At 45.8% G+C, this 288,358-nt stretch overlaps 6 protein-coding genes across 16 annotated transcripts; 3 read left to right on the top strand and 3 right to left on the bottom strand.

Moving 5' to 3' along the window:
• Window positions 1-8,212: 8,212 nt before the first annotated feature.
• MOB3C (MOB kinase activator 3C) lies at window positions 8,213-58,127 on the bottom strand. The gene is made up of 4 exons (XM_073357814.2): window positions 57,935-58,127; window positions 42,663-43,171; window positions 25,699-25,901; window positions 8,213-11,841 (listed from the first exon to the last, which is right to left on the bottom strand). Exons 2-4 carry the CDS (start codon window positions 43,078-43,080, stop codon window positions 11,812-11,814), a joined length of 651 nt encoding a protein of 216 aa, XP_073213915.1. The 5' UTR covers window positions 43,081-43,171; window positions 57,935-58,127; the 3' UTR covers window positions 8,213-11,811.
• A 31,743-nt stretch (window positions 58,128-89,870) lies between these two features.
• Window positions 89,871-111,000, bottom strand: ATPAF1 (ATP synthase mitochondrial F1 complex assembly factor 1). The gene is made up of 9 exons (XM_073357811.2): window positions 110,705-111,000; window positions 108,982-109,090; window positions 107,053-107,103; window positions 106,271-106,333; window positions 104,911-104,961; window positions 101,752-101,799; window positions 99,371-99,466; window positions 94,405-94,512; window positions 89,871-91,113 (listed from the first exon to the last, which is right to left on the bottom strand). Exons 1-9 carry the CDS (start codon window positions 110,932-110,934, stop codon window positions 90,919-90,921), a joined length of 951 nt encoding a protein of 316 aa, XP_073213912.1. The 5' UTR covers window positions 110,935-111,000; the 3' UTR covers window positions 89,871-90,918.
• Window positions 111,001-118,299: 7,299 nt separating this feature from the next.
• Window positions 118,300-121,853, top strand: TEX38 (testis expressed 38). Its single transcript, XM_073357813.2, has one exon. The coding sequence runs from the start codon at window positions 120,606-120,608 to the stop codon at window positions 121,185-121,187; it is 582 nt and encodes a 193-aa protein (XP_073213914.1). The 5' UTR covers window positions 118,300-120,605; the 3' UTR covers window positions 121,188-121,853.
• Window positions 121,854-122,781: 928 nt separating this feature from the next.
• On the bottom strand, window positions 122,782-148,027 carry EFCAB14 (EF-hand calcium binding domain 14). Of its 4 annotated transcripts, none has more exons than XR_012160500.2 (12): window positions 147,533-147,814; window positions 144,722-144,870; window positions 140,103-140,248; window positions 137,130-137,228; window positions 134,325-134,435; window positions 133,209-133,310; window positions 132,053-132,244; window positions 130,879-130,965; window positions 128,842-128,950; window positions 127,538-127,669; window positions 125,289-126,696; window positions 122,782-124,747 (listed from the first exon to the last, which is right to left on the bottom strand). XR_012160500.2 is itself a non-coding variant. In XM_073357810.2 (11 exons), the coding sequence occupies exons 1-11, from the start codon at window positions 147,718-147,720 to the stop codon at window positions 126,521-126,523; spliced, it is 1,491 nt and encodes a 496-aa protein (XP_073213911.2). In that variant the 5' UTR covers window positions 147,721-148,027; the 3' UTR covers window positions 122,782-126,520. The 4 variants fall into 4 exon arrangements, 1 of the variants encoding a protein (XP_073213911.2); XR_012160501.2 differs by having other exon boundaries at window positions 122,782-124,053; XR_012160499.2 differs by having other exon boundaries at window positions 122,782-125,427; window positions 126,116-126,696.
• Window positions 148,028-162,401: 14,374 nt separating this feature from the next.
• On the top strand, window positions 162,402-202,885 carry LOC140916320 (cytochrome P450 4B1). Of its 2 annotated transcripts, none has more exons than XM_073357809.2 (12): window positions 162,402-162,745; window positions 167,406-167,550; window positions 168,965-169,009; window positions 173,337-173,464; window positions 176,926-177,050; window positions 178,069-178,220; window positions 178,980-179,086; window positions 180,575-180,765; window positions 181,627-181,760; window positions 184,925-184,989; window positions 188,678-188,760; window positions 202,864-202,885. In XM_073357809.2, the coding sequence occupies exons 1-12, from the start codon at window positions 162,536-162,538 to the stop codon at window positions 202,868-202,870; spliced, it is 1,392 nt and encodes a 463-aa protein (XP_073213910.1). In that variant the 5' UTR covers window positions 162,402-162,535; the 3' UTR covers window positions 202,871-202,885. The 2 variants fall into 2 exon arrangements, with proteins under 2 accessions (XP_073213910.1, XP_073213909.1); XM_073357808.2 differs by lacking the exon at window positions 202,864-202,885 and adding an exon at window positions 191,306-192,195 and having other exon boundaries at window positions 162,403-162,745.
• An 11,529-nt stretch (window positions 202,886-214,414) lies between these two features.
• Window positions 214,415-273,820, top strand: LOC140916319 (cytochrome P450 4B1). 7 transcript variants are annotated; one of them, XR_012160498.2, is made up of 13 exons: window positions 214,417-214,722; window positions 225,081-225,225; window positions 228,920-228,964; window positions 230,969-231,096; window positions 238,332-238,456; window positions 238,979-239,130; window positions 239,848-239,954; window positions 243,699-243,889; window positions 247,213-247,346; window positions 248,546-248,610; window positions 249,120-249,202; window positions 272,658-272,745; window positions 273,156-273,259. XR_012160498.2 is itself a non-coding variant. In XM_073357802.2 (12 exons), exons 1-12 carry the CDS (start codon window positions 214,513-214,515, stop codon window positions 261,588-261,590), a joined length of 1,557 nt encoding a protein of 518 aa, XP_073213903.1. In that variant the 5' UTR covers window positions 214,415-214,512; the 3' UTR covers window positions 261,591-263,941. The 7 variants fall into 7 exon arrangements, 5 of the variants coding, with proteins under 5 accessions (XP_073213903.1, XP_073213902.1, XP_073213907.1 ...); XR_012160497.2 differs by lacking the exon at window positions 273,156-273,259 and adding an exon at window positions 273,267-273,820 and having other exon boundaries at window positions 214,418-214,722; XM_073357802.2 differs by lacking the exons at window positions 272,658-272,745; window positions 273,156-273,259 and adding an exon at window positions 261,419-263,941 and having other exon boundaries at window positions 214,415-214,722.
• The last annotated feature ends 14,538 nt before the right edge of the window (window positions 273,821-288,358 follow it).

Here is a 288,358-nt window from a genome sequence, read left to right as displayed (position 1 = left end):
GGAAACTGGAATCATGCTTGCTGGAAGTTCACCCCAATAAACATCGAATTGTTTGCACCTTTGGACTTTGGGTATTGTTGCTCTCTGTTCATGCGAGAAGGACCAGGGCAGTAAGTGGGTGAAGGAATAAGCCCCCTAACAGTATAATTTGCCCCTCCATCCTGTGGCAGGGTTGAATCCAGCATAGACTGCCTGGTCCATCTATATGGCTTCTGTTTCTCACAGTTTATTCAGTTCATTTTGCGGGGGTTATTTTTAGCAACTTTTGAGCTCTATGTACTTAGCCCCCAAACCACCTGATTTTTGGACTTCTCTTTGTATATATGTAATGCCAACAGACCCCCAGTGTTGCTGGGTGATATTGAACCTGGAACCTCTGAAATTTAGAGTATGAGCCTCTACTGCATGAGCTAAAAGCCACATGGCTCTTAGCTAAATCTGTAGCAGACTCATCAATCTGTAATCGGCCACTAGAGGGGGACAGAGCACCACACCAAGCAGGCAGGGTTTCCATATGCATGTAGTACTGTTTCAAACAGCACTAATTAAAGCACACTAGGGAATCTTTAGAGCACACCAGCAGGGTCTACATGGCCCAATTAATGCAAAACATATTACTGCATTTTAGAAAGCACACCCCTGTAATCTGTATTATTGCTCCATGTAGACAAACCCTTAGATACAAGTGAAGGAGCAGTGACATTACTTATATAAACAAACTGCACTGCAAAAGGGGTGAAGTTAACATGAATTTAGTAACCATTTCTGCTGTTTGTCTAGTGTTTATTGCATAAACACCAATTATTTTTATTGGGGGTATTTTATCTGGGTTTTTTAGTTAAACCCTAAAATCAGAAGCCTTCTTCATCTACCATAAAAGTAAGAATTAAGTATAATTTTATATACCACAATAAGAAAAATACAAGACAACCATGCAAGTGAAATAACACAGCAATAAAGAGCTTAAAAATTACAGGCAGGAATTTGCATCATAATATCCCCAAGAAGACACAGGCTCTTTATCTTGTAACAGTTTCTCTCTATCTTTAGTGCTAATGTAATTAGCCCTTCATTTCCCTGGAAGCCCTTTCTAAATTCCCACTGACTTCTGGTTTGCTCATCCGCAGACTAAAGGTAATCAACCATCAGACACTCTCCCTTCCCTCCTTGCAGAGCTGAGCAGAAAGCTTGTAATGATTGCAGCAGATGTTATGGCTTTATAAGACTGGTTTTTCTATTCTGCCCTGAAGGGAATGAATGCCACAAACTTCAGGGCTGGAATTTTAACTCTTGGTAACCAAAGGTTAAATAAATAAATGGTCGCCAAGATTATTTTAATAATGGATCTCTACAATTGTCTTAAATCCTGGTCCTAGCAGAGTAACTTGTAGCAGGGTGCTGACCTTTCAAGGCCAGAGGAGGCAACCTGGGAGGCCAGTTACCCTGTTCCAGGTGTCCCAGGAAGGCAAATGAAGGCCAAAGGAACAACTGAAACAGACAATGAGGAAGATGGTCGCAGGGAGCAGTTAGTTTCTGAAAGTGGGAGGAACAGGAAAACCCAGGTCATGGTGCTGTAAAGGACCAGGAGGGGGAGGCAGGCTCCTTCTACTCTCAGACAGGGTTTGGGGTAATTTACCCTCCTGAGGTGAGTTTAAGGTGTGGTCAGGTGACTGGGAGGGTGAATCAAACAGAGTAAGAGGAAGGACTTAGCCAGGTCAGTCCCCAGAAAGAGGCCTGTGAAAACTTTGAACTTAAGAGGAGAGAGTTTGGGGGCTGGGGAGGCCATGGACAGCCCCAAGAAGGACAACTGTTGAGCCCCCAGTGAAAGTGGGGGACAAAACGGGGCTCTTTTTGGGAGCCAGGGATACTTAATAAGCTAGACCCCAGGGGAGAGGCAGTATTCTAAAGTCTCTGGATGTGAGTGCAGTACTCCTGAAACTCATAGGGGAAATGAAGGCAGGGGACGGTAGCGGCATGCCACACCATGAGGGGGGCATGCTCAAAGACTGCCTCTCTCCGAGACTAACATATCGTGGTCTTTCCTAGGATAGTAGTTAGTGAACACAATGCAGCTCAATCCAGATAGCACCCCAGCAGAGGAACAAATGGGTGACTACTTGAACAGCTGCTCTCCCGGTGGGGGTCAGTGGGGTGTGGGCAGTGATGCCTAGTGGTTGGACTAGTCAGGAACCAGGCAGGTTGCCAAGGGTCAGAGCCAGCATCAGGAACTAAGAGGTGAGGAGCAAGGCTGGAGCAGGACTTGGAGGCAAGGCAAGTGCAGGAGCAATCACAACTGCAGGCATAAGCACTGAGCTGCTGTTGAGCTTAAAAGCTGGCTGACAGGATCCAGCTGGCCAATCAGGCAGTCTGGCCAGCAGGGCAGTTCTGGTGTAGCTCAGCTGTGTTCATTAGTCTGCCTGCAGACCGGGCTAACTAGTCCCTGGCTCAGCTGCAGGCCCTCATTCCTGCCACCTGGGCCTAACACTAACCACTAGGGGTGACGTTCATGCCCCACCAACACAAAACCCAAGTCAATGGGGTTTGAGTGTCAGGAGTTCTGCAGTGGTTGCGGGGGGTGGGAGGGATGGACTCCAGTCCCTAATCTGCAGGCAGGGCACAGGGTAACTTTCCAGTCCCCCTGCAGCTTCTCCTGACTTCTGTACACACCCAACACGAGGGCCCAGCATAACTGAAGACCCAGCAGCCACGTCCTCAGCCCACCCTTAACAGCCCTTCCATGCTACGTGACTTCCTTGGACAGCACCCGGCTAACACGGCGTCCTGCCACACAGCCACTCCCCAGCGCACAACTGCTCTCAGATTCCTCTGTCAGTCCCAAGTTCGGGACAGGTTCAGAGAAAGGGTTGCCAAGGTTCACGAACCCTTATCTCAAGCCTGGGCCGTACTCCAAGCTCACCGAGGCCAATTTGTAGCTTTGGGTGGAAGCCATGAAGAACTCAGCCTTTTCACCAGCTTTCCACTCGTGCTGCGTTCCGGGATTCCCGACTCCATGCGAAGCTCAAGGAAGGGCTGCGAAGGAAGCCAACCCGTAAAGACCTGAACCAAACAGGTCCCAGGCTTCACCCAACACCCTGCTGTGGAATCCCGCTTCCCCAGGAGCCAAAACCAAATCAGTTTTATACAACCCTGTGGTGAATTCATCCATCAGAGGAAAAGTCAGATTCCCACAGGAGTGCATGAGAGGCTGAATTCCGTCACAGCGAGGAGCAGGAGGCCCAAAAATAAGCAGGACTTGCCCCACCCATCTTTGTGGCTGCCATTAGCACACCAGTATTCACCAAGCATTACCACACCTCTGGTGTCCGAGATCCCCTAGCCAAGCAGGGCAGTGTGGACCTGATGATAAGCCACTTAGCGAGCTAAGTTCTAGTCATAACCTGTTGTGTGACCTTAAGCCAGTCATGACCTCTTTCTCTGCCTCCCTTTCCCCCATTCTGAAAGGTGGAGATAGCTACTCTTCCTAAAGTTGCTTTATAAGGTAATTTGAACCTTTTTCCAGGCCTTCAGAGAACAAGTTAGGTCTATTTACCAATGTGTAACTCAGCCCCACTTCCATATCACCTGTGAATTTGCCCCAAATAGCCAACTTACCTGAGCAATGGCTGGGCCTTAGGATAATACTAAAGAATATAACAGCGGCACAAACCAAACACCACCAGTTCTCCTTTCCAGCAGGAGAACATGCTAAACTCTTGACAGAAAGGTATCCCTGTGGGCAGGCCCCAGAGGTCGGACAACAAGGGAAACCAAGCTGATGAATCATTCAGAGGGTCAAGACTCACACTCGGAGGCTAGGTTTCAGAGTAACAGCCGTGTTAGTCTGTATTCGCAAAAAGAAAAGGAGGACTTGTGGCACCTTAGAGACTAACCAATTTATTTGAGCATGAGCTTTCGTGAGCTACAGCTCACTTCATCGGATGCAACAAATTAAATTAAATAAATTAAATTAAATAAATTAAATAAATTGGTTAGTCTCTAAGGTGCCACAAGTACTCCTTTTCTTTCTTCACACCATGTTGCAAGTGAAATTGTAGTGACGGGGACCTAATCTAAGACTCGCAAAGCTGTTGTGCTGGGACGGGGATAAACTCTCAGGGCCTGTTTGCTGTCTTGCAAAGGGTAAAAGAAGATACAAATGTCAACAACACTGTCTGTTCCATAAACCACTCCTCTGTCAGAGGGCTTTTTATGGCTAAATGTCTTAAAGAAGGTGAGATGCTCAGATACTCTGGGAATGGGGGACATATAAGTACCTCAGAGAGAAGATATGTATATATATTATATTTATGTAGCCTATAGGACTAACCTGCTTGCTTGTATCTATCTATCTTTTCTTATAGTTTTAAGTATTTATTGTAATAGGTTTATAGATTTGTAAATTCTGTGGAGCCTGATTCGGGACAAGAACTTTCATCTTCTGATCAAACAGATTGGCGAGCCTAGGACCCATACTAATTAATATTCATAATTAATTATTAATACGATTAATTACTGGAATTAAAATCGATAACTTAAATTAATATTATTATTAACACCCTAAATCAGGCTACACAGCGGAGGTACTTCCAGGAAGCGTAGCTGCTTTGCCGGTGGTGATAAAGAGCGGGGCAATTCCAAGCGGCAGTCTGTGAATTCCACGCTGAAGTCACGATCAAATCTGGGAACCTCAGGGGCAAAATGGTAGGTCTCTAGCATCAGCGCTAGAGAAAGCCACCACGAGCTATGTGGTCATGGTAGACTTAGTCACTGGAAGCTGCCACTGGAGCGAGACCATCACAGGCAATCACAGTATATTAAACAACACCCCTGGGAGCAAGTGTGAAGGGGGTCACGCACCGTTGGCGCCACCCGGTGGTCAGGCAGGCCGTGGCAGGCCCTCGTCGTTTCTAGGACCCCTGTTGACAGCCACGGTCTTCCCCTTCCACTACTCAGCCCTCCAGCCAGGTCACGTGTTTTATGTCTGGCCCTTTCCAGGTACATAAAGAGTCCCGCACTGGGGTAACTCTCTGGGTTAGGTGGGTGTCTCCGGACTCCCACTGGGTTGAGGCCTCAGGTCTTGCCCTTTCAGTCCTCAGGACCTTTTCTGCCCTAGGCTCCCCACATTAAGTGTCTGTTCCTACCTTCAGCGCCCCCCAGGAGTTGGCGGGGGAACCCAGGACCACCCTCTCCACCGGGCCCAGTGTAAGCAGCTAAGACCTGTCCCACCAAAATGCTATACTACTGCCTGTCTGGATCGCTTCCTACATCCCCTCTTTCCCCACAGGTAAAGTAAAGCCAAATACCTGGAAATCAAAGAAAAAGTCTCAGACTTTCTGAGAATCCCAAGTCTCTTTCCTTTGGGTTTGGTCCCCCTCACTATAGCCAGGCAGGCAGGAGGACTGCTTGCAAGGCTCCAGTTCACTTCCACTATCTGCTGACCTGTTCTCTTTTTGAATTTCTCCTCCAAGCCATGCTTGCTTTGCAGGTGTGGGGTGCCTGGGACCACCTGCTTAACCCTTTCCTTACTGGTGCAGGGTTGGGTATACCCCATCACAGGGAGGTGCATCAAATCCCTATTTTGGGATGGGGAAAATAAAAAGAGGTTACGACTGGTCCAGTGCCTTTGAGGGAATCCAGGTCGCAGGAGGGATTAGAACTCCAGAATGACTGGTAGATAGCGATAGGTTTATACTACCAGATCTCCCTCGCCTATGTGTTAGGATACAGATATTCAGGCCTGTCTGTAAAGGCCTATACTCTAAGAATTTAGGTGTATTCTGATCACTTGGCTAGTTATAGAGGTATAAAAGAAAGAATCAAAGTCACTGTCTGCCAGTGTAAGAGCCTTCTGTTACTGTAAAAAGAAAAGGAGGACTTGTGGCACCTTAGAGACTAACCAATTTATTTGAGCATGAGCTTCCGTGAGCTACAGCTCACTTCATCGGGTGTGATCACTTTAGATAAGCTATTACCAGCAGGAGAGTGGGGTAGGAGGAGGTATTTTTTCATGCTTTTTGTGTGTATATAATAAGATCTTCTACACTTTCCACAGTATGCATCCGATGAAGTGAGCTGTAGCTCACGAAAGCTCATGCTCAAATAAATTGGTTAGTCTCTAAGGTGCCACAAGTACTCCTTTTCTTTTTGCGAATACAGACTAACACGGCTGTTACTCTGAAACCTGTCAAATAAACTGGTTAGGCTCTAAGGTGCCACAAGTCCTCCTTTTCACTTTGCTATTGTTAGTCTGTGTAAGCTCTGTCTGGTTCTGTGATTGTTCCTATCCGCTGTATAATTAATTTTGCTGGGTGTAAACTAATTAAGGTGGTGGGATATAATTGGTTACATAATCATGTTACAATATGTTAGGATTGGTTAGTTAAATTTCAGGAAAATGATTGATTAAGGTATAGCTAAGCAGAACTCAAGTTTTACTATATAGTCTGCAGTCAATCAGGAAGTGGGTGGGTGAGGGAAATGGGAACAGGGAATGGGGGTGGGGAAATTGAAATCATGTTTGGCTAAGGGCAGGAATGGGAACAGGGACACAGGTAAGGCTCTGTGGTGTCAGAGCTGGGAAGGGGGACACTAAGGAAGGAAACTGAAATCATGCTTGCTGGAAGTTCACCCCAATAAACATCGAATTGTTTGCACCTTTGGACTTCAGGTATTGTTGCTCTCTGTTCATGCGAGGACCAGGAAAGTAAGTGGGTGAAGGAATAAGCCCCCTAACAATGTGTATTTACAGACTCCATAGCTCTTCACTGCGTCCCAACCACGCAGCTTCTCCTGTGTTACTCCAGGGTAAACTGTTCTCTCTTGATGTCAGTGCTCATACTCCAGATTTACACCAGTGTAACTGAGCGGAGAATTTGTCTAACGGGCTTTTGTGGCTAAATAAAATAATAATGCAACTGTTCTCCACACCCAGAAAAATTGCTCCCCAAGATTTGCATAGGGCCCGATTTCCAGAAATTCTGAGCGTCTTCAAAATCCGCTGACGTCAACAGGCAATGCAGGTGCTCAGCGCACCTTTGCAAGTCAGGCTAACACAGCTTTCGCCCCCCGATCCTGCAAAACCTTCTGCACTGTCTTAATGTTACCAACGGAGTCGTCCCACAGAACTCCATGGCACTATGCATGGGCTGCAAAGCTAAGCCCAATCAGGGCCTAAATTTTGTACATTAGAAAAAGTAACACCAATTCTTTTCAGCTTTTTCTTTTAAAAGGACATTTTCCCCAGTGTTTTGATGCATGCATGAGCTCACTGGGACAAGGGGTGCATCCATTGTGAGGCACCTAACACATTCTCCCATCAAGTAGAGCAATCAATGATAAATAATACAGCTAACAAGTAATGTAAAAAAATTCACCACCGGCCATAATCCAAGGGCTAACTTCCGATGGCATGTTAGCTTGACGGGCTCAATATCAAAATTTGCCTCTATTTCCAATTCACATAAGCGAAGTAGAACACAGTACTGGGTACACTATGTTGATTTTAGAAAAAACACAGAGGGCTTCATGCGACCCAGTTACAACGCTGTTGTCTCCTAACCTAGTTCCAACATTGTTAGCATATGCCATCTGAAGGGAACCTAGCTATGCTGTAACTGGGTCACGCCAATGGGCTATATTCGTGGAATTAAATGATACTTAACTCCTTTATTGCCCTTTTCATTCATAGATCTCAAAGTGCTTTACAAAAGATAGGTAAGTAAAAGTCTGGATAATTCCAAGAAACACAAAATAGGCTTGACTCTGCTCTGCTACCCCTATGTAAATGCCTACGAGTTGCTCTGGATTTACACTGAGGTAACAGAAATCCAGATCCAGCCTTGTCTCTTACATTCATTTTAAATAATACATCGGGCCAGAAACCCTTACCCTGGTTAAACTCGCATCAAAATCAAAACAGGTGAGGTTCCCAATCTGCAACTTTGTAAAAGCTTATGCACATGAGTAACTAACCACATGAGTAGTTCCCCTGAGAACAACGGGATTACTCACATGCTTAAAATTGAGCATGTACCTAAGCATTTGCAGGACTGGAGCCTTAATCTTCCCTTTCTCAGACAGTCCCTCATGTGATTTGTTTGCATCGTGCACTAATTTTCCATCAGTTATACTCCAAGCCGATTATCAGCCGTGGTTTGGGAGTCTTTTTTACCATACCGCTTTTCTGACCCAGAGAGTTGCCAGGTTCACTGAAATCAGTGGGAGTCGGGTCCTCTGGATCAGGTCCATTGTTAGAATTATCCCAGTTTCTGATAACCCTACTACTACAAGTTAACCAGTGAAAATTGGAAAACACCAGTTTGTTCGTGTTTCTTTAATTCGTAACAAAATGAGAACATTTAGCATTTTATCAGTTATTTTACGCATAAAATATTGGAGTGGCACTTTCCCCCCTTTGTGCTCCTTTTTTCTTTCTTGTTTCTATGTAAAAAATACACATCTGGTATACAAGATTTAAAAAATAAAGTAAGTGCTTTGAGCACACAAATCTGCCGGTGCACTTGAATACTGGCTTTAACATTTCAGTTTCATAAGCAAAAAACCAGTGCAGCACACGCTATAAATATTGATGCCATGTAATGTATAAAACCTCTACAGAGAAAGGCCGGAAGACACAAACTGAACTATACTGTGGCTCAGATCATTCAATATATAACAAACAAAAAAACCCAAGAAATCACTTCACCTCTTGCCCAAAGGCCAGTGTCACACAGCACTCGTTAGTAGGTATTACAAGCATGATATGGGGAATTTCTAACGTGTGATTTTACCAGCCCATCTGAGTTTAAATGGTAAGATCCTCCAAGGTGCAAGATCTGATTCCGATAAGGAGACCACACCCAGTAGCAGTGTCTGAGGATTTCAAAGCTGAGAGAGCTTGTCCGAAAATATTGATGGTTTTTCCCATTATGATTTCCCACCTTCCCTTTGTATCACGACATGCGCTACTTGTCATGCAACGAGCGTCTCCAAAGCAAAGAACATTCCTCTGATGGAACATTCCCAGAGAGTTAGAAACAACACAGAACCCATATTTCTCTGGTGAAATATCCTCCCCACCCCGCCCGCAACATGGGGAAACCTGCTTGCTGTTAGCCTTCCAGAAGCAGTAACTGGAAGATGACTCATCATTCAGTGCCACACTGCTTTGTTCCTTTCTGTAAATCCTTTGTCCTTCGTTTTTGCCCTAAGTCCTTCACAGAGCATTTCAAAGGAAGGGTTTATTTATATACACAAAGGGAGAAGAAACCATGACAATACCTGCAAAAATGACACTGGCCGGATTGGAATGCATCTGTCACCAAGGACATCTGTACCTGATGCTCCAAGACCCATTTAAAATAGCTCAGACTGATGAAGTTATCTTCACTGAGGGACAAGAGGGGAAATATTGCTCCTTGAAAAAATGGTCCCCGTGGGGAGGCAGCAACTGGTGGGTTGGTTAGTGTGGAAGAAGGGAGCTGCATGACTGTAATGACTATGTTTAAAAGTGCTGCATGGGGTTTTAACCACATGAAGTCCGTGGGAATTGCATGGCCCTGAAAATGTAGGGATGGGGATGGTGGTGCGATATTTTATTGCAACTGTAAACACATTAACGATCCTTTACCCAAAAAGGGCCACGTTCAGCGAGTTCAGTGGAGTTGTCCCCACAGTGAATTTGGCCCTGAAACCAGAAGCTACTGGACTGTAAACTCCTAGATAAGAGCAGTGTGAAATGTCATGCAAATCTTGCCATCACCTGCAGCTGCCTGGTTGTTGGAGTTTTGATAAAGACTTGGAGCCTGAACACGAGGTGGGTCAGCCCTCAATGCTCACAGACGTCACAGATTGGCCTGGGGATGCTCATCTCGCAGCATCAGACCCTTGAAATGCAGCCCTGGCTTACCAGAGATTTGTAAAGCTTTCTGGGGAAAGCAGGCCTGGTTTTGAGGGAGCTGGGGCTTACTTTAGGTGCTGCAGGAGGACTCGCAGCTTCATATGGTTTCACGTCAAAATGGAATGAAAAACTCAGCAGTTTTGAGTGAGTTTTGGGGCTCTGCTCAACCCCCAGACTCACGGATTCTGAACCCCCAAAACAGAGCCAGAACTAGTGGGGACAGTTTTTGTTCCCATGAAAAATCCTGTTTTCATCTCCATTTTCCTTTAAAAGTTTTGGTTTTTTTTTTAAAAAAACAAAAAACAAACCAACAACCCACCCCCCAAATAGAGGTCAGAAGGGACCACTGTGATCAGCTAGTCTGACTTCCTGTATAACACAGACCAGAGAACGTCCCTGAAATAATTCCTGTTTGAACCAGAGCAGATCTTTTAGGAAGACAACCGATCTTGATTTAGAATTGCTAGTGATGTAGAACCAACTGCAACCCTTAGTAAGCCGGTCCAATGGCTAATGATGCTCACCGTTAAAAATATATGCTTTCTTTCCAGTCTGAACATGTCCAACATCAACTTCCAGCCGTTGGATCTTGTTACACCTCTGCTAGATTAAAGAGCCAACAAACTGAAAACTCTTCAATTCAAAACTGAAGATATGGGGGGATTTGGCCAAAGTGTTTCAGTTTTTGGATACTGGGGGAGGAAATGGGGGAGAAATCAATCCCATGGAAATTTCCATTTTGAGGAACAAGCCATTGTTCGGTGCAAAACTGTTTCAACCGTCAGTTTTGACCAGCTCTAGTCAGATTGACTCCGGTTCCCACAATCCCCTTCGCCTTCCCTACTGTTACACAGTTGTATTTGTAGCCAACCTTCCAGGTTTGGAAGGAATAGCTCTCAGTGACCCATCACCGGACAGACCAGGATGAGCGTGGGTGTAATTCATCCCTGGTGAAACTCTACTGACTTCACTGGAATGTCAAACAGAGTCCCGGGAGTTTTCATTAAGCACAAGATCCACAGCCCAACTAAAGGAATCCACGAGAACTGGGATTAGACCCCCAGCTCTGTATTCAGATAATGAGCACCTCCATTGACCTTTGGAGATCACAGAGGAAATCAGTTCTCTTGGTGCTAGTCATTATGTGCGCCCCTGCTCTGCAGCTCCCCTTTGCCTGGCTGAAGCCGGGGGGGCAGTGCAGGGCGAATGTGATTCTTGGTGCTTTTTCCCATGTGCTTCTCTACCTTTTTAGGAACGTTTCTAAAGCGAGCTAGTCAACTCCTTCCCAGTGTCTGTGTCCTGGCTGCTAGTGCACAGGTGTGCAATGGTGCAAGAGGAGCTTTCTTCACATACCTGCACACGGGGCAGCCAGAATCCTGGTATAGTAAACTCCTGGTTATCCAAAACCCTATATTATCTGAACCCCTGCCTTATCCAAACCCCTTCCTTGTCCCCACCCTCAAAATAACTACTTGCTTAGAGGTCTATTGTCATTAAAATAGGGTCACAATCTAGTGAGCAGATGTAATCACTGGAGCATTTAGCTAGGGATTTCACCCTCCAGCCATCAGTGCCATAATTAAAGGAGAACCACATAATTTAGGACACAGCAGGTGTGTAGGGGATGAGATTGAGGGGGAATAAAGAAGCAGGTGATTAGGGCTCACGGGGATGAGAATGAAATCTGTGGGTATGTATTTAAACCACCCCTCACACACACACACACTTGTCCTATCCCCGTTCTGGCCAATGGTTTCTAAAAATAAAGTATCCACGTAACAGAGACTGGGATCATATAAACACTGTTCTCTCCACAGCAAGAGCTCGGAGTCAGATTGTCCAGCATTCTGCATTTCCATCCCATTGCAAGTGGGCTCCAGGGGAGACGGACAGACTTCTCGTCAGACATCACCTCAGTGGCAAATTCTCTCTGTCATTTCTTTCTGTGTGGAAAAAAAAGAACAGACAAAACAATGTGTTTTATCAAGGTGGAATTTCAGCCAGCTTGGCAGTTCCGCAATGACGACGCGCCATGGGGAAACTGACACCATGCTCCCATGCTGTCTCACGGGCATTTTTTCATCAGAGGATCATACTGATCCTGGTCCCTCTGGCTTGCCAATGGGACTATGTTTCAAGGAGACAACAACTAAAGCCAGCTTGCAAAACAAACCCCATTCCGACAAGTTCGTTTGGGCTTCTCCTGGCTCCTATTTCTGATTTATTTATTCACCAAATCACCTTACTCGGTTTTGAAATAAAAGAGTTCTGAGGAGGAAAAAAATCTCAGTCTGCACAGTTCTGGTTGTTTTTGCTGCATTCTCATAACCTTCCTCCCTTTAAATAACGCCTTTCGCCTCACCTTTCTTACCTGTGGATTACAGTGCTTCTCAGCATGAGAAAGGCTGTCAGAATCTGGCCCTAAAAAGAGAACAGTGACCCCTAATTTCTTGTACTCCCTGAGACTTGCACCCATGGCAGTGTACTAAGAATTTCTGATTACCACCTTAACACCTTGAAGCAAAGCACTTCAGTCCCCTAACTAAGCACGGGCCTAGCTAGGGGAAGCTTAATTGCATCACTGAATCACAGCTGTAATGTTTAGGATCTTTCTAGCCTTGCAGTTGTTCATGATGTGCAGAATATGCTGAACAAATATCCAAGCCCCTGCTCCAAACAGCATAAGCCCTGATCTAAAGTCCACCAAAGTCAATGAGAATCTTTTCATGGATGTCAATGGGCTTTGGATCAAGCCCTTTGAGACCAGCTGTACCCAGTGCTGAGTCTGTCTTACAAGGGGGTGGATGCCTTCCAGACCAGCTGGAGTGGAAATGTTTAGACAGGAGCATGCAGTTCACACGGAGAGTCCCTTGGATGATACCTCAAACACTGTCTAGATCAGCAGGCACTGAAGATGCCATAACACTTTTCCATAAGAGAAGGGGTTTGACCTGCTGTCCGTATCCAACACTTTCCTTTCCCTCCACTTTGGTGTAGCTCATGGAGGGCATGATCCAACTCCAGTTGAAGTCAACAAGAGTGTTTCCATTGACTTTAATCAGAACTGGATGGGCCCTGTGCACTGGTTGGCTACTATACTCCACCTCAGAAGCAACTGGACTGTCGTGGTGCTGGAGGTTCTTTTGGGATGGTTAGAAATGTGAACTACTGTTAACCGTGGCTGCTGCTTCCAAAGCATTGTTGCATTGTGATGCATTGTTTTTGTCTAGGTCCTATACACACAGTCGTTTAATCTCAGTTATGGATGGGTGAACTTTTATAAGCAAATGGGCATTGATCTTCTAACCCTTGGAGTGTGGATGACACCTGTGAATGGAGGATTGAGGGCTGGGAGCAGATAGGACAGGGCTGCTCGTTCAGATTTGGTGGGAGTTCTGGTCCCAACTCCCTGGGGGAAGGAAAAGGGTTTGACGGCTGGGACAGAGGACTGGACACAACTAGATACCTAAGGAGGGAATAAGCAGCTTTGTCTCATGACCAAATCCAGTCGTTAAAACGATCATAAAACACATATTTATCAAGCTAATGATTTGCCTTCTTTAAGAAGAAGCCCAAGAGCGTACCACTGCTAAGACAGAACTCTTAGCTGGGCTGCTAATTAGCTCTGCAAAATAAATTACTTGGGGGAAAAGTAAAATCAGTATGCAGAGATGCCTCTTTTAGGAAATAAATGCTGAGCATGGAGAGCTAATTACTTGCTAGAGGTCTATTGTCATTAGAATAGGGTCATTACTAAGCTAGAAGAAGAAAGGTTATTTATATGGTGGGCACACACAAAGACATTAAATTATCATTTAAGAATGGTATTTAATAATCACAGACGTGAACACATTCTCAGAATTAAGGCTCTCAATTCATCCTTAAAGGGGCTGTGTCAACGCAAAAAAAAAAAAAAATATGCCAAATTATAGAGAAAGCCTAAGATTAGTTTCAGAGTAACAGCCGAGTTAGTCTGTATTCGCAAAAAGAAAAGGAGGACTTGTGGCACCTTAGAGACTAACCAATTTATTTGAGCATGAGCTTTCGTGAGCTACAGCTCACTTCATCGGATCCGATGAAGTGAGCTGTAGCTCACGAAAGCTTATGCTCAGATAAACTGGTCAGTCTCTAAGGTGCCACAAGTCCTCCTTTTCTTTTTCCTAACATTAGTATAGCTGAAAGATTAGAGAAAAAGATACTTTATTCCTTCCATTTTACCAATAAATCCGTTTCAGTTTCCCTTGTACAGTCAGATAGGCCAACAACAAAAGAAATTGGCTATCATACAACAAGAGGGGAGGGAAAATACATTAAAAAGGAAAAAGTGTGATTGTAAAAAACACAAGGACTGAGAGAGGGACTGAGGGGCAAGTGTGGAACCCGAGGCTACTTTTTGAAACTCACTCAATTCCACAGGGACAGTGTCACTCCGTGCTGCTAAATATTACGGCAGGAAGATCAGTGTATGATTTATGTACCATCTGTGCTGCAGTGCCTCAGTGTGGCCAACCCCTGTGGTACAAAAGTCATGAGTCAGCCCACCCCTTCTCCTCCCCCCCCCCGCCAAATGATGAGATTGTCTTACAAGTCATGAGATTCTTAAAAAATAATACTGGGGTTTTTATTTGCCTTTTGAGCCTTTAGAAGTTATGTTTTCATTTTTTTCTTCACAACCGTGAGGGCTAGAAACCTAAGCTTATGCCCAAATAAATGTGTTCGTCTCTAAGGTGCCACAAGTCCTCCTGTTCTTTTTGCGGATACAGACTAACACGGCTGCTACTCTGAAACCTCACATAATCACATGATTCCAGGAGCTGGGGCTTTAAGAAAAAATAAAAAGTACCATGACTAGCAAACACATGGTGGAGTGGGGAGGCAGCTGGCTAATCTAGCTATTTATAATTAAATAGCTATTTCCATGGTAGGCTGAATGGGCATCCTGCGGAGAGCTTGGAAATACACCCCACCCCCCACCCCGGGGGAGTTGTTTAAAGAAATAAAAATGTTTAAAAGATCACACGTGTGGGAGAAGGTGCGATCTCCTCGCAGAAAGGGAAGACACACCAGATGGGACAGAGGGACCTAGACAAATTGGAGGATTGGGCCAAAAGAAATCTGATGAGGTTCAATAAGGATAAGTGCAGGGTCCTGAATCAACTGAATCTAACTTAAGATACCCTGAAAGTTTCAGGAATGAAAGAAGGATAGCGCTGAAGCAAGACATGGGGAGCAAAAGAGGAGAGCTTCTCGGTGCCCCTTTAAGAGTTGCCTTGGTGATGTTGCCAAGGAGGTCATAAGAAGCTAGAATCCATAAAGGCTTGAGCTGTAAAATCTAATTTCAGTCTTTTTTTCCCAGTGCTTTTTTTTTTTTTTTTTAAATGTAGCAGAAAAACTATCAGCGGAGAGGATGGAGTTGATATGCAGAAACATATCAGAAATCAGCGAGGTGATTAACATTGTCCATTTTCCACACAAACGGTGCAGGAGGAGGGGGGTAGAAAATCCCAACTTCCCATTTCAACAGAACACAGTCCGGCCATAAATACAGCCTCGGGTTTGATGCCTTGTTTTCGGTACAGAATCATAATGCATTCTGCTCATGCTGTCCCCAAGAGATACTGCCCCAAAGATCTCCCTGGAGACTGAAGACCCTGTCTGCACTGGGAAAGTTTGTCAGCAGGAGGACTCTGGGGCTCTGAAGGGAGAAAGGGCAACAGGGGAATTGCCCACCTTGGATTCTTGGAGTTGAAGTCAGTGGCTCTCTGACTATGCTCCGTGGACTACTAGAGATCTAAGGAGCACTCTATGGTTGTCTGCAGCGAGCTGGATGGGTATGGGTGGCAGGAAGGTGACACTACAGAACTAGCTGGTACAGAGCAACTACGATGTGATGGCCATGGCCTCTAGCCCTCTTGTATGGGCCATGCGGAGTGTCCAGAAGGCCTGTGTAGCCCTTCAAGGATGGGGGCTCCCTTCCAAGACTGGTTTGCAGAGTACGAAGCCTCACAAGTGGTAGGCCAGATGCAAATTACAGCTGTGGGGGGCTACGTGGGCAAAGTTAAGGCCTAGTGTAGGCCAGTGCAACCCCAGTGAAGTCAGAAGTCTCGTTTACAGAACGGCTGGATACAGTCAGTCAATGTCTTTTCACTTAGCTTCAGGAAGAAAGTATCTAGAAACCGGACCCCCTTTCTACTAGGACCCTCCCCACAACTAAATAGCCCACACCTCCTGAGCTCAAGTTACATGCATGCCTCTCTGCATCAATCTGCTCTTTGAGGGTGCTCTGGGATGGAACAGGTTTCGCAATTCTTAGATGGTGACGAGACTTTCCAGAGGTTACCCAGCAACAGAGCCAGGAATGTATTCAGACACCTAGGTTCTCCATCCATTGCTCTGCCTACAAGTCCACACTGCCCGTTATGCCTGTTGTCTCCAGTTTGCCCATGGGAGCCACGTCATGGGGGATGCCAGATATTCTTAGCCTTTAGAAACAAATCCAATTTTTTTATCATCCACAAGGGCTTTGGGGTTTTCAACTTTTGCCTCCCAGATCTCTAAATTGTTCTATCCTTCCCCCCACCCCCCACACACATCCCCACACACTTTTAAAGCTAAGAAACAAGCTTGAGACAAGCCACTAATTTGTTACTTCTCAGCAATAAACACTCACTCCGTTTTCTTAGCAAGACCGAGAGAGGAAAATACTAAAGAACCACAATGGCAACAGACAGAAGCCAAGGAAACAACACAGGTGGGTGATGCTAGTGACCAATTTGCTCCAGGTTTTGTGCTAGTGATTTCACGGCATTAGCTGTAAACAATAAGCCTGATGGTAAGCTCGGTGTCGTATCTCAGCTCTCAACACAAGAATAATGCAAGAAAAAGAGACAGAGTGGGGTTCCAAAGAACTGGGTTTCTTATTTACAAAGACCTAGCTACAGATTTTATATATAATTGCTATGTTAGGATCTGGGGGCTTCTGCAAGAGGAGACAAGGAGGCAGCTCCCAAACTGTTTAAAGGGGTACCCCCCAATTCCTATACACGACGCTCAGAAAGGATGAAATGGCAAGGGATCATTCAGCATGTTGCCAGGACTGACCTGCCCAAGTCTCAATCAATCCGACTTTCCTCATGTCTTCTTGGGCTTTCTTTAAAAAGGAGATGTTATAGATTTTTTTTTTTCAAAAAGTTTGCTTAAACTTTGACTATTTGCAAAAAAACAAAAACAACCTTCCCATAACAACAGTTAAACAAAAAGGTTTTCACAAATTCTTCTGATCATACCCTTGACATACAAACCTTTCTTCCATTGGTCACCAGGATGAATCCCGCCCAGGTCAGCAGTAAGTTAAAGTCATTATCACTTGAAAAATGAAAAGGAGGACTTGTGGCACCTTAGAGACTAACAAATTTATTTGAGCATAAGCTTTTGTGAGCTACAGCTCACTTCATCGGATGCATTCAGTGGAAAATACAGTGGGGAGATTTATATACATAGATTTCAGATTTCAGAGTAACAGCCGTGTTAGTCTGTATTCGCAAAAAGAAAAGGAGGACTTGTGGCACCTTAGAGACTAACCAATTTATTAGAGCATAAGCTTTCGTGAGCTACAGCTCACTTCTTCAGATGCATATCGTGGAAACTGCAGCAGGCTTTATATATACACAGAGAATATGAAACAATACCTATTCCCACCCCACTGTCCTGCTGGTAATAGCTTATCTAAAGTGATTTCCAGCACAAATCCAGGTTTTCTCACCCTCCACCTCTGTACAAGTTTTTTCATGCAGTTGATAGATTTCCACTCCATACGGCTAAATGCAGTGCCTTGCATAATGACAGGTTTCAGAGTAACAGCCGTGTTAGTCTGTATTCGCAAAAAGAAAAGGAGTACTTGTGGCACCTTAGAGACTAACCAATTTATTTGAGCATGAGCTTTCGTGAGCTACAGCTCACTTCATCGAATGCATACCGTGAAAACTGCAGCAGACTTTATATATACACAGAGAATATGAAACAATACCTCCTCCCACCCCACTGTCCTGCTGGTAATAGCTTATCTAAAGTGATCATCAGGTGGGCCATTTCCAGCACAAATCCAGGTTTTCTCACCCTCCACCCCCCCCACACAAATTCACTCTCCTGCTGGTGATAGCCCATCCAAAGTGACAACTCTTTACACAATGTGCATGATAATCAAGTTGGGCTATTTCCTGCACAAATCCAGGTTTTCTCACATCCCCCCCACCCCCATACACACACAAACTCACTCTCCTGCTGGTAATAGCTCATCCAAACTGACCACTCTCCAAGTTTAAACCCAAGTTAAACCAGAACATCTGGGGGGGCGGGGTAGGAAAAAACAAGAGGACACAGGCTACCTTGCATAATGACAGGTTTCAGAGTAACATAATGACTTAGCCCCATAAACATGGGGAAATAGTTAACGACAGACTGCTGAATTGGAATTCCCCATGTTTATCGCCCCCAACCCCCCACTGTTCCTCAGACGGTCTTGTCAACTGCTGGAAATGGCCCACCTTGATTATCATACAGAAGGTCCCCCGCCCCCGCTCTCCTGCTGGTAATAGCTCACCTTCCCTGATCACTCTCCTTACAGTGTGTATGGTAACACCCATTGTTTCATGTTCTCTGTGTATATAAATCTCCCCACTGTATTTTCCACTGCATGAATCCGATGAAGTGAGCTGTAGCTCACAAAAGCTTATGCTCTAATAAATTTGTTCGTCTCTAAGGTGCCACAAGTCCTCCTTTTCTTTTTGCAGATACAGACTAACACGGCTGCTACTCTGAAACCTGTCATTATCACTTGAGAGGCTGTTTGTTAACTTACATGAAACGAGCCTGTAAGATGCAGTCCAGTTCCCAAGTGCCCACAATACCGCAGTCATGATCTACTACCCTAGAAACCACCCGATCCTTCCTACACAATGGTGGCATCTCCTCTGGTGGCATCCATGTCTCTACCAGAAAACAGCAAGTGCAAATGACCGCTGACACAATTTTGCCCCACAGTTTAAGTCACTTTGGTGTCAAAATACCCAGTTAGTTGGACCAATTAAGTGGTTTGACATTAAGTTGCGTCAACTACATCTGCAATTATTTGCATCTGCAAAATTCCACTTGCAAAATTGGAGGTTTGATTAAGACCAGCCTCTCTCTGAATAGTTTACATGACTTTTCATCCATACATCAACAGCCTCTCCGTTCATTCTCTTGTCCTAAATTGCCCAATCTTCCTGTATTTGGTCCCGCGCTTTCCTCTGCCCTCTGAGCTGCATTTTCACTTCAGCTTTGTGTCACTACTTGTAATTCCATCCCTATTGTGATCGCCGCCCCCTTCCCCCTCATGCACAGTGTAACACATCTTGGTGCCAAAAGACATCCATTACACTCAGAATATCCCCACAGCAGTGCCTTGCTAATTAATAATCCAGAGGTTGGCCAATGTCATTTCCCATCCCTACGACCCGACTTCACTTGCCCCAGGAAAACAAATGTTTCTGAAGACCCACATTTCTTGAGCCGGTCTTGGGCCAAGAGACGTAACCAATTAATATTGCTTAGCACTGTGTAAGCATACAGGGATGAATCCGGCTCCTTCTCAAAACCACAGAGTTTGATGGGGCCAGATTTTGGGACTATGCCCCAGGAGGTAGAGAAGTTATTAGACTCATTTTCCCCAAGGCCAAGCAGTGAGTCAGGATTAGAAATCACAAGCTCCTTCTTCCCGAACGCCAGTGATCATTTTTCTAAAGCAGAGGTTCCCGATCTGTTGCCTGCGGGACATTTGCCAGTGGCTCATCCCACGGTGCTGGCTCCTCCCTCTCATTTCCAGCTGCTACATCCCATAACAAGGCAGCTAAATGGTGCTCGGCACTTTCCAAATATCACTCAGCCATGGGCGGCAGGTATCGAAGGCCAGGGGAGGCTAAGCCACCCCTAACCCAGGCCGTGGCCTTGCCCACATTCCGCCCCAAGGCCCTGCCTTCCCTCCTCTGTATGATGAGATAACAACACTTCCTCCCGCACAGTGGTGTGGTGCCGACAGGTTTATGAAGCACTCAGATGCTGCAGTGATGGGGAGCAGATTACCTTAGACTGACAGGTTTTATTTGCCTTACAGTAGCATCTACAGGTCCAGGCCCCAGTATAATACGAATGCCTAGATCTTATATAGTGCTTTTCAACCATGGATCTCGAAGTACGTCACAGTCTTTACCCCATTTATCCTCACGGAACCCCCGGGAGGTAGGGCAGTGCTGTTTTCTCCATTGTACAGAGGCACAGAGAGGCTAGGTGACTTGCCAAAGGCCACACAGGGTGGTGGAAACCCAGATTTCCCAAAACCTAAGCTTGTCCCTAATCACTGGATCATCCTTTCTCTCCTGTTGTGCTAGGCATGGTATAAACTAACATGTATTAGTTTGGGGAAGGTCTCTGGCCTGTGTTTTATAGGGGGCCAGATGAGAAAATCACAATGGTCCCTTCTGGCCTTGGGATCTACGACTATAACAGAGACAGGCCCTTGCCCAGGGACATTATAGGATTGTGAGCAGGGTGGGAGGCAGAGCCCAGAGCAGGGAAGGAGGTGCCCCGGAGACATACTCTATGACAAGTTGGTTCACACTAGGGAAAAGTTGGAGAAGCTCTATGTTAGGCTCCCCTGCCTCTCAGAATTAGCCAAATCCTCTCTGGTGGCTGGGCTTAGTTAATGTGTCCTACAGATCACTGCAGCAATGCTTAGCCAAGGGTCCTGCTGGCCAGCAATAAGATAATACTTGGCACTTCTCGAGTATTTGGGGCTTTCACTGCACTCTATGGAGGTAGGGAAGCATTGAAACCAATCCCTGGTCAACGGTGAATGCCACAGTTTGTCGTTATGTAGCACGCTGGGGCCATTCAAAACTTCAACAGCAGGAACAGAACTTACACCCTCCTACTCTGTCAAAGTACAGGAGTGATCTGCCATATAGGTCAGCTGAGTCATTCTGATTTCATCCACTGGAGGGTATTGGTGCGTGTTACATGCCAATTCACTGCACTACTGCAGAGAAGGATGCTCCGGTGGTGAGGATGCTCACCTGCAACTTCAGAGCTCCAGGTTCAATTCCCTGCTCCTCCAGAGTGCCTGGGTGACTGGGCCTCAGTTCCCCTTCTGTGCAATGGGGATAACACTGCCCTGACTCACAGGAGTGCGGTGACAACAACCACCTTAAGGACCGCCAGGCACTCAGATACTATGACAAGTGGGGGGATGAGATAAGCACTAGAACTAGATAGATCCTCCCCGCTTCCTAGCTACAGAAAGTGAACTCTGGGGAGGTTGTGTGAGTCACACAAGCGAGTGAGCAGCAGAGCCAAGAATAAAGCGCCACTTCTCCAGACTCCCAGGCTCTGTTATAGCCACTACACCATGCTTCCACCCGCTAAGAGGAACAGGTGGCTAAGGAGAGGGCAGTATAGCTCAGTGGTTTGAGCATTGGCTTGCTAAACCCAGGGTTGTGAGTTCAATCCCTGAGAGGGCCATTTAGGGATCTGGGGCAAAAATTGGGGATTGGCCCTGCTTTGAGCAGGGGGTTGGACTAGATGACCTCCTGAGGTCCCTTCCAACCCTGATATTCTATGACAGAAAGGGAGTTTGGCTGAGAGAGCAGGAGGAGAGATAGAAGCTCTCTGATGCAGCTGCTCTCTGCATATCTTACATTCCCCAATTCGCCAATGAAAAGGGCTGACTGAGTCCATGACCTGAAACAAAAGGCACAAGTCAAGGCACAAATCGGCCCATTGCTTTGGAGGAAGTTGTCATAGGTGTATATTCCAAATGAGCAACAACAAATATCTAGATACGAATTTCATGAAAAGGCACATGAAAAAAATCCATATCACCATGGCTAGGGGTAAGAATCTGCCCTCTGTTATAGGAATCAGACCAGACGACTAATGGTCTCCTGTGTGGAGCAGGGGCATTGTAGACTAGTGGGTAGAGTGAGACCCTGAAAGTTCTGTTCCAGGCCCTGCCACTGACTTGCAGTTTAACCTCAAGCAAGTCACTTAGTCTACCTCTGCCTCAGTTTACCCCTTCTGAAAAGCAAGATAAGTTCATTCATCTTGCTAAAGTGCATTAAGTTTCTTTGCTGAAAGGGGCGATTTAGGTGCAAAATATTATTTTCTCATTCTTACAATTCACACCGAGACACAGCCAGCAAAAAAACCCCTATCAAATAAACAAAGACCCGGGACTTATTGAAAGGGTGCAAGGATGTTAGCACTGAAACTTCCACTTATTGTGTCTTAAAGGAAAGCGCATTAGGGAGGGGGAAGTGGTTTATTATAGCAACATTCTTTTCCCTCTCATCCTCTTCAGCTTCCTGGTCTTTAATAGTGTTTGGGGCCAGAGGCGGAAAAGAGCAGCTCCCAGATAAGACAAGCTTAGCACAGCTCCTGCTGTCTCAGCCAGACGGGGGCTGTTTTTTTGGGGGGAGGGGCACTCAGCTACTACCTCCAGCCCATGGGATCCGGTTGGAGTCTTGGCTGCACTAATAAGCCATATTTTTCACATGTATAGCAGAGAAAAGCACTTTACAAAAACTACTAGCTAGATCTTACTGAGTGATTTGGCCTTCTCCACACCACTCTGGCAAAATTCAGCCATCTCTGGGGCAGACTAGAGCGGCGGCCAGCCAGCACATGGTCAAGGGGAGGGCAGTTTTGGAGAAGGAACTCAGAGCAAATCCCCCTGCTCACAGGAGAAGTGCCCTGAGCTATTTATGGACTGCACAAAGCAGATGGGACCTTGATTTTCCATCACTTCTGAAAGTGAACGAATTGTACAGGAGTCCTGGGTGCCTTTCGCAGTCAGCGCCCTCTCGCAGCTGTGCGTGATGCCATGGCAACTGCCTCAGTTTCTCTCCCTCTACCATCAGTCGTTTGGCCCTGTGCAGGGTGGCTTCCTCTTAGGAGTCCAGCTGAGTCGTCTATAGCCTCTCCCCTTGAGGGGCAGTGAACCCTAGCAAAGAAGCAATAATCGCAGCCCCCATAGACTCCAGACTCCTTGTCTCCAGATCCTTTTGCTAGTAGATGGTAGGAGACCCCAGCAAGGCCTGCTCACTCCTCTGGGATCCAAGGGACCCTTCATTAAGCAGCAGGGACTGGCTCCTCGCAATCCCTTGGTGCTTCCTGGTCCACCGCTCCTGTAACCCTCTTCCAGACTCACAGTTTCTGATTCTCTTTCTCTGGAAGTTCGACTTGCGGCTGCTCTTCTGCTGAAGGAGTCTGTGCTTAGCTGAGAGAGCTGGTCTACCTGTTAACCCCTTCGTGGTCATGGCAGCCTGGGGTCTATGCACCCCACGACCCCAGGACTTACTTTCTCCGACTCAGAAGAAGTTACCTTGCTGGGGTTTGAATCACTGAGTCAGAGTATTTGACCTAAGACTTAGCCATTCCCTTAGCCCCCAGGTGGTCACCCACAGAGCAAGCCATCTGCTGAGCACGCAAGCTATCACGAATGGTTGGGTCTGTTAGACGCCAATTTAGAGATGCACCAAGAGCCAAGGAAGATGAAGTTACACCAAGGATGAATGCGGCCTGTTGCCCTTCAGATGACCACTGGCATCATCGCACCAAGCAGCTCAGTTCCTCGTGGCCTCAGTGGAACCCATCAGTCACCCCTTCTGGCAAATAAGCTATCTGCTTTGAAAACCTTTTAGCATCTTCAACCTCCCATTCCAACCATGTGACACTCACGTTTTTGAGTAGCTGGGAATCAATCCAGCAAGAACCACAATGGGACGGAATAGTTATTGAGCCGCAGCTCATTAATACCGAACAAGTTTATCATGATTAGCATCATTAGGAAGAGGAGCTAATCAGGATGAGGTGCTACTTGCCAGGGCTCCAGGCCATTAGATCAGAATTAGTTCATCTTAAACTATTGATAGGTACGTCATATGAACCTGAGTGCTCTTTGGCCAGCTGAGCTATCATAACCTGAGTCAGAATCAAAGTGATGAGGCAGGATAATTAATTAGGCACCTGGATAGGTTTCTTCCCAAACTTCCAGCAGACCCCAAAACTTCTAGATTTTCCGTAACTCCCCTGTGTCAGCCATGTGGCACTACACAGAGTGTACAGTGCTCAAAGGGAGGAGGAACCCTGATCGGGTCAGGAAATAATGTCTCTCGCAGCCGGGCAATGGGGGAGGACAGTGGAGTTAAAGGCATGGATATAGACCCTGCAATCAGATCTGCGAAGGAGGAACTCTGTGCTCATGTAAAGCCCTCTCCATTCAAATGACCCTTCATGTCATCACAATTCTCTGCAGCCACAAAATCATAGACGCGTCAGGCTGGAAGGGACTCCAAGAGGTCATCAAGTCTGGTGCCCTGCACTATGGCAGGACCAAAGAAAGCTAGACCATCCCTGACAGGTGTACTTAAAAATCTCCAGTGATGGGGATTCCACCATCTCCCTTGGAAGCCTGTTCCACAGCTTACCTCCCCTTAGAATTAGAAAGATTTTTCCTAATATCCAACCTAAATCTTTCTTGCTGCAGATTAAGCCCATTACTTCTTGTCCTACCTTCAGTGGACATAGAAAACAATTGACCTCCTTATATCGGCTCTTAACATATCTGAAGACTTTCATCAGGTCCCCCATCAGTCTTCTTTCCACAAGAAGCAACATGCCCAGGTTTTCTAACCTTTCCTCATAGACCTCAGGTTTTCTAACCCGCTGATGATTTCGGTTGCTCTCCTGTGGACTCTCTCCAAGTCGTCCACATCTTTCCTAGAGTGTGGCGCCCAGAATTGGACACAGTCCTGCAGCTGAGGTCTCACCAGTGTTGAGTAGAGCAGGACAATTACCTTCAGTGCCATACATGCAACACGCCCACTAACATACCCTAGAATCATAGAATGTCAGGGATGGAAAGGACCTCAGGAGGTCATCTAGTCCAACCCCCTGCTCAAAGCAGGACCACATCAGAATGATACACATCAGCCATTTTTTGCAACTTCATCACACTGTTGATTCATATTCAATTTCTGATCCACTGTAACCCCCAGATCCTTTCTGACAATACTACTACCTAACCATTTATTCCCCATTTTGTAGCTGCACATTTGATTTTTTTCTTCATAAGTGCTTTGCACTCATCTTTCCGTCACCATGGCTGGAATCCAACCAGGCGGGCTGACCTAAATTATTATTGTGATAGCACGTAAGGACCCCAGCCAGGGATCAGGGCCCTGTTAAATGAGGCATAGTACAATCAGAGACCCTGTCCCAGGAGGGCTCACAAGCTTAGATATAGACAACAGGTGAATAAAGACATGCAAGCGTGGGCGAGGGCAAGGCAACAGTACAGAGAGGTGTGTTTGCACATATTAGGAGCCAGGGTGGTCTCAGTGGCCACGTGGTCACCAGCCCAACCGATACCACGAGGTATTTCTGGGTGCTGTGGCAGAGGCAGAGTTTAAGGAATGACTTAAAAAGAAGATCAGGTGGTGGTTTTGTGAATTTTGATGGGGAGTTCTTCCTAAGCATAAGGGAGAAAGCATGGAGGTGCTCGTGGGAAAGAGTGGAGAAGAGGGTGATCAAGGCAGATACTGCTGACAGTACGTCAATGTGAAAATAACAGAATGGGAACGAAGGGCAGGGTTCAATGGCGAAGGGCCATTAAGATGAGGACGAGGACTTTGGTGGGGAACAGGTCTTGTGTTCTCTCTCTGCAGAGAGGTGAATTTCACCCCCACGTGAAGTAGGCAACTTCTTACCAAAGGCTCCAGCTCCCGGTGGTCAATGAGGCTGAACTCTCTGCTGAAGTAGTAAAAGTGCTTGTAGCAGGTGTTGACATGGGCCTCGGCACCCATGCTGATGATACTATCGAAGTGATGGATGTAGACATGGACGAAGACTCGGAAAAGGCGGGTGAGGATCTTGGTACACACCTGCTGGAAATTCTTGGGGAAGGGGACTCCTGCAAGGCAGAAGCAAAAGCCATTTTCAGCGTTTAAGCATTTGACAATTTCCAAACAAGTAACATTTAAAAGGCTTGGTACATCATCACTGTAACAATATGGAGGATTCCACCTCACTATTTATTACACTGACGATCATCATTTTACTGTTTCCTGGCACTTCTCCCATCTGCTTGTAGTGTCCAACTGTTGTCTCTCATCTTACCATTAAGCACGTTTGTGAGTCTTTACAAGAACAGGTTTCAGAGTAGCAGCCGTGTTAGTCTGTATTCGCAAAGAGAAAAGGAGTACTTGTGGCACTTTAGAGACTAACAAATTTATCTGAGCATAAGCTCACGAGTACTCCTTTTCTCTTTACAAGAACAGGGTCTAGTTTTATGCACTGTGAGTATCTCCACTAAAGTCACTGGAAAGAGCTGCAGTGGGTTTTGGATCTGGATCACAGTTCAGAACTGTTCAAGAAACAGAATATTTCTTTTCTGGGAAGTTTTGAAATGACTGTCCATTCTCATTGAGAATTAAATGTCAAAGAAGCCAAAAATGTTGCTATGTGAAAAAAGACCAAAAAAGTGTTTTTAATTGGAAAGATCAACATGGGAAATTACCACATTTCAGACGCAAACAAAAATTTTACCAAATGTCAACGTGAAATGTTTTGGTTTAGTTTTGAAGCGGCGGCCATTCAAAATGCAGGTTTTTGTTTTGATTCTCCCAACTGGGGAAATTTCATCCAAACAACACCTTTCCGGCAGAAAATTCCAATCTTGGCAAAGCCACGTTTTCCAGTGGGAAAACTTTTCAGTTAAAAAAATTCCGCCAGCTCTACCCATTGGGCATAAAGTTAAGCATGCGCTTAAGTGTTTGCAGGATCGGGGGCTTAGCCTGTAATTTCTTTAGCCCGGTGGCTGTCTTTTCACAGAAGGGGTGCACGATATCTAGCACAATGGAACCTTGAGCCCTGATCGGACCCCACAGGTGCTACAAATAATTATCAGTAACAATAACAACCATCAAAGCTCTTAATAGACATTAGCTAATGAACCCTCCCAAATTCCTGTGACACGGGCATGCATTATTAAAGCTGGTTGAACGCTTTAAAATGACAATATTTTGTTGCACGGCCACCTTATCACCAAAAATTGAAAACACGCCTGTCTTTTGACTATTTACATTATTAGCTCTTTCGGTCAGGGGCTGTGTCTCCCCTGCAGCCGGGAGCACGCTTCGCAGCGCGGGTACACAGACACATGCTAGCACTGCTCAAGCTAGCATAACCAAATTACAGCGTAGTCCGGGGTAGCACAGGAGTGGTTCAGGCTAGCCACCCAAATACGCACGCAGAGGTTCCAGGCAGGTTTGTACTCAGGTGATTAGCTCAAGCCACCACCCACGCTACCCTGGCTACGTGGCTCTTTTTAGCATGCTAGCTTGAGCCGAGCTCGTGCATGTCTGTCTACCTGCGCTGAGCAGCACGCTCCCAGCTGCAGCATAGATGTCCGTGCAGCACAATGGGGCCCTGATCTCAGCTGGGGCCTCTAGGTGCCAGGGGAATACAAATAATAATGCCTCCACGGGCATACAGACACTGTTCTTATGTTTCCTTGATGGAGATATAACACCTGCGAACACCGGCAAGTGCCCTATCCAGCTATTCCTCCCAAATGCACCTTGCCCGGATCGGGTGCTAACTCCAGGAGTCTGGCTGCCCATGCACAGTGGGCTGGGAGAAAGGATCCCACTTCCCCCACCATACAAGCCTGCAGAGACACAGCTAGACTCAAGCTCAGAGAAGATTCATCTAAACTTGTCCGAGCCGAGCCAGCAAGTCAGTGGCCGTCGTGGGTTTATGCCACAGAAGGTCCTGGATTCTGGTGCTACGTTTAGTCTGTCAGATTTTGCCAGGCCTTTGCCAGTTTCAATGGAAGTTACATGGGAACACGGAGAAGAGGATCTGGAGCAGCAGCTGCTTCGCAGAATGGAAATCTCAGGGTGGCAGGTTTGCAGATGGGCGGTACAACTAAAACCATTCCAGTTCCAGCCACAGCCCCCTCTCCTTATTATGTATATTTAGCCATGTCTGAAAACAAGCTCCATACCAAACATTGATCTGTCTAACCAGGCTTTATAAGATATATGCATCAGAGCCCCATTAACGGTGCTCTTTCACCTCCGTTCACTATTAGACACCACTTTCAAAGACTAGCTGAGGAAGCGTCAGCAGCCATGCATTGGTTTTCTGCACCATACTTTCAAGTGGGCTATGCTGGGTCCCCCCCCTTTGAAGTCATGCCTCCCTGGAAACGTAGCAAGAGGCTGTTTAATCACTGAAGCTGCCCAGCCTAATGACGCACAGATTAGCATTTAAAGACATCTCAGAGGAGTTGCATCTGCACAATGCGGCTTCTTCCGATGATTTTCCGATGAACCCCTGGTGCGCCGATAAAGATGAGCGAGCATGTGTTAATTACAGCCATGTTCACCACAGTCCAGCCGCGCTCTGTGTATTAGTGCATAAAGCACTACTATTTAACCATGGGAAAAGTGTCAGGGCTGGATCTCGGTGAGTCCAATGACCACGGTAGGCCCAAGCCATGAAGTTTGGACCTGGATGCAGAGTTCAAGGGGATTTGGTCTGGGTTTCGTTTTGACCGGCTTTCGCAGCCAAAGAGTGCTAGATAGAGGAAATGGGACTAGGCAGTGTTAAATAGGGGCCAGCTGAAAAATTTGGCTCCATCTGAAGATTAGAGGAAGTGTTTTGTAAATCCAGATCTACACTTTCTCTCTGACCCACAACTCAACCTCCTCTCAGAGGCTCAGGGGACCTAGTGAATTTCACCTACAGGATTCCGGGTCAAATCCAGCCTAGCTTGGTAGTTGCTAAATGTTTACCAGGTGGTGGTAAAGCAGGTTGGCTGATCTCAGCCTTGTTCCCACCTGACAAGTGGGCCAATGCCACCACTGGGCTAAATCTGAGATGTACTTAAGAGGAGAGACACAGACTACAGCCTGTTTCCAAAAACATAGTTACCCCTAAGCTCTGAAAACTATCGGAAACATGATGACAAAGCACAACACATCAGGGGTTCCCCTTCGCATACATTGATTTAAAAAGCTGCATAGATTTCATGTTATTTATAGATCCAACGACCAGATTCTGCTTTCACTTATGTGGGAGAGACTCCGCTGGGTTTAATGGAATTACACCTGATTTTCACAGATACCAGGCTAAATTCTGCTCTGTTTTCTTCAACTAAAACACACTCAGCCCTCTGGTTTGTTGTTTGTTTTTTACCCTTTTGCTATGAGACAGGATTTCCACAGCCGATTATCAATAAGAAAAGGTGCGGTTAGGATTTTGCATCAAGTCTTTTATTGCTTTCATGGAAGGTGGGTGAACCATGAATACCTAACTGAGAAAACGAACCTATCGTGTGGACAGTAAAGGGTTAAATTGACTGTAGAGGATAATAGGACTGGCCTGTGGTTAAGGTCCCGGATGGGAACTCCAGAGCTTTGGGTTCTGTTCCTGGCTCGGTCACAGACTGTGTGTAAACAGCAGCAGGTCCCTTCATCTTTCCATTCCCCCAGCTGTAAAACGGGGCTAAGAATCCTGCCTTACTGAGCGTGTAAGATCTTTGGGGCAGGGACTGTCCCTCACTATGTGTTTGTACAGTCCCTAGCACAGTGAGGCCCCGATTTTGCCTGGAGACTGAGGCGCTAATAATGTAGCTGAGATATATGAAATGCTGCCTCTAAGGAAACCAAACCAAACCCCGAGGTCTGCTGGGGGACAAGGCTGTGAGGTGATTCCATGGGATGAGCAATTTTGCCCTCTATAATAGCAAAGCAAGCAAGCAGCTTGTTCAGTTTCCCCGCAGCCTGGAGGGTCTAGGTTAACTGGGGCTCTCTTTGGGCCTGATCCAAAGCCCACTGCAGGCTGCTGGAGTCTTCCACTGACTTCAGCAGGCTTTGGATCAAGCTCTTGATTGGATCGAGTAAAAGCCCTAAATATTTGAGATCAGCAGCTCACCTGGAGATGGAGCTGCTGTTACTGCATAGAGAAGGAAGGCAGAACATCACGGCCCCAGCAGAGTAAGATGAGGCTGGAAAATGATGAAGCATCAGCCAGCAACACTCCCCTTAATAAAGAGGATCCATCACAGTCAGTGACTTTTAATGAGTGTGTGTTTTCAGCATTGCCACTGGGAAACCGCTCTGCTCTCCAGAGGGGCTTCTGAGATGCTGTTCATAACACTACCAGGGACTCAGCAAGGGGCTGTTGTGAAGGAAGCAGCGAATGCCGCAGCTCTGTGTTTGTGACCTAGTGTTGCTTACGCATCCTGCTTCCCTGATCCCTTTTCCGACCAAAACAAAAAGCAAGGAAGAAACTTGATCCAACTTGCCAGTTTTAGTGTATGCTGTAAACAACCCCTGGGGCGGTGCTTATAAAATCAGATCACATGGTAAAACCAGGTCAGGGGGCTGGAGTGGGAAATAAAGTCTGTTTCCCAGAGCTAGTATTGTCAGAGGACTAGATTCTTTGCTCTGGCTGAGTTTACACTTAGGGCGGGACCAAGGGGAGTGGGAAAGGTAGCTTTACACCACTCTGGGTTCCAGGGCTGGCCAGGAACCAGTCCAGACTTCTGAGTGCCTTAGAGCAGCCTCAGGGCTGCTCTAACTTACATCTAGCTGCCAACAGCTCTGAGGGGACATTTCAGCAGCTGGGGACCACTGTGGTGTAAAGACACTCTGGCCACACCCTCTTCTTCATGAGAATAGCCAATGCACTGGGGCAAGGGAGGTGCCACCCAGGGACGTCACTGAAGAATTCTCTTTGGGCAAGGGGCAATTTAGAGAGGGCAGAGTCTCAAGTGTTTTGTGACACCAAACCAGTAATGGGTAGGGAATGGAAGTTCCCTGTTCAGACCAGGAGATGGAGAAGTCCACTACTGAGAACGCAGAGACGATGTCTTCCCAGCCAGAGTCACCTCCTATGTGCACACTCCCAACCTTCTCGTTAAAAGATCAACAATCACAGGTCCAAGAATTTATATTGCTCTGCCATCACCTTCTGCAAGAATGTTCTTCCGCTGATGCCTAGGTCTGTGCTAGTTCTGTGGAGCTCAATGCCCAGCCCTCTGGAGGGATGAACTCCCAACGAGACAAAAACCAGGGAAAAAAATGTTTGCATGAACTCCCATGCACCGAACTCATCAGCTCCAGTTACCACGGCCCAAGACTGATAGGCTAGTCCCCACTTCTGCCACATGGTGCCACAGTGTTATGATTCCCCATGAACACACACACAAGCCCACATATGCCCATGTGGCACTGGAGTTGGTATTGCCTTTGATTTGGAGTGTGCAGGGGATGTTAACAGGCAGCTGTGGGTGAATAAGGCAGAAAGGTTTCCAAGCGATCAGACACGGTGACATCAGGCAGATCGGACAAACTGGATTTGGCAAAGTCACCCCGAGCACGTGCTTGATGTTCAACTGTAACTGAACGTGAATTCTCCACGTCATGCTCTCCTCTGACATGTCAGTACGTTGTCCCTTCTCATCCACCCCTACATCCCATCACATGGCTGCATAAGCTGCCACATCAGCCTTTTATAAGAACTGAAGAACTATGCCCCGTCCTAGGGAAAGGGCTCATCATAATAATACGAAATTTATTATCCCAGCCCATCGAGTCCAGATTCCTGCTGCCACCCTGCTTCGGATGAAACGGGAAAATAAGCACAACACCCCTGTGCATGGGAAGTAGTAATTCCTTCCTGACCCCTGAGATGGCCAGGAAACGACCTGAAGCATGGATATGTCATTCTAGAATCTTAGCTTCTACCGGGCAATTGCAGCAGATACAGGAGAATGTATATCCCCATCATGCTCAGAAGCAAGTCTTAACCCAGACCGTGCCAAAGTATTTAAAAAGGAAGAGGCAAGCTGTCTGTTTGTGGTACACAGGATCCACTCAGCATGGTGGCCTGAAAGATGATTAAAAAGCCTTCCTCTGGGCAGGAAGTGGGGTGGAAATCTGATAAACTTCCACCCCCCTCTATCTATGTGCTGCTGTGAATTTTCAAAGCCCTGAAGGCTTCTTACCATCCTGCTGCTCCTACCCGCAGTTCAGCATCGGAAAGTGGCAAGTTCCAAAGCAACGGGTACCAGCCTTGCCTCTTTTCTCACATCAGCAAGGAGCTAGGGAAACTGAACTTCCCCTTGCCCTGAATCTAAATTCAATGGATGTTCTTTCGGGTACCGAGCCATCGCCCTGGCAGCCACCGCACCCCTGCGAGAACAAAACACCCACACCAGGCATGTTCCACATCTCATCTGTCCCTTATGGAGTGGCATAAATAACTCGCCCTTCTGCTCCTCAAGCCATCCCATCTTGGCTCTTAACCGAGCTGCTCCCTAGAATGATGGAGCATCGTTTGCCACGGGGGCAGGGACATCCGGAGCTAAACGAGCCTCCCTCTCTCTCCAGCCTCATTAGAAGAAAGAGGAGCCTTCCTGGTAGAAGACAAGGGGAAGATTTCTCGAGCCAGAGGCACACAGGGCCATTCAGCTGTAACGGATCTGGTGTCAGGCAGGCTTGCGTGATTCTTAACATGCTTTCCCTTCAGCTGATCTTTGCTGCATCGATAAAATTGCCTCACTGATGGCTCATTAGCCATCGCTGAGAAATTAAACTCCTTCCCCAGCCCCAATCAGACCCTTCTGAAAAAGAGCTAACCTGACTTCCAGAGATTCCCAGCAGCACCGACCCTGCACTTCCAGATGCTCAGCTTTAAATCACGACCGAGGACACTGGGGGGAAATGAGGTTGGTTATCGATGTGGAACAGGGTTACTTATTGGAGAGGCATCACGTTATGGAGCAGAGCGGTAATGGGCCCCCTCTGCTCTAGCCCAGTGAGGCCCCAATCTTGGTTGTGACCTCTAGGTGCTAATGTAAATAATAATAATCCATTATTATAATTCCAGCCACAAAGACAGTGCCTAATTCTAAAATCCAGGCCTGCTGCTTTTATCACTGTGTTAACCAAAGTCCTAATATAGAACAAAACCATATGAAAGGTTTCCCTATCACATGATACATGATGGTGCTGCCATAATCCTACATTATAGGATTGTTTTGACTAGAGTGAGCAACTCAGGGCTAGTCTACCCAGGAAAATGAATCCAAATGAACTTTTAAAAGGGATTTGTTAAACCACAATAAATCCCTGCGTGGACACTGACACAGAATTAAGGTGGCCTTAATTCAGTTGAGTTTAATTCGCTTTGGAGGACAAGCCCTCATACATAGTGACTTTGATTCCAAAACACTTCCCAAACTTCAAAACCTGATTGGACAATCTACACCGAGAAGAATCATTTTCCCCTCTACAGAAATGCAGCCACATCTGAGGTGACACATAGCAACTGCTTAACAGCACTCAGGAACAACAACAACAAGTGAGGCCATCGAGTGAAGAGAACCGTATCCATCTGAAACCCTCGGAAGGATACAAGTACTCAAAATTTAATTACCTTAATTGATATTTGGCCAGGACCCTGGTCTTAGGGGTGACTTGCAGCCGTACAATGGTTTAGCACCTTAATTTTAACTTTACTGGGACGTTTTACTTGAAACCTACCTAGGGTTGTGCTTTAAATGCTCAAGGAGACATGTTTTCCACACACTGCACTGATTGCTTCAAAACACGGAAACCATGTGAGACAATGGGTAGAAAGACATTAAAATGAGAGAAATCCAAAAGTATACACAATTATGGAAACACAATTCTAAGCAGTCTTTGTATCCTCCCTGCCAGGAGTCTGCCTACGTACACTAGTGCCAGCTAATTGCATTCTTTCATTATTAATCAGTCCCATGAAACTGTAGAAAGGAATAATTCAAGTCAGCAGTATTAATACAATGAATTATTAATTATTATTATTCAATCCCATTTTGGCAGCTTATTGTTAACAGAATGGCCCCTTCCTCTTTAAACACCATTTTAAAAACTTTTTTTTAAAACGCCACTTAAAATTAATGGCAGGACAGCAGCTGCAAATTATGCATGGTGTTAATTTCGGAAGGAGATGGGAAAAGACAAAAAAACCCCTCCTTGTTTTCTCAGCTGGCTGGTTTTACAATCGCATCATGCTGCGTCCAAATGTTTCCCCCCTTTATTATTGGGAAAGTATCAGATTGTTTTGTTTTGTTTTGTTAATTGTGTTCTTTGGGAAAGGGCATGGAAGGCCCAGATTGTGTTTAGAAAGAAAGCACTTCACATAGTTGCTTAACTATGAACAAAGCCTGCTAATTTCACGGACAGAATTTAAAAGGGTGCTCAGCGCTCTTTTACAATCTGTAGACCTGATCTACGCAGGTTTTGTACTGGAGTCACTATGTCGGTTAAGGGTCTGATTTTCTGTGGACATAGTTTTATCAGTCCAATCCCTCATATGGTTGCAGTTAGACCAATATAAAAGTCCTTCTACCATTATAGCTTATTCCTCTTCCCATAAAAGAATAAGCCATCCCAGCATGAGGATCTTTATACTGGTATAACCGCATCCACATTAGGGTAGTTGTAGTGCTTTAACAACATTGGCATAGTAAATCAGAACAATGTGGGTGTGTGAAGCTAAGTCTTTAGCCTTTACCCTTATCTTCCATTGTTGACTCATACCACCACTGTCCTTAGTAATCCTACGCCCAAGCTTCTACATGAAATAATTCCGTGGGGCCTACAAACACCTCAACAAGGTGGCATGTGGCTACCCCGGCCCATGCTGTCTCATTGTTCCTGTCCATCTGCTGCCTCTTGTCTTACTCTTGGATTATAAACTCTTTGGGGGTTCTCTTTTTGTTCAGTTTGTACAGCTCCTAGCACACTTAGATCCTGGTCCATGAGCTGGTCCATAGGTGCTACCACAATGCAAATTATAATAATTCCTGTGTGTGCGTGTCCCGTAGCACTGTGTGACAGCAACCATATCTGGGAAAGGAAGCCATCCCATGAGTGGGCACAGCAGCTCAGTCAGGCCTCAGCATAACGGGCTGCCGTGTCTAGCAACACCCCAGCCGTGCTCAGCATTCCCTTCAGGCCCACAGAAAAGCTCCCCCACTGGGATAAGATAGGAGCTGAGCGGGGGGCGGGGGAGGGGGGCGGTAAAGTCCTTCCCAGCTACCAGATGCGCAAGGCCTCCTCGCTGAAGAGAAGGGAACGGTCACATGCCCAATCACCGCCCCATAGCAGCCTCACTCCTTTGACATTGCTGCTGAGGGGCAAACCCTGCCTGTACTTCTGCAGCCCCTGAGGGTACCCCGGCAGCAGAAGGGCTGTGAGGCTCCTGCCCAAGTGGATCTCAGCCACCAACAGCAGTGGGTCCCCCTGGCTTTGCCCCCTGCTTATGTGGATTTTCCGTTCCTCCCCTCTCCAAGCGGCCAGGGGAAATAGCATCTGTGGATCTGCTCCGCTGACCTGGTGAGGGGAGTGGGGGGAAGGCTGTTTCCCTGATTCAGTCTACACATTCACCCCACCCAATCAGAATAGCCCCTGGAGTCTGGGCTCTCCCTGTGTTCCCTCCCCCGCTGCCCCGGGACTCCAATCAGTGTGGTACCTGCATCCCTAATTACAGAGGTCACCTGCCTCCCCCAGGATGGTGGCACCAACCATTCTGCATTCACTTTAGGTGGAAGTGCTGGCCCAGGGCACAGCTGCTGGGCAACCCACGGCTAGGTGTCCCTTGTCCCCCTCATCAAGATCTTGCTCATGGTTGGGAAGCTTGGCCCGATGGGAGCTTTCCCTGGGCGCTCAGCGGGCTGGGCTGGACCTGTACCATCCTGTCCCGAGCACGGGGCAGCGCGGCGATGCAGAGCAGAGAAGGAGTTGGGAGTCCAAGTCACAATTCCTCCCCTGCTCCCCCTTGGAGAGGGAGTAAGTTACTTCCTCCCTTTTAATGGAGCAGCTCATCCCCCCGCCATGCACCCCGGCAGTTAAGCTGGCCAGGGACGAAGGGCAAGCGGTGGAGCTTGGGCCCTTCACAATCCATGCCCGCCATCCCAGTCACTCACAGGGAGCTGTATGAGATACATAACTCCTGCTCCCCACTCTCAAGGCTGGAGTCTCAGCAGGGCCGAGCTGGGGTGGGGAAGGGGAAAAGACCTTAGTTCCCTGCCTGGCCAAGGGAGGGCTGCGACCATCTAACCCAATGTAATTGCACCCGCAAATCCAGGGCCAGGTTCGGCTACCCTCACTGATGCTGAACAGACCCGTTCCTTCATGGGAGCCAGTGGGACGGTTCAAAGTGAGGGCCTAAGGGTATCAAAATCTGGCCCTTTGAAACTCTGGGGCTGCAACAGAGACTCAGAGTCCGAGCTCCCCAACGACCCGTCCTATCTGCTACAGTGCTAACAAACATTAACGGCCAGATCCTGCACTAGGGTATATCCTCCGCGGAAGCCAAAGCAGCTCTGCAGATGTACATCAGCTGAGTACCCAGCCCTAAAAACCAAAGGAGTCAATGATACCGTGAGCCAACCATCCGCGTTAATTTCCATCTGATTTCCCAGAGCCAGGAGGAGCGATTTTCCACCCCCAGCTGCACAAAGCGCGTTGGTTTGTGGAGTAGCAAGTCTCTTTCCCTGCCTGTCAATACAGCTGGCCGACTAGCCCTGCTGAACTGTGCCCCCCCTCTACGTTTGTGATTTTTGGATGACTCAGACGGCCGAGGAGAACTGCAAATAACATAAGGGAGTTCAGGCAACACTTGGCATTTCTCAGCAAAGGTTGGTTTGTCAGCGGTCAGTCAGCCCTTGCCAGAGAGCAGAAGAGATTGCTTGCCCTTGGGGAGTTCCATTGCACATGGCAACATCACGCGACGGGGGAAGCATGTGAGACCCACATGAGAGAGAATGAGACACCAACACCCACCTCCTGCAGGCAGTATCAGATTCAGGTCAGAGTGTTGCCTGAGTGAGTAGAATACAGAAGGACAGGGCCCCGACTATTACGCTGCCATGGGAATCGTACGACATGTCAGATATCCGTGGGACTCCACTGTTCGGCAGCCCTGGGGCGGAGTCCAGAGAGGAATTTCTGGAGCGGGACTTAATTCTCTGTAGCCAGCGATTCATGGGATGAGTTTTGCCCTTCTGTCTGCACGTGATTTACCCTCAAACAGACGCTGCTCTACATCTTCCTTGTCCTGAATCACAGGAACGTTTTACAGCCTGGGGGTCATTTGCAAACTATTCACTCTATGTGTTAAGAAGCAAGAAGAAGGGGGGAAGGAGGGGGAAGTGCACCCAGTTCAGGGAAGGTGAGTGGAGAATGGGGGACCCTGGTATTGCAGAATGGGGCATAGCGAACCCCTGCTATGGAGAGAGGGAGGAAGGTAGACACAAACAGCCCCTCTCAGTGGAGGAAAGAGGGTAATAAGGGTTCACGCAGCACCTCTGCTGGGAAAGGGACTGGAGACCATGGTTATGTACACACAGCGGCTGGTATGGAGGGGTGGGGAGAATGGAGGTACTTCCACAGGGAGCGGGAGTCTGATAATAGACAGCTCATTAACACAGCAGAAAAAAAAACACCTGTAACCAGACCCACTGGTGGAGAGCTGATGCTAGATGAATTCAGACTAGGAATCAGGTGCAAATGTTCAAGAGTGAGGGGAATTAACCATTGTAACCACCCACCTTGGGCTGTGAGGGGTTCTCCCTCACTTGAATTCTTTAAATCAAAACTGGATTTCTTTCTGGAAGCTCTGCTATAGCTCTGTCAGGCCCCAGGGGTCTCAACTCCCAACATGGACCCGGATTTCATCACACTCCAGCCCTCCACTGGCAGCTGAGATAGCAGCTGGGACTGGGGCCCATGAAGCCCAAGGGCACAAGCCCCACCCCTCTGCTCTGATTGGGCAAGCTCCTGAGCGGGCTGCAGCCCCTATTTAAGCCAGAGGAGGAAATAGGTAGTCATCTGTACCATAGGGCTTCACTCTGCCATGGACCACTGGTCTGGTGTTCGCCTGGTCTTGCCTTCTGATCAGACCTCCTGGTGTCTGGAGTCTTGGTAACTGACTCATGATCCCTGCCCTCTGGTTCGTCTCTCAGTTCTGATCTCCTGGTGTTCCAACCAGGCCTGATTTCTGGTAATCGGCTCCTGGACCCTCAGCCAGCATCTAATGCTAACCCCGAAGCCAGACTGCCAACCCCCTGGCCCTGATACGCTCCAACAGAAGTGATGGACTTGATGCAGGCATTTTTTCAGATTTTATGGCCTGTGTGATAGAGGAGGCCAGGGTAGACGATCATAATTGTCCCTCCTGACTTTTAACATCTCTGAATTCTGCAGATTTCCCCTGCCCCACGTCTTCCCTTCACATCACCTTGATCCATTCCCAGTGTATCCCTCAGGCTGCCCTACAAGGTCTGGTTCTTTGCAGACCACATTGAGCATCTTCTTTTGTTTATGTGCTTTCATTCCTTCGACTGGCTCCAATGCCCCTGCCTTGTCACTCTCACCCAAACTTGTTCTATTGTTGAGTTCATAAAATGAAAGAGCCCTCATCAGAAACAAATAAATGTGGCATTTCCCTTTTGGCCAGGCAGCTCCATCTTCTGCAATGCCAAAACTACAAAGTAATTAACCTCAGTTTGTCAGAGTCATTAATTGGGGAATTATTGACAATGGCGTGTGACGAAAGGCTCCAGCCTTTCAACGTATGTCTACTCTGCAATTAGACACCTGCTTCTGGCCCATGCCAGCTGACTCAGGCTTGCGGGGCTTGAGCTAAGGGGCTGTTTAATTGCAGTGTAGACAGCACAGATCCCCTCGCAGGGCTCAAAGGATACGGACCCATATTCTCTTACTATCAGCCAGAACGCCCACAAACCGCCATTGTCAGTTCCACGTCGCTGTTTGTGAGACTCAGGAGAGGGGTTCTGAGCATGAGAACATTCTGCTTGTTCCTGGAGGTCCATCAATAATGGCTTTCTCTGAACCCCAGTGGGTTTCTGCAGAATGGCATGTGTTTCTATGGCACTGACTAGGACACAGTGGTGCAGGTGAAAAATAGCTGGCAACTGGACAACTGAAAAAAACCCAGAAACAGCCCAGTACAGAGGGGTTCTGGGATGACTGTCACGGGAAAAGCTTTTGGGAAGCAAAAAAAAAAAAAAAAAAAAAGTGGTCATCGAATATTTCATTAGGGTTTTCTCGACCAGCTATCGTCAGAATTGGCCAATTCACCTAGATCAAACGGTTTTGCGGAGATAGTTTGACAAAGCTGGGGCAGAACGTAGACAGGGCTCCTCCAGAGCCCCATCTGCCAGGCAGGGTTCTGTCAGTTGACCTATCAGGCGGGCTACTGAGGAGCCAGGTGGAACGACAGGGAGCTAAGACCACAGGAGCCTGGCCACTCAGGTTCATTGCTCCCCCTATGTTTCCAGCATCTGTGGCTGTAGGGAAGCAGCCAGGTGGGCTGCCCTAGGATTGGGAACTCCAGGGCTGGGAACCCCAGGGCTTTGCCTTTCCACTGAGAATTTTGACATTTTTGACTTTCATTCTGAATCAGAACAAAACCAAATTTTTAAACTACCAAGATCACCCACAAAACTAAATGACCAGCTGTAACCTGCCTTGCAAGAGACCCCCTCTGGCCCACCCCCTCCTGCACTCCCGAAATAAAAAACAAGAACCTGAAACTACCCTACCGCCCCACAACCAAGCAGAGTTTTGCACATCTCTCTTTCTGGGACTAAGAGACTCCATGTAGTCCATTAGAGACTTCACTGCTGCTACCAATCTCACGTGGAAGGCACTCAGATACTGTGGTGATGACAAACAAAAGCTAGCATGATATTTTGTGATTATTAGAGAGCCCAGCTGAAGGTTTGCAATAATGCAGGCCTAAAGTTAGCCTCCTAAATCCATATTTAGGCATCTAAATAAGCAGCCTGGTTTTTCGAAGGGCCCAGCACATCCCAGGGCTGGAAGGAACTGCTGGCTGATCTACACTTCTGAAAGTCAGGTTACCTGTTTATGCCAGAGACTGGGATGTAAGCAGCCAGGCTCACGGCTGGAGAAGAAGTCAGTAGCCAGGATTAGGAGACCAGTGTCAGAGCCAGTTTACATGGAGTAAGGCAAGGCTGGATCCAGAGCGGGAGCAAGGCTGAGAACAAGCAGACATGGTAGCTACCACCACAGTGGGGGAATGCTTCGAGCAGCCATTAGCCTAATGCTGTTGTTGGGCTTAAGAACACACCTGTTGGCATGTGCGGCAGGTATCAAAGGTATGCTCCGCCCAGAGGCCCTGCCCTCGCTCCCCCCCACCACCCCCCAAGAAGCCTCAGCTCTGGCCAGGAGCCTGGGGCTTGGCTGGTAGCCAGGGGCGGCTCGGGTGAGCCAGTGGCCCAGGCCGCTGCTCCAGCTGGCCAGTTGCTCAGGGGGTCGTGCTGCTGCTCATGCCAGCTGATGGCCTGGCTGGTGGTAGGGTTGCCAACCCTCCTGGTTTTGCCAAGAGTCTCCTGGAATCAGGCCCTATCTCTCAGAGGCTACTGAAGCCAAACTGGGAGATTTTAGGCTGCTAACTGTCCGGACAGTGCAGCGGGGCTAAGACAGGTTCCTTGCCTGCCCTGGCCCCACACCACTTGCAGAACGTCCCTGCAGCGAGGCTAAGAGTCTATGCGCGCTGCCCACACCCCGAGTGCCAACTCCGCTGTTCCCATTGGCTGGAAACTGCGGCCAATGGGAGCTCTGGGGGCAGTGCCTGAAGGCAGGGGCGGCACGCAGAGCTCCATGCCCCCCCGCAGGGGCCACAGGGCCGGGATCAGCGTGTGGAGGGGGCAGTGTGTGGAGCCCCCTGGCCCTGCTTACCTCGGGCAGCTCCCAGGCAGGGGCGCAGTGGGGCTAAGGCAGCTCCTGGCCAATGGGAGCCGTGGAGCCGGCACTCGGGGTGTGGGCAGCACACAAGGCATGGATGTGCCAGCCACTTCTGGGAGCAGCGTGGGGCCAGGGCAGGCAGGGAGCTCAATAATCCTGCACCGGTCTTTTCCATCCCAGATTCCTATGGCTTTCCCACCAAGATAACTAAAATAGGAACCCTCAGCTGCAGTGACTTGATTCAGATTCACGAGCCCATGCCCCTCTGGAAAGCAATAATGTCAAGGAAGACTCGCCAAGGGCTGTGTTTCACTGGAAGGATGATCGCTATGTCTTAAGATTCTTAAAACTTCCTTTGGAGGAGGACAAAAAAAAGTTAAATAAATAAATAAATAAATAAAATCACGCGTTGCTCATTTCATTGGAAAAGGAACCGCTTCCAAGAGCGCCATGTGGGCTTGGCAGCTGGGTTCAGTACAACTGCACCATGAAGAGGACCAACTGCTATCTAGGGAGAAGTTTATTTATGGAATCCGTGTGCTCCATGAAGACACTGAAAACAGCGAGAGCCATCTGTATGGCAACAGGATTGCTGGTATGTGTCTGTCAGACCGAATAACGAATCGCCGACACCAATTGGCAAACCCAGTAGACTCCAATCCCTGATCTCCCCAAAGAAGGCAAATGAACCTGATTAGCATATGTGATATTATCACCATAGTTACCCACAGGGGTAGCGAGGATTAAATCTGCAGGATGGGCAATAAAGAGGGTTAGTTCACAAACTTTTCCCCTCTGGGAACTGGGTTAGGTTATAAGAACAACTGTTTGTGGTGGGCCACATCCTATTCTCCTGGTGGAGATTTGTCCTCACTGAAAAAGCCACATGTCCTTGTAGGCCACAGGTAGGCCTAGGAGTGGAATAGCAGGGCATGCCATAGGTCTGGGGTGGAGTGCATTGCCACAGCTATGTACAGGATGCTTGAGTAGCACCAGTCCACACATCCTGCCTGGCTCTAACGAGTGCTAAGAGTCCCCCACTTCCACAAAGCACCATATGTAGGGGGGAAAGGATTCAACAGACTGGGAGTTCATAGTGTCACTTCATTAAGCTGGTTGCAGGACAAAGCTGGCATATTTTCCTCGCCTTTCCAATGAGTGTTAAAAAGAAAATGCAAAACTTCAATAGAGAAAATAATTATCCATGGAAACATGCTACTGGTGATGTGCTGGATTCTCCATCCCTTGGAGTTTATACAACATCATGGCAGGATGATTGGCTAAAAGATATGCTGCGGTTTAAGACTGAGCTTGATAAGTTTATGGAGGGGATGGTATGATGAGGTTGCCTACAAAACCAGACAGCCTATCTCCAATAGCTGATGAGGGGGAAAATTCTTTCCCAGGTATCTCACTGGTGGGTCTTGCCCACATGCTCAGGGTCTACCTGATCACCAAAGCTGGGACCAGGAAGGAATTTTCTCTCAGGTCTGACTGGCAGAGATGCTGGGGGGGGTTCGCCTTCCTCTGCAGCATGGGGTACGGGTCACTTTCAGGTTTAAACTAGTGTAAATGGTGGATTCTCTGTAGCTTGAAGTCTTTAAATCATGAGTTGAGGAATTCAGTAACTCAGCCAGAGATTAGGGTCTATTACAGGAGTGGGTGGGGGAGGTTCTGTGGCCTGTGATGTGCAGGAGGTCAGACTAGATGATCATGATGGTCCCTTCTGGCCTTAAAATCTATGAGGAACCACAAGCTGTTGGGGGCGGATGTGGGAATCCCTGGGTAAAGTTCTCTGGCCTGTGTTATGCAGAAGGCCAGACGAAATGATCACAGTAGTTGTTGTCTGAATGTAAGAACTACAGTCCACTTACCTATCCTGGTAGGAAAGATGTCCTCATTGTTAATGAGCATCTCGATCCATTCCATCAGCATACACATGTACTGGGGTGCCGAGAGCTTGGTCGGCCTCTTGTACTTGTGATCATCCTGCCACCTGTATTCATATTTGAGCCCACCAGACATGATCGGGCAGCTCTTCTCGGTGCAGAACTCCGACATCGTCCCATAGATAAGGTTTATCCTGTTGAAGAAGTCAACCACGTGCACCGCTATCCAGTCATTGATATTCTCCCCAGGAGGCAGTTGGACCACAGTCTTCAAATCCAGCCCAGATTTGAGAGAGGCCTGGGCTTTCTTGTACAACTCAAACCGCTGGGTGCCGGGCTCGAATTTCTTACGGGGGCGAAAGGTTTTGTCTTTGTTGAAAACTTGGTTGAGGCACAAAGCCATTCTGGGCTGGGGTGGCCAGGTTTAAAAGGGCAGCGGCACGTCCCAAGGCAGACTCCTAGCCTGGAAGCGTCAGGGTGGACATCGTGGGTTTCTGAAAGGAAAATAGATAGAAATATTGAACCCGTTATTTATGACACCAACTGTAACTGGCTCTCCCTTACTAAAGCTGCTCATGATGAATTGGTGGCACGTTCAAGAGACTAGATGGTCTTGTAGCTAAGGTACTGGATATAAACTGAGGGAATCTGGGTTCAATTCCTGGCTCTACCCAGACTCCTTGTGTGACTATGACCTCAGTTTCTCTATCTGTAAAACGGAGATAAAGGAAGGATTATTGTTTTGTCTATTTAGATGGCGAGGTCTTGGAGGCAGGGATGTATTTATAGTGCATAGGGCAACGGGAACCCTGAGGCGTCTCGGTGCTGCCATAATGCAAATGGTAATAAATGTTTTGTTGGTGCTACCATGGCTGGCCGGGTGGGAAGCCTTGCGTGTGAAAGATGGAGGCACCTTCTGTTGAAAGCCTCTTCATAAAGCAATATCCCTTGAGTAACAGCATGATCTTTACAGGGAAAGGCTCTGCTCACACCAGTATCTCAAGGGCAGCTGCTCTAAAGCAAAATAAAAAGCAGTATCAGAAGCGTTCAAGGTAGCTTTCCTCCCTCCCCCCCCCGTCCAGTCATCGCTCAAATGGCTTGGTGTTGATTTCCTTTTTGGGCACATGGGAAGTCGTCCCCCACCCACCAGCCCCTAGAGCTTCCCAGCTCATAAAAGTGCTCCCTGTGACTTGCCCCTGTGGCCAGCCTGGCAATTGCCCCAGGGCGCTGAAGTGAGTACGGGTACCTGGCCAGTCACATTGCTCTATTATTTAGCAGGAGTTTGTGTTCTGTTTCTTTAAAGCCCCTTAGGCCCAAATCCCATGTACAATTGTGTCCTGAGGGAAGTACCGTTTGGGTGTCACACTGTGATAGAAAAGGATCAACTCCCCTACCCATACAGCCCAAAACACAATGCAAACTAGTCACACGCAGTCTACCTCCTCTCGCCACCTTGCTGGATTGCATCAGCCGCCATCGGCACCTTGCTTTAAAATAATAAAGCCGTGTCAGGTGGGACACTAGCTTTGGCAGCTAGTTCTGCACCCTTGCATCAGTGACTCCTGATCTATCCAGGATAACCCCCTGGCCATCCCATCCAGGAGTCATCTGGAGGTCACCCTGAACATTACCGTGAATTGTGGGATTACTGGCCATTCAATAAACTGCTAATTATGCCCTGAGTTGCCTTCCTGAATTTACTACCACAGAAGCAGAGGGTCTGTGTTTCTCCTGGACTCAGACTATGAACTGAAATCTCTGCATTGTTTTCAAAGAGCCAAAGGGCTCGCCAAACATCACCGATCAGCTAAAATACATTTTGCATTGTCCTACAGTTCCCAGCGTTAATGCTTTTAAGCACATGAGATCGGGGCTCCATTGTACTAGATGCTGCATGTCATAGAATAGTAGGGTTGGAAGAGACCTCAGGTCATCTAGTCCAACCCCCTGCTCAAAGCAGGACCAGTCCCCAATTTTTGCCCCCGATCCCTAAATGGCTCCCTCAAGGCTTGAATTCACAACCCAGGGTTTAGCAGGCCAATGCTCAAACCCCTGAGCTATCCCTCCTACCCCCGAAAAAAAATTTTTTTTCTCTTTTTTTTGTGGTCTAATATTTTAATAATTCATGTCCACCAAGTGAGAGACAGTCTTTACCCTGAAAAGCTTGCCAACTACTTTGATAAGTCAGAGCAAGGGTGGGAGAGGAACGAGGGGCAACAAAAAGGGGAAGTAACTTGCCCAAGGTCTCAAGCAGAAGGGACGAGAGCCCAGGCCACCTGAACTCCAATCCAGTACCCTGTTCACCTGTCACAACAACAACAACGGCCACAGACAGACACACAGGTCCTGCCATCCCACAGGGTCCGATACGGTGCTTTGCAGACTCCATTACAAGGTGCACTGGACTCACTTCAGCCGCTAGAGAAGAGCAAATGCCTCTTGGGTGGAGCTCCGCGGGTATTTTAGAGCACACAGCAGCAACAGACAGAGTACAGCTAGACGTCAATAGAGTCGGGGTGGTGAGGGCAAATTATCCAGACACCAGAGTATTAAATTTTGTTCCTCAGGAACAACGGGAGACAAGAGCTGGTTGTTGTGGCTGCTTATCTTTTCTCTGTGGATGCCCTGTGCCTCCCTGTCTGAACAGCTGCCTGCTGTTGCACGAAAGCAAGGGTGAAATTCACCCCACACAGAGGGCAGCGCAAGATCCTCAGTTCCCACTGGGGCACAGGGATTTTCTTGCCCCTCTGGCCAGGGGTGGCTTTTGCTCCAAATGAGAGGGCAAACGCTACTCTCAGCCTAGCGGGGCGTCTTGCACTGATGCCAGCGAGAACTGCACCTGTGGGCCAAGGGTGCTGGAACAAGGGGGGCCAGGAGCCATAGCTCCATCACTTTTTACCAGCTGCGAAGGCAAGCAACGGGGGGAGGGGCAGAGATAAGCGAGCAGGGGGTGGGGTCGTAGGGGAAGAGGTGGTGCGCGGGCGGGGCTTCGGGGGAAAAGGGACGTGGGGGGTGGGGCCACGGTTCAGGTGCCCTCCCCCCCCTTTTAGGGAGCTTTGGTCACTCCTGTTGTGGACTAAAGAGCAGACGTTGCCACTTAGCATGGGAAACAGGGCTCAAGCCCTCTGAGGCTGTATTCAGTGCCACTCTAGGGCAGTGCTGGGGCGGGGGGAAGCGGGGGCATCTGGGAGAGGTAACAGGCCTTCTTGTTGGCTATGGCTCCAAGTCACTCTAGCAGCATCACGGCTTCCTGCCTAGCAGCACAGAAGGGCCTGAGAGGGAGGTTGGTGGTTTGTAACGCAAAGCATCCACCCAGTTACTGAGCCTGGAACTACTGCCAGATAAAGAATGAGCCTTATCTTGTATCTTCCTGCCTGGCTGTCACATTTTCAAGGCCCACCCTGCTGATACCGATAAGCTTTCCATGACTGCAAGTTTTCTGGACATTTAGGATTACATCTACTTCCAAAATAGACTGCCTGGGCCTCCCCCATCCAGCAAAGTGCTGAAGCTCGCACTTAACTTGAAGCATGCAACTTACTGGACTCCTATTGACTTCAACAGAGCTATTCACATGTTTAAAGTGAAGTAGGTCCTTCAATACTTTCACTAGATCAGTGCCTTAAATATAATTACAGGTTTCAGAGGAACAGCCGTGTTAGTCTGTATTCGCAAAAAGAAAAGGAGTACTTAAGGTGCCACAAGTACTCCTTAAATATAATTGGTACACACACACACTACTATTCGGGCATTGGTAGTGACACCGTAGTTAAGGTTGCATCGAGATTTGCACTTAAAATAGGACTCAAAGTCCCTCATGCTACATAACATGCACCAGTGTCTGGAGCTTGGTCACCATTGCATAACACCTTGGACCAGAGCCTCGGCTTGGCTAAATTAGCATCTCTCCACTAAAGTCACATACTCATCAAGTTTAAGGCCAGAAGGGATCCTGAAGATCAGCTAGTCCAGTGGTTTTCAACCTTTTTTTCATTTGCGGACTCCTGAAAAGTTTCAAGCGGAGGTGCAAACCCCTTTGGAAATCTTAGACGCAGGCTGTGGACCCTCATGGGGCTGTGGACCACCGGTTGAAAACCACTGCTCTAGCCTGACTTCTTGTAGGACACAGCCCAGAAAATTTCACCCCCAGACCTATTTTATCTATCTTAGAGTTTTATCCTGCCGCATGTCACCATAGCATTTGAGCAACTTCCATGTAAAATCCAATAGCAATAACAAAGTCCGTAGTGGGCTTCCTGGAGCTTCTGGCACTTCTCCCATGCCAGGTAAAGACTCTGCTTGTGGTAGGGTTTTTTTCCCTGGATGGAGTGAAGGGCTGGGATATCAGGGGTGTTCGACTTGAGAGCGTCCCTTGTGGTGGGAAGGCTTTCCTTCCTCAAGTCCATGAGTAGGTCCGTCTACACGGCGAACAGGAGGGGTAAATTCCAGCTCGAGGAGTCATACCCACGCTAGGTCTGATCGAGCTAACGTGCTAAAAAAATAGAAGTGTAGCTGCAGCAGTGTAAGCAGCCTCGTTGCTCGGAGTACGTCCTTGTGGTCTCAGATCAGCTTGTACTCGGCACGGCCAGCCCCTTCCACCACTCGCCCCACCGTGGCTTTACGCTCCTGTTTTCAGCACGAGCCAGGAAGCGCCGAAGGGGGGCTCGGCAAGAGCGTTTCAGAACCCCTGCCATAAAGCCTGGCACATAAAAAGTGAAAACCTGTGATCCATGAATAGAGGCTTTTAAATCCCTGTTCTGCCAATTGTTAAGGGGTTTATTTGTACATCTATATTCTACGGCTCTTTCCAACTCATTTGTACTCAATGGGAAGTGACTCTTCTCCAATAACCAGCTCCCAGGACATATTTCATCATACAAACTTATTCTACTGTATCACTTTCTTGTTATCATACACACTGATCTCTTCAATCATTAGGCAAATGGAGGCGGATTTCCTTTTTGGATATTTATTGTCTTACTAAACCCAATTAAAATCAATGAAGCTATTAAGCATCTGGTCTGTGTTTTCTTACAGTGTCTCTGTGAAAGATATACATGAACTGGTGCACCGGAATAATCAGATTTCCTGTGCTCAAGTCCTTTAGTTAATCCGCTACAAAGGCAGCACGTACCTGCCTGGTCATTGCATTCCAGTCTACCCCGAATGCAGTCAGCACCTACATGAGCTGTTTGCCATGGTTTTGCTTCGTGAGCCGTTGTCGGCACTGCTGCCAAATTGCACAGGCCTTGTAAATCCTTACAGGAATTTGGAAGAAAACAGATCTTCAGAAAAAGTAGAGGCAGAACGTTCCCCGTCAAAGCCAAGTCAGTCTGTGGAGCCGCAAACCCACAAAAAAGCCAGGTCACTCCTCAATCTCCCTCAAGAGTGGGCAGTTTAGGATCAGCACAAATCTTGGATGGGGAGGGTAAAGCACAAAGCTAAGAGCCCAGGGTGTGAAATCCTGGCCCCACTGAACTGAGGGGAGTTTTGCCCTCCACAGCAATAAGGTCAGGGATTGCTGCCTTGCAGTCTAATCACCACTCTGGTTCTTGCGGTTACGGCACTGAAATGGGACTTTAATTCCTGGCTCTGATACAGACTCCCTGCATGACCTTGGGCAAGTCACTTGGCCCCTCTGTGCCTCATTTTCCCTGATTACAGAATGGAGATGGTGATCCTTTTGGACCTCACAGGGGCGTTAGGAGTGCTTGCAGTGGAAGCTGCTATACAAATACAAAGTATTATTATTCATAGGGGGCTGACACTCTCAGCTATGGTTTCACACAAAGGCCTGGAAATCAATTGCATTACTTCAACAGACTGAGGGGAGGAAACCTGCAGTTAAAAGTGTAGGTCCAAATTTCCCCCCCTCCCGGCAACAGTAGCCTCTGATTTTGGGCAGCCAACCTTATTTATAAAGAGAGAACACACACACCGCGGGGTGGATGATGTTCCAGCCCTGCCCACGTGCTCAGGACTTCTCCATATAAACAGCAGGAAGATGGCCAAGTCTCAGGACATTCTAGGAGGGTTCAGGGAGGAAGAGTCTGGCCTCCAAATATCAGTACATGCTGCAGCGGCTTCTTACGTGGCTAGCAAGAGCTGCAATGCAGTAAGCTCAGACAGCCGCCTCACACCGTTAGACACACTCCCCCGATCTCTCCCACCTCTTCATTTAATGCATCCTGGAGCAACACAGTGGCCTAGAGGGGCACATTTTTGCTTTTAATTTTCACATTACAAAACAACCTCCTTCCCAAAGCAACAAATCCGCAGGGGGAAGAACAAGCAGCAGCTACAGTCTGTTCCATTACAGAAGGTGCCTACAAATCCTATCAAGGATACAGCTGAAATAAATCTCAGCCTCTGGAAGTCTAAAGCCCAGGCCTACAGGAAAGGGGACTTGGGGTCATTCTCTTGCTTTCTAGTCCCGATTTGCTGCTGCATTTGGGCAAGTCACTCTGCCGGCCTTAGTTTAATTCTTCTCTATCTTTCCAGGGTGCTTGGTGAGGCACCACTGATCTGCGATCCTGTATAGGGGCACTCACCTCTTGAGCACCGCAAAGTGGCAGGGTGCAGTACCGCCTTCCTTTTCTCACCCCTGGTGCCACCTGCAGGCTGCTGGCTGCCCTCAAAGCCTTCAGTGGCTTGGCCCTCCAGCTGAATCACAAAGTCTGAATGGCCCTTCTGGGGTATTAAAGAGTCTAGTAAATAAACAGTCTATTTGCCCTCGCTGAGGTCCTCAGCGAGGACCCTTTAAATGTAGTTCTGGGCCCTTTAAATGTAGCCCTTTGTTCAGAGTCCCAAATAAGCCCCATTCCCTTTGTGGGGTTTATGCCAGTGGGTGGTGGCAGAACCTGGCTCATTCACTGCTCTGCGTTCCAGTTCAGGGACCCTATGCACAGTAGCCACATACTGCCCTCTCTAATCTGTCACTGCTGTTTCCTTGGGCTTCTTCCAACCAGGCCCTTTATCTCCAGCCCTAGGTCAGAGCCAGCATCCTCAGATTCCTCTCTGCAATCCCAGCTGGGCAGGTTCAGCCAGCCATGAACTCCATCTATTGTCAGGCTCCTGCGGTCAGAGAGAGACTCCCTCCTTCTCTCCTCCAATCCTAGCCAGTGACTGCTCCACTAACCCACAGGCAGCTCCTTTTATCAGGGTCAGCAGGGCCCTGATTGGCTGTTGCTAGCCCGTCTAGCCCTGGAAGGACCAGGTCTCTGTGGTTTTCCAAAGTGGCTGCTCCGGAGAGTCCTATCTAGGCAAGCCTCGAGGACCCACCTTCGCTGCTCTTTTCTTCTCAGCTCACTGCTTCTTAGGGAATCATGTGGTAGGACCTTGGGGCTCCCAGCAGGGAACCACAAAGGGCTAACACACTCCACCACAGATCTGTAGACAGGCAGGTGAAAAGCACTATACAAGTATTCTTTTCTTTATAAGAATGTACTTAGGTATTTCTCTGGGAGGCCCAGAACTCATCCCTGCTGAGCAACGTCAGCCCTGCCAATTACACATGGTATAAGCTGTGATGCCACCCAGGGGTTGAATCACGGCACGAACGGGGAACTGATCGGAAACCACGGGCTTTCATTAATTTGTCCTAGTGACCAGGAGACCCACTGCAAAACAAAGATGCTGAGTCATGAATCAGTTCTCTCTCAGCTGTTGTTTAATCACTGGTGATACTCCCGGGCATGCAAGGACATGCACTGGATTAGACCAATAACCCTTCAACCTTTGGCCCAGTTATAACCACTGGCAGAGAGGAACCAATGCAACCCATGGTGCAGACGGACAGAGCTGCTGTTTGTCCCAATTGGTCTTTCCCTTGCTTGAAACCGTGGCTTATTACAATGTAGCCAGTCTGCATAGGGATTTGCCCGGTCTAACGTACTTATATGGCCCCTGTTACCACAGTATCGGAGCATCTCATGATCTGCAATGCATTTATCCTCACAACACGCCGGAGCAGTAAGGAAGTGCATTATGCCCATTTTATGGATGGAAAACAGAGGCACAGGGTGTCTAAGTGAGTTGCCCAAGAAGCCTGTGGCCAACCAGGAGACTGAACCCAGGTCTAGCACCCTAACCCCTGCACAGTGCCCCTCCATACATAAGAAGTGTCACACTGTGTCAGACCATGGTCCAGCCAGCCTGGTAGCCTGTCGCTGACAGCAGCCTGTACCAGCACTTGCGGGGGAGTGTACAGAAAGGGCACGTATGCAGTGATCCACTTGTGGCTTCCGGCAGTCAGAAGGTTCGATCGTCTCGACCATTCCTTCCGCTGGTGAGACCTTACTACAGCACTTGCTATTAGTTCCTTGCTGAGGGGTTGGGAGAAACCACCCATTTTGTGTTGCGTGGCTTAGCCAGGTTCCATGGTCCAATGGTTGTTTCATTTCATGGAAATCAGTCCACTAGAGGCACCGAAAGGCCACAGAGCCGCTCAAATCAACCCCGAGAACCTAAACTTCAGGATGGCATCATCCTCCCTCCCGTAGAGACCAGGGACACTTGCACCCCGGATTTTGGGCCCGTTGCTAACTGGATTGCAGTGAATTCAGTGAATTAGAACTAGCATTGCAATAGCATCTAGAGGCCCCATCGTGCCAGGCACTGTACGTACACATAATGAGAGAGTGTCCCTGCCCCCAGAGAGCTTACAATCTATATAGCCAGCAGACAGGAAGGGAAACTGGGGCACGGGGCAGGGACTTGACTTGTCTGAGGTCACCCAGCAGGCCCGTGGTAAAGCCAGGAATAGAACCCAGGTCTCCTGACTCCCAGCCCAGTGCCTGACCAAACAGCCTGTCCTGTAGTCTCCCAGGCATTCATAGCACCAGCTCCGTCCAGTTTCCCAGCCCTCATGAGCAGTGCAGCTGCAGCGTCCTCGCCCCAGCATCAGGATGGACGGAAGCAGGTGTGGGATGCCAACAGGTGGCCGTCCCTGCCGGAGCTCCGGCTGCCTTTCCTGCTGCGCTGCCCCCATTGTGAACGGGGCCCTTCCTGTCCCGGGCGGGCCTGTCCCGGCAGCCGCATCTCACAATCGCCTGCGGAGACAGGAAGTTGGAGAGCGACGGCTCCCTCCCCCTCCCCACAGTGGTCCATTCACCAGCCAGGGTCCCGGATTCATTTGCCAGCGAGCTGCAGGAGAAAGGCTTCGTTATTGGAGACGAAGGAAGCAAGGGGGAGCCCTGTTCCTGTACCTGTTGAGTCGGGCACGAATATAAGCTCCAGCATTGACTTGGCTGCCAATTTCAGCACCAGCTGCACTGTGCTCATTCCTCTGGGCACATGGCCTTGTCTACACTGAGAGGAGGCACCGGATTAGCTTAAACTGGTTTAATTAAACCAGGGAAAATCCAGGTCGGTTTAAAACTGGTTTAATTGGTCTAGTCTGTGCCTGTAAATTTACCACCTAAGCCAATGCTCAAGCCAGGGCTAAGCCAAAATAGCTGTCCACATGCAGAGCTGTAACTCACAGCCTGTCTCCACGAGCAAGTTAAAGAGAGAGTTATACTGAGAGAAAAGTGCTTTACACTGGTATCGCCCTGCCTGTTCGGAAAGGGGAATAAGCCACGCTAGCAGAAGCACCTTTATAGCGGTATAACGGTGTCCACACTAGGGGTTGTACTGGTATAACTATCTTGCTTAAAATAATCATGCCCCTGTCTGATATAGTTATATGCATACAACACTGAAGAAACGTAGGGCTTCTCTTAATAGTTTTCCAAGAACAGGTTCCTTTGTGCCTCAGAAAGACAGGCGTTACTGGTGCGAGGGTTAGCGCTTTTCAGATGCAGACTGCCAGTGCTCCAGGCCAGTCCCGTCAGCGACATTGCACAGATGGGGAAACTGAGGCACGGGTGGGGGTTGCATGAGTTGTCCAAAGTCACACAGCTCCTCAGCAGCAGGGAGTCAGGAGACCTGGACTGGTGTTCCTGGCTGTGTTTCTCTGTGATCCGGGGCAGTCACTGCACCTCTTGATGCCTGTTTCCTCTCCCATTCTTTGTCTGTCTTGTCTATTTAGACTGTAAACTCTTTGACACATGGGCTTTCTCTTACTATGTGTATGTACAGCACCCAACACAATGGGGTCCTGGCTGATTTACCTTGGAATAGAACCCAACTCTCTCCTGACTCCCAGTTCAGCACCTACTCACTAGATCACACTGCCACAGCCAAATACAAAATGAATATTTCTCCAGGGTCAGATGCGGAAGGAAGCCACAACTAAAACGGCACCCACAGCCCATCTGGCTAAGTTTCAGTTCCCCTAGTCATCAGTCTGGCTTCAGAGACCACCCAATATGCACAGAAATCTTTAAACGTGAGAAGTCCAGCCAGCGTATGGTGTAAGGTACAGGGCACAGGGATAATCAAACAATCGAGCGTCACCTCCACTTTGTTACACAGGTACACACAAAAGAGGAAAGGAAAGTAGCACGAATAGGGAAAGTGAGAAACTGAGGGCTGTGGCAAGAGATAGGCTGGGGAGCTACTGAGTTCTCATCCAAGTGCCCAGATACCAAGGTGATGGGCACAGTATGAGAACAGAACAGAATCCCGGCTCCGACTCTAATTTTCTCAGGCACTTGGGCAAGTCACACCCTCCCTGCCTCAGTTTCCCCATTTTTAGAACTAGGGTATATATGGTGCATCCCTCTCCTTGCTCAGTTTTGCTGTGCTTAGACTGAAAGCTCCTCAAGGCAAGGACTGGGCTTCCTTGTCTGTTGAAAAGCGTTTAGGCCCAGATCCTCAAATATACTGTAGTTCTAGAAATGGGGAAACTGAGCCAGGGAGGTTGTGACTTGCCCAGATGCCTGGAAGTTAGCCACATAAATATCTTTTAGGATCTGGGCCTTCATACATTGTGGGTGCTACCAGAAAGAATTAATAAGTAAGTATTATTAATAATCCATGAGAAAGAAAACTCAAGAGCACTGAGTGACCAAAACTAAAAGATCAGCCAGGAAAATGTATCCATGTGCTCATCGGCTGAGAACACAGCGTGGTACTTGATCTACAATTAAATGCAGTGCTGAGAGGCTGTTTGAAACCTTTAATTAATTAAGTCCCCTCTCGCATGCCAGTGGTCAGATGCTCACACAAGCATCTGGCTCCGGTAACCTCAAACAGCCACTGAGCAGCACGATCCAAATTTTAAAGCAGCAGAACAGCTGCTCTCACACTGGGACGGAGCGAGGCATTTAACATCCTAACACCATCCTAATGGATGGCTCTGACATGCTGCCAGCTCCTAAGGAGATGCTCAGCCAGGGGCGGGTCACAGATCGCAGGCCCTCAAATCCATGCACGACTTTTTGGTGGGAGTAAAAATCCATCTTTAGGAAATGCAGGGCCCCAGTTTGAAGCAAGGGGCCCCATGCCCGCTTGCATTTTTGAACCCGGGGGTAGGAAGGCAAGCAACCAACGTTTGCGGGCCTCTCTGCAAAATGTGAGTGTCCCTCCAAACATCAAGGCCTGGATCAACCTGTCTGTTGGAGGCTGCCTGAATCTGCGCAGAGCCTGAGTTTACAACAAACTGGTTTGCATGCCCCTGCAATGCTGCCCTCTAGTGGACAGACTTGGTCCTACCCCCTTCCCAACTCTACACCCCTGCCCTGCTCATGAGTGTACCAGATCTCTCTACCAGCCTTGTGAAGAGTTACCTTTTTAGTTCACTGACGCTTGGGTTTTGGGAGTTGACAGTCACCAATTTCCTCTTTCATGCCACATGCATGTGGTTTGTGGGTGACCTTGGGGCCTGTGTAGCTGCAAAAACACCCAAACATGGCAATGCCTCTCAGAGGCAGAGTCAACTGACTTTGGTTTGCATGGCTTGTCCTACTGGGTTAAAAATAACAGAGCAGACGTTCCCGCTTGAGTTTCAGAGCCCGGGCTCCAGCCATAGGTCCTGACTCCATGGGTGCTCCACAGCTCAAGCATCCATGGAAAAAAAAAACAGGGGGTCCTCAGCACCCACCATCTACAGCTGTTTGGCGGGGCCCCGGGACTGGCTACCCATCAGCGAGCGGCTTGGATGATGGGGAGGGCGGGTGGAGAGGAGCGAGCGGTGGGAGGGCGGGGGAGAGGGTGGAGCGAGGGTGGGGCCTCGGGGCAGAGCAGGGGTGGAGCCCCCACAGAGAAAAAGAAAAGAAAAGTCAGTGCCCTTGACTCCAGCCCAAACAAGAACATCTACGTTGCTATTTTTAGCCCCGTAGCGCGAGACCCACGAGCCTGAGTCCATCGACCGAGGCTCTGAGACTCGCTGGGGTGGGTTTTGTTTTTTCTCCCATGTGGGCATACCCGAAGCGGCCGCACGCTGCAACCTCCAGCTAGGCAGACTCTGTGTGACAAAATAGAGGCCTGCACTACTAGTCCGAGCTGTCTCAGTGGCTGACTGAAGTTTGACTGCAAGAGTCTTGGGTTCAATCTCACGCTTGAGGGAACTCCTCTCTTCCCTCACCAGTAAAAAAGGAAAGTCCCCCTGCTGACACATTACTTCGATAGCAGACAAGCACTGGCGAAGTCAGCGAGGAAGCTGCTACCTGAAGCTTAAAAGGGATAATCGCGAGATATTTCGATGGGATATTAACCTCTCCAGCCAGCTGGCCCGTCAGCCACCTGCACCTGTATTAATGATTATTAGTCGGGCTCTGATCCCGCATGCACGTTTGCACATGCCACTGCAGTCAACGGGACAAGGAGACTTAAAGTTAAGCATGCACATAAGTATTTGCAGGCTGGGAGCCTCGTTACTGGTGTAGTGCAACCCTGATCCAAAGAGCCGTATGTTTGGAAATAGATCGGAAGTCCCCTAGGGCTCAGCAACATCACGCCCAAGTCAGCCATTTGCGCCCTGTCCTTGTACAGCCTTTGAGTTTAACCAAATCTAAGGGGACATGAAAGTATTCTATTTAAAAATGGTCACTTGACCACAATGGTCCCCAAACAGGGCTGGTTTCTCTTCACTTCCTGCTGAAGCCAGACCCCGGCTGCATTGCCTTGGAGGAACGGGGTTATTGGCCGCAGATCCCAGATGCCGTCGCAAATGATGGAAAATTCCAGGAGACGTTCCAAGACAATTGCTGGGAGCGGGAGCTTGCTGCCGGGGCATGAAGGCCAAAGCGAACTAGCCTGGGAGAGGAAGGTCCAAAGAGGAGCCCCAGCTGATACATCCGATGAAGTGAGCTGTAGCTCAAATATGCTCAAATAAATTGGTTAGTCTCTAAGGTGCCACAAGTCCTCCTTTTCTTTTTGCGAATACAGACTAACACGGCTGCTACTCTGAAAGCTGAGAGAAGATGATCTCCAAGAAGCGCAGAGCAACATTTACCTGTTCGATGTCATGGGAATCTGCCTGTGGGTCCCAGGAAGGGAACTTCCCGCACAAACGGGAAGAACGGGGCTGGAACAGACGCAGCCGTTTAGAGGCAGCACCAATCAACATAGCAACTAGGCACCGAAACCCAAGTCGGGAATCACCCTTCTGGCTGCTGCAATCAGGACACACACTGGGAAGTTGCAGCCAGGAGAGCGGTGCCCAGGTTACTCCTGTGGCTGTTCCCCGCTCAGGACTTGGAACCCCCCTTCTGTCCCCTAGTGCACAACCCTACAACCGAGCCAAGCAGATTTCTGCTTCCAGACCGTTGCCCCCTGCCTGGTTTTGTTCACTGCCCTCTTCACCCTGCGCACTGCCAGGCAGTCCCCATCTGCTGCTTCCACGCCCACTGCCTGGTACCACCCAGCCCACCTGCCGCTCCCTCCACTGTCACATCTGCCTGCCCCACAATCCCCCTGCTCCAAGCTGGTGTTACCGGCTGGCCCATCACTCTGCCCAGTGCTAGCCCACTGAGTGCCTGGCATCACGTACCTTGGCTACTGCTACTCCAACACCCTCTTAGAATTCGCCTCTGATCATGCCTCCTTGTAGTGTTTGTTCCCCAAGGAACAAGGAGACAGCTTCAGTCTACCTAGCCCCCCCACCACAGTACAATCCACATCTTTCTCCTCCCCACACTTCTGTGAGGTAGGGTGGCGCTGTTATCCGGGAACAGAGGCACAGAGAGGCTAAGTGACTGGCCCAAGGTCACATGGGGAGTCTGTGGCAGAGGAGGGAACTGAACCAAGGTCAGAGGCCAATGCCTTCACCACCGGGCCAGCCTTCCTCCCACTAGACCGATCCTCTTACTTGGAAAGCAGAAGGGAGGTGTAGCTCCCTGGTTAGTGTGTGTTACACATCCCACTCTGTGTCTGATCCACAGAGGACATAGGTCTTCCAAAGCTGCCAGCTAGGGGATTTGGGGTCTGATCCAACACCTGTGTAAATCAGTAGAGACTCATGCTCCTAGCTTTAGAGGGACCAGGTTCAGTCCTGAGTAACAGTCGCTACAGAGGCACAATCCCAAAAGGCCTGGGCTCAGTGGCTCCTGCTGCCTGTTCGGAGCATGTGAGCCATACAGCTCCCATGTGAGGGTCAGACATGATACCAAAAACACCACACACCAACCCTCTACAACTCATCTTCTGGTCAAACCCAAGCTCCTCCCGAACTCCTCCAACATGTATGGGGACCAGATTCCAGGACATGCAATGGCCTCACTCAAGCCACTAGCTATGGGACATTTAACTGCACAACACGACAGACCATACTCCCAGACCCTTGTCAGTTTCCTCAGCAAAGTCTTACAGTGGCAATTGGCCACCATCCAAACTCTGCTAAGCACAGAATACTGCTTCCAAACTTTGGCTGGTTTGGCTCCTCATCTGCTCCAGGAAGTGACATTTACTCCGCTCATCGGCTCAAAAGCCACATTCATTCCCCCTCTGCTATGGCTCGCCCCTCACGCTCGCCCCGGATGTCGCAAAATATGGGGTCACTAAATATTTACAAAAGCGACAAAGAGTCCTGTGCCACAGATCCAGACTAACACAGCTACCCCTCTGATACTAAACATTTATAAGCGCACCGGCTGAGCCAACCCTAGTTTGCAGCATCCAGCTCCTGAAATGCCCCCTCCCCTGCCCCCTAAAATGTACCATCTGCAACTTCATTGCAGGGGTGTGAAGTTGGGGGAATCAATCCACCTGGCTGCATTTGCTTTTGTTCCCAGTGGGACTGTGACACACAACAGGCTAGCAGGGAAAGCATGAGGTTGGAGTTGGAGGGGGCTTTACTGGGAGACAGTTATTCTCAGAGCAAGCCAGAAACTTCTTAAGGAAAGTTTAAAAACAAAACAAAACCAGACACTCACCTAACTCCAGAACTGATCTGAATTAGAGACCAAATCCCTCTCGAGTGTATGGAAAGGTCAGCTAGCTAGATCCTGCGGCTTCCTTCTGGGCTCCCTCAGTTTAGCTATGAGATCCCAGGGTCAGGGAAAAACTCACACACACACACCAACCCTTGCTGGGGTTTTCATTAAAGAAACTCTGCCTGATCTTTCCTGCCCCCCCCACCCAGTGATGTCATATCCTGAGTGTGTCCAGAAGTACAGCTGCCTTAGCAATAACTGACTCAAAAAGAACCCGTAGCTCGCCCTGCCCCCTACGCCTCAATCTCTCTGTCTCCTGCTTCCACTCTGTGGTATGCAGCATAGCTGTAGCCAAGTTGGTCCCAGGATATTAGACAGACAAATGGATGAGGTAGTAACTTCTTTTGGACCAACTTCTGTTGATGAGAGAGAAGCTTTTGAGTTTACACAGAGCTCTCCTTCAGGTCTGGGAAATCACTCAGTGAGTCACAACTAAATACAAGGTGGAACAGGTTGTTTCACATAAGTAGTTAACATATATTTCAAGGGATCATTCAAGGTGAAGTGGCCAGTTATCATCTCTCCAGTCCTAGGGGGGTAGGAAAGCTGGGGGGGGGGGGAGGGCGGATTTAGTGGTTTACAGATTGTTGTAATAAAACATAAATCCAGTGTCTGTATTCAGTCCTCAGAGTAACAGCCGTGTTAGTCTGTATCCGCAAAAAGAACAGGAGTACTTGTGGCACCTTAGAGACTAACAAATTTATTTGAGCATGAGCTTTCGTGAGCTACAGCATCCGATGAAGTGAGCTGTAGCTCACGAAAGCTTATGCTCAAATAAATTTTTTGTATTCAGTCCATGATTTCTAGCATCTAGCAGAGTTATGAATTTAAGCTCCCAGGCTTGCCTTTTGAAGGTGTTGTGCAGGTTTCCTTTCAGATCTGCTACAATGATCAACACCCCCCACAACACACATTTCATGATCCACTGGTCCTACGCACGTCTATCACAACTTGTGGCATATCTTATCCAGTGCACTAAATGCCCCTATAACAACCATGTAGGTAAAACAGACAGACAATCCCCACGCTCCTGAATGAAGTCACACAGAAAAATGATAAACAAAAAATCCCGTATCGCCTGTGGGTGAGCACTTATCACAAAGCGATCGTTCTATAGCTGACCTCTCAGTCCTCGTCCTCAAAGGAAAACAGCACAATTCCTTCAAAAAAGTGAGACTGGGACCTTCAATTCATTTGTTAGATGCGAAAAATCATGGCCCAAATAGACACACTAGATTTATTGCTTTTTACAACAATCTATAACCCTTTAACCCCCCACCCGCAATGACTGGAGAGGTGTTAACAGGCCTGAATGATCCCTTAGACTATGTGTTGCTCACTACCTGTGCTAAACAATCTGCTCTACCTTGTATTTAGCTGTGATGCTGGGAGTACCTTTCCCAGCCCTGAAGAAGAGCTCTGTGTAGCTCGAAAGCTTGTCTCTGTCACCAGCAGAAGTTGGTCCAATAAAAGAGGTTACCTCATCCGCCTTGTGTCTCCCCTCTTTGTGCCAATACTTTTGCTATGTAGCATGTTCCTCAAGAAAGCGTAAAGCACACATCATGCTTTGATGCTGCAATGTCTTCTTTGGCTGTGGGTTTTTCACTGGGCTTCCCCTAGTTGGCTCCAGTCCACAGATTTACAAAGGAATGTTACATGTGGCAATATAGCTTTCCAAATGAAAAAGTTAATTGAGGGGTGGGAGTGGAGGAGAGAGAAGGGGGAGAGAAAAAATTAGGATTTGCTTTCCCTCTGCCACTGAAAATCAGCTGGTGGATTTAGCCTTCAATGCTGGCACAACTGTCACCAGTGTTCAGAAAAAGAGAGGTCTCTTGAGAAAACTGGCTTTAAAGTTGCTTCCTTTAAATGTCACATTTAAAACACATCTGATCCTGCAGTTTAGTGTAACTGAGCCTGACTCCAGCTATTTCTATGAGCAAGATTGGGTCTTTAAATTTGCATTTGATAAAGTTCCTTAAGGGGACCAAAACTCCTGGTATAATCTGCATTCTTGGTGGCCCCCAAAGCTGCCTCTAAATCCTATGGACATTTTACGGATGTGAGGAGTCTAGAATCAAGCCCCTGTGAGTTCTACACTGCAAGTTTCTGTACTGTGTAATTAACAACACCTTCAATTTCTGTGACAAAGGCTTTTACACATCCATTTCCTTCACTGTTTGCTCTGTAGGTTTGGTTTTTGCCTCTCTCTCTCAACTCAGCAGCTTAGCCTTTGCTTATAATCGGTTTCACCATCAGGTTGCCTTGTATTGATACAAAGCTACAGTGTTTGGGTAGCAAACGTTGCTGGGGAATATTTGCAAAAGGGGTTTTCATTGGGGGAAAAACACCATGGCAACATTTCTGTTGTTCTTAGCTTCTGTAAACCCTTATTCTATACAAGGGAGATTTAGGGCCAAGTTTGTCCACATTGTCCATTAACTATTGGCTACCTAAGCTCTGTAACAATCCTTCCCCCGCCCACCAAGATTGGCTTGTAGCTACTAACAATACCTTGGTTTTCTTAAAGGGGACCATCAACATATATGTAATCAAATCCTGCTGCTACTAGTCGCAGCTTCAGTTACTAAAATTAAAGAATGTGAAAGGTCTCATTTATTTCCCACTATTTATGGGCCTCGTTAAGCACTCAGGAGGACACACGCCTTCCTAGATAGAGTCAATGGGAATTCTGCCAGAGTGCGCTGGATGGCGTCCTAAGTTGTTACTTTACTTTTCTCTCCCTCTGCTTGGGCAATGAAGCTAAACTGGCCAGTTTAACATTTAGGACCACGCAGGCTTAAACCAAAGGTCCACATTGCCAATAACTTTCCTCTGACAGGGATCAGCACCAAAGATGCTGCAGAGTTAGTTGCAAAACTCTAACAGTTTTGCAACAACAGGCTTACATGTGCATCTCCCATGTGGCAGCCCTTTATCTTGCAGGATGATGGTAGGTATAACTCATATGATTTTATCCTGGTTAGTATAAATTCAGTTGCTAGTTATTACCCATATAATTGTCCAGACTTTATTTTAGATCCATCTTTTTCTCTAAAATGATATCATGTAGCAGTGAGTTCCACAGGTTAATTGTTGCCAATGTACTTCCTTTCACCTATTTTAAGTTTTAATTTCATCAGATGCCCCTTGTGAGGAAGATGTTGCCAACTGGCCTTCTCGAGACTGTTCATTATTTTATGTACCTCTGTCAGGTCACCTCCTCACTATCATGGTTTATAGAACCATAGTCGTTCTTAAACAGGAGGCATTTATTCAAGAAACCACAGGTAAAGACACAGACAAACAGGCTTCCATGTAGCTTGAGTCCCAGCTTTGTCTCCCTTGTTTACCAGCGTAGTTGCACCCTGCCTGGAACTCTATACAGCACACAAGGTCACCTACTGGCTGAATAATATACTGCAAGAAAATGTACAGTTACTCTCACTGAAGTCTGGCTCCTCCCCAAAATTCAGGGATGCTCAGATCTGGGTAGGGTCTTGCTTTAAATCCACCTCTAAGGATATTAAAATTTCACACAGCTCTGGAAGTAAAGCAAGACAGGGGAGACTCTGATCTTGCTTCCATGGGTTTACAAAAGCAGTAACTCCACTGAAATCTCTGCAGTGTCACCACTGTGTAAAAATGGAGAGAGATGCGGATCAGCAGCCAAAGATTTCCCTTAGTCAGGGACACTGCTTCCCTCTGCTCCCCATCCTGCCTGCATCACAAGTGTTGACCCTTCTCAGCACTGTGGGCCTGGTCCGATGCCCACTGAAGTTAATAGACCCTCCACTGACATCAATGGGCTGCGGATCAGAGCTTATGGCTAGTAGTTGCCACAGGAGGTACAGCAGTGTCTTTGCCCCTATCCCGGTCACATTCCGTTCTTGGTGCAGAGTGCTTCTCACCTGCCATCTCAGCCACTGGGCTGAGTAAGACAGGAGGAATGGTTAGACTGGAGGACAAGTGCTAGTAATAATAGCAGGGCTCAGATTTTCCTGGATGTGGTAGCTGATGGATTCCTTCCCCAAGTAGTTGCTGAACCAACAAGAGGGGATGCCATTTTAGATTTGGTTTTGGTGAGTAGTGAGGACCTCATAGAAGAAATGGTTGTAGGGGACAACCTGGGTACAAGGGATCATAAGCTAATTCAGTTCAAACTAAATGGAAGGATAAACAAAACTAGATCTGTGACTAGGGTTTTTGATTTCAAAAGGGCTAACTTAAAAAAAAATGAAGGAAATTAGTTAGGGAAGTGGATTGAACTGAAGAACTTGTGGATCTAAAGGTGGAGGAGGCCTGGAATTACTTCAAGTCAAGGTTGCAGAAACTATCAGAAGCCTGCATCTCAAAAAAGGGGGAAAAACTCATAGGCAGGAGTTGTAGACCAAGCTGGATGAGCAAGCATCTCAGAGAGGTGATTAAGAAAAAGCAGAAAGTCTACAAGGAGTGGAAGATGGGAGGGATCAGCAAAGAAAGCTACCTTATTGAGGTCAGAACATGTAGGGATAAAGTGAGAAAGGCCAAAAGCCATGTAGAGTTGGACCTTGCAAAGGGAATTAAAAGCAATAGTAAAAGGTTCTATAGCCATATAAATAAGAAGAAAACAAAGAAAGAAGAAGTGGGACTGCTTAACACTGAGGATGGAGTGGAGGTTAAGGATAATCTAGGCATAGCCCAATATCTAAACAAATACTTTGCCTCAGTCTTTAATGAGGAGCTTAGGGATAATGGTAGGATGAGAAATGGGAATGAGGATATGGAGGTAGATATTACTAAATCCGAGGTAGAAGCCAAACTCGAACAGCTTAATGGGACTAAGTCGGGGGGCCCAGATAATCTTCATCCAAGAATATAAAAGGAACTGGCACATGAAATTGCAAGCCCATTAGTAAGAATTTTTAATGAATCTGTAAACTCAGGGGTTGTACCGTATGATTGGAGAATTGCTAACATAGTTCCTATTTTTAAGAAAAGGAAAAAAAGTGATCCGGGTAACTGCAGGCCTGTTAATTTGACATCTGCAGTATACAAGGTCTCGGAAAAAATTTTGAAGGAGAAAGTAGTTAAGGACATTGAGGTCAATGGTAATTGGGACAAAATACAACACGGTTTTACAAAAGGTAGATTGTGCCAAACCAACCTGATCTCCTTCTTTGAGAAGGTAACAGATGTTTTTAGACAAAGGAAAAGCAGTGGATCTAATTTACCGCAATTTCAGTAAGGCATTTGATACGGTTCCACATGGGGCATTATTAGTTAAATTGGAAAAGATGGGGATCAATATGAAAATTGGAAGATGGATAAGGAACTGGTTAAAGGGGAGACTGGAGACTACAACGGATCATACTGAAAGGTGAACTGTCAGGCTGGAAGGAGGTTAATAGTGGAGTTCCTCGGGGGATTGGTTTTGGGACCAATCTTATTTAGTCTTTTTATTACTGACCTTGGCACAAAAAGTGGGAATGTGCTAATAAAGTTTGCGGATGACACAAAGCTGGGAGGTATTGCCAATACAGAGAGGGACCAGGATATCACACAGGAAGATCTGGATGACCTTGTAAACTGGAGTAATAGGATGAAATTTAATCATGAAAAGTGCAAGGTCATGTATTTAGGGATTAATAACAAGAATTTTTGTTATAAACTGGGGATGCATCACTTGGAAGTAACAGAGGAGGAGAAGGACCTTGGAGTATTGGTTGATCACAGGATGACTATGAGCCGCCAATGTGATATGGTCGTGAAAAAAGCTAATGCAGTCTTGGGATGCATCAGGCGAGGTATTTCCAGTAGAGATAAGGAGGTGTTAGTACCGTTATACAAGGCACTGGTGAGACCTCATCTGGAATACTGTGTGCAGTTCTGGTCTCCCATGTTTAAGGAGGATGAATTCAAACTGGAACAGGTACAGAGAAGGGCTACTAGGATGATCTGAGGAATGGAAAACCTGTCTTATCAAAAAAGAAAAGGAGTACTAGTGGCACCTTAGAGACTAACCAATTTATTTGAGCATAAGCTTTCGATGAAGTGACCTGTAGCTCAATGAAAGCTTATGCTCAAATAAATTGGTTAGTCTCTAAGGTGCCACTAGTACTCCTTTTCTTTTTGCGAATACAGACTAACATGGTTGCTACTCTGAAACCTGTCTTACGAAAGGAGAGTCAAAGAGCTTGGCTTGTTTAGCCTAACCAAAAGAAGGCTGAGGGGAGATACGATTGCTCTCTATAAATATATCAGAGGGATAAATACCAGGGAGGGAGAGGAATTATTTAAGCTCAGTACCAATGTGGACACAAGAACAAATGGATATAAATTGGCCATCAGGAAGTTTAGACTTGAAATTAGACGAAGGTTTCTAACCATCAGAGGACTGAAGTTCTGGAGCAGCCTTCCAAGGGGAGCAGTGGAGGCAAAAGACATATCTGGCTTCAAGACTAAGCTTGATAAGTTTATGGAGGGGACAGTAGGATGGGATAGCCTAATTTTGGCAACTAATTGATCTTTGACTATTAGGGATAAATATGCCCAATGGCCTGTGATGGGACACTAGATAGGGTGGGATCTGAGTTACTACAGAGAATTCTTTCCTGGGTATCTGGCTGGTGAGTCTTGCCCACATGCTCAGGGTTTAGCTGATTGCCATATTTGGGGTCAGGAAGGAATTTTCCTCCAGGGCAGATTGGCAGAGGCCCTAGGGGTTTTTCGCCTTCCTCTGCAGCGTGGGCCATGGGTCACTTGCTGGAGGATTCTCTGCACCTTGAAATCTTTAATCCACGACTTGAGGACTTCAGTAGCTCAGACAGAGGTCAGTGGTTTGTTACAGGAGTGGGTGGGTGAGATTCTGTGGCCTGCGTTGTGCAGGAGGTCAGACTAGACGATCATAATGGTCCCTTCTGACCTTAAAGTCTATGAGATTTGCCTTTCTCTTTTTATCACACTTTAGAATCGAGTTGCGTGAACATGAGTCATCCAGGAGGCAGGAAGCCACAGACCCATCAGCTTGTAAAAATCACAGACCCACCCTCCCTCCGCAATTCTGAATTCTAAACTGTGCCTCACGAAAAGGAAACGAATGGGAAACAAGAAGTCAAGCTCCCCGTGATCTTCTCCCTTTCTGGGCCATCGGCTTCTAGGTCAGATCCTAAAGGGGTGCAAGTCAGCTTAACACCACTGAAATTAACTCAGCCACGTCAATTCCCACTAGCTGAGCATCTGGACCTTCCTCCACAGTCATTTTTGGAGTTGCATTAAATCGTGAGTCTCAGTCTCCAGCCTCTCTGGGATTTCCCTTCTGCTGCTGTCAGCCACAAAGCTGGGTGCGGGGGCGGTTCATTTTTTGCATTAACTGGGAGGCTTGGAGGCTCAGATGTTTTTCACATTTTGCTTTTGTCCTTTGCAGATGGCTTGATGTTTACACGTGGCACCAGGACAGCAAATGTCTGACCTAAGAGGGTCTGATGTACATTTTACCTTCCACACAGAGGGCCCAATCCTGCAGAGCCTTATGCACTAAAGTTCTGCGAGTCACCTCCATAAGTCTTAGCACGACTGGGCCCTAGTCCCCCAAATATGGACTCCACTTCAGATGATGTTGGATCTTGTTCCTTTTGCTACCAGCTACAGGGACAGTCATTGACAACAGTAAAAATACTGTAACCCAGGGGTGGCAAGACTCTTCTAACCAGCTCGGGTATGTTTCACTCACAGCCTCCCAAAGCAAACAGCCAGCAGAAGGACAGATATCCAGAATCCTGGTCTCTTTAACTCTTAAAGGGGCCTGCAACAATTTTGTTTTTTCATTGGGATTGTGCCCTTGTTTCTGATACATGAAGGACTATCCTCCCCAAAATTCAGGGATGCTCAGATCAGTCTGAGATGGGTCTCCACCTCTAACAATACAAAAATTTCACACAGTACTGGTAGCTAAGCAAGGCAGAGGAAAATATTCTGATCCAAACACCCCCGTAACACCAGCAGAGGGTAGGTTTTGTGTGGGAGCTAGAGAGACCTACAGGGTTTGTCTGGATCCAGCAGCCCCAGTAAAAACCTTTCAGAGGAGAAAACAAATGAGAGGAATATAAGAACGACCACACTGGGTCAGACCAAAGGTCCATCTAGCCCAGTATCCTGTCTTCCGACAGTGGCCAATGCCAGATGCCCCAGAAGGAATGAACAGAACAGGTATTAATCAACAAGTGATCCATCCCGTCGCCCATTCCCAGCTTCTGGCAAACAGACACTGGGGACACCATCCCTGCCCATCCTGGCTAATAGCCATTGATGGACCTATCCTCCATGAACTTATCTAGTTCTTTTTTGAACCCTGTTCTAGTCTTGGCCTTCACAATATCCTCTGGCAAAGAGTCCCACAGGCTGGCTGACTGTTGTGTGAAGAAATACTTCCTTTTGTTTGTTTAAAACCTGCTGCCTATTAATTTAATTTGGTGACCCTTAGTTCGTGTGTTATGAGAAGGAGTAAATAACACTTCCTTATTTACTTTCTCCACACCAGTCATGATTTTATAGACCTCTATCATATCCCCCTTAGTCATCTCTTTTCCAAGCTGAAAAGTACCAGTCTTATTAATCTCTTCTCATACAGCAGCCACTCCATACCCCTAATCATTTTTGTTAGAACCTTTTCCAATTCCGATATATCTTTTTTGAGATGGGGCGACCACATCTGCATGCAGTATTCAAGGTGTGGATGTACCATGGATTTATACAGAGGCAACATGATATTTTCTATCTTATTATCTATCCCTTTGTTAAGGATTCCCAACATTCTGTTTGCTTTTTTGACTGCTGCTGCACATTGAGTGGATGATTTCAGAGAACTATCCACAATGACTCCAAGATCTCTTTCTTGAGTGGTAACAGCTAATTTAGACCCCATCATTTTATACGTATAGTTGGGATTATGTTTTCCAATGTGCATTACTTTCCATTTATCAACAAGGAATTTCATCTGCCAATTTGTTGTCCTATCACCCAATTTTGTGAGATCCTTTTGTAGCCCTTTGTAGTCTGCCTGGGACTCTAGTTTTCTTGAGTAGTTTTATACTATCTGCAAATTTTGCCACCTCACTGTTTACCCCTTTTCCCAGATCATTTATGAATATGTTGAATAGGACTGGTCCCAGTACAGACCCCTGGGGGACAGCACTATTTACCTCTCTCCATTCTGAAAACTGACCGTTCATTCCTACCCTTTGTTTCCTATCTTTTAACCAGTTACTGATCCATGAGAGGACCTTCCCTCTTATCCCATGACAGCTTACTTTGCTAAAGAGCCTTTGGTGAGGGACCTTGTCAAAGGCTTTCTGAAAATCTAAGTACATTAGATCTCCTGGATCACTCTTGTCCACATGCTTGTTGACCCCCTCAAAGAATTCTAATAGATTGGTGAGGCATGATTTCCCTTTAGAAAAACCATGTTGACTCTTCCCCAACAAATTATGTTAATCTTTGTATCTGACAATTTTGTTCTTTACTATAGTTTCAACCAGTTTGCCAGGTACTGAAGTCAGGCTTACTGGCCTGTAATTGCTGGGATCACCTCTGGAGCCCTTTTTAAAAATTGGCGTCATATTAGCTGTCCTCCAGTCATTTGGTTCAGAAGCTGACTTAAATGATAGGTTACAGACTACAGTTAGTAGTTCTGCAATTTCACATTCGAGTTCCTTCAGAACTCTAGGGTGAATACCATCTGGTCCTGGTGACTTATTACTGTTTCGTTTGTCTATTTGTTCCAAACCCTCCTCTAGTGACACCTCAATCTGGGACAGTTCCTCAGATTTGTCACCTAAAAAGAATGACTCAAGTTTGGGAATCTCCTTCACATCCTGAGCCATGAAGACTGATGCAAAGAATTAATTTAGTTTCTCTGCAATGGCCTTATCGTTCTTGAGTGCTCCTTTAGCATCTTGATCATCCAGTGGCCTCACTGGTTTTTTAGCAGGCTTCCTGCTTCTGATGTACTTAATTTTTTTTTTGCTATTACTTTTTGAGTAGAAGGATCTGCTCTTCATCCAACAGAGCCCCAAGCCGGGTGCCTTCACCCCACCCAATCAGACCACCCTGAGCAAGCTCCTAGTGATATCACAATTGACAGTAACATCCCAGGATTTCCTGAGCCGGGGGCATGTTAGGTTGGATTTGCTTTCATATGTTCTGTAATCACAGGAAGCCATGTTGGTTCCAAAATGGAGTTTTATGCCCATGTGACCGATGGATTTATTTTCCCGCCCTTTATTTTCTCCTCAGAAGTGGTAAACAACTTCTGGATAGAACTGGTTTTTACTGCCTTTTCCACAGGGTTTCCCAGAAGGGGTTTTCTGCTCTTTCTACCGGGTTTCCCGGGCCAGATTTCATAAGTCTGCCCCAAGCACTGCTCAGCTGCTGTCCATCTGAGTGGCAGTGGGGGATGGTCACGGGCCACAGGTCTGACCTGCAGGCATCTATCTATCCATTTTAGTGATAGAAGGGGTAGGGATTTTCCTCCAAAAGCTTCCTCACCTGCAAGAAAGAGAGAAGGAGAAGCACCATCCGCCGCCGTTCTCCTGGACGCAACATCTGCTCTGCCTGTGGTCTCGAGGAAACCACAAGGGACTCCTTGGAGATCCTCTCCAAAGGCTTACCATTAGCCGGAGGATTGAGATCCCAAGCATCGGCCGTCGTTTTGATCTGGGAAGAAGGTTTTTATATATATGTTTTATAGGGTTGAGTTTTGTGGGTAATCACTGTATTGCATCATTTGCTGTTTATTCTCCTTCTTCTTTGTCCCACTCTTTGTTATAAACCCTTCAATACACTTTATTTGATTTTACCTTTACTGATGGACTCCTCATTATTCAGGGTGGGAGGGGTCCTCTTTGCAAGGGAAGGGATCCTACCAGATGACAGACGCTGGAGAGGGAGTTTGAACCTGGGGAGACAGAAAGCACAGGGGTCTCTTAGAACACACACACTCCTCCTTTGCCTTTCAGTCCTTTTTTCCCCTCCAACAGGCGGTGGGAACAGGTGAAAGGACCCCAAACAGTCTCCTCTTCAGGCACATTTGTGAAGACCGCATCACTCTTGCCACAGCCAGAGAGGATTAAAAACCACCCACCATAGTCATCAAGGGCTGGTGCATGACCGGGAATATGCACACAGACCCCCTTTATATCCAGACAGGACTGGAAACACCGGGGGGAAGGGGAGGCATATGCTCACTACTCCCCCACCCCACTGAGTAGGTGGCTGGGGAATAGGTGGAGCCCCACAGCTGAGCTGGTTCTGAAGGGGGGAAGAGGGGAGAGAGATAAGCCAGCACCCAGTCACTACAGTGGTCTGGGGTTGTGTCCTTGTAAGAGATGGATTCACCCAAAAGGAGAAGGCTCACAGACCACAAGCTCTCTTCGGTTGCAGGTGCTGGGCTGGCTTGGCTGTTCCGGCTCAATCCATTACAGGTTTCAGCACAAGACATTCCGCAGATTGGTGTAAAATGGGACCGCCTCTTTCAGAGGAGATTGGCCCATTTCCACCATGCAGGGAGCCGATTCTGATCCCTGAGACCCATGGGGCACGGAGCTCCACCGATCCCACAGGAGTTATTCCCGATCTAAAGCAGGTCTGCTGGACTCAGAATCTGGCCCCCACTGCTTGTCAGATTTCTCCTCCCACCTACCTACCGCTAACTGTGAAGTTCCTCATTTCTGTGGATTCATGGGAGGGGAAGGTGAAAGCTGAACTGCCCCCTCTCAGCAAACGCTGGCTGGACAAGCTTGGACTCCTTCGCAGTGATGGGTTGCCTAGATCCCCCGGGGTTGTTAAACAGGTTCCTCCAGGAATGGCTCAGTCTGGCTGGGGGCAGGGAGATCAAAGCCCTAGAAAGGTTTAAAAGACACAGACACTTTTGGGAGGAGGTCAGATGGTTAAGAGGGGAATTGAGGCAGAGATTGTTGGGGAGCAGTCTTCTCCCCCGAGGTTGGAGAGTCTGGTGTAGGGTAGCCTTTAGGTAAGACAGGTATGCATATAGACTGTTTTAAGAGAGGGATAGAGGCTGACCTAGGACTCAGGCACTTTGGGTCCTATGCTTGGCTTGGTTACTGGCCTGCTGGGTAACCTTGGGCAAGCCACTTTCCCCCCCTTTCTCTGTGCCTCGGTTTCCCCTCCTGTAAAACCATACTGCCCTCCTTTGTGAAGCACTTTGAGATCTACTGGTGAAAGGTGCCATATAAAGGTTAGGGATTACTGTTTAAAAATACTTTTCTCTTGTCATACTTCGTTCCTATTGTTAAGATTAAACAATGCTTTAAGAAGGCTGGTTTGGGTCACTGTATTCACTTCTTGGTAACAGCTTCTAAAGGGACAAACCTCAGGGGCTGAACTCAGTCAGCACTACTAGGCAATGAGGGTTGGTACACAGAGTATTGTAGCCAGTGCCCTTTCTGGCAGTGAAGGATTGTGAGATCACCCCAGGAAGGTGAAAGCTAAGGGCTTAGCCCCTGGAGGGAGTGCACTCAGAGAGCCAGAGAAGGGTCAGAGGTGCAGCTGGCCCTCTCAAAGTCTAGGGTAAGGGGGGAAGGGAAACTTGGTGTGTGTGTGGGGGGGGGGTCTGTTTTTTTCCAAGGCCTGGTCTGGAAAAATTGGAAATTTGGGGAAAAATTTGAAAAGAACTGTTCTATAAAGTATTTGTCTCTTAGAATGAACAGCGATTGAGGAAGGAAAGAAGTAAAATTGAGGTATGCTGTTTAAGTTATATTATACTCTTAATAGATGGCTAGTTTTGTCTACAGTTATGACACTTACTGTGTGTAGATGTATATCTGATGATAATGCACCGTTGAAGAGTTTGGTGATAATTTTACTATAAAGTTTGGATATATACCCAAATTTACAGTTGATCCTTAATATTGTGCTCTGTTAATACATTACAGGGACATTTGTTTTCCAAGCTTTTTCTTTGGAAACATGATTTTCTTCTGTATCTCCAGGATAATGTCAGGTCAGGTCTATTTACAGATTATTTCTGACCTGAAATTATATAACCTTCTCTTCTGTTTACAATATTGATGTTTTTTCTTTGCAACATGTTATATTTTTATCCTATTTGACAACGGAAAAAAATATACACCTAAGTACCTTAGTGGGCAGCTGCAGCGCTGGCCCTAATACTAGGTATATTTGTCATTATTATTCAAATCAAAACTAAATAATTTCTACATCTGTATTTCATAAATAGACCAAACGGTATTTTTTTATGTGCTAACGAAATCCATCAGACAGTTCTGATTCTTAAAGAAATAAATAATGTTTAGCTTTGATAAATACACAACAACTGTAGACATTTGAGTTTTCCCCAAAATTTCTATTTTTTTCTGGAAAAAAAAAAGGGGGGGGGGAATCTGCCTTTTTTCCCCATGCCTTCAAAATTTCTCTCCATTTTACAAGCCTAGCTCTGACCTGCAATAACTCACTAGATGACAAGAAGCAGCCACCCCTAAGGGGCTAGCAATGTGTTTGACTTCCAGTTTTTCCTTTAGCAGCTCCCATCAGCCTCTGGGGCCCCCATGGCCCTGTCTGCACCACAGCTTCAAGAGTTGGTTGGCTCTAAACGTGTTTGATTTTTAAATCCCAGTGCAACATCATTAGCACTCAGTTGGCATGGCAACTAACCACGTTTCACTGGTGCTTGGGTGTCCCCCTGTTCCCAGGTTGCAACATTGCGCGGAGCGGACCCCTAATCCCATGGGTGCTGACTTTTGTTTTTGCCGGTGGGTGCTCTGCCCCTGCTCCGCCTCTTCCCCTGAGGCCCCGCCCCCCATTCCGTCCCCTCCCCCGAGCGCCTCCCGCCTGCTGCTCACTCCCTCCCCCCCCCCCGCCTTAAGGGCGAGTGACGGGGGAGGGGACGGAGGGGAGTGAGCCGTGGGGGCCTTAGGGGAAGAGGCAGAGTGGGGGCGGGAAGAAGCGCAGCACAAGTAGGGCCCCGGGGGAAGAGACCGAGTCGGGGTGGGGCCTTGGGGTCCGTGGGTGCTGAGCACCCCTGATTTTTTTCCCAGGGGTGCTTGAGCCCTGGAGTCCCCATGGAGTCAACGCCTAACCAGGTGTTCGCACGGATTCGGCCAGTCTGCCTCCTTCCCAGCTCTCTGTGTGATAGGCCGTCCCAGAATGCACCGCACCCCATGCAGCGGCGGCCACCCTTCATGAACATCCGCCAGCCACCCTCTCGCCCGCTGAGAATACCCAGAATGCCTAGGGGCGGGCAAACGAACATGGCCGACACCGGCCTGCGGGGAAGAGGTGCTGGGCAGACACAACGTAACTGTGTCCATTGCAAGTGGGTCAGACGCGAGTCACCCCAAAGCCCTGTCATGCTTGCGGTGTGGATGGGACCAACAAAGACTCCTAGGCCTGGCCCCTAGACTCATTATCAAGGGCATCGCTCGGCCCTGATCAGCTGAGGGAAGAGGAGATACGTGAGCCGTGCTGGAAGCCTCGGACGAGCTCCTGGGGAGGACAGAGGACAGGGTCCATGGGCTGCCATTTAAGCCATGGGCAGCGCTCTGCTTGGGAATGTGGCCGCAGCACTCACCGGAAGCCGCTCGGAGGAAGCCCCTGCAGCAGGCGTTAAGAGGCGCTGGGTGGTTAGCACTGCAGATGGGGTGCTGCCAGCTGTGGGGAGAAGCATGAACCCCAAGTGATTCCTACCCTCAACAGGGGCGCCCCCCCGGGGAGCTGCCCAAAGAGCCGCTCCCGAGGAAGACGAGGGGTTCAAGCGGGTGGGGCGTCTGATTGCTGCAATGGGTTGAGAGTTGGCTTCCTGACGGGCAGACTGAGGCGCGCTCAGCATTACAGAGCCCCAGCAGCCACTGTGCCGTGCACGGGAGGAGGAGCGCGCCGGCCAGCGTACACCACAGAGGGAATGGTTCCCAGGCAGACTTGGCACCCCCTCTTGAGCCTACTGCAGGGGGAGCCAGCCAAGGACCTGACCCACTACCCACGCTGGAAAACAGAGATTAACTAGTTGAAGATGGTGTCCGATTTCTGACAACACAAACCAGGGCCCTGTTCTTCAGCTTCTCAGGCTGTAGGGAAGAAGGGAGGTGGGGAGAAGCTGGGGTTTATGTCAGGAGGATGCGGGAGGCGGCTGGCAATTTGGGGCTGGCACTGTTTGGGTGGGGGGATGTATCACTAGGGGGGATGTTCTGGGGGGAAGGTGGGAGAGGTCTATATGACTGTAGAGGTAGGAGGGGATGGGGCATTCATAAGGTGGCCCGGGGGTGGGGGTGGGGATGAGATATATGGGAGGAAATGGAAAGGCCCTGTCTGTAGGTGAAAGGAGGAGTTCCTGGTGGCCAAATTCAGGAGGAAAGGAGTACTTGTGGCACCTTAGAGACTAACCAATTTATTTGAGCATGAGCTTTCGTGAGCTACAACTCACTTCATCGGATGTATGCATCCGATGAAGTGAGTTGTAGCTCACGAAAGCTCATGCTCAAATAAATTGGTTAGTCTCTAAGGTGCCACAAGTACTCCTTTTCTTTTTGCGAATACAGACTAACACGGCTGTTACTCTGAAATTCAGGAGGAACTCCCAACTGGAAGGAAGCACCAAAAGCTGCTGGCCATTATCACTGCCGTAGCAGCGCAAGGCCCTGCAGTCAGGCTCCCTGGGCTGAGGGAGAGCCCAGAAACAGGCCAGGGAACAGCGCAGAAGAACTGCCTCGCAAAGGTTAACTGGAGCCTTGAGATGCTCTTTGAAAAAAACCCATCTCTCCTCTGTGCGTGGGTTGGGAGAGACAAGGCCAAACTGAGAGGCCAAGGTGGATGTGCCATCGATGTAACACACGTGACTCAGGGAATCGGGGCAGGGCGCGCAAATGAGTACAGCACACCCACGGAGCACTCCGAGATAGGAAATCGTTCTGGCAAACTGCCCAGGAGGTTACTACCAGCCTGCCCGGGTCCTGCCTTTATTCCCAGGCCAGCCAACCTGCAGCGACAGGAGTGATGCTGGAAAGCTATTCAGTGTGAGCCAAGTGTGTTCGTTTCATATTGAGCTACAATGGCTGAATGTGTGAGTTGCTAAGAATTGCTGCAACAGGTTGCCTGGATTCTGTTTGTGGCTGGAGACGACAGCTCCATGCGTCTCCCCGGACAAGGACAAATTTAAAGGAGGCCCGTGGGTGGAATCTGACAGGTTGGCCTGGATTCTAAGAGCCATTTGACTACAAAGCAGGGGAGAGCAGAGTCTATCTAGCCTCCTCATTGTAGTATTTGAGCGCTTCCCAATCACTGATTATCTATCCTCACACCACCACAGCCAAGAGGGAAACAGTATTACCCCCATCTTACAGATGGGGAAACTGAGGTACTGAGCGTTTAAGTGACAGACTATCCAATTCCCAGATCGGTGCTTTAATGTAACCACTATTTTTCCTCGCTTTATAGAAATACAAAATACCCATCACAGTTGTATCTGGCTCTCAGGAGGGAGTCCAAAATATGACTAAGATTGAGATGAAATAATGAAACTGATACATGTGACATTCATCAGCATAAAGCTGGAGTTAGTCACGGGAAAACCCCACCCTAGTGACCCACCCCCACGCAATGCACAAGCCACTGGGCTGCCATGAAATAGAATAGTCCACTGCAGCCTGTTAATAACCAGAGAGCTCAGGGTTTTCACAGTTATGCTGCAACCCCATGGCTGCTCCAATTACCCATGTAACATCATTGCAGCTAGCTTATGAAGGTGTTCAAAGGTCCATGGCTCAGCCCCAGTGCATGGTCAGTACTGGTAATATAGCAGATGCTAGTCTCTCTAAAGGGTATGACCGGATGAGATGGCAGAGTGCACCAGTATGAATCCCACTGCTAGGACAGTACCAGGGCTGGAGGTTGGGAGGATGGGGAGGGCCAAGCGTGGGCTGGGGCAGTACAGCACTTTCAGGACTGGTATCAGATGCAATAACGCACCCTCCAGCAGGAGACTGTGCCCCTCCCTTGCAGGAAAATGCACCCAAATGCTAAAGAGGTCTTCTCCATCTCTGTTATTATCCCACATGGTGGGGAATAGGATGTCTTTTAGGGATAAAGGCAAATGCTTGTAAAGAGCCAAAAAGGAAGTTAGCCATGCAAAAAAGGAACTCTCAGTCCCAGCCAGGAGAGGAGCTAAACCTATAAGACAGTAATCGCCAGGATCACTTGCCATCCCATTCTTTGAAGATAAGTGCTACATTTGCTTTTCTCCACCTTCATCAGCAACCTGGCTCCTTTTAGCCCTTGTCCCTGAGATGCTAACCCACTGTGTAACTTTGTCACCCTCTTGTGGCTGGACCGTATAAAACACCCAAGGTGCGTTTTACACACACACACACACTCCACCCCCCCCACCCGCTCGGTCTCCACATCCAGCGCAGCACACAGACTCTGTCCTTGCTGGGATTGCTAGTGCGAGCAGGGCAGTTTAGAGAGGACTGCTTGCTAAGAGGGTGATTGGGTGTCTCATGCAATGACTGTTACTGGGATAGGTTTGACAGCTCCGACAGAAAACACCACCTTGATGACTGACAGAATATGATGGCATTGCTGTATAGTCTGTCCATGACTGCAATAGCCGGGCAATTCGTCACATGATTTGGATGGGGAGCCATGAACGTCACCTAAACACAGAGAGCAAAATATACTCCAACTCTGCACCTCCACCCTACCGCAGTGCCCTAGGCATGCACAGTCAGTCCCCGGGCCTCACCTACAAACTCCCATAATCCTCTGGCTCACCATGACCTGACTAAAGAGAATATTTCTTAAAAAAACACTAGCACTTAACAGAGTACCTCAGAACGATATCCAATACCACATGTGCTGGGATGCAGAAATGGGAAAATATGAAGTGAGACCCTTTTTTTTTTTTTTTTTGGTGTGTGGGGGAGGGAATCTATATTTGTAAAGAAAGTGTCAATGTTGCAGATAAATATAAGGAGGGAATGTAGATCTTATTGCAGGCTTAATTAGTAACGTTCCTTTACAAATACCATCATTCTATCCTTTTCCATTCAAATGTTCAGTGGTTTTATCCCAATTTAAGCAAAAATTCAGAGCAATTCCTCATAGACTCAGACTGGAAAAGGTTGACAGGGGTGATTGTTGTTTATAGAGTGGAATATTTTAAAGGTGATTTCCAAGGGGAAATTTTCCCTTATTTATGGTGAATTTCTCCCCTTTATTATGTTAGAAACTCAGATCTTGTCTATTCTTTTTTTCCTGGAAGTCTCTATGGATGATGGGAGACCTAGTGAAATGATGACATCATAAGAGTCCAGAAAACGAAAGTGGAGAAATTGGGAGGAGAAGGTATTTTCAGTCAGTCTGTTTAAAATGCTGTTTCCTATTTGGTTTTGTCCGTGGCTATTTATTGATATGGTAAGTCTAAAGTAAAAAGCTTTTTTAAAGACACATCACAATCTCCCCCCCCCCCCCACACACACACTTTTAAGCTTTTCTGAAACAAACAAGGCTCCAACCCATTTCCCCCATCTCTACACGTCATCTTTAAAATCTTGGTGGTTGGTTTTTAGAGGCTGTTGGGGTTTTTTTTTTGTAAGAGATTTGATTGATCTGGATAGAATTAAACTGCCCAAGTAGCTAGAGAAAGACACCCCCCCCACCCAGTGTTCAGTCAATGAAGACAAGTTAGAATGCCATCGGAACAGGTAATTGCTGGCTGGAGGCCAAAGCATGGTTACCTAGCAACTTCTGAAGCTGTTACACAAAAGCACCCTGTCATACCAGCTTACAGCACAAGAAGCTTTTACTGCACAACCACACATGACTGAAGAAGTCCCCGTAGTGTCTTATTTTTGTCACTCCTCCCCGCAATCAACTCCTGGTTAAAGAAAGCCTGGATTGTCTGGCCCTTGGGAAGAAGATACAGAACAAATCAATGCATGTGTGATGGGTACCATCTTAGCCAACACTGGTGATGGAACTGGCAACCTTCAGAGCTAAAAGCCTGAGTGAGTCCCTACAGCTCATGCTAGAGAGCCAAAGCTTGTAACAGATTCACATCCACATATAACATACTGAGCAGTGGGTTACACGTGGCTCTCCCTTTATTATTTGCGTCCTGGTCTATTGAACTCAGATCTGTATGTGACCCCCTACATCTGAGATCCAGCTACTTGTCCTGGCTTTCCAAGGCCATCCCAGTTGTATTGGGTGGATAATACGTCCAACAAAGCCATGCTTTCAAGACCTAAAATACCTTCCTAGCCCCTCGACATGTTTGTCCATGTGATGTCGCAGTGGGGCAACATCCTGACGTGGCATGAACGTGCTCTGAAGCAACATGGAGACCTCGTTTTCCCTGGGTAACATCCATATGTGGCCACCCTAAATTACATGGGGTACTAAGTCCCAAGGCTTTTGTGGCCTAAGTTTCAGAGGTGCCAAGCGACAACAACTCATTGAAGTCACTCAATTGCATGTTCTCAGATCAGGGCCTTTGACCCAAAATAAAATTGTGATCACAGCAGAAGTGGAGAAGACTGCAACTTGCTAGCACTTCTCTTTGCTCTCTGTGGATAACAGGGACACTGGATGGCTGCACTGTTCACTTGATGCAGATGGAGGGATCTAACCCACGCGCCGTAGCAAAATAAAGGTGATAAAATAGAACCTCCAAAGAATCTTTGATTTGAAGAACTCGAATGGATCACTAAATGACAATGGTTTGAAATACCAGTCGTGTCAGACACCCAACATGCCAGGAGACAAAGGTCAAGCTTTGATCCAGTTTAAATGGGATTGATTGTAGACACTTGCTACCGATTCACCCCACCCCTTGCTGTTGAAAAGGCCATTCGTCCGCCCAGAGTTCAGATCCAAGTCAGGAGGGATTTAATTTAGTCTTTGCATGAGCACAGTGTTCATCTGCTTGAGGTAATTGGATTCTTCTCGGACTAAAGAGGCTGGGAAAGTTCAAAGCAAATGCCTGAAGGGTGGGATCACTAGAGACAGCTGCTGGCATCTCCCCTTTGCTCACTCATGGCATATAATTCATGAAGATTTAGAAAGCAGGCGATAGTAGCGGTCTGTGGCCACACGCAGGCTGAGGGTCCAATCTTGTTAGATGATGAATGGGTCAGGTACTTCCACGGTCCCAGTCTCTCTGAGCATCAGGAGAGAGAATACTATTAGCCCCATTTTACAGATGGGGAAGGGAGATGGTAAGTGCCTTGTCCAAGGTTTCCCAGGAAGTTTGTGCCAGAACCAGATGCAGAAGACAGGTCTGCCGTGTCCCAATCCAGCGCCTTAACCACAGAGCCGAAGAGGTCAATGGAAATCGACTTTGCACGTCCTGCGGTTAGGCCCCGAGCTAACATGCAGCATGACAGATAGAACCCAGGCACGGTAGCTCTGAAGAGAGCAGCCTCCCCCGGTGAGGCTAAAGGAGCGCCGATGGTTTAGGAACTGCCCGTTGGGAACACTCGCTAAACTGCGAGACGGGCTCATGTGCAGAACTGGCGAGTCACATTGTGATGGGGTGTGTAGCCCACGCAGGCCCGGAAGGGGTTAATGTGGGCCTGAGCAGCCAGGTATGGTAGATGGCTGCACCTGAGGGAGATCCAGGCTTAACAGATCATGAAGCCCAGGTCGGCAGGAGCAGGCTGGTTAGTATAACGAGAGGAAGGCTGTAGCAGAAGGGGGCATCAGGGAGGAAATCAGCAGTCACTCTCTGGGAATAGAGAGGTGGGGAAGATGAAGCCCAGCAGGGAGAACAAGGATCCAACCTGGAAGGAAGGTCTACCTAGAGAAATTGCAGAGAAGAAGGTAGCAGAAAAGAACCCAGGGAGACAGCTGCAAAGAATGGAACTGCACAGACCTCAGCTGCGTGTTGTACGGTCCCAGGGCAGGAACCTGGTGTAGTGGGAAGCCTGGGTTCTCCTACCAGCCCCTGGCAAAGCTGCATGAGCCCGGAGTTGTTTGGGACTTTCTGTTATCCCAGAAAGGGAGGACTAAACCGTGACTGGCCTGAGGGCTGAGTTATGGGAAGGGAGCCCACTGCAGCGATGAAATGACTGTCAGCAGCAGGCGCCATATGGGGAGAGAGCCGCTACGCCATGTCTGGCCACAAGGCAGCGCTCCTGCAGTGAATGAACCCCTGAAAAAGTATTTGCTATAGAAAATCACAAACTCCTAGGGCCAGTGGAAAACTCTCTGCCCAAGATTAAAACTCACCAAGATTCTGGGCGTCTAGAATATCCCATAGGCCCAACTTGTCAAGCGATGCATGATAAGTTCCCAAAAGTTCTAACCTGCCTCTTTGAAACGTCTCTGGGCCCCCAAGCGATAGACACCGTTTGTAAGCGCCCCACGGAGCTCGGCGGAGCTTGTAAATTCCATGAGAGCAGAGTGTCAGAGACAGACTGGCCTGGGTCTGCTGCAGAGCTTATATGACACTAAGCGATACCCACTGTGCCAAGTTCATTCCTTGTATGGGTTTGTCTAGCTGGAGAACCAGTGTGTGGCAAGCCAAGGTATGATTTTACAGTGCATTAGCCTGCCATGCACTTACTGGCCGAGTGGACGCGGATACCCACACTAAAAGCTCCACGGTGCGCTTTAATGTACTGCTGATTGAAACACCATGGATCCATCTGGCCCGTTTTGACCCCTAGAGTCACATACAGCCCTTGGTCTAATCTATTACTTATTTGTATTACAGTAGCATGTAAAGGCCCCAGCCAAGGTCAGTGAGCTGTTGCGCAAGGTGCTGTACATACACACAGTCCCTGCCCCAGAAAGCTTGCAGTCTCAACAGATGAGGCAGACAACGACGGTACTATCATCCCCATTGTTTGTACAGAGGGGGAACTGAGTCACAAAGAGGCTAGGTGACTTGCCCAAAGACACACAGGAAGCCTGTGGTGGAGCCAGGCACATGGCCCTTAGCATTTTGGCATGGATGATACCCAATCAGCAGTTCGTGCCAGTGACTCTTGTCCCCAAACACATCCCTAAGTCACGTTGAATTCCACACTGGCAGCTTGCCGCACTACTGGTTAGAGTTCCCTTTCCAGTCCCGCTGTTTGTTCCAGCCCTGGTGTTGGGTAATTCCCATGCAGACCTCAGAACACACATCACAGGCTACGACCTTGAAAACGCTGCTACAAACAGCTGATTAATCAAGCCATCCACTCTCTCGGAGAAATGACATTTCTCTTTTAACACGATGAGCCAATTCCCGAGCCGATTCCCTCCCCTCTCTACCCACGGCCATTCCATCAGAGAAAAAAGCCACGTTGCGTTTGGGAAATGCACAGAGAGCCAGGTCTTTACACAAGGAGAAATACAAATCATTTGGGGAATGCTGCTGAGTAACTTACTCTTTGTGCCAAGCCAGGTTCCCCTTGAAATGAGAGCTGGCTTTGTCGTTATAGCAAGGAAAGGCACTAATGAAGAAAGATGGCTCCACCCCTTAGACCACTGCTATGGAGTGAGAATTTGGAGCTCATCCTCTGACAGCCCCAGGGAAGGTCAAAACTTGATTCTTAAGTTGTGGATGCACAATTCAAAAAGGATGTTGATAAATTGGAGACGATTCAGAGAAGAGCCACAAGAATGATCAAAGGTTTAGAAAATCTGCCTTATAGTGATAGACTCAAAGAGCTCAGTCTATTTAGTTTAACAAGGAGAAGGGGGTGACTTGATCCAGTCTTAGGAGCCTTGAACTCAACCCCACGACACAGTAATCGCAGGTTGTGTGGATGCGAGAGCTGCATGTATCTTTCAATTCCTGAGCATCTGTTAGTCAGCCCCATCTAAGAAACTGGCTGATCACCTCATTTCCCCTTAACGCAGCCCATTGCTGCTGGCTTATACAGAATTAGCTGCACTATTTCTCCTATGTTTTAAGAAGGCCAGTGTTCCCCCACCACCACCCCAGGAAGTCCCATTTTGTAATACCACAGCAATACAGGGAACTCCGCCAAATTAAAACCATCCCCCCTAACTTCATTCCCAACAACAGCACAGCCAAGCTGCGGATCATAAATTCACTGTGCTCCTTCACGCCACGCCTCTGGTTAGGAAACAAACTGTGGTTTTCCCAGTTGACCCTCATCTGTGCAACGACCTAGTGACTCCTGAGCAGGAGGTCTGCCTGCAGCTGTGTGCAACGGACATGGCTCACTTGCAGAAGTCTTGGCCATCTCCCTTTCCCTCTTCCCACGTGCTTTTCCCCTCCCTGGGATGTTGCACCTGTGTTGAAGATTCTCCTGGTAGGGTGTGAACTGAGACTTAGTCTGAATCATAGAAGTTGGGTCTCCAAAGGTCAGATCCAGAAAGCTATTTAGGGTGACCAGATGACCCGATTTTAGGGTCTTTTTCTTATATAGGCTCCTATTACCCTCCCTCCCCCGCCCTGGTCCCGATTTTTCACATTTGCTGTCTGGTCACCCTAAAGCTATTTAGGCTCCAAACTTTCACTGAGCCTAATTACCTTAAAGGATCTGGGCTCATGAGCCATATTAGGTCTCAACCCTTTGGGCAGCAGTAGCAAGCGCTGCGGGAGCCCACAGCACGTTTGATCTCCAGCAGCAAATCTCCTGGCTAAAAGTGGAGAAGTAGACCTGCTGACCTCCTCCCCGAATATGCATTTCGAGTGGCTGAAATGCAACCAAAAATCAATGGATAGCCTTTGGGATGACCTCTGGAAAGGTAAAACTTGAGGCTTTTCTCCTGTACTCAGCACCCCATAATGAAGGAGTACAGGGAATTCCAAGATTTAAGCTCAACAGGAATATTGGAATGAAGACAGTCAGGGCATTGTTACAACCGTCTGCATGGCTTTCATCAGAGACAAAGGCACTGGAGATGAAGAAGACCTTCTCCCTGTCAGGACAAGACTGTTCCTTAGTAGACATTCACTGTGCTAGCATTTTGTCTAGTCTGGTTTTAAATCTATCGCACTTCTGAGGGTTTCTGCTACTTCCATTGGCAGCTGATTCCCCAGCTAAACTTCCTGAGAGTGACATCTGTTCATCTTGATCTTGATCTTCAGTTTTCATTGCCTTAACCTGCTCCTAGTTGTATACCCCTCCTAGGTGTTTTTAAAAATAATTCCTAATTGCTATTACATGTTTCAAATATTTGTAGGTTATTGTCCTTCCCCACTGAAGCACATCTCTTACCCAAGCTATATTTTACTCTTCTTTCTTCGTATCAGTCAATTTCGCGCGCGCACACACCCGCCCCTCCAGTACCATAATCTTTTTTGTTGCTCTTCATAGAATATCAGGGTTGGAAGGGACCTCAGGAGGTCATCTAGTCCAACCCCCTGCTCAAAGCAGGACCAATCCCCAATTAAATCATCCCAGCCAGGGCTTTGTCAAGCCTGACCTTAAAAACTTCTAAGGAAGGAGATTCCACCACCTCCCTAGGTAACGCATTCCAGTGTTTCACCAAGCTCCTAGTGAAAAAGTTTTTCCTAATATCCAACCTAAACCTCCCCCACTGCAACTTAAGACCATTACTCCTTGTCCTGTCCTCTTCTACCACTGAGAATAGTCTAGAACCATCCTCTCTGGAACCACCTCTCAGGTAGTTGAAAGCAGCTATCAAATCCCCCCTCATTCTTCTCTTCTGCAGACTAAACAATCCCAGTTCCCTCAGCCTCTCCTCATAAGTCATGTGTTCCAGACCCCTAATCATTTTTGTTGCCCTTCGCTGGACTCTTTCCAATTTATCCACATCATTCTTGTAGTGTGGGGCCCAAAACTGGACACAGTACTCCAGATGAGGCCTCACCAATGTCGAATAGAGGGGGACGATCACGTCCCTCGATCTGCTCGCTATGCCCCTACTTATATATCCCAAAATGCCATTGGCCTTCTTGGCAACAAGGGCACACTGCTGACTCATATCCAGCTTCTCGTCCACTGTCCACCCCTAGGTCCTTTTCCACAGAACTGCTGCCTAGCCATTCGGTCCCTAGTCTGTAGCTGTGCATTGGGTTCTTCCGTCCTAAGTGCAGGACCCTGTACTTATCCTTATTGAACCTCATCAGATTTCTTTTGGCCCAATCCTCCAATTTGTCTAGGTCCCTCTGTATCCTATCCCTACCCTCCAGCGTATCTACCACTCCTCCCAGTTTAGTATCATCCACAAATTTGCTGAGAGTGTAATCCACACCATCCTCCAGATCATTTATGAAGATATTGAACAAAACCGGCCCCAGGACCGACCCCTGGGGCACTCCACTTGACACCGGCTGCCAACTAGACATGGAGCCATTGATCACTACCCGTTGAGCCCGACAATCTAGCCAACTTTCTACCCACCTTATAGTGCATTCATCCAGCCCGTACTTCCTTAACTTGATGACAAGAATACTGTGGGAGACCGTGTCAAAAGCTTTGCTAAAGTCAAGAAACAACACGTCCACTGCTTTCCCTTCATCCACAGAACCAGTAATCTCATCATAGGAGGCGATTAGATTAGTCAGGCATGACCTTCCCTTGGTGAATCCATGCTGACTGTTCCTGATCACTTTCCTCTCATGTAAGTGCTTCTGGATTGATTCTTTGAGGACCTGCTCCATGATTTTTCCGGGGACTGAGGTGAGGCTGACTGGCCTGTAGTTCCCAGGATCCTCCTTCTTCCCTTTTTTAAAGATTGGCACTACATTAGCCTTTTTCCAGTCCTCCGGGACTTCCCCCGTTCGCCACGAGTTTTCAAAGATAATGGCCAATGGCTCTGCAATCACAGCTGCCAATCCCTTTAGCACTCTCAGATGCAACTCGTCCGGCCCCATGGACTTGTGCACGTCCAGCTTTTCTAAATAGTCCCTAACCACCTCTTTCTCCACAGAGGGCTGGCCATCTACTCCCCATGTTGTGATGCCCAGCGCAGCAGTCTGGGAGCTGACCTTGTTTGTGAAGACAGAGGCAAAAAAAGCATTGATGCATCTTCTCTGCATCATTTCCCTCTAGTTTGTCAGCATTATTCTGGTGATGAGGTACCCTGTTATCTAAGCCACTCAGCCTCAATAGGAGACAATACAAAATTGTTCCATAGATTAGAATTTGTAGGGGTTGCTAGAGTCTAGTTTTATACAATCCATGTGATGCCACTGCTTTCCTTGGACTATTGGGGCATCTTCTCAACTCCACCACCATAAACATTTCCCTGATCAGTCTAAAATCCTATTCGCGTTGGTGATGCCGGGAACTAGACATGGCCTTTGCTCATCAACTCTTTGGATTGTACTCTGAACTCCCATGACCGTTTAACTATAGATTTCTCTTTACGTTTTGGCCTAACTTAACTGATCTTTCCTTTTACATTTGTACGTTCAGTGATTTAAACCATATCCATTTATTTACCTGTCATACATATCAGCAGGCTCCACAGTAGCGTCTCTGATCTGTGGTGTGTGGGCCATGAAGATTCTGATTGTGAAATTCATTTAGTAAGAAACATTCAGTGCCTAAATATGAGGACCAGTCCCTTTCTAACTCTGGGTCCTGTGGTCCTTCCCAAACAGTAGGCGATGCTGCCCTCTGGTGGCTTTATGGTGTGCTACTTTTATTTTGAGTTACAATTTTTTTTCCCAGTTCTCCCTAAGACTGCAAACACACTCTCACCAGCACTCCAGGCTCAGTGTATGTGATACAGAAAAGCCATCTAACGTTCAGAGCAGGACTTTCAGAGACTTTAAGACCAAAAAATGATCCAGTATGATCTCCTGCATTACACAGACCATAGAATTTTGCCCCATGATTCCTGCATTGAGTCTAATAATTTGAGGTTGAACTAGAGTAGATCCTTTGGAAAGGCATCCAGTCTTGATTTAGCTTATTACAAACATGATCAAGAGGGGATTGATTATGGCGTCTAAGTACCTTCACAGTGATACTCATTCATCCTCATTCCTCATTCTAATACTGAAGAATATACTGGCTACTAAACAGCTATTTAATTTAACAGAGCAAGGCAGAACAAGAGCCATTGGCTTGAAGTTAAAGGCAGACATATTTACATTCAAAGTAAGGCACAGATTCGTTAATAGCAACAGTGATTAGCCATTGAAACAAACTCACAAGGGAAGCGGTGGGTTCTCCATGTCTCCAACTCAAGATGGGATGACTTCTGGAAGAAATAACTCATACTTCAAGGCCAGAAGGGACCACTATGGTCATCATGTTGGACATCCTGCACATCACAGGACACAGAACCTCACCCACCCACTCCTGTAATAGACCCCTAACCTCTGGCTGAGTTACTGAAGTCCTTCAATCATGATTTAAAGACTTCAGGTTACAGAGAATCCATCGTTTACATGAGTTCAAACCTGAAAGTGACCCGGGCCCCATGCTTCAGAGAAAGGTGAAAACCCCCCAGGGTCTATGCCAATCTGACCCGGGGAGAAATTCCTTCCCAACCCCAAAAATGGTGATCAGTTAAGACCCTGAGCATGTGGGCAAGACTCACCAGCCAGACAACTGGGAAAGAATTCTCTGTAGTAACTCAGAGCCCTCCCCATCTAGTGTCCCATCTCCAGCTGTTGGAATTATTTGCCGCTAGCAGGCACAAATCAGCTACATGCCTTTGTAGGCGACCTCATCACACCATCCCCTCCATACACTTATCAAGCTCAGTCTTGAAGCCAGTTAGGTTTTTTGCCCCCACTGCTCCCCTTGGAAGGCTGCTCTAGAAGTTCACTCCTCTGATGGTTAGAAACCCCTGTCTAATTTCAACTTGGTATCACAGTTTGTGGCTTTAAATCATACACAAAGGTAGAAAATAAATAGGGTCCTTTAAAGTGGATGAGACTTGATGTTTACAGACTTTAAATAGAAATCCTCTATGTGATTCAGAAGCAGGCTGTTAAGTTACTCCTGCTCCTTCCCAGACCCACAGCTGAGAACCCCACAGCACAAAGGCAGGGTACAGAGATGGCATTAAACCCCACCATTTACTCTGTCAACCTCAAGCTGTGTGCCTGAGTAAGTGGCAGGAAGAATCAGGCCTGGAGTTTCTATTGGGCCTTTCATCTCCTCAAAGCTCTGATGCCAATTTCTACCACCACTCACCATGGCAATTGGCATGGATCACGCAAACCCGAGTCAGTGGAGCGAGCACAGTAAGACCAGGCCGCATTTTCAAAGGAATAAGAGCTACTGATTTTCTATTTAGAATCAGCCGGAGGCATGGTCATGATGCGACAGATGCTGACCCCCAAGAGAGGCCTGTTAATATTGAACTATATGGGTGGTTTGTAACCAGCAAGGGGCTTTAGTTTGATTGTTGGCTGAGATGCTGTACAGAGTCAGGCAACAAGCTGTGGGGTGAGAATGAAACAGCTGTCAGTAGAGACCCAGCTCTCTTGGAGCTCTTGAGACACCCATACACAGCAAGAGCCGTGCTCTGGGAGGCACAGTTAAATCTCGTGACAGGCCAGCACAGCGTCACAGCCATTTGAGAGACGGTTAAGTTCAGGCACACAGGGCCACAGCTACAAAAGCGCCCACGTGCCTGGTCCAAATTCCCAGCGAGTTTGAGGTGGAGCTGGGAATAAAACCCAGGAGTCATGACGCTCTCACCGCTCTAGCCCCTACGTAACGCTGCTCCTGTTGCATGGAGAAAAAAACAAAACTGGTCAGCTCCACTTCTCAGCTTACTGGGGAGAGGCCCTGAATCATCAGGTCCCAGTTCTAGAACAGGTGGTGCATTTATGTAGGGTCAGGCCCTGGAAAGGGGGAGAGAGGAAAGGGGCCCACAATGAAGTGATGGGCAGACAGATGATGTGTAGAGACAGGGGATGAGACAGGCTTCCAAATGGAGAAAATAAAAATGACAAACCCCTCTCGAAGGACCCCCAAAATCGTCTCAATACCCACGTACCTTCTGAAACAGACCCTTCTGCAGGATCCTCGGTGGTGCAAATTTCCCTGTTGCCTTTGTCTGTCGGTGACAGGTTTTCCCATCCAGAGAGTTTCAGGAACACAAACGTTTCACTAGTAAAAAGGCTTCCAAAGCCCCACTGTTCTGTACTGGATCCCTTCAGATTCTGACCTCATTACACAGAACAATGACTCATCCTCCTCCGCATTCACATTTCTAACAAAAAACAAACAAACATCTCTTCTGCTCAAAGCTGGATTGAGCCCTAGACCTGATTTTATTTTAGGAAGGGGAAGGAGAATCTAGTGGCTAAAGCACGGGACTAAGGAGAGCTGGGTTTTATTCTCAGCTGTGTAACAGGACAAAGCAAGCTCTTGGGCAAGTCCTGCAGTTTGTCCCTCAGTTTCCCTATACATATAATGGGGACAGTAGCATTGTCCTACCTCACAGGGGTGTTGTGAAGTTCAGTCCACTGCATTTGTAAAAAGCCTTGAGAAACTCACCAGGAAGGTGCCAGGGAGAAGGGCAAAGTGAAACTCTCTTGACAGACCACCCCATGCAGCAAGAGAAGAATGGCACCTTGTAACAGAAAACGAGAGAGCCGGCCATAAGCACTGCATTCACAAGCAGTGGGTCCAAAAACAGACCTTTCCTTTCGTGGGGAATGTTGACATTTCAAAATTAGTTTCCGGATCGGAACAAAAAACTGAAATGTCAGCATGTCTGGTCAAAACTAAACAAGCCAACGTGGCGAAACCAAAAGTGTTCCTTTGGCATGTCACTTTCAATGAAAAATGTGGCTTCCATTTCTCTCAATCGAAAAATCAAAAACAAATCTAGAAAAAAAATCACCGTTTTTCTGCAAACAAGTCAATTTTGACAAAACGCACACTTTGCAGTGGGAACAAAACTTTTCCCGTGAAAAATATCAACTAACTGCAGTCATTGATGCTTCAGAAGGAAGTCAACTCACATCTGCCACATGGCTTCCCCCCTGCCACGGTGCGCTCACGCATCCATAAAGCAACTCTGTCAGTGGCGGAAAAACTCCCTCTCGACCCTCTGCAAATGATTATACACCTCTTTCCCTGAAACCATAAACACTGATTACCTTATTATCTTAGCATGAACAGCTGCAAATGCTATTATCGGTTGACATTATCAAGCCTTTATTTATTTTAATGCTGTCCCATTGATTGCGATACTGACATCCTACTGAGGTAACTACACACAGCATAAAGAAATGCCTCCTCTCTTGCTTTCTGTTTGCTGCTTTTTAAAGTCCCTTGAACAATTTCTTACCTTGTAACTATTTACAGGGTTGGTTAATGATGGGTAACACACACTTACTCTGGGTGGCTCTCTGTCCCCCTCTAGGGGAGGACTGCAGAAATGGGAACCTGCTACAGCCTTGAGCTAACAGAGCTTAAAGTCTTTTAGCTCAGACAAAGGCTGAGTTTTAAGTCCTGGGTTTGATTCCCCCTGCCAATCACCCAAGCAGGTGTCATGCTACATATGTAGTGAAAATTTTTGCGATAGCTGGAAAATCTTGAAACCAGAAAGTGGTAGACAGATTGAAAACATCCTTATTTCAGCACATGAAGGGAAGCTGATAAATGTAACAGGAGGGCTACAAGAAACCCAGAAGGAGGCAACTGTTTCTATGCTCTGCTTTTTGAAGAGCCGTAGTCTGTTAGGTGTATCATAGCACCAACAGGCAGGCATCAGTCAGGACTGATCCCCCCGCACTGTGCAGGGTGCTGTACACACACACAGGAACTTGAAACCTAATCAAAGCCTAGATGAGGTCACCGACTATCAAAGGCCAAGAGCACCCTCTCCTGCAGAGAAAAACAGGAGGATGAGGCTCTTCTTCCAGAAACACACCGCCACATCATCCCCGTTAGGGAACAAGGTTCACATCCAACCCCTGAAGAAGAGCACATCAGGGCACACCTCAAACCAAACACATGCCCAGGGATCTGTGGGAAGCCAGGACCATCTATGTGAGGGCTCTATGCCTCCATCCTGGCTCCATGATCTATGGTGCCCGTTCCTTTACAGCTGCTCCCACAGGGACTCCCAGGACCCTTACCAAGCCAGCACATCTTCTTTTCTAATTCCTGTTCAGATGACAGAGGAGTGTCACATCCCCAATCCCATCCCCACCCCCTCTTCCACTTGCCCTGACCAGTGTCCACCTTGTCCCCAAGACCATGTGGAGAAGCCTCCAGAGGGTCCAGGGTTAGGGAGAGGGTCAGACAGGTCTCAGGAGATACCTGAGCCTCCTTCCATCAGCAGTAGGGAGAGCTACACGAGCACAGTATGAATCAAGGGAGCAAGCGCTGGCCCAACAGGAGAGAAGCAGCAGTGTGTGTGTGTGTGGGGGGGGAGGATAACAGTAATGAACTATGCACATAAGTGAACAATGTGCACAACTCCATCGTTCAGCCCCATTCACACCTCTGCCTAATTCTAATAATGGGTCAAGCGCAGGTTACAATCCTTGCTCCGATCACTGCTCCCTCTCTGGCTGGGGGCAGGTCTCTTACCCTTCCTCGTTCTATTTCCCACTCTGACAAATAATGCTTACCTACCTCATCGGGTGCTGGAAGGAGTAAAGAACGTTTGCAAGGTGCTCTGGATACTACCAACACGCAGGATGTGCTAAAGATGGTAATTACTGCTCCCAAGGGGGTTGAAATCCATTTGAGAAACGCTGCCGTTTTATTCGCCTGCAGCTACAGCTGCAGAGAAACCCTGGCTGCCTTTCGTTTACTTCTCGAGCTGGGCACTAGCATCATATTATCAATGAGCTGTGCACAGCCTTTGCATCCTCACTGTGCATATCGTTACGGCCCTTGTTCAAGGATTCAGTGGCTGCTTCCCACAGTCATTGCAAACAACAGGACTTCAGGCAATGCTTGAAAGATCCTTGCAGGAAAGACGCTAGTTTCACCAGAGATCACCCAGGTTTATTAAGGCAGACTCACTTTAATGGCTGCTCAGTTATATCATGTGTGATACATTCACTCCAGTGCATATGAGTTATCCCACGGTAATCCTGAACAGAATTACAAAGCTCTCTATTCCCGACCATTTTTAATGTTGTATACAGTGTCTTTCCCAAATGATAAAGGAAAGTTATATTTTACCCCTTTCAAATGGTGACATGTTTAAGAGCTGGCTGTCCAGACGATATCTGAAAATGAACTAGTATGATTTCTAAAACGATTTAATTATCTGCTGGACCACTTTAGAAAGCCCAATATGCAAAAAGAAAACCCCATTTATCACATCCTGTCATCAGTGAAATGATCTCCAATACAGTCCCCTAACAGCTGGGCACCTGAATGAAGTTCATGTCTCAATTAAAAAACTTGACATTCCCAGAGCCAAATCTAAGTCAGCTGAGTGTTTTTTGTCCTCAGCTGCACCAGCATAGAAAGCAAAGCATGCATCTTATGTAGGGAATCCCACACATTAATCAACAAAGAGGAGCCTGTCTTGGATCATCAACTGCATTATCTTTTTACGGCTGGATGAAAGAGGGGAATTTATCATCTTCATACAAGATAAAAATCACTGACCCGTGCAGTTATAGTGGAGGGCAACTTCCAAATAGCTTTTACTGAACACAACCATCCTTTGCTCTCTCTCTCTCCCCCCAGTGGCTGACATATTCCCGCAAGTAACCTCCCTTCTCTCATTTGATTGATCATTTCCAAAGGAATACAGCACTCAGGCATTAGATATTGAAAGAGTTGTTTTGATGAGATTGTGTTAAGGTGCGTTGTTTCCATTCGGCCCTAGTTAGGCTGCCAAATTTCCTTGAACCGATACAAAATAGTCAGGGGTGAATATCACTCCCTGAATCTTTCTTCTGTCCAGCCCAACTCTGGAGCAAACAGGCCCATATAAAAAGTGGAGTTTGCCCCCAATTAAAAAAACTCCTGTGTCAAGGACCCTTTCCAATGAGTAATTTCAGTCGCCTCTGGCCCAGATGCTGTGCAAATCAGACACTATGCTTTATCAGGGTCCCATCGAGGTCTCAGTTCTCTTCCAAGTCCACTCTGCTCAAGCTCTGCTATAACGGCCATGTACTTAAACTCATTAGGTCTGTGGTTGAAGGTCTCCACTAATCCATAGGTCTCTGGACGATCTGTCGCATAGAAAAGCTGCACCTGATTGGCTATGCACTGAGCTTCGGGGACATTCTGTAAGGTTTAAAAAAGAAAAGAAAGAAAAAAAGAACTTATCAAAATAGCGCAAATAGCAATTCTGGCATGAAAGTAAGTTCGCCTTTCAAAAAAGCTCTGCGGTTGCTGAAAAGCTGCAAACAGATCCCTCTTCAGTCTGCTTCTGTTGCCTTAGCAAGCTTCCTACTCAGCTCCTAACTCTATTCAAAGTTCACATTTTTCAAAGTTCTCCACAAGCCTGATCCATCTTGTCATTGACCTACTTACCTCTGTGTTGCTCCTACTAACTTCATCTCCTTATAGCTACGCATTTCAGGAACCACAGCTCCACCACCCCTCTCATGCTCCCCTCCCTCCAAGACTCTGAACGCCTTAACTTTCCCCTCTGCTCCTTGTCAGACTTCCTGCGTAAAAGTTTTCAGTAATACTCTGTATTAAACACAGCTAGGCAAAGAACTCAGAACAAAGTTCTGAACAACACAGTTTTTATAGCAGTATAAAATTCTGTCAGTTAGGGGTGAGATTTTATTTTGTAGACATAGTTATACCAGTACAACTGCTAATGTGGACAGAGTTATACTGGTATAAAGGTGCTTTATACTGGTATGGCTTATTCCTAGGGTGGCCACACTCAGTCAACCAGACATTCAGGTACTTCAGGGAATGGTATAGTCCTGCCTGCCCACCATGACCTCGCATGCATGGTGTGTGGGAGGTCACTCCACACGGTGCATTCAAGGTCACGGCAGAGGGGTGGAGTGGCACGCTCTTAAAGACGGTGCCCTCATCCAATACCAGACACAACTATGTCCGGTTTTGATCCAATATTAGACAGAGGACAAATCAGCCCAAATGAGGACGGTCTGTTTCAAAGCCAGACAAGTGGCCTCCCTACTTATTCCCCTTCCCGTATAGGAGTAAGCGATACTGGTGTAAGGAACCTTTATATCAGCATAACAGCATCCACGCTGAAGTGTCCTACTGCTTTAACTAGACAGATATAAGTTAGAGTGGTTCAATTCTGTGTGCAGACATGGCCCAAAGAGAAGGACCAATTTCACCTGTTTGGAAAGTATAAGAGAAAAAGACCAGAATTTTCTCAGTTTTATTAATTATAGAAAATTATTCAAAATGTTCTGCTTGGGAGCAGTTCTTCACACATATCCAATAGCCAAGCTGTGCTGGTTCATTTTGATTGGACTTCTGGGTCACATGCCTCAGTTTCCTGACTGGATGAGTAACTAACAATCAGAACAGGTAATCATCAAGTAATCCATCCCATTGCTCATTCCCAGCTTCTGGCAAACAGAGGCTAGGGACACCATCCCTGTCCAACCTGACTAACAGCCATTGATGGACTTATCCTCCATGAATTTATCTAGTTCTTTTTTGAACCCTGTTATAGTCTTGGCCTTCACAACTTCCTCTGGCAAGGAGTTCCACAGGTTGACTGTGCGTTGTGTGAAAAAATACTTCCTTTTGTTTGTTTTAAACCTGCTGCCTATCAATTTCATTTGGTGACCACCTAGTTCTTGTGTTATGAGAAGGAGTAAATAACACTTTCTCATTTACTTTCTCAGTCGTGACTTTATAAACCTCTATCATATCCCCCATTAGTCATCTCTTTTCCCAGCTGAAAAGTCCCAGTCTCAATCACTCCTGATATGGCAGCCGTTCCATACCCCTATTTATTTTTATTGCCCACAGCATGGTTTCTGAATTAAAAATCCATTTTCCTTGAATATTCTCCAATTTCCACACTAACTATTTCTATGAACATTTGTGACCCAGGAACTTCTTGGTGCCGACAGAGGACACACGGGGCACACAGAGTTTTACAGTGATCCCCTGTGTCAGATGTATGCATAATAATTCACTAAAGGGTGGCATTGGAGGTCTCTACCGAGATCCGGTAGCCCACTAGACATCATAATCACTGTGAAATGTGTGTACAGATAATATTTAAGGAGTTCTATGTCTATACTGAAAATTATTTTCTTAAGGCAGGTAACCAGGATGTGACACGTCCCCAACAGGTTCCTTTCACAGCAAGAGATAACAGACTGTTATCTCTCTGTCTGGTCATATGTGTAGTGGGTACTGTATGTCTTACAACGGTTGCTTGTTTGTATAGTGAGCAAAATGCTAATAAAGAGATTGTGAAATGTTCAAGAGAGGATATTTACAAGAAAAAATAAACAGCAGCAGGGGATCCTGTGCACAAGTAAAGACAGTGGAATGAGGATGTAAAATTAGTTTATAGAAACATTACAGAAAGCAGAGAGATGAAACAAATTTGTTTAAAAATTCATACAAACATTCACTAAAAGGTTTTTATTTTGAGTATTTGCCTCACTCTAGTATTAAGATAGAATATACTTATATATAATATATAATTCACAGACAAAACTTTGGTGATGGAGTTAAAATTGGAAATTATCAACAACAGAACATTGGGGTGATTGAAAATAAACTAACATTGGAGGAAAAGAAAACGTGCATAACAGTAAAATGTCACACTTTGTTTTGCCAATGTGTGGAAATGCAGAATTAAGGTATCTACATTCATAGATTTTAAGACCAGAAGGGACCATTAGATTATTTAGTCTGACACAGCACAGACCATAGAATTTCATCCAGTTACCTCAGCACTGAATCCAATAACTGTGTTTGACTAAAGTACATCTATCAGAAAGGCGTCCAATATTGATCTGACCACTTTATGAGATGGAGAATCCATCACTTCCTTTGGCAGATTGTTCCAAACAACATGAAACGACCTTAAACTCTCACCCTTTAACAGCCCATCCTCTAATAAAACATTCTGCACGCGTGCTAGTCATGTTATTGGCAACATGAGTCCCATAAGCTCATTACATGTCCTATGAGAGCTATCCAAGTGGCAGTACATCCTCACTCAGGGGAGGTACGGGAAGGCACAAAGAAAATCCACTGCAGGCTTAAAAAAAGGGCCTCCTGATTTGTCCATCAGTGATAACTTTAAAAAGTGTGTTTTAACATTGCTGGGGAGTGCCAACTTTTTATTATTATTCTTTAAATCCCCTTCCCTAAAAAAGAGAAACAGAGGCTCCAAAATTCTGCACTTTTCTAAATTATCCTTCTGAATTATGCTACCGTCAAGAATGGGGGGCGGGGGGGAATTAGACGTGGCATAAAATACAATCACTAGACACCCAGTCTGCAGACTTCGGGAATTTTTCTGCTGTTCCCTAGATTAATTATTCAATGGATAGCTGTAGATATCAGATCTTAGAAGAACACTAAGGAAACAATATGAGATTCTCTTACCAGGAAACTGGAGTCCATTTCGGCTGTCATTAGCACTATTCCCTTTTCCTTCTGAAGTTCAGGATAATGGTACAAGATCAACTGGCTAGAGGCAGTTTCACCTCGGGTCTGCAGGAGATAAGAGAGAGACTTAACAGTGCCCTAGATTTATTGCATATTTAATAGTCTGCTAATAAAGAATCTGAATATCAACTGAGTGCATAGACTCACTCATTCAGAGTCTCCCCACTGTCCTCCTAGCAAGGTCAAGGAGACGCCATTTTAATTAAGAGTCAATTATTTGCATTTCTGTGTGTCTGTAGCCAACAGTAAGTCACAGATTAAGGCCAGAAGGGACTATCAGATCATCTAATCTGACTTCCTGTATAGCAGAGACCATTAAATTTCACCCAGTTACCCCTGGATTGAGCCCAATAACTTGTGTTCAGCTACAGCATAACTTCCAGAAGGCCCCCAGTCCTGATTTGAAGACAGCAAGAGATGAAGAATCCACCACTTTCCTTGGTAGTTTGTTTCTACGGTTCATCACTCTCACTGATAAAAATGTGTGCCTCGTTTATCATCTGAATTTGCTGGCTTCAGCTTCTAGCCATTGGTTTGTGTTCTGCCTTCCTCAGCTAGATTAAAGAGCCCGGAGTACCAGGTATTTTCTCCCTGTGAAAGCCTGTATATCTTGTACTCAAGCCATCTCTCAGTTGTCCTTCTGATAAACTAAACAGATTGAGCTCTTTAAATCACCCACGGTGAGACATTTTCTCCAGCCTATGAATCGTTTTCTCTCTCTCTTCTGCCTCCTCTCCAATTTTTCAACATCCTTTTTAAAACGTGGACCCTATTCCTTTAGTCAGGCTTGGTTTCACCAATACCATGTGCAGAGGTAAAATCCTTTCCCTGAACACCTCCTCATTACTCCCGTTTACACATCCAAGGATCTCATTAGCCCTTTTTGCCACAGCATCGCACTGGGAACTCATGGTGAATTGCTTGTCCACTATGACCCCTACATCCTTTTCAGGTCACTGCTTTCCAAGACACAGTCCCCATTCTGTAGATATGGCCTGTATTCACTGTTTCTAGATATATATCTTTGCAAATGGCTGTATTAAAGACATTTGTTTGAATGGGTCCATCTTACCAAATGATCCAAATGCCTCTGTACGACTACCCTGCCCTCCTCATTATTTACCACTCCCCCAATCTGCGTGTCATCTACAAATTTTATCAGTATTTACTTCTAGACCACTGATGAAAATGTCAGGCCTAGAACCGCTGCCTTCAGAGCCCCACTAAAAACATCACCATTTGATGACGATTCCTCACTGAAAACCACTTTTTGACATTTGCAGTCAGCCGGTCTTAATCCATGTAATGTGTGCCTTACTGATGCTGTACGGTGCTAATTTTCAAATCAGACCGTCATGGGGTAGCGAGTCAAATGCCTTACAAAAGTCTATTACGTCTACTAAGTTATCGTTATCAACCACACTTGGAATCGCCTCGAAGAATGAAATCAGGTGCGTTTGACAAGACCTATTTTCCTTTCAACCATGTTGACTGACATTAATTATATTCCCATCCTTTAATTGAAACTGGCACAACATTAGCTCTCACCCAGTCTTCTGAATTTCCCTGGTATTCCAAGTTTTATTAAAATTTAACATCAGAGGACTAGAGATCTCATCAGCCAGCTCTTTCATTACTCTTGGGTGCAAGCTATCTGGGCCTGCTGATTTAAAAATATGCATCCGTAGTAGATGTAACATCCTCAGTCACTAATGGACTAGAAAGTACTTCATCATCCTCATGTGATAGGAGTACATTATCCTGCTTTGTTACAAATACAGACCAGAAATATTTAACGAGCACTTCTGCCTTTTCTGCACCATTAACAGTTTTACCATCTACATCTAGTAATGGGCGTCTCCCATTGCTGTGATTTCTTTTGTTCCCAACATGTTTAAAACCTCCTTCTCATTGTCCTTAGCCCTGTCAGCCATTTTTCTCTGATATTTTTAGCTTCCTTGATCAATTTTCTACCCTTCAGACTTTCTAATGTATATTGACTGCTTTCCCCACCCCCCTTTTCCATTTGTTATATATTGCCTTTTTAATTCTAATTGCCGCCTTCACTTCACCACTGAACCACGATTGGCTTTTGGGCAAAAATGTCCATTTTATTGATTGTGGAATCATGGCTTTTTGGCTATCTAATAAACTCTTCTTACATAACTCTCAATTTTCATATTTTTCTGTCTAAATTTTTCCCCCTCAATCAATTTCTCTGATAATTTGCCTCATCTTTGGAAAATTAGCCCTTTTAAAGCACCACGTTAAATATATTACTGGTTGGGATTTTCCTTTGTTTGCCCAATTTGAATGCAATCAAGTCATGATCACTGGTCCCTAGGCAATGACCAGCTTCCAGTCCACTGATTCATTCATCTTTATAAAAAGAAAAGGAGGACTTGTGGCACCTTAGAGACTAACAAATTTATTTGAGCATAAGCTTTCGTGAGCTACAGCTCACGTCATCGGATCAAGTGAGCTGTAGCTCACAAAAGCTTAATGTTCAAATAAATTTTAGTCTCTAAGGTGCCACAAGTCCTCCTTTTCTTTTTGCAGATACAGACTAACACGGCTGCTACTCTGAAACCATTCATCTTTATGTGTCACAATTAAGTCCAAAACAGAGTTACCTCACGCTTGGGACAACACCTTTTGTGTTAGAAAAGGTTTATTCTAGATGATAATTTAAGTACATAATATATAGGTGTCAAACTAATCATAGAGAGGAGAAATTAGAAAGCCTGTCTAAAACGAACAAGAATAACTATGCTGGTATACAACAAAATTAAATTATAGAGGAGTTAGAAGCCAAGGTCTTTATAGACATTTTATTTATGACTCAAACATTTTCATAAGGCAGTAAATACAGAACCACGGAAATGCTAGAGAACTGCTTAATATCCCTATATTAAATTATAGGACTCCGCTGAAGGGTCCACATATCTATTTCATCAAATTTGTAAACTTCACTATGGAATCATCAGAACTGGCACCATTTCTATTATTTGAGAGTCAGTGGCATAGTGCCAAAATTGAGAAAACAACAACAGTGACAATTTCCATGTCTATGGTACTACTTTAGGTCGGATGTGATGAATTTACGGACTCCAATGCTGCAAATGGTCAAAATATAATCATTCAATTTGATGTTTATATAGCACATTTCATGCTCAAGGATCCCACGATTGTTTAGAAACCAAAACCAGGAAACATTTCATCCACTAAAGAAATGAAGCTTCCTCTGGGGTCAACGACATCAACTGTTTTACAGCACACATCACTCTATTTCAACTGAGAATCAGAAGGGAATACCTTATCCAATTAAAAATGGAGAGGCCATTTATAGTGTCAGCGTCTGAATGACCAATCAGGATTAGCTTCTCTATTCTTGCAAGAGGTACCAAGGAACGTTTAGTGGCTGTAAACCGTCAGCTCTTTGGTTGCAAGTCCGAAAATATGGCACTTCCAGCAGTGCAGTACCACCCTGCAGCATGGGTTGGAGATAATGATTCTGATCTCCTTTGTAAAGTGCTTCCAGATCTCCTGATGAAAAGCACTATCTAAGAGCTAGGGACTATTATAATTATTATTGTCAGAATAAGGAGTAATGGTCTCAAGTTGCAGTGGGGGAGTTCTAGGTTGGATATTAGGAAAAACTTTTTCACAAGGAGGGTGGTGAAGCTCTGGAATGGGTTACCTAGGGAGGTGGTGGAATCTCCATCCTTAGAGGTTTTTAAGGTCAGGTTTGACAAAGCCCTGGCTGGGATGATTTAGCTGGGGACTGGTCCTGCTTTGAACAGGGGGTTGGACTAGATGACCTCCTGAGGTCCCTTTCAACTCTGATATTCCAGGATTATTGCACCACCACCATAAGAGTGCATGGTGCTTTACTCACAAACCCAGTGCTGTCCTCCGTGTTGAGGAGTTTACAATCTAAGCTAGACAAAGGTCAGTGAGTGATGATAAACTGAAAAGGTCACAAGAGAAGCTTACGTTAAGTATATTGTTGGCCCTGTGGTTCTCCCCACACTTTTTTATTTAACTTGTTTATTAATATATTTCAAAGGTTAAAGGGAACAAAATAAGGCAAGATGGCAGAAGTGGTGGAGGGAAAAGCCAAACTGGAAAGCAAATGAAAAAGAAGCAACTCAGAAAAGACTTGAAGGAAGAGTGAGGCGGCTTAGCACACTGGGTCTCAGGGGTGTTTTGCTAATAGATGAACCTAAAGAAAGCTTGTGGGAGGCAATGAACAAGGGATTATCAAGTTCTGATTCAGAGGAATGAATGTCACAAACTGAATCTTGGAGTCTCCCATCCATGTATTGAGCCAGTCCGAGCCTGCCTAGCTTGCCGAATCTGAAGACTGTAACATGTGGACATGTAACTTGCAAATCAGAGAAAAATCCCATGCACGGATTTTTAAAAGGTTGGGATGATTTTCTGGACTCATATGCACCGGCTAAGAGAAGAGCAGTCAAATACTTCATGCATAAACTGATTGCTGGTGGGTGTGTGAAAGGAAACCTTGCTTAATTGAGTAGACAGACTATGAACAGGTAGGGTAAGGCTGCAAAACACTAGAGCAGTTGTTTGATCTAGTATGGCAAATCAAATGGAACAAAAACCGTTAGGGCCTAACAAACATCTGAGACGATTACAACCTCTTTCATTTACAACACCAAGAAGAAATACACTACCACCGAACTAGAATGCCTCATTTGAAATCATGCACCAGTCCTGTACATGCTGCATGACATGGAGCTGGAGGAAACCATGCAAACTATTGCCTGGTTTTGTAGTTTTGTTTAAAGATACCTCTGTGTCTTGACGTCACTCAGAGTTGAATACAGCTGGAGTCTCAAACCTAACCCTGGAGAGTAATACAAGAAAATACACCCACCTGAATGTTTATAAGCGCGGTGAAGTGCAGTTCTGTCCCTGACCACTGCCCCACAAAAAACTCATAGCCTTCTTTCCTTGGCAAAGCACACAGGAACTGCGGAGAAAAAGACAGTCAGCATTATATGTGCTCCCCGCCCACGTCAGCGTAAATGGGCACCCCACTGCACGAAATGGGACCTAACTGGCAACCTTGTTAGGAGTCACAGCGGGGAGTTGGTTACGGAGACAGAGCTTGCGGCTTTTCTGTGCTGGGGCTGGAGTGCAGGGTATGTGTAGCTACAGTGAAAAATAGGCTGTGCCCACGTTGTGGTGTGTAGCTACACACCGCACTGAAAGGGAGCTGATAGAGCGTTTCCCTGCTGCCAGCCTCCTCCCGGAGCCTTTCCCCACCACCAGGAAAGCCTTCCCGATGGGGAGGAAAACACACAAAGGCTTGGGTCGAGCCTTACTAGCAGGGCAGCGTAGGGAAGTCTGCACTGCTGCTTCTTGTTTACTACCTGCTTTGTGGAGAGAGGGGGCATCCATCTTCCAGGCAGACAACACGCCAGCTTCACATTTCCTAGTAGATAGTTTTAGAAGCTCAGATTTAAAAGACTCATGACCCTAAACTTTACTGTGTTCTCAGAATCGCTTGATTCACTGCCACGGGAGGGACTCCTGGAGGATGTTCAGTAACAGTGTTTTGAGACATTTAAAACCGGACAGTGAACAGTATGGTACAGGAACTCTTCACTTAAAGTCGTCCCGGTTAACGTTGTTTCGTTGCTGATCAATTAGAGAACATGCTTGTCTAAAGTTGTGCAATGCTCCCTTATAATGTCCTTTGGCAGCTGCCTGCTTTGTCCACTGCTTGCAGGAAGAGCAGCCCTTTGGAAGTAGCTGGTGGGGGCTTGGAATCAGGGTGGACCAGCAGCCCCCCTATCAGCTCCCCACTCCCTAAGGTCCCTGTGCAGCAGTCGCCCAGCAGGCTATCAATTGCCAGCAGTTCAGCTGTCCCTCCCCTCACTGCCATGTGCTGCTCCTGCCCTCTGCCTTGGAGCTGCTCCCCGAGTCTCCTGCTTGCTGGGGGTGGGGGGTGGGGGAAGACAGGGGAGCTAATGTCAGGGTGTCCCCCTCCCCCCGCCTCCCCGCTTACCCCTTCTCCATAGAGCAGGGGGACACAGGACAGGGCTCAGGACAGAGGGAGCTTCCTGGCAGCAGTTGCTGCAGTCTCAGCTTGCTGATTAACTTAACAAGGCAGTGTACTTAAGAGTGGGGTCAGTGTACTTAAAGGGGAAATGCGCATCTCTCTCTCTCACACACAGGGTGCGTGTCTCTGTCTGCCATGCTGTCTCCCCTCCCTCCATTCGTGCGGCCTTGTAGAGCGTGAGGCTACATTAACAACGAGTTAACCTTTGAGGACTCAGCCAATTGCTAATTCATCATTTAGCAGTAAGGCATTCCCTGGGAAATACCCCACCCTCTGACTCCTCCACCTCAACCAAGCTTACCAATCATCATCGCTGTGTACAGTATTAAATTGTTTGTTTAAAACTTATACTGTGTATATGTGCGTGTATATATAGTCTTTTGTCTGGCAAAAAAAAAATTCCCTGGAACCTAACCCCCACATTTACATTAATTCTTATGGAGAAATTGGATTCGCTTAACATCACTTTGCTTAAAGTCGTATTTTTCAGGAACATAACTACAACGTTAAGTGAGCAGTTACTGTACAATGAGACGGTGGCCTAGCACTCCCGACATTCTTGCCCTTCTCCCCAGATGCTGCAATGAGGGATTAAAGTCACAAAAGGTCAGTCAGGGACGAGGAGAGGCGAACAGCTTTCACATTTGTTTAGTTTTTCTAACTCTGTCCCACAGCAACTTGAAAGCAACTTCTCTCTGGAGATTTCTGGTCTATTTGGCTTTATAGGCTTCAGTGTTGCATCTGTAACACTATCACATACAAAGAGAAAGGATGACATGGGACCTGAAAGAGAAGTGACACACCAGACAATGTGCTGATGCACAGGGTTCTCGCTGTAGCATACAAAGCTCGCTTCTCCACAGAGCCGCATGCAGGCGATTTAACAACATGACACCTAGTACGGTGAATGCGAGGCATGTAGCTAAATCTCCATCATAAAACTAAGCTTGAGAGACTGCTTGGTTGTAGAACTCCTTGCCTGTTATGCCCATACTGAAATGTTTGACAGATATGAGCATCCTGCTGTCTTTAACTGACCGCTAAAACAAATACTTGATCAAATGGCTTTTACAATCAAGTTACGACAATCTGAATAACAAAAGGTCAAAAGTTTATAAACTTCTACTCTAACTTCTATGTAGAAGAAATCCATTAAAGCTGTATATGCATGTAGTATCTATCACACTTACTGATGGACAATTCTGGGCCCGCTTCCATATTACATCGAACGTCTCTGCCTTTGGAGATGAAACAAGATCATTTAATTAACTTTCACAACATGAAAATAATGGATACACAGTTATCACTCTGTCACTCCATTAACCTTTATACGGTTCAACCTGCATATACAGTCGGTCTCAAATATGTAAATATTAACAATTAAGCAAGTCAGGCTGCCTTAATTGGTAAGGTTTGCAGAAATGAGCGAATGGAAAGTTATAGTTAGCTCTTAATTTTCTAAGTATCATCAGCACCCTTTCTAGACAATGCAGTCCCTAGAAGACAGTAACAAACTCTTGGAATTCAAAGCTTTTATCTCTTGAAAAATGTCTACGCTTCAGACTTATACTTTTTTTTCTCCAATATAGTTCCACGGAGTGCATGGTGGTGCTTTATACACAAGCAAACAGGCAGGTTGCTGACCCATAGGAACTTACACTATAGATTCTCTTCTGCTCTTTATTACAGTACAAGCCAGATTATCATTCAAGTGAGTCGTACATCATATTTATCTTATTAAGTTATATTGTTCCCCACAAACATGCGAGTTCCACCATGCTGCACACATGCCTTTCCTGCATAACAATGTAATTTCGTTCAAGTGTTCCCCAATATCCCCTCCCTGCTGTTTTCTTTGCCCCTTTGCTGTATCATATGCTAATACAGATTATAAAATATTCAGGGCAGGAGAAATGTGCTGTTCAACTGTACTATGAATAGAGCTCTGCGCTGATACAAAATTTGTATCTGCACCCGATCCACAAAAATGATCCGTGGATATTAAGCAGATATCCGCAGATTTGCAGGGCTTTAGATATAAAATTTGGATCCACATCCATCCGTGATCCGCAAACATGGTCTGCAGATATAAAGCGGATATCCGCGGATTTGCAGGGCTCGAACGATGAAGCTCCTAGACTCCTTTTGGACACTGTAAAGAGATAATTCAGCATCCAGCCAAGTAAAACTGCAGGCTACTGAAATGCAGCTGCTTCCTTAAACAACATGCACCATGCATTGCTCCCCTACTTATACAAGATCTGGTTTATACTGAAGTTTTAGAACCATCCACAACCTCTCAGATAAATAGGGGGTGCAATATATAACAAAAAGATTGTTTCTCTTCTGAGATCTACTCAGCTTTAATTGGAGACACATCTTATTGCCAATAATAGCAATCTCTTTAAGTATATATATTTTATATTACCCACAAACATTATGTTAAAAGGACATTAAGGTTGCAAAGTCAAGCAGTCAAAAGTTAGGAAATGCCAGAATTCAGGTTGCTTGTGCAACCTTAATTTGACCCTCTTGCACATAGGCATGATCCAGTCTTTCATTACAGGATCATAAACGATTTTTTCCACGGGACCTCTGCCTCATCCAGTGCACAGGATGGACGGTGCTCAAGGAATGAGCAACTATGATTAAGGTTAAGATTTTGTCACAGTTGTTTTTAGTAAAAGTCATGGACAGATCACGGGCAATAAACAAAAATTCATGGGAGCCCGTGACCTGTCCATGACTTTACTAAAAACAACTGTGACAAAATCTAACCCGGCGTGCAGGGCTAGGTAGGGGGGAATGACAGCAGGAGTCCCATGGTGGGGAGAGGGGGGTGGGGGGGGAACACTGACAAACTGAGCCCCCCACCATTGGGGGGGGGCAAAGCCCCGGCTCCAGCACCCATGGAGGGGGGGACGCACAGCCCCTGCTCCAGAGCTGGCTGCAGCTGCGGGGCAGGGGCACACAGTCCCAGCTCCAACCCCAGCCACAAGTGCACAGCCCTGACTGCTGCCGCGGGGAGGGAGTGGTGCATGACCCTGGGAAGCTGTCAGGGGAGCACACGGCCCCTGCTGCAACCATGGCCATGGAGCAGGGGCCCTGGCTGCAGCCCCCACCGCAAGCCACGGGGCAGAGGTGCATGGCCCTGGCTGCAGCCCCCACAGCAAGCCGCTGACAGCTGAAGCTGAAGAAGTCATGGAAGTCACGGAATCCGTGACTGCCATGACCTCCGTGGCTAAATCGCAGCCTTAGCTATGATGAACTGAGAATTATCTATATTATATTTTATGAATATGATACATGCCTCTGTGTTTGTTTATGGTGGGTTACTTGCTATGGAGTAAGATCAAAAGGGGTTGTTAAAAAAACCAAGCAGGAAAGGTAAAACACTGGCCCAGATAAGGAGTCCCCCCCTCCAAAACACAACAGCCAGGTTTATAGCTGTGATGGGAAGAGAGATCAAATCAAACAATAAGCCATTTCCAGACCAAGGGCCTAGAAAAGAAAGACAGGCTGGCTGAATGAATTGGGAGACAGGCAGGCAGGCTGAATGAATTGGGAGAGGCTGCTCATGGGGTGTCACTGAAAAGCTGGGATTGTCTAAGACTGCAGTTAGTTGAGGTGTAAATCTACCCTGCAGCAGCCTGACACACACTAACTGTCCAAATGGATCCAGCTGCCGCACACGAAAAGTTCCACAGTGCGCTTTGATCTGCCCTGCTTCGAAACAAGGATTTTTACCGAATTTGGGCATATTTTCTTGGGGACACACAAAACTCACCCTGGACACAAAAGCCACCTTACTACCAATTTTCAAGTCTTTACTCCAAAGCATGCGGCACTAGAGAAAAGGTCGCCAGAACTGTTTAACATGGGAAAAGCTATATATTTTCCCCTAGGCTCATTCTTGGCAATGGATAAACCATTCTGGCTGAAATTTTTCGGAACTATTCTGGTCTAACAGACCACTGGCTCAACACTGCTATGAGAGAGACCTGGGTGTGATCCCAGTGCTGCAGAAAGGAGATTGACACCACAGGCATTACTGATTCTGAAAGTCAACAATTGGGAAAGTATGAAGACTATGCATTTCATATACACAAGGGGCCTTCTCCAAAGACCACTGAGGTCAACGGAAGCCTAAGAAGCTTGACTTTCAAATTACTGATCTTACATGCAGAATTATGGCTGGTCAGCTTAGGAAGGAGACTGGGGTTGGAAACTTTACTTTCATTAAGTGATTGTTGTTACAAGCAACAGACACCTAGAGGAAAGGAAGCTTGTATTGCAAAGCTTTTTATGCTGACCTCCCTGGTGTACATTTTGTTAAAGTAACTACTTACAGGAATAACCGCATAAACTGTATCTTTTGCAGAAAAATACTGCTTCCAGATCTGTAAGAAAGGAGGGAAGCCATATATGATTAACACCATAAACAAGCATCTAGCATTTAATATTAAACACCTTTAAAAGTATTCATTTATCAACTAATCTTCGTTTGTAAGTACATCAGGGCAGGGGGAATTTTTCCATATATTTTTGAAAGCTGTAATTTCAAGTTCCAATACTATTAGTATCAAATAATACATATTTCAACCAGACAACTGCCATAAACAATGGGGTCAGATTGGGTGGCCCACAGTTTAGTGATGGTGAGAAATGCTTCAGACCATGTGACTTTTCACAAACACAGAATTCAAGCAAAAGATTATTTCTAAGTAAGGAATGTACAAGACCCTTCCCATCAGAAGATAGTACTTATATTTTTAATGATTCTCTGTATTTGCATCGTGTTTTGCTTCTGAGAATTTCAAAACATTTGATTCTTTTCATTATGCATGCAGGGAAAGTGATTTATACGACCAGCTCAAAGTCACTAATAAAGTCAGTGACAGAAATACAACCCACACTCTCAAAACTCTTTTCTAACTGCTAAACACTGCCTCCCTCTAATCCTTGATACTTAATCAGAATCTTCAGAAGGGCCTTTAACAAATGAAATCTTGAAGTGTGGTGCAGCCCTAGAGACATTTGTGCACACAAGGTACCCTATTATATACCATTGCCTCACAATCTGATGACCAAACAGAAAAACTCTGCTTGAGTTTGGCTGCTTCAGATATGTAGAATGGAAGCAGATTTTAAAAAACAAAAAGAGGAAAATAAATCTCAGTGGAATGCCCACAACTGTACCAGGAAAACCACCTTTCATCTTACTGTTGTTAATAAACATTCACTTCCCTCCCCTCCTCCTCAGCGTTGTTAGCGCTAGCCAGGGCTGTCAGCTCTTCTGAAGAACCGCAGAATAGGTGTAGCCCCGGCGACATTAGCTTCCTGCAAGATGTCCTACCAACATGCTTCAACTCTGACTGCAGCTGGTGAACAGACAATTCTGTCGCCACGCTTCTCCAATTGTTGGGACACTGCCAGTTGCACAGACGGCAACTGTTGACTGATCAGGTCGAGATATAAACTGCTGATCTACCCAAAGGCGAAAGGTCCTATGTCACGTTACCTAACCCCGAGACAACTTTCATTTTTGTTTCTATTTAATTTTTTTTTTTAATGTTTGGCTGAAAGAGATGCCTTTATTTTCACAATTCTTCTTAGTACACATTCCAACCTCACACGTAAAATACTAATAAGTGAATTCCAGAATGACAATTAACATTTAATTGTAAAATTTCCATGTAAATGTATCACCTGTTTTATTTCCTCTGGTGTTTTCTCTTTCACCATTTCAACATTAAGTATTGAATCAAGTGTCTGCAACAGAAAGCACAAAGAAGTCACTATGAAGGCAATTCACTGGTACGTTACACAGGACAAATGCAGGCTGCAGAAAGTTCAGAAATGACATCTCATTTAAACCATACCCTGGTACACTTAATTGTCCAAAAAAAAAAAAAGGTAAGTCATAAGATAGACCTACAATGAAAAGAAAAGGAAATATATACTGAGCTAAATAACAGAATCCATAAGGATACAAGTTGGTTCCAGGAATCTAACTGCAACAGGACCCATGTGCTCGTAATATGTTTTGTGACCTTTTCCCTTTCAACTATTACCTGCATGTGCTCTGTTAGTAGCTTTCACAATTTTAAACAAGGAGATTGCTGGCACTGAAATATTAACCACAATACAGTCCCTCTGCAGCATCTCCTCTGATGGAACTAGGAGAGGCATCAATAAGCTCTAAAGGGAGCTTAATTTTTTGTATCAATTTCTGTGTGCACTCAAGTCTGATCCCCAGAATAGCACAGATTTCCAATATTTCACAGAGACAAGGATAGGAATGGAACCCTCTGAACTATTCTGGGATTTTAAGACTATTCCAGTACTAAAAAAACCTCCTAAAATGAGATACAACACAAGGAATTTTGGATTCCTGCATCCCACACAACAACTGGCCTACGGATAATGCAGTGTTTAAAATTAATCTCCATGCACACCACAGCCAGATGTGGAGGTCCATGTTATCTTACCTTATCTTTTGTGAATCCTTCCTTTGATGCTTTTGTGCCCAAGGTTTCTGCCTAAAATTAAAAATAAGCCTTCAAAGTTTGTTTTCATGTTATTTATACTGCCATATCCAGCAAGCATAATAGGCCCATTGACAAAACCTTTCAAGCACGTGCCCTGTGAGTGGAAGTGAAGAAACCAAAGGACATACCTATGTAGTTAGTAACCTTGGTTGTTAAAGGGGCATTGACAAGGTCTAAAATTAGACCTACAGGCTTTCTTTAACATGAGGTCATACCCACGGCATTGTTCCTCTGCTCTGTTCTTGAAGCACATTGGGGTATTACAAATAAACAAGAACAACAGAAATTAGCAAAGGAAATATCAGTTAAGACGACATGCCCACCCTTGTAGCTAATGAAGGATTGCCCATTGCTTCAAAACCTTGTCTCTTTTAAAGAGCCTCAAACAATGGAGATTCCAGCACTTCTCATGGCCCTTGTCTACACACTGTTCACAGCAGATGGCTGCCTGTATTCGTCAGCAACCGTCTCCACCTTAACTGGTACAGAAAATTATTTAACTTCTCGTGTGGACAGGCCAAAACTAGTTTCAATACCTTTAAAGCAAGCAAGTATATTCCAGATCTAGTAAAACAAGATTTCAAATCATGCTCACTGTAACAGTGGTGAAAATGAACCTGGAGAAACTAGTATCAGGGGGCAGCCGTGTTAGTCTGTATCCACAAAAACAACAAGGAGTCCGGTGGCACCTCAAAGACTAACAGATTTATTTGAGCATAAGCTTTCGTGGGTGAAAACCCCACTTCTTCAGATGCATGGAATGAAAATAATTCCTCTCTCTTCTTGGTGTTAACAACTTCAAATACTTATAGGAAGTTAAGTCTTCCTTTAGTCCCTGCCTAGCCAAGCTATAGGTAGTTTTTTTTATGAGCTGACCCAGCAAGGTATGTGAGCATAAATGGTCTCATTTACTTTAACAGGACTATTGACATATATCCTACTTAGGGCCTACATCTTTCCACACAGCTCAGTCCCTCCAGCCTCTTAATCAACCAGTGGAGGATTTCCACAGTTCTCAGACCTGAACTCCTGTACACGTCCATGCAACTCAAGCTCATAAAAATGTGAAGTCCTAATGGGATGCACCCAATGTGTGAATGAGCACAACTTCAGCACCCTACGTGTGATGATGGTGGTGGGTCACCTGGTGGAGCAGTCCTGTAATTGGCAGTGCACTTGAAGGGAATACACTCAATACACCAGTCTAGACTGGGTAGGTGGTGCACTGATACTTCACACAAAGAAAAACACTGTAGAAAAATTAACTCTGCATTAGTCTTCATGCCCACCAAGAGAAGATGGTGTCCCTGCAACATTCTAGCAGTGTCTCTGGAAGGGAATAAGTAGTAAAGATGCTTAAAATGCAATTAACTTAGATAAAATACTGGATCAGGACAAGTAAACATCAACAATAGGAGTACATTAATGTAGATTATTAATTACAAAATCAATATGCAACTGCCTAATCACTCCATTTTATTAATTGTTCAGCATTAAGTTGGGAAACGTCAGAGGCTCTCTAAAGACCCATTCCAGATCCAATACTATTCAATAGTTTGTTTCATTCATAAAAAGAGAATGAAGGTGAGAGAATATGTCAACCAAGTTGGACCTCATGGATCTGGGACTGATCACAAACACTTTGAATAAGATTCAAACACAGCATTTACTAGCAATATCACCATTTGGGGCAAGCACCTGTCTTGCATATCTTCAGTGAGCCTTGTACTTTCAGGCACCATATAAATAGCAAACAGGAACATTTTTAATTCCAGACAGTAATTCCCATTCCAGGATTACAGCTGTAAAAGATGACATTTTGAAGCTAATTTGAACATGATACTGAACGAAGTTAACAACTGGTCTTGCCTTTTCTTCCATATATCTGATAAATTCCATTTGCTTGGAATGTCCCACTGGCTGCTTTTTCACTTCACTTCGTTTCTCCATGCGGGATTCAAAAACACCTGGATTGGATCTGAAACAAAACTGAGACTATTACTACATTTTGGCTACTACCATTCTGGCATTTTAAAGGTTTCAGAGTAACAGCCGTGTTAGTCTGTATTCGCAAAAAGAAAAGGAGGACTTGTGGCACCTTAGAGACTAACCAATTTATTAGAGCATAAGCTTTCGTGAGCTACAGCTCACTTCATCAGATGCATATCGTGGAAACTGCAGCAGACTTTATATATACACAAAGAATATGAACCAATACCTCCTCCCACCCCACTGTCCTGCTGGTAATAGCTTATCTAAAGTGATCATCAGGTGGGCCATTTCCAGCACAAATCCAGGTTTTCTCACCCTCCACCCCCCCACACAAATTCACTCTCCTGCTGGTGATAGCCCATCCAAAGTGACAACTCTTTACACAATGTGCATGACAATCAAGTTGGGCTATTTCCTGCACAAATCCAGGTTTTCTCACATCCCCCCCACCCCCATACACACACAAACGTGTGGGGGGGTGGAGGGTGAGAAAACCTGGATTTGTGCTGGAAATGGCCCACCTGATGATCACTTTAGATAAGCTATTACCAGCAGGACAGTGGGGTGGGAGGAGGTATTGGTTCATATTCTCTGTGTATATATAAAGTCTGCTGCAGTTTCCACGATATGCATCTGATGAAGTGAGCTGTAGCTCACGAAAGCTTATGCTCTAATAAATTGGTTAGTCTCTAAGGTGCCACAAGTACTCCTTTTCTTTTGGCATTTTAAAACTTGACTTTCCGTAGCACAGATTTCTATTCTCAGTGTTTCTAGTTAAAGCCCTGCAAATCTGCAGATATCCAGTTTATATCAGCAGACTGTGTTTGTGGATCCCGGATTGGATGTGTAATATCTAGACCTTTGAGAAAACCATGTCCCAGACTACGTTCTGGAGGGTCCCATCTACCGCACCCCAGAGCTCTCCACAGCTCCCTCCTCGTTCCCCCTGCAGTGCCCCATTCCCGTCAGAGCCCCAAGCCCTCACTGCCCCCCAAACTCTGAAGGCTTTATCTGCTTCCAGGAGACCCAAACTCTGGGCCTCTCCCAGCACCCCTGACCCCCAAGTCCCACCAAGCACCAGCCCCCCCCTTTCCATTCCCCCTGCTCCCAATGCTGTCAGAACCCCAATACCTGAGGACTCCAGCCCCAACTCCCGAGGGTGCTCCCTCCACCCGGGCAGCTCCCCATCCCCCAGGAGTGTCCGCTCCCCTCAATGGCCCGGGGGGAGCCCCCTCCATCCCAGTGACCCCCCCATCCCCCTGGGCAGCCCCCCCTCCATCCCAGTGACCCCCCCATCCCGGTGACCCGCCCCATCCCCCTGGGCTGCCCCCCCTCCATCCCGGTGACCCCCCCCACCCCCCTGGGCTGCCCCCCCTCCATCCCGGTGACCCCCCCATCCCCCTGGGCTGCCCCCCCTCCATCCCGGTGACCCCCCCATCCCCCTGGGCTGCCCCCCCTCCATCCCGGTGACCCCCCCCATCCCCCTGGGCTGCCCCCCCTCCATCCCGGTGACCCCCCCACCCCCCTGGGCTGCCCCCCCTCGGCGGCCCCCTCCATCCCAGTGACCCCCCTCCCCCGCGGCCCCCCCGCGGCCCCGCACCTGCGCAGCGCCTGGATCTTGTCCCGGTACCGCCCGTAGAAGGGGTTCTCCTCCAGGCCGGGCCCGCCCCCCGCGGCCGGGCCCCGCGGCACCGCCAGCAGCCGGGCCGGCGGGGAGAGCAGGCCCAGGGGCCGCAGCACGGCCCGGCTGCGCAGCGCCAGCGCCCCCCGGTACAGGCCGGAGACCTGCTGCAGAGCCCCCGCCATCGGCTCCCCCCCGGCGCCCCACATGCGGCGGCTCCGCCCGCGAACCCCGCCGGCTCCGCCGCGCTGCCCGCGCCAGGGTTCCGGGCACCAAAGGTTCCGGGAGGGGCGGGGGGAGTTGACAAGGGGAGGGGAAGGTGGGGTGAAGTGTGTGTGTGGGGGCGTGGGGGGGGAGGATTAGGGGCTGGAAGGGGGAGAACTGCATTATGCAGCACATGGGAAGCCCAGAGCTTAGGCACCCATTAGCCAGGATGGGCAGGGATGGGGTCCCTAGTCCCTGTTTGCCAGAAGCTGGGAATGGGCGACAGGGGAGGGACCCCTGGATGATCCCTGTTCTGTTCGTTCCCTCTGGGGCACCTGGGCGCTGGCCACTGTCGGAAGACAGGACACTGGGCTGGCTGGGCCCTTGGTCTGACCGAGTAGGGCCGTTCTTATGTCTCTAGGGGTATGTCTACACTACGAAATTAGGTCGAATTTATAGAAGTCGGTTTTTTAGAAATCGGTTTTATATATTCAAGTGTGTGTGTCCCCACAGAAAATGCTCTAAGTGCATTAAGTGCATTAACTCGGCGGAGCGCTTCCACAGTACCGAGGCAAGCATCGACTTCCGGAGCGTTGCACTGTGGGTAGCTATCCCACAGTTCCCGCAGTCTGTGCTGCCCATTGGAATTCTGGGTTGAGATCCCAATGCCTGATGGGGCTAAAACATTGTCGCGGGTGGTTCTGGGTACATATCGTCAGGCCCCCGTTCCCTCCCTCCCCCCGTGAAAGCAAGGGCAGACAATCATTTCGCGCCTTTTTTCCTGAGTTACCTGTGCAGACGCCATACCACGGCAAGCATGGAGCCCGCTCAGGTAACCGTCACCCTATGTCTCCTGGGTGCTGGCAGACGCGGTACGGCATTGCTACACAGTAGCAGCAACCCCTTGCCTTGTGGCAGCAGACGGTACAGTACGACTGGTAGCCGTCATCGTCATGTCTGAGGTGCTCCTGGTCGCCTCTGTGAGGTCGATCAGGAGCGCCTGGGCAGACATGGGCGCAGGGACTAAATTTGGAGTGACTTGAGCAGGTCATTCTCTTTAGTCCTGCAGTCAGTCCTATTGAACCGTCTTATGGTGAGCGGGCAGGCGATACGGACTGCTAGCAGTCGTACTGTATCATCTTCTGCCGAGCAGCCATGAGATGTGGATGGCATGCAGTCCTTCTGCACCGTCTGCTGCCAGCCAAAGATGTAAAAGATAGATGGAGTGGATCAAAACAAGAAATAGACCAGATTTGCTTCCTCCCCTCCCCTGTCTAGGGGACTCATTCTTCTAGATCACACTGCAGTCACTTACAGAGAAGGTGCAGCGAGGTAAATCTAGCCATGTATCAATCAGAGGCCAGGCTAACCTTCTTGTTCCAATAACGACAATAACTTAGGTGCACCATTTCTTATTGGAACCCTCCGTGAAGTCCTGCCTGAAATACTCCTTGATGTAAAGCCACCCCCTTTGTTGATTTTAGCTCCCTGAAGCCAACCCTGTAAGCGCCCCTCCCAGCGTCAGAGCAATGGCAAACAATCGGGCATCTGAGAGTGCTGTCCAGAGCACTCACAATGGAGCACTCTGATGGGGCTAAAACATTGTCGCGGGTGGTTCTGGGTACGTGTCGTCAGGCCCCCGTTCCCTCCCTCCCTCCGTGAAAGCAAGGGCAGACAATCGTTTCGCGCCTTTTTTCATGAGTTACCTGTGCAGACACCATACCACGGCAAGCATGGAGCCAGCTCAGGTAACCGTCACCCTATGTCTCCTGGGTGCTGGCAGACGCGGTACGGCTTTGCTGCACAGTAGCGGCAACCCATTGCCTTCTGGCAGCAGATGGTGCAATACGACTGGTAGTCGTCCTCGTCGTGTCCGAGGAGCTCCTGGCCACGTCGGCTGGGAGCGCCTGGGCAGACATGGGCGCAGGGACTAAATTTGGAGTGACTTGACCAGGTCATTCTCTTTAGTCCTGCAGTCCTATTGAACAGTCTTATGGTGAGCGGGCAGGCGATACGGACTGCTAGCAGTCGTACTGTACCATCTTCTGCCAGGCAGGCAAGAGATGAGGATTGCTAGCAGTCGTATTGTACCATCTTATGCCAGGCAGGCAAGAGATGAAGATGGCTAGCAGTCGTACTGTACCATCTTCTGCCAAGCAGCCATGAGATGTGGATGGCATGCAGTCCTTCTGCACCGTCTGCTGCCAGCCAAAGATGTAAAAGATAGATGGAGTGGGTCAGAACAAGAAATAGACCAGATTTGTTTTGTACTCATTTTCCTCCTCCCCTGTCTAGATCACACTGCAGTCAGTCACAGAGAAGGCGCAACGAGGTTAATCTAGCCATGTATCAATCAGAGGCCAGGCTAACCTCCTTGTTCCAATAACAACGATAACTTAGGTGCACCATTTCTTATTGGAACCCTTCGTGCAGTCCTGCCTGAAATACTCCTTGATGTACAGGCACACCCTTTGTTGATTTTAGCTCCCTGAAGCCAACCCTGTAAGCCGTGTCGTCAGTCGCCCCTCCCTCCGTCAGAGCAACGGCAGACAATCGTTCCGCACCTTTTTTCTGTGCGGACGCCATACCAAGGCAAGCATGGAGGCCGCTGAGCTCATTTTGGCAATTAGGAGCACATCAACCACCACACGCATTATCCAGCAGTATATGCAGCACCAGAACATGGCAATGCGATACCGGGCGAGGAGGCGACGTCAGCGCGGTCCCGTGAGTGATCAGGACATGGACACAGATTTCTCTGAAAGCATGGGCCCTGACAATGCATGCATCATGGTGCTAATGGGGCAGGTTCATGCTGTGGAACGCCGATTCTGGGCTCGGGAAACAAGCACAGACTGGTGGGACCGCATAGTGTTGCAGGTCTGGGACGATTCCCAGTGGCTGCGAAACTTTCGCATGCATAAGGGCACTTTCATGGAACTTTGTGACTTGCTTTCCCCTGCCCTGAAGCGCATGAATACCAGGATGAGAGCAGCCCTCACAGTTGAGAAGCGAGTGGCGATAGCCCTGTGGAAGCTTGCAACGCCAGACAGCTACCGGTCAGTTGGGAATCAATTTGGAGTGGGCAAATCTACTGTGGGGGCTGCTGTTATGCAAGTAGCTCACGCAATCAAAGATCTGCTGATATCAAGGGTAGTGACCCTGGGAAATGTGCAGGTCATAGTGGATGGCTTTGCTGCAATGGGATTCCCTAACTGTGGTGGGGCTATAGACGGAACCCATATCCCTATCTTGGCACCGGAGCACCAAGCCGCCGAGTACATAAACCGCAAGGGGTACTTTTCGATAGTGCTGCAAGCTCCGGTGGATCACAAGGGACGTTTCACCAACATCAACGTGGGATGGCCGGGAAAGGTGCATGATGCTCGCATCTTCAGGAACTCTGGTCTGTTTCAAAAGCTGCAGGAAGGGACTTTATTCCCAGACCAGAAAATAACTGTTGGGGATGTTGAAATGCCTATATGTATCCTTGGGGACCCAGCCTACCCCTTAATGCCATGGCTCATGAAGCCGTACACAGGCAGCCTGGACAGTAGTCAGGAGCTGTTCAACTACAGGCTGAGCAAGTGCAGAATGGTGGTAGAATGTGCATTTGGACGTTTAAAGGCGCGCTGGCGCAGTTTACTGACTCGCTTAGACCTCAGCAAAACCAATATTCCCACTGTTATTACTGCTTGCTGTGTGCTCCACAATATCTGTGAGAGTAAGGGGGAGACGTTTATGGCGGGGTGGGAGGCTGAGGCAAATCGCCTAGCTGCTGGTTACGCGCAGCCAGACACCAGGGCGGTTAGAAGAGCACAGGAGGGCGCGGTACGCATCAGAGAAGCTTTGAAAACCAGTTTCATGACTGGCCAGGCTACGGTGTGAAAGTTCTGTTTGTTTCTCCTTGATGAAACCCCCCGCCCCTTGGTTCACTCTACTTCCCTGTAAGCTAACCACCCTTCCCTCCTCCCTTTAATCACCGCTTGCAGAGGCAATAAAGTCATTGCTGCTTCACAGTCATGCATTCGTTATTCATTCATCACACAAATAGGGAGATGACTACCAAGGTATCCCAGGAGGGGTGGTGGAGGAGGGAAGGAAAATGCCACACAGCACTTTAAGCACAGCACTTTAAAAGTTTACAACTTTAAAATTTATTGAATGACAGCCTTCTTTTTTTTGGGCAATCCTCTGTGGTGGAATGGCTGGTTGGCCGGAGGCCCCCCCACCGCGTTCTTGGGCGTCTGGGTGTGGAGGCTATGGAACTTGGGGAGGAGGGCGGTTGGTTACAGAGGGGCAGCAGTGGCAGTGCTCCAGCTGCCTTTGCTGCCTTTGCTGCAGCTCAACCATACACTGGAGCATTCTGGTTTGGTCCTGCAGCAGCCTCAGCATTGAATCCTGCCTCCTCTCATCACGCTGCCGCCACATTTGAGCTTCAGCCCTGTCTTCAGCCCGCCACTTACTCTCTTCAGCCCGCCACTTACTCTCTTCAGCCCTCCACCTCTCCTCCCGGTCATTTTGTGCTTTCCTGCACTCTGACATTATTTGCCTCCATGCATTCGTCTGTGCTCTGTCAGTGTGGGAGGACAGCATGAGCTCGGAGAACATTTCATCGCGAGTGCGTTTTTTTTTCTTTCTAAGCTTCACTAGCCTCTGGGAAGGAGAAGATCCTGTGATCATTGAAACACATGCAGCTGGTGGAGAAAAAAAAAGGGACAGCAGTATTTAAAAAGACACATTTTATAAAACAGTCGCTACACTCTTTCAGGGTAAACCTTGCTGTTAACATTACATACATAGCACATGTGCTTTCGTTACAAGGTCGCATTTTGCCTCCTCCCACCGCGTGACTACCCCCTCAACCTTCCCCCCTCCCTGTGGCTAACAGCGGGGAACATTTCTGTTCAGCCACAGGCAAACAGCCCAGCAGGAACAGGCACCTCTGAGTGTCCCTGAAGAAAAGCACTCTATTTCAACCAGGTGACCATGAATTATATCTCACTTTCCTGAGGATAACACAGAGAGATAAAGAACGGATTTTGGTTGAATGCCAGCAAACATACACTGCAATGCTTTGTTCTACAGTGATTCCCGAGTACGTGTTACTGGCCTGGAGTGGTAAAGTGTCCTAACATGAAGGACGAAATAAGGCTGCCCTCCCCAGAAACCTTTTGCAAAGGCTTTAGGACTACATCTAGGAGAACCGCAAATGCCAGGGCAAAGTAATCCTTTCACATGCTTGCTTTTAAACCATGTATAGCATTTTAAAAGGTACACTCACCAGAGGTCCCTTCTCCGCCTGCTGGGTCCAGGAGGCAGCCTTGGGTGGGTTCGGGGGGTACTGGCTCCAGGTCTAGGGTGAGAAACAGTTCCTGGCTGTCGGGAAAACCGGTTTCTCCGCTTGCTTGCTGTGAGCTATCTACAACCTCCTCCTCATCATCATCTTCTTCGTCCCCAAAACCTGCTTCCGTATTGCCTCCATCTCCATTGAAGGAGTCAAACAACACGGCTGGGGTAGTGGTGGCTGAACCCCCTAAAATGGCATGCAGCTCATCATAGAAGCGGCATGTTTGGGGCTCTGACCCAGAGCGGCTGTTCGCCTCTCTGGTTTTCTGGTAGGCTTGCCTCAGCTCCTTCAGTTTCACGCGGCACTGCTTCGGGTCCCTCTTATGGCCTCTGTCCTTCATGCCCTGGGAGATTTTCACAAAGGTTTTGGCATTTCGAAAACTGGAACAGAGTTCTGATAGCACGGATTCCTCTCCCCAAACAGCGATCAGATCCCGTACCTCCCATTCGGTCCATGCTGGAGCTCTTTTGCGATTCTGGGACTCCATCATGGTCACCTGTGCTGATGAGCTCTGCATGGTCACCTGCAGCTTGCCACGCTGGCCAAACAGGAAATGAGATTCAAAAGTTTGCGGTTCTTTTCCTGTCTACCTGGCCAGTGCATCTGAGTTGAGAGTGCTGTCCAGAGCGGTCAGAATGGAGCACTCTGGGATAGCTCCCGGAGGCCAATACCATCGAATTGTGTCCACAGTACCCCAAATTCGAGCCGGGAACGTCGATTTAAGCGCTAATCCACTTGTCAGGGGTGGAGTAAGGAAATCGATTTTAAGAGCCCTTTAAGTCGAAATAAACGGCTTCACTGTGTGGACGGGTGCAGGTTTAAATCGATTTAACGTTGCTAAATTCGACCTAAAGTCCTAGTGTAGACCAGGGCTAGGAGGTGGCTATGGGGCCTCACCTGGATGCTGGGTGGGTGCAGGGCACATGGGGCTGTATAAGCCCCTCCTGTCCCCTCATGCTTCATGACTATCCTATAGCCCAGTGATTCTCAACCAGGGGTAAGTGGACCCCTGGGGGTACGCAGAGGTCTCCGGGGGGTACATCACCTCATCTAGATATTTGCCCAGTTTTACAACAGGCTACATAAAAAGCACTAGCGAAGTCGGTACAAACTAAAATTTCATACAGACCATGATGTGTTCATAGGGCTCTATATACTATACACTGACATGTAAGTTCAATATTTATAGTCCAAGGGATCTATTTTATAATTATATGGTAAAAATGAGAAAGTCGGCAATTTTTCAGTAACAGGGTGCTGTGACACTTTTGTATTTTTATGTCTGAACTTGTGAGCAAGCAGTTTTTAAGTGAGGTGAAACTTGCGGGGTGGGGGGCAGGGAAGAAGAGAAGAACATAAGATAAATCAGATTCGGGAAAGGGGTACAGTAGTCTGGGAAAGGTTGAGAACCACTGCTATAGCCCACCAAGTACACATGGTAAATCTGTGATAGAGTGATTTTGGGAGAGGGACTAAAAATCTCCCCCACCCCCGGGCTGAAAACCACAGGGTTAGGCTAGGCTGTAAGATTCAGCTGTAAAGGCTCGTGGCTGTATGATCAGTAAAAAAAACAGACTTCTGCTAGGTTAAATTTGTGTATAGGGTGGGGTGGGATGGGATGGGGGCATGCTGACTAAGTGGACTTGGAAGGTTTAGATTATCATCATCGATAACTGTCCATGAACGTCAGTTTCACCCCAGCACACCCACAAACCCAGAAAAAATATTTCCATGGATAACAATTGAAATGTACAGATAGGCAAAGGAAGCAAAATGCTGCTTTAGAACTTAACAGAGACTGATGTGAGGATATTTACTTCGTATATTTTGATATGCGATGTTGGTAGATTGTGTTTTAACCGTTGTAAAGGTTTAACTTTTAGAATCTCAACATCTGCTGTCATTAAATAATAATCTTCCCCTTCCTTTCCCTCCACTGTGAAAATTTAAATCAATAGAAATAAAAAATGCTTAAAAATAAACATTGATATCCATCAAAATTATTATATATATATATATATATATATATATATATATACACACACACACAAAAATCAAATTCTGCCAAGCCTATGAATATACCACCCCAAATCTCTGCGGTGTCTACAGTGATAGATCAGCCCCTGGCTTTGGTGCTAGCTGGAGGAAGTTCTGGCTTTGTATAGAGTAAGGCTTTGTCTACACTATAGTTTTGTTGATAAAACTTGTTGGTCAGGTGTGAAAAAACACACCCCTGCTCGACACAAGTTACACCGAGAGAAGCACCAGCCCGTGTGGACAGCACTACCTACCGCTGCTCATTGGGGGTGCTTCAATTATGCTAACAGGAGAGCTCTCTCCCATTGGCATGGAGCGGCTACAGAGAGACCTTACAGTGGCACAGCTGCAGGGATACAGCTGTGCTGCTGTAAAGTCTCTAGTGTAGACATAGCTTTAGTCACATTTCTAGTATCTGTTTCACTCCTTTCAAAGGGAAATTTCCAAGACACAACATGGGTTAATTTTATGCCACCAGATATTACTGAGGCCCTCTGCCCCAGGAGGGCCCTGAACACCCTAGGCTGATGGTCTAGCTCTTGCTGATGCAGCTGTAGCAGCCGCCATTGTTTCATTGTGAGACACAGAATGCTCAGCGACTGCAGTTCTGTTACAGCAAAGGCAGCGGCTGTAATCTCAGTGTGTTTGTGCCTTCAAAATCCCTCCTTGTCTCCCCGCTCCAGAGCGGGGATGGGAACCAGCACAGACCTGTGATTACCACCCACACCTCTTCGAAGAGCACGCTGTGGGTGGGTAAACAATGATTATCCCCATCAGTGAGTACCATATTTACCCTCTGAAAACTAGTCATCAGTTCTCTATTACCTCTTTAAGATGTTCTTTTTCTGAAACCTCAAATGATAATATTATGTAAGTGAAATGGACTAGCAAATAAGATCACTCACCCCTCCCACAGACTACTATGTACGGTGAAAGACAATCTCGCTGCTAAGCCTGTACAATTGTTCTCTTGTGGCAAGTTCTAAGAAATGCCCTGGCTCCCCGGAAATTGGGAAGGTCACATTAGCAAGTGATTGTCTGAAGAGGCAATATTTTAATCTAGGTTCTTTAAGCATCTATGGATTTTATTAGCTTTAATTATGGACCGCAGATAGATTTGCTATGTTCAAAAGGCATTTGGTAACAGTACAGCCGTAGGTTTTAAGGCACGAAGGACCCAGTATGCTCATCTAGCCTGAGCTCCTCATAACACGTGCCAGAAGTTCACCCTGTAATTCCTGCATCCAGCTCATAAATGGTCTTTTTTACTTGCCTGGTGATTATCCCATCAACCAGATCCCACTATCTGTGTCTCCTTACTGCTGGCTATGCACTAGTTATGCCCCTCACAGACTGAAAGCAGCTCTTTCAATTAGCCAAAAACAATTGTTTCCCTGGTGCCTAAACTATAAAGCCAGGTGTTGACATTACATTTCTCACTGAAGGATCCCGAAGTACTTTACATCGTAACAACATTGCTATTTTTGCACAACAGGGTAGATTTTTGAGCCAGAGACCAGGCCCTTCCCTTACCCAAAATACCACATGGCCATGGTGTGGATCCCCCATCACTGGAGGTTTTAAAGAACAGGTTAGATAAACACCTGTCAGCAATGGTCTGGGTTTACTTGGTCCTGCCTCATGGGCAGGGCAGGGCAGGGCGGATGGACTGGTGCCTCTTGAGGTCCCTTCCAGGCCTACAATTTCTATAATTATACACAGTAGACAGGTCTTTATTTTTAAAACGATTTCTTAAAAACTTTTATACAAACTGCATGTTCAATCTAAACTGGCACTTCTGGGGTTTGAACCTGGCTTTCCAGATAGCCAGGGGAAAGTCTAAACACAGAGTTAGGTTGGTTTAACTAAAGGTGTTACTTAAAACACTTAGTAAAACCATTGCAAAAAAGGCTGCGTGGACCCTTAGCTTAAGTCAATAAGGAACAGCTTAAGACAAAGAAAGAATGTATAGACAGGGGGCAACACCAGTTTCAACTGGTGCTCATTTGTGCAGGGCAATCACATACATGTTTTAAAGCTGCAGTTTAGGTTCATTCAAATGGACCCTATTCTAAAAATATAATTTGACTTATTAACACTCAGACATTGCTTGAGCCCTAGCCTCGAACACCAAGATCCACACATAGAAAGGGAAAAAGGGGAAAATTTTCTCCTATACTTAATGGAAGTGGGTTTAAAAAAAAAAAAATCAAATGACTGACAGACACTTCATGGCATTTATAGCAGGATAGCTCCAAAAAGGCACTTATCAGACTTAGGTCTCCTATCATGCTGGAGAAATGCATTTATAGATGTGATCCCTGCACCAAAGAGCTTACCATCTGCTCTTGCTTTTCAGGTTGGCTGCCTCTCTACTTTGCGAGCCTAGGGCTATGTTACATCTTGATATTCAGTACCATGTTTTTCTTTCACTGGAAGAAAGCCATCCAGCGGGAGCAAAGTGCAAAAGCGTGGGTTGAGCTGATGAGGAGCGAAACATTCTTCCCCAATGCAGTAGTTCACTGGGCAAACAAGAGAGCTCATTATGGGATTAAAGCAGAGGTATGCACTCCCAAGTCCAGTGCCAGCCCAAAGCAAAATGGCAAAAGCTTGAACAGAGAGACCACCACAGACAGGGATGGAGCTTTCTTCCCTTCCCTTACAGGTGTGGGTTCATACAAACTGGTGTTTCAGGAACTGCCTTGTGCTCGTTCACTCTCCAGCCTCCCACCGCTGCTCCATCATTCAACCTCTTATCCTTTTTCAGCCATTCCATCAAGGACCGTTCCATTCAGCTCTCTTCCTGACTTCGTTACATTAGGAAATGGGAGATGCCACCTCAGTAACGGCAACTCTGCTTGTGAGATCTAATTCATGTCAAACCCAGAGTGGACTGCATCACTTGTGATGAAAACCAAAATAAAACATGGAAAAAATTTTTAAAGTCAAACAAAACAAACTGTCACCAGAATACTTTCAAAGCCAGCTTAAATGTGTTTTCTTTGTTACTCACAAGACACATAGGGGCTGCAGTAGAGATACTTCCCCCTTTGAGTGAATTAAACCTGAACCACCCCAATTTCAACTTCCTATATGTAGGGGGGGGAGGGATAGCTCAGTGGTTTGAGCATTGGCCTGCTAAACCCAGGGTTGTGAGTTCAATCCTTGAGAGGGCCATTTAGGGATCTGGGGCAAAAATTGGGGATTGGCCTTGCTTTGAGCAGGGGGTTGGACTAGATGACCTCCTGAGGTCCCTTCCAACCCTGATATTCTATGATCTCCACTTAGAGTTAAACCAGCTATTTGGTGCCCCAGGAAATCACCACAAAAGCCGTTTGCTCAGCTTGGCACACAGTTTGCTTTTCATCTTCACATCATTCTGACTAGTAGAGAATGCACCTTCTCTTATTTTCATGTCCAGAGCCCTGACCAAAGCACTGTATCAAAATAAGAAACTGAGAGCTTAACCCACCAATTAACTGAGCTGCAGACACCTTCCCCACCCCCCTTTTCTTGAGGTTTAATTAAAAAGTATTCAGCCACACAGGTTTGGTGTTTTTCATCCTTTCACCCCAAATCACGTCCCCACCCAGCCATAGCTGGGGTTAAGCGCGGCAATCCATGCTAGAGCCTTGTTTTGTGTTGCTAATTTAATTATGGAGAAAATTTCTTCATAATTAAGGTTATAACCATGGTTCCATTATAAACCAGGGGTGAAATCCTGGCTCCAGTGAAGTCACAGGGAGTTTTGACATTGACTTTTAATACAGCCAGGAGTTCAATCCTTGATATTCAAACTCCCTCAACCTTCAACTTAGGCTAGGACATTAGTTTGCCCATCAAAATATGCATGGTTAATGTTAGATTGGAGCAGAATTTTCCCCACATACATTTTGGGTAATTTCCTGAATGTTTTAGAAGTTTGAGATGCCCCTTTAAAAAACAAAAGCACACTTTTTTCCAGCCCCCTCTAGTTTAAAAGCTGAAAGGACAATGCTTAATTTCATCCAGAGAAACTTGTCCATATTTTTTTAACTCCTTTTTATCCCAATCATGGAAGACACCGATGAAAGAATTGCCTCAAACATCATCACTTTCCAAGTATAAAGCATTTCTTTGTTCTTGCCTTCAATAGCACACACAGCAGATACAAACTAATTAAAATCAAAATTTTCCCCCCAGAGGAAAAATGGAGGAAAAAATTACACATAATAAATGTGTGTCACATTGCTTAATGCACTTCTGGAAGGTTCTATGATACTCTGATACTATGGCAACAAGGGTGGGATAAGAACCCTGAATGAAATAAAAAGGTTTCATCAGTACCCACGTGCTGAAGTTGAACATTTGAAACATCAGGGAAAGTGAAGCTAATCTCAATTTGCAATGTCTTCTCACTGGTTTTATTTAAATTTTATCTTCTTATCACTAGTATTGTTTATTCCACAAATGATTTACTCAAGTACACACTACAAAAATGAAATATTTTATTTAGATAAATTAAACAGTTATGTTACATGATGACATGTGCAGAACTATAACTAAAATCAGCTTTAATTTACTCCATATACAGCTCTAAAAAGCTTCTGTACATTTCCAAAATAGGTCCAACTTTATTGAAATAAAATCCAACATTTCACTTATTGTACAGGAAAGGTCAGGTAAACTAAAATTAACAAAATGGTCCTTATACACTGTTGAGTCTAAAAATCTGAGTTTAGTAAATCTAAGTTTAAAAACAAGTTAGCAGGCAAGAACATAACATATATGGAAACAAAACTTCAAAAAAAATCACTGCAAAACAACTTGGTAATTATTTACAATTCTAGGATAGGTTATAAAATGGGTGTGTAAGAATCCTGGACAGCAGTTGGCTACACCAGTGCCATGCTTTAGTACTAGTTTAACAGGAGCATCCAGAGGTTTCTCTCATGTAGGTATTCTCAAACAGGAGTCTACATCACTAAGTTAAGAGCATTGAAAGTCAATGATTTTAAAAGCCCATTTAATAAAGTGACGTACCTTCTCTCCTGTCCCTTTCCCAATGCTTAGAAGCAACCTTTTTCAAACTTCCACTGCTGCCAAGACCTCTGTCAAGTCCTCTTCTCCATCCGCTCTCCCAAAGTAAACCCACCTCTGCTTCTCAGACTTAACCCTTTCCTGCTTGGGTTTCCAATAGCCAATGTCTAAGAAAGTTTCACTGGTACTTCTGTGGCAGCATCTCCCTTTAAGTACCGCATCCTAGTGACCATGGTTGAGCCTTTCTAGGGTAAGTAAAGAGTAACTACACTGGAATCCATGGAGTTAACCACAGTGAAAGACTAGAATTTAGGATCCATGTATCTTCCATGAACTATCCCACTGTTTCATTTTGGAAGAGCTGTTCTGGTTGTGGAGGGAAGCATTAAGTCCCATGGCTGACAGAACAGGATTAAAAAAGTCTCACCAATTGTGGCTCTATTTCCCACTAGTGCCAGGTGGTGCAAATGTAGACCAGCCACCAGTCATCTCACCCTGCTGAGAGCAAATCTAGGCAAGTATTTAACAGACCTGCCGCTACCACTGACCAGTCAACAATAGTGTAGATAAGGGCTTTGGACGATCAGCAAAAGCCTGCTGGTGCCTTACCTAACAATCTAGGCCAGCACATGGATTGATAACATCAGTGGCAACTGAGAAGCAGTACAAGTCTTGAGCATTTGAATGCTGAGCAATACTTTGAAATTAGGATGGCTGCCTGCGGGCCAAAATTAAATAGAAAAAGAACTAGTCAGCAACAAACAATAATTCACTGTACTTTTAAATGACCCTAGTTTGTTATATTTCTTGTACATGTCCACTCCACAATCATAGTAAGGCTGCAGACCTTGTGGCAAGGCCAATTAATGACCTTAGAGATGGCAATATGTATCCAAGATGCACAATAACCAAGGTTAACCAGCACTACAAAATGGTCTCATGTCTTAGTACCTCAATAATTGATCAATTCAGTGCTACTGCCATATACAGGACATAAAAATACTAGAGATCAGAGATGCATGCACTCTTTCCAGAGTTTTGTTTGAGTAAGATTTCTCATTACCATAGAAGAACCCTGCAAAATTAAAACAGACTGCAACAAGGGAAAACATTCAAAGTTGCGATTATAGACAATTCTAAGTTTTACCTTTTACCGAAGTTTTGTTTCATACAAATAAACCTTGCAAAAATACCGTGCAAATTCTGGCATACAGCTATGATACACAATGTACAAATAAAATACCAGAATGGTTATTTTTTATTGCTAGAAATTTTATTTGGTTAAGGGATTTATACAGAAGTGTATAAAAGGGGTGTGGAAACTGGTCAGAACAAGCGAGTGTTGACTTCTACTTGCCTTAGAAGCCAGGTTATACTGCGTTTCAAAACTTCACATCAATGAAAGCATCTCCCTGTTGAGCAAAGCAAACATGCCCAAAACAGGACAGAAGAGTGATGGTGAAACAGACTAGATAACCTAGGAAAGGGTTCCATTTTGCTAAACCTTTCACTGATTTGAATACTTCCAGAGAATATTTCCTTGTAAAAATTATAAACATCCCATTCAAAGTCACATAAAATTAACTATGAACAGACTTCCAGATAGCCCATATCGATAGACCATCAGTGTATTTCACAGTCCACTAAATCAATATTCAAATGACCACAAAAAATGAGCTATGAATTTTGCTTGTGGCCAATGAAACGATTTGTATAAAGTCTAATTTGTCCCTGATCTGGCCTGCGGGATACTACATTTTGCAAAAGCCTTTCTGTATGGTCCAGAGAAAGTTTCTGGATATTGCAGTCTTCAAGTTTAGATTTATAGTATGAACATATTAGTATGTTCCTCTCTGAGTGTGGATATTGGTTTCAAGGTCAAAGCAATACCTATAGTGAAGAAAATTTATATTGCACTCATCAATAAAAAAATTATATGTAGTACAATCTTACCCTGCACCTGCCTTTTGTCCCCGTTTGAATGAGAAGAATATACAGTCGTCTAAGATCCTAAGAACTGTGAACATTCATGCAGCAAGGAAACTGCATCCAAGTTCTCTTTATTGTAGGCTTTCCCATCCTGTTGGAGACACTGCAGCACAAAGAGGCTTGTTTAGAAACAAACTGCTTGTGGTCATGGATAGACTAACAACATGAAACAATATCAGAAGCCCTGTTAAAAATAAACACCCATGATCAGTCAGGGAGACCATTATCGCACTTGTAAGCTTGCCAAGTATATGGAGGGTAGGGTTGCAAGTTATCTTGTCATGATGGCAGCTGGCAGCAGCTTCAGGGGACAAGGTTGCTTTAAACTCTAAGAGTCCATTAAAATGTCCCAATAGTTTTCCCTCCCTTACAGCCATCCTCCTCCCACAAATTATAACCCCGGACGCAACAAAGTTAAAAGGAAACACTGAACTGGGTCATAAGCTGCTAGCTTACCTAGTCCCAATCATGTCATTATTCGGATGGGCTCATGATGTAAAAAGAAACAATAAGTTTCTCACTCCTTGCCTCTTAAAGTGAAAGCCCTCTGTAGGATGGCATGAAAAATCATGCCTTGCATCTGCCTCAGTCTGAACTCAAACACCATCCCTGGATGCACTGGCAATTTAAAATCCAAGTGGAAACTGAAATACCCTCTGCCTCCAGACTATCCTGCATTTTTATGTTTTACAAACCAGCGTGGTTATCAATGCAGCCCTGAAAACACCCCCTCTCCCCAAAATATGCATAATTTATTCAATTTCAAATATTTACACGAAGAAAAGGCCTACCTTTAAAAGACAGATTTCTTCTGGCTCTATATAAAGTGCAGCTCTCTAATTTAAGGCAAATTTATGTGAAATATAAAACATGGGTTTGTCTATATGTACACATGTTCCAATTTAAACACAAGAATGCCCCTTAAAGGGAAAGAAAATGTTGGCTGACTATTCCTAATGTAGTTTGAGTTTATGATCTTCCTGGAATTTTGAAGGAACTTCCTAACATTATGCCATACATAAAACCCTTTAAAAATCTTTAAATATATCCAAAGAATGCAAATTAAAAAGGTGGCACCATGTACATAAAGTTAGCTCCAAAGATTTGAAGAATGCTGGGCAAAGTGCAGACGTAGCTTTTGCAGTTTTCAGTAGCTACAGTAAAGTTCATCAATACTGCATTGCTAAATATGTATGCTATACACCTAAAGCTAATCTCAGTTCTGGTAATGAGTATTTTTCATCCCCGTCTGTATCAAATTCCTTAAAGCTCTGTGGCTCTTGTATTGCCAAGCCAACCAGAGTTTGGAGATCTTCATAGGATAGCTTTCCATCAATGCCTTGATCTGTCTTTTCAAACAAATCCTGAAGATCTGCAAAAAGGACAAAGTTTTAAGGAGCAAGCACTTTAATTACACGATGTTATAGTACAAGTTATGCTCCTTTTTTACTACATTATATGGTCCCTTACAAGCCTGGAAAGCTACATGAGGCTTTATAAGATGTTCTTTGTATACATATAGTAGGTCAAACACAAAGCATAAGCCAGTAACCATGAGAATTCAGAAAGCAAGTGTAAGCTCTGCTGAAGGTGTGTAGATTTAGTTGGAATCCACTTAGTGAATGTGAACACAAAAGCATTTAATCGCTATTTCTAATGACATCTAAAAACCCACTCCCCCAACCAAATATTGATAAAAATATACAGACTTAGTTGACCTTCCATGACAGAAGCCTTTCAACTAAAAAGTTTCTATACTTGTTATGTAGATCATATGGAGGGACAAGCATTTCTATTATTCTCTGCACATTTTTTGAAGCTAAAACATTATATTTTTGCCAACTTAAGAGTTGAAATAGTTCTATCCAGATACCAGTTTGCTCTATCTTACAGCTATATCCTGCGCCCTTGACACCTTCCCACTCCTTTTATCCCTTCTCTCCCACCCTATTTTATGTATCTTTCATGATACACCTTACACTCAAAACAGTCTCCCATTTCATGCAAATGGCCCTTCTCCAAATCACTAAAGCCCATTTTCTTCCATCCATCCTTCCTTCTGTTGGACTTGTCAACATACTTTCTATATGTTCCATTTCCAGAACTACCGTCCCATATTCTGCCTCAGCTATGTTATACCACAACTATTCATGGTCTGTTAGTCTGCACTTATAGGAAGTGTTTATGAAAATCAAAGGTAAACCGAGATGTACCTTTTATGGTGGCAATTCCTGGTAACGACAAGCGTCTTGGGTGTCCATTTCTCTCCATGTTGCCTCCAACTGTTCTCGATAAAAGTTTTGGAAGATTTGTAGGCTTTGACGTAGCAGTCTGCATTTTTCCACCTGTTAAAACAAATGTAAAATAACTTCTATCAATTTTAACACAATTAAAATCAACAGGGACAAGACAGACCTGTGGTACAAAGACTTTTTGCCTTACAAAAACTAGGTTCAAGCGTACTATGGGGTGGTTTGCTACTTTCAACATGTAGCAAGATTTTGCTATATCTCACTAGTAGTAGGGAGACCCACTAGAGATCTAACTTGGAGAAACAGGAAGTAAGCAAATAAGCCATCTTATAGGACATATCACCGAAGTATATTCTGTAAGACAGTTATGTGGTTTTAATATTCCATGCTATACTAGGAAATGTACATTAGTACATTTTGTGAAAAGAACACACACTTGCAGTATGAGTGCACTTCAGGGCATATGCCGCTCTCTAGCTGAGGGGGTTAAAGAACAAAATTTCCTAATGGCTAGATACTGTAATTGTCCACTCCAGGGTTTCTTGCACCTTCCTCTAGATCACCTGGTGCTAAATTTTTTGGAGAACGGCCACTGGTCTGATTTGGCATGGCAATTCCTAAACAGGTCTCACTATTGCTCTTACCTCTTTCCCAGTAAGTGAGGCGAGAGCCTTTTTTTGGAAGGAACTGTCAAGTTTAGCAATTAGCCAGATGCGAATTAGCAAGTTTCTACTACAGTAAAGTGTGGCCATTTGATGCACATGTTTGGTATTACTTAGGACTGGAATAGCAGAGATACTGAAGTTCGGGACTGAGGTGCAGTAGTAGAGCTGTAACTCTTGCTGGCATTATGCTAAATTTTTAGAAGCACTAATATTTATTGAAAAAGCAGTACTTAATTTGGCTACTGAGCACCAATTAGTATTAAAATGATAAAGTGACAATGTGATAGTTTAACAGACCCTGATGACAAACAACATTTCATTCCATGCCTGTATTGCTTCTACATAAATGGAAATGCTACACAGCATAAGTTAAGGGGTCCTTCTAAGCACCATGGGAAACCTCACTTAATTTCTACATGTTATATTTTGAACTCTAAGCAAGAGTTCTCCATTTTAGTACCATCAATTTCTTTCTATTTTAAAGACTACTCATGTTCCCTGACCAAGATCTTAATATTAATTATTGACCTGTGTTACTTATTCTCGGAATTATAGAATGATCCTTCAAATTTATGTGACATTACTACATAATACTCCCACCTTTTTTTGATGCCTCAGATCTTTCATTTTCTGGCTTGCTTGTGAGAGCATTGATCAGTTGAAGCTTCTCTCTTAGTTTTGATACCTGATGATCTACATTTTCTATTTTCTGTACAAAGCAACAGGAAAATATTTCTTAAAAACCACCTTTTTTTTTTTTAAACCAGGTATAGCACAGCACAGCAGGTAAAGAGAATTCACTTTACAACTGTTGGTCTACATACTTCAGTTGGTTAAGAAGGTAAAAAAAATCTTCAGGGAACTATATCCCATCAGAGTTCACTCCTATGCAATGCATTAGTCTCTAATACCAGAACCTGAATCTAAAACAGGCAAAAATACTTTTTTTTTTTGCATTATTTGTTTCTAAACAAAAAATTCCCATGCTTTATTTACCACTATTTTGTATCTAAAAGTAAGGTGTCCAGTATGTTGACTAAAGCCTTCATTTACTATATTTTCCCAACGTAACGTGGGGTAAGCTTCTGACATCTTAGTAGAGCTGCACAGCATTGTTTCAACTGCTTATTTTTTAAGTCTTTGTGCAACAATGATGGCCGTGGTGGGATGCAGGAGTTATAAGTTACTAAATCCCTGACAAATGAACTGAAAATATCCAGACCTTTATACAGAGCTTGTTTGTCACACATGGGATCTATTTTGCTAATTCTCATAGTGAACATAGGATTTAAGCCATGTACTAAAACCCAGCCACCACATGCAGTTGAACTTGGGGTCTTGTTTATAAGTTATGGCAACTCACTGACTCTTAGGACATCTTAGGAATTATTTCATCCATCTGAATTCCTTTTAAGAGTATTTCCCCTTGTTTATTCCTTTCCCCCTCCCCCCCACTGTTCCTCAGACGATCTTGTTAAACCGTGGATTTGTGCTGGAAATGGCCCACCTTGATTATCATACACATTGTAAGGAGAGAGATCACTTTAGATAAGCTATTACCAGCAGGAGAGTGGGGTGGGGGGAGAGAAAACCTTTTAAGTGATAAACCATTTTTTCATGGTCTGTGTGTATAAAAACATCCTCACTGTATTTTCCACTTTATGCATCCGACGAAGTGAGCTGTAGCTCACGAAAGCTTATGCTCAAATAAATTGGTTAGTCTCTAAGGTGCCAAAAGTACTCCTTTTCTTTTTGCGAATACAGACCTAACATGGCTGTTAGATACTCTTAAAAGGTATCAGAGTATCTAAGTTAAGTTTTATCACACTGTCCCTTTCAAACTTTTTGCTCAATCTATCCATTCTCTGGCCCTTACTTCACAGACTGAACATGTAAATCAAGATTACATAAGAGTTACAAAAACAGGGTTACTGAAGGTATTTGATCTTCAGCAAGTATCACTCGGATGATCACAGGTTGTTTTTTTAAACCTGTGCACAAGCATTTCTTATGCATCCAACTACCACTCCAACACTATTTATATACTGAATATAAAGGAATAAACTGTTTTCCAGAAATAACTCCCACCCACAACAATTCAGCTGCTGTTATTTAATCAGGGTGGTCTTTTGTTTGTCTATTAGAGATGCTCTCAGTTAGTCTTTACAGTTTGTTACTTGAGGGGGAAGGCTTTCACTGAACCACAAAACATGCCATGAGTGTCCTGATCTCTCTTAGTAAGCAGTTGATGTGCCAAGGGCTGTCTGCCAAGACGACCCAGCCCCTGGCCCCTCAGAGTCTCCCTCAATGCTCCTTCAGTTGCAATATTGCTGTTGAATGCAGCTATCTTGGCAAGTTACAGAGGGAGATGTAGTTACTGGGAGCCTGGATCCTGCAGCTTTTACTCATGTGCATGCTGCTTCTACAGATTTCAAGATGGCAGGATCTTACCCTATTATTAGTTTTACTTTCATCTTAACTCATTTCCCACACACACAGTGTTGTGGGAAAGTTACTTTGCTACCTCACTGTCTTTGAAAATATGTATTAGTATCAGACTGATCTAAATAAATGTGACTTAAAATGACTAATGGCATGATCTACTAATCAACACTGATTTTACTTTCCTCTGCTTACCTTTGCATTCTGTGCTTTTTCTGCACCAGTTTCATTCTCTAGTTGATCTTGACTTTCCACTTTTGGGGAGGTAGTTGTATTACCCACCTGAAGAAAAAGGTGAGAATATTAGAACTTAGACATTTGCTTAAAGTTTTCTGAAATTAAGTTTGCTTCCTTCAAACTGGGCAAGCATGTAGCAGTAAAACAGAATCAAACTTACAACAAATATACACCAGAACCACATTAATATTAAGAGGTTAATTCTGGTTACCACACTACGTGAAACATATTTCTGCAGGATCTCATGCATGGACTTGGCCACACTTTCTACTTTCCAACAACCAACCGAGACCCTGCAGAACAAGATGGGATTAAGTAGTGTATTTAAATGCAAATTTCAAATATGGCATTGGGAATCTTACCTTATGTAGTCCTAGAATTTAATTTCAGCCCGGAAATTTATCTGCATGACTCAATGTTAATGAGACTTATACAGTAAATTCCTACACACTGTAGCATCAGCATACCCTTACTGTATAGCATACACTTCGAAAACCCTATCCCAGAGGCAGTACTAGGTAGGAGCATTCAGGGATTGGCCTAGATTCTTGATGGGCTGGTGGAAGAACTGTGTCGGTTTCAGCACACAAACATTCTTAAGGTTGCCACTTAGGATACCTGAACAGCAGCCGACACTTCCAACTTCCTTTAAAATCAAATATTAAGCCTCTCAGAACATCAGCTTGACACCTTTCCTTTAGGTTAGCCAGTGGTTCTCAAACTTCATTGCACCGCGACCCCTTCTGACAACAAAAATTACGACAGGATCCCGGAAAGGGGGACTAACGCCTGACCCTGAACCCCACCACCCAGGGGGAGGAGGGGGCCCGAAGCCAGAGGTCTTCAGCTCCAGGCAGGGGGGCTGTAATCCAAGCCCCACCACCCAGGGGATTCGGCTTCAGCCACGAGCCCCAGCAATTCTAGCACCAACCCTGGCAACCCCATTAAAATGGGGTTGTGACCCACTTTGGGGACCCAATCCACACTTTGAGCACCGCTGGGTTAGTCCATCCCCAGTGTAGTGAAAGGCCTCCCTAGTCTCTTGCAGACTGGGACTGCTGCACAGGAAGCACCCTCAGCCACTCAAGTACCCTACAAGGCAAGCAGGCACCCATGGTCACTGAGCACTTACCACAGTAGTGGACAAATTCTCTCTGTTTTCCAACGTATTCACAGCAACCACAGAGTTTTCTAACCATGTAACCCTTCGAGTTATATTACTGATTGTTGTATCCATACTTAGAAGCTTTAGATCATTGAGCTTTTGGTACGCCACTAAGGAAGCATTTATCTCTTCTACCGTGGCATGCAGGAACTGGTTATCCTGAAATAAAAAGACAGCAAGTTGTGTTATCCTACTACGGTTGTTTGGAAACACTGCCACAGCATTATTTTAGTTAACGAAACAGCGAATGGGCCCAGCTCAACCAAGTATCCTTCTCCAAAGGGCCTCAGAGCCCCACAAATTACTGTGTATTTGGAACTGCCTGACAGTGAGAGAGAGAACAGAGTGAGTCACTTTAGCTTTTGCTGTTTGAAAATGGGGTTTCCTAGTGCTAAAACTCACTGCTGCCAATGAATACTCTGATTACAACAGGTGCCATGCAGTTAACTGAAGTGTGCATTAACCTAATTTCAATGCAAATTACCTTAAGCACAATACCAATTACTGTATTAGACAAAAAGCTTAAGCACTAGGCATTGTTCATACAAGGTTTACTTCTGAAGTGGGCACGGTTTGTATTGAAAACACAAACACTGGTTTCACTCCCATCCCAAGGTTATTTCCGTCTAGTCATATGTCCCATTCACTCATTTTTCTGAAGCTGTACTTTACCACCTTCAGAATGACTCATCACCTGCCACTCCTTCTCTTGCTCAAGCTGACAGGCAAGTACCTGACACTAAAGCCAGGTTCTATTTCAAGTCCTTAACTCATTAGTCGCACTTCTACTACAAGATACACCCTTAACTTGTTCAACCACCAGTTACTAAGCCTTTGCAGTGCACTCACTTACACTGTACTCCTAGTAAAGCTATGAAAAATGTCACTTAAGGAGGCACTGTAAAGATCCATCTAGAGTTACATGCAGAAACATTACTATGGGAAAACATTACAGGAATATCATTACAATATTGTATTTGGCTTATGTGGACTCTATTCAAGTTCAGCCTTGACACAAACATACTTCATAGTATACTACAATATTGAAGGGCCTAAGGGAAATATTAATTGTACTTTTACCCATTGCAATACTGCTGGTATTTAATGGAAAAGCAAGAAATACCTGTTTAAAATTCTCAGTCTGATTTCCATTGCTAATTCTTGGACTGACAGTTGCGGAAAGTGAAGATATCTGTTTTTCTCCATTTTCTTTAATGTATTCATTCTAACAAAAGAAGCAGAAGTTACATTAATAAATATTTTGTTACATCTATGAAACAAGACTGTAGACATAACTTCACATATTTTAGTAAAATATCTGCAAGAATTACACATTTTGAACCATAGGTTGGTTGTGCATGGAATATTTTAAGTATGCGAGTAGAAGGCACATTGTACGATTTCTGTTCTATTAAATAGGTAGGGTCCAGACATTCGTTTCACCAAAATAGCGGCCACACATTAGCCATTTTCCCCATCACATGCAGCATTCAAAGTACACATGCACGTAATACACATTTCAGTTAAGAAAAGTTAAGAATGAACTGCATAGTTTCTTAGAATAAGCACCAACGATTTTCCAATACATAGCACAAAGAATCCCTGGTTGTCAGTGACCCTGCTATAAAGGAAAAATCGGATTAGTGGAAGTGAACAAATCGATTAGCATTATGGTGTTCTTGAAGTGTTTCCTGCTGCAGCAGCAGAAGTTAGTTTACAAACGTCCATTCCCAGTCTGGCAGGAAGACTGAAGGTTTAAAAGTAAAAAGGTTCAGTTATTTGAGAGTTTCAGCTGGTATTAGTGAACCTATATTTCCTATGTATGCACCTTGATTTGGGCCAGAGACTTGTTCACCCCAGCCTACTCCTAGCACCACCACAATCCCAACTGCTCTCAAGTTGTTGTGCCGAGAGCTACAGTAAGTTGTACTTTGCAGCACGTAGGTGGTGTAAAGCCCTCCGGAGATGCCACACCTACACAGTGGGCAACCAGTATTTCTGGTCTTGAAAACCTATGGAGAGAACCAGAGATTCTGGCCTCAAGAAAATATGCTCTCATTACTGTACAATGGATGCCACATGAAGACTATTAGCTATTATATTATTATACTAGCCAGCATCTTGCAGAGATCTTTAATTATTATTTTTCAAGTTACACAGCACTTGGCAGAGTTCACATTAAGCTTTACACAGATTATGCAGCTAATATTTAACTCTGTTAAATTAGTACTGTCCTTACCAAATCATTTTGGAGTCTTTCTGTGGTTTTCTTGTGTTCTTCAATCGCCGCCTGCATAGCCTCAACATCATGAGCAACACTGGTTAGAGTGCTACCTATAGTAGCTACGCTCTGAAAACAGAAATAGCAACTTAATAAATTTCAGCTGTGCTCAGCTGCAGAGCCTGAAAGACCAACTCGCAAAACAATGTTTTGTTAATGAAATGCCAGGCAGCTAGATTGTGAGAAACCTATGTGATGAACTGGAGGATTCAGATTTGCATTTACAGAATATAATAGCCATTTTATCCTTAGTCTTTGCTCAAAATGTTTTGATGCAAACAAGGAAGATTAATATAACCTCCATCCACATGTATTCTTCCATTTTTCATGTGGGTGACTTAAGGGGATCTATAGGGGCATGCTCCTCCTGCAGCAATCTAAGTATTTCTGGGCTGTTAAGCCGTACTTAGATGAACTTGACCATTTTCTCCTCTTGTAAATCCCAACACAAGCACACAGCATACACCCTCTCCACTCTTCCATAAGAGTGTCCTACTGCAGCAACAGTGCTCTCACCACTTACCCTCAACCAGTTGCCCTTCTGCAGGGGGAACTCTGATACAGTAAAGGAATTCTTCGGGCTTGTTTAACAGTATAAAAAAAGCCTCCCCATTGCTTTCAGAGACATTAAACTGCAATGGAAGAGGAGGCTTAAAAATATTCTTAAATACAATTCAGGGGGTAGCAGCAGTTTCCCTAGCAAACAAGGCAACACCCAAATACAAAAATTAAGAAGCTCCACATATGCTTCTTTTCCACAAGAGTATTCAAAAAAACCATGCTACCACCTACGCACTGCAGCAATCTCTTGAGTGATCTAATGTGCTGCAATGTACACACAGTGAGGAGTGAAGGACACCAAGCTTAAAGGTTAGAATTTCACCACTTTTTTAGTTGTCAAACCTAAAAACTAGTTAAACAATTTTATTTAACTCCCTATAGTGTTTTTCAAGCACTTTTTTTTAAATGAAGTTAAGGCATAATGTACTTCCTGGCAGGCTTCCAACTTTACACTGTACTTACCAAATGTAAGACTGCAAGCAAGAGGATATCTGGGAGAAGAGTGAAAATGGATGCCACTATTTCTAATACCTTAGCTTAGGGTTGGAAATAGTGCCCTTCATGAACCTAGTTCAGCTCCCAAAGTTCCGTCATACTGTCAGCTGGGCCTTCAACTTTAGTGAGATGTGGCCAAGCATGACTTGTTCCAGCAGGAAACGCAGCCTTATCATTCAGCTCAAAATGGAGCATTGCATGCTGAAACCTGAAGCCCTAGAGACCACAGTTCTATATTAAAGTCGGTGGTGGCAGCGATGGGGAATCTGGGGACACTGCAATCTTCTGTTTTGTGCAAACTAGGTGCAGCCCTTGGGCTCCTGGAAAATTACTTTAAGACTTACCACTGATATAATGCCTACAAAATGGAGTCTCCTGATCATGTCAAAACAGGTGACTAGCTATAAATACTCTCCTCTTCCCCTTCTTTCCCAAACCCTACACCCATCTCTAGCTTCAAATAAAAAACAAAACCCCTACAATGTAACCAACCACACTGTGCCAATTCTTCATTATATTGATTTGTTTGTTATATCCCCATCTCCAACCCTTTACTCTGTGTCTGTAGACTGTAAGACTTCCACTTAGATACTGTCATCATGATGGGTATCCAGCCCATCTGTAGCCTTCAGGTATTCCCTTAATATAAATATTTGCTTTAACAAAACTGCTAACGTGGACCTTAGGAAAGTTTAGGCAATCACTTAACCCAGGGAACAAGCCAGCTCCTCTTTTTGAAAGAAAGTTCAGCTAAGGCGTGAGCCACAGAAACCACCCCTATAACAGTTAACAGAAGTCCAAGTACAGTTACACTTGTTTCCATCTAGCTAGTCTTTCAAGAGGTTATCAATTGCCTGGAAATATTCTCCACATGTGGAGCCCTGCTCTACAAGAACTCTGACCACAAGAGGGGTGTGTATTTGTTACTTTTAAAAAAAGAGTTTAAAACAGTGCAAATTTAAAATAAAAAGTAGCTGAGATACAGAAGGCAAAACTAATTTCAAAGACACTTTTACTAATCAATTTAAATTTTGTCAGCTATTAACATAAAATGGCAGATATGTAACTTGGAAATTCTGGTTAGTATGTGTACACTGACCACTTCATAATGAATTTCACTATGCATATACTGAAAACACAATACCCTGAGGGCTTTCCTACTGTCACTTCAGTCTATTGGATAAATGACACAGTTTCTGCACGTCTACATGTTAATATAAAAATAAACCATACAGAGAATTACATTACTGTTGAAATTTAAGAAGGTTTTCCAAAAAATGATATGTTTCCACTTCCAACCAAAGAAAGCTAAATAAATATTGATTTAGGGTTGTAAGGGTTATAAAACAAAGCCAAGCCCTTCATGTACATGTGAATGGAGGAAGATTACCAATGCAAATGGTAATATACGTATAAAACCAACATAAAGGCGTACCCATTTCATGAGAGATTTCTCATTTTACCAATTAAAATGTGTCTAGAGAATTCTCTATCATATTCTAGCTTGCCTTAAGTAAGGATCACTGAGCATGACAGTAAAGGTGCTCCACTGAAATAAACACAAGCTAACAGTGTTTCATAGAGGCATATGATCTTTGAGACACTCTGGTAGTTACTGCTGTTTGACGAGTTTCCAAATGTTTCTGCAATCAGCTATAGTTTAGAGTTAGTGTGATGTTCACCAAAAGCCATATTTAGAATACTTACCTTCTGAAGTTCCTCTACAGTAACAGGAAGAGTAATCAAATCAGAAGCAGACTTGATGTTGGCTTTGAGGTGATTTACTGCTGATGTCAAAAACAATATCTAAAAACAGAGAAGAGTATTTAGAATTAGTAAACACATCAAAGTTCTTTATTTCAATCTTCCCCCACCCCTAATGACTGTTACTTTAATTTATAACTGACATTCAACACAAGCAACTACTCAAGGCCATGTGTTTTTCTTGGAAGTGCACAGAATCCATAGCCCAACCAGTCTTCACCACCACAAAGATGTGGGATGGCTGATGTTTCTAACACTATTAATGCCTTCTCATAAAACAAAAAGCAAGAATTTAATCAGCTTGGGCCCTGCAAGTCACAGGAAAACCCTGACCACAAACTTTAGAATTTGCAAAAAAGAATTTGTGGTGTACATATCAGGTTAATTTCACTCTTTAGACTGCTTTTGTTTGGACAGATTGCTACCCTCCTTTACTATTCATGTTAAATCTTGTGTATAAGACAGACACCGAAAATCATTTTTGTGGTACTAACATCTGGTTAAGTTATAATAATCAGGATTGAGAACTAGCATAAGAGACTGATCGTCTGGATGAGATACAAGTGCCTGAAAATAGGACCTATAGAGTAATATCTTCTCTACTGTGTTATTTTATTCATATCACTGCCACCTGAAAAAGGAAAGAATCTTAATGCCTTTTTATTAATAGAAACTTTTTAAATGCAAAGCCTTAACAGAAATGTCCAAACTGGATATTTTTGCACTTTCACTATTCAGTGAACTCTCAAATATGACACTGTACCTTGATAATATTGTAAGTACTTTATTGAACTTCGCAGTCACCTGAAAAAGAGCTAGAAAAGGATGGCCCAGTGGTTGGCATGCCAGCCTGGATTTGGGAATCCCAGGTTCAATTCCAGCTCTGTCACAGACTTTCTGTGTGACCTTGGGCTTGTCACTCAGTCTGTGCCTCAGTTCACCATCTGTAAAACGGGGACAACAGCCCTACCCTACTTCACAGGGGTGGTGAGAGGACAAGCACCTTCACTATTGTGAGGAGCTTTGTTTATAGTGTAATGAGGTCAAATAATTAAGAAAATAGAATATTACACTGAACAACTGACATACAACTAATACTGTAAATTGGCCTATGTAAGAGCTCTATTACATGAAACATCAGTACTACTCCTTACATTGTTTAAAATTTTATTGTATTTGTAAGAATCATAGGAACTAAAGCCTACATATTTGTTTGCAACAAATTTTTTCAATTTGTATTTGCCCATTGCTATAGAATTAGTTTCCTGTAAGAGAACAAAATGACGAGCAATAATCTTTTAAAAGCAGGAAATGCACTATCATCTAGTTCCTTATTGGTTAGCGTGCTTATTCACAGTATCTGATACAACAAAATGCTCAACTTTCCTGTCTGTCCCTCCCTTAATATGCTTCAAACAGCTACATAAAATGGGAGCTACATATATAACGCACTGAAAAACTAAGTTATGAAAGTAGAAGAATTTCTGCAAAATAGTTTAGCTCAAAAATTAGTTACAAATAATGCACCAGAAGTTGAGTCATTAAAAAGATTAAGTCATTCAAATGGACTTATACATATGATCTATGCAAGTTAGAAAATTGCCAATTAGCAAGTAAAACTATCAGCAATTTGTGGTCATTTGCTAAACACATCACTTTAAAAGCAGTTTACACTTCTCTGCAGTTGAAGTGAACAAAGTACAAAGTTCTTCCATTTGACAATCCAGTTGTTAAACATATAAATTCAGCCTGCTCCTGTAAAAATATATGCAGTTTCCCAAGCGGCAGAAAGGCATAGATACTGGTTTAGCAGTAGGCTGGCCATGACAGAAATTAGTAAACCCCTTGTATGTCAGGCTATCAGATTGGCCTGAAGTGGCCAGCTATAAAATAATTGAAAACTTGGAAGGGATTAGTGCCAAAGGGCCAAATTTAAAGGTATTTAGGTGTCTAAGGATGCAGAGAGGTGCCTAGGTGGATATTTAAAATTTAAAGATCCCAGTAAGCACCTATTTGCATTTTTAGGCACCTAAATATCTTTAAAAATCTGACTCAAAGAGATGACTTTATCCAACATGAAATTGTTTTTGAAAACAATTTCACAGACTGAATCTAAATCTCCATCTTCCCAGCAAAAGGTATCTTTATCTTCACTAAGATTCTTATCTGTCAGTTTTAATTAATAAATTATTATTAAAATTAGATAACACTCAAAAAGGTTCAGATCCTCAGCTAATCTAACCTAGTTTAGTGCCATTAACTTCAATGGAGCTACATTTTATACCTGCTGAGAACCTGACTCATCTTTTTTAGCATGTTACATACTAATAGAGGTATTGAGTTATTTGCCTTTACAATACCATAAACGGGAGACAGATTGTGGTTTAGGCATCTTTCATCCCCCTCAGCTTCTGCTGTAATTAGGTATGCTAATTCCCACTTCCAACAGCCCCCTCACACTTGGGGCTGCCCTCATGTTAGGAGGGACAAATGGCATAATTATCTCTGTCACAAAGATGAAGCAATCTCAACCTGAGGCTGTCTCCTTTAAACTTTTCCTCCCAGATGAATGGCAGTCAGTCACTATTTTTGATCCACTGTAATGTGCTCTGGTTGCGATTTTCAAAGCTGACTAACTAGGGCATTTTGCCATATATGTGCCATGAAAACTATAGGGAGTTGTGTCTGAATCCCTTAGTCAGCTTTGAAAATTTCAACCTACATCTACATAACTTCTCATATTAAGTCTTTAGAGAACTGATTACTAGCATGCTTGTAAATATAGGACAGTTCATTTTCATTCTTACTTTCATACAAAGTGTAAACACACAGTAAAGTCAAGACGACAGAGTAAATTTAAAACATTGAAAATATCCCATGAAATATTTTTCAATATTAAACATTTGTTCCTATTACCTGTTTATTGATCTCAGTGATATTTATCCAAATTTTATTTAGTCCCATGTCTCCAGTCTCTATTTTCTCAAGGTGCTTTTGCTTGTCAAGCAGATCTTCATTTAATTTGGGGATCTCTTGGAATGATGTTTTTTGATTAGATTCCACTAAAAAAAGAAATGAAAAACTGAATAATCCTGCAAAACAGACTAAGATGTGAAAATTATACAAGCTAAAACACAAGTCGTAGCCAGTGACATCTACAGTAGTCGGGGAACATTGCAAGTAACATTCTCCATTGTATAATCCTCATATATTCAGAATCAACCCAGAAATAGAGTGTTGATTTAAATTGATAGCTCCTGCCCAACAGTATCTAACACATGATGCCAAAAATTAGAGAGAGTCTACTATGTTTGGCACTTTACAGTACCTTCGTATTATGGTTATTTCTGACAATCTTTAGAATCTCTTCAGGTAATCCAATCATTTTGCACTATTTTCTTATTACATCATAGTTGGGAGCATATACAATAACTGATGTAATAAAGAAACTGTGCAAAATGACAACAAGAGTCCGGTGGCACCTGAAAGACGAACAGATTTATTTGAGCATAAGCTTTCGTGGGTAAAAACCCCAGTTCTTCAGATGTAAAATGAGTAAGTGATGAGAACTACCAAGAACTGTACTCTCACAGAAAAAACATATGAAATTAACCCCAATCCCCAATTCAAACACTGACTGCTGACTATGAAGAATATTCCAAAGAGATTAGAGTGATTTCATATCACTTGAAGGAACTTGGAGTACTGAACAGAGTAAGCAAGATGAGGCTCTGAGACAAACTCTTGATATCAGAGGCCTAAACTAAAGTAATGGTCAAGACTTTGCTAATATAAAGCAAAGTTAGGCTATGAGCCAGAGGCGAGCCCTGCTCAAAGAAGTTGGCAAGAAGGCGGCTACTAACTGCACGTAAACACATATCTAAAGGGTATGAAGTACTAATAGGATGAACATGTGCCAGGATGGCACCAGAACATCCCGGTACGAACACATTCCACAGAGATAATGAGGAACAGGCTGACCCATCCTAAAGACAGGGTCAAAAGGATAATATGATGAGAGAGTTGTTTGTTCGAACCTACATGTACCAGGAGAGAGGTAGCACGCTAACATGTAGAGGGGTTGTACCTCAATGTGTCAGGAGCGATGTGCAACTTGTTTGTATCTGTGTATAAGAATGCATCCCTGAGTGGATGTCTTCGTTCAGCCTAGAAGGCAGTGGAGAGTCCTGCCACTGATTGAGCCAGTCCATTGTGAGGGGGCACATATTCGTCGTATGTCCTTTAGAGTCTGCTGGAAATTATTACTGTGCTTCATTTGACAATAAACCTGGCCAGGTGCCTTCGCACCTTATTGGAGTCTGTGGTCACTGGGGGTTCTCTCGGGGTCTGCTGTGTCAGCAGAGGGAACACACGCATGCAGCCGATTGTTATCATTGAACAGAGCGGAGCACCACACCGGTGGCGTCTGACAACAAACTCCGTTTACAAAAAAAATGCATGTACTTACACACTAAAAGTCTGCTTGTAAAACAAGTTGGCGAACAGAAAATTCTTTGACTAAAGAGAAATTTGTAAATAAAGAGTAAACAGCACACCTTTAAAGAAAGTGCAGTGAATTCTGTGGATTTATGATCTACAGGAAAGCGACATTTTTATTTAGAATTTAAGATGGGGATTTTTAAAAGGGCCCAAAGGAAATGAAGAACAGTAGCAACTCCCACTGACTTTATATGGTTCTCCAAGGAAAATAAATGTACTTGATTGCTGTATGCCAGGGGTGGCCAACCTGAGCCCGAGAAGGAGCCAGAATTTACCAATGAACATTGCCAAAGAGCCACAGTAATATGTCAGCAGCCCTCCATCTGCTACCCCCCTCCAGCCCCAAGTGCCTCCTGCCCACCGGCAGCACCCACACAATCAGCTGTTTTGCAGTGTGCAAGAGGCTCTGGTGGGGAGGGGGGAGGAGTGAGGGCACGGCAGGCTTGGGGGAAGGGACAGAGTGGGGGCAAGACCTGGGGCACAGGAGGGGGTTGAGCAGTGAGCACCCCACAGCACATTGGAAAGTCAGCATCTGTAGCTCCAGCCTCAGAGTAATCGCCTATGTAAGAAGCCGCATATTAACCTCTGAAGAGCCGCATGCGACTCCGGAGCCACAGGTTGGCCACCCCCGCTATATGCTGTGCTGGGCTTCCTTAAAGCCCTAAAGGGTGGCAGCCCCACGACACTTCTGTTTTCTAGTCCCACACTTTCCTCATCCTGAAAGGCTGCTTCCCCTCATTTAACTGCCTACCTCTTTGGGCTCAAAAATATACCAATATTTAAGAAGCTTTTATTTAAAAAAAAAAAAACATTACTTTTTATAACTTGTTTAAAGAAAAAACAATTTTGGGTCCTGATCAAGGATTATAATAGATCTGTATGGACTCCTCAGGATCCAAACAGTGTTTTATTCAGAAGCTCCTATAGGTAAATCAGGTATTTATAAAATAGCTTTAGAAAGTAAGTAAATGTTTTTACCTAAACAAACTGACAGAGTCCTTTGCATTTCTATGCTTTTCACTTTAAGAGCTCACATTGAAATACGATGGCTTGTCCTCCCACTCCTACTTATAATTCCAGGAAACCCTGCAAAAGTTTTTCACATTAATGAATGCGACTGATTTCCCCACTTTCATGTGTTCATTATTATGCGTTTAAGTGACCTATTTAAAGCTGGTACGACGCTTTGAAGATTAAATACTATATAAATTCTAAGCATCACTATTGACAACTGACCTGAAACTGTCTTAGTGAAAGGCATAGTGTTAGTCCCAGGATATTAGAGACAAGGTGGGTGAGAGGTAATATATTTTATTGAACCAACTTGAGTTGATGTGAGAGAAGCTTTCAAGCTACACAGAGGTATTCTTCGGGTCGAGGAAAGGCATTCCAGGCATCACAGCTAAATACAAGGTGGAACAGGTTCCTTGTATTTAGCAGTGATGCTCAGAGTACCTTTCCCCGACCTGAAGACGAGTTCTGTGTAGCTTGAAAGCTTGTCTCTCGCATCAACACAAGTTGGTTCAATAAAATATATTACCTCACTGACCATGTTTCTTTGGTGAAAAATTGTCAGATTTTTTTTTAAAAAAAAGCCTATTTGAAGTTAAGAGATTTTCCATTTGAATTTTCTTAGTATCATACTGAAAAAAATCATAAGTGTGAAATCCTCTCTCTTACACAAAGCTGCTTCAGACATCAATGGCAGAAGCTACCATGTCCACTTTGCATACAAGCTCATAATTATAAAAAATACATCACCTACCATTTAAATCAAAAGGAAAACACTAATTAAGGGATATGTTCATGTTATAAGAACATGTCCATAAAATCTGGTTTCTCTGTAATTATAACAAAAGTAAAGCAGAGGTGTTTTGGGTTATCAGAAGCAGTTTACTGAGCGTATTCCCAGTGCAACATCAGGAACATACAATAGGAATAACAATGAGAAACTGTTAAAATAAAAATAAACCCCAACAGAACAAAAAGGAAAACTGGTCTTGTAATTACAGCCCTTCACTGAGACTCAGGAGATTTGGGTTCAATTCCAAACCCTGCCAGGGAGCCTCTGTGCCATCTGCAAATGGGGATAATAATGTTTCCTCTCTCCGAATCTTCATCTGTCTTGTCTATTTAGATTGTTAGCTCTTTGAGGAAGGGACAGTCTTCTCTGTTTTTGTACATTATGCTTAGTACAATATGGCCCAGAACTTGGCTGAGAACTTGAGGCACTACTGTAATACAAATAAACAGTAACAAGATAGTTCTGTATTTCTTTTCATGTGAGGGTTCATACTCTGATTTTGCAGCATTGTCCCTTTGGGGGGACAAGCTTAATTGTTTGAGGGAAGTCTATGCACAGGGATGTGATTTGATCGTGCTGCAACTGTGTCAACCTTGTATGAGTGAACAAAGCAACACTCATACTAATAAGCAGAATGTTTCATGTAAACCTAAATTCCTCTAAGTTCAGAATTATCAGCTATCAGTTTTAAACAAGAGATGAAGATAAATAATGAGAAAAATGGGTCCTGGAGTGAGCAATTTCAAATGAAAGTAAAGATACACAGAAATAGCCAAAGTTGTACTAAAGCAGGACATAACTGGCAGCATTCAAAGACATGAAAAGAAGTTGAGTTTTTTTAAAGCAGCCAAAGGAATTTTCACAGCTTCCATTAATTTTAATGAAAGATGTGTTAAAATCCCTTAAGACTACTTGCCATCCCCCGCCTCCCCCCCCCCTTTTTTTTTAAAAAACAGTGCTGCAATCATGTTAATCTTTAACAGTCCACAGACCATACACCTCTGGTATTTTTGAGAACCATTTTCACAGTTTGTTTTTAAGAAAGATATATACAAATCTCCATAAAAACACATGGACAGCTGAGGCTCTGACCCCGTCTATCTAGACCTTGTCTTGTGACAATCTGAAGCACAGGACAGCATGTTACATTACGCACAGCCTACCTTCTCCCAACAGCAAGGGTAAAACACAGCTAAATTATTCAGTTTAATATATAGGTTGATATACTTACTAGTTCGAAATTTTTCCTTTAGTGCATCCAGATCTTCCTTGAGGGCAACCTGCATCCATACTAAGCCAACGCAAGCTACCACACAAGCAGCCAGAATAACAAAAGCACATAGTGGATAACAGAGCTTGCAGCATCGCAGGTATTCTCCCCTGAATAAAAGATCAAAAATTGACCATGAATCTGCAATGGGACATGTACAGCTATATTCTAAGAGTAAGAAGACCTACAGTCAAGTTCACTTAACTGACACACTAACAAAACAGCAAGTTTGCTTCACTGGGGAGAAGAATCTATGCAATGCATTTCCAGGAATAAACAGTTGATTAGTGGGATACCGTGAAAATCTGATTTCAACAGTATTCATAGTAAAATGTATCCCTATGAGACTGAAAACATGCTTCCTCCTCCATGCCTGTTGTCAATTGTCATGCTTCTGTTTCCAGAATTTCCTGCTTTATTACAATAGAGTTACAATGCAAAATTAAAGTTTGTTTGGAAAGTAATGTAGACTTAAAGGGTAGGACTAGACCAATTATGATATGACAAAAGATATTTTAAAAGTATTGTAATCCTGAGATGTAAAGCCTTTTATTTTAAGTCATTGTTGGAGGATCTTCAATATTTAACGGCAGAATTTATTTACCAGCAAAAGTATTTCCTCTATACCTAGTATAACAACAACACTATGCATCAATTCATCTGTAAATTTAATAGTATAATTAAAGCATATGTGCATATACTGGTAACCATTCAACCTGTCTAATTACTATTCTTTACCTCTGTGGATATTTAACATGCAACATATGCCACATACATGTTACAAAATACAGAAGCTATTTCAGATCTATTTCTACTCATTGTATGAAGATAAATTCTTTCATACGGGACAACACACACTTTAAGAAAAATCTTTCTGAAGATCGTTTTGCCCTTACTGACTTTTATAAAAGGAAAGATTCTAAGAACACATTAAATGAGTTACTTTAGAAGAGTTAAGGATCCATTTGCAACCAAGAGACTATCATCAGACTACCTGGTAAATAATCCTGTAAGGTTAGCTACTGGGGTCATGCAGTGATGTTGAGATGGAAGACAACCAAGGAAGGATGGAGGAACTTTTTTCCTCAGAAGGAGAAACTGAAGCTAATTTCCTGAGCATCAACAAAATAAAAGTGGTGCCTACAACTACAGTGGTTGGTGCATTAGAAACACGGAAGACAGAAACCCCTTCTGACAGAAGGGGATTTATTCATCCAGAAACCAGATAGCTAGGTGTGTGACTAATCTGCCCAGTGGGTGCAGAAGTGTCAGATTCCAGGAAGAAGATAAGCAATTTTTTAAAAATAGGGAGAAGCCAGTGGCAGGCTTACATAACACCACCAGTAACTTAGAAAACTGAAGAGCTCAGTCTTGGAAGTAAATTTAAATTAGAAAGACCAGTCAGTGCCTGTGTGAGAGCTTTATATGAAATGTCACCAGCCAGATAATGTCAGCTAGACATGGGTAATGTGTTATGCATGGATACAAAAACAGTATAATATGGACACATGAAAGCAAGGATGGGATGAAGGCTATTAGAGGCAGCCTAACCTTTTGGAAACAGAAATTATGCAGGAAGAATGGTCTCCATCTTAACCACGAGGGAACCACGCTGCTGACAATTAAGACTTATTTTGTGTTTGAGAAGAGAGAATTGAAGAAGGGGTTGAAACTAGGAGTCAAGGAGCACTCAGGTTTACTAAGGATAGAAAGTGAGCAACTGAAATAACTGATGGTAAGTAGAACAAAGATGGAAGTAACTAGGATCAAGTAAGGGGTAAGACAGATGGGAAACAGGGAACAACAAACTCAATAGGGCAACAACACTGTGCTATCAAAAGAGCGCACAAACCCCTTTTTATCTTCAAGGGTTATTCCTCATATGTCAGAGCCTGATGAAACTAGGTGCTAAGGCCAAGTTACCCTCACAGCCCAGAACCATCTCCCAGCTCCCATGTCCTATAACCTCCAGCTCCCCGATACGCCTATCCTACACTGTAGCCCAGTGATTCTCAAACTTTTGTTCTGGTGACCCCCTTTCACATAGCAAGCGTCCGAGTGCGACCTCCCCATATAAATTAAAAACACTTTTTAATATATTTAACACCATTACAAATGCTGGAGGCAAAGCGGGCTTTGGGGTGGAGGCTGACAGCTCAAGACCCCCCGCATAATAACCTCACAGTCCCCTGAGGGATCCCGACCCCCAGTTTGAGAACCCCCACTGTAGCTCATAACCTTGATCCCCTCCCAAATTGTACCTCCGGTTCCTCTCACCTATTACATCCATTCTATGCCCCCAGCTCTTAGCCCCCTTAAGCTCCCTCCACACCCAATACGCAACATCCAAAATAACCTTCAGCCCCCCTTTATCACACCAACTAATCCCCTAATCCAACCACCTTCCAACTCACCCCCTGCTTCCTTCCAACATACAACCAGCCCCCCCCGCCCCAGTTTCCCCCCCTACCCCCACCCCGTCCCAGTTTCCCCCCCTACCCCCCCCCCGCACCCCGTCCCAGTTTCCCCCCCTACCCCCCCCCGCACCCCGTCCCAGTTTCCCCCCTACCCCCCCCCGCACCCCGTCCCAGTTTCCCCCCCTACCCCCACCCCACCCCTCTCGTCCCAGCTCGCCCCAGACCCCCCCCCACTTCCCTCACCCCAGCTCCCCCCGGGCCCCCACTCCCCACGTCCCCTACATTTAACCCAGCTTCCGCCGCCCAGACCCCGCCCCTTCCCCCCCAACCCAGCCTCCCCGCTCCCCGGGCTCACTTGGCGAAGCGGGAGCGGGTGCCCGGCGGCCCGAACTCGTCCTCGTCGCCGTCGGAGCTGGACTCGGAGTCGGAGGCGGGCGGCTCGGTGCGGAGCAGCCGGTGGCCCGACCCCTTCTTGGGCAGCTTCTTCCGGCGGCCGTCCCCGGCCAGGCCGATCAGCGCGTTGAGCTCCTTGCGCTTCTTCATCCTCTTGTGCGGGGTCAGCGGGGCCCCGGCGGCGGGGGGCGCCGGGGGCTGGTACCCGACTCCCAGCACCGCCGCCGGGCCCCGGCTCTCCAGCTTGGGGCGGCTCCGCGCCCGCAGGAGGCGCCCCCCGCGCGGGGGCGTCGGGCGGGTCTCAGCGGGGGTCGGCCGGTCCCCGGGCGGGTCGGGGTCCGGGTCTCCGGGCCCCGCCCTCAGCAGGGCCTCGCGCCTCGGCGCCGCCGCCGCTGCTGCCTCCGCCTCCTCCCCGCCGCCGCCTGGGCCATGGCTGCGCCCTCGGCCGCCGCTCCGCTCCCCTCAGCCCCAGCGCGGCCCCACCTGCCAGTAAGGGCCGCTCCCATTGGCCAGCGGCGCCCGCCTCGCCCCGCCCGGCCGGGAGGGGGCGGGATCATTAAAGGGCCAGCCGCCCCGTCTGGCGCGTTCGCGAGCGCGTGCGGGTGGAAGGGGCCGGTTCCACTCCGGCTCCCGGCAGGCCCGAGTGGTATCGCCCATCAGCTGTTGGGAGGGGTCCCCGGGCCGTATCCAGTGGCAACGGCGGGGGCGGGGTAGCTGAGTGGTTTGCGCATTGGCCTGCTAACCGCAGGGTTGTGAGTTCAATCCTCGAGGGGGCCATTTAGGGATCTGGGGCAAAAATGGGGGATGGGTCCTGCCTTGAGCAGGGGGTTGGACTAGGGGACCTATCCTGATATTCTGTGAACGCACGGCAGCGCGGGGCTGTATCAGACTTCCAGGGCGAGGACATCGGGGTGTTCTGATGTGGCTGCATTGTGTGATGCAACGGTGACATCACAGCACCACGTGCGTCCCGAGGGACTTCCGCCCCGACCCATGACAAATTCTGCGCACGCTCTTTTAAAATTCTGCAAATTGTATTTGTCAATAAATGAATGTGGGGGCTCCAGCATGGCGTGCACGGGCCACTGGCTGCATGGAGGCGGGAGATCACCCTGCGTTCCCCCATGGGACAGGGACTTGGCAGTGAGGTGGCACCCACCCCTGACACAGTGTGAGGTCCAGGTCTGCCCCACAAACACCCCAGGGCCCTGCCCCTCTGCGCCTGGCACAGCGGGTGTGGGCAGGCAGGCTCAGCCCATCAGGATGCAGTGGCAGAGGGCTTAGTGCGGGGGGGGGGATCCATCATCCAGGTGTGGAGAGAGAGGGCTGTGTGTAGGGCAATCTGGGTGTGGCTGGCTCAATGCGGGATCTGGATGCATTGGGGCTCATTGGGGGATTCCACATGCAGGGGCAATGGGACTCTGCAGAGGGGTCCAGATGAAGGTGGTTGGCACTCTGCAGGGGAGGTCTGGGTGTGGGGGGCTCAGCGGGGAGTCCAGGTGCTGGGGGAGTGGGGCTTGGTAGGGTGGGGGCAGTGGTGAATTCCTCATAATTTTCTGCAGGGAAGCAAAGAAATCTGCGTGGGGGACATGAATTCTGCTTGCATGCAGTGGGGACACAGAATCCCCCCAGGAGTAATCACAGGTGTTCTCGTGTGGCTATATAATCCAATACCATGATGACATCACAGCATCACGTGTTTCCTCATGTATCTGAACAGATATCATACAGGAACACGCAGGCTCCCACTGAAGCCTTGGCAGGACACCTGAACCTTTTTTAGATCTGTTTTTTAACCTCTGTCTTCCTCAAACTATTTGCCACCTTTATTGATAGCGGCTCTCCATTCAGATCTGTCTGTGGCCATGGCTTTGAACTTATCAATATCTATGCCGCGTGCGGTGAGATTCTGCTTGAGGGTGCATTTCCACTGACCACCCTTCCAGGGTTTCCGGGCTTCAGCTCACCATCAAAAACTATTTTGGGGAGCCTATCGTTGCCCAGTCCAATAACACCACTTCTCCATCTAAGCTGACCATTGCTGGGTGTTTTTGCTTTTTTCAAGGATGTTAACGTTTGAGACTGTGTCTTGCTAGTGGACCTTCACAACAGAGCAGAGACAGCACATGTGAAATGTGGGAAGATGGGGCTCAGTCCACCTCCTGTCACAAAATCTCTCGCTAGAGCTAGGGGCCCATGGACTAGACTTAGTGGTATAGTTTGGCTGAATTGCTCACCGAATTGCTCTCAGTGCCGTACGTGCTCTGTGGATCAGTGGAGGGTTTCCGTCTCAGCCTGTGTGGCTTTGCTTGCCTGTGCTCAACTCACAAGAGCAATGCATGGTTTCTAAAGTGAATTAGATTTAAAGCCTTTCAGAGCAGCAGCTAGATACAAGACAGAGTTAGTTATTGGGTTACATTTCACTTGCACTAGAGTAGCTGTTTCTAATAAGGAGTACATAACTACGTGAGTTTTTAATCTTTTCTCTTAGCTATCCTCAGAGACGGCCCAGGCCTGCCAATAGTGGGGGGTGGAGCGGCAGAGTGAGGGCAGCCGGGTTCAGCAATCTGTGTGAGCATGCTCCGTGCAAGCCAAGAAGCAAATCGGAGAGGTGGGAGGGGGAACACATGACCCCGGATGCCCCCCTCCCCACACAGGTCACCTCTGTTACCCCTATAAATAATTACAAGATAAGGGCTCAATCTAGGAATTTACTTAGCAAATGTAAAGCAAACAAGAAGAGACCTTTCTTATGCAGTGTCTAGTTATTGCAGTAGGATGTCAGTATAGCAAACACCAGGGCTGGATTTAAATAAACAAGAGCTTGACAAGGTCTTAACTGATCATATAGTTTCAGCTGTTCACGCTAGATTATAAAGTAATCAAACTTTATGGCTTCAGGGAGAAAGGTGAATAACCAGCTGCAGGAGACAAGAAGTTTTTTCCCCCTCTTTGTGTGTAACTTTAAGGGTATGTCTGCACACACACATGCAGGAGGTGGGCAGGTGTGTGCCGTATGGGACTGTGCCTTCTTCTGAAGCATCAGGTACGAGCCCTTGCTGATGTACACAAGCCAATAATCTATTCTGATATGGAAGGAGGCAGAAAAGCAGACCAGATGGAGCTGGGCTCTATCCTGTGTGACAAACCCTGTGTTCTTTGTAGATATTTGGGAATGAAAATAGAAGGCATCACCCTGACAAAGAGATTCTGTATATCGCACACATGAAGTATCTGCAGTCCAATGGCATATATGTCTTTAACACATGGTTAGCTGGCTCCATTCTCAGATAATTCACCTCAAGCATCCCTGACACCACCCCACTGAGGTCAACTCTCTTTGTAACTCATTATTCTACCATCATGATGAAAGGTTGGGCTGGAACAAGCTGGCCCTGGTAAAGCTGTGAGACTGTCTGTGCCAGCTTTCCTATCAGAGATGAATTTGCTAGGGCCCGTCACCCACAACCAATGACCTTCTCTGAACAAGTGTGAAGCAGTGGAGACACAATGAGGATCTAGTTTTTAACCACTCTATTTATTCGTGTTACATCAGCAACACAAAGGTAGATTGCTGTGGATAGGGTCTTGAATCAGCAAGGGTTACACGGTAATACAATGGGATAATTCCCACATATATAATCTGGACACAAATAAAATCAAAACTAAATAAAGCACTACTCACATTCTTCTTACTGCTAGTGGACGCATAGGACTGTATTGTGGCTCTAATTATATTTAACAAGGGAAACTCCTTTTCCTCCCCTCCCCCTGCACTTCCCTGAGCCATCCACTCTTCCCACCCTGTGATTGGATTGGAGATGTAGGAGTGTAAAAGCAACAAAAGGCTATATACCTCACGGTCAGTCCCCCTCATCCATCCATCTTCATATCTTTCTTTCTCTCTTCCCTCTCTGCATTGCCACACACCTGATCTGTAGGGTTGCCAGACTTCCCCGATTGTCCTGGAGTTTCCAGGAATTAAAGATTAGTCTTTCATTAAAGATTATGTCATGTGATGAAACCTCCAATTGTATTCTCTTAGCCCTTTATAATATCCCCCTGACCCCTTCCCATCTGCATCTGATTATCGAACAGGGCTTGCCGGCTCCAGGCCTCCTGGCTCTTCAAGGGGCAGAGCAGCTTGTTATAACATCCAAAGCATGCAGACACCCTGTATAACCCCCTATTGTAACATGGTGTCATGAAATTATTGCAGTGGGCAATTATTACACAGTGACAAAGAGCATTGTTTCCCAGGCTGTTGTAGTCTGTAGCACAGATAGCTTGTTGAAAGTAGGTAGAGCCAGATGATCACTGCAAGAAGCATCCAGCAAAGCAAATCATTTGCCTGTGGTTGTGATTGTTTTCCCCATGACAGGGCAGGAATTTGAGGTGTTGTCAGGGTGAATAAGCAGAGGCATGTGCAGAAGTGAGTCAGGATTGTCCATGGAGGGTGTATGCCACGGCGCTAATCACCTGTGACAACTGAACTTGATAAATAGATTTCTATTGCTTATTTATTCAGATTTATAACACTATGGATAAAAGCACCTGGCCTAGGCCTTTGCCAACAGTTAAAAAACCAATCAATCCAAAGTAAAGTCAGCAGCTATGCTCCATGCCCCTATGCCAAGGCTAACAGTGCACAGGAGAAGCCACACCCAACAATTCTCACACTCTGCCACATAAATGATAGTTTCTAGGGTGTCCCTCCCTCCACAAAGGCCTGGCTGAATAAATGGACTTTGCAGCCTGCCCACATCTGAGCCATTTCAGACTAAGGGCTCATCGACACTTGAAAGTTGGACCACGATAACCATGTTGGTTAAGGGTCTGGTTTTTTTACTGATATAGTTCTACTGGTACAAGCCCAAATGAAGACACAGTTATATCAGTATAAAAGTGTCTGATACTAATATAGTTATTCCTCTTCCCTTACAGAAATAGCTATAACTAAGCACCTTTAGGGCTTGCCTACACTTACGTTTTATAGCGCTCTAACTTGCTGGCTCAGGGGTATGAAAAATCACCCCCCTGAGTGCAGCAAGTCTGAGCGCTTTAAAGAGCTAGTGTAGACAGGCTCTGAGCGCTGGGAGCCATGCTCCCAGAGCTCGGAGCTAATCCCCTCGTGGAGGTGGATTACCAGGAGCGCTGGGAGAGCACACTCGCACTCCAAAGCGCTGCCGTGGGAGCATTCCCGCTGCAGCGCTTTGAAGTTTCCAGTGTAGACATACCTCTACTCATGCCCATATACTCATATAACGCCCGTACCACTTCAGCTATACTGGAATCATTAAAGTAGCACAACTTTCTAGTGTAGACATGGCCCACATGGAGAGTAAGTTCCAGACAGGGCAGCTTGGAGATTTTCCATCAAAAGAGGCTTTGTAACTAAATTAAATTTTCCACAAAAAGTATCCGCTTTCTGTGGAAAATGTCAGCTTTTCATTGAAAAGCTCAGAATCCCAATACGGGAAATTTTTGGACTGGAAACTAAAGCTTTTCAGGTTTTTTGGCAAAAAGTTGAACTTTTCATTAGAAACCAGACCCATCCCCCAACATTTTCCTACTAGTTGTAATACCCCTGGAGGACCTCACAGAGGATGGTCTGCTGGTTACTTGCCACCAGTGATGAAGTGGGAATGTTCTGTAATATTTTTAGTAATCCTATGTGTGCCTTAGTTTCCCTCTGTGATTTCCATTGCTCCACAGCGGGCTAAAAACGGTTAAAGATGCTCTTGGAGTGGAGCAATAGGCATGAGGTGTTTGTGTCACCTAGCTGTCTGGGATGGAATGAATGGGCTATTAAAGGAGTGGCTGAAACCGACCCAAATCTATGGTGAATCTGAGACGACAATGGGAACCCCACTGGCCAGAACATTCACACCTTACAGCAGCCAACCAAGAGGAAGGAATTTCCCCCCTCCTCCCAACAGTGAAGGAGAGCACAGGTCCCCACTTAAAAGCAAAGGGAAAAGGTGGCTGGTGGCTGGGTTAAGCTCAAACCTTGAACTGACAAAGGGCTTGGCTACACTAGCAAGTTACAGTGCATTAAAGGAGCCCCGGGCGCAGTAGCTCACTACGCGTCCACACTGGCAAGGCACGTAGAGCGTTCTGACTCCGCCGCTGGTCCGCTCCTGGTACTCCACCTCGGCTAGTGGAATAACATTTGGTGTGCCCCCGCTGGAGCGCCACGGCGCCAGTGTGGATGCCCTGGTCCTATAATGTGCTCTGATCGGCCTCCAGAAGTTCCCACAATGCCTGTGCTAGCCACTCTGGGCATCACTTTGAACTCTACTGCCTTGCCCTCAGGTGACCAACCGTCAGACCCGCCCTTTAAATTGTCTGGGAATTTTGAAAAATCCCTTCCTGTTTGCTCAGCCAGGCGTGGAGTGCTCTCAGCGAATCTTTCCAGGTGACCATGCCTCCACGCGCCAGGTGAGCCTCAGTATGGAGCAATGGCGAGGTGCTGGACCTCATAATTTTGGAGGGAGGAAGCTGTCCAGTCCCAGCTGCGCTCCAGCCATAGGAATTACGATACCTTCGGGCAGATATCAAGGGACATGATGGAAAGGGGCCATGATCGGGACACACTGCAGTGCAGGGTTAAAGTGAAGGAGCTGCGGAACGCCTACCGCAAAGCCCGCGAGGCAAACAGCCGCTCTGGTGCTGCCCCTGCGACCTGCCGTTTCTACAAAGAGCTGGACACGATACTTGTGGACGACCCCACCTCCACTCCGAGGACCACCATGGACACTTCAGAGCCCAGTTCAACAAGGTGGGAGGAGGAGGAGGAGCAAAGCAGGAGTGAGGGTGCTGAGGCTGGGGGAGACACCCCGGCATCCCTAGATGCATGCAGCCAGGAGCTGTTCTCATGCCAGCAGGAAGGTAGCCAGTTGTGGCGGCCGGTGCTTGGGGAAGGACATCACCAGAGGAGGTTCCCAGTCAGCGGTTTTTATTTTGGGAAGGAAGTTATTCGGTGCAGGCTCTTGGGGTGAGGAGGGTATGGGCTGCATGCATGCCTAGATGCGGAACACGGCACTGATGTGCTCTCTCACATCGCGGTAATCGGCCTCAGTGATCTCTTCAAAGGTCTCATCCAGAACTTGGGCAATGCGCTTGTGCAGGTTTCTCGGGAGAGCAACTGTGGTCCTTGTCCCATTAAGGCTAACTTGTTTGCGCCACTGTGCCGTGAGGGGCGGGGGGACCATTGCTGCACACAGGCAAGCTGCATATGGGCAGGGACGCAATCCGCATTGCCGTTGAAGACCCTCTCTTGCTTCCCAGGTCACCCTCAGCAGCGAGATATCTTCCAGGACGAACGCCTGTGGAAAATGTGGGGTCCGTGTTCACTGTAGGGGCCCCCTGCTGTTGTTGGCTCTCCCCAAGGCACAGAACCCCAGAGGACAGTACAGCCGTGAAACAATCAGTCATGCTTGACCCTGTGCTTACTCACCATTTTGGGGCTTCCATGGGTTATGTGCGCTTGCTTTTGGATGGGCAAATTATGCTATTGGGTAGACTGTGCTTGCCCTTAAGTAGGGGGGAATCATTGCTCTGTCTGGCGTGAACAATGCTGCCTCTGTCAAGTGTTGCAGTTTGCCTTTACAGATGCAACCTTGAGATCTCAGCTGTCCGTGTTATCACTGGCTGAAAGACCCCAAAGAATCAGAAAGAGAAGAAGCAAGGAAGCAAGGACGACATGTTGCATGAAGTAATGCAGCATTCAAGTAATGAAAATCGAAAAGGGCAGGAGTGGCGGGACAGTGAAAGGAGGATCCGCCAGCAGAATGAGGAGCGCCGGCACAAAAGCGCGGTGCTCCGGCAGCAAAGCACGGATCGGCTGATAAGCCTAATGGAGCGCCAAGCGGACTCGATCCAGGCACTCGTCGCCATGCAGGCGGAGCACTACTGTCCCCCTGCAGCCCTTGTCCCAAAACTCTTTTCCTTGTGCCCCCATGTCACCTCCAACCCACTTTCCCCAACATCCGGGTTCTTACCGCCACCAGCTGCCGCCAACACCAGTAGCTTCACCACCCAGCCCTGAAAACTACGACCCCGACCCTCTGCACTCAACCCCCACCACCATGCAGTAGAGCCATCCTGAAGTGCAGCACTCATTGCACAGCACTCCAGACAGGACATACGCAAATCTGTGATTGTACCGTTCCCCACCCCAGCCCCTTGCCCTTTCTGTTTCCCAAGCAGTTGTGACAGGTTTCAGAGTAACAGCCGTGTTAGTCTGTATTCGCAAAAAGAAAAGGAGGACTTGTGGCATCTTAGAGACTAACCAATTTATTTGAGCATGAGCTTTCGTGAGCTACAGCTCACTTCATCGGATGCATACTGTGGAAAGTATAGAAGATCTTTTTATATACACACAAAGCATGAATAAAATACCTCCTCCCACCCCACTCTCCTGCTGGTAATAGCTTATCCAAAGTGACCACTCTCCCTACAATGTGCACGATAATCAAGGTGGGCCATTTCCAGCACAAATCCAGGTCTTCTCACCCCCCACCCCCCCCCACACACAAACTCACTCTCCTGCTGGTAATAGCTCATCCAAACTGACCACTCTCCCTACAATGTGTATGATAATCAAGGTGGGCCATTTCCAGCACAAATCCAGGTCTTCTCACCCCCCACCCCCCCACACACACAAACTCACTCTCCTGCTGGTAATAGCTCATCCAAACTGACCACTCTCCCTACAATGTGTATGATAATCACGGTTGACAGACAGCCCCCCAACCTGAAGCAAATACTCACCAACAACCACATACCGCACAACAGAACCACTAACCCAGGAACCTATCCTTGCAACAAAGCCCGTTGCCAACTGTGCCCACATATCTATTCAGGGGACACCATCATAGGGCCTAATCACATCAGCCACACTATCAGAGGCTCGTTCACCTGCACATCCACCAATGTGATATATGCCATCATGTGCCAGCAATGCCCCTCTGCCATGTACTTTGGTCAAACTGGACAGTCTCTACATAAAAGAATAAATGGACACAAATCAGATGTCAAGAATTATAACATTCATAAACCAGTCGGAGAACACTTCAATCTCTCTGGTCACGCAATTACAGACATGAAGGTCACTATCTTACAACAAAAAAACTTCAAATCCAGACTCCAGCGAGAAACTGCTGAATTGGAATTCATTTGCAAATTGGATACTATTAATTTAGGCTTAAATAGAGACTGGGAGTGGCTAAGTCATTATGCAAGGTAGCCTATTTCCCCTTGTTTTTTCCTCCCCCCTCCCCCCTCAGACGTTCTGGTTAAACTTGGATTTATGCTGGAAATGGCCCACCTTGATTATCATACACATTGTAAGGAGAGTGGTCAGTTTGGATGAGCTATTACCAGCAGGAGAGTGAGTTTGTGTGTGTGTGTTTTGGGGGGGGGGGGAGGGTGAGAAAACCTGGATTTGTGCTGGAAATGGCCCACCTTGATTATCATGCACATTGTAGGGAGAGTGGTTACTTTGGATAAGCTATTACCAGCAGGAGAGTGAGTTTATGTGTGTGGTTTTTGGAAAGGGGGGTGGTGAGAAAACCTGGATTTGTGCTGGAAATGGCCCACCTGGATTATCATACACATTGTAAGGAGAGTGATCACTTTAGATAAGCTATTACCAGCAGAAGAGTGGGGTGGGAGGAGGTATTGTTTCATGGTCTCTGTGTTTATAATGTCTTCTGCAGTTTCCACCGTATGCATCCGATGAAGTGAGCTGTAGCTCACAAAAGCTTATGCTCAAATAAATTGGTTAGTCTCTAAAGTGCCACAAGTACTCCTTCTCCAAGCAGTTGTGTTTCTTTTCAATAAATGGAGTTTTTGGCTTTGAAAACATTCTTTATTATTGCATAAAGTAAAAGATACCTTAGCCCAGGAAAGAAACAGGCACTGCAAGTCAGCGTAGCGAACACAGATTCCTATTAACATTGGAACCACTGCACTTCACTCCCGTGCAGGGCACCAGACATTACTGGTGGCTTTCAGCCTCAAATTGCTCCCTCAAAGCATCCCTAATCCTTGCAGCCCTGTGCTGGGCCCCTCTAATAGCCCTGCACTCTGGCTGTTCAAATTCAGCCTTCAAGTGATGATCCTCCGAGTTCCATGCCTGAGTGAATGGTTCACACTTCCCTTCACAAATGTTATGGAGGGTACAGCACGTGGATATAACCGCGGGGATGCTGTCATCGGCCAGGTCCAGCTTCCCATACAGAGAGCGCCAGCAGCCCTTTAAATGACCAAAAGCACATGCCACAGTCATTCTGCACCCTGTTGTTGAACCGCTCCTTGCTGCTGTCAAGGCTCCCTGTGTAGGGTTTCATGAGCCATGGCATTAAAGGGTAAGTGGGGTCTCCAAGGATCACAGTGGGCATTTCGACTTCCCCTACGGTGATCTTCTGGTCTGGGAAACAAGTCCCAGCTTGCAGCTTCCTGAACAGGCCAGTGTTCCAAAAGATGCGTGGATCATGCACCTTTCCAGGCCAGCCTGTGTTAATGTCAGTGAGATGCCCATGGTGATCCACAAGCACCTGGAGAACCATAGAGAAATACCCCTTCTGATTAACATACTCAGAGGCTAGGTGGGCTGGTGCCAGAATTGGAATATGTGTGCCATCTATCGCCCCTCCGCAGTTAGGGAAACCCATTTGTGCAAAGCCAGCCACAATATCATGCACGTTACCCAGACTCACGGTTCTTCTGAGCAGGATGCGATTAACGGCCCTGCAAACTTGCATCAACACGATTCCAACGGTCGACTTCCCCACTTCAAACTGGTTAGCAACCGATCGGTAGCTGTCTGGAGTTGCAAGCTTCCAGATTGTAATAGCCACCCACTTCTCCACCGGCGGGGCATCTCTCAGTCTCGTGTCCTTGCGCCGCAGGGTGGGGGCGAGCTCCTCACACAGTCCCATGAAAGTGGCTTTTCTCATCCGAAAGTTCTGCAGCCACTGCTCGTCATCCCAGATGTGCATGACAATGTGATCCCACCACTCAGTGCTTGTTTCCCGAGCCCAAAAGCAGCATGCCATGGTGGTGAGCATGTCCGTGAATGCCACAAGCAAACTTGTGTCATATACGTTACTCGAGTTTATATCGTCGGAGCCCTCATTGTCACTTTGGATCATAAGGAATAACTTGACTGCCAAACGTGATGTGCCGGCGAGACTCGTCAGCAGACTCCTTAGCAGTTCTGGCTCCATTCCCGCAGACCGAAAGGGAAGACAGAGCGCGCAGTACAAAAACCGTTGAAAGATGGCGCCAAATGTGGACGGAAGCAGAGGGATTACTGGGATGCGAACCGATGCATCACGGGGCGTTGAGACAGGACCCAGAATGCCCCGCCCCCATCCCCAAAGCCACAGCACCAGAATGGGAAGAGGTGCTCTGTGGGATAGCTGCCCATAATGCACCACTCCCAATGCTGCTGCAAGTGCGGCAAATGTGGCCACAGCAGTGCGCTTGTTCCTGTCAGTGTGGACAGACTGTAGTGCTTTCCCAACTGTGCTTCCGAAGGCGAGTTTAATTCAAAGTGCTCTACATCTGCAAGTGTAGCCATGCCCAAAGAGCCGGAACCAGAGAGAGATTCCATGCCATCTTCGCTGGGTGGAGTGCTGACTTGGCCAGAATGGATAGTTCTCTGTGCTAACGTAAGGATTTCCGCATACTGTGTTCCAGTTGACTCAAAACCCTACTCTGTTCTGAAAAGGCTGCCTGGAGTCACTGCAAATCCTTGCTGAGCTGCATTGGTCCCTGAAGAGTGTAAAAGCCTCTGATCAGGTGTCTACCTCAGTGGACCTACCCAGGCAGAGCTCATGGCGTGAAGCAGGAGTGCTGGAGCCCAGAGGCTCAGTCTTGGAGGTATTGAGGCTGTGTGGACTATCCTTGAGGAAGAGTAGGACCCCGTGGGGGCTGCCACACAGAAGGGGTTTCTCCAAGGGACTGTTTAAAAGCTGGGGAATAGCACAGAGCCTGTGGATCCATGACATCATCCCACCAATGGGATTCCCAGTGTTTTTTGTTTGTCTGTTTTTGTTTTGTTTGTTTCCTAAGAGCTCGTCTACACACACAAGTTTCACTGGTTTACCTTAAATTAGTTTATTGAAACCAGTGCAACTGATGTGTGTGGACTCTCCTATATCAGTTTAGAGCTGGTTATAGCCATTTAGCTTAGTATCATAGAATCATAGAATATCAGGGTTGGAAGGGACCTCAGTAGGTCATCTAGTCCAACTCCCTGCTCAAAGCAGGACCAACCCAAACTAAATCATCCCAGCCAAGGCTTTGTCAAGCCTGACCTTAAAAATATCTAAGGAAGGAGATTCCACCACCTCCCTAGGTAACGCATTCCAGTGTTTCACCACCCTCCTAGTGAAACAGTGTTTCCTAATATCCAACCTCAACCTCTCCCCTGCAACTTGAGACCATTGCTCCTCGTTCTGTCATCTGCCACCACTGAGAACAGTCTAGATCCATCCTCTCTGGAACCTCCTTTCAGGTAGTTGAAAGCAGCTATCAAATCCCCCCTCATTCTTCTCTTCCGCAGACTAAACAATCCCAGTTCCCTCAGCCTCTCCTCTTAAGTCATGTGTTCCAGTCCCCTAATCATTTTTGTTGCCCTTCGCTGGACTCTTTCCAATTTCTCCACATCCTTCTTGTAGCGGGGGGCCCAGAACTGGACCCAGGACTCCAGATGAGGCCTCACCAGTGTCGAATAGAGGGGGACGATCACGGCCCTCGATCTGCTCGCACTTGTAAATTTGCCAGCGCAAGTTAAACTGCTACATGTGAAGCTTAAACTGATACAGGAACGTTCACACAGAAAGTTGCACCTATTCAACTAAATTGGTGCAAAATCACACCTTTCATTAAATCCGCTCCACTTTGTGTGTTGGTCCAATAAAAGATATTACCTCACACCCCTTGTCTATCATTGTCACTTGCATTTGAGGAAATCTATTCAAGCGGAAAATACACTAGATCAGCAGTTCTCAAACTGTGGGTCGGGCCCCAAAGTGGGTCGCAACCCCCTTTGAATGGGTTGCCAGGGCTGGCTTAAACTTGCTGGGATCCGGGGCTGAAGCCTGAGCCCCACTGCCCAGGGCTGAAGCCAAAGGCCGAGGACTTCAGCCCTGGGCAGCAGGGCTCAGGTTGCAGGCCCCCTGACTGGATCTGAAGCCCTTGAGTTTCAGCTTTTGCCCCCCTGCCCAGAGCGGTGGGGTTTAGGCTTTGATCCCCCCTCCCCCACCGGGGCAGTGGGGCTTAGATGGGTTCAGACTTCGGCCCCCACTCCTGGGGTTGTGAAGTAATTTTTGTTGTCAAAGAGGGCTGCGGTGCCACGAAGAACCCCTGCCCTACATGCGGCAAATCCAAGCCAGTCTTGGTTTGTGATTTAGCCAGCTTCTCAGTGGAAAGATTCAGTTTCACCTAGCAGGCAAATAGTGCCTATGCTATGATTGGAACAGGTTAAAGAAATAGATTTGTATTCCTAGCATGGACAGCTGTTTCAGACAGGCCATCAAGTTGGGATTGGTCCTGCTGTTGGGATTGGTCCTGCTCTGGGCAGGGGATTGGACTAGATGGCCTCCAGAGGTCCCCCTTCCAACTCTGTTATTCTATGATTCTATGAAAGGCACTAATGACCATGGGTTGATTTCTTCTGTGACTCTTTTTTCTTTTTGTCAGCTTGGTGAATGTTGCCTTGCACACCAAGTACCTGGACCAATATGCCTGCCAGTGCTGGCTCATATTCTTTATTGCAGCATAGATGTTTAAAAGCTAAAGAGAAGCAGCAGTCAGGGGTTAATTTCTGGTGTCTGGCTAGTTAATCAAATCTGCATTTACTTCAAAACACCTCAATTTGGCACCTGTCCATGGGGATAATAATAATATTACTGTTACATCCTTTGACCTGAGCAGTTAGCCAATTTTGGAGGTCTTGCGGGTTATTCCCATTAGGAGGAGAAATTGATGATGGAATCAGGTATTTCTTTGGTGCAAATCTGCTTATTTACAAAGAATGTTCATAAAGCCCTTTTCCCCTGATCACAATAGGAATCAAACAGCAGAAGACAGTTTCTTAGTTCAAAGATCCAGGCCTCTTTCCGGTCAGCACTTCACCCAAAAGCTCTCTCTCTCTCTCAGCTTTTCTCAGAGTCACACCACCAATGCTTCTGTGGCTGTGCCTGGTGCTTTCTTGCTGCCTGCTTTGTCTCCGGTGGTGTTTCCAGTTCGTATCTGCGCACACGAACCCACACAGAGCTCCAGCAAACAATACTCAGCAAAACTCCTCTGCCCACATAGCTCAGTTTCCGACTGGCCCAGCATGGCCTGTATTTTGGATGGCAGCTCCTATGGTACCTCACGCTGAGCACCCAAAAATAGCAGTCATTTTTGAAAATGTTGGCTACAGTGCTTGATCCTGCCAGTGCAACCTTAATTTGGCTCCCTTATGTGGATGGGTTGTGATACACTCTTTAATTACACGATGCCATACTAATTTTTCCGCCAGTGCCCTGACGCATTCAGTGTACAGCATAGATGTGGCACAGTTAATGCATTCCTCTTTGAACTATGTAGGTCACTCTGTGGGGCTGATTTTCCACTACCTTACACCTTGTGCAATTATTGACACCCATCCAATGTGAGTGTCATGTGCTTCACAGCCTAGTCTGCAGCTATAGGGTACAGGAAAGACCTGCCAGGTTGTTGCTCTGTCTGAGCTCTTCCCTGCATAAATAATGTTTCCCCAAGGCTGTGCCAGTTGGGCTCTTCCCTCCAACAAAGGCTCTCATGATTTGACAGCAAACCAGCCTTTGAGATTCTGCCTCTTTGCACAGCATTGGCTGAGGCTGCTGACTATATCTGTAGGAAAGGAAGGGTGACACAGGACAATGAGTGCAGGTTGGGGGAGTCAGACAGAAGCAGCAGGGACATGACATCAGTGCTAGAAAGAGGGTTAAAGCCCCCCTGGTCCTGGCTGGGGGTGGATATCTATCGGATTTTTCACCTGGCTGCTGTGTTCTGCTTGACCTGCGTGCTGTTGAAAGTGATTCAGCTGTATCACAGGAGACAGGAATTGATCAAAGCTTTCAGCAGATTCCCAGGTCATCCGACCCACTGGCTATACGGCCATGTCCATGAGGTAGGAAAAGGGCTGAGTTTGCACTTTGGGGGGTGGGGCAGAAGGAGGTGGTATTTAAAAATGAAATAGACACAATGCAGTGAACAGAGGAAGCAGCTTCCCTGAATCTGGGGGCAGGGGGGCGGGAAGTGGGAAAAATCGCACTGATATGGAATGTCCCTGGGATCTGTGAGAGAATCCTCCTCGTGCCCCTTTGGCTAATATAAATCATTGGTAAGTCATGCATCCCGCTATACAAAGCTTGCTCTGAAGTCATTATCTAAGGAATGTTGTGTAAGGAACAAAAGACACAGGTCAATACAAAAAGCACAACAAAGAGGTAATGATTACCTGAGGGCAAAGGAGAAGGTAACACCTTATGACACCTTATGGGTCAGCTCTTCACCTGGCGTAAATCAGGGTAGTTTCATTAAAACTACACCAATTTCCACCTGCTGATCCCAGGGCTCTTCTGGTTTGACTGGGAAGCAAACTGAGAGTGAAACCGCTGCAATACTCTCCATGTTGTCATTCCTTTGGAGAAGGACAGAATGCACATTAGAATCAGGCTTCCATACATGGCAGATAATGAGGTTCAGGGACATATTGTTACCAATTTGTAGGGTTTCGTTAATTCCACTGCCAAATGAGATGTACGGAGTAGTGAAGATCAGTTTGTGATGTAACAGCACCTGCTACAAATCCCACACTCAGCAGTCAGCACTGATTGTCATGGACTGGGGTATGAGCAGCCATGCCTAGTGATTGGAGCAGCAATGGTCAGACCTAGTGGTCATAGCAGGAATCAGAGGACAGGAACAGTGCTGAGGGTCAGACCCAGAGTCAGAGACAGAGGTAAGAGTATTTTGACAGCTGCAAAGCAACAGAAGAAGATTCTTTCTTACAGGAATAGGAATTCATAGGATCCATAATTGTAAATGTAGCTATTATTGATTTTTATAATAATAAATCAATTAAAAGTTAACACAAGCACAGATAATAATATAGTAATACAATAAATATATACTTGGTTGTTAATCTAGCAGGTCTGAAGGTAGTTTGGGGAATCCAGGATAAGGTCCTATCTCCCATTGACTTTAGCTGGAGATTAGAATGAGCAATGTATGCAAGAACATTTAATTATAGACCATTGGTTTGTGGTGGTGAGTGACTGTTGACTTGAGGGCTACTCATATGAGTAAATTTGTGCATCATCTGTTCCAATGCCATCTATCCTGCACTGAGAGCCAGGAACACTAGGGTCACCCAGACTATCCTTCTAAAATTTAGGGTATTCCTTAATTAAATCTTTATAACCTGTAGAGAAAATCCATAACCACTCTAGTGTATGGCTGTAAATGTTTCCATTTCTCCTGGAAACATAACCAGTTTAAGGTTACTAGGCTGAATTCAGTGCTTGTAATTGTTAGATGCTGTATAAGACCTGGGACTGAAGTTTAGGTGTGAAAGGTGAAGGGCATGGTCTTGCACCCATGGAAATTAGTGGACTGCAAAGACTGCGGAACCTCATGAATTTTCAGTGGATCAGGGCTAGGAAGAGGGATTGCTAAATATTTTCCCTGTTACCTGTTGATCTGGCTCCATGTCTTATGAGTACTGTCACAAACCTGGCTTTGTATCTTGTCCAGCGCAGGGGAGGTGAAGGAGCTGCCCTGCCTTTCCCCTTCCTCCCCAAGTCTTGGTAGTTCCCCTCCTTCCCCCCTCCTATCCCTCCGACCCCCACTCTCCCATTCACAGGGAACTTCTGCCTGGCCCCTCCCCAGTAATGTCACAAAGCAGACAGGCCTTTGTTATAAAATGGGTCTGATTCAGCTCCCATTGACTTCAAAGGCAGCAGGTTTGAGGCCATTTAGGCAGATGTCTAATGGGCAGGCTCAAATCGCTTGTAACTGAGGATCAGATTGTGATCCAGTTACTCATATTGAGTAGGACCCTACTCCAGGCGTAGCTCCAGCTGTAGAGTAAGATCCTATTCAGTGTGAGTTAAGGTATCAGAATCTGGCCTTTAATTTTTCTCCAGTGAAATGCTGTTCTGGACCTGCTCCAAAAGGCGAACTATTTACAGCTTGTGTTTGAGTTCCAAAGTTCAATTGTTTCCAGGTTAATGAGAAAACAAGGGCCCCACAAAAGCGTCAGAACAAGAGTAAACCTGAAATAGGATCAAAAGACAGTCCCTGTTCTAACATACAGTCCTTGCACCTTAACACAGCCTTGGGCTTAGTTATTGTACCATGTCATTTCATGTCAAATGGATGGCTTGGCTGTAACTCTGACTTCCCCAGTGTTCGCAAGTACAGATCAGAACCTACTTGTCTGTGAGTCTGCTTAGAAATGGAATACGAAACAGCGCCCTGTGCGAGCTGACTACTGTGGCATCGTCTTGGCATAAAGACAGCTTATAAAAGCCTGGTATCTACCTTTGCTCCATACGGTACAAAATCCCTATTTATTCACTGTTCAAAAACATGTTTATTGACAGCAGGGAATTTTAAAGCAGATTTTTGAGTTGCCCGACCGGCTTTGTGACACGCTTACCTGAATGGTTCCATCTTTCTTCAGCATCCAACTTCGGGGTAGAGAGTTAGGGCTCCATTCTGACCTCGGAAGCCTGGGCTCGAGCCTTCTGTTAAAGCAGTTCCATTGCGTGCAGATGCAGTACCAGCTTTGAATGGCGTACAGCCCCCCCAAGATGCGCACCCCCATCCCGGCCTGGAAACCTGCAGTGTTCAAACAGGAGCAACACTGTGGTGGGACTTTGTCTTGCAAGCTCCCACTGGTTGAGTTTTAATATGAATAATTATACCTGAATCGGTTTCAGAGCAGCAGCCATGTTAGTCTGTATCCGCAAAAAGAACAGGAGGACTTGGGGCACCATAGAGACGAACCCATTTATTTGAGCATGAGCTTTCGTGAGCTACAGCTCACTATAGCGTATAGCATTTACTGCTGACTGCACCCAACGCCCCAGTGCAGTAGGCCACTATTATTCTTCTCACTTTACTTAGAATGAAAATGGAAGCATAGAGGTTTAGGCCTAAATTTTTAAAAGGTATTTAGGCGCCTATGAAATCAAGCTAGGCACCTAAATACCTGTTTAAAATCTGGCCCTTTGTGACTTGCCCAAGGATATGCTGCAAGTCAGTGGTGGGATTAGAACTGAGGAATTTGTGGCTCTTACCTTTTTATTCAGTCTACTAGACCATACTGTGCATCTCCCCTTGTAAAAACCCAAACCAGAGGTTGGTGGAAGGGATGGGTGAATGCTTCTGTGACAGATATGGCAATTTCCTTCACTATCCTGGACAAACCTCATTGCATTAAGCCAAACCTTGTTGGATTAAGTTGAGTATTTTAAGAGTTATTGTATTAACGATGCAAATGTTTATGTATTGTGGGATTGTACGTAACGGCTCTAGGGGGAAGATGTGACTAATGCAAACCCTGGGAAGTGTTCTGAGCTTCAAAGGACTCTTTTAAACAGTGTGCCGGACAACAATGAACTTTTGGCTAAGTGGGTTTCCTAGGAAATCTCTAGGGGGAGATGATTGCAAATGGACCCCATCCCCCTTCTAGATATGCAAAAACCCAGCCTTTTGATGGTATGCCTTGAGGAGAGGTCCATTGTCTGTTTACCTGCTCCTGGAATCTGTAAATCAGAGACCCCAGATGTATAACACACAGGCAGATTTATTCATGTGGGGTCTTCTGAGCAAAAGATGTATGAACTTGTAACAAAAAAAAACACCCTGTGTGTGGTTTGAAGGACTGACTCCTACTAGAGCCCTTGCTGAAGTTTGGGGTGGGGGTTATGATCTCTGATAAGCTAATTAGCATGTGTGTAGGTCCTTTTATTGTTTTTAATATGTTTCCTCTGCACTGTTTTCACCTTTATAACAAATGTGTTTGCTTAAAAGAGCAGGGTGCTGATTTTTAGCCAGGGGCAATTATGCTCTTCACAGCCTCTGAGGAGAAAGCCAAGCAGGCTTGCTTGGGCAGTCTGACTTGCTGGGGAACTTCCCAGTCTGGAAAAGCCCTGGCCAGTAGGGAGAGAGACACAGGTCTCCGCCCCAGAGAGGTGACTGCTGAGGAGTTGGGAGCATAGAGTGGGTGCCCTTGTGAGACCACAAAGGGAACTGCAGTTGCCTTGATCTGTGACAGCTTCTGGCCCATCTTTATCTGGCCTCTTTATCGGTTAGTTAGATTCCTCCTGCTCCTTTACAAAGTCCATTATATATTGTACCACTGTGGCAAGGATTGAACCAGGGACCTCCTAGAGCTGAAAACTGAAGTGTCCATCTATGAGCTAAAAAGCCAGACTGTCCTGCTAGGAGCTGTAACAGATTCACATCCTCTGTGGATTGGTTTCCAGGGTAGGGACACGTAACATACACTGACCAGTCCATTACAGCATTCCATGTAAAGGTATTTTTCTTAGTGAGAATCCCTGGATGAACAGTTATTTCATATAACGTTTAAAAATGACACCCCTCTCTGCAGTACATCAGGCCAATTCAGAGGGACCATAGACTGTTTATAACTGTCACGTCCTATGAACATTCCCCATTCTTCTGGCTGTGGCAAGATTATCGTTGAGCTCTTCTGGACAGAGAGTTTTCCAACCACCCTATTTTCTTCTCTCTTTTCTCCTCTGCTGTTGCAGCTTCTTCATGAAGGGGAGGTTTTAAACAAACTAGAGCAATGGAGCCAGAAGTACCCGTATGCCTTCCCGTTCTGGTTTGGGACTTTCTCAGCATTCTTAAACATCACCCACCCTGATTATGCCAAGGTCTTATTTGCCAGAGGAGGTAAGGCCTGCTGCAGCTGAGTTCTGAATGATTGCAACATGACTGCAAATTGCAAATGCCATGCATAATTTCCCTGGTGTTCACTATTCACAGCAAAGCAGAATTCCACACCTATGCTGTCACTAGGAATCTCTACTGCTTGATGCCTCATCATGTGTGCAACTGTCTGACCATGGATCTGTGCCCAGCCAGGGACTGCTATCCGCTCTGAAGGACTGCTAGGGTCTTTTACTACCTTGGAACAGTCTGTGTACTTTCAGACTGGATAGCAGTTACTCTTTCCAACCTCATATTTCCTGCTCCTTGGTTGCAAATCAAACTTTCTAAAGTAGTACATAAAAACTGCACACTTGGGGACTGATCAAAGGCACACTGAAGTCTGGTGGGAGTCTTTGATAGTTTCCTAGAACTTGAGGCCAGAAGGGGCTGTTAGATCATTTAGTCCAGGGCTCGGCAACCTTTGGCACACAGCCCATCAGGGTAATCCAGCAAACCGCGGCTACTGGGAGCTGCCGGGGGCTATGCCTGCGGACAGTCAATGTCTTGCAGCCCGCCAGCGGATTACCCTGATGAGCTGCATGCCAAAGGTTGCCGACCCCTGATCTAGTCTAACCTCCTGTCTATCACAGGCCATTAAATATCACCTGATACCCCTATAGAGACCAACAACTTTAGTTAGACTAAAGCATTTCAGTCCTTAGGAGACGAAACTGTTTGATGCAGGCAGAGAACAGGAGATACCAAGGTGTCCCCAATACCGAAATCTCCTGCAATGGCAAGTAATAGATTAGGTGGGATATGCCCAGATGATCCCAGCAAGTGAACTATGTTCCACGTTGCAGTGAAAGGTGAAATCCCGTCCAAGGTCCTTGCCAAGGGAAAATTCCTTCCTGACCCCAAATCTGACAATCATGCATCCCTGACCATGAGCAAGTCACGCCAGCCCAGCATCGAGAACAACAATTCTCTGTACCCTCTCAGAGAGCTGGTCCACCCCATTCAGTGTTCCATATCTAGCTGTGTCCAGCGACTTCAATGAGTTTTGGGTCATGCCCTAATTTATGATAGCTACAAAGTAATATACTGAGCACGTCCAGACAGATTGTGCTGAAAAATGATGTAGATGAGCGGTGAACTCTTACAGAAATATCTTTCCGTGTTCCCATTCAGCTCTAGACTCGCAGTATCCTTGGTTAATCCTAGTCTTGCATCTCTCCTTCATTCAGCCCCCTCACAATTATGCTGAACTGGGGGTAGCTTTGTTGTGTAATATTGATTCATTATGAACTGATGCCACCCATTTTGTTTCATTGACAACTGAAGGTTGGTGCGTACTCCACAGAAATGTACAATACAGTGAATCATTACTAATAAAGTATTGTCTTCTTCTCTCTCTCTCAATTGACTTTTCCAGATCCCAAGGATAACGTTAGCTATAGGCATATAGTTCCATGGATTGGTACGTATATTCGTGGCCTCCTCCATATTCCCGACCAGAAATGATGCCGAGGTCAGTCAAGAACAAGCCATCAATCGATGGCATTTCGCGTTCCTTGACGCGGTGAGGGCCGGAAGCTTTCTGAAATCATCATGTACGCATTGTGTATCAAAAAAAGGTGAAACTCGAAGAAGATTTTGGATAAAGGTGGTTACATGCCGCAGAAGAAGGTTCAGATTGTAGGGTTGAAAGGGCTAGTTTTAAATTGGTGGTTACAAAGTCATTTTCTTTTAAAAATGACTAAAAATATTGAGTTTAGAGAAACAAGAAAGAGTAGGCCAGCTTTTATGGATTGCTTCTCTTACTGCCAACTCAGTGGTGTGGCTTCCATTATTTAATCACCAGGGCTCTTTGACATACCATGGGGAACACCTTGATCACGACCAAGCCAAATAACCCCCATGATTAAGTCAGGCCATTTTATTATGAAAGAGAGAAAAAGAAAACATGAAACAAAATACCACAAATGACAGCGTGATAAACTGGTTAGTGTCAGTGATGGGGAGGTGGGCAGTCATGTCTAGTGGTCAGAGCAGGAGTGAGGCCTAGTGGTCGGACAGAAGTCGGTAGCCAGGCATCAGAGCCAACGGTCCTAGCTGGAGTCAGCAGCCAGGGTCAGAGCTGGGTTACCTGAAGTGAAGCAAGGCAGGAGCAGGGCTAGGACCAAGGCAGGAGTATAAGCTATTGCAGCCATGGGCTAATACTTTAAGCGTCTGCTGAACTGCTGCTGCTGCTGGATTTAAGAGCCAGTCTGCTGCCTCTTCCAAGCAATAAGCAGTGGAGCCAATCAGGCAGCCCACTAAAGGCCAGCTTTGAGCGTTAGTTTGCCCAGAGACTGGCTTCGCTGCAGGCCCTGATTCTGGACTGTAACTTCCGTTAGTCTCTTTTGCAAGCCTTTCTGTGGTGAAATTTTAACAGAGATTATACCCTTGGGAGTGAACCTGCCTTTGGGGAGGAGGTGTCACTTTTCCCTCAGTAAGTAAAGATCAAAGTATATTGTTTTCAAAATTCTTGTGAATTTGGTTTTAGTAGCTTATTAGATACTTAAGTGTTTAATGTCTGGCAAAATAATTTGTTTAAGCCTATCTAGTTGTTAAAAATAACCCAAACAGTTTATAGCTGGGCAAAGTAAGCAATCTTAACTAAATCCTATGAATTCAAAGACAATATTTACATTAGTTCCTTAAAAGAAGCCATTTAACAAGCTGTCTTAAAACAGGCCAGGTACAAATATTAAGAATCCTAAATCCAATTAAATCCCACTGTTTCTCCATTTACCAATGTTTAGCCCGTGTCTCCTCTCCAGGAATACACGATCTAATCATTTGGTGATTAACAGGAGAAATGATAAGTAAATTTAAGTTACAACGCCATTTCAATGTTCCAGTAAAATCATTACAAGAGTTTTAAATGTAATCCCTTGCAAGTGAGTTAACTTCCTCTCACCGATCCATGTTGAAGTCATGGAGAGGTTGCTTTGGGTTGTTTCTTCTTGAGTCTTTTCTGTTTTTCTTATCTGTCTGTGGCAGCTTGCTTGTGGAGATGGACAGGATGAGTTAGGGCGTGCTTTCTCTATGAGTACTGGGAGTGTGTGAGCATGAGGTGTTTATTTCAGTCTTTTATCCCTTCTTATTTTTGTGAAATTATAGGAAAACAAACCTTTTATAGTTGTTTTAGATTCTGGTTAATTTTTTGACTCCATGATTTTGGGATTGGCTTATGTGACATTTTCAACTCCTGAACATGCAGTCTGTCTAATGAATATGCAACATTCCTTTATCATGGAATCATAGAATATTAGGGTTGGAAGACCTCAGGAGGTATCTAGTCCAACCCCCTGCTCAAAGCAGGACCAACCCCAACTAAATCATCCCAGCCAGGGCTTTGTCAAGCCGGGCCTTAAAAACCTCAAAGGATGGAGATTCCACCACCTCCCTAGGTAACCCGTTCCAGTGCTTCACCACCCTCCTAGTGAAATAGTGTCTCCTAATGTCCAACCTAAACCTCCCCACTGCAACTTGAGACCATTGCTTCTTGTTCTGTCATCTGCCAATACTGAGAACAGCCGTGCTCCATCCCCTTCTAACCCCCCCTTCAGGCAATTGAAGGATGCTATCAAATCCTTCCCTCTACCCCCACATTCTTCTCTTCTGCAGACTAAATAAACCCAGTTCCCTCAGCCTCTCCTCGTAAGTCATGTGCCCCAGCCCTCTAATCATTTTTGTTGCCCTCTGCTGGACACTTTCCAATTTGTCCACATCCCTTCTGTAGCGGGGGGGACCAAAACTGGACCCAGGACTCCAGATGAGGCCTCACTAGTGCCGAATAGAGGGGAATAATCACTTCCCTCGATCTGCTGGCAATGCTCCTACTAATGCAGCCCAATATGCCATTAGCCTTCTTGGCAACAAGGGCACACTGCTGACTCCTATCCAGCTTCTCATCCACTGTAATCCACAGGTCTTTTTCTGCAGAACTGCCACTTAGTCAGTCGGCTAATTACCCTTTTTCTTGTGGCAGGGTATATCCAGATAACTTTTAAAGTTAAAACTAACTCTTTTCAGTCAGTCCATTTTCTGATAAAATGTTTTTACCTTAGTTTGACAGGAAGTGAAAATCTGTTTTCAAAAAGTCCAAGCATTCCTGTTCATTATATAAGAGTTTTTAGTCCTCAAAACAGTCTTTTAAAATTAAATAACTCTTTGTAAGACCTTAGCTCAAGTTGTTGATTCTAGATGGAAATTTTGGGAATGATGATTTTATGTTCCTCCTGTGTTGGATGAGGGTTTGCTTTGATTAATTAATTCCCCATTAATATAACTATTCTATACTTAAATGGCTTCTTATATTAGTCATTAGTCTAGCATCAAATGACTTTGCTATATTTGTACATAAAACATCTTACTATTCATACAGCAATGATATCAAGCAATTATTATAGGAAGGCTTGACAGCCCTAGTAAAAACATTTACCACCATGAATATTCTGCAGGTATATAGAATGAAGACTTTAGTGTATTTTCAGGATAAATCAGTTTCAATGAGGATATTCCTAGCATTGCTTGTGTGAGTTTAAACTTGGGTTTCTCTTTGTAAAGAAAAGGGGAAGGGATTTGTTATAGGCCCAATTTACCTCTTGATTTATTGCTCTGATAACACAACTTTGCATTTCTTTCACAATCAGTTTTCTTCCTATCAGGGTTTAAATGGTTATTCTACTTGATGATTGCTTGTCCTTGGCTATTAGAAACAGAAACCTTCTGAAATCTCTTTGATTAGCTTTAACATTTTGTAACATAATTAACTAAACTCATGTCTGTTATATTTTCAAGCATCCTGGCTAAAACATTATTATGGCTTTATCTTAATTTTCAGTAAAGGTGCAGACAAGTTTGTAACAACTTAAAAAAAAGTTAATATTTTTATTATCATTTTTGTATCAACACTGAGGTCTCTCCCCCACATGATGCTACTTATGTAAGGTTACCAACCCTCCATGATTGTCCTGGAGTCTCCAGGAATTAAAAATTAATCTTTAATTAAAGATTATGTCATGTGATGACATCTCCGGGAATTTGTCAAAGTTGGCAACCATATACTTATGTGATATATACAAATGAAATTCCATTAACATACCTTGAATCCAGCAAGGACTAGTGATGGGCGAAGATCCAAAGGTTCAGTCTGAAGAAGCATCCCAAAGTTTAGCTGTTCACTGAACTTCCTGGCTCTAGAAATCTGGCTGTGGATTTCATAAGAACTGGCATTCTCTTGTGATTTAGACTATTCTTTGCTTCTGGTCCAATCAGGAATCTTGGGAACACAGCCATTCTACAGGCATTTCTGTACATCCACTTCTGGTCCGGTCTGAAACTGGTAAATGCAGAGAAGCATGAAAATGAATATGCAACCAAAGCTAATTTTACTAGAGACTGGTAAAAGACTAGTTATGGGTGGAAGATTCAAATAGGTTCTTATTTCATCTAAACCTGGTCACCTATCCACAATAAAATCATCACCTGGAGAATGATCCTGAGCAATCATGGTGAAATTTGAAGATGAAAGATCAATATCCTCTCCACATTCCTATCAGTTGTTTGTTTTCATAGCACTAGAAAATATATTATCCTAGCAAATAGGAGATGGATTAGATGTGACCAAATAGTTTCCATCTCTGATGGAAGTTCTGGTTACTGTAGGCTCAGACTTTACCTGTATACATCAAAATATCTGCTTATGGTCTTTAAAATCTGAAATGATCTGAACTCCATTATTTGTGTTCCCCCAGGGAAAGGATTATTGGTCTTACATGGGCCAAAGTGGTACCAGCATCGTAAACTGCTGACTCCAGGGTTTCATTATGACGTTTTGAAACCTTATGTGCCATTGATGGCAGATTCTACCAAAGTGATGCTGGTAGGAATGATTACTGCTATTGCCATATTTATTATATTAGTTTCTTATCCTTGATGGGTTGAAGGCAAAGTGATGGATCAAGAGTTTCCTTGCTGTTACCTTGCTGTTATCAGCCTGTACAGTCTATAATTCTATGAAAATTCTCTCTTCTGGTGGTTAGCTTTTTGAATGAATCCCAATTCTTTTCTGAGATATCGCAACTAATTGGTCCAGAAGCTGTACAGACTCTGTGGCCGAGCCTATAATATCATTTAAAAAAAAAACCAAAACAAGATAAGGGACCAGGGCTGATCAGAGAATGGTGTTTTGAGTAAATGAAAATCTGGCTGTGACCGGTCTGCTGTCCTTGAAAATTTCTGTTTTTTTTCCTCATCAAAACTGAAAAACAATTTTTTAAAAAACTTTTCGGCAGTTTACAGCCAAATATTTTTGGGGGGCTGAGTTTTGTTTTCTCATGAAAAGTTGACCTTTTCTATGGAAGATGCCCCGGTGTTCTGAGCAGCTCTGCGAGGGACACATTTTTCAATGAAACGGTTTGTGAGGGATGGGTCCCAACCAGCTTGACTCGAGTTAATTAATGCATTTTGCTTGTTAGAAATGTAAGGAAATGGGCAGTCTGGGCCTTTCTGAAGTGGATTCCAGCTGCAGTATTTCCTTGCTTTTCAATAGCTAACAATTCTAGAACAATTCTAGAATCCAGGGATTTGGGGTTCCATTTTACCATGATCCAAAAATCACATCTAATCATCAATAGTGATTACTACTATAATCAGTATAGTAAAGGCAGTAAATAGGTTCTTGGTGGCACTCTTTGAAGGTACTTATATGAAAGGCAGGATTAAATAAGGGATCTCATGCATTCCTAAACCCTAGGATTGGGGACACTTCAACCCTGTGATCTGGGGATTAGAAAATACCCCGAGATGCCAATATTCACAATGTTTAGACTGCAAGCTCTGCTTTGCATAGTACACAGTGCAACTACAGTTTCAATTCTTGGTGGGCTCTATGCAGGAAAAATAATAGAGTTACCAGATTTGTGCACGGGACCATCATTAATTTCTGCAGCTACATTGTCAGGGAGTCTGGGTACAAGAGCAACTAAACAGGCAATGCATTGTCCCTGAAAGAACTCTGATTCCATGTGGACAACACTGCCTTCTAGTGTGAGAATTAAAGACAGTCCTGCAGCTTAGATTCACTGCTGAGGGAACTGAACATGTGCACGGAGAGAAGCAATAACACTGACAGACTGGCATGAAGTTTGAATCACACGGGGCTATCGTTACAGAAAAATAAAACAGCCCTATCTTCTGTATGTGTCAGCCAATATAACTGGGATTGAACGGGGGATTTCCACTGCTGAAAACATGAGCCTGTACATCTTGTATGGAGCTAAAGAGCCTCCGGGTGTAGTGGGGAGCTGTAACAGACCCAGACCCTCTTTGGAATGGGTCTGGAAGGGGCACACATTCACTAGCAGGTCACACCTCCTTAAGACTGACCAGTATTGCTGCCTTTTTTGCTGCTTTCTTTAATAGGGCAGCAAAAAAGCTAATACATTCCAGTTTTAAATATGATGGGCAAGATTCTCCCTTGCCTTCTTGTGGTGGTGCGGGGCGCATAATGCCCCATTGACCCAGCTTTTCTATTTAGCCTGCAGCTTCAGGTGGGCGGGAAGAGGGAAGGTGAGATCCCACGTTGCAGTGTTACTACTTCTGATCCCCAGCAAGTTGGGCAGGGAATAGGATAGGAGGGGAGCAGAGTGGCCACAGAGTTGTGGCTTCTCCCCCCAACATGCCAGTAATAACCCAGTGCAAGCTTCGAGGTGTTAACAGCTGGAAGCCATTTACAGAGTATAACACCTTTACTGAACCTATAAACTTACAAACCATATAACAGATGCTGTTATTCTGATATGTGCCATGAGAGGGTGATCTCTCTCTCCATGGGCTTGGTAGAATTTATTGATTCATTTTTATATCTTGGACAGCTAATATTGATTATTTTTAAGCATTTTTTTTCAATTTTTGATTTAAATTTTGACAGTTTCGCAAAATTATGGGTTAAGCTTTTTTTGTATCGTCAGTTTAAATTTTTCACAGTTTCAGGAAATGATTGGGGCGGGTGGGGGGGGGGTGTCAGACAATAATTATTACAGAGAGATTGAGATTCAAAAAGGTAACGCTTTCTAACCATTAAAATACAGTTTGTCAACATCATGTTGACAAAGTTAAAAGCCTTAAATCAAACTTTAAGTTTTCCTATCTGTATATTTTGATTTATTATCTATGGAAATATTTCCCCCCTCTGTTTGTGTATGTATTTGAAATTAACATTCACTGATATTTATCAATGCATCTAATCCTTCCAAGCCTATATAGATACGCTACCCCCCCCCCCCCACACACACACACAAGGAAGCAAGCTGCATCCTACAAATGATTGAATCAACTTACACCCCTACTGATGCAAAGGAGAACCCAGGCTGGAGTTGCAAGTCTTTTAGTCAATTTCCTTCCCAGGGCTGCTTCTGGGCTAATCTAGCTATGGCCACCCCTATGCAGGAGTAAGGAGCAATACAAATCATATACCAACGCCAAAGCATCTGACATCCTCAGCCACCAGTAGCCTTTAGATCAGTCAGTACTGGTACCTGAAATCATTGATCAATGAACAAATTATTTTTAGATTGACTTTTATTATAACACCTAAGAGCCTCACAGTGACACAGGAAACTAAACATTAAGAGCCCATTGTGGGACCACTCAGCTGTCCTTGTGGCTTCTGCTGTACTCAAACACTTCCCCTTGTGGCCGTTATTTCTGACCTCATCATGATGTGAGCCTGAGGCTTCTTCCAAGGAGGCCTTTGGCAATGACATTTGACACGTCAGGATGGGCTGTGGGCCAGCATTAGTGTGTCCCCTGTCTGAATTGACACTGGCAATGTTGGCATGGGACAGATATCTGTCTGGTAGCGAATGTGCCTCATAAGGAAGAGGAAGGTACTGCTCAGGCTGGGGGCAGAGTGTCTGGCATCCTATACATGGGGACTACAGTGAAAGCTCACCCCTGTGCAGGGGGCTAGCCCAAGACCTTTGCATCAGGGTTTGGCTAAAGAGGGACCATTTGTACACAGTAATTTTGGGGACTAATTTACCATACCCTAAGATACCCTGCAGTGTAACGATCAAAGCAACTGATTCTGGACAAAGGCAAGAGAGAGAAAAATAACTTGGGTCTATACCACAAGTGCCAAGTCGATTCCTAGCTTCCTCTTGCTTCAAGGTAGCATCTCTAAAAGAGAATTAAGGGAACATCTCCCTTTCCCATTTTTTGTCCCCAGAATACACAACTGGTTCAAGGTGTCCCTCGTTTATTTTTAAGGTGGAAGGTAAATGCTGACAGTGCAGGGCAAGGCATTTCTGGGCCTTCTCACCTGTTTCCTTCCTGCACTAGGATAAGTGGGAACAACTGATCGCACAGGAGAAGTCGGTGGAGCTCTTTGGACATGTCAGCTTGATGACTCTCGACAGCATCATGAAATGTGCCTTCAGTTACCAGAGCAACTGCCAGACGGACAGGTCAGTACCGGGTGCTCTCGGGTCCTCATGGAAGGCTGCTATTCATTGGCCGTGAATAAACTGTGCAAGTTGCTTATGCCTGGTAAATTTATCCCATCTTCATTTTAAAAGTTCTCCAACAGTCCATAAGTTTAATGGGCGGAATGCACAGGAATCCTGCCTCTGGCTGCCAGTCACCCTGTGCCAGAGGTGACTTTTACATTTCCCAGAGTTTTATACAGTCTCAGCATGTACATTTTCTTCTCAGCAGATAACCCACAGCAAAGATTCTGTCTCTGCCAGAGTGTCTCTGGGGCTCCCAGGAGCGGATGCATTATTGAGACCACTGCTGCCTTTTCAAAGGTTGCAATATTTGCTTCCCTCCCTCCTTAGGCAGAGAGGAAGGATGGTCTTGCAGTTCAGGCATTGGACGGGGATGCGGGACCTCTGGCTTCAATTTCCAGCTCTGCTACAGAGTCGTTTTGTGCCACTTAATCTCTGTGCCTCAGTTTCCCATCCGTAAAAGGGGAATAATAATTCTCCCTTTCTCCTACCCTTTGACTGTCTTGTTTATTCAGACTGTGTATTTCCCTGCAGCATGGTCCAGTGTACTGTGTCTTATCATATATGCAGACAGGACCTAGACCAAAAGATCTCTGGTCTTGCATAAGGCCTTCCGTTGCTACTGTATTATAACTAATAGTGATAGCCCACTCCTTCCTGGGTGGTATTTGGTTGAATATATGGAGTCCTGATGTATTTGCCCCTCCCTTCTATGCTTGGTCACCATCTTCCGCTTTAAAATCCCGTTCAGCTGCTCCCCCATGTTACATTACGGTACTAACATTGCTCATACTTCGGAGAGAGATAACTGTTCCCTCTGAGACGACAGTGCTGCTTTGTAGCCTGTGACCAGGAGGTGCTGGGAAGTCATGGTGTCCATGGGTGAAAGTGAGCAGGGCCCACGTGCACCGCGGCATACAATATTTGATTTCCTGAAAGCAAATCCCTTCTGTTTGTCCCTCCCCTCCAACCCCAGGGAGAATTCCTACATCCGAGCCGTCTTTGATCTCAGCTACTTGGTGCACCAGAGGCTGCGCATCTTCCCGTATCACAATGATTTCATTTATTGGCTCAGCCCTCATGGTTTCCAATTCGCGAAGGCCTGCCAGCTCGCACACCGCCACACAGGTACTTCCCAACACCCTGGCCTTTGGTTTCCTGAATCCTTTGTGCGTTTCGGGTGTTTAACAGCAGCCATCCCAGCACCTGACCAACGTGCTCCAACCTTCTTCTAAAAGGCTAGAGCTGAGAGAGTCGTGCAGACTACCTGGCCCATACACTCTCTGGCCTCAGTGCCGAATCTTCAGCCAGGGGTCCAGTTACTTGTCAGCTGTACCAGTTGTTTCTCATGATGTGAGCACAGGGCAGCTAGGAACCAGGCTGAGACCCAGCAACTCGTTTCACATTGGCTAATGAATAGCCATCCTGGGGTAACAGCTTTGGCTGCTGACTCATGCCCGGTCTGGACTGGAATTGATCAATGACCTTTCTCTGAATCCTAATTGTGCCCTATTGTTCCTGAAGTGTAGTAAATGGGGTTGGTGGAGGTGCTAAGGTAAATGGGGTCAGGATAGGAGGAAATCTCCACTCCTGAAGTCCTCCTTCTAACAGATCTTTGCTGACGCACAAGGGCCCATCTCTTCAAAGGTATTTAGACGCCTAACATCCATTGATTTCAATGAACACCAGGAGTCTAAATCTGAGGGATCAGATCTACATACTATGGTAACAGAGTGAGTGCTACCATGTTCCCATAGGTCAGACGAGGGTCGGTGCAGTTGAATGGCCACCCCACTTTGTGTTTGGAGAGCACGTAGGCAGCCTCCAGGACTACAGTACGCTACCTGCTGTAGCTGAAAGGTGTGCGTCAACCGTTTTCTAATGCAGGCAAGGTGATCAGGGAGCGGAAGGAGTCTCTCAAGGACGAGCGAGAACGTGAGAAGGTCCAGAAGAAGAAGCACTTGGACTTTCTGGATATTCTTCTCCACGCCAAAGTGAGTTATGGAGGAATGCGTGTGCACTAAATACCACCAAGCAGGGGGTATGTTCCACTGGGCTTCACCACCAGAGGCCTGGGTGAGACTAAGCGAACCGCACCCCTGTGCTGAGAGCCAGCACAGGCCCTACGCACCACTTAGGCCCTCAAATGGGGGCTGAAGTGATGCGTAAGCCTCATGGCTGGCCTATTGAATAGAGTGAATTTCACCTGGTGACTAAATAAAATATTCCCTCTTCTCATCCTACTGAAAGTTGGGTAGGCCTCCCAGACTTTAGCTGCAGGGTCCCCCAGACTTTAGCTGCAGGGTCCCCTGTAGAGAAAGTGAAAAGAGAAGTTAGTCCCCGTGCTCAGTGAGTCACCAATCAAGCATCCAGATGTAAACCTCACTTCTTGTCTATAACCTCCTTTTCCAATCCGCAATAATTGATTCAGTCCACTAGGGAGCCCCCTTGCTTCAATTTACCCCTCTCTAGCATAGGCAGGCCTTGCTCTCAAGTCTTTCCATGGCGCTGGAGAGTGAAAATATTCTCTTCTCCCTTCCTCATGGTTGCTTGCTGGAAGCTCCTGGAGTGGCGTGTATCTACACAGAAGAGTGGAGAGGGCAGATGTGGTGTTTAGACGTTGCTTGTAATTATTAGAATTGGGAGCACTGGCTGTTGGGTGTCTGGAAGGACAGGAAACAGGAAGGAGGGGGGAGGAGTTGAAGAGGCTGAGGGAGAGCTACTGAGGGTGCAGCAGCAGCTTGGAAAAGAGGTTTCCACTTTAAAAAATAAAGTCCTGTTGACGTTTGTTAGTACCTTGCCTGGCTACTACAACAGCAGATAAATTTTTACAGGGGACATAACTCCTTTCCCCGGACAGGTGGCATAACTTGGACTAAAAGGGCAATATTAAGAAAAGGAAATGTAGATGTAACCCACACACCTCCTGGGTGTAGTGTTCTCTCCCATCTAGTGGCACCGTGCCCACTTAGAGAAAGATATTAATGAGTCTGCTCTACAGCCTTAGCTAACAGCCAGTTGGCTTTTAGCTCATGCTGTACACGCTCATGCACTAAGTTCCGGAGGTCCCAGGTTTGATCCCGCTCACCAACGACCAGGGTCTGTCAGCGTTAGATAGATACAACTGGTCAAAAGTTGGTCTAACTTCATGGCAGTCAATTGGCTAAGGCCAGAATGAATTTGGCCCTTTGGGCCTCCAGAACAGTCTCTGCAGGAAAGTGGGAGAGCATGTTTCCTGGAGAAAACCAGAGAAGTGTGCTGTAAGGAGCGATTCTCCACTGCTCCTCCACAAGAGGAGCCAACCTGCCTCTTCCCATTTCTGAGCCAAGGCGAGGTAGCAGTTGTTGTCCATGGGCACTGTAACAAAGAGATTTTGGATTCCTGCCTGAACTGGTTGGCCTAGCCATAGCCAGCATGATGAGTGAATGTAATTCCTACTGCTGGATTCATTTGTGCCGCTGACAGTGTCCATGTGTCGTTAGGATGAAAACGGAGCTGGATTATCCGATGAAGACCTACGTGCCGAGGTGGACACGTTTATGTTTGAGGGTCACGATACCACAGCCAGTGGGATCTCCTGGCTCTTGTACTGCATGGCCCTGCACCCAGAGCACCAGCAGAGATGCAGGGAAGAGATCAAGGAGATTCTGGGAGACCAGACTACTATCCAGTGGTGAATCTCATATTTTTGTATTTATTTGATTCCACCCTGTCAATATCGTTACTAGGTGATAACATATTAATAAATGTTGCTTAGAAAGCCAAGGTGCTCAGGGCCTAGTTTTCAGAGGCACTGAATACACAGTAGTTATAACTTCATTTGATGTAGTGGATGCTACGCCCTTCTTAAAACTGGGCCTGCAATATCTATATCAGTGGTTCTCAACTTATTTATCATTGTGGGCTGCAGCCCGGACCCTGATCCTGGACCCCCACCTTGCGGGGCCAGCTGGCTGCCCGCCCCAGACCTTGGACTCTCGTTGCACGGGGCTGGCCAGCTGCCCTGGAGCTTGCGGGGCTGAGCGGCAGCGTTGGACCCTGGAGCTTGTGTGGCTGGGTGGCGACCCTGGATCCCCGACCGCGCGGGGCCGGCTGGGAGTCCCAGACTCCCGACCCCGCAGGGCCAGCTGGGAGCCTCAACCCAAGACCCCCACCACACAGGGCGGGCCGGCAGTCCTGACCCCACCGCGCCGGGCAGAAGGACAGCCTGGACCCCGCCTCGCTGGCCAGCCTGTAGCACATTGCTGAGCTGGGCTGCAGCTGTGTGGTAATTGGGTCACATGCGGCCCAAGAACCTCTGATCTATATTTAATCTAGTCCGTGTAACTGCATTTCAGGGCATCGGGCAGTGCAATATGTTACCCACAAATTAAGTCTGAGCAGATGTAGGGAAAATTATAATTCCAAATCACAACCAAAGGTGTGCCGGATGCAAACTCTGTGTATGCTCTGTGTACAGCTGTTGCTTGCTAAAATAGCTCTACTGGGAATATCTGTATCACTCACTCACACCCTTGCCTTTGGGTCATTTCAGGGATGACCTTGGCAAGATGACTTACAGCACCATGTGCATTAAGGAGAGCCTTCGTCTTTACCCTCCGGTACCTGGAGTATCCCGACAGCTCAGCAAACCCATCACGTTCCACGATGGACGTACTTTACCAGAAGGTCTGTACATTTGGCTTCCTCTTTTCCATTAATTTTTAATGGTCAGATTCTGCTCTCAGCTATAAAGATACAACTCCCATTGACAGCCAGGAGAGTTAGAATCATAGAATCATAGAATATCAGGGTTGGAAGAGACCTTAGGAGGTCATCTAGTCCAACCCCGGGCTCAAAGCAGGACCAACACCAAATAAATCATCCCAACCAAGGTTTTTTCAAGCCGGGCTTTAAAAACCTAAGAAACGGAGAGAAGGATATGGCCCACCCCTAAATAAGTTATATGCCATTAGAAGAGCAAGCATTTATATAAAAAGAAAAGGAGTACTTGTGGCACCTCAGAGACTAACCAATTTATTTGAGCATAAGCTTTCGTGAGCTACAGCTCACTTCATCTGATGAAGTGAGCTGTAGCTCACGAAAGCTCATGCTCAAATAAATTGGTTAGTCTCTGAGGTGCCACAAGTACTCCTTTTCTTTTTGCGAATACAGACTAACACGGCTGTTACTCTGAAACCTGTCATTTATATAAAAAGCTGCAGACATCACCCTCTGGTTGTCAGGAGATGAAATGCAGTAAGAAGAAGGTGATTAGAATCAAACTGTTGGAAATCAATTGAATGAATTCCGACGCAAAAATCTTCAGTCAAATTTTTGACCGCACTAATATTGTTAAGAGCGGAGACTTAAGTCCTTTAGAAAGGGATACTCGATTGCTCTAGGGACTAGTGTTGGGTAATGGAATTGCACGTTTAGCCAGCTGAAAAACAACATATGACATTAGTGAGCAAGAATGATTTGTGACCACTGGTCATGTGCCTATATGAAATGAATCAGTGATCTAAGTTCAGTTAATAGATGCTACGGCCAGAAAGGACCATTGTGATCTCCTCGTCCGACCTTCTGTATAGCAAAGACCAGAGAACTTCCCTACTCCCCAAATAATTCCTAGAGTAGATCTTTTAGAAAACATCCAATTTTGATTTTAAAATGGTCAGTGATGGAGAATCCACCACAACCGTTCGTAAATTGTTCCATAATTACTCACTGTTAATTAATGCTGTTTCACTGTGGATGGGTATCATATCATACAGAAACCCACCACAACTGAAACATAACTGAAGAGAGTAGAGACGGAATGAGATCTTGGAGATTAAACTCCCTCCAGGCCAGTACTGTGAAACCTTGGCCTGGCTCAGGGGGCAATTTACACTGCTGCTGCTCCCTGGGAAATTTCTTATTGGTGGACAAACAGATTTCTTTCTGCAGGATTATCCGGCCAACACCCTGCCCTAGTTCTGAACTTTGCACAATATTTGCTTTAAAAATGAATGAGGAAAGTTGGACTTTGCTCTCCTGTATCCATTGCATTTAATTTGTTCCTCTCTATTCATGCCAGAGTCTCGATTATTCACGTCAAAGTGTGTAGTGTGAAATTTACCCCAGGCCATGTGCCAGAACAAGGTGTACGCCTCATTTAAATCCTAAAAAATAAGGATTAATTGGGATGTGAGTGGTTCATGAGCCCTTCTGCACAGAGATGAACTTCACCCCCTACTGTTTAAATACATTCATTTCTTGGTTTATCTTATACTAGATGATGGTTTTATAGTTTAATGCCTGACAATTTTCATGCTCACGGGGGTTCCAGTAACCTAAACAAATTGGAATGGGATGCTACTCTACAGTCACAATAGGGATATCATGGGCTCGCCAGAGCTGGGGTGTCCTGTGGAGCAGGCTTACCTTAATTTAGTTTTCTGTAAAATAATTTTCAACTCAAAATGGCCACCTGGGTGTTAAAGACCATAACATAACAGTCTTTCACAGATCTAACCAAACTATCAGTGTTAGGCCTATGACCAGCCCAGGTTTTAGTCTTAAATCAGGGAGACGGAGCCTTCTCTGTCACAGCCACACCCAGAACTGGCCTTTGAAAACAGCAGCCAACCCTTTTTATCTGTCTTCCTGGCCCCTGATTGGCCTCTGCCTGCTCCCAGCCCTTCTAGCCTCACTTTTATTCATCCAGCAGTTGATCCCGGGAGGCCTCTCTAGGCAACTCCTGGAGGTCTGAACTCGCTACCCTTCTCTTCCGAAAGGACTGCTTCATAGGGCAGGATTGCCATGCCAGCAGGGCCTCCAGCAGGGGGCAGCAAACACCTAGTACCCCCCTGTCAGAAGGAATCAGCAGATTTTCACCCTGTTGACTTGTTCTTCTCCTAAACGGATACTGAACAAGTGACATTTAATTTGGAAAACAAATCAAATAGAAATCCTCTGACAGGGCCTGATCTAAAACCCATTGATTTTACTGGGTGTTATATCAGGCCCCTCAAGCCCAAGATAATATGTGATTGGCCCCTTGTGAAAAGCAGTCATTGAAGTCCAATGTCTCCTCAAGCTGGAATTTACACTCCTGCTCAAAGTGTAGACATACCCCAAGAAAAAACTATTCAAAACTGCCCTTTTTTCTTCCAAGCCCGCTGTCATGCTTTTAAACACATGTGAACTGAGTTCTACCACATCTGAGTGAAATGATCCCATCTTGACCTACAGACGGAGAGACAAGACACACAGATTATTTTGTACTGAAGCTCCACTCTTCTGATCAGCAAGTGGGCTGCTAAATCAGGGGCTGGGAAAGATGTAGGTGCAGCAGAAACTTGTTGCTAATTTCCACCTTCTGGCCACTTAAGCAAGTGTCAAATGTAGACAGATGGAATAAAATGGATTAAGAACAAAGAAATTATTATTTCATTCAGAGGGTGGTGAAGTACTGGAATGGGTTACCTAGGGAGGTGGTGGAATCTCCATCCATAGAGGTTTTTAAGGCCCGACTTGACAAAGCCCTGGCTGGGATGATTTAGTTGGTGTTGGTCCTGCTTTGAGCAGGGGATTAGATGAGATGACCTCCTGAGGTCTCTTCCAACCCTAATCTTCTATGATTCTATGAAATAGTAGGTCCTTACATCCCAATTCCTGTTCAAAGATTCATAGGAGAAATGGCAAAACTTCTATGGGCTTCAGTGGGGCCAAGATTTCATCCACAGACTAAGGCCAGAAGAGACCACTGATCACCTAAGCAGGTTTTCTGTGTAACACAGGCCATAGAATTTCCCTCTGTAATTGCTGCATCAGTAAACATTTTCTCCCCTTTGTTTGCTTTACAGGCTCTTTGGCTGCAGTAAGCATCTATCTCATTCACAGAAACCCCAGCATATGGAAAGATCCGCTGGTATGTTTTCTTTTGTCGTTACGAGACCCTTTCCGCTGCAAGAAGTGCATTCAATGTATGTATTTTAGTAGGTGAGCCAGCACCTTTAGTAGCTAAACACCTTGGCACACAGGCCCCTGTGATTGAAGATTGTAGGCTGCACACATTTCATACACACTGTGTTGTGACTTTCCTGGCTTTGTCTCCCCAGATGGGTGGGTGGCATTGATGAGCTATTTCTACTTCACAAAAACACGCCCTGCCCTGCCCCCCACAAACCCCACTCCCTCCCCCCCCCCCCAAAAAAAAAAAAAGTCCACAAGAAAATCCATGTGCGTGGGCACACAACCCATGGAGTCCGGTCGCCTCGGTTTAATCCTGGCTCGAACAATGTCTGACTCCGTGGTCTTGGAGACATCCTTGAGTCAGAGACCTTTGTCAGCAATTAAAGACACAGTTAGGGGAGAGCAGCAAAGGGATTTCACAAGTCCACCTGCCTCCTCTGTGTTGATTAGGCATTTCAGGAAGCCTCTTCTGATCGGTAGATCTCTTAAAGCACTTACACAATAGTTATTTGCACATCTGTACCATCTTTTTATCTGAAGATCTCCCAGAGAATCTAGACATATTAATTAAACCTTCCCACCCCTTGAAGAAGGGGCACCCAGAGTGAGCATCCACTTTTCAAAATGTGGGCCCAGACCTTTCTGTGGGTGTCAGTTTAGCCAAACAGAAATTGGCTTTGGTAACAATCTGTACTGGTACCTCACAAGGGCACTGGAAGGCTTAATTAATTGTTTGCATTGCAATCCTCAGTTAATGTCCCATAGCTGTGCAAATTGTTGATTATTATTAAGTGTTTTTGGAGCCACTCCACGCCCAACTGAGAGATTAAGTCCTTACTCAGATTAATAAAATAATAATCCATCTCAGTGTGTCACAACCTTGTTTTGAGCTGCAAATCGGGTTGAGCTTTCAGACAGGCAAAAGCCCGCAGGGAAACTTTCTCCCTGATTCTTACATCTAGTGAGTGGCTTTACAATGCTAGAATCCCCATTATACAACCGAAGGGCTGTAATTTATGAAAACAGAGACAACTAGAGCCAGGTGGCTAACTAAATAATAGCCATGATCCTCAAAAATGAGTAGTGATTTTTGGGTGCTCAACTGGAGATACCTAAAGAACATAGGACTGGAAGGGACCTCCTAGGACAGAGTCCAGTCCTCTGCTTTTGCAGGCAACTCTGTGATATAATCCCATCCATAAACATATCAAGCTCCAGCCTGTAAATTAGGGCGTCTGCCCCACTGCTCCTGTTGGGAGGCTGTCCCAGAACCTAAAACAGGGTGGGCAAACTTTTTGGCCCAAGGGCCACGTCGGGATTCAGAATTGTGTGGAGGGCTGGGTAGGGAAGGCTGTGCCTCCCCAAACAGCCCGGCCCCGCCCCCATCCGACCCCCACCCACTTCCCACCCCCTGACTGCCCCCCTCAGAACCCCCGACCCATCCAACTCCCCCAGCTCCTTGTCCCCTGACTGCCCCCTCCGGAGACCCCCCCCACCCTAACTGCCCCCCAGGACCGCACTCCCGATCTAAGCCCCCCTGCTCCTTGTCCCCTGACAGCCCCCTCCAGAGCCCCCCTGCCCTCACCCCCCAGGATCCCACCCCCTATCCAACCCCCTGCTCCCTGTCCCCTTTCTGCCCCAACCCCTATCCGTACTCCCACACCCTATCCAACGCCCCCGTTCCCCATCCCCTGACCGCCCCCCGAGACCCTCTGCCCCTTATCCAACCCCCCTGCCCCGCCCCGGCCCAGCCAGGCCCCCTTAGCACGCTGCCAGACATGCTGCCGCGCTGATCCGTCGGCGTATGCAGCCCCCCCCCCCAGAGCGCTGCTCGCATGGCGCGCTGAGGCTGCGGGAGAGGGGGAGCAGCGGGGGAGGGGCCGGAGCAGCCTCCCCAGCCGGAGCTCAGGGGCTGGTTAGGAGGAGCTCGCGGGCCGGGCTGGTTAGTTTGCCCACCCCTGACCTAAATCCTCTGATGTCTGGACACCTTCTTCTCATTTCCAGCCTGAATTTGTTTGTGGGAGTAGATCCCCAATTGTTCTTGTGCCAAGATTGTGCTTTATTTTCAATAGCTCTTTCTCCCGCTCTAATTTACCTCCTCCCCCATTTTAATCCAATGTATTTAGAGAACAATCAGATCCCCTTCCCAGTCTTCATTTTGCTAGGCTTTTAATCTCCCCTGGTTAAACAGGCCCTCCATTCCCCCGATCACCCTAGCAACCCTTCTCTCCACCTGTTCCAATTTGAATTCATCTTTCTCAAACATGCATGACCTGAGCTGTCCACTATTCCAGATGAGGTTTTATCAGTGCCTACTACTGGCATTAATACTTCTCTCTCTCTACTGGAAGGACCTTGCCTGATACATCCTAGGACTGCCTTTACCTTTTTTCCCCAGTCACATCAGTGGTGGCTTATAGCTGACAGGTTTCAGAGCAGCAGCCATGTTAGTTTGTATCCGCCAAAAGAAAAGGAGGACTTGTGGCACCTTAGAGACTTACAAATTTATTTGAGCATAAGCTTTCGTGAGCTACAGCTCACTTCATCGGATGCATTCCACTGATGAAGTGAGCTGTAGCTCACGAAAGCTTATGCTCATAATAAATTTGTTAGTCTCTAAGGTGACACAAGTCCTCCTTTTCTTTTTATAGTCTTACTGTGATTGACTAAGGCAGCCTGGTCTTTCTCCTCCTGTTTCCAACTGATGGATAGCAGAAATACTTATTAGTCTAAGTGCATAACCTTGCACTTTATACTATTAAATTTCATCCCATTTCTATTACTTCAGTTCTCCAGTTCTACCTGTATTGTTGATGGCTCCCAATTTGGGTCATCAGCAAGTTTAATTAGGACACTTCCCTTAAAGGGACCTGACTTTCAGAGGGCAGGTACTTGACCCTTCCTGGGGTTGAAGTGGGGAAGAGAGACACAGATTCTAAGGCCAGAAGGGACCATTAGATCATCTAGTCTGATCTTCTGCACACCAGGACCTAGTAATTCCAATATCAAGCCCTCCATTTCTATCGGAGCTAGAGAAAGCTGTTTAAATCAAGATTGGATACCTATGTAAAGACTTCAAGTGATGGAGAATCCACTGTGTCCTTTGTTCAGTGGTTCCATGGATAAGCAGTGGCTGATTAGCCACTGGGCCAACGGGGCCTGTACCCAGAGGCCCTGGCTAATTGGAGGCTCCTGGAAAAATGGGTGCCCCCCGCACTCCAACCCACTGCATCTGTCTGGCACTCCAGCCGGGGAGCGGGGTCAGGGTACGAGGGTTTGTCCTGCTTAGCCTGCCTGGCACTCCTGAGGAGTGGGCAAGGCCCCCACGCTCCGACCCCGCTCCCCAGCAACAGTGTAGGGGGGACTGCAGGTGGAAGGGGTTGGGAGGGGCCCCCACTTGCTCTGACCCAGGGCCCCACAAAATCATAATCCACCCCTATGGATAAGCACCCTCACTGTGAAAGATAAGTTGTGCCTTGTTTCTTGTCTGAATTTGTCCAGTTTTATCCTATAAAGGAGTCTCAAATTGGGCATCGAGAACACAGACACCAAGGCCACTAGTCGCTTCTGAAAGAATTGGCCAGTAGTTTTGAAACTGAAATGATCATTGTTGTTTGTTTTTTAAATGAACTCTTTCATTCCAGGTGTTTGATCCGTGGAGATTTTCTCCAGAGAACATCTCTGACAGACATTCTCATGCCTTCCTGCCTTTTGCTGCTGGGTCAAGGTGAAGTATATTTTAATTTAAAAAGGCAAAGGGAAGAAAAGAACCCACCATTGTTAAATGTGATTTAGCAGATGTTCCTATTTGTATTGCAGAAGCACTTAGAGACCCCAGCCAAGAACTAAGGTTGGGCCCCATTGTGCAAGCACAAAGGAACAGATGAGCCCTGCCCCAAAGACAGACAATCTTAATATTTTCTATCAAGTTGACATCAGTTTTTATCTATATTCCGGTAGCACCCAGAGGCCCCAGCTAAGATCCTGTCCCACCTTGCTAGGCAGTCATGTACCATCACCCGAAGAGCTTATAATCTAAATACACAAAATAGGAAAGTAGCATTATCCTTATTTTAGATACCAGGAACCGAGGCACAAAGAGATTAAATGACTTGGCTGGGATCATGCAAGGAGTCTACCCCATCTCAGACAAAGAAATTCTCATCTGCTCTTCTCCTCTGATATCTCCACTTGCCCAAGTGACCCCATCCCATCTCCTGATCTCTCTCGTGCCCACTCTCATCCCCTCCCTTACTCTCCTTCTTAACCTCTCATGGTCCTAGGGCTTTTAGAGTCATAGGGCTTGGCTACACTTGCAAGTTACAGCGCAGTAAAGGAGCCCCGGGCGCCCTAGCTCACTCCCTGTCCACACTGGCAAGGCACGTAGAGCGCTCTGACTCCGCGGCTACAGCGCTGCTGGTACTCCACCTTGGCAAGAGGAATAACGCTTGTTGCGACTTGGCTACAACGCCTGGGCGTCAGTGTGAACGAGGTGTTGCATGACTGCGCTCTGATCAGCCTCCAGAAATGGCTCATAATCCCCTTAAGTCAAGTGGCCACTCTTGTCATTGTTTTTGAATCGCTGCAGGAATGCGGATATGCCTTTTGAAAGCTCCGTTTCTGACAGCCAGCTGCTTCTCTGCTCCGAGACAAAGCAACCATTAGTGTGGAATGCTGTGTGAGAAAGAGAGAGGTGGGGGGGAAGGGGGAGTGTCTGCTGCTATCTGAACTTACAAGACAGCATGCTGACATGCTCTCAGCCCCCCCAAAAACCCACTCTCTCTCCCCCCACATACACACAACACACCCCCTGTCACACTCTACCGCCGCCCCCCCCCACCCATTTGAAAAGCACGTTGCAGACACTTGCATGCTGGAATAGCTGCCCACAATGCACTGCTCCCAATGCCGCTGCAAGGGCTGCAAATGTGGCCACGCCAGTGCGCTTGTAGCTGTCAGTGTGGACACGCTGCAGCGCTTTCCCTACTGCGCTCTATGAAGGCTGGTTTAACTCAAAGCGCTCTACATCTGCAAGTGTAGCCATGCCCATAGAGTTTAAGGCTAGAAGGGGCCACCAGATCTTCTATTTTGACCTTCAGTACATCACAGGCCACCATCATTACACAGCACTAACAACCGAAATGAGACCAAAATATTACAGTCGACAGGAGACTAGATGTGGGAAGAGAGAGGTCATACAGAAACTGAGAACAGAAAGGGAGAGGGAGAGAGACAAGAAATCCAAGCAGGAGCCTGTAAGCACACTATGACCCTGGAAAAGGCTAGTGAGAAAGATTTGGGGTCTGGTGTTAGCTAGAGAGACTTTGGGCTTCTAAGATAAGAAACTTCTCCTTTTATTTTTGGTTCTTTCTGTGTTCAGAGACACGGACTTTGTACATTCCTTGTAAATAAACAAGATAGATACCAGACTCCATTAATTTCTGCTTCCAACTGGAACATTCCCAAGGCCCCAAACTTTGATTGCATCAAGAAGGGGCAACATAAGAACAGCCATACTGGGTCAAACCAAAGGTCCATCTAGCCCAGTATCCTTTCTTCTGACAGTGGGCAATGCTGTTGCCCCAGAGGGAATGAACAGAACAGTTAATCATCAAGTGATCCATCCCCTGTCACCCGTTCCCAGCTTCTGGCAAACAGAGGCTAGGGACACCATCCTGCCCATCTTGGCTAATACAAACATAAATATGAACACCGTGTTTGAAGGAGACCGTTGGTTACTAGCATTGGCTACAGGTACCCAAGCGAGGAAACAGGTGCCTGAAACCCAGTCAAGCCTTCAAGATCATAAATCATTGATACATGGGGGAGCGTACCTTATTCCTGATCTGGTGGGGGAAACACTGCAAGATTTCACCATAAGGCAGGGCAAAGGCAAGAGGCCTGTCCCCTGAGGGGCTGCACACAGAGACCAGAAACAGGACAGATGGGCAAGAGTCTTACGGGACACTCTGGAACTTTATGGAGGGTTTTAGTAGAACATGTGTGAAAGACGAGTGGTTGGTTAAGTCTGAGAATAGGCTGGATACATCAGGCAGGTAGTATGTGAGTCTCAGCTACTGGAATTGCTAAATGGCCATCTGTACTATAACTGTGTCTGTCTGGCAGAGTAAGAGAACTAAAGAAAACCATAAGTAATGGCTGTTCTTGGGCGAAAGAGATATAAAAGAGAGGGTGAGCTATGGAGAGAGGTTCATGCTTTTTGCTGATACAGGCCCAGTTTCTCTGAATTTCCTTTGGGTCTCTTTTCTCAGGAACTGCATCGGGCAGCAGTTCGCCATGAATGAGTTGAAAGTGGCTCTCGCCCTGACTCTGCTCCGCTTCGAACTCTCACCGGATCTGGCCAACCCCCCCATCAAAATACCTCAGCTCATCTTACGCTCCAAGAACGGGATTCACCTGCACTTGAAGAAAGTCCTCTGATGCCGATATTGCACGGTGCTAAGTGCGGGAAAGGGACCAAGTAGATAACATGGTACCATGTGAATCAGATCAAGGAGTTAGTTAGAATAGACAAACTTTTGGGCCCAAAGATCTTCATCCCCCTTCTTCTGCCACCATCAGCCAAAGTGCCCAAATTGGCCTGAACTGATGTGTCATAGGTAGTTGGTTCAATAAAAGGCATGGATCTTATTGCACAGTAGGATTTTGTCTAGCAAGTGATCCCCTTGGAACATCTGCCCCTGCTCTGACCTTGCCTCTTCACATCTCTTCACTGGCTTCCTCTCGTCTTTCGCACAGGGGTCCAGTCCAGCACCCAGTGAAGCCTTTCCCTTGACTGCAATGGGCATTGGATCAGGCCCCAAAGTTCTAGCTTCTTTCTTGCAGCTCTGACTGCTCCCTACTATCCATCTAGCCTAAATTTCCCTCCTAGTTACCTTTTTGGGTCCTTCTTCCACTGTCCATACCTTCTACAATGCCTGCATATGAACCCCTCCATCCTCATTCAAAACCCTCCTTATGTTGCACTTGCAGGAATAGGCCAAGTATTACTGAGCTTTAATCAATGCTTATTAAAAAACTTAAAGTTTGGACTGTCGACCTCTGGGCAAACTGCATTATCTGCATCTGATTAAGACTGGAAAGCTGCTCGGGACAGTGTCTGTCTTCTGTGTTAATAAATAACTAGTTATTAACATAACAACAGCTGTATGGAGTTATTAGTGACATTTATAGCTAAACCGATCAAATAGGAGTACCCCAGAAAACACCTTAGCAATGGGGAAGGAAAAAGCATGGACCAGAAGGAATAAGACCAGATCCTCAGCTAATGTAAATTGGTATAGCGCCATTGACTTCAACAGAGCTATGGTGATTTACCGGGTCTAAGAATCTGGCCCACTGTACAAGAGAAATGATTGCAATGCTGGGTGTCAAATCCCATGAACCCCCCTTGCAGAACACCCGTGCCCCTAGCTGAGTAATATTGGCATGTCTATAAATACGACTTACAATGCCTGTGAAAGTAAGAAGTCACCAGGCTGCTGTACCAGCTAAGCCCATTGGAACATCTCACATGGCGTTTTGCCTTCTGTTATAAAAGATCACACTATCTTTCCATCATACCCTGTCTCCGGCAGTTGTCTATCTGACACTTCAGAGGAATATGAACACCCCCCACAACTTATAATTCTCGTCAGGGCAATTTGGTTTCTGAGGGTGCAGATTCATTCCTGAGCATTGCAGATAGCCAGTTCATACTCTGAAGCAGGAAGTTTTATGATTACCCTTGTAATTATGGCCAGATCCAGTCTAACGCCCCCTGAAGTCAGTGGAAGACTTTTGTTTGCATAGCCATGAATGTTATCAGGAGTCAAAGTTACCCAGCTACTGAACCACAAAAAAAAAAAAAAATTTCTTTGTATTTGTTCTAAATCTCCTGCCTCATCACTGTCCTCAAGCCCCATTCTGTACGACACATGGGACATGGTGCAAGAGATCCTCAGATGAATAGATCCTGCCTCTTACTTCTCCATGCACTTATGATGTGCCTCCCACATTTCAGCCAAGGAGTCTCCTGTCGTCTCACTAGGACGTTCAAGCTGAATAACAGGACAAAAACTGATTCAAATGCCTGAAAATGTAATTAAATTTAAAAAAGCAAACCACCATCATATAATTCAAAGTGGTAAAGCAAACAGAGTGTGTGTGTGGGGGGGACAATACACAAAAAGCGAAGTTACAGACGATAATGAAGATGGAACTGACAGGTGCTACCCTGAAACACATTTGGTGGGGTGGGGGGAAGGTTTCAGTGTTTCTTAAAGGCTGGATCTAATTCCTATTGACCTCAGTGGGAGCTTTTCCATTGACTTCAGTGAAAATTGGATCAGGCTCTAAAATGGGAAGAGATGAATGAGGATGATTGTCAAGGCGATCGTGTTTCATAGTTGAAGGCCCACCACAACAAAGGCAGGAGAGCTCACCAATCTCAACTGTGATTTTGGGACCCCCCAGTAGTCTGTGGATTGTAAGCGCACCTATCCCTCGGGTACGAGGACTCAGCCATGGCTAGAACCCACCTTGTGTCATCTTCGTCAATCCACCAGTGTAACTGATGCAGAGTTGTGGGGAAACAAGAAATCCCCTTGGTGCCCATACCTCTCCTTAGGCCTCATTTAAAACAGCCTCGTCAGGTTTCCTGCAGGGTGGGGTAGGCTTTTCAAATACACTCAGCACTGGGCTAACTAAGCTCTCACTCGAGTTTGATCATTCATGTCAATGGGGACAGAATGAGGCAAATACTGAGAGCTTTTAAAACTCCCACATGGAGTGTTGAACCTTGATTGGTCCCAGCTTGCAAGCACTAGTTAAGTCAGTCTGTATTTAGCACTATACAGCCGGCTTTTTCTCCGTTGTCCAAAGTGTAGTTTGCTCCTTTTAACTCTTTTGCTATTTGATATGATAAGTTAATTTGAAAGTAAAGAGCCCCAGATCATGCCCAGCAATATCACGAACAGTCCAGACACCAAATGAGTAACCAGAGTTCAGAACCCAGCATTTGCTGCCCAAATGCAAAAAAAGAAAACATGGGTGTGACAACATAAAGCAATTCCCCTGCTCCCCAGTGTAGAGTGCAGGTCCCCTCTGGCATTCTAGTAACCAAGGTCTTCCCTCTGCCCAGGGATTTCCCCAGGGCTTCCTGCCCCTTGCAGCTCTCTACGTCAAGGTCTATAATTTGGTCTTTTGTTTGAGGAGGGCATTTTCATAGCCCTCTCCTGGGCCCCAGGCTCCTTTAACAGAGCTGGGTCCCTTCTCTCTATTCCCTTGCTGGTAATCATTAGACTCAGTCACCTGCCTCCACTCAAGTGGGTCTGATGACTCCCAGAACCTGCGAGGACCCTCCCCAGAACAGGCTGACCCTTCCCCACCACTCCCAGCCCTTAATGGGGCAGCCCTCCTTGTTACCCTTACCCACTCATCCCCCCTCACAGCGGCATGTGTTTTGTATTTTGCAATGCATTTTCCCCAGATTAACACTGAGGAATATCAACCTTTTCAGCGCAATGTGTTTTAATCGGGAGGAATATACTGAATTTTTTCTTTCCCAGGCAAGATTTAGCAGCTTCAGGAGTACACTTCCAATCTTGATTGTGATCTGTTGCTTTAGCGAGTGAAATGCTCTTTAACGTGGACTACGTCATTTTTTTCCCCTGTAACTATGGCATCTGATTGTAGGACACGGTGTTCTCAGGGATTGTGGCTCTTTTCCAACTGTTCTGATTTACAGGCTGTAACTGTGCCAATAAAATTACACGCGAAGCCAGGACAGTGCCTGGAACTGCTGAGTAGTAACACAGAAGTCTTTGTTGTGCAAGCATCTGTGTTGCACAAGCATCTGTGTTGCATGCACCTTGCATAAGAAGCTCTCACAGTAGTGTTCTTCCACCTACTGTAGGGTGTCCCTCTCTCAAAATAGGACCGTCAGGACTAAATATCCAAAGATGGGCCTGAGCCATAGACGTGGATCAAAATATGAACTGCCCCAAGGATAAGAGGCATTCAGGTCTGGTGTTCTAATTCAAACCCATGAACAGATAAAGGACATTTGCTACAAGTTGCAGCGCTTCAGGAGAACATCTCCCAAATTCAAGAGACTGAAGGGGAGGGGATCAGATCTGGCATTGCTCTTAATTACAGCTTCATTCAAACACCAAAAGACAATAGCATCAAACTTATTAGAGACAGGTCTGCACTAGACCATCCCAGAATCCAAATCCATTAATGACTTGTGCAGCTGATGTCACTCTCTCTGCTTGGACAACCGAACACCCTGGGCAAAAGCCCTCATGAATTTAGGGGTTCAGAAATCCAGACCCACATCTGTATTTTGCTCATCTTACTGCATCAATTGTGCATTCATTTCACTGCCCCACCAGGTTCGGAGTGAAAAAATGACTAGATCATTCAGTGAAGGTCTACTCAGGAAGGCTCTACCCAGTGTCATGTTCCATCCCATGAATAAGTTTTTGATATGTCCTGAAACTGCCAAGTCGGAGTCACGCTGAGGCTGGGGCCGGGGCCAGGGCCAGGGAGGGGCTGGGTGGCACTGTCTCCCCGCCCACCCGTGGGGGCTGGCCCAGGCCCCCCCACCCTCAGACATTCCCCTCTAGGGGAACGTGCCCCGCAGTTTGGGGACCTCTGTACTATGCAGGGGAACATAAGTGACATTTCATCCTGCCAGTCCAATTCAACCTTCTACCTCTAAAATGGCTCTACTCCTGTATAAACCTGTGCTCTGCTTTCTTCCCACTCCCTTCGAGCCAACACAACCGATTTCCTTACCACTCCCTGTGCACCCTGCTCCCAATTCTCCGCCCTTGTTCCAGGCTGCTGCTCATGCCTAGAACACTCTCTTGCTTCTTTGTGGTCTTGTTAGTCACTTCCTCTCCATAACCTCAATTACATCTAGAAAGGAGCAAGCAGTTAAACTCAAAGGTGTTGTCACATTTCCCCACAGGATAATTTTTACCACCTATATTTGCCAAAGGAGAATTGTGCATTGTCCATTTGATTGCAAATGCCCGCTCGAATGAGTTGCAGAACAAACAGTGTACTTACTGGATGAAGAAATCTGAAACAACAGATATTCAAACCAAACAGCAGATAACCAACAGTGAAAAAAGTGAGTCCACAGGCAATTCACAAACTGAGATAAGGCAGCACTGGTCAAATCCATTGTCTGTTTCAAATGATTCCTTGTAAAGGCCTCGTCTCTCAAGAAGCCTTTCAGAGCTTTCCACGAAACATGATGTAACAAGGTGCATCACCTCCCAAGCCCCCAGTCGTGTCTTCAGAATGGCTCTGCAGCAGCCTGTCTCAGTTTCCCCTTCGCTGAGGGCTCCTTAATAAAACTCCAGACAGGCTCTCTTGTGGCCCGCTTAATAACAAACAGTTGAAAACAATCATCGGTGTTCCAAACTAAAGTCCATCCCGCCGACACAAAATCCTCATACTCAGCTCTGGTGTCTTCAGCTAGTCCTGCATTTCTTCCGTTCCAGTCTGCTCCACCAAGCAGCCAGGCCCAGCGCTTCCCAGTTAGAGCTCAGCCTTCCTCAACTCTGCCTCAGAGAGGTCAGCAGGCAAACCCCCTCTGCTGCTCTTCTGGTTACTCAGAGCTCCTGCACTATACCACAATTTTCTCTAGCAACATTCTTAGCTCCATGCCTGGAGAGAGGTCAGTGGGCAGCCAGTCATCCCATGCTGCCATCTTCTCCTTTTTAAGGCCCAGGTGTCTTCCCTTAAACCCATTTGGCTGCAGGTAATCAGTTACAGGTGCACTGGCCCCTGCTCCCTCCTAAAATGGGCCAGTGACCCTGTGACACATGGCAACATAGAAACAGAGGTCTCTTCCAACCCTAATATTCTATGATTCTATGAACTGCCAGGCTGAATCAGACCATTACTCCAGTATCCTCTCTCAAACCGTGGCCAGCTGTGTCGGAAGAAGGTGCATGAAGCCCTGCAGTGGCCGTTATGGGATAATCTGCTTCCTGGAAAAATTCTGACCCCCTTAGTTATGCCTGGAAGCACCAGGGTTTATATACATGCCCAAACTCTTCTTTCTGCCCTAACAGAACTCTAGATACTCTTGTTACCCATATATATGTCCAATTTATTTATTTTTTCAATCCTGAAAAGCCCTTGGCCTCTAGGGTAAAGGGTTTTACACTGACTTCTAAAACAGGGAAAAGAACAAACTTGAACCTAAAACTGATCTGCAGAACACAACTCTTCTGTGAAAATAATTTCTTTTACTGAGCTATTTCATGACACTGTCTTCCAGCCTCGCTTGGAAAGGTTTCTGCTGCAATCACTATTTCATGATCTGAGAGATCTGTTGCCTCCTCCAGAAGTAGAGATTAATTAGCACTCCATGTGACAAGCATTCTGTCTTTCCCATGCTCCTACAGGTATTCCTCACCTCGGGCAGCTCCCCGCAAGTGGCGACATGTCCCTGCAAATCTTCAATACGGTTGCCAGTTGTCTGATTGGCGCAGGGCCAGCAGGCTCCCTACCTGGCTTTGTGTGGGTCCCCAGAAGTGGCAACATATCCCTGCTGCTCCTAAGCAGAGGCATGGCCAGGCAGTTCTGCGCACTACCTCCACCCACAGGTGCTGCCCCCACAGCTCCCATTGGCCGTGGTTCCCGGCCAATGGGAGCTGCAGAGCCAGTGCTCAGGGCAGGGTGGGGACAGTGTACAGAGCCCCCATGGCTGTTCCTCCATCCAGGAGCATCAGGGACATGTTGCCACTTCCAGGGAGCCACACAGAACCAGGTAGGGAGCCTGCCGGCCCTACGTCAACCGGACACCTGTCAACCCTATTGAAGATTTGTACTGGGAGATATCAGACATGCCGGTTTCTAAGGCTTTAAGTGCCGGATAACACAGCTTTTACTGTAATGCTTACTCGCAGCAGTTAGAAGGACTCCGATTGACTTGAGGGGCTGGATCAGGCTCTCAGATTCAGACAGTGCAAGATACATACAACGTACTTTCATGAATGCTGGGGGAAAACAAAGCAGCTTTAGTAATTAAAACAACAGTAGAGAGCCCCGGTGAAATCGACCCCTGGTATTAGTTAGAGCTGAGTATGACCACAGTGTGCCAGGCGTGGTCCCTGACCCGAAGAACTCACAACGTAAAAGATGCTCTGAAACAGCGAAGGGGAAATACTAGTATAAAGGCCCCAGTGGTAACTGGCTGTGGTAACATAGTGTATGACCAGCACACTGAATCAGGCTGCTGGGCTCTGGACTGGCTACCAAGAGAAATGTAAAGTTGTACTGGGTGCAGTGTGGCTCGAGGGGCTGTTCTGGCAGCTGGGGATCACCAGGGCACAAGTGTACTCCTGGCCACACCCCTTTTCATGCCCTCCCCCACACACACATGGAAGGCTGGGAAGGGTCCAGAGTGGTGCTGGGCCATGGTTCATTGTGTGCACCGTGGTGCATTGGACTGCGCCTCCCCAAAAGCCAGATGGCCGACAATACTCCATATGTGGTGTCCCTTCAGTTCCCCAACACTGCCCACGCTACCCCCAACTACCATACCCATGGTGCCCATCGACATCTTGGCTGCACCATCTCCTTCCCAGGGTGTGGGGGCTCACCCAGAAGCAAAGGCCCCTTTGTTCTTCACCCCATCTTCCTGCTTCTGTGGCAGGGAGGGTGCGACGCTGTATGGAATTTGGAGGACACTTTAGGATATTATGAACACCAATATTGTGAAATTGCAATGAGTTGTGTCAGGTATGCCATGTAAGGTATCTGCAGAAATGTTATAATTTTCCAAGTATGATGATCTTGTTTATATGTTCGTGTCACCTTTGCATTATGCGTTATAGATGTATGTATGTATGTCTGTGTTTCAAACTTGTGCCATGCTTCTGAATGACACCCCCAGACAGTTTGGCATCAGAGCTGCCTAGACTGCTTGATGGCTCATCACTTGTACAATGAACCCATTGAAAGGGTCAGGGATATACCTTATGACTCAGCAAGGCATGCCAGGACATGCTTATGGAGAGAACTCTAAGGCTTTCAGGCCATTTGCTGGGCAGCTTGTGTTTGGAACAAAGGAAATCAAGCTGCCTGGCAAAAGACTAGAAAAGGCAGCTGATCTTCTGCTTCTTGTCTTCATTCCTGTTTGTTACCTCTGGAGTAACCGTTCTACAAACAAAGTTCTGAACAAAGGACTGAATGACCCATCCAAGTTGTGGATGTGTTCCAGAGGGACTTTCAAGCCAGCAAACTCACCAATACTGCTAGGAACCTGATATATGGACTTTGAAATCTTTGTTTGTATGTAACAGTTTACCATTTAACAACTCTCTTCTTCTTCTGTCTTTTTTCTTTATAATAAACCTTTAGTTTTAGACACTAAAGAATTGGCTGGCAGAGTGGGATTTTGGTTAAGATCCAAACCTTATACTGATCTGGTAACGTGGCTGACCCTTTGGGGGTCAGAGGAATATTTTGCATGTGTGAGCAGAGATTTTTAAATAACTTCTCACTATACTGGACCTAGGTCCTGATTAGGAGGCAGAGAACTGGAATGCAATAAAAGGGGCTGTGTGATTCCTTTGGTTGCTTCTTGATAACCAGAGTGGGGGATCAGAAGCACAGTTTATGACTGGTTGGGGAGTTTAACTTCAGTGTTACCCACCGGTCTTGGAAGTATCTGGTCTCTCTTTTGCAGCTTGCCCTGACTGTGGCATTTCCAGTGAGGGATACCCCAGGTCACAGAGGGGCACTGGGCTCTTCTCTTTACCCTTCTGGCTGTGGAGGGGGGCACTGGGGACTAGGCTGCTCTTCTGGATGGCTGCAGCAATGGCTGCAGCAATGAGAGCTCAGAGATGGTGGGTAGGAGATTGTCCTAGGCACAAGCAGCACGGGGAAGAAGTTGTGACGGCGAGAGTGGGATCAGGCTACAACGGGGAGCGGTTAGGAGACAGACTTAGGTGGAGTGCTGGCTGGGGGAATAAGATATAGGAACTGGCATTTCAGCAGCAGAGCAGCTGTGCAGAGCCTTGAAGATCAAGCTGAGAAGCCTGGATGTGATGCAAAGGGTGAGATCACCGCTTGTTTGCTGCCAAGGGCTTTGAGCTACCGGGAGCTCAGCTGTGTCAGAGCCGCTCCACACAAGGTGTCTCATGAGGTGGAGGCTGATCCTGGGCTCTGCTGCAGCAGAGAGTTCTTTGGAAGGCAGTTAATGCCTGACTAATCTAATTGCCTTCTATGACGAGATAACTTGCTCTGTGGATGAGGGGAAAGCAGTGGACGTGTTGTTCCTTGACTTTAGAAAGCTTTTGACACGGTCTCCCACAGTATTCTTGCCAGCAAATTAAAGAAGTATGGGCTGGATGAATGGACTATAAGGTGGATAGAAAGTTGGCTAGATTGTCGGGCTCAATGGGTAGTGATCAATGGCTCCATGTCTAGTTGGCAGCCGGTATCAAGTGGAGTGCCCCAAGGGTCGGTCCTGGGGCCGGTTTTGTTCAATATCTTCATAAATGATCTGGAGGATGGTGTGGATTGCACCCTCAGCAAGTTTGCAGATTACACTAAACTGGGAGGAGAGGTAGATACGCTGGAGGGTAGGGATAGGATACAGAGGTCCCTAGACAAATTAGAGGATTGGGCCAAAAGAAATCTGATGAGGTTCAACAAGAACAAGTGCAGAGTCCTGCATTTAGGACGGAAGAATCCCATGCACCACTACAGACTAAGGACCGAATGGCTCTGCAGCAGTTCAGCAGAAAAGGACCTAGGGGTTACACTGGATGAGAAGCTGGATATGAGTCAACAGTGTGCTGTTGTTGCAAAGAAGGCCAATGGCATTTTGGGATGTATAAGTAGGGGCATTGCCAGCAGATCGAGGGACTGTGATCGTTCCCCTCTATTCAACATTGGTGAGGCCTCATCTGGTGTACGGTGTCCAGTTTTGGGCCTCCCACTACAAGAAGGATGCAGAAAAATTGGAAAATGTCCAGGGCAACAAAAATGATTCGGGGACTGGAGCACATGACGTATGAGGAGAGGCTGAGGGAACTGGGATTGTTTAGTCTATGGAAGAGAAGAATGAGGGGGGATTTGATAGCTGCTTTTAACTACCTGAAAGGGGGTTCCAAAGAGGATGGATCTAGACTGTTCTCAGTGGTAGCAGATGACAGAATGAGGAGTAATGGTCTCAAGTTGCAGTGGGGGAGGTTTAGGTTGGATATTAGGAAAAACTTTTTCACTAGGAGGGTGGTGAAACACCGGAATGTGTTACCTAGGGAGGTGGTGGAATCTCCTTCCTTAGAAGTTTTTAAGGTCAGGTTTGACAAAGCCCTGGCTGGGATGATTTAGTTGGGGATTGGTCCTGCTTTGAGCAGGAGGTTGGAGTAGATGACCTCCTGAGGTCCCTCCAACCCTGATATTCTATGATTCTATGATGTTGCAATATTTTCAAATGCAGATTACCAAGGGACTGACTTTTACTAGTAGTTGTCAATGAAGGCTGATCCAGTGTGCAATGAGACAATATCTGGAATATTCCTTGGTCCATCTAAAGGAGACTTTTAACAAAGTTGAGGTACTGGTTCTGTATTAGAGGAAAGCCCAACCCTGAGTTTCTGTGGCATCCTTAACCGCCTTGTGCTGAGCCAGACTCTCAGAGAGATATCCTCTCACCTCCCGTCTCCAAATAAACATGAAGGTTAGACACAACAGTATATATACAAATACAACCCCCTACTAACTCACTAACAATTTTCAGTTAGTCTTTGAGGTGTGCTGCTCAGTCTCTTGCATCTGTTTGTTATCCCTTCAGTCTCTGCATGGTGGAGTTCAGTACCATCCATGCGCACCCGCTCTGTGGACTCCTCCATGGCCCTTCCTGGTTCCATCTCTGCAGATCTGGGCTCAGCTAGCTTTAATCCCCTCTGTTTCCCCCTGGCACTTCCTTCCTGCCTTTTTGTCAGCCTTGGCTTCTGATCCCACCAAGCCGACCAACCTGATTGTCTAATTACCACTGCCAGCTTTCTCAAGGGGAGCTAACTAACGTCTGAGTGCTCAGAGCACAGACTCACCTGTTCGCTCTCCACACTTTGTCCCACCATGCTTTAAGGGTGCAGCAATTTTAAGTAAGAGTTAGACTCCTCTTCCTTTTTAAACAGCTTCTTGATTATTTTTATGCCATTTTCCACTAGACCATTACACTGCAAATCTCGGACTATATGTAATGTTTTTACACTAGGGCTGTCAAATGATTACAAAAAATAATTGCAGTTAATCACGAGATTAAAAATATAGTTGCAATTAATCACAGTTTTAATCTCACTGTTAAACAATAACAGAACACCAATTTAAATGTATCATGCATAGTTTTGGATGTTTTTCTACATTTTCAAATATATTGATTTCAATTACAATGCAGAATATAAAGTGTACAGCGCTCACTTCATATATTTTTGATTACAAATATTTGCACTATAAAAAAGATAAACAAAAGGAACAGCATATTTAAATTCACCTTGTACAAGTACTGTAGTGAAATCTCTTTATCATGAAAGTGCAACTTACAAATGGAGAATTATTCTTATTATTTGCACAACTGCACTCAAAACCAAAATAATGTAAAACTTTAGAGCCTATAGGTCGAAGCAAGAAAGGGTATATGAATCTTTAGCACATCTGTCATATATATACCTTGTAACGCTGCTACAACCGTGCCATGCGAACGCTTGTTCTCACTTTCAGGTGACATTGTAAATAAGAAGCAGGCAGCATTATCTCCCGTAAATGTAAACAAACTTGTTTGTTTTAGCAGTTGACTGAATACGAAGTAGGACTGAGTGGACTTCTATGAGGTGAATTGAAAAATACTATTTCTTTTGTTTATTTTTTTCAGAGCAAATATTTTTAATCAAAAATAATCATATAAAGTGAGCACTGTACATTTCGTAGTCTCTGTTGTAATTGAAATCAATATATTTGAAAATGTAGAAAAACATCCAAAAATATTTATAATACCTTTAAATAAGTATTCTATTATTGTTTAACAGTGCAATTAAAACTACGATTCATCACAACTATTTGTTTAATCCAGTCAATTTGTTTTACGTTAATCACGTGCATTAACTGTGATTAATTGATAGCTCTAGTTTACACCCTTATTTGTTAGCAAATTGTCTAAACTCACATCCATCAAACTGTGGACCATTATTTGACATGACCACTTCCGGTATACGATATCTAACAAAAAAGAACTTTATGTGCATAATAACATGTTTTGCAGTAGTGTTTTCTAGCAATGCTATTTTTGGAAACTGCAGTAAATAATCCCAAACCAGTATACAGTTTCTTCTCGCATATGTGAACAAATCAATGCCCACTTTATACCATGGAACTAAACTCTCCTGAGTAAATATTATGGGCAGTGATGAGCTGCCAAAATCTTAACAACCGGTTCCCTATAAAACGTTCAGATTTAAGGGATGTGCCCCAGTATGTATTTTTTGTACCAACAGGGTTACCATACGTCCGTATTTTCCCGGGAGGAATTTTTAAAATTTAAAAATTCCTCCCAGATGGCAATTTAAGAACCAAAAAGCCTGACCTGTCCGGGAAAATATGGGTGTGTGTTAACCCTCCCTAAAGTTCTTTTTTAAAAAGATGGGCCTGAACTAGAAATGAGGTCTGTTTCACATGTGTGGGTCCCCGCCACTCCCTGGGGGTGTGCTAGGGTGACCAGATGTCCCGATTTTATAGGGACAGTCCCAATTTTGGGGTCTTTTTCTTATATAGGCTCCTATTACCCCGCACCCCCTGTCCTGATTTTTCACACTTGCTGTCTGGTCACCCTAGGGCGTGCACATGTGTGGGTCCCAGCTGCTCCCTGCCCCCCTCATTGAAGCAGGTATGCAGGGTTACTGTCCTGGGACCTGCAGGGCACCAGTGGACATGGGGCCAGCTGCAGACAGGGGCATGGGGCAGGGCTGGCTGTGGGCAGGGGGTGCAGGGCTGGCTGTGGGCAGGGCAGGGGGTGCGTGCGGCAGGGGCTGCAGGGGCTGGCTGCAGGCAGGGGCTGGCTGCGGGCAGGGTGGTGGGTGCTCACGGGGAGAGCAGCAGGACGCACAGGCCCAGCAGAGGAGCCAGGGACCCACCAAGCAGCAGCGGCCCCAGGGCTCGCACCCAGGGCCAGGCGGCAGCCCACATGGCTCCCGCAGCACAGCACCCCTGGCGGCCGGAGGAGGAATTACATCACTTCCCAGCCGGACCCCATTAAAGCCTCAGCGCCCCCTGAAGGGAAGCGGGTTAACAACCGGTTCTAAAACGGCTTCAAAATTTAACAACCGGTTCGCATGAACTGGTGCGAACTGGCTCCAGCTCACCACTGATTATGGGCCCCTTTACTTGATTGGGTCTGTATTTCTGTCATGTTTCACAAACTCTAATGGTTTCTTCTATGTACTCATCTATGTACCAGATGACTGGAGGATAACTAATATAATGCCAATTTTTTTAAAAGACTCCGGAGGTGATCCTGGCAATTACAGGCGGTAAGCCTGACTTTAGTACTTGGTAAATTCGTTGAAACTATAGTAAAGAACAGAATTATCAGACACATAGATGAACACAATTGTTGGGGAAGAGTCAACATGGTTTTTCTAAAGGGAAATCATGCCTCACCAATCTATTAGAATTCTTTGAGGGGGTCAACAAGCATGTGGACAAGAGTGATCCAGGAGATCTAATGTACTTAGATTTTCAGAAAGCCTTTGACAAGGTCCCTCATCAAAGGCTCTTAAGCAAAGTAAGCTGTCATGGGATAAGAAGGAAGGTCCTCTCCTGGATCAGAACCTGGTTAAAAGATGGGAAGCAAAGGGTAGGAATAAATGGTCAGTTTTCAGAACAGACAGAGGTAAATAGTGGTGTCCCCCAGGGGTCTGTACTGGGACCAGCACTATTCAACATATTCAAAAATGATCTGGAAAAAGAGGTAAACAGTCAGGTGGCAACATTTGCAGATGATACAACACTATTCAAGATGGTTAAATCCAAAGCAGACTGAAGAATTACAAAGGGATCTCACAAAACTGGGTGACTGGGCAACAAAATGAGAGATGAAATTCAATGTTGATAAATGCAGTCAGACACACTGGAAAACATAGTCCAAACTATACATATAAAATAATGGAGTCTAAATTAGCTGTTACCACTCAAGAAAGAGATCTTGGCGTCATTGTGGATAGTTCTCTGAAAACAGCCACTCAGTGTACCATGGCAGTTAAAAAAGCAAACAGAATGTTGGGAATCATTAGGAAAGGGATAGATAATAAGACAGAAAATATCATATTGCCTCTATATAAATCCATGGTAAGCCCACACCTTGAATACTGTGTGCAGATCTGGTCGCTTCATCTCAAAAACTTATATTGGAATTGGAAAAGGTTCAGAAAAGGGCAACAAATACGATTAGGGGCATGGAACAGCTTCCATATGAGGAGAGATTAATAAGACTGGGACTTTTCATCTTGGAAAAGAGACGACTAAGGGGGGATATGATAGAGGTCTATAAAATCAAGACGGGAATGGAGAAAGTAAATAAGGAAGTCTTATTTATTCCTTCTCATAACACAAGAACTAGGGGCCACCAAATGAAATTATTAGGCAGCAGATTTAAAATAAACAAAAGGAACTATTTCTTCACACAACGGACAGTCAACCTCTGGAACTCGTTTCCAGGGGATATTGTGAAGACAAGATTATAACAGGATTAAAAAAAGAACTAGATAAGTTCATGGAGCATAGGTCCAGCAATAGCTATTAGCCAGGATGGACAGGGATGCAAAACCATGCTCTGAAGTGTCCCTAGCCTCTGTTTGCCAACAGCTGGGAATGGGCAACAGGGGATGGATCACCTGATGATTCCCTGTTCTGTTCATTCCCTCTGGAGCAGCTGGCATTGGCCACTGTGTTACCCGGGGTTCTTTCAACCAAAAGCTCTTGGTAACTTTTACTCTGTGCAAGGTGGTGTCAGGAAATAAATCTGGGGAGACACGGCCATCCGACCGATCAATGGCTGGCACAAACAGGACAACACAAGAGTCCTTTCACTTAAAGCTAAACTTTACTTAGTCTCAAGCATTTACACACGTCCGCAACAGGTTAGTAAAACAGCCCCAACCCTCGATGATTACCGAAGCTGAGTGTGGCTCTCGAGTGGCACAGTGGCAGCCCATCTGCCAGTGGGGAACACAAGATGCATCCAGAGGGAGAGTCCAGTCCCGAAGAGTCCCACCACCTCAAACTTTCCCCCCTTATTTTACACATTAGTAACACAATGACATGTCCCTTAAAGAAAACTTGTTAAGTAAGCAGTTTCAATGGTCAAGCAAGAGGTTCCTTCTGATTATTGATTAACCAGGTGTGGGTTTTTCCAGAGTTTGCAGCCTTGAGGCCCCAATAGACATTCCTGGGGCACATCCTGCTCTTCTAAAATGCATGTGTCAGCAACTTCAACACAATTCTCATCAAGAAGGACGCGGGGTTAAGCTGCCCTTTCTGTGGCACCCAAAACCCTCTCCCCTCCTTCCTTGGTTAAGCTAAGACTGCTGACTTGGCTGCTTTTAGCAATAAGCCATAGTTGTTTCAGTCATTTTACGGTTTGCTGACATCTCCCCGTACAACTGTGCTAGATGGACGATTGGTTTGACCTAGTATGGCTGTTCTTACATTCACATTCATTTGAGGCCAGCATAAAATATCTCTAACCCTCCATTTACATTTTCCCATTCCCAATTGTCCTTTGTGTATTCAATTTTGCATGTCTTTCCGTAATGCTTTTGGAACAATTAGCTAGAGTAGGCCAGCCTGCGGCCTGGGACTCAGGGCAGCTGGGGCCAGTGCTGGAGCTGCCTGGCGCTCTGGGGCTGAGGACATTGACACCACAGCACCCAGCGCTCCTGGGCTGGGGGTGCTGGGGCCATGGCATCCCGGTGCTGGTGGCACTGGGTCGCTGGGGCCATGGCGCCCGGCACTCCGGGGCTGTGAGCACTCAGGCAGGCTGGCCAGGACTGGGGCTGGCGGCCGCAGTTAGGGGCTCAGGTCTCCGGTGGTGGAGGGGGGCAGAAGAGGTGGAGATGGGGTGAGGCCTCCAGCAGAAGGGACGGAGTCAGGTGCTAGCCTCCCCGAACAAGTGGCTCACGCCCTGTCCCCAACCACTAGGTCTTTTCCAAGCTTGCATACTATTTACAACTGCATATGAAAGAATAATCTCTGGATCCTAGGGGGAGTGTCTGCTAACCCTTTGTTTGCAATAGCTACTCGTGGCGTGTGGACTATTTATGGTCTCGCATAATAAAAACCTGCCCCATTTTACATCCATGAACTAGGGCATAGGCCTCCTTTTCTATCGGAACATATTGACACTCTGTTTTGGTTAGTGCCCTGGAAGCATACGCCACAGGTCTCCAGTGTTCACCATACTTTTGCACGAGTGCTGTGCCAATGCCTTTTTTGGAAACATCTGTAGCCACCATCATTGGGCAGTTACTGTCATAATATCTAAGGAATGGAGGCTCTTTTATGAACTTTTTCAGGTTTTCAAGTGCCTTATTATGATTGGCATCTCATGTCCATTGAGCATTTTTACACAGAAGAGCTTGCATGTTGCTGGTTTTATCGGCCAAGTTAGGTAGGTCTTGCCCAAAGGCTCAGGCTCTAACAGATCACCTTATTTGGGGTTAGAAAGGAATTTTGCCCTGAGTCAGATCGGCAGAGAACCTGGGGGTTATTTCACCTTCCTCTGCAGCATGGGGCATGGGTCACCTGCTAGCTTGAACTAGAGGTGGAGTCTCTGTAACTGGAAGTCTTTAAATCATGATTTGAGGACTTCAATAACTCAGACAGAGGTTAGGGGTCGATTACAGGAGTGGGTGGGTGAGGTTCTGTAGCCTGCAGTGTGCAGGTCTAGATGATCATGACAGTCCCTTCTGACCTTAAAGTCTATGAATCTAGGTACAAACTGCCCTACAAACTTATCATTCCTAGGAATTTTTGTACCTCACCTTTGTCTGTTAGGCCAGCATATTGGTAATTGCCTGTATCCTGCTCAGATCTACTTGTATCTCCTGTTCCATCAGCCTTTCTCCCAGGTATGCTTCTCTGACCCTAAATTTACATTTTTGTTGATTTAGCTTTTTCCCTCCTCAACAAGCCCTTTCTATTGATCTTTTGAGCCTCTGGTCATGGTTCCTCTGGCATATGTCCCCAAATTAAAACATCATCCATCCATGCTTTGGTACCTTCAGGACCACCAAATATTTGTTGTGCTTTTCTGTGGAACACTTCAGGTGCAGGATATAACCCAAAGGTAGTCCGCAAAAGCAGTATCTCCCAAAGGCCAGTGTACAAATGTGTGCTACTTTTGTTCTAAGGGAACCTGCCGAAATCTAACTGATACATCTAGTGTGGAGAAATATTTGGCATCAACCATTTCTCCAAAGATTTCTTCCCTTGTAGATATAGGGAAAAGTTCCCTTTTTAAACATATTATTAAGTTGCTTGGGGTCTAGACATAGGTGAAGAGGTCCATCTTTCTTTTCAACCATTACTAAAGAATGGACCCACTCTGTTAGTTCTACTTTGTCTATGGTGCCTAGTGCCACGAACTTGTCCAGTTCCTCTTTGAGCTTCTGCCTGAGAAAAAGGTGCACTCCTAAGGGGGGGTGTATTATGGGACTATTGGCCTCAGTCCACTCTATCTTATATTCTGTTGAGAGCTTTCCAGTCCCCTTAAAGACATCTTGGTACTGGTCCTCAATATGTGTGATCCCCTCCCCCTCTAAAGAACACACTCTGTATAAGGCTCAGGGTCTGACACGTTTGCAACCCTAGGATTGGTGCTTTTCGCTCTTGTACAATTACAAACCCTATCCTTTCCACATTGTCTTTTCCCTTTACTTCACGCGCACGTACACCGATAGTTGGAGTCAGCTCCCCCCTGTAAGCACTGAGCTTTACCTGTTTCTTTTCAGTGTGTCTTTGTTTTTCCTTTAAGACCCACACAATAGAGGCTGGTACCACAATTGCCAGTGCACCATTGTCCAACTTACCAGTCGCAAGGTTTCTGTTTGTTTCTATCATAATAGTTCAGTCACTAGGTGCTGGAGTTTCATGTGCAGTTCCAATGAAGAATTCTTCCCTGGTGCTTGCGCTGTTCCCTTCTTGGGACAGGGCGTGCACACATTGTTTCTGTTTGAGCCTATGGTTTTCCTGCTTGCAAACTCTCGCAAAGTGGTTACACTTTTCGCAGGTGTTGCTGCGTTTTCCAGACGCAGGCTATTGCTGTGGGCCACGCCTGCCATAACACGGTATACAGACCTTTGTACAGCCTTCTGCAAGCTCATTCCGATTTGTTTTTTTTATTCAGATTTATCTCTAGATCTCTCAAATCTGTTTTGCCTCTGCACTTCTTTGTAGGTTAGAGGAATTGTAATCTCGTCCACTGCTTCAGTGTGTTCTTTTCCCTCCCACAGTTTTCATGTGGCTCGAATAACTTCAGAGGCCGGGCAAACTCGGATTGCCTTTTCTAAATTCAAGCCTGGATCTTCCAGCAGTCTCTTTCTGAGCTCTATTCCTCTGCTGGCCATAACAATCTGTTTTCTAATTACGGAACCTGTGAGTTCTCCACCATCGGCTCAGCAGTCTGAGATCAGGCACAAATTCTTCAAAAGTTTCTCCCTCTTTTTGAGCTCTCCTATGAAAGTTGTATCTTTCAAAAGTCTCCTTGCTTCCAGGAGCACAGTACGTCGCAGATTTCTGCAGCACTGCCTCATAACTAGCCTGCTCTTCTTGGCTTACCTGCAGACTGTTATGTACATCTAGCGCTTCTGACCCAGCTATAATAAGGAAAATCTTTTGTTTATCTGCCTTCCCAGTGGCTCCACTGGTCTGCTGCATTGGTGCAGAGTTTGAACTTTGTTGGGGCTCTGAGCTGCTCCATTTCCAGTCCATGTTCTCATCACCCCACTCCGGACACCAGGTGATATTACTGGGTTCTTATGACAGAGACTAAGACAACATTGAGGGAGTTCATTCTTTATTAGAAGCAGAGGTGGATTAAGTTTTTGTGGGGCCCTGAGACAGAGGAAGTGGGGCACCTCCCCATCCCTTCCACCTGCAGTCCCCCCCACCCCGCCCTCCTCCCCATGCTCCTGCTGGGGAAATGGGGTTGGGGCACAGGGGCTTGCCCTACTCCACCTGCCCACAGCTCCTGCTGGGGAGCGGGGTCAGGGCGCGGGGGCTTCCCCTGCTGTCTTGCAGGAGCACCGGGCGGGCAGAGTGCGGCAAGCTCCCATGCCCCACTCCCCGCAGGAGTGCCAGGCAGGAGGAGCAGGTTGGAGTGTTGGGGCGCCCACTTTTCCAGGGCCTCCCAAGTGGCTGGGGCCCCTGGGCATGAGTCCCGTTGGCCCAGTGGCTAATCCACCAGTGATTAGAAGAAAGTCCAAGAGTGTAATGATCTTGGGGTTCATTAAATAACAAACCAGTGAATGAGAAAGGAATAAAACTTTAACAAAACAAACTGGAGAGCGTCTGTACTGAGCTGCTGCACACAGCCATGTGGTGTTCCCAAACCCTGCCTCCAGAGCACTGCTCCAAATTCCTATGGTTATAATACTGTCCTTTATGAAGGAGTGTCTCTAAATTATAATCTTCTACAAACATATCTCTACATCTTCCCTCTTAAAGAAAAACAAATTAACTCTTATACACATATATAAACAGCTAACAACTATCTAATAACTCATTATTAAATTCTCAACCCATGTAGTACATTTCCATAAACACAATGTAAGAGGAGTGGTTACCTGCACGTCATTCTCGAGTGAGTCTTTACCACTCACTTTCCTCAAATACCCCTTCTCCAGGTAGGTTAGCAAGTCTCTATGAGTCTTTCAGGATGTTTAATCTTCTGCTCTGATCTTCTCTGAGTTGTTCTCTTGTTCCTTGACAGTTTCTCCTTTGTGCATTAATAAAGGATCAGTCAGATGGGAAATGTCAGAGTCCACATCTACTGTCAACATGTTGGAACTTTCTGGGATTACTTGTAAATCCCTCCGATTATGTCGAAATGTGTCCCCCTGCTCTGTCTGGACTACATAAGATGCAGCTGTTCTTTAATGGTACTACTTTGGCCCCAAGTGTTAGAGGTATGATCCCTCAGGCACACTCTATCACCTGGGTTAAGAGATGGGCGATCACGGGCTCTTTTGTCAAAATAATATTTCTGGTTCCACTTCTGATTTTCTTTCATCTTCCGCATGGTTTCATTGTTGTGCGATTTCAGCAGGTTATCAGTAATTAGTAAGTTAGATCTGATCCTTCTTCCCATTAACATCTGACCTGGAGAAAAGCCATTCTCCCAGGGTGTACTTCAGTAAACCAGTAACGCTTTATACAAATCACCCCCACTGTCAAAAGTCTTTTTCATAAGGTTCTTTACTGTCCGTATAGACCTTTCCGCAAGTCCATTTGATTGGGGATAATATGGGTTGGATGTTTTGGGATGAAAATCCAAATCTATGGCAAATTGCCTAAAATCTGCACTGGAAAATTGTGGCCCATTATTGATAAAGATTTCACCTGGAATTCCATGTCTGGAGAAGATTCCCTTCATGCCGGCTATCACTGATTTACTATTAGTACTGGGCAGTGTGCAAATTTCTGGATACAGAGAATAATAATCCTTTGATTACCAGGTAAATAAGTTAGTGCCGATCTTCTCATAAGGCCTTTGTGGAGCTGGCTGAGGTCTCAGCGGCTCTGCCTGCTGGCGTGGCTTGTATTCCAAGCATGAAAAGCAGTTTCCTACCACATTAGCGATGTCGTGATTGATCCGTGGCCAATACAGCACCATTCATGCTCATTGTTTGCACTTCTCAATTCCTAAATGACTCTAATGGATCTTCTGCAGTATTTCTTTTTGAAGGCTCATTGGAATGACAACCTTACTGCCCTGGAAAATCACCCCCTTCTATCAAAGTCAGTTCATGTCTGCAGTGCCAATAGTTTTGTATACTTGGACAGCAACTGCTTATTTCTTCAGGCCATCCTTTAATTATCACTTCTTTCAGGATTCCCAACGATTACTGAGGATGTGCCTAAGAGCTCTATGACCTCACCGTGTTAGATGCTGTCCAAGCACAGAACAAGACAACGTGCCCTGTCCCAAATAAAAATAAACATTAAGAACAGCACTGCTCTCCTATGACAATTATCCCCAGTGTCCGTTCCATTATCAGAATCATCCCAGCCGCTTGATCCAAACTGCCGGAATTTAGAAACCTTTCTTGCTGTGCCGGTTCCCTCCCCAGTCTTTGCATTTATGTGCAGGGAGTTTAATACATTAACCCACTGTGTAACCTCTACCTCTTATTTTAGAACAACTCCATCTCTCCTGCCTTATGCTGCCCATTGGAAGTATTAGCCAAATTGTTGGATCATATTAAAGAAGTTCTGTATTAAAATCACAAATGAGTTTGATTCCCCATAGTTTAAATTCCAGGGTATTACTAATTAAGAGGTCTCTTGGTTTTTGGTACTGTTTCTCTCCCTCTATGTGTGAAACTTGCAAGCTGCTAATTGTGTTAGTACATTCTAAGACTGAGTCTGTTCTCAAAGCAATTCACACAGAGAGAGACTCAAAGCAATACTCTGTAACAACAGAAACAGCACCCAGAGACTCCCCACCCTTTTGTTGTATTCATCTCGCTTTGTTAACAATTGTGATTAAAATAGAGATAGAGGATGTATGTGGATGGATGCTTGGTGTGAATAATAATTGAATGATCAGGGAGGTGGCAGCCTAAGAATCCAGTGTCCATCAACTGAAGAAGGTGTCAAGTGGAAATAACCAGAGGACCCCCCGGAGGGCAGACTGGAATCCACCCAACAGCCTCAAGAATGGGAGAATCAAAGAACAAGATAACATCTGGCAGCACGGAGCCGTCAGGAATGTGCCATCTCCTGATTGATTCAGCAACAGCATGATGAAGCAATTCCCATAGACTGGCATAGGAAGAAATTCCTATAAAAATGGACTCTAGCAAGTGAGAACTTTGGGGTCTGATTCTGCAAACCAACTTCCAGGAGCATCAGATGAGCATCTAACAAGGCCCTGCTCCCTCCTCATGTCCAGGCCATCTGGCCAGTGGCTTGGCATGAGCAACTCTAAGGCTGGTAACTATGATAACAACCTTGCAGAACCTGTGTGTGTGTGTATGAATGAATGTGTGAATAAATATGAAATTGAATGGAATGTTACAGCTATAACTAACTGCTTACTGAAAAGGAGGACTTGTGGCATCTTAGAGACTAACAAATTTATTTGAGCATAAGCTTTCGTGAGCTACAGCTCACTTCATCGGATTCATTCTGTGGAAAATATAGTGAGGAGATTTAGATACACACAGAACATGAAAAAATGGGTGTTTATCATGCACACTGTGCATCCTTACAGTCTCTAAGGTGCCACAAGTACTCCTTTTCTTTTTGCGAATACAGACTAACACGGCTGCTACTCTGAAACCTAACTGCTCACTAGGATTCTTTCTGTATTTACAGTAAATGTGGCATTTTGCCTTTTCTCCTTTAATAAGATCCTGCTGGTTTTTATTTTATTGGTATAACAAAATCAACTGAGTTAGGTGAAAAGCACTTCTTCTAAAGCCCACAGGACAAGCCTTGCGAAGTCTCAGTCTAGCAGGTGGGCATCTGTTTTACTTGTGTGGAGATGATGCAATCCAAACAGGCTCTGACTGCAGGAGTTACTCCAATGATCTTTGATTCCAAAATTATGCCTGTTACAGTGAATTCTCAGACTAAGGTCATGTCTACACTAGCAAGCTTACAGTGGCACAGCTGTACTGATGAGAAACTGTACTGTGTAAGAAATCCAGGAGCAGGCAGATGTAGGATAACATGCTCCCTGCATTAATCTTGTCTTTTCACCCATGTTTTAAGTGATTCCTGATTATAGCAAATTCCAGGTGTCTGGTGACACATATTCCTGTGTGGGCTATAATTGGAGAGGTAGGATGTCTCGTATCCTTGCTATAACAACATTTACTTTGGCATCTGGGAGGCAGCAAAACAAAAAACATCAGCCCCAAGTGTCCCAGCCCAGGCTTCTTATTGTGGAGTCATAAATTAAAGAACCTAAATCAGTTAAGCATTGCAATTTTGAGCAGAGCAATACCTAAGGTGTTGCAATTCTAAGTGGGGCAACACCTAAACACATTCCTTCTGGTCCTTCCCCCCCACAAGTAAAGTTGGCAGCAGATCAGCTGCTGGGTATTTGTGTGACTCTACCTCTTTGGATATCATTGGATCAGTCTGCCAACTGGAACACCTATAAAGAGTAATTGGATGGTGCATTTGCTGGTCGGGAGAGGACATACACAGCAGGAAAATGACATCTGTGGTGGTAAGACTGATAACAGCTATTTGGTGCTGGCTGCATAAGGATGTTTCTCGAATCTTTTACCTGCCCGCTGTGCTTTGTCTGACCTACACGGTGCTGAAAGCAATCAAGCTGTATCAGTGGAGAAGGGAGCTGAACAAAGCATTGAAGAGTTTTCCAGGCCCTCCAGTCCACTGGCTTTTTGGCAATGTCCATGAGGTAAGGAAAGAGGTGGGAGTGCAGAACACTTCAGTGGTGGTGGTGAAGACTTAAAGCTCAAATCAAAAAACCAAAAGCAGCTTCCTTCTATAGAGAGACAGCCTGCCTAGTGGTTAGAACACAAGTCTGGGAGCCAGGACCTCCTGAGGTTTTCTCCAAGCTCTGATATAAAGTTGCTATCTAGAATGGAGGGGTGGGGAAGTCATTTAACCTCCTGCCTACTCGTAGTGAAGGAGGAATAATAATGTTTACATTGGTCACTGGTTGTTGAGAGGATAAATTGATAATTATACAATGCTCTGAAGACATTTATGCTCTATAAATGCTGAAGTGTTAGGATTATAATTATATAGATTTTTATAAAGTTACTGCAGGAATTTGGAAGGGTTATAAATTCTCATGTTTCAAGAGATAAGGCAACCAGTAGCTAAGGAAGGCTTGAAAAAAACTATTTGTGTGGGAAAGTTCTTACAGAACTGTTTTTGGCTGGGTATCTTGTAGCATCTTCTGAATCTGATAGTACTGGCCGCTGTTGGAGACAAGATACTGGACTAGATGGACCCACTGGTCTGATCAAGTATGGCAATGACCATGCTCATATGAAGTAAAAGAGAAAAATAGTTAGAGCCACAACTCCACCTTCCTGGCCTCTAGGCTAATATCATTCAGATCTATGTTTCATGCATAATATTGTATAGCATACATTATACAGTGTGTGCTTTCCATTTAAGTAGCCACAGAAGAAACAATCAGATGGGGGCAAGAGGGATTTGAGACAGAAAAACTCTGGTTAAACTTTCAGTAGAAAATAATCTATGAGCAAGTTTATTTATTTACTTATTTTGCATGCTTCCCATTCAGTAATTTCTTTGCAGACATATAAGGTCCAAATTTATGGTTGTGTTCTTAGCTTATAGACACTGAAGGTCAGATATTTACTGAAGTCAACAGGGTTATTCATGTGAGTAAGTGTGAGCCTACTAATGTGAGTAAGGAATGCATAATTTAATCCCCAAGAGATTGGCCACATTGGGGGTTGGATTATCAGTGGCACTGAGCTGGGACAAAGGTGGCATCACATCACCTTTCTGCGTCTCTCCGTCCCCAGTCCTGGGGACAGCAGGGGATTGTTTCAGACTCTGGTGTAATTTAGAGCAGTCTTGGGGCTGCTCTGTAATATGCCTAACTGTCTAGGGCCATCTAAGAGCCATCCACCAGCCAAGGATTCCTGAAGCACAGTGTACGCCAGTCACCCCCTTCTTGACCCCAGCAGACCCTCTATCCCAGGGGTCAGAAGCATGTAGCATAAAGGTGTCTATGCCAGCCTCTGAGACTTGGAGATCCCCAGCTGCCTTCTTATGTCAGCTTTCTACCCCTCTTACCACCAGAGCGGAGCACGGGGGATAAGGTAAGGGTTAGGGGACTTGCCTTGTGTGAAGCCTCCTGCAGAAATGAAATGGTAAACATAGTATTTTGTCCTTCTTCCCACAAATCTCTGGCCTGGCAATCCTGATCAAGCAGCATGGGCTGTGTTGCAATAGTCTGAAAATGCTAAAGCTAGATCCCTAGAATCCGTCAGGGCTTATAAAAAGCAAACCCAGCAAATTCTTTGCCATTTTGCACTGCTTCTTCTGCTAACTCATTTGACTGCGCGTAGGAAGGACTTGACATGGGATGCTTGAACTGATACAAAGAGAACTGCCAAAATGACTCACTCCTGAATTGTGAGCCATTATTTCAGCTGGAATATTGTGTTATGCATGTGAGTTAGTTACACTGAATGGCAACCGAGTAGCTAGTTTCCTTGCTAGTGTGTTGTACAACAGCTCAAATAACAGAAATTGAGCGTCTGTCCTTCAGTAAGAGATCCTGCTTAGCTCAAGTAGATCGACACCACCCTGTGGTGTCAGTCGTTGCTTTACATTTTGTTTCTTCTCTTTATTTCACACTAGGATAGTTTATCTTCATTGGCACATAGAATAGAATATCAGGGTTGGAAGGGACCTCAGGAGGTCATCTAGTCCAACCCCCTGCTCAAAGCAGGGCCAATCCCCAGTTTTTGCCCCAGATCCCTAAATGGCCCCCTCAAGGATTGAACTCACAACCCTGGGTTTAGCAGGCCAATGCTCAAACCACTGAGCTATCCCTCCCCCCAAAGTTTCAGTTTCAGGTATCTCCACCTCTGACCCCTGTATGCTCTAGGGCTGCCCCCTTAGGTCTCAGGGCTCCCGCTGTCACCTCTCTATAAGCAGAGTCTTGCAACTCTGTCCCTCCAGACCATGGTTTCAGGCATGCAGTCCCCCTGCAGTTCACTGCCATTATCCTATAGCACCTGCAGTCTGGAGCTCTCTCTTTCAAGGGCTAGGACAGTGGTTTACCAGAGACCAGGAAGCCATCACAGATATTTAAGGACAAAAGCCTTCCAGAGAAAACATGCAAAACAATTGACACTCTATACGCTTGCTTCAGCTTACCAAGTGTGCCTAGCACCTGGAGACTTTGGCAGGTTCTAGTCCTTCATACCCTGGAGCAGGGGTTGCCATCTTGGTTAAAGGTTCCTGGCAATTGGTTGGATCCAAATGAGCGCCCTCTCAGTCAGTTTAAGCTGACACTTCTCTACAGTTTGTGGGGCCTTTGTTTCCCAGGTGTTCTGAAACAGGCAAAACCAGTTACTTTACCTTTCGGGGCGGGGGGGGGGAGGCGAAACTTCAAAGGCCAGGTAGCTGCATAACCAGAACTAGGATTTAGCATTAATCACCCCTTAGTGTGTCCGTATTCCACAAGAATCTCAGCCAGCAAACCAGGAACACACAAACATGTATAAAATGTATTGATACAAAGGCCTATGAATGTTCGATAGACCCATACCCATCTCACACATCTCAATATAAGTCTTCTGAAGTTTCCATGTGTCCAAGGATGGACCCAACCCCCTCACTGTTTAAGTTTCTGCTTCTTGGCATTTCCACAACACCTCACACAAGGCGTTATGATGCCTATCTCGTGCCTAAGCCCCAGTCTGAAACTCAAAGCTGGTGCAGAGAGGTGTTGCCCTGCCTGTCTCAGCTGCAGGGCCTGAGTGGGTAGATGTGCTCTCAGAATGACTAACTCCACACAGTGAAGCTGGGAGAGGGGAGGAAAAGGCAGCCTCTCTTATAACCATTAGCCCAGAGATTGGGGAATTCATCCAGGATATGGGACACCCTGATTCAATCCCCTTCTGCATTCAATCCCTGCCCATGTTCTGCCCCCCTCCTTCCCCCTACCCTGAAGCCGGCGGGAGTTCAGCTCCAGCTGGCAGGCTCCCTGCTAGCCTCCGCACCACATGGTGCCCAGGAAGCAGCCGGTAGGTCCCTCCTCCAGCTCCTATGCGTAGGGGCAGCCAGGGGGCTCTGCACGCTGCCCCTGACCCAAGCGCTGCCCCACAGCTCCTATTGGCTGGGAACCGTGGCCAATGGGAGCTGCGAGGGTGGCACCTGTGCACAGGGCAGCACGCAGAACCGCCTGGCAGTGGCCTCCACGTAGGAGCCGGAGGGGGGACATGTCACTGCTTCCGGTGTGTGTGTGTGTGTGGGGGGTCAGGCACTTGGGACCAGCCTGGGGAGAGTCGGGCCAGTGGCCCGGTGCAGCACTGGGGCCGGCCTGAGGCTGGGGGAGCCAGTAGCTTGGCCTGACGCTGGAGCGGGGGGGCAGCGGCTGGGGCAGGCAGCCTGGCCCGGGGGGGGGCGGGGTGCAGCTAGTGAGGTTAGAACAGGTGAGCTGGGGCTCCTCTGGCTGTGGGGAGGGGGGGCCTTGGGAGGAAGGGGCAAGGCCTGCGGGCTAGCCTCCCTGAAGGGGAGGTTCGCCAGCCGCCCATGCACTTCTGCCTCATGAGGAGAAGGGATCTGAGCATGGATTGTCCATTTTTCACATGAGTGCCCTAATGTCTAGGTTACAGAGTCAGTCTCACTAACTCTCTGGCCCAACGCATATTTAATTCTATATCCACACAGAGGAACAGCTTCAATGGGAGAGAATGAGAGACCCCACATCAGAACATCCTAGAATCTAGTGCTTAGGGCCCTCAGCTGGGTGGAGGGAAACCCTTGTTGAAATGCCTTCTCCTCATCTGACAGAGCGGGGAATTGAACCACAGTCCCCCACATCATGAAGGAGTTTCCTAACCACTGGGTTACAGGTTATAAGGGAAGCCTCCTCCTCTCTCCCACTGCCAAGGGGCATTTTGTGTAGAATTAAGTATGGAACATCACTATTCTTGGAAGAAGTAGCTTAGGCCTGTAACTCTAGGAGAGGTTCACAGAGATACGTGCCTCCCTCCAGCTCAGATTGAGGGGCCTAACTCCCCGAGAGATGTGGGGCTTAGAATACACCCCTCTCCTTCACATCTGCTATTGGCTGATTAAGGTGGTTCCGTGCCTAGCATGTTGGCTTTTGTGGATCCCATTCTTAGGGGCTGTCTCTCCCTACGCATCATAGGGAGCCTGGCCACCTAACTCAGCTTTTGTGGATTCCACGGGGTGCCTATTAAGAGTTAGGCATTGCACCACTCAACCTTGCAATGCCTAAGTTTTGTTTGTGGATGTGGACCTTAGTGTTTCTCTGGCTAGAGCTGATCAGGATTTTGAAATGTTGACACAGACACATGAGATAACCACAGCAACATTTTACATTTTAAAAAAAAATTGTGTCCATCTTCCAATCATTGCTATAGCTGCTTGGGAAATTTTGAAAAATTCAATGACAAAACAGGGGGAATAATGTCAAAGCTTTTTACCTGTCCCCTCTCTATCTTACTTTCCTGCCACCTCTAAATCTAAGGTGAGGTCCACACTAAAACATTAGGTCAACCCAGTTACATCATTTAGGGCTGTGAAAAATTCACACCCCTGAGTGACATAGTTAAGACAACCTAATCCCTGGTATAGAGAGTGCTAAGCCAATGGAAGAATTCTTTTGTCAACCGAGCTACCGCCTCTCAGGGAAATGGATTAACTATAGTGACAGGGTTTTTGTAGTCTGGAATTGGGACAGCAATTTAGCACATACTTAAGTCTCAGTAATCTGAAAGTTTTCCGGATTCAGGGCCCTAGACATGATGAAGTTTAAATTCTTTTCCTTATTTTTCTGTGTTTCTGACAAAACCAAAATATATGCCTATGGACAAGAAACCTTCCACTTTTGAGAGATTTGTTTCAGTTTGTCAAACAGGGCAGTATGGATTATCTCCAGTGATTTGTTTAGAGATCAGGTGCTCTCAGAGGTCTGCCTCAAACCATCACAAAGCAAAACAAAATAAGCAGTTTTGATTGCCCCAAGGCTTCAGTAGAGACCCAGCAAGACAAGCTGGCTCCTTCCGGGTCTCATCTTATCTGAAGAAAGGGCAAAGTTTATAAACTCCTTTATCTCCCAGAATGCCATGCCCCAGCTCAGAAATGCAATTGGGCTGCTAGGGAACTCTGTCTCCTAGCAACCTTGCTCCTCTGAATCCGAGAGGACTATCCCAAGTCAGCCTTGTCCCTCACCTCTGAGGGGAGCTCCAACCCGCTCAGCCTGGGGAACCTCAGCCTCACATTCACCAGTATGTTTTAAGAGGTAAAGCCTGGACCAGGGTAGTGCCACATTTTAAGGGCCAGTGCGCTTCATTCCATCCAGGGCACTCTGTGTCACCCTCTAATTAATTCAACAGTATCATGTATAAATAATTAAAATTGGGATTGAAGCATCACTAGTGGGGGACTGGTGCTTACTGAATGTCCCAGGAGATGAGTGAATCCCTACCCTGATGGGAGGGTGGGGAAAACAGGGTTAACTGGTCCAGAGGTACCCATTGCCAAACAAAACAGAAGCTAGGGAGGGGCTGCAGCCTACGGCCGTAGGAGTCCCACAGATGGCAGGTTGGGGTCCCTGTTTGCACAAAGTGAACCCTCGGACATTTGGAGTGCTGGACTATGGTGACCTGCTGTTACAACAACTAATCATAAATCTATATTGGGGTAGCACCTAGGAGCCCCAGTCATGGACCAGAATCCCATTGTCCTAGGCATTGTTCAAACATATAACAAAAAGACAGCCCCTGCCCCAAAGAGCTTACAACAGGTGGAGATAGACAAACAAGGGGAGCAATAGTTATAATTCATTTCACTATTATGACACCAATGATCAACAGTGTAGGGGCCTGTGACAAAGCTCTGTCCTTGCCTCTGTGGGTCCCACGTTTCCTGGTGGATTTCGCTAGCCTCAGAGGCTCACTGTGACCCTCCACGTAACCCTTCTTTCTCTAGAGACAAGGGCCACAGTCTACTGAGCCATTTTCATCATAAGTCAGCAAGGGAAATGAGGAGAAGTTATCCTTCCTTGCACAGTCTCTGTTGTCTCCCAGTCTCAGTGATTAATCAGGGGCAAAGGTGGGAGTGGGGGGGAGTCCGGGCCCACCTTCTACTCCAGGCTCCAGCCCAGGGACCCTAATAGTATCAGCTATGGTAGCTGACCTTTTAGAAACACGACATGTACAATTTCCTAGGCTACTTCCCCCACAGCAGCCTTCACTTCCTCAAGCTCCACTTCACCCTTACCTCAGGGCCTCCTTCCTTGTGCCTGATATGGTGTATACTACTCAGCCTCTCCAACAGCACTACTTCCTCCCACAGCTCCTGACATGCACACCCTCCTGACTGACTGGGAGGCTTTTAACTTGTTTCAGCCAGCCCCTGATTGGCTTCAGGTGTCCCAATCAACCTAACATTCTCCCTGCCTTCTGGAAAGTTCTTAATTGGCCCCAGGTGTCTTAATTGACCTGGAGCAGCTTCCATTTCACTTAACCTGGTACCAGGGATTTGATTAGCCTGGAGCTAATATATCTATCTCCCACTACTTTTCTATAGCCATCTGGCCTTCCCCTGTCACAGGGCCTCAGAAATCACAGTAGCTGTCCAAGTTAAAAGTCAGCTGAAAAGTCCAATGAGTAAAAAGGGGTGGGAAAAGGGGGGGCTTGGCAAAGGCACATATCAGACACCTAACTTTTGTCTTCTCCTTTGTCATTAACAAAGCTGGCTGAAAATTTGCAGATGGAACATGATTCTGTCACAAAATCTGATTAATCGAAACCTAAACATTCCATAGACATATCAATTTTGACTTAATTTTGTCTAGGGAAAAAAATCAAAATGAAGCCTTTGTTTCAAAACAGTTTTTTTGTTTTGAATTTTTAAAAATATTTTATTTGTATATATTTACATTTTATTTTATATTCTTTTATAAAATAATGTAAACATGCAAAAATAAAATGCAAAATAGAACAATATAAAACATAAACATCAACTACAATGTAAAAAAAAATAAAAAAAATCAAAACAGAAACATACCATTTCGATTTTATTGAAATGGAAACTTTTAATGGACCCGCAAATGATTTTTCCCCCAAATATTCCATTTCACAGGAGACTTTGAAAATCAGTGTTTCAGTCTGATTCTGAACAAAGATGAATTTTGAATTCACAGATTTTCCCATAAAACAGAATTTTAGGTTCCCAACCAGAACAGGTCATTCATTACTAGTATTTAGTAATCTAGATATTCACTAATTCTTATAGTACCGTAAAAGCACACGGTGCTGTAGAATAATAATCCCTGTCCTTATCGGCGCCATGAAAACGAATGATTTTCCTCACTGACTTTTAAGGAAGCATGATCAAATCCTATGGCACAAGCTAATGCAACAGAGACCAAGCAGAGCTGAGTTTGACCCTTGTCGCAGTAACACCTCCTGGAGTAGGTGGCACTTCAGAAGTTTTAAGAAAAAGGAGGATGGTACATAAGGAACATTAGCTGGGTGCTTGTGCCAACAATGTAGGCAGACAGAAGAGAAGGCACAGAATCAGGAGTGGGTGGTGGAGCCTGAAGGAGCTATCAGGGTAGAAGTGTGGATGAAGTGTAAGAAGCACAAGACAGTGTGGGAGGAGATGAAATTTTAAATGGATGATCCTAACTATGTGTACTTGCAAGGCCAGATTCCCTAGCTGGTGTAAATCAACACTGCTCCACGAAGACAATTTGGACATCACATATGTTTTCGGATCAATGGGCGAGAACAACAACAAAGTCAAAACTCTTGGCATGGATTTTGATTTTGATATTGACTTGAAGGAAACAGATCAAATGTTGAAAGTGTTGTTAATATTCAGCTGTATAATAAATTAGGGGACAATGGATAGAAATTTTTAAAAAGAGTAAATGGGATTGTCGCAGTTCAAGGAAACTGCAATTGTATGCCCCATCTATGGTCCTCCAGGGCACCAACTCTAGGGTCCCAGCTTCTCCGCAGTCACCTCTCTTGGGCAAAAAGAACAGGAGGACTTGTGGCACCTTAGAGACTAACACATTTATTAGAGCACAAGGTTTCAGAGGCACACATCTCTCTGCCTTCTGACGAGAGTATTTTCAGGCTTCACAGCTCCCTGCCTGCACTATGAATTCCCCAGCAAAGGCAGACTGCCTGTGGAGGTCTGCTTTACTTTTCTCCTCAGAGCCGGTAAACAGTGTAATTGCCACAGTTATAAAAAGTTACCACACAGCTCTTTCTAAGCAAGCACATTTATTCTTAAGGTATAAGCACTACAGAGAAAACATATTAAAAACAAACAATAAAAGAACTTACATGTGTGGTTTACCAGAGGTCACCTCCAGCTCCAACAAGATTTCTGGCTGGTGAACAGTCCTTCAAACCTCACCAAGGGTCACAAGCTTATAACAGTTGTTATCTCAGAACGAGCACACTCATGAATCTACGGTCCCCTCCTTTGTTGAGTTTGGATCTTTGAAGAAACCATGAATGGGTAATCAGTCATACCGGGGGGTTCCCCCTCAGGGAGAAGCTTGCATAACCAGAGTAGATGCATTGCACACACCCATCCTAGAGATTTCCTGGGAAAACTGTTGATCTTTAAAAGTTCATTCTTTTCTTGGCCCACTGTTTTAAGAGTTCTTTGAAGCACAAAACCCTTTCCAAAGTTTACATTAGACCTGTCTCCCCCTAGAAGTTCGATACCATCCCATAATAATGCATATACATTTGTATTTTCATACAATGAACTCCTAGGATACTTAATTCAATAAGGTTTGCCCAGGATATTGCAGGAAATTGCTATACCTTTCACAGGGATGACTAGGGTAATTATAGGCCAGTCAGTCTGACATCGATCCCAACCAAGATAATGGAGTGACTGATACAGGACTGGATGAATAAAGAATTAAAGCAAAGTAATATAATTAATACCAATCAACATGGGATTATTTAAAATATATCGAGTTAGTTTGACGGGATCTCTTTTTCTGATGAAATTAAAAGGTTGATTGATAAAGGTAACAGTGTTGATGTAATATACATAGACTTCTGTTAGGCACCTCTGATCTAGACCATACATCATCAAAGGAGCCACACTGATTTGCACCTGCTGAAGGTGCATCCCTGTAGGCCCGTCTACACTGCAAAACAAAACAAACAAACAAACAAAAACACGAAACAGACCACGGCATTGCATTGCAGAATCCGGGTCTACAGGCTGGGGCTCATGCTACTGGGCTAAATATAGCACTGTAGACATTTCTGCTCAGGCTGGAGCTTGGGCTGTGAGACCCAACCCCTTGCCAGGTTTAAGAATCCATGCTGGAATGTCTACACTTCTATTTTAAGCCCTGTAGCATGAACCCCACAAGCCTGAGTCAGTTGACCTGGGCTCTGAGACTTGCTGTTGTGGGGTGCTTTTTTTAAGTGTAGATGTACCCTAAAAGTCTTCATTGTGAGAAGAGACAAAAGAAGGCACATGATTAGGGCTGGCCGTAGATTTTTAATGTGCTTACTATTGTAGGCACCATAGTTTCAAGTGCTGCATTATCCAGCCCATGGCTGAGATTGGTTGCTTTTGCTAAACCCTTACAGTAAGGCACAATTCTTTTATTAAGCTACTAACCACTGCTATCAAATGACATTGTAAATCTGACAAAAACAAAGGCCTTCAAGCCTAGTTCTACCCCCACAGAGGGGTATATGAAGGGAGGTAAATTTTGAAGTGAGACTTTGTGGGTGGAAGATGGAACATTTTAATACTGGAGTGCACTAGGGAAAGAAGTTGTGTGTACTTTGCTTGCTTAAATGTTTGTTCATCTCACTTTCACGGCAATGAATTATTAAATAATAGTTCTTCTATACCAGATAGATCACATACTTTAGATTTTGCACTGTCCGGTGATAGTTATCCATTCTTCTGACATTGGAAATGTTGTCTTGAACTCTACAGGAGAGAGATTTTGGCAAATGCCTGACCTATTGCTTCTGTTCTCTTTTTCCTCCATCATTGTTGCAGTTCACCGGAAGAGGGAAGGATCTGGACAAGGCTTTGGAATGGAGTAAAAAGTACACACGTGCTTTCCCCGTGTGGTTTGGAAAATTTGTAGTGTTTGTGAGCCTCAACGATGCTGATTATGCTAAGGCTGTATGTGCCAGGGGAGGTAAGAGGTGGTGCATTTTGCCTCTGAATGAGAACAACACACTTGTTATCGAAGTCCTCCAAGGTGTGATTCTGCTGTGAGGCCTGCCAGGAATTGAGTAAGCAAGTGTAAGCTCAGCCCTGATGTATGGCTGTAGCCTTCTGCCTTTTCTCCTTGGGGTTATGGGCTAAGTTCCCTTCAAACTGCTCGGCCGCACAGCAGCCTGTCAAGGGCCGCGCAGGCGCTCAGGGCTGTGGCAGAGAGAGACGCCTCTCCCGCAGCCCCAGAGCTGCTGTGGTGGGGAGAGGCGCCTCTCCCCCCAAGCCCAGGTGCTGCTGCAGGGAGAGAGAGCTGAGGGGAGTCCTCTCTCCCGACTGCAGCCCCAGGGCAGCCTTCACCCCAAACCCCTCATCTCTGGCCTCACCCCAGAGCCCACACCCCTGGGTGGAGCCCTCACACCCCACCCCAACCCTCTGCCCCAGCCCTGAATCCCCTCCCGCACCCTGAATCCCTCATCCCTGGCCCCACCCTGGAGCCCACACCAACAGCTGGAGCCCTCACTTCTCACACCCCAACCCTCTGCCCCAGCCCTGTATTCCCTCCCATACCCTGAACCCCTTATTCCTGGCCCCAGCCCTGAGCCTCCTCCCATACACTGAACCCCCTCATTCCTGGTCACAACTGAGAGTCCACACCCTGAGCCAGAGCCCTCACTCCCCACCCACCCACCAACTCTCTGCCCCAGCCCTGAGCCACCTCCCACACTCTGAACCTCTCGGCCCTACCCCCACTACACATCACCTCCATATTGGGGCACATAACAAAATTCATTCCGCACATGCATGGAAAGATTAGAGGGAACATTTGTTATGGGTCTTGAGTTCACCTTTCAGGGCACCTGGTATTTCCACCCAAGGAAACCCCTACTAGTGCAGAGAACATAGGGGGCTTGTCCCTTCAGAAAATATTTCACACACAATATCATAAAGAGGAATATCAGTCAGAGCACACACAAATAAAATAGCTATCACAATTCCCAGGTAATAAAACAGTAACTATTGATTAGGTATGGGGAACTGAGACTAAGGGGCAAAGGAAAAAGGGATCAGGATAACAAAAGACAAAACCAACAATACATAAAATCCACCCCTTCCAACATATACAGCCACTAAAAGCCACCCTTTGGGCCCAGCACCTGCCTAGGTAAATAGTGAGTTAAGAATCATCCTTTGATTGGTGTTGCAGCACTGAAGTTGGTGGCTGGCTTAAAACAAAACAGCAGAATAAATAAATAAGGATGTTCTTATGAAGTATCCACCCCAAGGATGGCCAGATCATCCTTGTTGCTCTCTGGTCCAGATTCCAATGTGCAGATAGTTTGGCTCTTGGTAGCCCGACCATGACTCTCCACATTACTGAGTGTCCCAAAAATCCCATAAAATCCTCCCTTGGATAGGAATGTGGAGGGCTGAAAGGTCCTCCCTGGCTGTGACGTTTCTCTCCCTGCTACAGTCCAAACACAGCCAAAAAACTGAAAGTAAAACCAAACACCCTGTCTCGTGGTGCTGCCTCATTATGGCTGGTTCTGGTTGTGTGGCTAGCCAGTCTGTCTCCTCTGCCACCAATTGCTGCTGCGATTCAGGGGCAAGTCCGGTAGATGCTCAGTATAGCATTTCAGAAGCAACCTCTCCAAAGGAGTTACATGAGGAGAGTTAGGGGAGGTAACAGGTGAGGATGGATGATTTTATGTATGTGTTTATAGAGGGTTGAGCAGTGAGGCAGCAAAAATTGCAAATGACACAGTTATTTAAGTTAGTCAAAACTAAATCAGGCTGTGAGACACTTCACGTGAATCCAACCAAGCTAACTGAATGGGCAACACAATAGCAGATGCAATGCATTGTTGTTAAATGCAAAGTAATGCATATTGGACAGAAAAAAAATTAACTACTCATCCACCTTCCAGGGCTCTAACTTAAGTGTATTACAGAGCAGTCTACACTATGGGCTCCATTTTATTTCCTCTCTCTCCACTGCTGAAGTCCCTTCTTTGGCTGCTTCTGCCTCTGTCGGCTGGAGTCTCTGGCTGGCTTCTCTGCAGTTTTGCAGTAACAATAATAGCAACTTTAGCTTTCCAGGGAGCTCCATCCATTCTGAGTTCTCCAAACACAATGTCTCAGAGAGATCCCTAGCCCAGACAGAAAATGTGAAACTGTCCAATGACCATGGGTCTGTATACAACCACATATTGCTACCTAGCTCTGAAGCAATTCCCTAGGGTATTTCTCTACCATAGAAATACCACAGTAGCTAGGGTGCATCACCTTTAGCATATCCAGAGACAATAAACCGTTCTGAACTGTGATGGGGGAGAAGGTTGCGGGGGACGAGGGTTCACAGTGTTAGTACAAATGGTCCTTTTATTTTAACGATATAGGCTGGCCCTGTACAATGTTCCTATTCAGCTCTAGACCTACAGTATCCTTGGTCATTGCAGTCTTGTGTCTCTTCTTCACGTAGAGACTTTCACATTGTGCTGAGTTATTTATTATATGCCGTCCCCCCATTATTTTAATATCCCAGAGACAAAGCACAGAGGGGGAGCAACATTCCTTTCTATATGTACGGTACAACAGGGGGTTACAGTTCAGGGCTAGTTGCACCTCTGTCTCCTCTTCTGAATGTACCCTCTTCCAGGTGGCTTCAAGCATTCACCTCTAGGGCAGAATCCTGTGATTCTCCCACTCTTAGACCAGGGTACTAGACTGTAGCACCCTGTGTACAAACTGTGCTTATCCCAACAGATCCTACTGGACTTGGTACCTACAGTTCTTCCCTCTGGGATCTAGTGGCCAGCAGGGGATAGAAGATCCAAACCAGCCTTCTTAAACAAAGTATTGTTTAGTTCTAACAGTAGGAACACAGTATGACAAGGGAAAAGGTTTCTAAAACAAAAAAAGGCCTATATGTATGTTCATCTTACCCTCCTTGCCTTGGTAGGCACTCTAGACAGCCTAAGGTCTGGTGGGCAGTTTCTCCCCCTTAACCATCAGCTAAACCCATCTCCCCCTTCCTAGGCTGATTCAACCTGGGGGAATGGAGATAACATATCACCATTACGAGTCCTAGGTGAAGTGAGCTGTAGCTCACGAAAGCTGATGCTCAGATAAATTGGTTAGTCTCTCAGGTGCCACAAGTCCTCCTTTTCTTTTGCGAATACAGACGAACACGGCTGCTACTCTGAAAGGTGTGTGTTAGTGAGCTCGTATCTGGACTACTGTCTGTCTTCCTGGGTGGTTTCTCTGAACAAAGCTCAGGCAAACATATGGAGCCCACAGTATTCTAAGGGCTTGTCTAGATGGTGAGTTAGTGCTTGGCAAACTGGGCTGTAAATCTACAGCGCGTTAGTGTGTTGCACATTAACTAAACTAAAAACAGTTCTTACTGGAGAGCAGGTCAATATGTGCTAGGGAACTTTTAGCACATGGTTGCACCATCCAGATGGACTGTTAGTGCACGGCATGCTAGGAATGCGTCAGCCGACTGCACACTAGCGCGCCACCTAGACAAACCCATAGATTAGAGGCAACTCCACACCCATCACTACAGGTCTGCAGCCAAGCTGTCTCGGGATATGAATGACCAATGTAATCAATCAATGTGGATCGAACCACTAACCCAAAGCTTTTTTTCTCTCCCAATCACGATTTTGCAGATCCCAAGGATAATATTTTCTATCGCTACGTACTCCCATGGATTGGTATGTATAGTCTCGCTTTTAGCCATGAATAATGATACGGAGAAGCTACTCCACCGGCTGAGTCCCTGTGTTTCCGTGATTGCAAAGCAAGGCTCTTTCAGGTTGTTTCAATGCACAAAACCTCCCGGGGCAACTTCATCCCTTATTCTGACTATTCATGTTTATTACAGCAGTGCCTAAGGCAGGGCCAACCGAGTGAGGGGCCCCATTGTGCTGGCACTATTCAGAGTGTGAGATGGGATGGAGCTGTTCAAAGGAGTAGAATTACAACATGTCTCCCCGCTTTTGGGTCTCCCTGCTTTTGGGTCTCCCTGCTTTTGCTCTCCTGCCTTAACGGTTTGTTTAGCAGCTGTCTGAAGTGTTTATGTTGTCTGGGATTTTTAAGACCTGCATTCTTTAATTCATTTCCATTTTAAAAGCTATCCAGTGTATTAAACATTAAAAGTAGCTTGCAGAGGAGCTGATTCACTGCAGCAATTGCCTCTCTAGTGACGGTCACTCTGACCCAGAGGCGATCTGCCTCTTCCTGCCACTCAGCCTGCTAGCCAGGTCATGGTTTGGTCACACCCCTTCTGGGGTGACAGAAAGTCCAACGAATTGAAGTCCGGTGTCCTTACGTCTGGTCCTCAGTCCCAAATCTCAGCCTCAGTGTCCACTCCTTATACCCTTTCCCCAGGGCTTTAAATCAGCCTGATCCCCGTATGTCAGGGGTTCAAGCCACCTTCCCTGTGGCTAGTAGGGAAACCCAGATCCACCATCTACACTGGGCTCCAGGCCAGGAACCCTGGGATAAGCAGCCAAGGTCTGCTCCCTCAGACACCTTGCTGCTGCCTCCCTGGACTCCTTCCTGCCTTTTTCTCAGTCCCTTCTTCGGTTCTTTGTACCAATCAGCTCCTCCCATGGTTTCTCCCCAAGAGGCCCAGTTCCTGCCAGTGCGTCAGGGTCAACCATAGGAGCTTGCTCCAATCACGTGTCTTACCCCCACCCTCCACCCACAGGCTTTGTCCTCACCCTGAAGGAATCTTCTTGCTCCCCTCAGGTCTCTCTGCTCTCTACTAGGAAGAGGGTGACTGCAGTCTTACAATAGGCTAATGGTACCAGGGGAAAGCCTATAATAGGGTAGTGATGGGAAAACCCACCTTGGAGATAAATATTCACATGAAATGAGATTTTGTAAGACATTTACCTTGAAACTAGCAAACAGGATAAACCGTAGTGATTGGTGAGGGTGCGAGGGAGACGCTGAGGTTTGGTTTGGAGACACATTCAGAAGCTGCTTATCTGAACCTCTTTCACTTAGAAGAAAGACAGGCTGGAGATTTTGCAAGAAGAAACGACCTCATTAGAGTCTGGTCCTTTCTTCCAGCTGAGCCAGAAATACCAGGTGCGCAGCATTCCCCAAACTTGAACTGCGTAGCTCCTAATACTGTTGATCGTGGACACAAATTACTTGAGGCTTAGGCATTGGTACAGAAATAATCAGATTGCGTTGACTAATAGGCTGAATTTTTTCATTTGGAACTTTTTTCAATGAGAAAAAGGCCTTTCTTAAATGAAAATTTTTGTGGCTATATATGTTTTCTTGAAATTTTCTGAATTTTTGACAAAGCCCACAAACCAAAAACATTTCGTTTTTCAAAACTGGAAACCTACCCCTTTTTTAATTGTAGGGGTTTTGGTTGTCCCCCACCCTTTTCTTTCAGTTTTTCTCTGCCTCCCCTCCTTTTCACTGGGAAAAAAGAGGGGAAATGGGGAAAAACACTAAATCTCCAAAAACCAAAAAAAATGGTTTTGGAAAAGCAAACATTTTCCTGTTATCAGTTTCCATTTTTTCTTCAAAATAAATCAAAAGATTTTGAATATTTTTTGCAAGGAACGTAGAAAAAACTAAATTATCCCCCCATCTCCTCCCCTCTCCAGCCCCCCACCAAATACCACTTTTCTGAGCAGCTCCCTTCTCTAGTGACGTAAATCATCTGATCTTTGTTGCCTGTGTTTCTCTAGGGAAAGGATTACTGACCTTACAAGGGCGAAAGTGGTTCCAGCATCGTAAACTGCTGACTCCTGGATTTCACTATGGGGTTCTGAAACCTTATGTGTCATTGATCACCAAATCTACTCAAGTGATGCTGGTAGGAACTGCTGTTGCTATTGTCATCACCTGTACTTTGTTCTTTTCCAACTTTTATGCTAAAGGCAAAGCCTTTCTTGCCATTTCTTCGCTGTTTTCTTGGCTTCTCTGCCTGCATGATGTACTATTTGAAGGACATATCGGGCGATTCACTTCTGTCTTGAATGCTACGACATAGTTTACACTTGCGTAACATGTTTCCAGATCAGAATTCTCCACTCACTCACAATGGTGGTAGCATTTTACATCTTCTCTGCACTCACTTTGAACAAACATAAATCACTAGAGAGCTTGTACAGCAAGCCCTACATCATCCTCCCAACACACGCACTTGAAGCCCCAACATGGAGGTGGGGTGACCAGAGAGGGTTTTCCAGAGAGCATCTGTGCTCCAGCAGTCCCCTGCTGCTCGTATAGTTCCTTGGGATATGTTCCAGTTGAAAGCAAGTTAGAGCAGCCCTGAGTCTATAGGTCAAACCAGACCCAGGACCAGGGGAGTGCACTGGCTCCATGCTGCAGACGAATGCGAACCCCGCCTCACAGGCCCCTTCCAATCTACTCTGGGGGGAAATTCCCTCCCAACCCCAACCCTGGCAATCAGTATGACTCTGAATGCATGAGAGAGTCAAACCAGCCAGGCATCTAAAAAGAGGATTCTCTGTACCACCTCAGAGCACTGGTCCACCCTGTCCAATGCCCTGTCCCAAGCGGTGGCCAGTCTCTGACGTTTCAGAGAAAAGTGGGAAAACCCCTCAGTATTCATCTGGCCAATTGTGCACCAGGAAAATTATTCCTTCCTGACCCCAGTAGGTAAATGACTGAAGCCCTGAAGCATCCGATTTGATTATAGTCATTCTCTTAATACAGAGATGCAAGTGTTATGAGCATGTTGAGGGCAATGCAGGCAATCCTGTTCTCCCCATGGCCAGTGAAGAAAGGAGATGAACAGGGGGACCCAGAGATTCACAGATCCTGAAGCCAGAAGGGACTGCTACGAACATCCATTTTACCCCATTGCACACACAGGTTCCAAGTGATGGCAAATCCACCCCCAACACTGATAAGCTGTTCCAGTGTTTAGGAAATCACCTAACTTCAATTTTCAGCTCCCAGGTCTTGTTATGCCTTCCTCAGCAAAGCTGAAGAGCCCCACGCCATCAGATATCTTTCCCACGCATAAGTACCAATTCACAGCGTTAAGTCGCCTCTCAGCCTTCTCTCTGATAAGCTGAGTGGGCTGAGCTCCTTAGGTCTCACATTGGAAAGCTTGTTTTCCAGCTGCCAGGTCATTTTTGTGGCCTTTATTTTGAACTGTTTGACTAACACCTGAGTTTTTTGTTCTCACTCTTCCCTTTCTGTCTGCTTGCCTTTGCCTTAGTTTTCCCGTTTCCCCTTATGAATAACTTTTTCCTGCCTTCTTCCATATAAATCTGCCCTCTGCCCTCCTCCATTTCTTCCTCTTCCCCCTTCCTTTCTCCCCCAATTCACTTCCATTGGGCCCTACATTCTCCTCTTGTCAGGGGACCAGCGGGGGTCCAAGGTGCCGCTTGGCTTCAGGGCAGCAGTGCCTGGGCAGTGGGAATCTAAGAGGGCGCCTTTTCTAGTAGTAGTAAGTAGTGAGAGTCTCAGGAGTCTCCCTCTTTCTGGAGGTAGCCGTGCCTAGTGACAGGAGTCCAGAGGGCTGCCTTCTCTGGCACTGGTAGTGCCTAGCGGCAATAGACCAAGGAGCTGCCCTCTCTGGCAGTGGTATGGCCCAGTGGCAAGTGCAGGGAGAGGAGGGGAACCCGGTCCCACCCTACTACACCATGTTCTGAAGCAGGCCCTTCAAAACCCATTACCCCATTGCAGGGTTCAGGTCTCCATATCCCCAAGCACGTCCCCCGGGGTCGCTTCCTACCCTTCATCCTTACTCTGGTATCTCTTCCGCTGGTTGCAGTGCATCATCCCCTTCAGTGCCTATGGTGAACTGCGCTTCCGTGGTGTAGTCAGGATTCTCAGCCTTGGCGGTCTGTAGTCCTGTTTGCTTCTCAGCAGAAGCCTGCAGTGTATGTCCGCTTTCCTCCTCAGCCAGCCCAGACTGGGCTGAGCTGCTTCCTTTTATATGCTCCCTCCACTGGAAGTGTGCCCAGCAAGGGCGAGGGGGAGTGGCCTCTTGGGCCCAAAGCAGTTTGTTAATCCCTGTGTCACCAGTGCGGGGTTGCTACACCCAATCACACCTCCTCTGCTAAATTCCCCCCCTGCCTCACCCTCCGGAGTAATCAGGAGAGGGGAAAGGAGTTCACAGGGCCATTTTGTATCCTGGTACTATTAACCCCCACTATTCAAAAATCGTAATCAGGTCAGTCAAAATCATAAGATTGGATTCACACTCATGAGATTAAAACAATAATAAATAATAGTAATAAACGCTGTGAATCTTTGAATGAATCCAAGGCCAGAAGTCACCTTTAGATCATTTAATCTGATCTCCTGTAGAAAATAGGCCATAGAATTTCATCCCATTCCTCTGGTATTGAGCCCCGTAACTTCTGTTTGGCGAAAGCATCTCTTCCAGAAAGACACTCAGTCTGGATCTGAAGACATCAAGAGATGGAGAAGACACCATTTCCCTTGGTAGTTTGTTCCCAGAGTTAATCACTATCACAGTTAAAAATGTGTGCCTTAGTTCTGATCTGAATTTGTTTGGCTTTAGCTTCCAGCCATTGATAAACTGGGTTCTTTTTATTTGCCCTCTGGTCTCTGAACTCTTTTGAGTGCGCTTGGGCCACATTTTCAAGCCTTTCTCTGTAATCATGAGAACTATGAAAATGAAAAGCTGCAATTTTCATGCACTCACATGACTCCAGGAGCTGGCGCTTTAAGAGAAACACCAAATATCATGATACGCATAATAAAATCATGAGTGCTGGCAATACTAGTTCTCTTGATCCTTTAACTGGGAAGTGGAGGGAAAGGTGGTGGTGGTTCAGGAACTCTCTTCTGTCTTCCTCTTGGAGCTGGTAGGTGGTAAGGTTAAGAACGTAAGAAGAATATCAAGTGATCCATCCTGTGTCACCCATTCCCAGCTTCTGGCAAACAGAGGCTAGGGACACCATCCCTGTCCATCCTGGTTAACAGCCACTGGTGGACCGAGCCTCCAGGAATTTATCTAGCTCTTTTTTGAATCCTGTTATAATCTTGGCCTTCACACCATCCCCTGGAAACAAGTTCCACAGGTTGACTGTGCAGTTTGCTTGTTTTAAACTGCCCCCTCTTAATTTCATTTGGTGACCCCTAGTTCTTGTGTTATGAGAAGGAGTAAATAACACTTCCTTATTTACTTTCTCCACACCAGTCATGATTTTATAGACCTCCATCGTATCCCATCTTAGTTGTTTCTTTTCCAAGCTGAAAAGTCCCAGTCTGATTAATCTCTCCTCATATGGCAGCCATTCCATACCCCTAATCATTTTTGTTGCCCTTTTCTGAACCTTTTCCAATTCCAGTATATCTTTTTTGAGATGGGGCGACCACATCTGCATGCAGTATTCAAGATGTGGGCACACCATGGATTTATACAGAGGCAATATGATATTTTCTGTCTTATTATCTATCCTTTTGCTAATGATTCCCAACATTCTGTTTGCTTTTTTGACTGCCACTGCACATTGAATGAATGTTTTCAGAGAACTTTAAAATCCAATCTTTAAAAAAGGGAAGAAGGAGGATCCTGGGAACTACAGGCCAGTCAGCCTCACCTCAGTCCCCGGAAAAATCATGGAGCAGGTCCTCAAAGAATCAATCCTGAAGCACTTACATGAGACGAAAGTGATCAGGAACAGTCAGCATGGATTCACCAAGGGAAGGTCATGCCTGACTAATCTAATCGCCTTCTATGATGAGATTACTGGTTCTGTGGATGAAGGGAAAGCAGTGGATGTATTGTTTCTTGACTTTAGCAAAGCTTTTGACACGGTCTCCCACAGTATTCTTGTCAGCAAGTTAAAGAAGTATGGGCTGGATGAATGCACTATAAGGGGGGTAGAAAGTTGGCTAGATTGTCAGGCTCAACGGGTAGTGATCAATGGCTCCATGTCTAGTTGGCAGCCGGTGTCAAGTGGAGTGCCCCAGAGGTCGGTCCTGGGGCCGGTTTTGTTTAATATCTTCATAAATGATCTGGAGGATGGTGTGGATTGCACTCTCAGCAAATTTGCGGATGATACTAAACTGGGAGGAGTGGTAGATACGCTGGAGGGCAGGAATAGGATACAGAGGGACCTAGACAAATTGGAGGATTGGGCCAAAAGAAATCTGATGAGGTTCAATAAGGATAAGTGCAGGGTCCTGCACTTAGGACGGAAGAACCCAATGCACAGCTACAGACTAGGGACTGAATGGCTAGGCAGCAGTTCTGCGGAAAAGGACCTAGGGGTGACAGTGGACAAGAAGCTGGATATGAGTCAGCAGTGTGCCCTTGTTGCCAAGAAGGCCAATGGCATTTTGGGATGTATAAGTAGGGGCATAGCCAGCAGATCGAGGGAGGTGATCGTCCCCCTCTATTCGACATTGGTGAGGCCTCATCTGGAGTACTGTGTCCAGTTTTGGGCCCCACACTACAAGAAGGATGTGGAGAAATTGGAGAGAGTCCAGCGAAGGGCAACAAAAATGATTAGGGGTCTGGAACACATGACTTATGAGGAGAGGCTGAGGGAACTGGGATTGTTTAGTCTGCAGAAGAAAAGAATGAGGGGGGATTTGATAGCTGCTTTCAACTACCTGAGAGGTGGTTCCAGAGAGGATGGTTCTAGACTATTCTCAGTGGTAGAAGAGGACAGGACAAGGAGTAATGGTCTCAAGTTGCAGTGGGGGAGGTTTAGGTTGGATATTAGGAAAAACTTTTTCACTAGGAGGGTGGTGAAACACTGGAATGCGTTACTTAGGGAGGTGGTAGAATCTCCTTCCTTAGAAGTTTTTAAGGTCAGGCTTGACAAAAGCCCTGGCTGGGATGATTTAATTGGGGATTGGTCCTGCTTTGAGCAGGGGGTTGGACTAGATGACCTCCTGAGGTCCCTTCCAACCCTGATATTCTATGATTCTATGAACTACCCACAGTGACTCCAAGATCTCTTTCTTGAGTGATAACAGCTAATTTAGACGCCTCATTTTGTATGTATAGTTGGGATTATGTTTTCCCATGTGTCTGATTTTATATTTATCAACATTGAATTTCATCTATCATTTTGTTGCCCAGTCACCCAGTTTTGTGAGATCCCTTTGTAATTCTTCACAGTCTGCTTTGGACTTAACCATCTTGAATACTTTTGTATCATCTGCAAATGTTGCCACCTCACCATTTACCTCTTTTTCCAGATCATTTTTGAATATGTTGAATAGGAATGGTCCCAGTACAGACCCCTGGGGGAAGCCACTATTTACCTCTGTCCGTTCTGAAAACTGACCATTTATTCCTACCCTTTGCTTCCCGTCTTTTAACCAGGTTCTGATCCAGGAGAGGACCTTCCTTCTTATCCCATGACAGCTTACTTTGCTTAAGAGCCTTTGATGAGGGACCTTGTCAAAGGCTTTCTGAAAATCTAAGTACATTAGATCTCCTCGATCACTCTTGTCCACATGCTTGTTGACCCCCCTCAAAGAATTCTAGTAGATTGGTGAGGCATGATTTCCCTTTACAAAAACCATGTTGACTTTTCTCCAACAAATTATGTTAATCTTTGTGTCTGACAATTTTGTTCTTTACTATAGTTTCAACCAGTTTGCCCGGTATTGAAGTCAGGCTTACCGGCCTGTAATTGCCTGGATCACCTCTGCAGCCCTTTCTAAAAATTGGCATCATATTAGCTATCCTCCAGTCATTTGGTACAGAAGCTGATTTAAATGATAGGTGACATGTCACAGTTAGTAGTTCTGCAATTTCACATTTGAGTTCCTTCAGAACTCTTGGGTGAACACCATCTGGTCTTGGTGACTTATTACTGTTTAGTTTATCAATTTGCTCCTCTAATGACACCTCAATCTGGGACGGTTCCTCAGATTTGTTACCTAAAGAGATTGGCTCAGGTTTGGGACTCTCCCTCACATCCTCAGCCGAGAAGACCGATGCAAACATTTCATTTAGTTTCTCCGCAATGGCTTTACTGTCCTTGAGTGCTCCATGGTTTCCATGTAAAGTGCTGCATGGAGGAAACCATTTGCAGCACACTACAACTTTTATTCATTCTACAAAACTCAGGAACTCTGCTACATATTCTTGAGCAGCATCTATTGGCACTTCATCTATTTACTTGCTACTTACATTTCTACAGACATCTCTCTTTTATAGAGCACTCCTGTAACAGTAAGGGGGAGAACTCATGGAGAAGAGGCTGTAGAGGGTGCCTTTCCTCCCATCGGGAGTTACTACTGCTGCATCTAGTGTCCAGAAGGCTGGGAGCGCAACAAACTCCCCTGCCAGGCATTCTGCTACTCCCACTTCAGATTCCCCTGACTGGTGAGTCCTTACCTCATCAGTTAAGGACAAGGGGGAGCACTGGTGAGCAGTCTCCCCATGCTGAGGAGAGAAGAAGGGGATCTCTTTTGCTGCTTTCACCAGAAAAATGAGAGACAAAGCTGGAAGTGTAGGCTGGGAGAAGCTGTGAAAGAACTTGAAATCTAAATACGCTGTCGTAGTATAATCAAGACATTTGACTTACATTGGAGACAGGGGATAGAGAGAAATAATTCTGGCCTCTCCACTATATATCAGGTACAAATACAGATCTCATTTATATTTTGACTTTAAACCCTTCCACTCCCTGCTCCTCCAAAACTAGCTTTGCTAATATTTGATTAACAGAACACTGTGTAGTCCTCCCTTTCCCATATTTCACAAGTAGATTTTAAATTTTAACCACCCAGAAGGTAAATGCAAACGTGACTGATCCCCTTGGGCCAACAGGGGGGGTTGAACTGGGAACCTTCAGAGTCAAAAGCATGTACTGTAAACAGTCAAGATAAAGGATTAACCCACAAAGTTAGAAGATGTAGCACAGTCATTGTACCAATCAGCCACCTGAGGGGGTCAACAACCTACTCTCCCGTGGTGTTAGGTATATCGACTGCTCTGTGTAAGCTTGAAAACTCATCTCTCTCACTGTGGAAGTTGGTCCAATGAAAGTTATTACCTCATCCACCTTGTTGCTTTAGCATCTAGCAAGGCATTTCTGTCCCATCTCATTTCCCGTCTCCTTCCTGCATTAGGATAAATGGGAACATCTGATCACTCAGGAGAAGTCGGTGGAGCTCTTTGGACATGTCAGCTTGATGACTCTAGACAGCATCTTGAAATGTGCCTTTAGTCACGAGAGCAACTGCCAGATCGACAAGTCAGTACACGGGGAAGACCTGGGCAAAAATTTTTGGATAAATAATTTGTTTGCCAAAGACAGCAGTTTTGGTCGACTCAAAACTATTTGCGAATATGACACAAATAGTCACAAAACTGCTGGAGGGGGTGGTGTGGTGCTGTTGCGATAACCCTCCTCCCACACCCTTTATAACCTTTAGCCCAGCAGTTCAGATATTCTGAGACTCTGGTTTGAATCCGCCTCTAGAAAATTGACTTTTTTGATTCACTGGAAAGTTTTGGATTCAGTTCAACCGAAACTGAATATTTTATTTTATTTTTTAGAACTGCCTTCAAACCAAAAAGTCAGTTCTTCTCCCAGCTCTAACTGGGAGCTTTATGCAATGTTATCCGGATAGACCGCTGCCACGAACTCACTGTTTAGGGATAGGATATTGCAACTTAAGGATTCATGGTGACTATGTTACATCTCTACCACAGGCAGAAAAGTTATATACTTTGCTAAATGCCATTTAAATCCTTCTACATACTTTTCTTTCAGGGAGAATTCCTACATCAAATCTGTCTGTGAAATCACCTTTCAGATAAATTACAGGATCTGGTACCTCCCATATCAGATTGATTTCATCTATTGGCTCAGTCGTGATGGACGTCGATTCCAGAAGGCCTGTGACATGGTGCATCTCCAAACAGGTATTTCTCAATGTTCTTGTCACTGTCTTTCTCTGAAACTTGCGGAGAAGGGCAAAAAGCTCTTTAGAGAAAATCTAACTCCCGCTGAAACCAATGAGAAGCGATCAGTTGACTTCAACAGGCGCCAGATTGGTGCTTTGGTCTCCATGACTCTCAGTATAGCAACAAAGTCTTCTGTTGATCTATAGACATTGTATAGATGTGCAAGCTTCCCACATATTGCACTGCCAAGGTGCCTCACTCCTCTTCTGGGGAGTCCACCTTTAGAGGTGTGAGGGAGGTGCACTCTTCATGGACCCTTGGCTTCTTTGATAAGTCTGCCATCAAAGGTGTTATGTGAGTTGGACACCTGATTGCACCTTCCAGTCATTACCTATCGGGGCTGGATTTGAGCTGACCTTCCCCTAAATTTGAATTATGCAAACTCAAATTTAGTGAGAAATAACTGTGGAGCCAACTGGGTAATGGAATGAGAGCGATCCCATTCCCTCCCACATAGATATAAGAAAGCACCGAGTAGAGTCCTTCTAACAGGCCTCTGCTTCTGCCCTGCATCCTATGGCACCCATACAGAGTGAATCCTATCATCATCAACATGGAGGATGATGGGGCCAGAAAACCTCACATGTTGAGATGGCCCTTCACTCTGTTGGTAGAATTAGCAAAGCAATCCAGAGTCTTGAAATATATATTTTTATTGTCCTTTTTCTGAAACAGATAAAGTGATAAAGGAGAGGAAGAAATCCCTCAAGGATGAGCGAGAACTTGAAAAGATCCAGAAGAAGAGACACCTGGACTTCCTGGATATTCTTCTGTGTGCCAAGGTAGGTACAGAAGAACCTTGGTTATTTCTCATATCTTGTGAATAAGTGTGTGTAAGTCTGTTAGACAAAAAAATTCTCACATTGATTTTTCCACTTTGTAGCAACCTAGCTGGGTTGGGCTAAAAGTGAATCTTCTCCAGCATCAGTTAATTTCTGGAGCAAGTTCTTTAAGGACTCCACATCCTTCAACTTCCTTTGTTTATAGGTATTGTGACAAAGTTCCTCCTCTGCCTTGTCCTGCGCTTATTCTCACCTCAGAGGTTCACGGCAGCCCTCAGTTTGGCCACTTTCATGGCTCAAATCTGCCGTTCACTCAGTTAGCCTCATCACTGGCCAGCATGGGGAAAGGAAGAAGAACAATCCCCACAGTCTTTGCTGATCCACCGAGTGGATCGGGGAACAGGACAGAGACCTTCCCTTCTGGTGGAATCCACAGTCCAGTTCAACTCCTCCGGTATCAAGTAGGGAGTTGGGGGGATGGAGGGATGGGGGGAACCCGGGCCCACCCTCTACTTCGGGTTCCAGCCCAGGGCCCTGTGGAATGCAGCTATCTACACTGACTCCTGTAACAGCTGTGTGACAGCTACAACTCCCTGGGCTACTTCCCCATGGCCTCCTCCCAACACCTTCTTTATTCTCACCACAGGACCTTCCTCCTGATGTCTGATAATGCTTGTACTTCTCAGTCTTCCAGTAGTACGCCTTCTCACTCTCAGCTTCTTGCACCTCTTGCTCCCAGCTCCTCGCATGCACCACAAACTGAAGTGAGCTCCTTTTTAAACCCAGGTGCCCTGATTAGCCTGCCTTAATTGATTCTAGCAGCTTCTTGATTGGCTGCAGGTGTTCTAATCAGCCTGTCTGCCTTAATTGTTTCCAGAAAGTTCCTGATTGTTCTGGAACCTTTCCTGTTACCTTACCCAGGGAAAAGGGACCTACTTAACCTGGGGCTAATATATCTGCCTTCTATCACTCTCCTGTAGCCATCTGGCCCGACTCTGTCACAGTATCTACAGCTTCAAATTCACATATTTTAGCATAGTCCAAGAATTCCCTATTCTTCAATGGTGGTCCCTTGTCCTATTCCTGATGATAAACTGCATGATGCTTGTATCACATTGTCATATACTTTCTGCTTTTGCCAGATCATCCAGTTGTATGTCATCAACAAGAACATGCATAATTGACACCTTTCCTTGATTACCAGGTGATATCTGGGCATGAATTATTTCAAAAGTGACTCTGCTCCAACTTCTTTCTTGTATATGGCATTTTGGGGTGTATAAGTAGGGGCATTGCCAGCAGATCGAGGGACGTGATCGTTCCCCTCTATCTGACATTGGTGAGGCCTCATCTGGAGTACTGTGTCCAGTTTTGGGCCCCACACTACAAGAAGGATGTGGAGAAATTGGAGAGAGTCCAGTGAAGGGCAACAAAAATGATAAGGGGACTGGAACACATGACTTATGAGGAGAGGCTGAGGGAACTGGGATTGTTTAGTCTACGGAAGAGAAGAATGAGGGGGGATTTGATAGCTGCTTTTAACTACCTGAAAGGTGGATCCAAAGAGGATGGATCTAGACTATTCTCAGTGATAGCAGATGACAGGACAAGGAGTAATGGTCTCAAGTTGCAGTGGGGAAGGTTTAGGTTGGATATTAGGAAAAGCTTTTTCACTAGGAGGGTGGTGAAACACTGGAATGCGTTACCTAGGGAGGTGGTGGAATCCCCTTCCTTAGAAGTTTTTAAGGTCAGGCTTGACAAAGCCCTGGCTGGGATGATTTAGTTGGGATTGGTCCTGCTCTGGGCAAGGGGTTGGACTAGATGGCCTCCAGAGGTCCCTTCCAACTCTGTTATTCTATGATTCTATTCTATGAAATATGCCCTCTTGCTCAAGGTTGCCTTGGACAGTGCAACCTCATTAGTAAGTTTGCCACTTCTTCATAGGAAAGTAGACATGCACTGGCCTTTGGAATCTGAGCAGAGATTCCCCCAAGCACTTCAACCCAAACTGTTTTAGATAAAATATAATAAAACAGGTTTATTAACTACAGAAAGATCGATTTAAAGTGATTAGAAGTAGCAGGCACAGAGATCAAAGTTGTTTGCTAAAATCCAGATTGATCTATTCCTGCCAACTTTCATTGCCACAGAATAGCCATTTGACAGGCCAGTCAGCGTTGATGACACCCGACTAGAGGCGTTAGCTTATTCTTGTCTTTGAGAACCAGTTTACCCACTCCCCAGAGGTGCCTGGTAAACGCACTGTAGTCATAATTTCAGTTTGTGTTCATAACTCTTAATCCGCATTTTGTACATACATTAAACAAGAAGATTGATCAGTGTGTTAGTTTTTAAATAATACCTCACAAGGCATACTTTGCACAAAGATTATTTCAATAACGTGGAGAGTGTGAATACAGTGGTGCTTCTGGTAACACGGATCTCACTGCACTTTAGAGCAGTCATTGAGACCTATGTCTCGATAGTGATGTAGCTCCCAATCCTTCCTTAGAAGCATCTTCAGCTTTTTCAGTGGGTAAAAGAATTACATCCACAGTGCTGATATCAACGTTACAAATCCTTGATCTCTCATGCTTTGGCGTCCATGCTCATTTTGTATCTTACTGAAGAAATTCTCTCAGGTGAATAGCTCAAGCTGCAAGTTGTGTATGAACCCACATTGCTTCCCTTCACAAAAAGAGGAGACCAGGATGCACTGTGGGAGTTGTCTTTCTGACGATTTGTCAAGGGGTCAGCGGGGTACAAGGTGTCACTTTGCTTAAAGGGCAGTAGAGGTCACTGGTGGGATCCTAAGAGGTGCTTCCTCTGGTGGGAATAAGTAGTGAGAGTCCAATGAGTCGCTCTCTCTAGCAATGGCTTTGTCTAGGGGCAAGCGTCCACAAAGCTGCTTTAGCTAGGGGCAGTACCGCCCGGTGGCTAGAGTACGAGTAGCTTCTTTACTAGTGACAATGCCACCCAATGGTGAGAGTCCAAGTCGGCCTCTTTTCCTAGTACACAATGGCTAGAGTCCCAGTGCTCAGCTTCAGTGGTTTGCAGTCCTGGCAGCTTCTTGGCAGGAGCCTGCTGCACACATCTGCTCTCCTCCTTAGCCAGCCCTGACTGAGCTGAGCCGTTCCCTTTTATATGCTCCCTCCATGAAAGCATGCCCAGCAAGGGTGAAGGGATGTGGCTTGTTTGGCCCAAAGCAGTTTGTTAACCCTTGCATCACCAGTCTTGTGTTGATACACCCCATCACAGGATCCTGGCCCACAGAGGAGAATGGGGACAAGAGGAGCCAATTACAACTCCCATGAGGCACGCAATGCCTATTCTCAGCCAAAATCTTTTAGTTTAGAGTTTGATGAAAACTCCTAATTTCCCATAATTTTTCTGGATGAAAACAAATAGACAATTTCCAACAGAAAAAGAAAAAAAAAAAAAACCAGACCAGCTCTACTGGCCACCCCAGTCTGTGCACTAGTCTCGGAGTGAACCACATTGCATGCCCAATGGGGGAGAGACCTGAGATAACAGAGAGACTTCTGGAGCTCAGGGGTCGAAAGGAAGAGAGAAGAGACCATTTTTAACCCCACTGTTACTCTGCATTTGGCATCGCCATTGGTGGGGGGAGTGGTATGTCTGCTTAATGTTTGCCAAGGGCAGCATTAGGTGCCATGTGGTACAGCAGAAGCAAAGTATATCTGGGCTAATACATTCCCTTGACCAATATCCCTGTCTAATTAGGATGAAAAGGGAGCAGGATTATCTGACGAAGACATACGTGCTGAGGTGGACACTTTCATGTTTGGGGGTCATGATACCACAGCCAGTGGGATCTCTTGGACCTTATACTGCCTGGCCATGTACCCAGAGCACCAGCAGAAATGCAGAGAAGAGATACGGGAGCTTCTGGGAGACCGGGAGACCATTCAGTGGTGAGCGTTCACATCTTATTCCATGATATTTCCTCTCAAGATTATGTCTGGTGAACTAAGATATTCTTGAGTGTTGGAAACCAAGAAATCCCTGAAACTCAGGGCATCAGGCAGTGTGGTATGTTGCGCTGATATTTAGTTGGAGTCTGATCCAAAGCCCAGTGGTAGTCAGAGGGAGTCTTTACAATGATTCCAATGGTCTTTGGGTCAGAGTTTTGAACAGGATTTTCATTGTCTTTAACATGGATGCTTGCAAGAACATTTCATGTTTTGCATGGTAACTGGAGACTGTCAAATAGTTGAGGGGTCAGCTAGCTCTGACTTACTTATATATTTAAACATCCAACTCCCCACATTAAACATAAATAGACACTAACTTTGTGGGACCCACAGGTTTAAAAATGGTTCCCGCTCTTGTTCTCCACTGTCTGGCTCTTCAGGGGCATTCAGTTCACCAGTGCTAATCTCCAGCTGGGCCTGACATTACTGATGAGACTGACATAAACAACTGAGATAATGGTGCCATATGTGACTTTCAGATCCTTTGAAAATAAGCGGACGCTACCCCGGATATCTGTGTTGCAAAGTTGTCAGGAAAATCTACCAGCATGCGTGCAAAATTTTACCTCCTGCCATCCAGCCCTCTAATCTACATAATTAAGTAGCCCTCGTCACTGTAATATGTATGAGAACCTTGGATGATAATGAGAAAATTAAACAATATTTTACTTGTCCATCAAAAACTGTTGTGGTCAAAGGCAAGCTGAATTTTGTAACGCTGTTTTAATTAGGGTCACTCTCAGATTAAACCACTTGGACTGAGCTGGGAGTAGATTTCAATCATGTTCTGTGATTATTCAAATGGTTTAATGAGTTCTCATGGGCCTCCTTGCATTCTGTCCCTTTGGCTCGCTGAAAATGTTGAAGTGATTAGGTATTATTGGCATGGATTTTTGTGGGAAGCAAATTTCAAATCCACGTGCATGAATATTTGTAGGAACCAAATTGAAATGTTCCAAGACAAAGGTTGCTGATGGTAATGCTTGTACCCTCATTCATCCAGGCAACTTTGTATAACCTATCTGACTAATCACAACTAAGCCACATGACTTAAATTTCGAGTAGAAAATGCCAGAACCTTTCAGCAAACTGTCTGCAACCAGGCAGGACCCACAGAGTAAAAACATAATATTCCATGAGCAGAAAAATAGGAGGCTGAATATTTTCCGCTGAATGCATCCGATGAAGTGAGCTGTAGCTCACAAAAGCTTATGCTCAAATAAATTGGTTAGTCTTTAAGGTGCCACAAGTCCTCCTTTTCTTTTTGCGAATACAGACTAACACGACTGCTACTCTGAAACCTGAATACACTGGGTCATTTTTCACTGTGGCTTCTTTACTCACCCCAAATGCTTATCTATACAGCTTTGTACACTCTTTAAGGCAGTGGTCGCCAAACTTTCTACACACTTTTTGAATTTAAGTGCAACCCAGGATCTACCCCGCCCCTTCCCCAAAGCCTTGCTCACTCCATCCCTCACCACCACCATGCTATCGCTCTCCCTCACCCTCACTCACTTTAACTGGGCTGCAGCAGGGGTTTGGGGTTTGGGAGGGGGTGCAGGCTCTGGGCTGGGGCTGAGGGGTTCAGAGTGTGGGAGGGAGCTCTGGGCTGAGCCAGGGGCATAGGGTTGGGGTGTAGGGGTGGTGAGGAGTGCAAGCTCTGGGAGGGAGTTTGGGAGCAGGAGGGGGCTCCAGTCTGGGGCAGAAGGAGGTATAGGGTGCTGGCTCTTGGAGAGGGCTCAGGGCTGGGGAAGGGGCTTGGGATGCAGGATGGGGTTTGGGGTGCAGGAGGGGGTATGGGGTGCTGGCTCCAAGAGGGGACTCAGGGCTGGGGGTTGGGGTGCAGCCTCCCACCGGGGGGCACTTACCTCGGGCGGCTCCCAGTCAGCAGCTCAGCGGGGCTAAGGCAAGCTCCCTGCCTGCCCTGGCCCCACACCACTCCCAGAAGGGGCCAACGTGCTGCTGCAGCCCCTGGGGGGTGGGCACATGGCTCCGCGCGCTGCCCCTCTCTGCAGGCACTGCCCCCACAGCTCCCATTGGCCAGAGTTCCCCATTCCCGGCCAATGGGAGCTGCAGGGGCGGTGCTTGCAGGGAGGAGACCACTGCCTCCCCCGCCACTCGGGGCCACGGGGGGGGGCTGGCCACTTCCAGTAGTGGCGTCGAGCCGGGGCAGGCAGGAAGCCTGCCTTAGCGGCAGTCCCTCTGCACCTCCGGACTTTTAGCAGCCAGAGATGGCGATCGACTGGGAGAGTCTCCAGGATTGACCAGTTGATCGCAATCGACCAGTTAGTGACTACTGCTTTAGGGAAAGGTCCTTATCTCACTACTCATTTGCAAAGCACTTGACTTGACACATGCTCGGAGCTGCGTAAATAATCATAAAAATGAATGACAGCTTTTGTTGGCTGTGTAGCCACTGAGCCTTTCCCACCCAAACCCTCTGGCCTTTCAGAAACTGGGGAGGGTGCCAAGGAAGGCAGGTAGAGAGCATGCAGAGAGGCCCGGATTTTAAATGTAGGTCAACTGCTTTATGCTTCAGGAGGAAACTATGTGCCCAATCCTGAAAACCCTTGTGACTAAGCCAGCAGAGCAAGCAGGCTGGCATGCTCCGGTACACCGTACCAGCAAGCTATTTATAGCCAGTATGGAGTACCGGAAAGACACAGCAGCAGCCCGGATGGAGGAGAGGGCTGGGGGGCAGGGCTGGGGGTTCTGCTCCTTTCCCTGTGGCCCTTCCAAGCAGGGAAAGTAGCAGAACTCCCAGCCCCGCCCCCTGCCCTTCCACGGATCAGACACACTGGACTCATTGGAAAAGCAGACGAGTTACAGATCTAACAAACAAACCAAACAAGCTCAGGGGATATGACCCCATGAGCCGAATAGCTGAGCAACTGCCATTCTTATATACTGAGGTGGCCAAACTTACTGACCCTCCAAGCCGCACACCATAGTCTGCAGAAGTTCAAGAGCTTCACGACATCCTCCCTTTTTGCTGATTTTCATCACATGGGAGAAAATTTAACTGTATTTTACAGGCTTAAAAAATAGAATCAAAGGAGCGAAGTTGTCAGTGTAAAATCCAGCCCAGCAGGTCTAGTGAAGATGATCATTTTAGGCAGAACGATAGGGTCAGCAGCTCAGCCTGGACACTGGGTGCAGGTTTTGTATGCAACCTGCAGCGTGGATTCTCAGCACAGAGATGGTCTGTCAGTATTATTGCATCGAGAAGGAGGGTGTCACTCAATTTCTCTTGCTTGCAGGGATGACCTTGGTAAGATGCCTTACACCACAATGTGCATCAAGGAGAGTATGCGTATTCTCCCTCCAGTGCCTCTTGTGAGCCGCCAGCTCAGCAAACCCATCACGTTCCATGACGGACGTTATTTACCAGAAGGTCGGTTTCCTCCATTTCCCCTTTTCCATTAAACCTTATGTGAGGTGTACTAGCCAGTTAAAAGGACAAACACCTCTTGAAGCAAAGTTTCTGGAGTCTGTTTTGCTGGTTGTCGAGAGCTACAAATTTCTTCCACAGCTACTCCATTAAGCTTTACCAAATCCGGGCTCACTAAACGGGCCATGTAGAAACCTGAAGTTATTTGGTCTCGAAATGGCCTCTGTTGGGTCACATAGTCTATCTGCCTTCATTATCGCTGCATCTGAGCCTATTATCCCTAGTAGATGGGACTAAGGACTAGCCTTAGCCTTGAATGCCTTCTCCAGTTATGGTGATCTCAGCACATTCATTGCAAGACTTTCTAGGCTTCCCCTCTCTTCTCCCTCCCCATAACACTGTGATTGGGACCTGTTGAGCAGCTGAAAGGAGAATATGTCCATGAACTTCCCATGCTGCCAATCTCTACAGATCCTGCCCCTTTCTCTCCTTCACACATAGACTACGGCAGCTGTGGGGCTGCAGTCGTCCTCCTACAGGGGACGAGGGGGACAAAAATGTTCCTCTGGTGGTCAGCAGGACTGGAGACGATCATGGTGGTGGTGTCCAATCTTCCCAGTTCCCAACTGCCCCAGGGGAAAATCTCTGTGCCCAACAGATCTGTCCACCCCCAATGGCTGATGTAAAATGGAGCTTCTGCAGTTGACTCTCAGCTGTGGAGTCCCACCTGCCCCCTCACTTCTCTTTCTGTGGAGATGGGGAGACTTAACAGGGGTGCAGGGGCTCCCTGGTGTTGTCCCTAATAGTCCTGAGGGATGTCTAGACTCTGCAGCCTGGACACTGGGTGGAGCGGGGCTGATATGTTGCCCGTTCCAAGCCTCCCACGTGATTCCAGTTGAGCTCCAGAGCCATACAGTCAGGCTGAGCGGTGGAGCTCCAGCTGGTTTCATGTCACAGAACCCAACTAGGGAAGAGCTAGATATTATTCTTGCTCTTATCACAGAAGTTCAGAGGGAGAGCTGTCAAACCTTCCCACTGAGCAATTGCACTGGGATGGGTGGCCTGAAAATGGGGGTCATAAAAATGCAAGCTACTGTGGTTGTAAGAACGCTTAGCCCCTCAGAGAACATAGCTTAAGCAGAGAAGCTATGTCCAAGACCTGTCTTTTTCTTGAGCTTTTTATCCCTCCTGTTGCTTTGCAGGCACTTTGGTTGGAATAAACATCTATCTTATACACAGGGATCCCAAATTATGGAAAGATCCTGAGGTACAGTACTCTTTTGTCTTTATAACAACAACCTGCTTCCTGCAGCTACTGTACTGGGGTAGCGTCCGGGGACGGAGGGGGCCCATCCTGGATCAGGTCCCTGTTGTGTTAGGTGCTGTACAAACACAGAGCAAGATCCTGGCCCTTGTCCCACAGAGATTACAGCCTAAGTAGATCAGACAGAGAAAAGATGAAAGGGGAAGTGACTTGCCAAAGGTCACACAGCATTTCAGGACATAGAATCCAGGTGGCCTGACTGCCAGGGCAGCATCCTTATCCACTGTATCATGGTTCTGCCTACTCAAAGGATGCAATAAAGCTCCCTGCCACACCTGGCTCTGTTTTGGCCCTCTGGCTAATTCACAATGCTATAATTTCACTTATGCAACAATGACACAGTGAGGCTATCATTCAGCAAGCAACAGGAATACGAGAAATCAGCTGCCAATCTAAACAAGAGTGCTACAGTGATGTTATCTCTTCTGAGTTATCAAACACTCTCATTACAGGTATTTGATCCCATGAGGTTTTCGCCGGAGAACTCCTCCCAGAGACACTCCCATGCTTTTATGCCTTTTTCAGCTGGAGCAAGGTGGGGTATAGCATTAGTATTCATGTCTATTTAGTGCTACAAACCTACGCAGCATTTAATAAGGGAGTCAATGCTGCCAAGAGCTCAAGCCCTGATCCAGATGGGAATTTTGCCACTGACTCCAACGGGAACAGGATGGGGCCCTTCGGCAGACAAGAAAAAGGGAGAGAAGGTACTGTCAGGCAACAGAAGGGACATGGTGCAGAGAGATCATTGGCCAGGAAGCAAGGCAGAGCGGATTCCTGGGGAAGTGGGTTTTAAGGAGGCATTTGAAAGGGGAGAGGGTGCACTAGGTAGACAGGAAATGGGAGATTGTTCCATGTACAGAGAGCAGTGTGAAGTGACTCCAAGAATGGGAGACAAAGAAGGGGTTGGAAGCCTCCAGCCCCTTCTTCTCAGGCTGCCAGCTCCTGGTTTGATCCCTAGAGTAATTTAGAGCAGCCTCAGAGCTGCTTTACATTACCTTGGATGCCATGGGTCCATTCCAACAGCCAGAGATTGGTATTTCAGCACAGAGATAACCCCTTTCCCAAGACACACCCCCTACACTGGGGACCAGGAAGTGGACTGGCACAGGGGTCACTATGACAGCTTTATGCCCCCCAAAGTTTTCTCCCAACAAGGGCTTCATGGAAGTTAATGGGTCAGATTCCCAGCTCGTGTAAGTCTGTGTAGCTCCACTGAAAAAATCTTTTAAATCTTCTATTAAAGATACAGAAAAGAAGGGAAAACAATTCAAGCATTTGAAATGTAAGGTATTAAGTAAGACTTTCATTTTAACAGCATGCCTTGATTCCTTTCCTTTTAGCCGGAGAGAGTTTTTAGAAGGAAAACCCTCCTATTTTACAGTCTCTTCGCTGGTATTAAAGATGGTAATAACAGTCTTTTTGGGGAGAAAGAGAAGAAGTTAGCTGAGGTGGCTTGGTGCTGTGGTTGTGAAAATCCAGTCCCCTTTCCTAAAAGACACAACAAGACAAATCCACACCCTAGGGGAGAAAAGAACAGCAAGGATAGGGAATGCAGCTTCTGTCTCTGGTGTTGACTTTTACTTGTAACCTCCGCGCTGGAGAAACAAGCGTGGCACACATTTTTATTAGCCGCTCCGAGACTTGACAAACTCGTACTAGCCGGGGACTGTTTAGAGCATTGCTTTTAAACTGCCTCTGTGATCACAGGCTTACAGCAGCACAGCAAAATAGACAGTCTCGGCCGGCTAAGCCACTCTTATTAGACAGAAGGAAAAAGGAAAGGAATAGGAAAGAGAAGAAACAAGGTGGAAAAGGACAAAATCTCACATCCCTGGTGGTGGTTGGGATCTAGCCTGAGCCAGTGGAGCTGGCGATGTCAGCTGAGTCTGAGTCTTCTCGGGATGAGGATGACAAAGGCCAACAATGTCCCAGTATCTCCCAGAGCCCCAGGAGATGGTGGTGATGACTGCCCTCATAGCAAAGCTTGCTCCTTTCAGTTTACCTGTCCCCAACCAGCAGCTGTCAGACAGCTTCTTCTTGAAAAGAAAAAGGAGTTTGGAGCAGAACATTTTGCCCTCATTACTGCATTCACCAGTTAGGCCTAATTTCCAACACACCAGGTTTGGTCCTTTGATTTCCAGTCCCGCACTTCTCTTGTTTTCCAGACATGGTCTAAATGCATTCCCCGAGTTAGATCAGGAGGTCCTTTTGTTTGGATTAATTCAGTTTGTTGCCCCTTTGCACCTTTCCCCATCGACATTGGTTGTTATAGATTATTGTGACACTTTATGGACTTCCACTCACTTTTCACCGCTGGGCTTACAATGAGGATATATCCGCAGACCCAATTATCACACCTCCTTTCCCAAGATCCACCCGCTACACCTGGGGATTGCAAGTAGCGTGGCATAGGGGTCACTAGGACAGCTTTATGCCCCCACAGAGATTTCTCCCGTGGTGGGCTCCATAGACGTTCATGGGCCAAAGCCCCCAGCTGGCGTAAATCAGTCAGTGTAGGGCCTTTGAATTCCCTTGACTTAATCATACTGTAAATAACCGTAGTTACAAGAAAGGCACGAAATCTGCCTCACCCGGACGCTGACTAACACAAGTTAGAGGGTTTTCTTCTCACACCTGACATAATATTAAACCACACACCTTAAAATTACAGATGTAGCGGGACACAATGGTATTTTATCATTTGAAGCTTGGTAAACAAACTCTAAGTAAAGCCATTTGATTCTTCCCTGATTTAGCTTCTGAAAGGAATCTCCAGCAGGGGACAAGTGACTCCACCTTCCAAACACAGTAGGGAGAAATCCAACCAGGGGAAATCTATTGTGCTTTCCCGTATCATTTACACATTATTACACAGTTATGCTGCCCTTCCTGACTCTGCTGAGAATATTAGGAATTATATACCCAGACATGGAACATGATCCTACCTATTCATTACAATCTGATTTAGGATGCCAGAAGCATAATTTGCCCCTGGGCTACTGCTATTTTATTCCAGCATCAGTTGTTGAAATCAAGAGCATTTCATCAGCACAAAGTAGGAGTGACGGAGAAGTGAATTAGGTTCAAATTATTCAAGATCACATTCTGATTGGTCATATCGGGCCTTTTTCATGAGGTTACTATAAGCTGGAAGAATGGCTGGGGGGAAAAAAGACACAATTACAGTCGGCAAGGTCTTCCTCGAGGCATAATATTAATAGCAAAAAGGCAAATTAAAGTAATTTAAGTGAAGAAAGGAAATAGCGAGCTCCCCAGCTCAGGAATCAACCCAGTCCTGTGACCCTGAGCCTGGAACCTGTTCCTGCCAAAACCATTCTCTCTCCTCTCTATCTCCCAAGCAATAATTTATAACCCTGTCCTTAAGCACCTGTGGAGGGACAGGGGGAAGCTGAGCTGAGGTTGACCCCTTATTTGCTGAGGATCAGATTCAGCCCTGTACACACTGTCACAATCACCAACTCCCAAGGATGTCTGGCTGCAAGCTCATCACCCACACAGAAAGGAAAGCCCACATACCCGTGACATACAGAGGATGGGGAAATACGGAAAGGGGGTGGGCGGAAAAGGGGTGGGAAGGTCTGTCTAGTGAGTCAGCTTCTTTTCAAATCAGCCCAGCTGCCTGGAGAGATTTGCTGGCTGTGAGGGAGGAGGAGGAGGGGACCTGGGTGGGATTGGCCATTACAATTTCTCCACTGGCTTCAATTTAAAGAGACATGCCACATTTTCTCCTCCAGCCTATGGCGCTTAGCAATATTTGAAAGGCAGCAGGGCTACTTCAGAGTTTTCCTTCAAGTGAGAAGGTGAATTGAGAGCTGTGAAGTACATGTTTATGTTTTAAAGGTGATAAGTGGGATGTGGGGTCGAGAGAAAGGGGGAAAACAAGAGTATAGAAAATGCCAAACATGAGGCCAGCTGCTCCTTCCAGCAGCATGCAAGAAACATTAAAATAATCATTTAGAATTGCATGGATTGGACCCAGCCCTCATCGACTCATAGACTTCAAGGGCAGAAGGGACCTTCATGATCATCTAATCTGGCCTCCTGAACATTGCAGGCATAGAACCTCACCCACCCACTCCTGCAGTAAATCCCAAACCTCTGGCTGAGTTACTGAAGTCCTTAAATCTTGATTTAAAGTCTTAAGTTACAGAAACTCCAACCTTTACTCTAGTTCAAGCCAGCAAATGGCCCATTCCTTACACTGCAGAGGAATGTGAAACCCTCTGAGGGTCTTTGCCAATCTGACCTGGGAGAAAATACCTTTCCTGACCCCAAATACGGAGATCAGTTAGACCCTGGGCATGTGGGTGAGACCAACGAGCCAGACACCTGGGAAAGAATTCTCTGCAGTAACTCAGAGCCCTCCCCATCTAGTGTCCCATCTCCGGCCACTGGAGATATTTGCTTATAGCAGTTGTGGTTGGGCCATATGCATTGTAAGCAATCTCATCATAACATTCCCTCCATAAACTTATCAAGCTCAGTCTTTAAACAAATTAGGTTTCTTGCCCCCACAATTTCCCTTGGAAGGCTGTTCCAGAACTTCAGTTCTCTGATGTTTAGACACCTTCATCTAATTTCAAGCCTAAACTTGTTAATGGCCAGTTTATATCCATTTTTCTGCCAATATTGGCCCTTACCTTAACTCCTCTCCCTCGATGATGTTTATCCCTCTTATGTATTTATACAGAGCAATATCTCCCCTCACCCTTCCTTTTTTTAGGCTAAATAAGCCAAGCTCCTTAAGTCTCCTCTTATAAGTTCTCCATTCCTCTCATCAATGTAGTAGCCCTGCTCTGTATGTGTCCAAGTTTGAATTAATCTTTCTTAAACTTGGGAGACAAGAATTGCGCACAGTATTCCAAATGAGGTCTCACCAGTGCCTTGTATAATGGTTCTAACACTTCCCTATCTCTATTGAAAATACCTTGCTGAATGCACGCTAGGATTGCACTAGCTTTTTTCACACCAAATCATATTGGTGGCTTTTGGTCATCCTGTGATCAACCAATATGCTCAGATCTTTCTCCTCCTCTGCTGCTTTCAACTGGTAAATCTGCAGCTTATAGCAAAAAATCTTTTTGGTAGTCCCTAAGTGCACGACCATGCACTTTGCCCTATTAAAGTTCATCCCATTTCTATTACTCCAGTTTTCAAGATCCTCCAAAACTTCTTGTATGATATTCTGGTCCTCCTCCATATTGGCAATGCCTCCCACCTTTGTGTCACCAGCAAATTTTATTAGCCACTTTTTGTGCCAAGGTCATTCATGAAAATGTTAAGGAAGATTGGTCCCAAGATTTATCCTTGAGGGACTACATTAGTAACCTTGCTCCAGCCTCACAGTTCACCTTTCAGTGTGGCCCATTGCAATCTCCCCTTTAATTGGTCCCTATCCACCTTTCAGTTCTTGTATTAATCTCCATCTGCTCCAATTTTACTAATAATTTCCCATGTGGAACTGTATCAAACGCTCTACTGAAAGGCAAGTAGATTAGATCTACTGCATTTCCTTTGTCTACAAAATCGGTTATCTTCCCAAAGAAAGAGATCAGGTTAGTCTGGCACAATCTATCTTTTTAAAAACCATCTTGTATTTTATCCCAATTGCCATTTATCTTGATGTCTTTAATTACTTGCTATTTCAAAATTTGTTCGAAGACCTTGCATACAATTGAGGCCAAAATAATGGGCCTGTAGTTTCCTGAATCACTACTTCCTCCCGCCCCCGCCCCCTCCACTTCTTGAGTATAGCCACTATATACGCAATTCTCCAGTCACAGGGTATGACTCCCGAGTTTATGGATTCACTAAAAATCCTTGCTATGGGGCTTTCAATTGCGTGTGTGAATTTTCTTTAATATTCTTGGGTGGAGATTATCCAGCCCCCAATTTGATCCCATTAAACTGTTTGAATTTGGATTCCACCTCAAATGTGGTAATTTCTACTTCATAGCCTTCTTCCCATTAGCCACCTTGCCACTGTCCCCAAGTGCCTCATTATCCTTACTAAAAACTGAGGCTAAATGTTCATTTCTGTGTTTGACCATACCTAGATTATCTCTTTAATCTCCACCCCATCCTCAGTCCTTAGTGGTCCCAGTTCTTCTTTCCTTGTTTTCTTTTTTATTTACCTGGCTAAAGTACCTTTTACCACTGGATATTTTTTCCTCTACAAGGTCCAGCTCAGCTTGGCTTTTGGCAGTACTCACTTTAGCTTTCTTTTTCTGAACTCCGAGAGGCAGCTGTCCTTGCTGATCCATTCTGAGTCCTTTATTCTGTTCTTGCACAGATAAACTGTGATAGAAATCAATGGGAGTGAGTAAAAAGAAAGGCAAAGAGCTCAGTATTTGACCCTTTCATTAGGGAAAGGAAGAGTTTTCTATTTCTTTCCCTGTTATTTTCTTGTGTCTGTCTCTATGCACCGCTTTCCACAATGGAAGAGTTTTTGCTTAAGATCCCTGTGATCTCTCCCCATGCCATACAGCCTCAGTTGAGATTGGCAGAGGTGCTCAAGTGGGCTCCCCGTCGACTAGAAAGAGGCTGGGCTGGTGGGAACTCCTTGTCTGTGAGGGTCCCTGAGCTCTGGGACAGACTTGCAACCCTGGTCCAAGAAAGCTCAAATCTACTGATCTTCAGAGCATACTGCAAGACACATGTATTTATGTGGGCTCCTGTGAGGTGTTTATGTATGTCTTTCTCTTTGAGAGAGGAGAGGGAAGTCAAGTGTTCTGGGGGCAATCTCATTGGTCTTATGGCAGAGGTGCCTAGAACCTTGGATTGTTGGCAATTTTTATTTTTTGTATAAATGTAATAATAATTGAACACAACTTGGTTTTTACAAAATTTAAAAAGTGAATATATGCAAATATTAAAGAGTCATAGAATAATAAAATTGGAGAAAGGCCAGAACCATTTATCTTACTGCCCTCAGCTTCTTTATATACACATAAAAGGATGGGGTCTAAATCAGCTGTTACCACTCAAGAAAGAGATCTTGGAGTCACTGTGGATAGTTCTCTGAAAACATCCACTCAATGTGCAGCGGCAGCCAAAAAAGTGAATAGAATGTTGCGAATCATTAGGAAAGGGATAGATGATAAGACAGAAAATATCAGATTGCCTCTGTATAAATCCATGGTATGCCCACATCTTGAATACTGCATGTAGATCTGGTCGCCCCATCTCAAAAAAGATATATTGGAATTGGAAAAGGTACAGAGAAGGGCAACAAAAATTATCAAGGGTATGGAATGGCTTCCATATGAGGAGAGATTAATAAGACTGGGACTTTTCAGCTTGGAAAAGAGACGACTAAGCGGGGATATGATAGAGGTCTATAAAATCATGACTGGCGTGTAGAAAGCAAATAAGGAAGTGTACACAAGAACATAACACAAGAACTAGGGGTCACCAAATGAAAGTAATAGGCAGCAGGTTTAAAACAAACAAAAGGAAGTATTTCTTCACACAATGCAGTCAACCTGAGTAACTCTTTGCCAGAGGATGTTGTGAAGGCCAAGACTATAACAGGGTTCAAAAAAGAACTGGATACGTTCATGGAGGATAGGTCTATCATTGGCTACAAGTGAGGATTAGCAGGGATCGTGTCCCTAGTTCTGTTTGCCAGAAGCTAGGAATGAGCGACAGGGGATGGATCACTTGATGATTTCCTGTTCTGTTCATTCCCTCTGAAGCCCCTGGCATTGCACACTGTCAAAAGACAGGATACTGGGCTAGATGGACCTTTGGTCTGACCCAGTATGGCCATTCTTATGTTCCTATGAACTTATGAACAACAATGGTCCTGCTATGCAGGGTGCTGTAGCTGAACTGTCCTTGGTTTTGCAAAAAGACCACCCTAACCAACAAGGTGCTGCAAAACCAAACCTGCACCTGAGTTTGCCCATCCCCGTTACGTTAACAATCAGCCATGCCATCAGGTGTCAAGATATTGGTCATTTCTTGAGTGACGCATTTTCCTGTCCTTCAGTCCCTCCTTTCAGAATTATAGTGCTTGAAGGGCTGCATTAGTGGCCAAACAATGCACTCCAGAAGCTAGATCCTCCATTGGTATAAGTCAGCATTTCTCCTTTTAAGTCAATAGAGCGATGTCAATTTGCACCTGCGTTGGCAACATATTGCTTAACAAACATGCGATGGGTAACAATTCTCGAGGTTACTTTATAGTCAAGACATGTATGTTGACATCACCTACATATTAAGGGCAGTACCATCTCCTGGTATTAAAGCTCCACTAAGGAGATAGTAAAACCTGATCTAATCTTCTGTTCGTGCTAAGAGTTGCATGTTGTTTCTTCCTTGTAGCTGTAGAATTCTATATATTCAATGAACATCAATGCTGGAGTCTATGGAAGGTTTGGACTGATCCTAAAATATAAACTAATGAGTTTGATGGCTTAAACCAGTTTGATTCCTTTAGGCATGAACCACATGGAGCATAGGGAATTGTTGAGCAGCAATTAGCCCAGTCAAAGAATTGGCAAACAGTGAACAATAAACTAAGTCTTTTAAAGCGCTCTCTTTTTGTTGGATTAATGGGACATGAAAGAATCTTAATACGCCTGATACAAGAGCACTTGAAGTCAAGTGGTGGAATGCCCCACAAACTTTGGAGCAAGCACCAGGATCCTCAGGTTCGGGAATCTCACTGGTTTCATCTCTCTCTTCTCAGGAACTGTATTGGGCAGCAATTTGCCATGATTGAGATGAAAGTGGCCATTGCTTTGTCCCTGCTACGTTTTGAGTTTTCACCCAATCCAGAGAAGACTCCCAGGAAAATACCCCAGTTGGTCTTACGATCCAAGAATGGGATACATGTGCACTTGAAGAAAATCCACTGGCATTGACATTGTGAAATGAGTGGGCAAAATACATAAGAGATTTGTAAGCTATTTGATGATCAAATGCATTAAAAATCCCATCTTTGGGGAAAAAAAGATCCCCACTCCCTTTGAGCCTGAAAGGTTGCTTGTTGGACCAGTCAAAGACATATATATATATTTATTCTAAGCCATATGATGTCTTCCATTAAAACTGTATTCCCAAACACTTTCTGGTTACTTTAATGACAGAGGGACAGAAAAATTAGATTGATAAGCAAGGGAGAAAAATGTGAATCAGATCTTCAGCCAGTGTAAATCAACCTAGCTCCACTGATTTCATCGGAGTTTAGTTGATTGATACAAGCGGGAGATTTAGGTCTATGTTATCAGATGAGATTTGAAAATTTGATCCAGTAGTCACAATTTAAAGACAATTTCTCCAAATAGGAGCTTCGTTGTGACCTTAAAGCTTTTATTTCCTTTGCTAGGTACAGGGGGAAACTATGGTATCTCAGATTCCTCTATGTGGCAACTCTTGGCAAATGATCACTCTTTAATAGGGTAGGAGAGTGGACTCACTGCTGGCATGCCCCCTCATGGCTAGAGGTAGCGTTGCAGTCACTCCTTCTCCAGTCAGGTCAAGTTCTGTCCCACCCATTCTGGGGTAAACATAGAGCCAATAAAATAAACTTAGAGAAACATAACTCTTTGCTCCTAACCAGACTCACTCCTCCGCAGACTCTTCGCCCTCCCTGGGCTCTGCAGGGTTGTGCTCCGGCTCTTGTGTGGAATGACTCCCCAGGCTTTCTCCTAGTTGTGTTTATTGGATGCACACAGAGAAGTTAGATAAGAACTTAAATACTCATGTTGGAAGGTTGCAATATAACTTTATTTTCTTAGAATTCAGAACCATAATGCAAAACAACCAATAAACAGAGAGACCCCCCCACCCTGAGAATTTAAAGTGATAGATCACAATTTGAACACACTTTTCAATCCACCACACTCCTCCCTTGTAAATTCCTCAAACACAATTTTAAAAAAAATCACAAATTTAACCTTAGAGGAGGTCTGTGATTTTGCGGAGGCCAGTGGTGCCTGCCATGGAGAGAAAGTGACACCTGACCTTTGACCTGATTGGGTCGCCCCCAATAGAAGCACTATCCCTCTCTCTCTTGGCCATTATCTCCAATGCTTTCTCCTCCTCCTCCTCTGGCCAACAAAAGCTACACACGTCCTCACTGATGTCAAGGGCCGCATTCTGTAACCGTACTGAGGTTCTGTCTGGTAACAGTTGATCCATGGGCCTCTTCGTTATTTCCCATTTTACCTCTACCAAATATGTCTCTAGTCCCAATATCTGCTTTACAGCTTTCCCCCCACTTCATCCCTCCAATGTGATTTTGCACCAACACTGTCTGCCTTCAGCAGAAAAACCTGGCAGGTTTATGGGATTGGTTTTTTCACTCTTTCACATCTTTTGTCGAGTGCTCTCCATAGGTCAGGTCAAATTTAGTACATAACTAGCATTTTAAAAACAAAGCAGCTGGAGTCTTCTGAGTGGCAGGCTGTGGGATAGACCTATATGAGAGTAGGGAATTTGCAATGCAATGTGGCAGGGGACTCCATTCATTTTTGTCTAGTGCTTGTTTTAATGTCATCACAACACCCTCTGCCAGTCCATGAGATGCTGACTTAATATGTTTCACTGAATTTTGCTGTGGGAATGTTTGAAAATCCCAGAACTAAACTGTGGACTGTTATGTGGAAAGACGTCCTCGGGTAACCCATAAGTGGCAAATATTGCAAAGCACTTCAGTTGTTTATTACAGAAGAGGTTTTAAATCATGTGCTCCACCTCTGGCCACCAAGAATAATCATTAACCACTACTAAATATATTTGCTTTTTCTGCAAAGCCAATGCACAGCTGCTGCCAGGGGGACAGTGTCTCTTCTGGCATGTTCCTGTGGCTATAACGGGAGTCACACTGGCTACTTTCCATTTCTAAATCTTAATCTAAAGCCGGCCACCAAAAACAATTTCTGGCCATCCCTTCCATATGTATTAACCCTCAGTGCTGCTCGTGTAATTCCACCAGCATCCTTTTCTGTTCACATATTGGTGTTATCACTTGTATTCCCCATAGCAAACAACCCTTCTGCATGGCTATCTCCAGTTTCCTGAAATAGTAACAGCTAAGTTGCTCTTTGGTTATGTGATTTGGGCAGTCTCAAGTGTGGTGCATCATCTTTAGCTAAATCACATTTTTGTCTTGTTAAGAGAGCAACTTCCTTAGCTGTAATAGGGAGGTCATCTAGGAAAGAGACTCTGTCCACGGAATTTTCCTCTCTCCGATTCCCTGTGTGCAAGGGCAAACAGGACAATGCAGCTGCATTAGCATGGTTTTCAGATGGCCTATAATATATCCCATCTTAGTAGGTAGCTAAGATCAAAACCCCCTCTTTGAAGTCTAGCTGCCGCTAGTGGTGGAAAGCCTTCATCTGGGTCCATTATTTTTACCGTTGGTTTATGATTGGTAACAAGGGCAAATTTTTTTACAAACAGGTACTCATGGAAATTAATAACCCAAGTCTCTTTTTCTATCTGTGAGTATTTTTTCTTGGCCTTTGGCAACGTTCTGGGAGCAGATGTTATGGGTTTTTCACTCCCGTCTTTACAAAGGTGAGAAACAAAAACCTCAATTCCTACAGGAGACACATCACAGGCTAGCATTGTGGGAAGCTCCAGATTAAAATGCACCAATAGGCTGGCATGACTTAATTTCTTTTTTGTTTTCTCCAAAGCCTTATTTTTTTTTTCTGTCCAAACCCACTTCATATGTCTCCATAACCAGGCAGACATCAGACTGGTTACTGCTGATAAGTTTTGAATGACTCTTCCATAATAGTTTTAACATAGCCTGAAACAATCTAAGCTCCGAGACATTATATAGCCCAAGGGCATTCTGAATGGCTTTTGTCATCACTTTTAACAGGTGTACTCCTGCATCTAGAAAATGGCTGGATGAAGTAACCCGATTTTGAAGAAAAGCACACTTATCTTTAAAGCCATGTTTTTACAAGCTCTTTAGAACCCCCTCTATGATTTTTAAATGTTCTTCTGACATAGCAGACAAAGGTAACACTATCCAAAGGTTGGCAGTGGAAGTTAGACAAATTCAGACTGGAAATCAGGTGTATCTTTTTAACAGTGAGGGTAATTAACCATCGGAACAATTTACCCAGACTTGTGGTGTGTTCTCCAGCAGCCAACTTTAAAATCAAGATTAGATTTTTAAAAACAAGATCTGCTGTAGAAATTATTTGGGGGAAATTCCCGTGTTATCCAGGAGGTCAGACTAGATGATCAGAGCGGTTCCTTCTGGCCTTGGAATCTATGAATGAATGTGTCATCCAAATAAAAGGCAACACCATTTACCACCAGCACTAACTGCTCCATTATTCTTTGAAACATAACACACGCACTAGCTACCCCATACGATAATATTTCATATCTAAATAGCACCTTATATGTGTTCATTGCCCACATTTTTTTGAATCTAGCTCCAATGCCATCTGCAGGTCAGCTTGAGACAAGTCTACTTTAGTAAACTTCACTCCCACTGTCAGCTTTGCAAATAAATCTTGTGGTTTAGGAACTGGATATTGGTCCAATTTCAGCCAGGGGGATATGGCACATTTATAGCCCTGCAAACTCTTATGCTGCCATTACCCTTTGGGCTACCTACAAGTGGTGCATCCCATTCGCTGAACTCCACAGGTAAAATTATGTCCTGCTTTTGCAATTATGCCAGTTGGAGTTAGATAACGTAAAATACTCTTGCTGGAAGGTTGCAATGTAACACTATTTTGTTTCTTAGGATGCAGAATGGTACCCCAAAAGAGAGAGTGACAAAACAGGCACAACTCAAGTCAACTCACCTCACTCTAGGATGGCTCTCTGCAAGTTGCTTACTAAAAGACCCAGATCATATGCTTCCTATAGAGCCCCCAAGCCTGCAAACAAGACCAGGAAAACCCCATAGAATTTAAAGTGATAGATCACAATTTTAACCCAGCTATAGAGGCCCAGCTACAGCCTCAATAATAAGGTTACAATCTAGCTAGGCCATAACATAATGAAGATATATCAAATATGGGTCTGATCCAAAGCATATTGACATCAATGGGAAGTCTTGCTAATGACTTTAGTGGCCTTTGGATCAGTTCCTATGTACATAGACCTCCGTGGACTAAGCAACCAGTCACAGGCTCTTCTCACTATTGTGTTTTGAATGTGCTAAATCCGTTAGCCCCTGTGAGGAAACCAAGTACCAAATAAATGTCCGTTGTCTTCCCTGTGGACTATTTGAATGTTAATTTCCTCGGAGGGTTCTTCCTTCAGGTGAAGGTCACGCCTTTAGTCAGGCAGAAGGAAAGTGAAGATTATGCCAAGAGCCTGTCTGATCTGAATGACAAGCACCGATGATCTTTTTAGCTCTTCAGAGGAAGGACTATCTCTAATGATGTGTTTGTGCAGCACCTCACACAATGGTGCAGCGGCCTTGCATGGGAAATAAATAATAAGAACAACAGCAATGGTGGAGCATTCCTCCATGACCCTTGTAAATTACACACGTGAGTTAAAGTGGCACAGACTTACTCTTTCAAAAGATGACCAGCTTCAAGACTGTGGACACAGAGCACTTTGTATCCTTTTAATTCAGAACACCACTAGCCATCACCTTCAGCCCCCAACTAAAACCTCTCCAACGCATCATCAAGGATCTACAACCTATCCTGAAGGATGAACCTTCACTCTCATGGATCTTGGGAGACAGGCCAGTCCCTGCTTACAGACAGCCCCCCAACCTGAAGCAAATACTCGCCAGCAACCACACACCACACAACAGAACCATTAACCCAGGAACCTATCCTTGCAACAAAGCCCGTTGCCAACTGTGTCCACATATCTATTCAGGGGACACCATCATAGGGCCTAATCATAGAATCAAAGAATATCAGAGTTGGAAGGGACCTCTGGAGGTCATCTAGTCCAACCCCCTGCCCAGAGCAGGACCAATCCCCAACTAAATCATCCCAGCCAGGGCTTTGTCAAGCCTGACCTTAAAAACTTCTAAGGAAGGGGATTCCACCACCTCCCTAGGTAATGCATTCCAGTGTTTCACCACCCTCCTAGTGAAAGAGTTTTTCCTAATATCCAACCTAAACCTCCCCCACTGCAACTTGAGACCATTACTCCTTGTCCTGTCATCTGCTATCACTGAGAATAGTCTAGATCCATCCTCTTTGGATCCACCTTTCAGGTAGTTGAAAGCAGCTATCAAATCCCCCCTCATTCTTCTCTTCCGCAGACTAAACAATCCCAGTTCCCTCAGCCTCTCCTCATAAGTCATATGTTCCAGTCTCTACGTAAAAGAATAAATGGACACAAATCAGACGTCAAGAATTATAACATTCAAAAACCAGTCGGAGAACACTTCAATCTCTTTGGTCACTCGATTACAGACCTAAAAGTGGCAATTCTTCAGCAAAAAAACCTTCAAAAACAGACTCCAATGAGAGACTGCTGAATTGGAATTAATTTGCAAACTGGATACAATTAACTTAGGCTTGAATAAAGACTGGGAGTGGATGTGTCATTACACAAAGTAAAACTATTTCCCCATGTTTATTCCCCTCCCCCCACCACTGTTCCTCAGAAGTTCTTGTCAACTGCTGGAAATGGCCCACCTTGATTATCATTACAAAAGGATCCCCCCACCCCACCCCCCCATTCTCCTGCTGACAATAGCTCACCTTACCTGATCACTCTCATTACAGTGTGTATGGTAACACCCATTGTTTCATGTTCTCTGTGTATATAAATCTCCCCACTGTATTTTCCACTGCATGCATCCGATGAAGTGAGCTGTAGCTTGCGAAAGCTTATGCTCAAATAAATTTGTTAGTCTCTAAGGTGCCACAAGTCCTCCTGTTCTTTTTGCGGATACAGACTAACACTGAAACCTTTTAATTCTGTTACTCCTCCCACTTTCTTTAAGTGGGAGGAGTAACAGAGGGAAATAGGGAGTTCCAATAAGGAACTCCCTCATCAAATACATTTTACTCAGGTCAGGCAAATTCCTAGTAAAAGCATCCAGGTTTCCCCTTGCAATGTGAGATTAAACCCTCTCCCCATCTATACCTGCAAGAGGACTACTTGGAAGCTTATTTGGCAAGGAGAGATGTCCTTAAAATAATAATAATAAAAAAAGGTCTTGGGCTAAATGGCGACTATCACAAAATGTAATGTGCAAGATGTCACACCAATGTCAGCAAATGGGACACCTGTATCACTTGACGGTGCTGTATACAGAAGAGTTTTAAGAATAAGTGTGACCTAGGAGCTAAATATTATTATATATTGAAGAATTCAGTTTGTTGTGTATTTGTTAACAGATTGTTTCTAACTTCTCATTGAAGTATTACTGCTCTCTTTCATTGTATTGCTGAAGCACATTTGCTCAACAGAGGCTTGGGCTGGGCTTCTCAAAGGAACCCAAGTGAGTTAGGCATTGAAATGTCACTGTGTTTCAGTGGGAGTTGGGCGCAAAGACCCCACTCTCAGTAGTGCAACATGCTGTGTTCATCCCCTAAGAAAAAACCCCATCTCTTGTGACTTCACACCAGCTTTCCAGGTTGGGCCTTTGGTTTGCATATCACATTCCCTCCACAGCTTTATAATCTGCTAATAAGGAACACAGCATTGTAAGGAATTAACATGAACAAGGTGGGAGCTACTCTTCTCTGGTGAAGATACACCACTTTATTTAAACATACTGTTACCCGATTGAAGTCAAGTATGTGTCGGGGTGGTGTGGGGGAGATGTAGTGGCCATGCAGACATGCCCTGAGACTATTCTTTCAAGCAGATCAGGAGACCAATTTCATAGCTAGGCTCATAAAAGAAGTATGCCCTTCCTTGAAAACTAATGCTACCATGCCCAAACTGATGGTTTAGGACTGTAGAAAGATTTAACCATATCCTTAAAAATATGCCCAAGAAGTGTACATCCCATGAACCCCACCAGTGGGATCAACTATTCCTGGTTCCTATTCTTTGCTGCACGTTGGATACCTCAACAGGATTACCCAACTGAAGTTACTCTATGGCAGTCAACCTCAGGGTATTCTTGATTTGCCGAAAGGGCATGTGGGAAGAATAGGTCCCCAGATGGGAAAGTGTTCAAAATGGCTTAATCCATTGAAATAATTTCATTAAATTCTATGGATGCTGAATCAGGTCCCATGTCTTTACACTGTATGAGAAGTTAAAAGCTCTAGGGACTTATATAACAGACCTTATAGATTGCTTTGCAGGTCCAGGAACAACATCACAGCTAAACAGATGCTAATACCGCTGACCCAAAACCGGAATTTGAGATTTTGAAATGTCACATATCCCAGACCTGGGCAAAAAGTAAAAAATCTCAGAATTTTTCATGAAATGAAATATTCTGAAACATTTTGTTTTAACCTTATCATTTTTGACATATCATATATTACAAAAGTCAAAACATTTGCACTTTTGTATTATAAATAATAACATAACAAAAGTCACAACAAAACATTTCAATACACATGTATTGAAAATTTAGACAGAATTGATACATTCCTCTGAACCACTTCCATTTAACTGCACAGCAGACTTCCACTGATGTGCAGCCTATTGCTTTGGAGCATCAGACTCCTTCCCTTCTTATTGATGTTCCTGTTTCTACTCTTTCAACCCAGGAAAAGTTTGTACAATTCAGCAGCAGAGTAGCACTTGGGTCTATATGCAACTGCCTCTTTGCACAACGTGTGAAGATGCCAACTGAACTCAAATGGAAGGTTGCAGGATGCTTAATTAATTATATGTGGGAACATGCAGTGCTGCAGGAACATGAAATCTGTGGTAGAGAGGGTGGAAAAACATCTCTTAGTCATGAGTGTAGGAGGATGTCTCTTGGATTGATCACCTTCCTGCTGCTGAAAGTGATCCAGCTGTGTCACAGGAGACAGGAGATGATCAAAAACTTAGTTTCCCAGGTCCTCCGACCTACTTGTTTTATGGCAACCGCCACAAGGTAGGAAGGAGTTGGACTGATGCTACATGCCCTGAAAGAATGAGCACTGACACAGCAATAGACATATTGCAACTGAAACTTAACTCCAAAGCACTGGACCTTGTGGCAGATAAGGGATGGGTTCCTAGTGCTGGCTGCCCTGTCAACGGCTCTTTGTGCTGGAGTGTGGAGACAACTGCCTGTTCCAGTAGGGATAAGAATAGTTATATACGTTACTGGAGGTTGTGGGGAGTCCGTTACCCATGATCAGAGAAATAATTCCCTTTCCAGGCTTAATGCTAAGGTAATTTCTTTAATGCTACATGAACTATGGGGCCTGATCTCTCTTAAACTGGTGTAAGTCAGGAGTAACTGTGTTTAAATCTGTGGAGTTACACTGGTGTACATGAGAAGCAAATATAGCCTGCTGGTTTAGATCGGGCTGGTAGTCTGTAGGACGTCTGCCTCATTTGTTGCAGAAGTTGGAAGGTGTGTAGTAATAAGGGCATTGCAGAACGAGAAAGGACAGTTTCACGGGTAAGGCAGTTTAATGCCACCCACGCATCTTCCAGGGGTATAAATTAGTTAATGTTTGTGAAGCAGTCAGATACCTTAGCAACAGGAGTTAATAATTCTTAATAATTCTGTCTTTAGAGGAATGTTTGAATAACCTGCCATGAATAAGGCATGGGGCCACACATTGAAAGCAGAGGAGCAAACAAAATATAGAATAGCTGCTCATTCACTGAACACTGTCCATCCTGTGCTCTGAATGAGGCAGGGGTTTCTGGGCCTGTGCTTAGCTACTGCAGTGATGGAGGCCATGTAAGTATCTCTGTATCTAGCTATTGCTAAAAAGGAAAGGCTCAAGATAGTGATCTGCTCACACCATATGAGCACATCTCACAAATCCCGCTCTAAGCAGGTCACATGGGTTTCCCTTATTAACAGGTCATTATCTATTTGTTAAAAAGTTAAATATGCTTTGCTTATATAGATGCCTTAATATATATTACTAATTGAGGACCAAATTCTGCTTTCAATTATACCAGTATAATTCTGAAATAAACTCACATCACTGGAATTATTCTGGATTTACACTGGTTTAGCCAATAGCAGAATTTGAGCCTGACTGTCAAACTGGTGTCCTCGGGCCTGATTCTGATCTCACTTACAATGGCGTAAATCAAAGTTAATTCTACTGAAGCCAATAGAGTTACATCCTATATCTGAGGTGCAGTTCTTCTCAATGAAAATAGCAGTGTGGAGTTCCATGTTAATTATCTCTCAGTGACATCGAGAGCAAAACATGTTTGTTCAGTTACAAGAGAAGAGTGGTTGGGGTTTTTTTGGTCAGCTCTGCAAACTCAGCTTGGGATCTGAGAAGCAAGCTGGGTTCTTTCTGGCTCATGGAACATCACTACTAATAAAGCTTTAAGATCAGCCAGAGTGCTTATGCTCAGAGTCCATAGAAGCATTTCTCTAGAGGATTGCAGAAGGGCATCCTCAAGGCGGGATTCCTGATTTTGGAATTCATCTTTCTAATTAATCCAGCAAAGCCCAAATCTCAGGACCTCCATGGGACACTTACTACTTACTTAGACTTTCCCTGAGTACAGCAAGTTGCATAAGAAGGCTTGGCCTTAGATCCCTAGCTAAGCTGATTCTTATCCAGTGGGCTGTTTTTAATTATGTTTTAAGATGTTTTTAATTATGAAAATATGCCCAAAGCATATAAAGGCGTGTATCTTACATGTCTAATAATTGCTACATGCAGCAGTGTTTGTGTTGCCTCTTATTCTTTCTCATGTTTTCTTCTAGCTACTATTGTGAGTCATTGCTATTAATGTTTATAGAGAAACAACTAAAAGTACAGAAAGGTAAATGGTTTACAGCTCGTATATGATCCCAAATACAGCACACTTCACAAGATCACCGATGGAATGGGACTGTTACTCAGTTTTACAACTCATCAAAATGACACAATCAAACAATGCTGCATAGACACAACTCATTTGGGTGGGGATTACTGAAATAAAATAGGAGAAGATGTATATGAAAGGGAAAGGAGGGGACTGGGAGGAGGGAAAAGGATGAAAGATTGGGGGTGGGAGCCATAGGTGGAATGGAAGTCTGGCACTCTTTGAGCTATCTTAATGGTCTTTATTCAAACGTATCTAGAAATAAGTTGTAAATTTCTTTAAATTCATGTCACTGATCTCTGCGGTGATAAGTGATTTTTTCTTTGGCTGCTAACTAGAACATGTCTGAATACCACTGCTGTATTGTGGGCATGGGCAGATGGTACCATAGGCTGAGGAAGACTGCCTCCCAGAACAGCCTGGTGTGGCCCCACCGTCAGGCCCCTTCCTGCAATTCCCGGCGTTCTGCCCTGGCCCTGGCTGGCTGGGGCTCAAGGGTGGGCTGCCAGGCGCTGGGGACTGTGGTGTGGGTGCTCTGGGCTCCTGCGGGGATGGGGTTGGGGGGGTGGGAGATGAAGGGAGGGCCTCAGGCACAAGGGGAGGTGTCAGGGGCTAGCTTCTCCCAATGGCCGGGTCATAAGTATACTCTCCCACATTTGTAACCACATGGGCTTGGTGATCATTACAGCCCTCAAGAAACAAGTCTTTGAGGCAGAGTGAAACCCAGCCCAGCCAGCACATGTCCTAGGATATAAGTTCCAGGAGAGGTCTGGCTGCTGAAGTTGAGTAGCATTTGAACTCTCATATCCACCTCTTTCTGTAGCTCCCTGGTGGTTGGACAGTCCCATAGCATATGCACCAGGGTCCCTTTTTCCTTATTAAGCACCACAGACATCAGAAGACAAGGGCTTACGTTGTGTGACCTCAGTGGCATCCAGTCGTGGTATCAAGTATAGCCTGAGATCCACAGAGGCATTTTTAACATTATGTGACATGCACCATGGCAGGGGGTTAGACTAGATGACCTGTGTGGTCCCTTTTATGATTCTACCATTGGGGTTCTTTCACATACAACTGAAGACTAATGAAGTTCCTCTTAATTCATAAATCATAGAGTGGGCATGAGCCTGGGGAGTTTATGAAGCATTTCTAAGGTTCTTGGTAGTTCTGGGGCCTTGGGCAGTGTCCAGATCAAATTGATCTGTCACCATTTGTTTTAGCTGTAAGTACTGCAACTCTGCTGAGGGTAGCAGGTCATAGTTTTGCTTCAGCAAATCCCTCATCATTCACTAATCCATATGATGGCCCTACTCAGTCAATTCTTCCAAATTATAGACTCCCCTCCCCGCAATTTGTAAGGCTGGGTTTTCCCATATAGGTGCTTTTGGAGGAAGGTTAGGCTGAAATTGGTACCTCTTAGCTAGGATAGATCAAATTCTTCTAAAGGCAGCTACCACTTCAGGCTCTTAAGTGAATTTTTGAAAAATATAGCAAAAGAGATAGCCCATTCTTTGATATCTACCAGTCCTCATGTTCTTTCTTCTCAGTAATACCCCTGGTAGATTGTTTTCTTGTCTTTTGTCTCATGGATCACATATGACAATTTTGGATCCTTTTCAATACTGCACGAGCTGCTGCTTGAGTATGAAGAAGCTGAATATGAATGTCTGAAGGTGAGTTCACGCCCATGACCCCAGCCTCCATTTCCCACTTGTTGCACTTTCGAAAAAGCACCTTCATGCTTGTCTCTCATCCTGGCCCTCATGGTTGGGAGGAGTTCCCCATTAACACCAACCCATTATCCTGCTCCAAACTCTCCTTTGCTGTGATGCCTTCAAAAAACTTGACTGACGGTATACTGAAATCACAACCTATCATGCTGATCAATATTGTCTCATTGTTTCCTTGTACACCCCCATTTATCTGCATACATCCGTTGTCGCTTGTCTGATACTTAGACGGTAAGACCTTTGGTGCAGGGACCGTTGTTTTGTTCTGTGTCCATACAGCACCTAGCATGATGGGGTCCTGGCCCGTGACTGGGGTGCCTAGGTGCTCCACAAACACAAATAATAACTAATGATCATTAAAAAGACTCTTGGAGTTGATTAAAAATGCCAAGTGGCACTGCAATACTCTCATGCCAGCTGGCATTTCAGCACTGACACGGAGACATATTTGGATAGATCATAAACACATAACGCCCCGTATATATTTATTATTAAACCATTCCAAAACAAAACACCCCACCACAAACAATTCTGCCCCTGAAGAGCCAATGAGAACAAACACAAGACCAGGAGTTAGTCATGCTGCTTAATGCACTACAGAATAGTCATTCTATTCTATTTAGGTTTTTTACACTTCACCCATCAATTTGGTCTCTGAATGGCTAATGAGCCATTGCCGGTTTGTAATAGCCTCTGGTGATCATTTTTTGACTCTGGAAAGACTCTTGCACTCTGTAGGAAGGAGGTTTTGTCAACAATCTTATTTTCCTCTGCTGTCCCCACCGACCCCCTTATTGCCGCCATTTCAGCAAGATGAAAATGATGTAGGCAAGGTGGTGATTTGGAGCCACAAATACTTCTATGACTTTCCTGTTGAGTGGAGAGTTTCTCGGTGTATTTAAGGATCAGCTGCCCTGATTACATTCAGGCCATATCTGCCAGAGAAGGGAAGAGTTATTGCATTTTATTTCTGAATGGTCACAAAAATGCCAAGTGCAGCGCAGATCCATCCCTTCATAGGACAGCCTGGTTCTCCAAATCTATTACAAAGAGCTCACCGTTCCCTATAGCCAGCTGTGTAAAGTTGTCTGATAACAACCACTGACTGTTATAAGCTCAGTACTGTTAGCATATTATCTGTCATGGAAGAGCCCATTGTCTTTCAAGGAAAGACACCAGTCACCCCTTCCATTGCAGTAGCAGCCATAGCTTTGTTGCAAACCTCATTTTCTAGAATGCTACGTACAGATATGTCCCTAAACAGGAATCTTCGCTCCAGACCATTGAACTTTGTCTGTTTGGGTAAAATGGAACCCAGAACCAAACCAGCCCCCATTTGGGGTTTATTAAACCAACTGATGACGTTTTCAAAAACATAAAGCAAATCCACACTCAGTTTGCCCATGATGATCTTTCATCCTCCACCCTCAAACTTCACTGAGTCAATTAAAAAGAAACCCAGCTCTGAATCAACTCTGGTTTGCGCTCTGAGGGTGCAAAACCTAAGCCCAGTTTCCCAAGACAACTAGGAACGTTGGAACTGCCAAAGAGGGTCAGACCGCAGGTCCATGTAGGCCAGCGTCCTGTCTGACAGTGACCAGCACCAGATGAAGGTGCAAAAATCCTCACATCGGGCCGATGTGGGATAATTTGTCTTCCATTTTAGGTCTCAGCCACTGTGATGATTAGAGCTTGTTGCTCCTAGTGCCTTCAGAGAGGGATTGGTTTAAACCCTGAAGTGATTGGTTTAATTCTAATTTGGACTTAGCCACTATCTAAATCATTGATGAAGATATTGAGCAGAACCAGACCCAGAACTGATCCCTGCAGGACCCCACTCGATATGCCCTTCCAGTTTGACTGTGAACCACTGATAACCACCCTCTTGGAATGGTTTTCCAACCAGTTACGCACCCACCTTAGAATAGCTCCATCTGGGTTGTATTTCCCTAGTTTGTTTATGAGAAGGTCATGCGAGACAGTATCAAAAGCCTTACTAAAGTCAAGATAAACTATATCTACCACTTTCCCCTTACCCACAAGACTTGTTACCCTGTCAAAGAAAACTATTAGGTTGGTTTAACATGATTTGTTCCTGATAAATCCATGGTGACTGTTACTTACCACCTTATTATCTTCTAGGTGTTCACAAACTGATTGCTTAATTATTTGCTCCATTATCTTTCTGGGTGCTGAAGTGAAGCTGACTAGTCTGTAATTCCTCGGGTTGTCCTTATTTCCTTTTTTATAGATTGGCACTATATTTGCCCTTTTCCAGTCCTCTGGAATCTCTCAATAGGTAGCTTTGTACTTCTAGACCCTCTTGGTGGCTACATCACAAATTTGCTCAAATTGAAAGATTATTTTTGTAACTGGCTAGTGATGTGGGAATTGAAAAAAAATAATCCCTCACCAGTAATAGGGATTATGCAAGCAGACCTCAGCTAGTAATTTTATTGCCGATGGATGAGGTAGAATGGGATTCAACTCTTTCTTCCACAGCTGCATGGACGCTACAGGGATAAGGGAAGGTAAAAATTATTTCAGTCATAAAGGGTCAAATTTCCAAAAGCGCTTAAATAACTTAGGATCATAGGTGCCTATGGGATTTTTGAAACTGGGACTTATGTGCTTTTGAAAATGCTGCCCAAAGTCATTAAGTAAATGGCTGTGACCCTAAGGCTCCATCTATATTATGAGCTAGGGGTGTGATTGCCCTGCTTGCATCAGCATTCTTGCACTAGCTCTCATCATGCTAGCTCGACTATAAATAGCAGTGTAGCCAAGGTGGCACATTGAATGACAGAGGAAGCGCGACCTAGCTGTGCTGAGTACACGCCCACTGGTTTCGGGGGGGGTTGTACGCGGCATGGCTAAGTGATGTCTCTGCTGATTCTACCTGTGCTACCTTGGCTACACTGCTACTTATACCCATGGTAGTTTGATGAGAGCTAGCGCGGGTATGTATACACGAGCAGGGGAATCGCCCCTCGAACTCATAGTGTAAATGTAGCCTTAGACACACAAGATCTATAAAGTAAGAAGGAGTCACTTTTCTGCTCATAACTACACTTTAAAGACTACTCTAATCTAACTATTAAAGTAGCTGGAATTTAACTCAGGCAGAGAAAGAAAAATTACTTTGGGCCTCTACCATAAATGAAAGGTGCAATCATACATCTTGTTCTTATTTTAAAGATGGCATCTCTAAAATGTAAATAACCAGGCATCATTCTCCTTTCTGCCCAATTTTGTTGCATAAACGTTGAAGGTACCTTGGGTGTATTTTAAAAATGAAAGGACAATGGCATCTCACCAAATCATCTTGTTCCCTCTTATCCCTGTCTCCTTTTTTAGGTTAAATGGGAAAAACTGATCACAGAGGAGAAACTGGAGGAAATCTCTGAGCCAGTTACCAGGAGGCAGTATTCCAGGGCATGTCTAGGTGGGTGAGGGGGCATGTCTGGGGGCAATGCTGCATGTTGGCATAGTGAAACAGTCCCCACCTCCATGCAGTTCCAGGAAGTCATCTCACCCCATCCCAGCCCTAGGATGAACTTGGCCCTAGGTCATAGAATCATAGAATACCATGGTTGGAAGAGACCTCAGACGGTCATCTAGTCCAAACCCCTGCTCAAAGCAGGACGAATCCCCAATTTTTGCCCCAAATCCCAAATGGCCCCCTCAAGGATTGAACTCACAACCCTGGGTTTAGCAGGCCAAAGCTCAAACCACTGAGCTATCCCTCCCCCCTCCAGAATTTAAGGCCAGAAGGGACTGTTACGACTATGTAGTCAGGAGAATTTAGGTTTGAGTCAAATCTGAAGTGAAATTCTTGGCTGTTTCTTACTTTAGTCAGCCCTTGTCACCCTCATGACTGGTGCAGTGAGATCCAGCAAGATCTGTGAACATAATGTCCAATGGCTGGCTGATTTGCACCCCTGAGTAGTATCCTTGCTTTACCAGGAGAAAAATGGAGCTGGATTATCCTGTGAAGATCTACGTGCTGAGGTGGACAATTTCATGTGTGAGGGGCCCGATACCATGGCCAGTTGGATCTCCTGGCTTGTACATTGCCTGGTCCTGCACCCAGAGCACCAGCAGAGGTGCAGGGAAGAGATCAAGCAGATTCTGGGAGACCGGGATACAGTTCAGTGGTGAGATGTCACATTGTACTTGATGACTTTCCCCCTCAAGATCATTTTCAGGAGACTGATCTACTCTTGAGAGCATTATTCACCAAACCAAGAAGCTCAGCATCTCTTCGGACACCTTATGTCATTGTGTGACTTGAAGGGCTGTATGTTGTCATCAGTTGCATAGGACTTTCACCTTCCTAATTATGAGTGCTACTAGAATCATTTCAGGAACAAATGGCTTACGTCAAATAGCGGAGGCCCAGAGTTTATCCTACATTAAAAATACCAATCAAAGAGGTGCATTCCCTGGATTTTGTGTATCTGTCTTTAAAATCCCACCAATGAGAAATTAAACAAAACACAGCTACTAAGTCAATGAAACTCATACCCCATTATTTGTGTGCTCTATGTACCCTCCGCTGGACCTGTAGAAGCATTTACCAAGCACTGTTCCCCAAACAGTGCTCATACCATCAGCAGCACTGGGATACAAATTGGGGAGCAAATGGTAAATCTGTTTAAAACATAGTCGGCAGGTGGAGAGGGGGAAACATTTTCCAGACAGAAAACGACAATCTCGCTGGCACTGAAATTAATGGCAGTATTCCTCTTGCTTCCGAGATCAGGATAGGACTCAGAATGGATAAAGGGAAAGAAATTGTACTGTGGGGCTTCTACATAACAGCCATAATAATAGAACCTCCCCTGAGAACGAAGCACATAGGAATTGTCACACTGGCTAGATCAGCTGCTTGCACGAGTAGACACACCGACATCAGTGGGCTGCGCTCACCAATGTGAGTAAGACTGTGGTTCCCAAACTTTTGGGCCTTGAGTCTCCTTCAGGAGAACAGAACCAACCATGCCCCCCTGCAAACCCGCCATAGGGTGACCCCTCCTGGGGCACCCTCCAGCCTCAAGCCACAGAACGAGAGGTCTGTCCGGCCTCACTTTCCCTTTTTTGTCCGACCATGAAAGGAACATGATCTCTCCGACCCAGGGTTTTAAAGGTATTTAGGTGAGGCTGCACAGCTTTGCAACACCTAAGTCATTTAAGAGCCTACCTCTTATCTGAAAATGATTTAGGCACGTAGCAACCTAAATCCTACTGAGGCCTGGTCTATACTACAGAGTTAGATCGATGCAAAGCAGCTTATGTCGAAATAACTCTGCAAGTGTCTACATTCAAATTTTGCTCCTCCACTACACCGATTTACTAACTTCACCTCCACGAGCAGCATAGAGACAAGGTCAATGTAATTTGGTTGTCCGTGTCCGTGTAGAGACCGTGTTGCTTTCGTTCGCTGTTGCTGCAGTTCAGAAGCTGTCCCACAATGCCCTGCACTGACAGTTCAATTGGTGCAAGTGCTCCTGGTGAGGACGCGCATCGCTGACACAGGGAGCAAAGTGTAGACATGCACAAGCGATGTGATTACTGCAGCGGCTGTGTGCCGACGTAAGCTAGGATGACTTAGTTGTGTTGTAGAGACGTGGGCGATCCGCACCGTCAATGGGATTCTGGCTCCAAGGTGACTAAATCCCTGGTGAAAATGAAACGTCGAATCCTACGTCAGTTAGGTGCTGCAACGCTGAATCCAGCGACGCCTTCACCTCTTCAAAAATCTCGGCCCCAGTGTCCAGCACACAGCTCACCGCTGGGCACAATGCATTCCCACGGGCCAGCACAGCAGCTCCCCAAAAGCCTTCCCGTAAAAGCATTCTGCAGTTCCCACCATCAACATCTAATGGGACAGCTTTCTCCAGCCCCCTCTCCGGGGCCATCCTCGAGCTCACCCACCCAAGAGTCAATAGCACCATATTGTTCACAGTTCCTGAGTCAGGGCCCCGCTCTCCAGGCCATTCACCTCTCCAGCCTTTTGACTCTTTTACCACCGCCCTCAAGTCAGGTCTCTCACGAGAGGCCCCTCCCCACTCCTGCTTGCCTAGGACTCCGACCCCTGCTCTGGGAACGGCCCTCCAGGCCCAACCCCTCATACCTTGGCTCTTCCTGGAGCCATTCACCCTGGGAGATCCCATAGCGTTTCTCTCCCTGCGCCTCCCTGCTTGTGAGTCCCATCCCTGCTCAGGGGAGCCAACCCTTTTGCCTTTGGGTTCAGCTTCCCCGCACCAGCCTGGATCTTCCCCTCTGCCTGAGCCGGCCACTCACGGTGCCCAGGTTTGGTCAAGTTCTCACCAGCAGTTGTGTTCCAGCTCCCATCAGAACTCAGCTCGCTCTCTTCCAGGTCTCCTGTGGCTCTTTCCCAGTAGCTCTTGCCAGAGCTCCCCTGCAGCCCTTACCTGTCATGTCTGACTCCTCTCCGGCGCCGACTGTCCGAATGTCCTCCCTTGTAGGGCCCCGGTGCCCTTTCTTAAGCCCAATTGGGGTCAGATGACCAGTCACAGGTAGACTGGCCTCTTTTCTCTTAAAGGGTCCATGTTAGCCCCAGACAGTTATTAACAGCTTGCACATTGAAATTATATATCTCCCATGTGCCTCTCTCCTCCTTCCATACAATTTGAGCAACAGAGCTTTATGCTATGACCCTTCCTCTCCTTTTTTACATGCTTCGATGAGCAGTGAAATAGTTAACTGCGCTGACATTTAAAGTATCACCTTCCGCATCAGCAAGACACATGGAGCAGTTCACACCTCTCAGAGCTGCTCTTTCCCTCTCTGCTCCATCAGTCACTCTCACTTCACATTTTGAAGGTTCCCTCCTCTATAATAGCTAGAGGCTTACCTAAGAAATGGAACCGGATGGGACCTGCTGGGTCATGGAGTCCAGTCCCCTGCTCTCACAGGCTACCCCATCATGCAATTCCTTCGCTTTTAAACAGAAACTGAGACTCTGGAGGCAACTGAGGGTTAAGCCACACCCTTCCTTCTCCCCCAGCTAGTCCCTACTGCCCCCATCCTCTACAAAACGCTGGAGAAAGCGGGGCACAATCTTGCCCTATCCAAGTTTAACTATGTAAAATCCTATATAAAATATTGAATATGTAAAATCCTATATTTCCAGATTCCCATACTCCCTGCATTCATCATATTGATCTCCTCTCTCACCTCTCCACACAGTACCATGATACTTTCACTAACTGTTGTTCAATATTAGAGCTTTTTACAGGCTTCCAGCCCACCCTGGATCATGTGACAAAAAGGTTGGCATGTGATCAAGCAGCAATTTCAGGGTCTTTTAATCCAAATTCTTTCCCTAAAAAATGAGATTAGGCAGGTTCTTAGTTTGTAATGTGGGTTGCTCCTTGGGCAGGTTGTTGGCACATAAATCAGCAAATGACAGGACTCCATAACAAAGGAGCACATTGGTTTTCCCGCACACCGTTCACTTAAAAACCATGAGCCGGATCCTCAGCTGGTGTATATCGACGTCGCTCTGTTGGCATCAGTGAAGCGCCACCCATCTAGATGAGCTGTGGATTTGGCCAAAGTGATTTCCAGAAGCTGAGAAGGGAGCTACTAAAAAATGAATTCAAAAGAATTTAAAAAAATATATTTTAAAAGCCCGTGTGAAGAAGTTGAGTGCCACACTTTCAGAGCGCCAGCAGCTCTGCTTCTAAATTTGCACACCCCAAAATGTGTGTGATGCAGGCTCCAAATTTGGACTGCGGTCACAAATGCCGTTTGGCCATGTGCCCTGGAGAGTTAGATGTCTCATCATCATTGTTCTCTCTGTGGACTTTTTATCTGAATCTGAGTTCAGATACTGAATAACCCCAAGGTTTGGTGGGATTTGGAGATGGGGTTTTAATTAGGGGCCCATCCTCAGATGTAAAGAAGAGACAGAAGTGCAGTATTGTTTTTTATCCTCTTTAAAATTGTTTGGGGGAAAAATAAATTATTGTGGTGTACCAGAGAGACAAAGTGGGTGAGGCAACATCTTTCATTGGACCAGCTTCTGGTGCTGAAAGACGCAAGTTTCTGAGCTTAGACAGAGCTCTTCATCAGGTGTGCCAGTCGTTTGAACAGATCCCATATCAATATAGAGATTTGCAACTTGCAAATGGCATTGCACTCTGTGTACCAGCGTTGGGCATGGGTTGCCTACTCGACTTTCTGTACCAAGAGGCAGGTGCCACTCATTCACAGTCTCTGTCTTTGGTTCGTTTTAAGAGTGACTGTGTCAAGATGCCCTACACCGGTATGTGCATTAAGAAGAACCTTCACCTTCATCCTCCAGTACCTTTTGTGTCCCGACAGCTCAGCAAACCCGACACATTGCATGATGGACACTCATTACCAAAAGTTCTGCTTATTCCATTGCCCCCTTTCCATTAAACCTTGGAAGATGGAACCTGTGATGATTGAAATGGGGACATATGGAATGACTCAGACTAATAATCATCAGGTAGTCCCTGGGTGGGGCCTCTGCACCCCAACCGCCACCTTATGATGAGAGCCAGCAATTTCTGGCAAATCCTAAATTGAAACCTAGAATAGTACCTGTTGCAATGGGAAAAGTGAGTGCACAGGAGGAAGAAGTAGCAAACAATACTGTCACTGGCTTGGTAAGTCAGATGGAGGAGGATATGGAACAGTTAGCCGTGCACATTAGATGGCAGAGGCTGTGACTTGATTGCAGGAGAGTGGATAGAAAAGAATTTGAAAGTGAAAAACCAAGAGTGAGTGAGTTAGCACCTAGAATTGAGGCAGTGCGGTGCCCAGAAATGGTTAACTGCAGCAGGGACGGGCACTTCAGCAATCCATTTGGCAGGCAGACAAAAGCAACAGACGCTGAGGGGGAAACAAATGCAGGTTTTTCAGGAGCAGGTAGCAACCCCCACTCTCCTCCGAGAGTCAGGATAAAAACTAGGAGTCCGGATTTCCAGCCCCCTGCTCTAACCCATGGAGGCCCCCTCAGAGGTAATAATATAACCATTTTTCTCAGACAGTTTTGCACACCCCTTAAGCTTTCCTTCATATCCTCGGTGAGTTTGCTAAAATTCACTGCTACACTGGCTCAGGTCTCTCGCCCTTCCTAGGTTGCTCTCCACCCCCTCTCCTCACTTCTGCCCTCTCTTTGTTTTAAATATTAAAAGTCATAGTTATTACAGAAACCCGCATCACAGAAAGAAATGGAGCTGCTGAAAAAACCCATAAGAAATAATCAGAATGCTGAAGACGGTAACATTACTTTAAATAAGTCCAGTAAAGTCATTATTTTAAGAGTATTTCCAGCTGTTGCACTCCTGAAGTGTTGACTTTCTTGACCATATGGTTGCCAAGCAACAGAAATGTTAACTGCTTCCAATTAACTAATATTTGAAACATGGGTTTCCTTATTTCCACATAGTAGCGTTTTTACAATAAAAGTCACATGAAGCAATGGAAACTGCCATGAGATAATGAAATTAATACAACAAAGTGGGCAAATAACTTTATAGGAATTTGGTACCGATTCTTATGAAAAGTTTTAAATAAAAAAGGGAATAACTTGCCTGTTTAAAGATTTAACTCTTTTGTTTACCTATCTGCTTTCTAAAATGCATTGCCTTAATAACTTTAAGCTCGTAATGCCTTGTCTTGTACAGCTATAAATTCAATTCTGGCACCGTTCATCTTTAATTGTAAGTTTGTGTTGTATGTTGTCCTCTCTCGTCATATGTTATGTGTGTTACATGACTAATTTTTTGTTTGTTTTTATTTTGTAGCAACAAAAGCCAATTTGATACTCATTTTTAATATAAGTGGTATCACACTATTTTAATATTATGGTTGGATTATAACCATCATAATGGTTTTTAGATGCATTGGTGGAATAATGGTGAGCGTAGCTGCCTTCCAAGCAGTTGACCGGGGTTCGATTCCTGGCCAATGCAGGGATAAGAGATTTGGGGGGAAGGATAGCTCAGGGGTTTGAGCATTGGCCTGCTAAACCTGAGATTGTGAGTTCAATCCTTGAGGGGGCCATTTAGGCATCTGGGGCCAAAAATGGGGATTGGTCCTGCTTTGAGCAGGGGGTTGGACTAAGATGACCTTCTGAGGTCCCTTCCAACTCTAATATTCTATGATAATACCAATTAATTTTTGCAACGCCCAAAAAGGCCTCAGTTATTGATATATGTACATAGAATTGTGCCTCAGTTACTATTGCAATTACAAACATAAAGGGTTCTCTTTTATTGATCAAACGCTTTTTGTTCAAATTAAAAACCTCAACATTAATGCAAAGGTCATATTAACAAAATGTCAGTTCCTTTTGGGGGTTTTGATAAACTTGTTTGTGCCTTTATTGAATATTCAAATATAATTATAGGAATGCTATAGCAAAAATGTCAAAAAATGTAATAATATTTACTAGGACTGGTTATCTTGCAAAATGTTAAAGTGAACCAAACAATTTCAACAGGTTTCCACATTTGTCTCCCAGACACAACCAAGTGTCATGAAAATTTAATACCCTCAAGGAGTTTGCATTTAAAATTAATTTGGGTTTAATTTTTATGTTATGTTAAAAAGAAGTAGTGGTTGTTAAAGTTTGTGCTTTCAAGCAGTTAACAAAAGGGGATTGCTATCATAAACAAATAACTCTTTCACTAAAACAGAAAGCTCAACAGGGGAAAGCAATACACCCTCTCACAGAAGATAGTGAGCATCTATTTTAGCAGCCAAGCACTTTATTTATTATGAAAAAATTAATAGTGCACATGTTAAGTGAAAATGACTGCCTATGCAACAACTGTAAGAGCATCGAAAACAGGTATATTTAAGCTAAAGAATTGGGAAAATCAGAACAAAAGCACAGCTTGCGCTATAGAAGATTTGATTCCTATTATATGGTAAACAAGCTAAGTTAATGTATTAAATTCGGGTTATTGAAAACAAGAGAAATGTAAAACGAAAAGACTTGATTGTGTTAACCAAGTTAAGCTGTTTAAGGGTGCATCCGAAATACTGAAGACACCAAAAGATATCAGTGCACAGTGAAGAAACCCCGAGGTGTCAGAAGAAGAAAAGATAAAGTGCTTTATAAACAACAGACTAGTCAACCACATTTCAACCTACCATATATGGGCAATTAACTGCGAACAACTATAAACCACAAGCTGGACCAGTCTGTTAGTTAAACAATATGCTACTAAGCAAAGTGAGTTCATGTGCTGGTGATTTTAAATCTTTCTTCCTGAAATATGGCTGAATTTGGTTAACGTGTAAAAGCAAATCTATTATTACCATATACTTCTTCGTTAATTAACACACTAGCATCTTATCAGGAATATGCACAAGGCTCAAGGGCTGGGTAAGAGACTATTCCACAGTCTGGTATCTTTCAAAATAGGAGACTCCAAATCAAACACAAGTAAAAATGAACAAGCTAATTGCAGCAAACAATATGAAGGCAAGGAAAAATTGGATTGGTAAAGAAATTATTTGTACTGCTTATGAGAGTTGCATAGTAACTTCCATAACTAACTCATCAGAGAATATTTAAAAAAGGAAAGTCACCTGACCTTATTAGTAATAAATAGTTAACTGGGATTGCCCTCAGGGTATAACAAAAACAGTGGTAAATTGGCAATGTGTCAAACTGTGTAGACAGAAAATTCCCTGTTACTACCAGTTGTAATTGAGGATCAGTGACACTGCATCTGAACTGAGGTACATGCTATTCAAAACAATCTTGTTCAGTGTCTGGTTACCAATATTGAATCCTGACACAGCAATATTTGTAAAGTAGTTACTCTCCATTCAGTAGGGTATCTGGAAGACAGCATCCATAAGAAACAAGTGCATCTGCGTCAGCTGCTGGTGTATCACGCAGCAATGCAAAGCTGAAGAATTCTGCACACGTCTTGCAATGCCAGGAATGCTGTTGACATCGCAACTCGAGTGTGTGGCCACAGTGGTTCAGGCCAATCTAACAGAACAGAGAAGCTAGTCGCTCCTGGGTCCTGCCCGGCAAAGTGCTGTGTAGAAACAAATGACAAGAAATGTATATATGAAGCCCTCATTTGTGATGTCATTGCTTTCTATTATATTCCTCATGTACGTCGCATCGTGGGACACACTGTAATAGTGCCTAGACCAGGTTTTCAAAGTGAATGGAGGGGCTTGTCGTCACTACTGAGGTAAGTCGACCTAAGTTACGCTACTCCAGCTATGTTATTCACGTAGCTGGAGTTGACGTACCTGAGGCTGACTTACCGCGGTGTCTTTGCTGAGCTGCGTCAATGAGAGACGCTCTCCAGTTGACTTTCTTTACTCTTCTCGGAGAGCTGGAGTGCCGGGATCCACCGGAGAGCGCTCTGCCATTGATTTAGCGGGTCTTCACTAGACCTGATTGCAGCAACGTTGATCTCCCCATAGTGGAGACCAGCCCTAAGACTACGCCTCTTAATGTCTCAGACCTAACATTCCCAGGTCCACTATATGGGACTAAGAACAAATGGAAATGGAAAAAGTCCACAGGTCGTACAAGGGAATGTACGGACCATTGGACACATGGGGCACGAATGTATGGTGGGCAAAGCACAATGGCCAAAACACTGTTTAGCCCACTGGGTCATTTTCAGTTCATATGTTATGCGTTTCCGGGATGATGGATAAACATCCTCCCCATAAAAAGACAAAAAGAGGGGAACATAAGCCTTGCTGGAGCCCTAAGCATAAGTAACAGTAGGAACCAAAGCCTGTGAATGAGAGTAGGCCTGGACTTGGCAAAACAGAAGTGTACCAGGTGTCAGCTCACCAAATAAGCACATTCCTGACCAGAAAGGATGGTATAAAAACACACAGATCTCTCAAGTACCTATGTAAACACATTCCTAAGAGATGGTAGAGGAACACACTGACCCCTCATAAGATAAGGATGGGGTGACAGGATAATGGATGAGGATGTTTTGTTCAGACTAGCAGGTACAAGGTGTAGGGTGGTAACTAGCAACTTCTGGGGTGTAATACGGAACTTGTTTGTATCAAGGTGTAACAGGAGATGTCACAGGAGATGCAGCGTTGTTCTTGCCGATGGGCCAACATCCTGCTGTGCCGGTTGAGCTGTACCATTGGTGCTAGGACTGTGCTTTGTTGACCATAAACCTGACTGAGCTCCTTCACCGCCGAACTGAGCCCGTGGTCCTTCTTTGTGAACGACATCGAGGTCTGCCGAATCAGCCAGCTGTGCTCCCTGCTAGCGCAGCTGACATCGGAGCTCTGGAAACAGCAGCACCTAGTGGTCTTAACAACCCTCTGCAACACTAAGAACAGGAGTAACTGAGTGCCCAGGGAGTGATGTTTCCAGGGGTACAGCTAGCTACATTTATAATTTCCTTAACCTGTATTTTACGATTTTCCTCTCCTTTCCAATAATTTGAAATAAAACCTGAAAATCTTCTTTGATGTGCATGGAACTGACTTGGGCCTTGGGTACTGTTAAGTGGGTCAGTCACTCTTCAGAGAGAGATTTGAATTCTGATCTCCAGGAGGCAGGGCCAGGATAAGGTGAGCCCTTGAATAAAAGTCCATGGCACTGAAGAAAACGTTATCTCCCTCATAGAATATTAGGGATAGAAGAGACCTCAGGAGGTCATCTAGTCCAATTCCCTGCTGAAAGCAGAACCAACTAAATCATCCCAGCCAGGGCTTTGTCAAGCCAGGCCTTAAAAACCTCTAAGGATGGAGATTCCATCACATCCCTAGGTAACCCATTCCAGTGCTTCACCACCCTCCTAGTGAAATAGTGTTTCCTAATATCCAACCTAGACCTCCCCCACTGCAACTTGAGACCATTGCTCCTTGTTCTGTCATCTGCCACCACTGAGAACAGCCTAGCTCCATCCTCTGTACTGGGCCCAGTCCTATTTAACATATTCATAAACGATCTGGAAAAGGGGTAAACAGTGAGGTGGCGAAATTTGAAGATGATACAAAACTACTCAAGATAGTTAAGTCCCAGGCAGACTGCAAAGAGCTACAAAGGGATCTCACAAAACTGGGTGACTGGGCAAATAAAATGGTAGATGAAATTTAATGTTGATAAATGCAAAGTAATGCACATTGGAAAACGTAATCCCAACTATACATATACAATGATGGGGTCTAAATTAGCTGTTACCACTCAACAAAGAGATCTTGGAGTCATTGTGGATAGTTCTCTGAAACCATCCACTCAATTTGCAGCGGCAGTCAAAAATGCGAACAGAATGTCGGGAATCATCAAGAAAGGGATATTGCCTCTATATAAATCCATGGTACCCCCACACCTTGAATATTGCGTGCAGATGTGGTCACCCCATTTCAAAGAGGATATATTGGAATTAAAAAGGTTCAGAAAAGGGCAACAAAAATTATTAGGGGTTTAGAACGGGAGAGATTAATAAGGCTGGGACTTTTCAGCTTGGAAAAGAGGCAACTAAGGGGGGATACAATAGAGGTCTACAAAATCATGAGTGGTATAGAGAAAGTAAATAAGGAAGTGTTATTTACTCCTTCTCACAATACAAGAACAAGAGGCCATGAAATGAAATTAATAGGTGGCAGGTTTAAAACAAACACAAGAAAGTATTTTTTCACGCAATGCACTGTCAACCTCTGGAACTCCTTGCCAGAGGGTGTTGTGAAGGCCAATACTATAACGGGGTTCAAAAGGGAGCTAGATAGATTCATGGAAAATAGGTCCATAATGGCTATTAGCCAGGATGAGGAGGAATGGTGTCCCTAGCCTCTGTTTGCCAGAAGCTGGGATTGGGTGACAGAGCATGGATCACTTGATAATAACCTGTCTGTTCATTCCCTTTGGGGCACCTGCCATTGGCCATTGTCAGAGGACAAGAAACTGGGCTTGATGGACCTTTGGTCTGACCCCGTATGGCCATTCTTATGTTCTCTTTGGAACCCCAGTTCAGGTAGTTGAAGCCTGCTATCAAATCCCCCCTCACTCTTCTCTTTTGCAGACTAAATAACCCCAGTTCCCTCAGCCTCTCCTCGTAAGTCATGTGCCCCAGCTCCCTAATCATTTTCGTTGCCCTCCGCAGGACTCTCTCCGATTTGTCCACATCCCTTCTGTAGTGTGGGGGGGGACCAAAACTGGACACAGTATTCCAGGTGTGGCCTCCCCAGTGCTGAATAGAGGGGAATAATCACTTCCCTCAATCTGCTGGCAATACTCCTACTAAAACAGCCCAATATGCCGTTGGCCTTCTTGGCAACAAGGGCACACTGTTGACTCATATCCAACTTCTCACTCACTGTAATCCCCAGGTTCTTTTCTGCAGAACTGCTGCTTAGCAGTCGGTCTCCAGCCTGTATTGGTGCATGGGATTCTTCTGTCCTAAGTGCAGGACTCTGCACTTGTCCTTGTTGAAGCTAATCAGATTTCTTTTGGCCCAATCCTCTAATTTGTCTAGGTCACTCTGGACCCTATCCCTACCCTCCAGCGTATCTGCCTCTCCCCCTCATCTTAGTGTCATCTGCGAACTTGTTGAGGGTGCAATTAATCCCATCGTCCAGATCATTAATAAAGATGTTGAACAAAACCGGCCCCAGGACCAACCCCTAGAGCACTCCACTTGATACCAGCTGCCAACTAAACACGGAGCCATTGATCACTACCCGTTGAGCCCGACAATCTAGCCAGCTTTCTACCCACCTTATAGTCCAGGAGTGGCACATAAAGGCTGTCCAAGGCCTCATCGGTGAAAGGATCCATGGAACTTGCACCTAGGGGTGAGGAGCCTGGGACAGCTGATAGTCCCACATCACCACCAGGAAGCCATACAGTGCTACCTCCAAGAAGCACTGTGGAGATAAGGCGCCGCAGGAAGTACTCCCCAAAGGGGCCAGAGCAACAGCACTCTGTGGCCTTCTGATCAGTCCATGCTCAATATTTGATCCTGCAGATTGGCCCAGGAAGTTGTCTGGGCCCACTACACAGACTTCTGACCTGCTTGACTCCAGACCTCACTGTGCTTTCTGTTCTCCAGTTTCTGACCCCAGCCTGACCCTGACTGTTGCCTCCTGATTCCAGCCTGGTTACTATCTCTGGTCTCCAACCCCAACCTGGCTTTGACCCTGACTCTTGCCCATTGATCTAGGCTCTAGTAATTATGCTGATCCCTGCTTGCTGGTTACTGTCTTGTGGCCATCCTTGACTTGTGGACACCACCCAGCTGTGACCACTAGGCCAGACTAGTGCCCTAGTTCCTTACAGTGTGTGTGAGAGTCAATCAACCTGGAAGGAACTGGGTGCAATGACAATCCATGACAGATACCTATATCCTGTGTTTTCACTAGCATTTTATTCCTTCTCTTGCTTTTCAAGCTCCTTAGCTGCAATAAGTATTTATTCTCTTCATAAGAACTGCAGTGAGTGGCAAGACCCAGAGGTATGGTACTTCTTTAGTCCTTCTGATAAGCTGCTTAACATAAACTAGGTTATTAAACAGCTGAAAAAAGCTCCCCATTACAGATCGGCCATCCCCTTGGAAAATGGTGGATTCCATAAATTTCAAAGATACTATTCTATGATTCTGCTGACTTTTGATTTTCTCCGCTGTTTAAAAACATGTCTGTGGAGCAGTGCTATTCAGTTCCCTCTCCATAGAGAAGGGGCATCAAGATGTCTGGGTTGTATTCCTAGATCAGCCATTGATTCACTGGGCAACTCCTGGGTGAGTCACTAGAGACCTCTCTTCTTTAGTTTGCCCCAGTTCAAAATTGGTCCAATGACACCATAGCAAAGGTGGCAGAAGAGGGAAGGGTGGGGAAAGAATGATTGAAAATAGAGAGCAGGAGAGAGAGATGGGTGGGGTAATGAAAGAAATAGAGTGAGATAAGGTGCTGTCTGGAATTAATAAGAGTGCAACTGTATCTCTCTACAAATTCATGACTAATACCAATATTTAGATCAAACCCCTTTTCGTCCCAGTGCCGTTTTACAAAACATCATCCTGGGGAACTGGAAGGAGAAATAGAATTGCCCCTGGAGTGCATCATCACACAGTGAGACTGTCAGTAGCTTCCTAGACCTTAAGGCAGAACAGACCATTCTAAACACCTAGTCTGACTTCAGTCATGCCAGGTCACCTGTCCAATCAGAACTTTCCTTATTAAGGAAAGTAGCAGGGTCCAGAAGCTTAGTCCCGCTCAAAGCCAGCACACAGAAAGTAAGAAGTGTGGTCTTCTGAGGAAGCCACTGGCCTGAGATTCAGGAAACCTGGGTGTAATTCCCAGCTCTTCCCCTTGGTTTCTTATGAAACCTTCAGGAAATCACTTCATCTCTCAGTGTCTCAGTTTCCTCTCAGTGAGCTGGATGTAATAGGACTACCTTCCCCAGTCTTTGTTTCTCTTCTCTGCTTAGACGGGAAGCTTTTCGGGACAGGGACTGTCACTTACTATGTGTACATCAGCTAACACAATGAGGTCTTGATCTCAGATGGGTTGTTGCAGTTGCTATCAGAATACAAAGAAGAAATAGTAAGAAAAATCTTCGGGAAAACTCTCTCCTTTAGGCCCTGCTCTCACTGCAGCATCTGATTGGTGGCTTTACAATGCTATAATCCCAGTTATACAGCCAGTGGGCAGCAGTTTACTTAACCACAAGAAGACTAGAGTGAGTTGTGAAACCAAACGATCACTTTAGAGTGAAATGCTCCTTTTAGTTTACAATGGAACTGACTATTTCTGTTTCAGGCGTTTGACCCATTGAGGATTTTCTCCACAGAGCCCACCCCTCAGACATTCTCATGCCTTCCGACCTTTGGCATCTGTGACTTAAAAAGAGAGGAAAGAATCCCTATAGAATCAGTCTTCCCTGCACTTTGATGAATAGGATTTGGAATGATTCTTTCCCATTTGATGTGGCTTAGTGGGAACTGGGTGCAGTGAACGTATTTTGGTGTTTTGTGAACATGGGTATATAATTCTGGGACAGAGTGCTGGGCAACAGCAGCTCTCCCAGCTCTCTGATCACTGGATCACCAAGTAAATCACCCCACAGTTAATCTGAGGGGCAAAACTGAGCCTAATTGATAGATTAGGGATGGGTGGGAGAGAGCTACAAGGCTAATCAAGTCGAAAGTAGAAAAGCACTGGAAGGAAGTTCTCAGAGGGAAAGAGAAACCGGCAAGTTTTTCAGAGTCAGAGCCAGGACCAGGAGAGCTCTCTTGGGTGGACGATACCTTCTCTCTCCCCACTCCTTGGCTGAGTGAGCTAAGGAGCATACACTATTGTAAACACAGAGCTGCATGAGATTTTAAGGCTGTAGGAAGAACTCTGTAAAGACATTAAACAAGCTGTTTGACCAGAAGAAGATCTCCGAGAGGTTTGTGGCTCAACGAGGAACAGGAATGGGGTGATACTCTTTCTTTCCTTCCCGACTCGCAGTGGAAGAGTGTGTTGGTTGATAGATCATTGACTGAGGAGGCTTTGCGGAACCATAAGCAGCCCTGGTTATGCCCACCACTATTTATTATTGTGATGGATTGTGCCAGGAGTGATAGAAGACACTCACTTGACCTTTGGCCTCATGGCTAAGTGTGCGATGGTAACTAATAACACACACCTTTGTAGGGGTTTATCATGGCAGTTAACAAAGAAGAGGAGGGAAACCTCAGCTCTCCTGCTGCCTTTATACCCAAGCCATGCACGGTATATTATTACTATTACGTTCCTACTGGGCCCAAACTTGAGGTCTTTATGAATGAAAATTACCTGTAACCTGAGTTCTTTGTGATATTGTTGCATGTCATGGTTATGGGTAATGCACCAATCTTCCAAGCAGTGCTCATCAGAGCATCCATGCACCCCTTGCCCCCCCCCCCCCCGCCTTTCCCCTCAGGGTCTTAGACTGTTCTGAGTGTGAGGGTATACCAGGGAGTCCTGCACCCTCTATCCTTCCACTGCAAACCCAGAGAAACCACTGCAGGATACTGAGAAAGAGAAGAAGGTGGATGGGAAGTAGGAATATG

This window comes from Lepidochelys kempii, chromosome 8 (assembly GCF_965140285.1).
Source record: "Lepidochelys kempii isolate rLepKem1 chromosome 8, rLepKem1.hap1, whole genome shotgun sequence".
NCBI lineage: Eukaryota > Metazoa > Chordata > Testudines > Cheloniidae > Lepidochelys > Lepidochelys kempii.
Note: the sequence above shows the minus strand (reverse complement) of the source record. Positions and strands in the feature narration are given on the sequence as shown.

Excerpts from the sequence above, each read along its gene's own strand:
- MOB3C (XM_073357814.2), bottom strand. The coding sequence starts at position 43,080 with ATGGCTTTGTGCCTCAACCAAGTTTTCAACAAAGACAAAACCTTTCGC. Across the intron at positions 25,902-42,662 it reads CATCTTTCCTACCAGGATAG|GAGTCCCCTTCCCCAAGAAT; the intron begins GTAAGTGGACTG and ends TCTGCCTTGCAG. Across the intron at positions 11,842-25,698 it reads ACCGGGAGCTGGAGCCTTTG|AAAGAAATGACAGAGAGAAT; the intron begins GTAAGAAGTTGC and ends TTTTCCACACAG.
- ATPAF1 (XM_073357811.2), bottom strand. The coding sequence starts at position 110,934 with ATGTGGGGCGCCGGGGGGGAGCCGATGGCGGGGGCTCTGCAGCAGGTC. Across the intron at positions 109,091-110,704 it reads AAGATCCAGGCGCTGCGCAG|ATCCAATCCAGGTGTTTTTG; the intron begins GTGCGGGGCCGC and ends GTTTTGTTTCAG. Across the intron at positions 106,334-107,052 it reads AAGGATTCACAAAAGATAAG|ACACTTGATTCAATACTTAA; the intron begins GTAAGATAACAT and ends TTTCTGTTGCAG.
- TEX38 (XM_073357813.2), top strand. The coding sequence starts at position 120,606 with ATGCTGGAGAAATGCATTTATAGATGTGATCCCTGCACCAAAGAGCTT.
- EFCAB14 (XM_073357810.2), bottom strand. The coding sequence starts at position 147,720 with ATGAAGAAGCGCAAGGAGCTCAACGCGCTGATCGGCCTGGCCGGGGAC. Across the intron at positions 132,245-133,208 it reads AGACTGAGAATTTTAAACAG|GATAACCAGTTCCTGCATGC; the intron begins GTATTTCTTGCT and ends TTTTTATTTCAG. Across the intron at positions 130,966-132,052 it reads AGAATTTGTCCACTACTGTG|GTGGGTAATACAACTACCTC; the intron begins GTAAGTGCTCAG and ends CTTTTTCTTCAG.
- LOC140916320 (XM_073357808.2), top strand. The coding sequence starts at position 162,536 with ATGACATCAGTGCTAGAAAGAGGGTTAAAGCCCCCCTGGTCCTGGCTG. Across the intron at positions 162,746-167,405 it reads TATACGGCCATGTCCATGAG|CTTCTTCATGAAGGGGAGGT; the intron begins GTAGGAAAAGGG and ends CTGCTGTTGCAG. Across the intron at positions 173,465-176,925 it reads ATTCTACCAAAGTGATGCTG|GATAAGTGGGAACAACTGAT; the intron begins GTAGGAATGATT and ends TTCCTGCACTAG.
- LOC140916319 (XM_073357801.2), top strand. The coding sequence starts at position 214,513 with ATGACATCTGTGGTGGTAAGACTGATAACAGCTATTTGGTGCTGGCTG. Across the intron at positions 239,955-243,698 it reads ATATTCTTCTGTGTGCCAAG|GATGAAAAGGGAGCAGGATT; the intron begins GTAGGTACAGAA and ends CTGTCTAATTAG. Across the intron at positions 243,890-247,212 it reads GACCGGGAGACCATTCAGTG|GGATGACCTTGGTAAGATGC; the intron begins GTGAGCGTTCAC and ends TCTTGCTTGCAG.